The sequence below is a fragment of the Salmo salar genome, chromosome ssa21, assembly GCF_905237065.1.
Source record: "Salmo salar chromosome ssa21, Ssal_v3.1, whole genome shotgun sequence".
In the NCBI taxonomy this organism is placed as follows: Eukaryota; Metazoa; Chordata; class Actinopteri; order Salmoniformes; family Salmonidae; genus Salmo; species Salmo salar.
The window spans coordinates 46,426,242-46,714,599 of record NC_059462.1 but is presented as its reverse complement, the minus strand read 5'-3'; the positions used below and the strand labels follow the sequence as shown (position 1 = coordinate 46,714,599).

At 43.8% G+C, this 288,358-nt stretch overlaps 3 protein-coding genes, 1 long non-coding RNA gene and 1 pseudogene across 5 annotated transcripts; 2 read left to right on the top strand and 3 right to left on the bottom strand.

Annotated features, from left to right (window-relative positions):
• Window positions 1-28,150: 28,150 nt before the first annotated feature.
• Window positions 28,151-31,430, bottom strand: LOC123729529 (protein ADP-ribosylarginine hydrolase-like; annotated as a pseudogene).
• A 1,157-nt stretch (window positions 31,431-32,587) lies between these two features.
• On the top strand, window positions 32,588-104,795 carry rhg15 (Rho GTPase-activating protein 15). 2 transcript variants are annotated; one of them, XM_014165510.2, is made up of 13 exons: window positions 32,588-32,744; window positions 33,770-33,941; window positions 38,854-38,919; window positions 39,213-39,362; window positions 45,652-45,741; window positions 64,799-64,897; window positions 65,436-65,604; window positions 69,714-69,848; window positions 72,192-72,290; window positions 74,647-74,724; window positions 76,813-76,947; window positions 93,780-93,885; window positions 103,833-104,795. In XM_014165510.2, exons 1-13 carry the CDS (start codon window positions 32,731-32,733, stop codon window positions 104,014-104,016), a joined length of 1,497 nt encoding a protein of 498 aa, XP_014020985.1. In that variant the 5' UTR covers window positions 32,588-32,730; the 3' UTR covers window positions 104,017-104,795.
• Window positions 104,796-142,637: 37,842 nt separating this feature from the next.
• Window positions 142,638-183,981, bottom strand: LOC106582414 (uncharacterized). The gene is made up of 5 exons (XM_045704842.1): window positions 183,134-183,981; window positions 173,661-173,853; window positions 166,769-166,936; window positions 143,841-144,183; window positions 142,638-143,636 (listed from the first exon to the last, which is right to left on the bottom strand). The coding sequence occupies exons 3-5, from the start codon at window positions 166,923-166,925 to the stop codon at window positions 143,483-143,485; spliced, it is 654 nt and encodes a 217-aa protein (XP_045560798.1). The 5' UTR covers window positions 166,926-166,936; window positions 173,661-173,853; window positions 183,134-183,981; the 3' UTR covers window positions 142,638-143,482.
• A 1,574-nt stretch (window positions 183,982-185,555) lies between these two features.
• Window positions 185,556-268,146, bottom strand: LOC106582417 (zinc finger E-box-binding homeobox 2-like). The gene is given in 11 exon segments (XM_014165518.2): window positions 185,556-187,653; window positions 189,542-189,641; window positions 190,104-190,279; window positions 190,282-192,135; window positions 192,502-192,610; window positions 195,343-195,554; window positions 195,848-196,045; window positions 197,521-197,589; window positions 200,358-200,630; window positions 266,024-266,185; window positions 267,877-268,146. Coding segments are annotated over 10 exon segments (3,651 nt in total). The 5' UTR covers window positions 266,097-266,185; window positions 267,877-268,146; the 3' UTR covers window positions 185,556-187,066.
• A 40-nt stretch (window positions 268,147-268,186) lies between these two features.
• Window positions 268,187-275,235, top strand: LOC106582418 (uncharacterized). The gene is made up of 3 exons (XR_001323302.2): window positions 268,187-268,544; window positions 268,902-268,978; window positions 274,249-275,235. It is a non-coding gene; the product is annotated as an uncharacterized lncRNA (long non-coding RNA).
• The last annotated feature ends 13,123 nt before the right edge of the window (window positions 275,236-288,358 follow it).

Sequence of the window (288,358 nt, the reverse complement as noted above, 5' to 3'; positions counted from 1 at the left end):
TATAGTTCCCTTGTTTAATTATAATGATTATAATTCCCTTGTTTAATTATAATGATTATAGTTCCCTTGTTTGGCTTATGTGTCAACTACTTGTGTAGAAAGGCAGCCATTTTGGATGTAATTAACAAATAGCCTTCTCAACTTTCACCTTGGGCAACAGCAACACAAGTAAACATGCCATGACTCCATTCCATGTCTGTAACCTATAACTAAATTAGGGAGTCTGTACTACACGATGGTCTGTATAGCTTTAGCATTCAGCCAATCAAAGTTAACTATGCAAGTAGAGTCACTAGTTGCTATGCGAGAGAGTCTGAAGTTGATTATGAATGGATGGTTGTCGTAGACACTCCCATTGTCTCAAATTAGCCATGTTTTGACACAGACAGCAAACATCTTCACTTCATGAATGAGGGCTGTAGTAGTGATTGCATGAGTATGGTAAGGTCTCAGTATTAGAGATGTTATGCTAGCTTGTCAGCTAGTCGTTTTTTGATCAACTGTAGTATCAGTAGTCATCAACCAGTCATTGCAGAATGAAACACTGCTTAATCAATTCATTACAACTGGTAGAATATACTATCATTCCATCAGTGGGTTTCTCTATAGGTCTGTGCCACGGATAAGAGGCCATGATAAAATGAGAGCTTGGGACTATAAGGTTCTATCTGCATAGCGTTGTTCTATTCAATGTTCTCTACCTATATAGTACTCTAATTACCCCAAGTTCAAAAGAATACAATATAAAAATGGCTGACTTTAAAGCCAATTATCTCAGAATCGTCTTTTTGCAGAAAGAAGCTTATAGTCCCAAGCTCTCAAAATGTCTTTGTGGAGTATTCATTTAACAGCAGACTGAAGTTTCTCCATTCCCAGAGGCTCCGTGAGGCAGACAACTGAGTAGACGTGAACGGCAACACAATGAGTCTCTCTCACCAGAGCTGTGAAGTCACGAGGGTGAGAAAGAGAGCTACTGACTGGCTGTAGTAAAAAACAATGCAGCAGATGATCCATTATTAACAGGGCACCGTGCTGAAGACAGCCCCACTGAGATGCTTGTTATCACCAGCCTGCACTGTGGGTTGGTCACAGTCAGTCACGTGTACCGTGTTGCAGTATAACATAGGTAGGCAGGTCTGTCAAATCAAATCAAATGTTTTGCTTCGTAAATAACAGGTGTAGACTAACAGTGAAATGTTTACTTCCCAACAGTGCAGAGAGAGGACAAAATATAAATAATAGGAAAATAATCAAATCAAAGTGTATTTGTCACGTGCGCCGAATACAACACCTTACAGTGAAATGCTTACTTACAGGCTCTAACCAAAAGTGCAAAAAAGGTATTAGGTGAACAATAGGAAGGCAAAGAAATAAAACAACAGTAAAAAGACAGGCTATATACAGTAGCGAGGCTATAAAAGTAGCGAGGCTACATACAGACAGCGGTTAGCCAGGCTGATTGAGGTAGTATGTACATGTAGATATGGTTAAAGTGACTATGCATATATGATGAACAGAGAGTAGCAGTAGCCTAAAAGAGGGGTTGGCGGGTGGTGGGTGGAACACAATGCAGATAGCCCAGTTAGCCAATGTGCGGGGGCACTGGTTGGTCGGCCCAATTGAGGTAGTATGTACATGAATGTATAGTTAAAGTGACTATGCATATATGATGAACAGAGAGTAGCAGTAGCCTAAAAGAGGGGTTGGCGGGTGGTGGGTGGAACACAATGCAGATAGCCCAGTTAGCCAATGTGCGGGGGCACTGGTTGGTCGGCCCAATTGAGGTAGTATGTACATGAATGTATAGTTAAAGTGACTATGCATATATGATGAACAGAGAGTAGCAGTAGCCTAAAAGAGGGGTTGGCGGGTGGTGGGTGGAACACAATGCAGATAGCCCAGTTAGCCAATGTGCGGGGGCACTGGTTGGTCGGCCCAATTGAGGTAGTATGTACATGAATGTATAGTTAAAGTGACTATGCATATATGATAAACAGAGAGTAGCAACAGCGTAAAATATGGGCTGGGGGGGGGGGGGCACACAATGCAAATAGTCCGCAATGCAAGTAGCCATTTGATTACCTGTTCAGGAGTCTTATAGCTTGGGGGTAAAAACTGTTGAGAAGCCTTTTTGTCCTAGACTTGGCACTCCGGTACCACTTGCCATGTGGTAGTAGAGAGAACAGTCTATGACTGGGGTGGCTGGGGTCTTTGACAACTTTTAGGGGGCCTTCCTCTGACACCGCCTGGTGTAGAGGTCCTGGATGGCAGGCAGCTTAGCCCCAGTGATGTACTGGGCAGTACGCACTACCCTCTGTAGTGCCTTGCAGTCAGAGGCCGAGCAATTGCGGTACCTGGCAGTGATGCAATCAGTCAGGATGCTCTCGGTGTTGCAGCTGTAGAACCTTTTGAGGATCTCAGGACCCATGCCAAAATTCTTTAATTTCCTGAGGGGGAATAGGCTTTGTCGTGCCCTCTTCATGACTAATAACACGAGGAATAAATACACAATGAGTAATAATAACTGATTAAGGTAGGCTGGTATTAGAATTCATTCTAGTGTTGATTCCAGATGTGCGTTAGGCCATGAATCCTCACAGTGCATTTTTTAGGTTGGCAGTGTTGCTCACGGATTAGTTTTTCAGCCAAATGAGACGTGTCTTAGAGAGTGTTTTTCCCTGGAATTTGTCAGCAATTTCAAAAGCATTGTCAGATCTCTAGTAGGAGATAAACAAGTGTTATTGTATAGCTTGATAAAATGCTCTATTACCTTGTACTAACCCTGTAGAGACTCTTATGGCAGATGCTGTCGGTCAAGGTTGAGGGTTAACCTTGTGCATAACCGTACTGTATGTCTGTTTTACATTAGATTGAATCTGATGACTCTGCCTTTCCTGTGTGTGGGATGTTTAACATTTGGTGGGTAGCAGGAAAGGGGTGCATGATGGTGGGGGTTTATGACTCCACCATTGGTCATGCAGCAGCCTGGCAGGGAACAGGTGGGGAGTTCAATGGAGTTCAATGAGGGGTTCTGTGTAGGGCTGAGCTGTCCTGACATGGAGACTTTCAGGAGTCTTATGGCTTGGCGGTAGAAGCTGTTTAGAAGCTTCTTGGATCTAGACTTTGCGCTCCGGTACCGCTTGCCATGCGGTAGCAGAGAGAACAGTCTATGACTAGGGTGGCTGGAGTCTTTGACAATGTTTAGGGCCTTCCTCTGACACCGCCTGGTATAGAGGTCCTGGATGGCAAAAAGCTTGACCCTGGTGATGTACTAGGCTGTACGCACTACCCTCTGTAGTGCCTTGCGGTCAGAGGCCGAGCAGTTGCCATACCAGGCGGTGATGCAACCCGTCAGGATGCTCTCGATGGTGCAGCTGTAAAACCTTTTGAGGATCTGAGGACCCATGCCAAATCTTTTCAGTCTCCTGAGGGGGAATAATCTTGCTGTGCCCTCTTCACGACTGTCTTGGTGTGCTTGGACCATGTTAGTTTGTTGGTGATGTGGACACCAAGGAACTTGAAGCTCTCAACCTGCTCCACTACAACCCTGTCAATGGGAATGGGGGCGTGCTCTGTCCTACTTTTCCTGTAGTCAACAATCATCTCCTTTGTCTTGATCACATTGAGGGAGAGATTGTTGTCCTTGCGCCACACGGTCAGGAATCTGACCTCCTCCCTATAGACTGTCTCATCGTTGTCGGTGATCCGGCCTACAACTGTTGTGTCATCAGCAAACTTAATGATGGTGTTGGAGTTGTGCCTGGCCGTGCAGTCATGAGTGAACAGAGAGTACAGGACGGGACTGAGCACGCACCACTGAGGGGCCCCCGTGTTGAGGATCAGCATGTCGGATGTGTTGTTACCTACCCTTACCACCTGGGGGCGGCCCGTCAGGAATCCCAGGATCCAGTTGCAGAGGGAGGTGTTCAGTCCCAGGGTCCTTAGCTTAGTGATGAGCTTTGAGGGCACTGTGAACGCTGAGCTGTAGTCAATGAATAGCATTTTCACATAGGTGTTCTGTTGGTCCAGGTGGGAAAGAGCAGTGTGGAGTGCAATACAGACTGCATCATCTGTGGATCTGTTGGTGCGGTATGCACATTTTAGGGGGTCTAGGGTTTCTGGGATAATGGTGTTGATGTGAGCCATGACCAGCCTTTCAAAGCATTTCATGGCTACAGACGTTAGTGCTACGGGTCGGTAGTCATTTAGGCAGAGAGAACTATGTTGGTCTGCTTGAAACATGTTGGTATTATAGACTCAGACAGGGAGAGGTTGAAAATGTCAGTGAAGGCACTTGCTAGTTGGTCGGAGTACACTTCCTGGTAATTCGTCTGGCCCAGCAGCCTTGTGAATGTTGACCTGTTTAAAGGTCTTACATCGGCGGCAGAGAGCGCGATCACACAGTCGTCCCGGAACAGCTGATGCTCTCATGCATGTTTATGTGTTGCTTGCCTCGAAGCGAGCATAGAAGTTATCAAGCTCGACTGGTAGGCTCGTGTCACTGGGCTGCTCTCGGCTGTGTTTCCCTTTGTAGTCTGTAATAGTTTGCAAGCCCTGCCACATCTGACGAGTGTCGGAGCCGGTGTAGTATGATGTGATCTTATTCCTGTATTGACGCTTTGCCTGTTTGATGGTTCCTCGGAGGGCATAGCGGGATTTCTTATAACCTTCTGGGTTAGAGTTCTACTCCTTGAAAGTGGCATCTCTACCCTTTAGCTCAGTGCGAATGTTGCCTGTAATCCATGGCTTCTGGTTGGGGTGTGTACGTACAGTCATTGTGGGGATGACGTCCTCGATGCACTTATTGATAAAGCCAATGACTGATGTGGTGTACTCCTCAATGCCACCGGGAGAATCCCGGAAAATATTCCAGTCTGTGCTAGCAAAACAGTCCTGTAGTTTAGCATCTGCTTCATCGGACCACTTTTTTAAAGACTGAGTCACTGGTGCTTCCTGCTTTAATTTTTGCTTGTAATCAGGAGGATGGAGTTATGGTCAGATTTGCCAAATGGAGGGCAAGGGAGAACTTTGTATGCGTCTCTGTGTGTGGAGTAAAGGTGGTCTATAATTTTTTCCCCTCTGGTTGCATATTCAATTTGCTGATAGAAATGAGGTACAGCTTATCGTGAGATACTCTACCTCAGGTAAGCAAAACCTTGAGACTTCCTTAGATATTGTGCACCAGCTGTTGTTTACATAAATGCATAGGCCCCCGGCCCTGCCGATAGAGTGTATAACCCGCCAGCTGTATGTTCTTAATGTTGCGTTCAGCCACGACTCGGTGAGACATAAGATATTACAGTTTTTAATGTCCCGTTGGTAGGATATCCTCTTACATCTTGACGTTCCGCTAGCGGAACACCTGCTCCAATATCCAATGATAGGCGTGGCGCGAATTACAAATTCCTCAAAAATACAAAAACTTCCATTTTTCAAACATGACTATTTTACAGCATTTTAAAGACAAGACTCTCCTTTATCTAACCACACTGTCCGATTTCAAAAAGGCTTTACAGCGAAAGCAAAACATTAGATTATGCCAGCAGAGTACCCAGCCAGAAATAATCAGACACCCATTTTTCAAGCTAGCATATAATGTCACAAAAAACAAAACCACAGCTAAATGCAGCACTAACCTTTGATGATCTTCATCAGATGACACTCCTAGGACATTATGTCATACAATACATACATGTTTTGTTCAATCAAGTTCATATTTATATCAAAAAACAGCTTTTTACATTAGCATGTGACGTTCTATGGGCTAGGTGGGACGCCAGTGTCCCACCTGCGGGACACAGCCAGTGAAATATCAGGGCGGAAAATTCAAAAACAACAAAATGTCATAATTCAACTTTCTCAAACATACAACTATTTTACACCATTTTAAAGATAAACTTCTCGTTAATCTAACCACGTTGTCCAATTTCAAAAAGGCTTTACATCGAAAGCAAAACATTAGATTATGTTAGGAGAGTACATAGACAAAAATAATCACACAGCCATTTTCCATGCAAGGACATGTGGCAATAAAACCCAAAACACAGCTAAATGAAGGACTAACCTTTGACGATCTTCATCAGATGACACTCCTAGGACATTATGTTACACAATACATGTATGTTTTGTTCGATAAAGTTCATTTTTATATCCAAAAACTGCATTTTACATTGGCGCGTGATGTTCAGAAAATGTATTCCCACCAAAACGTCCTGTGAATGTGCACATAAATTTACAAAAATACTCATCATAAACGTTGACAAAATATGTAACAATTATTTTAGGAATTATAGATAGACTACCCCTGGATGCAACCGCTGTGTCAGATTTTAAAACAGCTTTACGGAGAAAGCACATTTTTCAATATTCTGAGTACATAGCTCAGCCATCACGGTGAGCTAGTCAGACACCCGCCAAGTTCGGGGCAACCTAAACTCAGAATTTGTATTAGAAATATGCTCTTACCTTTGCTGATCTTCGTCAGAATGCACTCCCAGGACTGCTACTTCCACAATAAATTGTGTTTTTGTTCGAAATAATCCATATTTATGTACAAATACCTCCGTTTTGTTCGTGCGTACAGATCACTTATCCAAAGGCATAACGCGCGAGCGCGGAACGAGAGACGAAAAGTCAAAATGTTCCATTACCGTACTTAGAAGCATGTCAAACGCTGTTTAAAATCAATCTTTATGGTATTTTTCACGTAAAATTGCGATAATATTCCAACCGGACAATAGCATATTCATTCAAGAAGAAAAAGAAGGAGGGGCGCGCTTGCGGGACCGAGCATATCCAATCCCTTTGTTGCCAGGCAGTCCACTCAGAAACTGAGCTCCTATTATCTGCCCAGTGACAGGAAAATGCTCAAACCACTTTCTAAAGACTTTAGACAGCCAATGGAAGCCTTAGGAAGTGCAAGGTCCCCCACTGACACTGTAGTTTCGATAGAGAATCAAAAGAAGAACTACAATTCTCAGACTTTCCATTTCCTGCTTGGAACTTCAGAGTGTTTTCTATCCAAATCTACTCATAATATGCATATTCTAGTTTCTGGGCCAGAGTAGTAACCTGTTTAAATTGGCTACGTTTTTCATCCAGCCATGAAAATACTGCCCCCTAGCCCAGACATGTTAAGAGCCGATAAGACGGCAGCCCTACTCTCCGGCGCCATCTTGCTTATTGAGACCTCGGTCCGTTTTACAAATGTGTCCTGTGTATATACAACATAAATATGCACATTATACCCAAACTATATTATCTATCTATCTATCTATCTATCTATCTATCTATCTATCTATCTATCTATCTATCTATCTATCTATCTATCTATCTATCTATCTATCTATCTATCTATCTATCTATCTATCTATCTATCTATCTATCTATCTATCTATCTATCTATCTATCTATCTATCTATCTATCTATCTATCTATCTATCTATCTATCTATCTATCTATCTATCTATCTATCTATCTATCTATCTATCTATCTATCTATCTATCTATCTATCTATCTATCTATCTATCTATCTATCTATCTATCTATCTATCTATCTATCTATCTATCTATCTATCTATCTATCTATCTATCTATCTATCTATCTGTACAAAACATTAAGAACACCTGCTCTTTCCATGACATAGACTGACCAGGTGAATCCAGGTGAAAGCTATGATCCCTTGTTGATGTCACTTGTTAAATCCACTTCAATCAGTATATATGAAGGGGAGGATACAGGTTAAATAAGGATTTTTAAGCCCTGGGAAAAATTGAGACATGGATTGTGCATGTGTGCCATTCAGAGTGCGAATGGACAAAACAAAAGATTTAAGTGCCTTTGCACAGGGTATGGTAGTAGGTGCCAGGCACACTGGTTTGTGTCAAGCACTGCAACGCTGCTGGGCTTTTCATGCTCAACAGTTTCCAGTGTGCATCAAGAATTGTCCACCACCCAAAGGACATCCAGCCAACTTGACACAAATGGAGTAAACATGGGCCAGCATCCCTTTGGAATGCTTTTGACACCTTGTAGAGTCCATGCCCCAATGAATTGAGGCTGTTCTGAGGGCAAAAGAGGGGGTGCAACTCAATATTAGCAAGGTGTCCCTAATGTTTTGTACACTCAGTGTACACTGTATATACACTACCATTCAACAGTTTGGGGCCACTTAGAAATGTCCTTGTTTGTGAAAGAATAGCACATTTGTTGTCCATTAAAATAGCATCAAGTTGATCAGAAATACAGTGTAGAAATTGTTAATGTTGTAAATGACTATTGTAGCTGGAAACAGCAGATTTTTAATGGAATACCTCCATAGGCGTACAGAGGCCCATTATCAGCAACCATCACTCCTGTGTTCCATTGGCACGTTGTGTTAGCTAATCCAAGTTTATCATTTTAAAAGGCTAATTGATCATTAGAAAACCCTTTTTCAATTATGGTAGCACAGCTGAAAACTGTTGTCCTGATTAAAGAAGCAAAAAAACTGGCCTTCTTTAGACTAGTTGAGTATCTTGGGCATCAGCGTTTGTGGGTTCGATTACAGGCTCAAAATGGCTAGAAACAAATAACTTTCTTCTGAAACTCATCAGTCTATTCTTGTTTTGAGAAATTAAGGCAACTCCATGCGAGAAATTGCCAAGAAACTGAAGATCTCGTACAACGCTGTGTACTACTCCCTTCACAGAACAGAGCAAACTGTCTCTAACCAGGATAGAAAGAGGAGTGGGAGGCCCCGGTGCACAACTGAGCAAGAGGACAAGTACCTTAGAGTGTCTAGTTTGAGAAACAGATGCCTCACAAGTCCTCAACTGGCAGCTTCAGTAAATAGTACCCACAAAACACCAGTCTCAACGTCAACAGTGATAAGGTAACCTGAATCCTCCTCCCCCTCCCCCCCTCCTCCCTCTCTGCGGATGACTTCGTCAACCATTTTGAAAAGAAGATTGACGACATCCGATCCTCGTTTGCTAAGTCAAACGACACCGCTGGTCCTGCTCACACTGCCCTACCCTGTGCTTTGACCTCTTTCTCCCCTCTCTCTCCAGATGAAATCTCGCGTCTTGTGACGGCCGGCCGCCCAACAACCTGCCCACTTGACCCTATCCCCTCCTCTCTTCTCCAGACCATTTCCGGAGACGTTCTCCCTTACCTCACCTCGCTCATCAACTCATCCTTGACTGCTGGCTACGTCCCTTCCGTCTTCAAGAGAGCGAGAGTTGCACCCCTTCTGAAAAAACCTACACTCGATCCCTCCGAAGTCAACAACTACAGACCAGTATCCCTTCTTTCTTTTCTCTCCAAAACTATTGAACGTGCCGTCCTTGGCCAGCTCTCCTGCTATCTCTCTCAGAATGACCTTCTTGATCCAAATCAGTCAGGTTTCAAGACTGGTCATTCAACTGAGACTGCTCTTCTCTGTGTCACGGAGGCTCTCCTCTGCTCTCATCCTCCTAGACCTATCTGCTGCCTTTGATACGGTGAATCATCAGATCCTCCTCTCCACCCTCTCCGAGTTGGGCATCTCCGGCGCGGCCCACCCTTGGATTGCGTCCTACCTGACAGGTCGCTCCTACCAGGTGGCGTGGCGAGAATCTGTCTCCGCACCACGTGCTCTCACCACTGGTGTCCCCCAGGGCTCTGTTCTAGGCCCTCTCCTATTCTCGCTATACACCAAGTCACTTGGCTCTGTCATATCCTCACATGGTCTCTCCTATCATTGCTATGCAGACGACACACAATTTATCTTCTCCTTTCCCCCTTCTGATAACCAGGTGGCGAATCGCATCTCTGCATGTCTGGCAGACATATCAGTGTGGATGATGGATCACCACCTCAAGCTGAACCTCGGCAAGACGGAGCTGCTCTTCCTCCCGGGGAAGGACTGTCCGTTCCATGATCTCGCCATCACGGTTGACAACTCCATTGTGTCCTCCTCCCAGAGTGCTAAGAACCTTGGTGTGACCCTGGACAACACCCTGTCGTTCTCTACTAACATCAAGGCGGTGACCCGATCCTGTATGTTCATGCTCTACAACTTTCGCAGAGTACGACCCTGCCTCACACAGGAAGCGGCGCAGGTCCTAATCCAGGCACTTGTCATCTCCCATCTGGATTACTGCAACTCGCTGTTGGCTGGGCTCCCTGCCTGTGCCATTAAACCCCTACAACTCATCCAGAACACCGCAGCCCGTCTGGTGTTCAACCTTCCCAAGTTCTCTCACGTCACCCCGCTCCTCCGCTCTCTCCACTGGCTTCCTGTTGAAGCTCGCATCCGCTACAAGACCATGGTGCTTGCCTACGGAGCTGTGAGGGGAACGGCACCTCCGTACCTTCAGGCTCTGATCAGGCCCTACACCCAAACAAGGGCACTGCGTTCATCCACCTCTGGCCTGCTCGCCTCCCTACCTCTGAGGAAGCACAGTTCCCGCTCAGCCCAGTCAAAACTGATCGCTGCTCTGGCACCCCAATGGTGGAACAAGCTCCCTCACGACGCCAGGACAGCGGAGTCAAGCACCACCTTCCGGAGACACCTGAAACCCCACCTCTTTAAGGAATACCTAGGATAGGATAAAGTAATCCTTCTAACCCCCCCCAGATTTACCTAACTCGGTGGAGACCGTAGGAACCTCAACAGTTTACCAATCCTGTGAATGGGTTAGGCATCTCCGGTGTCTTTTCTTCAATAACAAAGTTAGATAAGAAGGAGGTTTATGAAGTAGGGCCTTGTAAACAAAAAGGAAGTAATGTAGAGATCTGAGGGTCTTTAGTGAAGTCCAGCCAACATTTTGATGCAGTGATGATTTATTAAAACTGTCACCTGTAACAAAACAAAACGAAGGGCATTATGGTCGATGGCATCCAAAGGTTTAAGAGGAGTACCAGCTGCACTTTGATAAATAATATCCCAATAATCAAGAACAGATAAGAAATTGACTGAATAATCTGCCTCCTACTGCTTAGAGAAAGACACCATCTGTTTCTGTAGAAAAAGCCAACTTTAAATCTTAGCTTCTGAACCAGCTCATCTATATGTTTTTTAAACATCAAATCCATATCAATCCAAATGCCTAAGTATTTATATGCAGGAACACGTTCGACAGGAGAACCATCTAATGGCTGAACATGTTGTTAATCTGAAACATTGTCATGTATTTTGTTTTGCCCACATGTTTTAAATCAGCAAGGGATTCCTGCAGAGCTCTGAATCTGACTGTAGTTTTGACACAGCCAGATCAACAGTCGGGGAAATAGCATACATAATACTATCATCCGCATATTGTTTTTTTTTAAATACATAAATAGTGAAGAGAACAGGTCCCAAAATCAACCCCTGTGGTACACCTTTATGTACTTCAAGAAATTCATACTGAACCCAATCCATCACGATGACCTGAGTTCTGTCACTAAGATAATCATGAAACCATGTACAGGCGTCAGAGGTCAGGCCTATCAACAACAACTTATTCGATAAAATAGCCTGATAAACAGTATCAAAAGCTTTTGACAGGTCCACAAACAAAGCAGCACATTTCATTGTAGTGTCTAAAGCATTGAGAAGATCATTAACAACTAAAGTGGTTGCTGTAATAGTGCTGTGCCCAGGCCTAAACCCTGACTGGTTAACAATCAAATACATTTCTCAGATTAAAAGAGCAAATTTGTACATTTACCAAGAATTCAAGAATCTTAGCTAGACAAGAAAACCTTGAAATGGGGTCGATAATGATTAAGATCACTACTGTCCCCGTCCGTATGGAGTGGCAGCACAAGAGCTGATTTCCATACTTTTGGAATATTTCCTGATAACAATGTTAAATGAAAAATTTTGATTATTGAGCCAACAGTGATGGGTGCTGCACACTTAACAGAGATGGCCAATGAGAGAGGAGGCTGGTTAAGGGTCGTCTCTTGTTAGATTGTAATACAGAACACCAAGCATTATGGAAACAGATGACCTGTGTCCAAACCTGAAGGCATTGGCTATATTGACTTGAGGATGCACACCACTGATCAGAACAGGAAAATGACCACATTCTTTTCACACTTGTGAATATGTTTAACCTACTACTTATTTTGATTGGAATATATGGAGCTCACAGATGCCTGCACCACCAACAAGGTGACCTTGATAGAAGGCCAGTTTAGTGTCCAGCATGGCTCAGTGTGGTTCTATAGCTTCTGGCACTTTATCGGCCCATCAAACACGAAGTGCTCTCCTGGGAGCCACAGTTACCCCAAAGGCAGACACAGAGCTCTCCTTCCATTTGACTACCCCCCTTCTGTCCTGTCCTGTCTATACGCTGTGGTTTTACTACCCCCCTCATGTCCTTTCCATACACTGTGGAATGTCCTAAACGTGACTTTGGAGGCCGGAATTTACACTGAGAGAGAAAGAGCTGTTTTCCATCTGTTTTCACAGCTCATGATTTAGTCAGGAACAAATGGGTTTTCTCATTGAAGATGGCGGGTGTTTTTGGATATTAGCTAGTTGGTTTAAAACACCTTCAGTACAGGATCAAATAGACTCCAATGACCTGCCTATGAGGAGAGACAGTATTACATCACATGATATTATTGGAGCCATTCCATAACAGAGCACAGAGCTCACAGCTACGTAAAGGGCTTATAATTATCTCAGTTCTGTCTTCAGTCCTGCCATAAAAAGACAAGACATTTATCGATCAAAAATTGGGTTAGTTGAATGGATCTTGAGAGATACAGTCCGCACATATGTAACAGTATTGCTTCCGTCCCTCTCCTAGCCCCTACCTGGGCTCGAACCAGGGACCCTCTGCACATAGACAACAGTCACCCTCGAAGCATTGTTACCCATCGCGTCACAAAAGCCGCGGCCCTTGCAGAGCAAGGGGAACAACTACTTCAAGGTCTCAGAGCGAGTGATGTCACCGATTGAAACGCTATTAGCGCGCACCACCGCTAACTAGATAGCCATTTCACATCGGTTACACTTACATGATTCCAAGAGATGGAGATACAGTCCACATATAAATGATGCCAAGATGTGGAGATACAGTCCACATATTCATGAGGCCAAGAGATGGAGATACAGTACACATATTAATGATACAGTACCAGTCAAATGTTTGGACACACCTACTCATTCAAGGGTTTCTCTTTATTTTTTACTAATTTCTACATTGTAGAATAATAGTGAAGACATCAAAACTATGAAATAACACATATTGAAACGTGGTAACCAAAAAGGTGTTCAACAAATCTAAATATATTTTATATTTGAGATTCTTTAAAGTAGCCACCCTTTTCCTTGATGACAGCTTTGCACACTCTTGGCATTGTCTCAACCAGCTTCATGGGGTAGTCACCTGGAATGCATTTCAATTAACAGATGTGCCTTGTTAAAAGTTAATTTGTGGAATTTATTTCCTTGCGTTTAAAACAATCAATTGTGTTGTGACAAGGTACGGGTGGTATACAGAAGATAGACCCATTTGGTAAAAGACCAAGTCTATATTATGGCAAGAACAGCTCAAATAAGCAAAGAGAAACGACAATCCATCATCACTTTAAGACATGAAAGTCAGTCAATACGGAAAATTTCATGAGGACCGCCACAGGAAAGGAAGACCCAGATTTACTGTACCTCTGCTGCAGAGGATTAGTTCATTAGAGTTACCAGCCTCAGAAATTGCAGCCAAAATAAATGCTTCACAGAGTTCAAGTAACAGACATCTCAACATCAACTGTTCAGAGGAGACTGCGTGAATCAGGCCTTCATGGTCCGATTGCTGCACAGAAACCACTACTAGGACACCAATAAGAAGAAGACTTGGTTGGGCCAAGAAACACGAGCAATGGACATTAGACCGGTGGAAATCTGTCCTTTGGTTAATGCTGACTCATAAAATCTAGGAACTCTGGTGAATCAAAGGTTTAATGCTGACTCATAAAATCTAGGAACCCTGGTGAATCAAAGGTTTAATGCTGACTCATAAAATCTAGGAACCCTGGTGAATCAAAGGTTTAATGCTGACTCATAAAATCTAGAATCCCTGGTGAATCAAAGGTTTAACGCTGACTCATAAAATCTAGGAACCCTGGTGAATCAAAGGTTTAATGCTGACTCATAAAATCTAGGAACCCTGGTGAATCAAAGGTTTAATGCTGACTCATAAAATTAAGGAACCCTGGTGAAACTAGGAACCCTATGAAACCATGTGCATTTAAGACGCAAGGTGTGCTTTGAATCTGGGCACACTGGCCTCAGCTATTTCTACAGAGCTTTTGATCTCTGAAGCAGACACTGCACTCTGGTAGGAGCTAGGTTCTGTCCATGTCAATGTACATCAAGGCCTCCACACACAGCTTCAATTACAGTCTGACTCTGGGTCAGTGTTTAACGAGACCCCTTGCTATGAATCTGTATACCCCTGCTGAGCTACCTATGACTACCGCCTTTTCCCAATTGAGTGATATATGCCTGAGTTATGTGGGTCCATTTCCGGATCAGAGGCATTATGGGCATCCCATTGTCCCCTTCTGGCTCAGTTATCTAATAGCTCCTATGAGAAATAGAGATCTGTAGTAATGGGTGGTGGTGTTAATGCTTGTATCTAGCAGCGCATCAGGAATCAATAGCAAATAAATACTAGTGGATAGTACATTTCCACTGCAGTGTCACTGCCTTAGAACCAGTAACAATAAAAAATCCTACAACTATTTTCCATGAATGATTCAAAAAGTTTATATGGCACGATTCACAACTTTGTTATCACTCAGTTTTTATTCCCAAGCAGTTTTTTGTGGGTTCTTTGATCCCTGCTTGGACTGCTTTTCTGGTGAGTCTGTTTGTACGACCACACGGTGTGCCAAACAGGACTACTTCAAAACCGTATGAGGCCCTCTGGTTCCAGCTCACACTCCCTCCCCTGATCCTCCTCATTGAGGTTCATGACTACACCCTGACGTGTAGAGATGTAAAGATGTGTCTGTGGTGGCTGTGACAGAATCAGGTCCTTTCTGCTGAGAGGAGAGTCCCCACCCTCTACTCTACACCCACAGTGAGAGAGGAGAGTCCCCACCCTCTACTCTACACCCACAGTGAGAGAGGAGAGTCCCCACCCTCTACTCTACACCCACAGTGACAGAGGAGAGTCCCCACCCTCTACTCTACACCCACAGTGACAGAGGAGAGTCCCCACCCTCTACTCTACACCCACAGTGACTGAGGAGAGTCCCCACCCTCTACTCTACACCCACAGTGACTGAGGAGAGTCCCCACCCTCTACTCTACACCCACAGTGACAGAGGAGAGTCCCCACCCTCTACTCTACACCCACAGTGACAGAGGAGAGTCCTCACCCTCCAGACCATACCCACAGCGACAGAGGAGAGTCCCCACCCTCCAGACCACACCCAAAATGGCACAGGAGAGTCCCCACTCAATGCACTACACCCACAGTGACAGAGGAGAGTCCATCAGAGTTCATTGCTGGAGACTAGTTGCATTGTAATTATGCTGTATTTCTCTGTTTCTCTGTTTCTCTCTACCATTCTCCATCTCTCTGTCTCTCTCTCTTTCTCTCTCTCCCATTTTCCATGTCTCTCTCTCCCATTCTCCATCTCTATCTCTCGCTTTCTCTCTTTCTCTCACCAGCTCTCTCTCTCTTTCTCCTATTCTCTATCTCTCACTCTCCATCTATCTCTCGCTCTCTCTCCCATTCTCCATCTCTCGCTCTCCCATTCTCCAGCTCTCTCTCTCTCGCTCTCCACCTCTCTCTCTCTCTCTCTCTCTCTCGCATTCTCCATCTATCTCTTGCTATCATCTCTCTCTCTCTCTCTTTTTCTCTCTCTCTCTTTTTCTCACTCTCACTCTCTCTATCTCTCTCCCATTCTACATTGCTCTCTCTAAATCTATCTATAGTGCCTTGCAAAAGTATTCATCCCCCTTGGTGTTTATTTCTTATTTTGTTGCATTACAACCTGTAATTTAAATGGATTTGTATTTGGATTTAATGTAATGGACATACACAAAATAGTCCAAATTGGGGAAGTGAAATGAAAAAAAGAACTTGTTTTAAAAAAATGTAACAAATTTAAAACTGAAAAGTGGTGCGTGCATATGTATTCACCCCCTTTGCTATGAAGCCCCTAAATAAGATCTGGTGCAACCAATTACCTTCAGAAGTCACATAATTAGTTTAATAAAGTCCACCTGTGTGCAATCTAAGTGTCACATGATCTGTCACATGTCTCGGTATATATACACCTGTTCTGAAAGGCCCCAGAGTCTGCAACACCAAGCAAGCGGCACCATGAAGACCAAGGAGCTCTCCAAACAGGTCAGGGACACAGTTGTGGAGAAGTACAGATCAGGATTGGGTTATAAAAAAATATCACAGAGCACAATTAAATCCACTCTTAAAAAATTGAAAGAATATGGCACCACAACAAACCTGCCAAGAGAGGGCCGCCCACCAAACTCACAGACCAGGCAAGGAGGGCATTAATCAGAAAGGCAACAAAGAGACCAAAGATAACCCTGAAGGAGCTGCAAAGCTCCACAGTGGAGATTGGAATATCTGTCCATAGGATCATTTCAAGCAGTACATGCCACAGAGCTGGGCTTTACGGAAGAGTGGCCAGAAAAAAGCCATTGCTTAAAGAAAAAAATAAGCAAACATGTTTGGTGTTCGCCAACAGGCATGTGGGAGACTCCCCAAACATATGGAAGAAGGTACTCTGGTCAGATGAGAATAAAATTGAGCTTTTTGGCCATCAAGGAAAACACTATGTCTGGCGCAAACCCAACACCTCTCATCACCCTGAAAATACCATCCACCGAGTGAAGCATGGTGGTGGCAGCATCATGCTGTGGGGACGGTTTTCATCGGCAGGGACTGGGAAACTGGTCAGAATTGAAGGCATGATGGATGTCGCTAAATACAGGGAAATTCTTGAGGGAAACCTGTTTGTCTTCCAGAGATTTAAGCTGGGACGGAGGCTCACCTTCCAGCAGGACAATGACCCTAAGCATACTGCAAAAGCAACACTCGAGTGGTTTAAGGGGAAACATTTAAATGTCTTGGAATAGCCTAGTCAAAGTCCAGACCTCAATCCAATTGAGAATCTGTGGTATGAGTTAAAGATTGCTGTAGACCAGCAGAACCCATCCAACTTGAAGGAGCTGGAGCAGTTTTGCCTTGAAGAATGGGCAAAAATCCCAGTGGCTAGATGTGCCAAGCTTATAGAGACATACCCCAAGAGACTTTCAGATGTAATTGCTGCAAAAGGTGGCTCTACAAAGTATTGACTTTGGGGGGGTGAATAGTTATGCACACTCAAGTTTTTTTGGTATTTTTGGTCTGTTTCACAATAAAAAATATTTTGCATCTTCAAAGTGGTAGGCATGTTGTGTAAATTAAATGATACAAACCCCTTAAAAAATCTATTTTAATTCCAGGTTGTAAGGCAATTAAATAGGAAAAATGCCAAGGGGGTGAATACTTTCGCAAGCCACTGTATCTCTTGCGCTCTCTCTCTCTCTCTCTCTCTCTCATTCTACATCGCTCTATCTCTCGCTCTCCATCTCCTTCTCTCTTTCCATCTATATCTCTCACTCTTTCTATCTCTCTCTTCAGCTCTCTCTTCCCTTTTTCAACTCTCTCTCCTGCTTTTTGCTCCTGATGTTTTTTCTCCTCATTCTCCAGGATTGCCTCATCCTCCTGTCTTTCTGATTGCAGCGAGTCCAATTGGAGCGTGGGGGCTCCCCTCTCTCTTTCTCTGTGATCAAAGGGCCGTGGTGCTCGCTGCTCCAGGACGCTAGTCTCTCTGCCAAGCCACATTGTGTGTCTTTGAAACAGAGAAATGAAAGGAGAGATCGCATGGCTTACATCCAGGCATCACAGAGAATGTATCAAATTGGCTTTCTGAATGTTTTGGAGTTCAAAGGAGTAAGCCAAGTGTGGGATGTTATAAAAAGTGCACACACAATGCTAATGAATGTTAAGTAAACTCACATGCACGTGGGGAGGGCATGAGGTCACTGGGCCATCACAGGACAGTAGGTCAATGAGTTATAAGCGGCGATTTGGGGACTGCTCAGCTCAGCTCAACACACACACGTTATCCTGTTGAGGTGATAAGCTGAAAGCAGTGGGAATCCCCTTTGGACACGATATGTCCCTGCACATTTGGATGAATCCCTATGAAGGTTTGTAGAACGCTTACGTTCACGAGCGTTCACGAGTCCCAGCACACTTTGTGGGTGTAGCTAGCCAATGGGATGAGCCGCGCGCTGTCGAGTCACTGATAAAGCCATCCATTCCCCTTTTGACACCGCTTGTTGCCATGGTTGTTTGTGCCCTGTAGGTGAGAGAGTAGAACATGTCATGGAGAATACTCGGGCTTGGCTTTGCCAAAATGACACAGATATATTTTTTTAGGAAACGAGGAAAGAAGCAGCGCTGGAGTGAAGAGATGCTTTATATCCATGCTAGTGTGAACATGTGGAAGATGTTTTTGTCCTTCTGTTATTGGGGTGTGACTGTTTTTCACTGAAGTATGCTATAAAAAACACCTGCTCTAGTCAAGATTCCCAAGCACCACAAAAAACTTAGCTATAGCTCCCAAGCTTTCACGCCTCTCCTCTCTTCCCTCTGTGAGCTCTTCTCAGCTGTTCCCCTGCTTTGTCTGACGAGCTAACACAGCTAGCGCAAACTCTCTCTATTTCTGACCTACATTTCATTTCAGAAAATGTGTGTGTGTGTGTGTGTGTGTGTGTGTGTGTGTGTGTGTGTGTGTGTGTGTGTGTGTGTGTGTGTGTGTGTGTGTGTGTGTGTGTGTGTGTGTGTGTGTGTGTGTGTGTGTGTGGAGAGAGTGAGAGGAAAGAGGTGAGAGGCAGATAAAATGAGAACAAAGACAAATAAAAGAAGGTAATTATTTCCTGTGGGTGACCAATACTAATGGGTTTGTGTAAATGATGTGCTAGCATGGACTTTGCTGATAACTTCTGTACTGAGGAAACATGTACTGACTGTGACTGTGATATGTGATTGTCTCACCCAGCAATCTTAAAGATGAATGCACTAACTCTGAAAAAGAGCATCCGCTAAATGACTAAAATGTATTTGGTAGAACACTCTAGTAAGCTTGGAATTATGGTAACATTATGGGCTACATCAACAAACGGTATGTAACCAGCCACAGAAAATGATAAATAGAGATTATAGGCAGTAATATTATGATCATGTTCTTGAGGGTAAGATACTGTACCATGTTTTGATCCACAGTGTCACACAGTTTGAGTCTCGAATAATTTCAGAGCTTGTTATGACTTCCCTGTGCCAGTATCCACCGCATACTATAATCAGCCCCCTACATACAGTACATACCTAAAGTATAATCTTGTGAACTGGGATGTGTATGAGCTTTATTGTTGGGAAATGCTCCAAGAGGAAGTTTCATGTCAGGCTTTATTGCTCTGAAAACATCCTTCTTCCCTAACGTTTCCCCTTCAGACCAAGCTCTGGTCCAATCATGGCAGACGAGGTCTCCGGCTGCCCACGACTGAAATCACAAACTTGATGTGTCTCTGTTGTGCGTGTCACTCATAATCTCTTAATCGGGCTCCCTTCTGTTGTTCTAAGTTGTGGGAATTCTCCATTGGAATGAAAGGGGTGCAGTCTTAGGCCAAAGTTGACCAAAGAAAAGACATGCCCCTCTTACAGAATGTGATTTACTAAAATCATGTTTGCATAAACATACTCTACGTCTGAAATGTTACTGTTGTTTGGCCGATGGTAGCTGTGTTTTGAGACATTGCAGTCGTAGGTTTCCATTCTATTTCTCTTAGACAGGTTGGTGTACTCACACACTGATATGTTAGTGAAGGACAATGATACTAATGTACTTGGAAACTGCTAACGTGATGCTTGTACAAAGTGCACGGAGGGTTCCAGACCTTCCAGATTCCCAAATAGCGAGAGGAAACCTAGCCTAGCCTAGCCCGGCTGCAAATGACTTACAACTTGGCCCCACTTTACCTTGCAGCTCTCAGGAAGAAGTTTTAAAGAGGAAGTTTAAGAGTCTGATTAAACTCTGAGACCTGGTTTGGGTTTGGGTGGTGGGTAGGCTGGGTGCTTAGCTAGCTAGCGTGTACAATGGCGTCTTGAAGTTCCCCCCCGCCCCAGCAGGGTAGATTATAATTGGCATTGCCTGCTGTTTCTGACGGCCCAGCTACCATTTACGGTTCAAGGCATCATTAGCTGGCTGGGTCTCACAGAAAAGGAGTGAGTCCATGGAGACACTTGTTTTCATCACACACAAAAAACCCAAGCTGAATAAAGCAAAAAGAATGTCTATACTTTTAGACATATTGGTCTTAAATGACTACCATTGATGTTTTATTAGGTTTGGAAAGCTTGAAAGTAGAAAACATTGTAAACAAAAACAAGCCTGGAGGATCTTGGCATAAGGATATAGGGCTATACAGAATCTGCCATCATTACTAGCATGAAGCCGAGTATTACGCACGTCCAGGAATCATGTCTTTCATATAGTGGTTTTATGGTCTCCCTTTGTAAAAAAAAACGGTACATTTCATCTGTTTATCTGAATGTTCAATCTACAAATAAATTCCCCTAAGGACTATCAACATATTATCTGGGTTTTGATCTAAGCGTTGGCGAGGCCAAGGTCACAACGCCAACTCTCCCAAATGAGAACATTTTTCAAATGACCTAGAGATTACATTTTCAGATGGCCCCACTAAACATGCTACTCCTCTGTCCTCACATGACAGAGTACGAAGGGTACAGCCGCCAATGACTACTAGACATTTAAGTGCCTAACAAAACACCTTAAGGCAGCTAGGAGCCTAGATGGTTGACTAGATCAGGAGAGTTTCTGTTGACCTCCTGACCTCTGTTTATTGATCAGTGTGTGACACACAGTCGTTTCTCTTAGATAACGTGTTGTCCTCCACTGTTGGTTTATGTAAAATCTGTTCCCTCCCAAAGAGCTTTTGATGTTGTCAAATTTACTTTCATCACAGATAGGCTACAACATAGAATAAGGAATTATAATACTAGAATGGACATGATTTTAACTTTCTTACACAGATAGGCACTGTAGGTATCGCTGCAGAATGCTGTGGTAGCCATGCTGGTTAAGTGTGTCTTGAATTCTAAATACATATATATATATCCTTTATTTAACAAGGCAAGTCAGTTAAGACACTGGGACAATTGTTCGCCGCCCTATGGGACTCCCAATCACGGCTGGTTGTGATACAGCCTGGAATCAAACCAGGGTCTGTAGTGATGCCTCTAGCACTGAGATGCAGTGCATTAGACCGCTGCGCCACTCAGGAGCCCATTGACAGTGTCACCAGCAAAGCACCCCCACATAATCACACCTCCTCCTCCATGCTTCACGGTGGGAACCACATATGCAGAGATCATCCGTTCACCTACTCTGTGTCTCACAAAGACACGGCGGTTGGAACCAAAAATCTCAACTTTGGACTCATCAGACCAAAGGACCTATTTCCACCTGTCTAATGTCAATTGCTGGTGTTTCTAGGCCCAAACAAGTATCTTCTTCTTATTGGTGTCCTTTAGTAATGGTTTCTTTGCATCACTTGGACCATGAAGGCCTGATTCACTCAGTCTCCTCTGAAGAGTTGATGTTGAGATGTGTCTGTTACTTGAACTCTGTGAAGCATTTATTTGGGATGCAATTTCTGAGGCTGGTAACTCTAATGAACTTATCCTCTGCAGCAGAGGTAACTCGGGGTCTTCCTTTCCTGTGGCGGTCCTCATGAGAGCCAGTTTCATCATAGCGCTTGATGGATTGACTGACCTTCATGTCTTAAAGTAATGATGGACTGTCGTTTCTCTTTGCTTATATGAGCTGTTCTTGCCATAACATGGACTTGGTATTTTAACAAAGAGGGCTATCTTCTGTATACCACCCCTACCTTGTCACAACACAACTGATTGGCTCAAATGCATTAAGAAGGAAAGAAATTCCACTATTTCACTATTAACAAGACACACCTGATAATTGAAATGCATTCCAGGTGACTACCTCATGAAGCTGGCTGAGAGAATACCAAGAGTGTGCAAAGCTGTCATCAAAGAAAAGGATGGAGACCTTGAAAAATCTCAAATCTCAAATATATTTTGATTTGTTGAACACTTTTTTGGTTACTACATGATTCCATGTGTTATTTCATAGTTTTGATGTCTTCACTATTATTCTACAATGTAGAAATTAGTAAAAATAAAGAAAAACCCTTGAATGAGTAGGTGTGTTCAAATTTCAAACTTCACTTCATCAGATCATTGTGCAGGGATAGGAGGTAATTGAGGGCTGTTCTTATGCACGACGCATATACCACAAACCCCTGAGGTGCCGTATTGCTATTATAAACTGGTTACCAATGTAATTAGAGCATTACAAATAAATGTTTTGTCATACCCATGGTATACGGACTGATATATCACAGCTTTCAGCCTGTCAGCATTAAGAGCTCAAACCGCCAAGTTTATATATGTACATAAAGGCAGGGTTGTGCTCTGTTTCCGTGTCTCTGTTTGCGTGTCTGCATCCACAGGAAGCCTGTACTTCTGTACTTCTCACTGGCTGACCAAAATTATAATTGTTTTCCCTCCTCTGGCTTTGAACTACTCTGGAGGAGGTGATTAGTTTTGGTTCCACTTCCCTTACCTCTCTCTTCCCATCCAGGGCCTGTGACTCAGAGGAGAGGAGGGAGACTGCTGTTTTGGGGGAGGGTTAAGGACAGGGCAGAAGTCATCAAACAAATGGAGAGCTGATAATGTTGGTTCCTCTGGAAAACATTACCTTTACTGGGCCAGAATTAGCCATGGAGAAGCTTTCAGGTGACATGGTCCAGAGCTGTTTAAGGGGTGGGACAAAGGCCACTTGACCAAATATTAAAAGGCTTCAGAAGTACATTGACACAGGAAAAAACACCAATTTAATCTACACTGAGTGTACAAACATTATGAACACCTGCTCTTTCTATGACATAGATTGACTAGGTGAAAACTATGATCCTTATCGATGTCACTTGTTAAATCCACTTCAAATCAGTGTAGATGAAGGGGAGGAGACAGGTTAAAGAAATGAAACATGAAACATGTATTGTATATGTGCCATTCAGAGTGTGAATGGGCAACACAAAATATTTAAGTGCCTTTGAACAGGGAGCCAGGCGCATCGGTTTGTGTCAAGAACTGCAACGCTGCTGAGTTTTTCACACTCAACAGTTTCCCGTGTGTATCAAGAATGGTCCACCACCCAAAGGACATCCAGCCAACTTGACATAACTGTGGGAAGTGTTGGAGTCAACATGGGCCAGCATCCCTGTGGAACACTTTGAACATCTTGTGGAGCCCATGCAGCGATGGATTGAGGCTGTTCTGAGGGCAAAAAAGTATACTAAATCATTGGAATCATAGTTTCATCAAAGTACATACTGTTAGTAGTTAGCTAGGGAGGGTTCAGTGTTCTTAGTAGTGAAACAAATCAAGTAAACCCAATAATTACAGACGTTATGCTTGCGTCCCATCTTTGATTTAGGAGGACAAGGCTAGGAAGAGCCGTCCCAACCCTGAGTGATGTCAGGTGTGATCTGAGGCAGAGGTGATAGGGTTTGTGTCCCTCCCTAGGAGAGTCTCTGGACATGAATAAACCATAGTGATCCTCAGCCGAGCTGTTACAGAGGCTAAACCTACTCCCACTGGTCTCTGCTCTGCTCCTCAAATCCCTGCACCAATGAAATATGAATAAGAAGTTGACATTGCTCAAAGGTCACGATATGTCTGTTTTTGTAGTTGGTACTGTACTGTAAGACCAAGGTGGTGAGGTGGTTGGGCTGGTGGGTACTGTACTGTAAGACCGAGGTGGTGAGGTGGTTGCGCTGGTGGGTACGTGATAATGGCTAACTTACTAGCTACATTGGTTGAAATGATCAAGTGGTAGTGTAGGTTGTATGGTAATGAACCATCCACATCAATCACATCAGATGTCAGTCAGTCCAACTGTTTCATAATGATGGAAACATCGTTGTTTCTTCTTCTGATAAATCATGGCATTAAAATTGTAGTAACATTTACATAATAGTTGACTTTTGCGGCCATTTGGCTTCTTCTGGTTGTATTACTATAAACAGAAGCACTTGCTATGTTACTAGTCCTACAGTGATAATGATAAACCAAAGGTCTTATAGCCTGCACTGTATCGATGATGTGATGTTATCTATTGTCTGACTGTTTTTAAAGCAACCAAATAAACATTATATTTGTTGTTGCTAATGGAGTAAACATTTTGAAATAGGCCAACAGTATATGAATATGCCAACAGTAAAACGCATAACTATCCAGTATGTTAAGTCACTCGATATTGTGGAAACATTACTGTATATACTGAATCATACTACGATCCAAATATCTTCCTTCTGTTTGATCTGGGACATGCAATTACTTTTTTTGTTGGAGAGTGGAGATTGCAAATGTCATGATAGAAATTATATGGTGGCAATCATTTCCACTCTGCCTCACTGACATTCTCTTACATCCCATCTCTGTAAGCCTGCAACTATAGGCCTTCTGACCAATTTGTATTTGCATTACCAACCATGGTCATATACAGAGAGAAAGACAACTTCATTAATCTCCACTGCCTCAAATGTCAATGTTATGCCCTAGCTCTTGTTAGATATACTGTAGGCCAAACTGTATCTTCTGAGTAGACCAAACTGTAACTTCTGAGTAGACCAAACTGTAACTTCTGAGTAGACCAAACTGTATCTTCTGAGTAGACCAAACTGTATCTTCTGAGTAGACCAAACTGTATCTTCTGAGTAAACCAAACTGTATCTTCTGAGTAGACCAAACTGTATCTTCTGAGTAGACCAAACTGTAACTTCTGAGTAGACCAAACTGTATCTTCTGAGTAGACCAAACTGTAACTTGCGGGTAGGTAAAACGGTATCTTGCGGGTAGGTCAAACTGTAACTTGCGGGTAGGTAAAACTGTAACTTGCGGGTAGGCCAAACTGTAACTTGCGGGTAGGTCAAACTGTATCTTGCGGGTAGGTCAAAGTGTAACTTGCGGGTAGGTAAAACTGTAACTTGCGGGTAGGTCAAAGTGTATCTTGCGGGTAGGCCAAAGTGTAACTTGCGGGTAGGCCAAAGTGTAACTTGCGGGTAGGCCAAAGTGTAACTTGCGGGTAGGCCAAAGTGTAACTTGCGGGTAGGTCAAACTGAATCTTGCGGGTAGGTCAAAGTGTATCTTGCGGGTAGGTCAAACTGTAACTTGCGGGTAGGTCAAAGTGTATCTTGCGGGTAGGTCAAAGTGTAACTTGCGGGTAGGCCAAAGTGTAACTTGCGGGTAGGCCAAAGTGTAACTTGCGGGTAGGTCAAAGTGTAACTTGCGGGTAGGCCAAAGTGTAACTTGCGGGTAGGTCAAACTGTATCTTGCGGGTAGGTAAAACTGTAACTTGCGGGTTAGAGATAGAACTTTGACAGTGGGAGAGGAGTCAGAATGACATACTCTACTGGGGAATGTGTCGGCTAAAAGAGGGCCTGACACTGTGCTGACTGATAAAGACTGGTAGTGCTGTGTTGTGTTAGAACCAATCAGGAGGAAGACTATGGCACAGAGCTCTAGGAAACACATGTTGCTGTTGACATGCATGGTTCCTCATTATCTCTTAACTGACACCTTCCCTGTTGGGGTTATGATTTCACTCAGCGCAAATACACTCCAACTACCAATCTACCCACAGATTCAGTCAGGTTACAGTCATGAGCTTCACTGGTGATTTTCTTTTTCACACAGCATTTAGGGAAATCTGATAAATATGAAAGTTTAAATCGAAAAGACTGAGAACACTGCTTCTAACTCTGTCACTCTGCACTGATGGTCATGGCTGTTTGATGTTGTGTATGGTCTACCCCATCCCCAGCAGAACACTGCTTCTAACTCTGTCACTCTGCACTGATGGTCATGGCTGTTTGATGTTGTGTATGGTCTAACCAATCCCCAGCAGTTGTTGACAGCTTGTCCTGGAGAGCTTGTTGCTACTTGTAAGTCACCCTTTGACCTCCTTTATGGAGTTCGTTCCTTATTGTTCACCTGAATACCGCAAATATCAGGTGATTATGACACACCACATCCTCATAACCTAAAGACAATCGACCAGAGCATACTACCTCTGCAGTGTCAATAACAGTATTACATGAAATAAAACTCCTCATATTTACTGTGAGGCTGTCGCTCGTCTCCTCCCTGTTGTGAGTTGAGGACTATGTCTCCTGTGTGTTCTGTGTGTTCTGTCCATTAAACAGAGCTGGAGGTGGAAGAGCTTCTAATTACAGCAGCCAGCAGGACTCACACAGCCCACAACCATCACTGGAATGTGAACAGGCAGCTCCAGACATGTTGGGTTAAACACAGCCTGCCAAGCTAGGGGGAGGTGGAGGTGTTGGGAGGATGTGTGTGTGTGTGTGTGTGTGTGTGTGTGTGTGTGTGTGTGTGTGTGTGTGTGTGTGTGGTGTGTGTGTGTGTGTGTGTTGTGTGTGTCTACGTGTGTGTCTACGTGTGTGTCTACATGTTTGTGTGTCTACGTCAGAAATGACAAAATACTCTACGAATTAACCCATAATGGTAAGGTGTGTGTTGTTGACATGACATTCGGTGGAACATTTCTCAGGTTGTCTATCCAGTTTGTCTTCAAAAATAAGACTAACACCTTAACAATGATTCAGATTTTTCCAAGACATAGGCAGTAGTGGTGTGTGGGTAAAATCACTGGGGAAGCCAGAAAAAAAGCCATATGACAACCTGTGTGTTCTGATAATTGTGTTGTTTGCTCTATAAACTGGCTTGGTGTGCTCACTCAGTTTAGTTGAGCTCACTCAGTTTAGCTCAATGCTGATTGGCTAATATTTTATACTTTTTTTATCAAGCGAGCCCAAATGCTCGCTGGCTTCCCTTGCATTCAATGCCACGGGCGGCAACAATGTCATACTGTTTCTGACCAAACAGCATCAGATAGATGGCCTACACATACAGAGACAGAGGGGCGCTGTTTCGCTCGCTCGGATGCTTTCTCCAGTGAGATACATTTAGCCTGTGGCAAATTGAAGGAAAATGATGAAACACATACAGATGAAAAATTATTATTTTTATTATTTTACACATTATTTTATGTATTTTATGTATTTATGTATTTGTATATATTTTATGTATTTAAAAAAATGCTTCCCTTGGCATCCAGGAATATACACCACTGGACATAGGCTACTCTTAAGTTATCAGCAGACAGGAAAATGTACTTCAAGTTCCAAAGCAGCCATTTTCCTCTCAATAGCAAATACTTTTTGGGTAACAATTAAATACCTTACTGTGATTGTTTTCAATTAAAATCGTCAAGAATAAACAAAAATAGCTTCTTAGCAAAAATCATTTTCTCAAGCAAGAATTTCGCTAGTACTGTTTGGGAGTGAGGAGGGGTAAACTGAAAACTAGCAGGACAAAACTCCATCCCACCAATAAAGGCTGAAATTTCAGGTGGTCTTTACAAAATGCACTTACATTAAAAGGGCATTACCATAATTTTCTCAATTCCACAGTATTATTCCAACCTCATGAGAGAGAGAGAGATTTGTTTAGTCACACTGCCACCCCCTGGTCACCACTGTACTTGCAGTCTTCATGTTGAAGATGTACACAATAACATCAGTCTAATCTGAAATAAAACAATCACTTTTTACACTGCCATAGCTTAAATACTACAACATTAGCACAACAACTGTAGCATTATGTATGTTAGTAAAGGATTGATTCTAGGCTGGAAATGTATTTGTTTATTGCCATAAGTGAAAATGTTTGAGCAAATTCTGTAGATGCTAATGGCTCTACATGTGGTCAGTAGTTGGACTGCAGCTTGAGATAATCGCTATTCTCTTACTAACATTTACACATCCAGTCATATTCTTTAAAACAAATAAAATAAAAATCAAGGGATGAAAAAATGTAAGCATTAAACATTTTTAAAGCAGCTGAAATTACTAATCAACTGCAGGAAATCTAATGGAGTTCATCTTTAACCAGCTATTGGTTTACTTTGCATCACTCTTTCTCAGTACCAAGAGGGTTTCCCCTGAGCTCATATAGCTGCTGCCCAAGCCTGGCTAGCGTGTCATGATACTCCAGCCTATGATATTTGCTCTCTGGCACCCCTCTGAAGCCAAACAGCGTGCCCCACCAGGCAGCAGCGATCGCGGATGTGGAGTCGCTGTTCCCACCGTGGAAGAAGCCGTGATTGGCCAACTCAACCAAGGAGTCGCCTGCCTTTAGGAGGGAGTCGTAAGCTATTATGGGAGCATTGTGCCCACTGGCGCCACATATACCCTGGAAGCTCACCTCCCTATAGAAACACTACCTGTCCTTCACTCCGTCGCGCTCTGGAAACTGGGGTTTGCTCTTCCCATTCAGTATGCCTCTCTTTTCCAAATAGGCTCTCCACTGAGTCCCAAAGTAGTCCCTGGTAGTTAGAAAATGTTGTGTAAACAAACGGGACAATCTCATGGGAATATGTCACATTGGGCCTGTGAGGTGGTGGTGGGTCAGACGCCCACTCTCCACACTGACTGCTGTCAGCATGTGCTCCTACTCAAGTGCAGGCCAATACACATGGCCCTCACGGCTGCCCACACCCTCCACCCTTCCTGCAGAAGGAATCTTAATGCCCCTCTCAGCTCTCCATATGTGCCTGGCAACGCTGTCAATACAGCAGAGAGAGAGGGAGTATAATTCTTGCATTGAAGGGAGATCAACATGTTTGTTTAAGTGTGCCGTGCCCCAGCGTGCAGAAACATTGACACTCCTTTGGGTGTCCTGTTTACATTGTGACAACAAGACATGACATTACATTTAAGTCATTTAGCAGACGCTCTTATCCAGAGCGACTTACAAAATGGTGCATTCACCTTATGATATCCAGTGGAACAACCACTTTACAATAGTGCATCTAAATATTTTAAGGGGGGGGGGGGGGGGTTAGAAGGATTACTTTATCCTATCCTAGGTATTCCTTAAAGAGGTGGGGTTTCAGGTGTCTCCGGAAGGTGGTGATTGACTCCGCTGTCCTGGCGTCGTGAGGGAGCTTGTTCCACCATTGGGGTGCCAGAACAGCGAACAGTTTTGACTGGGCTGAGCGGGAACTGTGCTTCCTCAGAGGTAGGGGGGCCAGCAGGCCAGTGGTGGATGAACGCAGTGCCCTTGTTTGGGTGTAGGGCCTGATCAGAGCCTGAAGGTATGGAGGTGCCGTTCCCTTCACAGCTCCGTGACGCACACAGAAATTGAAAGTTGACGCACAACAGAAAAAAACACTGCATTTATGACTCTCTACAGTGCCTTCGGAAGGTAATCAGACCCCTCAACTTTTTTTCATATTTTATTAGGTTACAGCCTTATTCTAAAATTGATTCAATTGTTTTTTTACCCTTATCAATCTACATACAATACCCCATAATGACAAAGCAAAAAGATTTTCAGACATTTTAGCAAATATGTTAAATATAAAAAACAGAAATATCACATTTACATAAGTATTCAGATCCTTTACTCAGTACTTTGTTGAAGCATCTTTGGCAGCGATCACAGCCTCGAGTCTTCTTGGGTGTGACGCTACAAGCTTGGCACACCTGTATTTGGGGAGTTTCTCTAATCCTTCTCTGCAGATCCTCTCAAGCTCTGTCAGGTTGGATGGGGAGCGTTGCTGCACAGCTATTTTCAGGTCTCTCCAGAGATGTTCGATCGGGTTCAAGTCCGGACTCTGACTGGGTCACTCATATTCAGAGACTTGTCCTGAAGCCACTCCTGTGTTGTCTTGGCTGTGTGCTTAGGTTCATTGTCCTGTTGGAAGGTGAACCTTCACCCCAGTCTGAGGTCCTGAGCGCTCTGGAGCAGGTTTTCATCAAGGATTTCTCTGTACTTTGCTCCGTTCATCTTTGCCTTGTTCCTGACTAGTCTCCCAGTCCCTGCTGCTGAAAAACATCCCCAATGCATGATGCTGCCACAACCATGCTTCACCGTAGGAATGGTGCCAGGTTTCCTCCAGACGTTACCCTTGACATTCAGGCTAAAGAGTTTAATCTTGGTTTCATCAGACCAGAGAATCTTGTTTCTCATGGTCTGAGAGTCTAGGTGCCTTTGGCAAACTCCAAGCGGGCTGTCATGTGCCTTTTAATAAGGAGTAGCTTCCGTCTAGCCACTCTACTATAAAGGCCTGATTGGTAGAGTGCTGCAGAGATGGTTGTCCATCTGGAAGTTTCTCCCATCTCCACAGAGGAACTCTAGAGCTCTGTCAGAGTGAACATCGGGTTCTTGGTCACCTCCCTGACCAAGGCCCTTCTCCAGCCAGCTCTAGGAAGAGTCTTGGTGATTCCAAACTTCTTCCATTTAAGAATTATGGAGGCCACAGTGTTCTTGGGGACCTTCAATGCTGCACACATTTTTTGGTACACTTCCCCAGATCTGTGCCTCGACGCAATCCTGTCTTGGAGCTCTACGGACAATTCCTTCGACCTCATGGCTTGGTTTTTGCTCTGACATGCACTGTCAACTGTGGGACCTTATATAGACAGGTGTGTGCCTTTCCAAATCATATCCAATCAATTGAATTTACCACAGGTGGACTCCAATCAAGTTGAAGAAACATCTCAGGGATGATCAATGGAAATAGGATGCTCCTGACCTCAATTTCGTGTCTCATAGCAAAGGGTCAGAACACATATATAAATAGGTTATTTCTGTTTTTCAAAAATCAGTTTTTACTTTGTCTTTATTGGGTATTGTGTTTAGATTGCTGAGGATTTGTATTTCTTTAATCAATTTTAGAAAAAGGCTGTAACGTAACAAAATGTGGAAAAAGTCAAGGGGTCTGAATATTTTCTGAATACACTGAACCTGCTGCTCTTCCATCCATGTCTTTCATGCTTACAATTTACTTCTCCACCAGGACTCGATACAGCAAAGCGAGGGACACCCTCTCCCCCTCCACCACCTTGACCAGGAGTTCAGCTGTAGTCAAGTGCATGACAGTATCATCACTAATAGGGAACTCTTTGGCATCCAGCTTCTCTAGACTTCCTATCTTCTGCATTTCCTCATGGATAAGCGCTCCATCATTCTCAAATGTCTCCTGCTCCGCTCAGCACCTCTGTTCCAGGGGAACCTCCTCTGAAATGCTGAGATCTGGTTGGAATGACGGTTATAGTGGGGGTGGTGTTCAATTACTTATGTTAAAAAATACCTATACATTTAAAATACAGAAAAAAATAAATTTTAGGCTGTTGAGATGAGATAAGGATACACTGTCCCATATGTGAATTACTGAACCATTCATGGTCAATTCAGGGAGACACAACGTTACAGGATGTTAAGGTATGAATGTTTTTTTTTTATTTCACCTTTATTTAACCAAGTAGGCAAGTTGAGAACAAGTTCTCATTTACAATTGCAACCTGCGAATTGTGAATGTATTGTGTAGAATTACAGAACACACAATACAAGTGGAGCTCGTGCTGTCAATGGCTCCCTTGGACTGGTGGTGGATCTTAGAGACTTATGTAGGTGGAACTTGAACGTTTGTTCCCTTCATGTGATTCTATACCTTAGATTTTGCCTTCTCAGTCTCCACCGTTTCTCAGCTCCATACAAGGCAACAAGGCCTTCACATGAGTTATGACGAACACTTCCTGGATTGAAGGCCAATGGGATTGCGATTGTGAAATTGCAATTGCCCCATCTGCTGGAGGTAAATGGGAAATTCATTGCTCTTTGATGATTGTACACTTTACTCCCGGTCTATTCCCCACTTTATATGCCATATAAAACCTTTACAGGTTGTTGTGTTAACACTGGACCAAGGATGGTACCCATGAACACCATAGTTTGAATTGTTCAGTAAAATAGCTAGTTGTTCATTAGAAAAGTCTCTCAGGGGTGAATCACCCAGACCACAAGAAAACCCCAATGATGCCATTTCCTGATTCAACCAATGTCATCAACAAACAATTGTTTTGGGGCCCAGTAACTCTTTTGATAATGTTACCAAGTTAATTTACGTCTTTTGGGAAATATCTTGATGTAAAGTGGAAACAATTCTTATTGTGTACCTATATATTGGTAATGGAAGAATGCTGCTCCCTTGCGAAAAAATCTGTAAAAGATCACTGTAACCAAATGGAATTTAAATTAAGACAACGTTAACTGTAGTGAAACTCAGGTATGTACCATTATCTTTCAAATTGCACTTTTGGCAAGGGAGATGTTTTGGAACAAGCTGTTACTAAAAACATGCTGAAAAACCTACTCATACACCAACACTGCTGCAGGAGGGAGTTCATTCTGATCTACGTTGTTTTCAGATTGTGTGATGGACAGATCTCACATCTATGCGTGTTATTCATGTCTATTCAGTTCTGAAGTTGAAGTTTCAGTCAGACTAATTCTGTGCAAGTGGCATCTTTCAGGAAGTGGGGACGCGTAACACAAGTTCACATCAACTGTGGAGCAGCAGTGAAAGAGATGGTGGTTGGACTACACCACGTGATGAAACCTACTTCCTCTAAATATAAAACTTGCCCTCTTTCTCTCTATCTCTTTTCTTTTTGTGATCTGAGGGTGATTGATTTGATAGAAAGATGGCGGGGATGAGGTAAGAAAGACAGAATTCTAGTGTGTTTTGAAAAATGAAGGATGCTGTCATTTTTGTTTAATCATTCTTAAAAGTATTTGGAGTTTTAGTGGGGGGCCATTGGTGACTTATAGAGATGCAACACCTAGGCAATGGTATCAGGTGCCTGGGCCCTTACTTACTATATGCAGTTAGTCGGTGGAACGTTGTTGATACGTGTGTTATTCTTGAGTATTATAGTCCTGAATTGTTAGAACATAGTAGATGGTGTTCTACATGCAGTTAAAACAGGACAGAAGGAGAATTGGGGGTTGAAAATGTTTGAATTTCACCAACATTTTTAATTCTTGTCTCTTTTTTTCTTTTTCTGAAGCTTAGTATTTTTCTAATTTATTAACCTCGCTCACAATCTACAAATCTGTGATATCAATGCAACTGCATCCACTATCCTGTCTTTCAATTTACATTTCTGCACTGTAATTCTTTACAACATAAGCCTCATAACAATATCACAATTTGTATTACTATGGTCATGTTTACGGAATTGTTTGTGTTGTAATCAACGATGCGGAGAGATGTTAGGGTCTATGCAAACCATCAGTATACACAGCTGTTGATGTCTTAATCTGTTCACTTATTCGGGGTGTGGAGGTTGAGATTTGCTTCCTGTTGTGAGACACTTTGTGCAACGTCTCAAAAAAACGCACATTAGTTTAAAACCCAACACTGAACTACTATGTGACCTTGCTGGATGAGCCTTGGTATTTAGATTGAACAATACTTTTTTCAGTGGGTAGATTGTTTATTATTAGCAAGAAGGTGATGAGACAACCACTACGGAAAGTAAGGCTAAAGTCCTCAAGCTTAGACTACACTTCTCGCCGTGTCTGCCCTTAAATGTTCCTAAAAACAGTGCTTTAACAGCCTTCTGTGAAACGTTTTACATCCAATGATTCATTAGAAATCGTATCAATCGGATAATATTTATTTTTGAACAATATTTGAATCTGAACATCCCACTTGTGTTTTGTCCTCCCTTTGACCAGAATCACCAATCAGAGCGTAGGGAAACAGCCGCCTCTGATTCTGCCCCACCAGGTGACCGGAGTGGCACCAGGTACGGTCCCGATGCGCATCAAGACCTCTCAGAGCAGCGGGGATCGCCTGAGTCAAACCAAGTCCATGGTCCTGCAGGACCCCGACCTGCCTCCCAGAACTGTAAGTATAGGGTATAGGACATGTGCACATAGAGATGCATACACACAAACACATACACACACACATATATACACACACACACACACACACACACACGCACACACACATACACACACTCACACTGACACACTCACACACACACACACACACACACACACACACACACACACACACACACACACACACACACACACACACACACACACACACACACACACACACACACTGACAAACTCACACTCACACACACACACACACACACACACACACACACACACACACACACACACACACACACACACACACACACACACACACTCACACACACACACACACACACACACACTGCTCACTTATTATACAATGTTATAGCAGATTTGAATCTGCTTATTGAATGTTGTTTATCATTTGGTGAACTGTGTTTACATAAATTCCAGTAATTATGATTATAGCATTTATAAACCGTTGTATCACATTAGGTGATTATCATTTGCTTAATTGCGCTGATCTCTGTTTGACTGAGTACTTCCCTGTGGGAAAATCAGGGTAAAGATAAAACAGATGATGCAATTACAAAATGAGCAATCTGATGCAGCATATTTGAAATAATGTAGCTACCATGTTGACAATGAACTGGACATAACCCCAACCAGTTAATCTTTCTCGTAATCGGATACATGGTCGGTTGACACCTCCATTTAGCATAGTGGTTCACGACTGTATCATAGTGGTTCACGACTGTATCATTGTGGTTCACGACTGTATCATAGTGGTTCACGACTGTATCATAGTGGTTCACGACTGTTTCATAGTGGTTCACGACCGTATCATAGTGGTTCACGACCGTATCATAGTGGTTCACGACCATATCGTAGTGGTTCACGACCGTTTCATAGTGGTTCACGACCGTATCATAGTGGTTCACGACCATATCATAGTGGTTCACGACCGTATCATAGTGGTTCACGACCATATCATAGTGGTTCACGACCGTTTCATAGTGGTTCACGACCGTATCATAGTGGTTCATGACTGTATCATAGTGGTTCACGACTGTATCATAGTGGTTCATGACCGTATCATAGTGGTTCACGACCGTATCATAGTGGTTCACGACCGTATGATAGTGGTTCATGGCCATATCATACTGGTTCATGACCGTATCATACTGGTTCATGACCGTATCATAGTGGTTCACAACCATATCATAGTGGTTCACGACCGTATCATAGTGGTTCATGGTGGTTCACGACCGTATCATACTGGTTCATGACTGTATCATAGTGGTTCATGACCATATCATAGTGGTTCATGACTGTATCATAGTGGTTCACGACCATATCATAGTGGTTCACGACTGTAGCATAGTGGTTCATGACCATATCATGCAATACATTTGTCTATGTTTTGGCTGGAATAATACAGCTGCACATTTACTTTAAAACAGGCCAATGTGACCTTCAGTTAGTCTCAGTTTCTAACATGTATTGTAAACCTTCATAGAGTTTATTAATAATTGACAGCAACCTGAATTACTCTGATGATCACAGCCGAGGCCACGTCTTCATGTTTTGTTGTGTTGCTTGTTTGCTAATTATGCAGAAGATACTTGTTTGTGAGATGCCTCATACTGCAATAACACAGTTTTTCCAGAGGGCAGAGTAGAGGTACAAAGGCTACTGGAGATAATGAACCAGATCTTATGGACTACAAACATATTCACTAACACCTCCCAACAAACATAGCTCAGAACACAGAACGTTACAGCGTTGCTCTAACGTTACATCAGTGTTCCAGTGTTCTAGTGTAGAATGTTGTTCTGATTACAGCTGTCCTAGTTTTCATTACATTCATTACGCAGAGGGTCACATGTAGAAAACATAAAAATGAACGCTGTTTGTTACTATCATGTATTAGTGTGTGTTTCTAGAGAGCAGGGTAATTGTTTCTTGACCTCCTCCAATGTATTGCCATACGTGTTAAACCCTAGCTGGACCGTGGCCTGCTCAACCATCCTACACTGTGATTAATGAGAGATTATAAACTGGGTGGTTCCAGTCCTGAATGGTCAAATCAAAATCAAATCAAATGTATTTATATAGCCCTTCTTACATCAGCTGATATATCAAAGTGCTGTACAGAAACCCAACCTAAAACCCCAAACAGCAAGCAATGCAGGTGTAGATGCACGGTGGCTAGGAAAAACTCCCTAGAAAGGCCAAAACCTAGGAAGAAACCTAGAGAGGAACCAGGCTATGAGGGGTGGCCAGTCCTCTTCTGACTGTGCCGGGTGGAGATTATAACAGAACATGGCCAAGATGTTCAAATGTTCATAAATGACCAGCATGGTCAAATAATAGTAATCACAGTGAACAGGTCAGGGTTCCACAGCCGCAGGCAGAACAGCTGAAACTGGAGCAGCAGCACGGCCAGGTGGACTGGGGACAACAAGGAGTCATCATGCCAGGTAGTCCTGAGGCATGGTCCTAGGGCTCAGGTCCTCCGAGAGAGAGCAAGGAAGAAAGAAAGAATTAGAGAGAGCATACTTAAATTCTCAGAGGACACCGGATAAGACAGGAGAAATACTCCAGATATAACAGACTGACCCTAGCTCCCCGACACATAAACTACTGCAGCATAAATACTGGAGGCTGAGACAGGAGGGGTCAGGAGACACTGTGGCTCCATCCGATGATACCCCCGGACAGGGCCAAACAGGCAGGATATAACCCCACCCACTTTGCCAAAGCACAGCCCCCACACCACTAGAGGGATATCTTCAATCACCAACTTACCATCCTAAGACAAGGCCGAGTATAGCCCACAAAGATCTCCGCCACGGCACAACTCAAGGGGGGCGCCAACTCAGACAAGAAGACCACGTCAGTGACTCAACCCACTCAAGTGACGCACCCCTCCTAGGGACGGCATGGAAGAGCACCAGTAAGCCAGTGATTCAGACCCTGTAATAGGGTTAGAGGCAGAGAATCCCAGTGGAGAGAGGGGAACCGGCCAGGCAGAGACAGCAAGGGCGGTTCGTTGCTCCAGTGCCTTTCCGTTCACCTTCACACTCCTGGGCCAGACTACACTCAATCATAGGATCTACTGAAGAGATGAGTCTTCAATAAAGACTTAAAGGTTGAGACCGAGTCTGCGTCTCTCACATTGGTAGGCAGACCATTCCCTAAAAATTGAGCTCTATAGGAGAAAGACCTGCCTCCAGCTGTTTGCTTAGAAATTCTAGGGACAATTAGGAGGCCTGCGTCTTGTGACCGTAGCGTACGAGTAGGTATGTATGGCAGGACCAAATCGGAAAGATAGGTAGGAGCAAACCCATGTAATGCTTTGAAGGTTAGCTGTAAAACCTTGAAATCAGCACTAGCCTTAACAGGAAGCCACTGTAGGGACGCTAGCACTGGAGTAATATGATCATTTTTTTTGGTTCTAGTCAGGATTTTTGCAGCCGTATTTAGCACTAACTGAAGTTTATTTAGTGCTTTATCCGGGTAGCCGGAAAGTAGAGCATTGCAGTAGTCTGACATAGAAGTAACAAAAGCATGGATACATTTTTCTGCATCAATTTTGGACAGAAAATGTCTGATTTTTGCAATGTTGCGTAGATGGAAAAAAGCTGCCCTTGAAACAGTCTTGATATGTTTGTCAAAAGAGAGATCAGGGTCCAGAGTAACGCCGAGGTCCTTCACAGTTTTATTTGAGACGACTGTACAACCATCAAGATTAATTGTCAGATTCAACAGAAGATCTCTTTGTTTCTTGGGACCTAGAACAAGCATCTCTGTTTTGTCTGAGTTTAAAAGTAGAAATTTGCAGCCATCCACTTCTTTATGTCTGAAACACAGGCTTCCAGCGATGATGATTGGCTGACAGGTATATCAGACCGTATACCACGGGAATGACAAAACTTATTTTTACTGCTCTAATTACATTGGTAACCGGTTTATAATAGCAATAAGGCACCTCGGGATTTGTCGAATATGGCCAATATACCACAGCTAAGAGCTGTAACCAGGTACTCCACGTTGCGTTGTGCTTAAGAGCAGCCCTTAGCCGTGGTATATTGGCCATATACCACACTCCCTCAGGCCTTATTGCTTAAATATAACAACCCAAAATAGCTGGAACCCATTGTAGTGAATAAAGGACTCACTAGGGGTTTGGATTGCGAGGGTAGGCCTATCCTTATTGGAATTCCTATAAGACAGGCATTTGAACAGTAGAGGGCAGGGCAGCACAGTGCTGGAGGATAAAACTGAATACCAAACAGTACATACTGTGTTTCTATAGCAACCCGGATGACTGTTACAGAACACTGGTTCAACTATGTATACTCTCAACCTTTTCTGATCTACCTTTACTGTAACTACAAATATTACTACTACTACTACTACTGCTACTCTACTACAGGGTTTAACACATTTCTCATGAATCAATAACCATGCTGTATTCATGTCCATGTTTGTCTTTTGCCATTGCTGTTATATTGACATGAACTATCATGGTCTGATGGTGATTAGCACTAGGTTATGTGAGTTGTTTATCTGTTGTCGCAGAGTGAGTTCTCATGTCATCAACCACACTGCGTTCCCACACACATTACTGTCAGAGACTCTATAGGCATTTATGATATAGATGTTAAATAGGTTAACGCAGTGATGAGACATTCACACGTGTCACCATCCTCTTTTTGTATTGTAATGTATTGCATAATCTTTATAGCTGTTAAATACAAATTGGAATACATGGACTCTTCCCACTACCTGTATTGTTTTAATTTCACCGAACCGATTTTACCAGCTAAGACAATAAGGCCACAATCAAGCAACAGTTCTGTTTTGAAACCATCAGGAAAGTCAGCTCTTCTTCACTGTTTCTTCTGTTTTTCTTTCTGTAGATCTCTCGCCACCGGAGGAACCAGTCTCAGCATAACATTGGTGGAGCTGGAGCCGTAGAGACTCCTGTGAGTATGACAGGCCACCATAAAGAACTGTCAGGATGTAAGGAAGCATATGGGCAGAAATCAGTTTGGGTTATTATACTCTGTTACTAAATGGCTGTTATTAGCTATTATACTACACTAAATATTGTTTACTATAAATATGTTTCTGTACTTTTCATTCAGCAGGCCTATTTTACTTAAAATAAGTATATTTATTTGGTTGATACTGATAAAATAGAATGTGTCTGATTGGAATATTTATTTGACATTGATTGATAATATCTGTTCAAGGATAAATGTTACATGTATTTCAGGTTGTTTTGAATGGTGAATATTTGAATAAAGCCAAAATATCCGAAGGAGGCAAAAAACTGAGGAAGAATTGGACTTCAACTTGGGTAGTCCTGGACACAGATAAACTTCTGTTTTATAAAGATAGCAAGCAAGAAGCCCTGACAAATTTGGTAGGTCTTTACAAGATACACACACCCTCACACCCGTACTCATCCTCTCTCTCTCTCTCTCTCTCTCTCTCGCTCTCTCTCTCTTTCTTTTTCTCTCTCTCTCTCTCTCTCCCTCTCCCTCTCTCTCTCTCTCTTTCTTTTTCTTTTTCTCTTACTTTCTCTCACACTCTCTCTCTTACACAAACACAGTAAAGTACAAAGTGATGGTTCAGTAAAGTACACAGTGATGGTTCAGTAAAGTACAAAGTGATTTTTTATTTTATTTATTTCACCTTTATTTAACCAGGTAGGCCAGTTGAGAACAAGTTCTCATTTACAACTGCAACCTGGCCAAGATAAAGCAAAGCAGTGCAACACAAACAACAACACAGGGTTACACATGGAATAAACAAACATACAGTCAATAACACAATAGGAAAAAAGTATATATACAGTGTGTGCAAATGAGGTAAGATAAGGGAGGTAAAGGCAATAAATAGGCCATAGTGGCGAAATAATTACAATTTAGCAATTAAACACTGGAGTGATAGATGTGCAGAAGATGAATGTGCAAGTAGAGATACTGGGGTGCAAAGGAGAAAAAAAATAACAGTATGGGGATGAGGTAGTTGGATAGGCTATTTACAGATGGGCTATGGTTCAGTAAAGTAAAGTAAAAAGTGATGGTTCAGTAAAGTACAAAGTGATGGTTCAGTAAAGTACAAAGTGATGGTTCAGTAAATTACAAAGTGATGGTTCAGTAAAGTAAATACGAGGGGACAATGTTCAGTTACAGCCTCAAATCAACTTTCTGAGGGAATGCCTATAAGCATTATGAGTGCAAATGTTGAGTGAACATTTTAATTTACGTGTTTTCTTTTCATTTTTTAAATTCTTAAACTGGCAAATTTACTTTAGCTTTGATCCCATGGAGTAGAACTCACCCCCATCAAAATGCAATGAGCAACTGTTTACCTTACCCCCTTCTGAAGAGGACTGAGAGAGAGAGAGAGAGAGAGAGATAGGAACGAGAGAGAGGTAGGAGCAAGAGAGAGGTAGGAGCGAGAGAGAAAGAAAGAGAGAGATAGGAACGAGAGAGAGGTAGGAGCGAGAGAGTGGTAGGAGCGAGAGAGAAAGAAAGAGAGAGGTAGGAGCGAGAGAGAAAGAAAGAAAGAGAGAGGTAGGAGGGAGAGAGAAAGAAAGAGAGAGGGAAGGAGCGAGAGAGAGGTAGGAGCGAGAGAGAGGTAGGAGCGAGAGAGAGAGGTGGGCGCGAGAGAGAGAGAGGTAGGAGCGAGAGAGAGAGAGAGAAAGGAGCGAGAGAGAGAGAGAGAGAGAGGGGTCGGAGAGAGAGGTAGGAGAGAGAGAGGTAGGAGAGAGAGAGAGGTAGGGAGAGGTAGGAGCGAGGGAGAGGTAGTAGCGAGAGAGAGGTAAGGAGACGAAGGAGCGAGAGAGGTAGGAGCGAGAGAGAGGTAGGGAGAGGTAGGAGCGAGAGAGAGGTAGGAGCGAGAGAGAGGTAGGGAGAGGTAGGCGCGACAGAGAGGTAGGAGCGAGAGAGAGGTATGGAGAGGTAGGAGCGAGAGAGAGGTGAGAGAGAGAGGTAGGAGCGAGAGAGAGAGATGTAGGAGCGAGAGAGAGAGCGAGAGAGGTAGGAGCGAGAGAGAGAGAGAGGTAGGAGAGAGAGAGATAGGAGCGAGAGAGAGAGGTAGGAGAGAGAGAGAGAGAGAGAGAGAGGTAGGAGCGGAGAGAGAGAGAGAGAGAGAGAGGTAGGAGCGAGAGAGAGAGGTAGGAGAGAGAAAGAAAGAGAGAGGTAGGAGAGAGAGAGAAAGAAAGAGAGAGGTAGGAGAGAGAGAGACAGAAAGAGAGGGGTAGGAGCGAGAGAGAGAGAGAGAGGTAGGAGCGAGAGAGAGAGAGAGAGAGAGAGAGGTAGGAGCGAGAGAGAGAGAGAGAGAGGTAGGAGTGAGAGAGAGAGAGAGAGAGAGGTAGGAGCGAGAGAGAGGTAGGAACGAGAGAGAGGTAGGAGCGAGAGAGAAAGAGAGAGAGAGGTAGGAGCGAGAGAGAGAGAGAGGTAGGAGCTAGAGAAGGAGAGAGGTAGGAGCGAGAGAGAGGTAAGAGAGAGAAAGAAAGAGAGAGAGGAGTGAGAGAGAGAGGATCGACAGAGAGGTAGGAAAAAGAGAGGTAAGAGAGAGAGGTAGGAGCGAGAGAGAGGTAGGAGAGAGAGGAAGGTAAGAGAGAGAGGAGTGAGAGAGAGAGGAGCGAGAGAGAGGTAGGAGTAAGAGAGAGGAGCGAGAGAGAGAGAGGAGTGAGAGAGAGGAGCGAGAGAGAGGTAGGAGCGAGAGAGAGGTAGGAGCGAGAGAGAGGTAGGAGCGAGAGAGAGGTAGGGGCGAGAGAGAGGTAAGAGAGAGAGAGAGGAGCGAGAGAGAGGTAGGAGCGAGAGAGAGGGAGAGGTAGGAGCGAGAGAGAGATAAGAGAGAGAAAGAAAGAGAGAGAGGAGTGAGAGAGAGAGGAGTGAGAGAGAGGTAGGAGTGAGAGAGAGTTAAGAGAGAGAGGTAAGAGAGAGAGGTAAGAGAGAGAGGTAGGAGCGAGAGGAAGGTAAGAGAGAGAGGAGTGAGAGAGAGAGGAGCGAGAGAGAGGTAGGTGGAGATAGAGGAGCGAGATAGAGGTTGGGGCAAGAGAGAGAGGTAAGAGAGAGAGGTAGGAGCGAGAGAGAGGTAGGAGCGAGAGAGAGGTAAGAGAGAGAGGAGTGAGAGAGAGAGGAGCGAGAGAGAGGTAGGAGTGAGAGAGGAGCGAGAGAGAGGTAGGAGTGAGAGAGAGGTAAGAGAGAGAGAGGAGCGAGAGAGAGGTAGGAGCGAGAGAGAGGTAAGAGAGAGAGGTAGGAGCGAGAGAGAGAGAGGTAGGAGCGAGAGAGAGGTAAGAGAGAGAGGTAGGAGCGAGAGAGAGGTATGAGAGAGAGGAAGGAGCGAGAGAGAGGTAAGAGAGAGAGGTAGGAGCGAGAGAGAGGTACGAGAGAGAGGTAGGAGCGAGAGAGAGAGGTAGAAGTGAGAGAGAGGTAAGAGAGAGAGGTAGGAGCGAGAGAGAGGTAAGAGAGAGAGGTAGGAGCGAGAGAGAGAGAGAGGGCGTGGGTGGTGGGATTCTAAAATGAGCCATGCTTTTTGATGAAGCTCAGAGGACAAAGCCCTCTCTATTACTGAGCCCCACCAGAGCAACGGTCTGTGAGACTCCCTGTCCAATAGTTCATTATGAGCAAGAGAGGCATTTCCACATATATTGACATATCTCACCCTTTTCCGATGAAAAATTGAAATAGTGGTTATAGTGGAGGGCTGGGGTGGTGTTATAAAGAAATACAATTTCGTAATTTGTTAGTCTTTGTTTTAGAGTAGAATAAACAGTTTGTTAATCTCTTGTGTTACCATTTGGTCACTGTCGACAGTATTTATGTTTGGGTCTGAATATACACAATGTCGTCATCATCATACAAACTCAGGGTATGATCTCACCTGCAGCGTGTACATAGTTCTGTAAGAAGAGTTATTTATTGAGTAGAAACTAGAACGCTCAAATCATCCAACCAAAACAAGTGTAGTTTACTATGACTGAGGCAGGCACTGGAAGTTAAATATCACCTAATTTGTCCAATACTGTACCTGTTAGCCATGACTGTTCATTGAGTCTTCAGGGTTCAGTCTATTCGATGCTGGTCATGAGGGATCTCAGTAAGCATCTTTCATTGGCCTAAAATGGCTTGGTTACTGTTGGTTGTGACAATGTACTGCAATACTATATTGTAATACTATTGCAGAATGTCCTTATCGTCTTAATTTTCTACTCCATCTCTCAATGATTTCACCAGTTTTTAGATTGTTTAGACTTGCTGAGACCACTAAAGGGAATTATATCTAAATCAGTTTCCATGCCTTTTACACTGATTAGTTCTTGTTTGAAAAGCAACATATATATACAGTATATATATATATATATATATATATATATATATATATTCTAAATGACATTCTCTCTGCCTGAAAATTATACCATTCCTATTTTGATACATTTACACACTGCTTCTTTAATTCCATAGAATATATAAATAAGATTTTAATGGTTACTACAAGATGGTAATTTTCCATGAAGAAAAATTGGTGGGACTTGCTTTTTAACTCTTTACAGTTATTATTGTGGTAGTGGAAGAAGTTGAAAATGTTTTACTTAAGCCAAGAAGTTAAATATAGTCAAAATTAAATGTAGTAAAATAATTTCTCTGTTTACTTTCATAGACTACACTATCAACCTTATTACTTAGGATTGTGGGGCAGTTAGAGCCCATATTTTATCACAAATAACTACACTCAGACTAGCCTACTACACTTTTATTCAGTCTCCTACTACAATACCACAGTATACTGTATGACAACTGTAGTAATAGAATACAGAAGACAAGGAAGCATTGTAGAAGTTTAAAATAAATCAAAAAAGTTATTTTATCCCAAGCGTTTATCCCTTACTTCAACCGTACATTAATTTCTTAATCGAAGGATACAGCTGTTAAAAGAAAGTTCTGACTGGATAGATAAATAAATAGGACAGATGAATAAATGGATAGATAAAGACGGAAGATCTAATGGATGGAGGGATGTTGGACTGATTGGTATGGTAAAGGAATGGATGTATGGTTGAAGGTGTGGATGGTGTGTGTGATATTCTCTGATAGTCAGATTTGAATAGAAGAGAAGTTGATCAAGGTGCCATAAACCTCTACAGGATCGGTGGGTCCCCCACAGGACTGTTGAGCTAACGTAGGCTAATGTGATTAGCATGAGGTTGTAAGTAACAAGAACATTTCCCAGGACATAGACATATCTGATATTGGCAGAAAGCTTAAATTATTGTTAATCTAAATGCACTGTCAATTTACAGTAGCTATTACAGTAAAATAATACCATGCTATTGTTTGAGGAGAGTGCACAGTTATGAACTTGAAAATGTATTTAAAAAACAATTAGGCACATTTGGGCAGTCGTGATAGAACATTTTGAACATAAATGCAATGGTTCATTGGATCAGTCTAAAACTTTGCACATACACTGCTGCCATCTAGTGGCCAAAATCTAAATCGCACCTGGGCTGGAATAACACATTATGGCCTTTCTCTTGCATTTCAAAGATGATGGTATTATCTTTTACCAGATCTAATGTGTTGTATTCTCCTACATTCATTTCACACTTCCACAAACTTCAAAGTGTTTCCTTTGAAATGGTATCAAGAATATACATATCGTTGCTTCAGGTCCTGAGCTACAGGCAGTTAGATTTGGGTATGTTGAGAAAAGTGGTCCAGGTAGCTGATTAGTATCAAAAGTCCTAATGTTTACTCATTGTCTCATGCTTAGAATGTGCTCCTCTCATTGCTATAATTTGAAAGTTCTGAAAAGTTCCATGGCAGTTAATTCAACAGTGGGAAGTTAGCTAAATTAGTTGATGTTGTTACTAAAATAGCTGTACCTCATGATTGATAGTAGATATGTCTGTTCTTAATAGCAGAGAAGTATACCAAGGTGTCACCCTCTAAGTTTTTGTCTACGGCAGCTGTTTTTAAAAAGTAACAGAAAATGTTGATGCAGTCCCTGAAACAGCTGTAACATTTGATTGGTACCAGATAATGATGTTGTTATTTCAGATTTGAATAGCAGAGAAGTAGAGGAAGTTTGTCAAAGTGGTGAAATTACACTATCTGATTTGTGTCAAAAGTTGCATTGTTGCATTTACAGTGAATGGAAGTTGGAAGTAATGATATCTCATTAATGTGAATGAAAAATAAATACAACATTTTTTATAGTTTAAAAAGTATAAATAATATCAAAAAGTTGTATGCAAGCATGCTATTCCAGACCAGTCTGCACATTTTAAAGTTTGAATGGAATTTCTTGATTAAACATTGTAAGAGCAGTAGCGTGCAGAAGAATAATAATAAGAAGTATGACGAAGATTTAAGTCGGGACAGTTGCTTCTCAAGTGCCACCTAATGCTAGAGAAAATGTTACACATGCACATTCTCATCTTACAGCAGGATGACAAAAAAGTGCTAGTAACAAACGGGAATCAGAAGATCTGTCTCTGCTCTTGGGCAGATTGCTTCCATTTGTTCATTAATCGTGATTCATAACAAATATCTGGCCAAGATAGTGATAGCTGTACCCTGTTTGAAAACATGCCTTTTGATAATGAACTATGATGCTTTTATCCCATTCATAACACCGCAGTGAAACTACTTACTACTAACCACCTCTCCCCTCTGCCTCTTATCCCTCTGTAGAAACCTGGATGCAGTCCTGATGGGATGGATCTCTGTGGGGCCGTGGCTGAATGGACAACGGAGAAGTCCAGCCGGAAAAACGTGCTTCAGGTATGGACATTTGGTTTATGTGTGAAGGGGATCAAAGTAGTTTACAATAAGACTGAGCAGCCTGCAGATTGTCTGCTTTGGTTTTTGAGGATGGGATGTTATTGAGTGCACTCGTTCCCCGATGATTCCTACAGATAATAGACTCAACTTCTTAAGACATTTGATACATTTTCATGAGTCTTTGAGTCAACCACCTGTTCAGAAAAGACATTTGCATTTAGTCAGATTGCATTTGAAGGTGATGTCAGGCTAACGTCTTACATCTCCTCAAAACCAATGGCCTTTAGATTAGTAAATTAGACTCTTAAAACGTCACAGTACTATCTTCTTATTGCCTTTTGAAGATGATCTTTTGATAAAGGCTTATTAAGGCAGGAAAGCAAACTGATGATCGATTCATTGGCAGTGGCAGCGCAAGTTTTCATGGGGGGAAAAAAGCGGAGGGAAAAAATTCACTGATTACGGGAGAAAAGGAAGAGCAGATTTCTTCAACCACTTAAGATACTTAATCGCTGCTGGTCGCTACTCTGCTGCACAGTATTTCAGCCCCAAAATCTTAATGCAGTGAAGATTAAAATGGGAATTACAGCATAATCTTAAGTAATCCAAGTGCTGTGGACAGAAAAGGGCTTGTAATGCCGGCTCAAATCTATTCTGAGGTCTGACAACATTGTCAATCAACTCCAGGATTAAAGTTAAAATTAGCACGGAAAGTTACTGTTAATTTTGCACCAATCAAGACACTGATTTACAGTCTAATAAATACCTCACAAAGATGTGCCTGTCAGATGGGTAGATGCGGTTAAAAAAATGGAATATAAATATTTTTGTTTTTTCAGTTATATCTCTGCTCCCCGTATCCCTGTCTCCCAGAGAGATTCATATTTCTAAGATATTTCATGGACTATGACAACATAATTGCTCTTTTGAACCATGTAAGCTAAGGGCCAGTTTACGGACTTGATGAGTTTAGCACTATTCCATATGGTGATCTCAAAAGGCCATTCACATCATGTAGATTTGATATTGAGTCATTTAAAGTTCCTGCAAAGTACCCAGTGGTTGACAACACAGATGTGACTCTCAACTTTAAACATTGATTGGTGACATCAGGATATATTACTTTCACTTCAGAGGAAGTCCAAAGTATCAAATGCACTAAATATATAGATCGAATGCGCTTCCAATCCAATGTCCAAATATGACAATGAGTCTCAGCTCAATTGATACTGCAATCAAATATACATGAAGCGTTCTTATTTTCCACCCAGCGCTCTGCTATCTGTCACTTTTATTCTCTCTGAACCACCCAGTAAGGAAGTGTCCTCCCTGGACAGTGTTGACATCCACAGGCTGCCCAGCCAAAGGTCACAGGGTCACGAACCTGAGAAATGTTGTGCCTCTCAGTCAGTCAGAGTTCACTTTCCTAAGACCTCAATGGCACCATCTGTTTTCCTCCGCAGTAGTGTTTCAGATCAGCGACATGACTGCTGCGGAAAACCTGTTCTTCCTAGAGGAAGTTGGGTAAAACGATAGAGGAGAGCTGGAACGGATCCTTTAAGGTAGGGGTTCCCAAACGCTGTCACTCAGGCACCCCGTTTCAGTATTAGGGAACATCTCGCCCCCAACGTCTATTTCTACGTCCACAAGCATTGTTCATGACACAATCTGTTCACACCCCTCTTGTGGGCGGAGATAAAATGTTGCAGGTTTAAGGCTTATTTCCTGCAATTCTACACATTTTGTCATCAATCAATCAATCAATCAATCAATCAAATGTATTTATAAAGCCCTTTTTACATCAGCCAATGTCACAAAGTGCTATACAGAAACCCAGTTTAAAACCCCAAACAGCAAGCAATGCAGGGTTGCAGAGAAAATGTTGCATCATTAAAGCTAATTGTCTTGCAATTCTATAAATGTTCTATACATGTCTAATGTGTATTCATGTGATATTTGAGTAAATCAAACATTACAACAAAATCTATGGGTAAAGAAACCATGCTGACATGGGCTAGTTGATCTGGACATTTCTGACAAGTTATGAATAGTCCCTTATGGTATGCAATGACTGCAATGACACCTTGTGTATTGTACTATTACAACTTCAAGAGTAAGTTGAAATCCGGACTGAGTTCCTTAGAAATAAAAAGCTTGGGAACCACTTCCTTAAGGCAACGCCCGCCTGATATTTTCTTCTATCTAAAGTTGAAAGTTTAGTGAATGTGTGATCAACTGAGGAAGTGGTTCAATAACTCTATGGGGGTCCTGCAAGAGGATTATCATGGTTAGAAGAGCGCTCTGGTTTGGCTCGAGGGCAGCTGAAGGAAAAGTAATAGTTTGGAAATAGGTGTTCATGTTATTTATCTACCCAGTTTATGTATTCCCATTTTTTCTTTCTTTTTTCTTTCTTTTTTTTCTTTGTTATCTTTATCATTGTGGAGAGACACAGTTGGTGGCACACAGGTCTTCCAAATTCCACAAGGAAAGGAAAGAGGATGGGAATGGAGGAGGGTGTTACTGAGGCCGTTGTCACCCAGAGTATTTATTCAGCTGCAGGGTCCTTTTAGACCTGACAGATGTTTCTCAGCCTTCCCTTCACCTCCTCACTCATCAAAATCATTGTCTGTGTTTATGAATAGATGGACATTGTTCTTCGTAATTCTCTATTGCAATTCCAGGAGATTTAGGAAGGAGGGACACTGGTTACTCCCCACTCCAGCTTAGTGACACACTTGGTGAATAACCCTCACATGGTCTCTACATATGAGATTCTTCAAATAATACCAAGGTTCCCGTCTGGTGCACTGTTTTATCACTAACACAGGGTTGACTAAGTGAAATGTAACCTTGCAGAAACACAGAGAGGGGAGCTCTGATCTTTGTATTTGGACACCTGAGGGAGCCCCTTATCTCGTGTCATGCTCACTGAAAGAATGTATACACTAACACAGTTCCAACCTGTTGTCAGTTCTTGTGACATCACATGAGGACAGACAAGAAATACACATATCAGACTGCAATATGAGATAAGTCATTGTTCGTCACAAAGCCGCCTTATGATACGTATGATAGCAGAATTATCCAAATATTGTAAAAATATAAACAAAGTTTATTTTTATTTTTTATTTAGCAGACGCTCTTATCCAGAGCGAGTGCATACATTTTTAAAACCTTTTTGTACTGCGTTCACTGAAGAACAAAGATTGTTTAAACTTCACTCTTTGTACAGTGGCAAAAACCAAACCATTTGAAGAAGCAGAGATGTAAGAGGGGACAGAAAAAGCTTGCGGAACCCCAAACCAGACCACCTATCAGGCTAACACTGTCCAATCAAAGCCAGATACAATGAGCAAAGCTCTGTATTCTAAACTGCAGTGTTGAGCTAACTTATGTGAATTCTTGAGTGGTGTCATACTGAAAATAATATTTCAAAATGTCTGGAGACCAAGAATGGAAATGCCTGGCACACTGTCTTTATAACCAATTGATAAGAATTTCAACCCATATTTTTTATTAATAACTATCGTCAGCATTGATGAAAGCAGATAGTCTGTTTGAAAAGGACTAACGGCTCAAAGCGTCTCCCGCGAGGCTAATAAAGCCAGACATATCTCTGACGTTGCTCAACAAATAAAAAGGAGCACAACTTTGAATAAGTGGTCATGCATTTTTCATGCTTTTCTGCATATCTAAGTGTTTGAGTCTGGCTTGAGTGAGTTAAAAGCAAATAACAAAAGGAGCAGAAAAGTCCAAAATTGCATCAACTCCTCTAGAAGAGAGACAAACAGTAGGGTAGTGTCAAAGGCGTCTGGTTTTATCCACGGGCCGCTTCTATGGAGTCGTCGACAGCAGCATCCTTCTCTCATCACTAATTGATTCTTTGGAGGTTTGGGCGACTCTCGCTATGAGCCTTCTGTACCCTATCTTGTCTGACAAACATGGTTCTCATAGTCACAATGTGGAAAAACAGACTCCAAAAACAACCATGGAGAGAGGACAGAAACAACTGGGAGGATGAAATAGAGCCCGGGGCTAGAAAATAATGAGTCCATTTCAGTGGAGGAGCTTTAACCTGCCACCGCCCCAAAAAACATTGCATTGTCTTGACTAATCAACAGGAAAGTTTAATATTATTGTGAAAGACTCGTAATCACGTCTGAGAAGTATGAAGCATCCTTCTGAGTGTCGAAGGTGAATCATATTGGGAGGAAGAGGGTGGGTGACTGCGTTGAGGTTAGCACAATTTTTGATCTTCGGTTTTCTGAATGAGCCTCAACCTTTCTAAAGTTCAGTCAGATTGACAACTGTCTTGACTCTTGTTACACCAACACAGAAAGACCAAACAACCCTGAGGTGAAGGAGATCTATCTTCAGCGCAGTAGATAAGAATAGCTGGATTGAGTACACGGATCAATGTTAATGAACATATTCACTATTTAAAACAAGTGAAAGATCCGTGCAGTAGATATTCAGAGCAGGTTGTAGTTTGTAGTATTTTTAGTAGTAGTAGTCCGGTGCCTACTGGTCCGCTGATCCTGGGATGTAATCGTACAAAGCTGCTGACCTGACTCGTTTAATGCCCTTCTGTCTTAAGCTCACAGTGCCTGATTGCTTCCAGATGACCAGCTTCGATTACGGTTGTGAATAAGAGTGGCTCACTCCCAAAATGGACATCACATCACACACAAATAGAGAGATCCTCTCAGACACAGACTGTGCTTCTACTAGCCAACACTACATTAGTGAGGTCTAGGACCTATGACCTGTGGTTAAACCCACTAGGAAGCTCCTACCTTCCATAGTGTTGATGATAGTGGGCATCGGCCAACAACTAGTCATTTATTCAAAATACAGCCTATCCTAGAATGTTCATGGGAAAGTTCGTCAGGGCAAAATAGCAATATCCAGACCATTTCATTCACCTCTCATATTCCTTCATCCACCTCTCTCTTGTTCTCTTGTGCTTCCGGCTGGAGGGCAGAGACTTTACCACCAAGACATTCACCATATTGTAGCGATGCATGTCTTCGCGGTGTCAGAGCTGCGGGAGTCTGGAGCTGTTGAGCAGTGTTATCATACAGTAAGCAGCGTTTCACACTGCACAGGGGTTGATATGCTTGGGAGTGACTTTGTGATTAGTGTTATGGTTAATGGTCCAGGAGGATGGCTAACTCTTTAAGGCTTTAAGTAGGGAAGTGGTATTATTGTACATCAGTCTATTCAAATAATAGGTTTTTATTTTGTTTTGCTATGAGATGAAGGCATATTGGTTCGTCACTCCGTGTTCTGGTAGAGTACTCTTCTAATGTTGTCTTTTTAAAGGTATGGATAGCACTTAGATGACTTCCCAGCTCAGAATAAAAGGGCAGTTACATCTCCACTTTGTTACCATGTTATTACACTTTTATGCTGAGCTCTGAAGTAAAGTGGTACTGTGATTTGTATATCCAGTCTCTTGATTTTTATTCATCCCTGAAACATTTTACCCACAAACCATGTAAATAAAATAAATAAAAATGATGACAGCCTTAGAAAGATTTTTCCCTGTAACCCTTAAACACAGATACTTTATGACAACAGAGTCACAAGGCAGCTGGCCACAGTCCCAGATTAACATTGAAACACTAGCTGTCATCTGAGTCTTGACCCCTACAAGACATGGTCAGGTTCACCATGTCAGTCCATCATCTGGCCCCCTCCCCCGGCTGCATCACAACCAGCCGTGATCGGAAGTCCCATAGGGTGGTGCACATTTGGCCCAGCGTCGTCCGTGTTAGGGGAGGGTTTGGCAGGGGTAGGCCCCTTTATCATTGTAAATAAGAATGTGTTCTTAACTGACGTGCCTAGTTAAATAAATAAAATTAAGGTATTGCATCAGCATTGCATTTAGTTGACTGTGCTGTTGTAAGTTACCTTCGTAATGTTCCCTTTGAAGTGAGTCTCTGGGGACTTAATCTGTTGAAACGACAGTTTCTCTCTGGGAGTTCTCTTGTGGTGTGGCCCTTCATCCTCAAAGCTGCTTACATTGAAGTGGGAATTAATTTGTTTTTTTTTCAGAGAAACAGTGAAAGTATAGTGTGTGTTAATCTCCAGAACGGTGGAAGGATTTAAACCTCCAACAGCAGATTGCCTTGGAGATTCAATTTAGAAATAAACGCCAGTTCAGTTAAACCATAGGACTTAATTCTAGCCAGACATACATCACACAATGTTATACCTTTCCTTTGTGGAGAGATGAAGCATCGCGATGAGTTCAGGTCATGGAGCAAAGTGAAGTGAACAGAGCCATTTGTGGGTGATGAATGATGGAACATCACAACTGTCCCCTTGGCCTTCTAGAACTCAGCAGTACATTACAGCATTAACGTTCTGCTCAGGTCAGACCTGAACAAGTTGTACCAACACAGATATTATTTTATTTCACACCATTTCCGCTGTTATTGTAAGAACTTATCTTTCTGTGAACTATATCGTTGCAGTTTTGACACATCTACAGATATTTTGTTGCAAATTGGAAATAATTAACTTGGCAAAGTAGAATGCTTCAAAGTTGCATTGTTCCTTCATGAGGAGCGATAATTAATGTTTAATTTAAGAGCCAAATGCAAATGTGGAGGCACAAATGGCAGTCTCCTCTCTGCTCCGCTGTACATATTTAAATATTAATGGTTCCAGTCAAAATAAAGGCCAGACATTCAACACCCTCTTTATTATGAAATGTGATAAAAAAAAATAAAGATGTATTTCCTATTGTTTTTCATTTCTAAAAGTAAAACATTACTTTGCACAACATTTCACTTAGTCAAAATACACAGGAAAGCTTTGACTTGTTTTGTATAGTGACAAGGAGCTGAATATATTCTATATATAATATATTCTCTGAATAGAAGTCATACTCTTTATTTGCAGTTATTGTACTGTGATATGAACATCATTGGCTCAGTTTTCCATTGCATTGTCAAAGCTGACTATCTACTATAATAACTCACATTTTAATAACAGTCATGCATTCAAATGAAACTATTGGTCTGTTTCTTATGAAGATCATTGTTATTTGGCGGGCATAAACTATACAATTAATGTTTTATTTACCGTAGTCTGTTATTTAACAATGAATATGTTTGCAAATGGTTTTGTTTGACTATGGAGACCTAAATGTTTCATTAGCCGGCACCTCCTACACTGTCTGTAGTGTTCTCTAGCCGGCACCTCCTACACTGTCTGTAGTGTTCTCTAGCCGGCACCTCCTACACTGTCTGTAGTGTTCTCTAGCCGGCACCTCCTACACTGTCTGTAGTGTTCTCTAGCCGGCACCTCCTACACTGTCTGTAGTGCTCTCTAGCCGGCACCTCCTACACTGTCTGTAGTGCTCTCTAGCCGGCACCTCGTACACTGTCTGTAGTGTTCTCTAGCCGGTACCTCCTACACTGTCTGTAGTGTTCTCTAGCCGGAACCTCCTACACTGTCTGTAGTGCTCTCTAGCCGGCACCTCCTACACTGTCTGTAGTGTTCTCTAGCCGGCACCTCCTACACTGTCTGTAGTGTTCTCTAGCCGGCACCTCCTACACTGTCTGTAGTGTTCTCTAGCCGGCACCCCCTACACTGTCTGTAGTGTTCTCTAGCCGGCACCTCCTACACTGTCTGTAGTGCTCTCTAGCCGGCACCTCCTACACTGTCTGTAGTGCTCTCTAGCCGGCACCTCCTACACTGTCTGTAGTGCTCTCTAGCCGGCACCTCCTACACTGTCTGTAGTGCTCTCTAGCCGGCACCTCCTACACTGTCTGTAGTGCTCTCTAGCCGGCACCTCCTACACTGACTGTAGTGCTCTCTAGCCGGCACCTCCTACACTGTCTGTAGTGCTCTCTAGCCGGCACCTCCTACACTGTAGTGCTCTCTAGCCGGCACCTCCTACACTGTCTGTAGTGCTCTCTAGCCGGCACCTCCTACACTGTCTGTAGTGCTCTCTAGCCGGCACCTCCTACACTGTAGTGCTCTCTAGCCGGCAACTCCTACACTGTCTGTAGTGTTCTCTAGCCGGCACCTCCTACACTGTCTGTAGTGTTCTCTAGCCGGCACCTCCTACACTGTCTGTAGTGTTATCTAGCCGGCACCTCCTACACTGTCTGTAGTGTTCTCTAGCCGGCACCTCCTACACTGTAGTGCTCTCTAGCCGGCACCTCCTACACTGTCTGTAGTGCTCTCTAGCCGGCACCTCCTACATTGTCTGTAGTGCTCTCTAGCCGGGACCTCCTACACTGTCTGTAGTGCTCTCTAGCCGGCACCTCCTACACTGTAGTGCTCTCTAGCCGGCACCTCCTACACTGTCTGTAGTGCTCTCTAGCCGGCACCTCCTACACTGTCTGTAGTGCTCTCTAGCCGGCACCTCCTACACTGTCTGTAGTGCTCTCTAGCCGGCACCTCCTACACTGTCTGTAGTGCTCTCTAGCCGGCACCTCCTACACTGTCTGTAGTGCTCTCTAGCCGGCAACTCCTACACTGTCTGTAGTGCTCTCTAGCCGGCACCTCCTACACTGTCTGTAGTGCTCTCTAGCCGGCACCTCCTACACTGTCTGTAGTGCTCTCTAGCCGGCACCTCCTACACTGTCTGTAGTGCTCTCTAGCCGGCACCTCCTACACTGTCTGTAGTGCTCTCTAGCCGGCACCTCCTACACTGTCTGTAGTGCTCTCTAGCCGGCACCTCCTACACTGTCTGTAGTGCTCTCTAGCCGGCACCTCCTGCACTGTCTGTAGTGTTCTCTAGCCGGCACCTCCTACAATCTCTGTAGTGTTCTCTAGCCCGCACCTCCTACACTGTCAGTAGTGTTCTCTAGCCGGCACCTCCTACAACTGTCTGTAGTGTTCTCTAGCCGGCACCTCCTACACTGTCTGTAGTGTTCTCTAGCCGGCACCTCCTACACTGTCTGTAGTGTTCTCTAGCCGGCACCTCCTACACTGTCTGTAGTGCTCTCTAGCCGGCACCTCCTACACTGTCTGTAGTGCTCTCTAGCCGGCACCTCCTACACTGTCTGTAGTGCTCTCTAGCCGGCACCTCCTACACTGTCTGTAGTGCTCTCTAGCCGGCACCTCCTACACTGTCTGTAGTGTTCTCTAGCCGGCACCTCCTACACTGTCTGTAGTGTTCTCTAGCCGGCACCTCCTACACTGTCTGTAGTGCTCTCTAGCCGGCACCTCCTACACTGTCTGTAGTGCTCTCTAGCCGGCACCTCCTACACTGTCTGTAGTGCTCTCTAGCCGGCACCTCCTACACTGTCTGTAGAGCTCTCTAGCCGGCACCTCCTACACTGTCTGTAGTGCTCTCTAGCCGGCACCTCCTACACTGTCTGTAGTGCTCTCTAGCCGGCACCTCCTACACTGTCTGTAGTGCTCTCTAGCCGGCACCTCCTGCACTGTCTGTAGTGCTCTCTAGCCGGCACCTCCTACACTGACTGTAGTGCTCTCTAGCCGGCACCTCCTACACTGTCTGTAGTGCTCTCTAGCCGGCACCTCCTACACTGTCTGTAGTGTTCTCTAGCCGGCACCTCCTACACTGTCTGTAGTGTTCTCTAGCCGGCGCCTCCTACACTGTCTGTAGTGTTCTCTAGCCGGCACCTCCTACACTGTAGTGCTCTCTAGCCGGCACCTCCTACACTGTCTGTAGTGCTCTCTAGCCGGCACCTCCTACACTGTCTGTAGTGCTCTCTAGCCGGCACCTCCTACACTGTAGTGCTCTCTAGCCGGCACCTCCTACACTGTCTGTAGTGTTCTCTAGCCGGCACCTCCTACACTGTCTGTAGTGCTCTCTAGCCGGTAACTCCTACACTGTCTGTAGTGCTCTCTAGCCGGCACCTCCTACACTGTCTGTAGTGCTCTCTAGCCGGCACCTCCTACACTGTCTGTAGTGTTCTCTAGCCGGCACCTCCTACACTGTATGTAGTGCTCTCTAGCCGGCACCTCCTACACTGTCTGTAGTACTCTCTAGCCGGCACCTCCTACACTGTCTGTAGTGTTCTCTAGCCGGCACCTCCTACACTGTCTGTAGTGTTCTCTAGCCGGCACCTCCTACACTGTCTGTAGTGCTCTCTAGCCGGCACCTCCTACACTGTCTGTAGTGCTCTCTAGCCGGCACCTCCTACACTGTCTGTAGTGCTCTCTAGCCGGCACCTCCTACACTGTCTGTAGTGCTCTCTAGCCGGCACCTCCTACACTGTCTGTAGTGCTCTCTAGCCGGCACCTCCTCTACTGTCTGTAGTGTTCTCTAGTCGGCACCTCCTACACTGTCTGTAGTGCCCTCTAGCCGGCAACTCCTACACTGTCTGTAGTGCTCTCTAGCCGGCACCTCCTACACTGTCTATAGTGCTCTCTAGCCGGCACCTCCTACACTGTCTGTAGTGCTCTCTAGCCGGCACCTCCTACACTGTCTGTAGTGCTCTCTAGCCGGCACCTCCTACACTGTCTGTAGTGCTCTCTAGCCGGCACCTCCTACACTGTCTGTAGTGTTCTCTAGCCGGCACCTCCTACACTGTCTGTAGTGCTCTCTAGCCGGCACCTCCTACACTGTCTGTAGTGCTCTCTAGCCGGCACCTCCTACACTGTCTGTAGTGCTCTCTAGCCGGCACCTCCTACACTGTCTGTAGTGCTCTCTAGCCGGCACCTCCTACATGTCTGTAGTGCTCTCTAGCCGGCACCTCCTACACTGTCTGTAGTGCTCTCTAGCCGGCACCTCCTCTACTGTCTGTAGTGTTCTCTAGTCGGCACCTCCTACACTGTCTGTAGTGCCCTCTAGCCGGCACCTCCTACACTGTCTGTAGTGCTCTCTAGCCGGCACCTCCTACACTGTCTTTAGTGTTCTCTAGCCGGCACCTCCTACACTGTCTGTAGTGCTCTCTAGCCGGCACCTTCTACACTGTCTGTAGTGTTCTCTAGCCGGCACCTCCTACACTGTCTGTAGTGTTCTCTAGCCGGCACCTCCTACACTGTCTGTAGTGCTCTCTAGCCGGCACCTCCTACACTGTCTGTAGTGCTCTCTAGCCGGCACCTCCTACACTGTCTGTAGTGCTCTCTAGCCGGCACCTCCTACACTGTAGTGCTCTCTAGCCGGCACCTCCTACACTGTCTGTAGTGTTCTCTAGCCGGCACCTCCTACACTGTCTGTAGTGCTCTCTAGCCGGCACCTCCTACACTGTCTGTAGTGCTCTCTAGCCGGCACCTCTTACACTGTCTGTAGTGCTCTCTAGCCGGCACCTCCTACACTGTCTGTAGTGCTCTCTAGCCGGCACCTCCTACACTGTCTGTAGTGCTCTCTAGCCGGCACCTCCTACACTGTAGTGCTCTCTAGCCGGCACCTCCTACACTGTCTGTAGTGTTCTCTAGCCGGCACCTCCTACACTGTCGGTAGTGCTCTCTAGCCGGCACCTCCTACACTGTCTGTAGTGCTCTCTAGCCGGCACCTCCTACACTGTCTGTAGTGTTCTCTAGCCGGCACCTCCTACACTGTCTGTAGTGTTCTCTAGCCGGCACCTCCTACACTGTCTGTAGTGTTCTCTAGCCGGCACCTCCTACACTGTCTGTAGTGCTCTCTAGCCGGCACCTCCTACACTGTCTGTAGTGCTCTCTAGCCGGCACCTCCTACACTGTAGTGCTCTCTAGCCGGCACCTCCTACACTGTCTGTAGTGCTCTCTAGCCGGCACCTCCTACACTGTCTGTAGTGTTCTCTAGCCGGCACCTCCTACACTGTCTGTAGTGCTCTCTAGCCGGCACCTCCTACACTGTCTGTAGTGCTCTCTAGCCGGCACCTCCTACACTGTCTGTAGTGCTCTCTAGCCGGCACCTCCTACACTGTCTGTAGTGCTCTCTAGCCGGCACCTCCTACACTGTCTGTAGTGTTCTCTAGCCGGCACCTCCTACACTGTCTGTAGTGCTCTCTAGCTGGCACCTTCTACACTGTCTGTAGTGCTCTCTAGCCGGCACCTCCTACACTGTCTGTAGTGTTCTCTAGCCGGCACCTCCTACACTGTCTGTAGTGTTCTCTAGCCGGCACCTCCTACACTGTCTGTAGTGTTCTCTGGCCGGCACCTCCTACACTGTCTGTAGTGTTCTCTAGCCGGCACCTCCTACACTGTCTGTAGTGCTCTCTAGCCGGCACCTCCTACACTGTCTGTAGTGTTCTCTAGCCGGCACCTCCTACACTGTCTGTAGTGCTCTCTAGCCGGCACCTCCTACACTGTCTGTAGTGTTCTCTAGCCGGCACCTCCTACACTGTCTGTAGTGCTCTCTAGCCGGCACATTGATATAAGGAGCTGTTGGGGGATCTGCTTTCATGTAGATTAGCATCTCCAGTAAAACATTTGCCTGACAATAAAAAGACCATGATAATTCAAATCTCCAAACTCTTAGTTCAGGAGCCCCAGTGCACATCAGGATTAGAATAATATCAAGGCGTATTAATGAGTTTGCGTCCCAGCGAACCTACAGCTCAATATGAGCCTGATGACAGAGAGGTGGTGTCCTACTGTACCTTTGTGTCGTCTCAGATTAGGACAGCTGACGTGTGAACATGGAGGCTGGACAGGGCCCTGTTTAGTTAAAAGAGCTTATCTCCATTTTTCATGAACAGAATGAATAGACAGGGAGCATCTGCTGTCATGTCTCCACGCTGCTTCAGATAATCTTTCATGCATCTTTGACCGTGCAGCTCCTAAAAAAAATGTGTTTGATATATTTTTAACCAGTTTGCTCTCCCTTTTTGATTAAACTTCAGAGGGAAGAGTCTGTCTTATCAGGAAGTCAGATAGCCTTTGGTGTAAGCCAGACATTTCAATAGAAGGCTTCCGTTTCTAAGATGACAGAAGAAAAGGACGTAATGTTCAGGATGCTTTTCTGTATGAGGATCCCACAGACTACACGTTAAATCCTGAGTCTTAAACCCCAATACGAAGAGGATTGTAGGCTAGCGTCACCATGATATGAACTCATTGGACTTCATCAGAGATTACAAGTTGGAGGGACCAGTTAATAAACGTTCACTAATATTGGTTTCCTCTTTCAAGGCCTAGGTTTTTAGGCCTAGGATTTTAATTTGACATCCATGCACATAATTCGAAAAATCTGTCCAAATCTCCCATCAAAATCAATGATTTACAGTGGCTTGCGAAAGTATTCACCCCCTTGGAATTGTTCCTATTTTGTTGCCTTACAACCTGGAATTAAAATAGATTTTGGGGGGGTTTGTATCATTTGATTTACACAACATGCCTACCACTTTGAAGAGGGCAAAATATTTTTTATAGTGAAACAAACAAGAAATAAGACAAAAATAGAGAACTTGAGTGTGCATAACTATTCACCCCCCAAAGTCAATACTTTGTAGAGCCACCTTATGCAGCAATTACAGCTGCATGATTCTTGGGTTGTGTCTCTATAAGCTTGGCACATCTAGCCACTGGGATTTTTTTCCATTCTTCAAGGCAAAACTGCTCCAGCTCCTTCAAGTTGGTTGGGTTCTGCTGGTGTACAGATTCTCAATTGGATTTACGTCTGGGCTTTGACTAGGCCATTCCAAGACATTTAAATGTTTCTCCTTAAGCCACTCGAGTGTTGCTTTAGCAGTATGCTTAGGGTCATTGTCCTGCTGGAAGGTGAACCGCCGTCCCAGCTTAAATCTCTGGAAGATAAAACAGGTTTCCCTCAACAATTTCCCTCTATTTAGCACCATCCATCATTCTTTCAATTCTGACCAGCTTCCCAGTCCCTGCCGATGAAAAACATCCCCACAGCATGTAACGGTCGTCGTACGTAGTGGCCCAAGGCTCAGCGGGTTGAGTGCTCATAATGACTTTTATTGAACACAAACAAAACAAAACAAGAAAACGATCGAATGAACAGGATTGCAGGCTAAAACACACAGCTATGCAACCACAACTTCCCACAAACCATAGGTGAAAAAAGGGCTACCTAAGTTGTTGGCCTGGTATGGCTCTCAATCAGGTTTCTGATTGGGAGTCATACTTAGGTAGCCCTTTTTCACCTATGGTTTGTGGGAAGTTGTGGTTGCATAGCTGTGTGTTTTAGCCTGCAATCCTGTTCGTTCGATCGTTTTCTTGTTTTGTTTGTGTTCAATAAAAGTCATTATGAGCACTCAACACGCTACGCCTTGGTCCACTACGTACGACGACCGTTACAGAACTTCCCACCACCAACGGACCAAGCAGCGGAGGAAGGAGCAGCAGGTGGACTACAAGGAGTACTGGACTTGGGAGGACATCTTGGAAGGAAAAGGATCCTACACATGGGAGGAGATCCAGGCTGGAAGGGATCGTGGCGAAAGTGGAGCGAAGACCGGGACTGTTTTATTGGTACACGATTGGCATGTAAGCCTGAGAGGCAGCCCCAAGAAACGTTTTTGGGGGGGCACACGGGTAGTTTGGCTGGGCCAGGGTTAAGCCCCAAGCCAACTCCCCGTGCTTACCGGAGGCAGCATGTTACTGGTCAGGCCCCGTGCTATGGGGTGATGCACACGGCGTCGAGGCCGAGCATTCACAGGCCGGTGTGCGCGGTGCCAGTGCCCCGCATTTGCCAGGGGTAGCGGGCATCGAGCCAGTAAGGGTGGTGCCAGTACTGCGCTCCAGACCGCCAGTGCGCCTTCACGGCCCAGTGTATCCTGTTCCCGCTCCTCGCACTAGCCCTGAGGTACGTGTTTCCAGTCTGGCACATCCAAAGCCAGCACCACGCACCAGGCCTCCAGTGCGTCACCAATCCAAGTCCATTGTGATCCTGTTAACCTCTTGGGGCTAGGTGGGACGCTAGCGTGCCACCCGTGGTGCACTCCATCAACAGCAGGTGCATTTCAAGAGCGGCAAATTTGAATCCAAATAAATGTCAAAATTCAAATTTTTCAAAAATACAACTATTTTACACCATTTGAAAGATAAACATCTCCTTAATCTAACCACGTTTTACGATTTCAAAAAGGTTTTACGGCGAAAGCATAAATTTAGAGTATGTTAGGACAGTACATTTACAAGAGTTGTGTGTAATGTTTTGTCAAGTCAAAGACAGGGTCACCAAAACCATAAAACCAGCTAAAATGATGCACTAACCTTTTACAATCTCCATCAGATGACACTCCTAGGACATTATGTTAGACAATGCATGCATTTTTAGTTCTATCAAGTTCATATTTATATCCAAAAACAGCGTTTTACTATGGCATTGATGTTGAGGAAATCGTTTCCCTCCAATAACCGGCAGTCAAGTCAGCGTAACAAATTAAATAATTAAAATTAGAAAACATTGGTAAAATATTATATTGTCATTTAAAGAATTATAGATTTACATCTCTTGAACGCAATCAACTTGCCAGATTTAAAAATAACCTTACTGGGAAATCACACTTTGCAATAATCTGAGCACTGCGCCCAGAAAAATACTCGTTGCGATACAGACTAGACGTCATGTTGGGGAGATCTAAAATCGAAAATACTATGTAAATAATCCATTACCTTTGATTCTCTTCATCAGATGTCACTTCCAGGTATCACAGGTCCATAACGAATGTAGTTTTGTTCAAAAAAAGCTCATCATTTATGTCCAAAAATCTCCGTCTCGTTAGCACATGATGTAAGCCAGCCGGACTTCTCGTCATGAACGAGGGGAAAAAATATATTTCCGTTCGTTCAAACATGTCAAACGTTGTATAGCATAAATCATTAGGGCCTTTTTAACCAGAACATGAATAATATTCAAGGTGGACGAATGCATACTCTTTTATAACGTATTGGAACGAGGGTACCCAACATGAACTCTGGCGCAAGGTGTCTAATGGGCCATCATCGTTCCATGGCTCTTGTTCGGTCAGATCTCCCTCCAGAAGACTCAAAACACTTTGTAAAGGCTGGTGACATCTAGTGGAAGCAATAGGAAGTGCCAAAATATTCCTAAACCCCTGTGTTTTTCAATGGGATAGGTTTAAAGTCAATACAACACATCAGGTATCCACTTCCTGTCAGAAAATGTCTCAGGGTTTTGCCTGCCAAATGAGTTCTGTTATACTCACAGACACCATTCAAACAGTTTTGGAAACTTTAGAGTGTTTTCTATCCATATATAATAAGTATATGCATATTCTAGTTACTGGGAAGGATTAGTAACCAGATTAAATCGGGTACATTTTTTTTATCCAGACGTGCAAATGCTGCCCCCTAGACCCAACAGGTTAATCATGGGGAGAAGACGTGATAAAACACCACAGACCAGTGTTGTTATTTCTAGGATATAAATACATGTATTGTGTATCTGATTACAAATACTAAGTTACGTTAGAAAACAGAAAAAATATGCTCAAAGGCTAAGGTTTGTGTGTTTGGTTGTTTTGAAAGAACTTTCAGATTCACCAGTGAGCCTCTCCGTAACCCATCCCCCACAATGCAGCAGTGTGATAGCAGAGGCTATTACTGACACATCGTGGGGCGGCCTCCAGGAAGAACACTGTTCCAGAGCAAACATGCTTGTTCAGATGCTTGTAACCCAAGAAGAGAAGGGTGGCAAACTCACTCTGACAAGGATTGCGCCTGTAACCATTTCCCCGCTTTTATCTGGCATCCCAAAGTAATGCTGCTTAACTGTTCCTGACGCTTTGTAATGAAGTCAGAAAAGTCAGCTCCACAATAGTCCCAAACTTTGAAGGTCCATGTAGAATAACAACCTATCTGCACACACATACCACAGACATACACACACACACACACACACACACACACACACACACACACACACACACACACACACACACACACACACACACACACACACACACACACACACACACACATGGGTGTGCATTGATGTCTGTGTTATGTGTTTCACAGGTGTGCTTGTGAGAGAGTGAGAGAAAGAGGGAGAATGTTGTAGCAGGCCATCTCCATTGATTACATACTGTTGGAGTGTGTATTAGTGGATTCATTTAGATATTATTTTTATATTTATATATTGTTCCAGACAATTATTAAGATTTGAGAAAGAGTAAAGAAGCTGAAAAAATGTCTCCATTGAATTTGCTCATACTGCATGTTCTCAGGGTGTGTGTGTGTGTGTGTGTGTGTGTGTGTGTGTGTGTGTGTGTGTGTGTGTGTGTGTGTGTGTGTGTGTGTGTGTGTGTGTGTGTGTGTGTGTGTGTGTGTGTGTGTGTGTGTGTGAAGTGACAATAATGACCTTATTTGCTGTATACTATGTAAGTATTGGAACTAGGCAGTTTCTAAAGAAAATAGCACTGGGGAACTGCATCAAATGTCTTTGGAGGTGTTGGCAGAATGTTTTCTTTTGCCGGAACATTTGCTCTTTCTGACAGTTTCTGAAAGACAAAAACAATTGCAAATTGTTGTGGACCTGTAAACAGATTGTTTGAATGCAATAATGTTTTGCATTCCCTTTTTCCCGAACGTAAATATGCTGCACTGCTCACGAATCTATTCTGATGAAAACTACAGTAGCACTATTTACAGAGGTATCCTACACACTTCAATGCAAATGATGTTCTGTTTGCCTGTTCAATTCTACTGTATGGTATAAACCGCGCGCCCTGTCGTCTACTAGGATACTAAGATACTAGGATACTAGGATACTAGGCTACTAGCCAGGCTTCCCCAAATATGTTTTCATAATTTTATGTACATTTGCCAGTAGCTGAACCTCACCTGAGAAATCATCCGGGCGAGGGAAACAGCACCCCTCTGTCTCAGTATGGGAAGCCCATGTATCTGATGCTGTCTGGACAGGGAAACAGCACCCCTCTGTCTCAGTATGGGTAGCCCATGTATCTGATGCTGTCTGGACAGGGAAACAGCACACCTCTGTCTCAGTATGGGTAGGCCATGTATCTGATGCTGTCTGGATGTATCTGATGCTGTCTGGATGTATCTGATGCTGTCTGGATGTATCTGATGCTGTCTGAAGCTAAATAGTATAAAATGTTGATTGATTAATGCCAGCAGGCATTTGGCCTCCTTTCATAAAAAAATTATAATTAGCCAATCAGTGTTGAGCTGAGCTCAACTGTGGGTTGTACTGGTGCAAATGATAAATAATTTGAACATGTATTCACAGGACTTGATTTATGAAATGTGTTTAAAAACAGTAACCCCATGTGTCCAATGACTAAATATACTGTAGTACAATATCAAAAACTCCCATTGTAGACAAACGCTTTGACCGATTTAAAACATGTCGTCAAATTTGGCCATCAGCAAGCTTAGAGAACATATGTACTAAAGTATATTTCCGTTGTGAACATGAATGGTTCATTTAGGAAGATAACTGCAAAGATAACGGTTTCATCATTTTGTATGGTATGAGATACTATATCTGCTCATTTGACCATTTCAGTTGCAAAAGATGAGCATTTTTTTTTTTTTTAAGTTCAACCACACTTGACAATGCTGACCTTGATGTCGTCATGGTTTCTCAAAGACTTTTACTAACATTACAGTTATTCAGTTTGACGGCGCCAAATGCTGTTACTGCACTGTTGGAGAAATGCAGAACAGAGCCAATATTAAGATGACAAGTATCACACTAATCATGTTTTCCCCTCTGAGAAGACAGTCTGCATTTGTCTTTTCTTGTGGCACACACACACACACACACACACACACACACACACACACACACACACACACACACACACACACACACACACACACACACACACACACACACACACACACACACACACACACACACACCCTGCACAACGTGAGCTTGTTGTCACACAGACACAGATACATTAACAGGCACATCACTGATAAGACTCTCAACAGACCAAAGGAATGAGTATCAAGGTCTGCTGATGCTGGAGTGAACACATTCTTACCAAATCATGTGGATCAGTGGGTGTCATTTAAATTTCATTAAAATGTAAATACTTATTGTTAGTTTAGGGTATTACGAATTTGAACGTATGCCATTCGGTTTGCATTATGCTCCGCTTCATGGGAATACATTAGATAAAGACCTGTTAATTGTTGTACCTTTTATTTAAGTCAATTTGAACCTTTGTTCCAGATAACAACCAGCTCCGGCAGTGAGTTCCTTCTCCAGGCTGACAATTACCACACTATTTCTAAATGGCATGATGCTATTAAAAGGACAGCTGACAATTTGGTAAGCAGTTTGCTGTTTCTTATAGACTTATAGACTGAAGTTATGACATTTCTGAAGTCTTTATGATTTCAGACATTGAAACGATGACTATAAATCATTCAGAACATTGTTTAGTCATACCATGCTAACCAAAATGAAAGTAAAACAATTCCCTAAGTCATTGACTCCAGGTTAAACGTATGATTTTATGTTACACATAGTGCAAATAATCACATTGACATGCTATACTTAAGCAATAAGGCACGAGTGAGTGTGGTACAGTATATGGCCAATATACCACGGCTAAGAGCAGTTCCTTAGCACAACACAACGTGGAGTGCCCTTATACAGCCCTTAGCCATGGTATATTGGCCATATACCACAAACCCCGAGGTGCCTTATTGCTATTATAAACTGGTTACCAACGTAATTAGAACTGTCAGCCAATCAGCATTCAGGGCTCAAACCACCCAGTTTATAATGAATAATGAGTAATAATAAAGAGATGTGCAGCCAGTGACCTTTGGACTGAAATGTTTTAACCTCCTTTCTGTTATAGTCTAAAGGAGCTGCTGGGAAGGCCTCTGATAAGCCTGGCATACGAAGGGCAAACAGCACAGAGTACCTACCTAGACATGGGTTGCCTAGCAAGACACTGTCACTGCCAAGACCTGCACCTGAGTCCCTCTGCACAAAGGAACCCAAACCTGAACACAGACGCTCACTCAGTAAGTTGTCTCCAATGACTAGCTAGTTTTACTACGGTTGCTTATTCAAAACAGTTCTTCACGTGTTGGTACAAGCTTGAACTCACAAAGGTATGCTGATTAAAAGTTGTCTCTTATCTGTGCTACTGCAAGCATTTAATGACTCAGAATAACTTTTTCTAAGGAAGTGGTTGCTCGTACATTTGCATAATATACACTACCGTTCAAAAGTTTGGGGTCACGTAGAAATGTTCTTGTTTTTGAAAGAAAAGCCAATTTTTTGTCCATTAAAATAACATAAAATTAATCAGAAATACAGTGTAGACATTGTTAATGTTGTAAATGACTATTGTAGCTGGAAACTGCTGATTTGTTATGGAATATCTACATAGGCGTTCAGAGGCCCGTTATTAGCAACCATCACTCCTGTGTTCCAATGGCACGAAAATTTGAAATAATCACTTGTCAACAATATATTTTACTTTGCATCTCTGTGTACTCCAAAATGTACTATAAGACATATCTCAAACGTGTTTCTTGGATGACAAACTAGTCCATAGGCAAAGCTAGTCCGTAGGCAAAGCTAGTCCGTAGGCAAAGCTAGTCCATAGACAAAGCTAGTCCATAGACAAAGCTAGTCCGTAGGCAAAGCTAGTCCATAGACAAAGCTAGTCCATAGGCAAAGCTAGTCCATAGACAAAGCTAGTCCATAGGCAAAGCTAGTCCATAGGCAAAGCTAGTCCATAGGCAAAGCTAGTCCATAGGCAAAGCTAGTCCATAGACAAAGCTAGTCCATAGGAAAAGTTAGTCCATAGGAAAAGCTAGTCCACAGACAAAGCTAGTCCATAGACAAAGCCTTTTATTAGACTGACAAGCAGTGCCTGGACTTCCTTTAGACAAGGAAAAGTTCAATTTGAGTAAAAACTAGAAAAAGACAGCCATGTGATAGACTCCGGGAAGGATAAATAACAGTGGGAATCTAAGGAAAGAGGAAGAGCGAGGGTTAGGTAGAGAGATGAGGTGAAGCATAATATCAACCTAGGCTGTAGCATTGTGGAGGCATATTTTTATTCTTATTTTATTTATTTCACCTTTATTTAACCAGGTAGGCCAGTTGAGAACAAGTTCTCATTTACAACTGCGACCTGGCCAAGATAAAACAAAGCAGTGCGACACGAACAACAACACAGAGTTACACATGGAATAAACAAACATACAGTCAATAATACAGTAGAAAAAGGCTATATACAGTGTGTGCAAATGAGGTAGAATAATGGAGGTGAGGCAATAAATAGGCCATAGTGGCGAAATAAGTACAATTTAGCAATTAAGCACTGGAATGATAGATGTGCAGAAGATGAATGTGCAAGTAGAGATACTGGGGTGCAAAGGAGAAAAAAATGTTTTTTATAAATAACAATATGGGGATGAGATAGTTGGATGGGCTATTTACAGATGGCTATGTACAGGTGTAGTGATCTGTGAGCTGCTCTGACAGCTGGTGCTTAAAGTTAGTGAGGGAGATATGAGTCTCCAGCTTCAGTGATTTTTGCAATTCGTTCCAGTGATTGGCAGCAGAGAACTGGAATGAAATGCGGCCAAAGGAGAAATTGGCTTTGGAGGTGACCAGGGAAACATACCTGCTGGAGCGCATGCTACGGGTGGGTGTTGCTATGGTGACCAGTTAGCTGAGATAAGGCGGGGCTTTACCTAGCAAAGACTTATAGATGACCTGGAACCAGTGGGTTTGGCAACAAATATGAAGCGAGGGCCAGCCAACGAGAGCATACAGGTCGCAGTGGTGGGTAGTACATGGGGCTTTGGTGACAAAACGGATGGCAATGTGATAGACTGCATCCAATTTGCTGAGTAGAGTGTTGGAGGCTATTTTGTAAATGACATCGCCGAAGTCAAGGATCGGTTGGATAGCCAGTTTTACAAGGGTATGTTTGGCAGCATGACTGAAGGATGCTTTGTTGAGAAATAGGAAGCCGATTCTAGATTTAATTTTGGATTGGAGATGCTTAATGTGAGTCTGGAAGGAGAGTTTACAGTCTCACCAGACACCTAGGTATTTGTAGTTGTCCACATATTCTAAGTCAGAACCGTCCAGAGTAGTGATGCTGGACGGGCGGGCAGGTGCGGGCAGTGATCGGTTGAAGAGCATGCTTTTAGTTTTACTTGCATTTAAGAGCAGTTGGAGGCCACGGACGGAGAGTTGTATGGCATTGAAGCTCGTCTAGAGGTTAGTTAACACAGTGTCCAAAGAAGGGCCAGAAGCATACAGAATGGTGTCGTCTGCGTAGAGGTGGATCAGAGAATCACCAGCAGCAAGAGCGACATCATTGATGTATACAGAGAAAAGAGTCGGCCCGAGAATTGAACCCTGTGGCATCCCCATAGAGACTGCCAGAGGTCCGGACAACAGTCCCTCCGATTTGACACACTGAACTCTGACTGAGAAGTAGTTGGTGAACCAGACGAGGCAGTCGTTTGAGAAACCAAGGCTGTTGAGTCTGCCGATAAGAATGTGGTGATTGACAGAGTCGAAAGCCTTGGCCAGGTTGATGAACACAGCTGCACAATATTGTCTCTTATCGATGGCAGTTATGATATCGTTTAGGACCTTGAGCGTGGCTGAGGTGCACCCATTACCAGCTCAGAAACCAGATTGCATAGCGGAGAAGGCACGGTGGGATTCGAAATGGTCGGTGATCTGTTTTTTAACTTGACTTTTGAAGACCTTAGAAAGGCAGGGTAGGATAGATATAGGTCTTTAGCAGTTTGGGTCTAGAGTGTCTCCCCCTTCGAAAAGGGGGATGACTGTGGCAGCTTTCCAATCTCTGGGGATCTCAGACGATACGAAAGAGAGGTTAAACAGGCTAGTAATAGGGGTTGCAAAAATTTCTGCGGATAATTTTAGAAAGAGAGGGTCCAGATTGTCTAGCCTGGCTGATTTGTAAGGTTCCAGATTTTGCAGCTCTTTCAGAACATCAGCTATCTGGATTTGGGTAAAGGAGAAATGGGGGAAGCTTGGGCATGTTGCTGTGGGGGGTGCAGGGATATTGACCGGGGTAGGGCTAGCCAGGTGGAAAGCATGGCCAGCCATAGACATTTTTTTGTGGATTTATCAATGGTGACAGTGTTTCCTAGCCTCAGTGCAGTAGGCAGCTGGAAGGAGGTGCTCTTATTCTCCTTGGACTTCACAGTGTCCCAGAACTTTTTGGAGTTAGTGCTACAGGATGCAAATTTCTGTTTGAAAAAGCTAGCCTTTGCTTTCCTAACTGCCTGTGTATATTGGTTCCTAACTTCCTGGAAAGTTTCATATCGTGGGGGCTATTCGATGCTAATGCAGTACGCCACAGGATGTTTTTGTGCTGTTCAAGAGCAGTCAGGTCTGGAGTGAACCAAGGGCTATATCTGTTCCTGGTTCTACATTTTTTGAATGGGGCATGCTAATTTAAGATGGTGAGGAAAGCACTTTTAAAGAACGACCAGGCATCCTCTACTGACGGAATGAGGTCAATATCTTTCCAGGATACCCGGGCCAGGTCGATTAGAAAGGCCTGCTTGTTGAAGTGTTTTAGGGAGCATTTGACAGTTATGAAGGGTGGTCATTTGACCGCAGACCCATTACGGACGCAGGCAATGAGGCAGTGATCGCTGAGATCCAGGTTGAAGACAGCAGAAGTGTATTTGGAGGGCAGATTGGTTAGGATGATATCTATAAGGGTGCCCGTGTTTACGGATTTGGGGTTGTACCTGGTAGGTTAATTGATAATTTGTGTGAGATTGAGGGCATCAAGCTTAGATTGTAGGATGGCCGGTGTTTTAAGCATGTCCCAGTTTAGATCACCTAACAGCACGAGCTCTGAAGATAGATGGGGGGCAATCAGTTCACATATGGTGTCCAGGGCACAGCTGGGGGCAGAAGGTGGTCTATAGCAAGCGTCAATGGTGAGAGACTTGTTTCTGGAAAGGTGTATTTTTAAAAGTCTACTGAGCCTAAAAGCCTACTGAGCCTATAAAAGCCTATATTTGCCTAATGAGCCTTTCTTAAGACAAACATAACATCATAGCTTTCCCTTTCACTTAATTTAACCGTGTGTCTCTTTCTCTGTGTTCTTGAGAAGTGTTCAAGTCTTCCAAGCTCACCTACAGCATGTCGGACAGTGCTGATAAGAATGGGGTGAAGAACAGACTCAAAAAGTTCATCACAAGACGGCCCTCTATGAAGACTCTACAGGAGAAAGGCATCATCAAAGGTATCAGAGTATTCTGCCAGGATAGGTTGATTCTTTTCCACCACACCACACATGTTGTGAGGAACATAAATCTTTCAAAATGTATTGCACATTTTGACTACCTTCTTTCAATTTGGACTACCCTTCAATCAGAAAGAGGAGACTGAACTGTAGCTGTACATTCCCCGATGTGATGTCACAATTTATTACATAATTATTTATAAGTATAGAATAACTAGTGAAGATAGTGAGTTATTACACTGATTTGAAAAGGTCTCTTCTCCCCGTACAACAGAGATTGATACATTTATACTGAATGGATTTTACTTGAAAAAAACAAAACAACACACCAATCTACATAAATCACATAACCACATAATCCATTTCTCTCAGGGGGAACTCAATTATTGAGCCCACGGTTGAAGGAAAATACACCATTAAGGCGTTATTTAAATACATTTGCAATACTTAGAAGAAGGTAACAGTATTTGGAATTTCCCCCAGATTCAAGGAGACCCTTTAATGTGGTGTCCATGGGACAAACGCTTGATCAAAGGGAGAGGACATTATTGACGGAATAAATGAAATACTTGGTGCAGGTGCCCCTCAGACTGTCCTTTTTGTCAGGGCTGAAGAGAACGACACTTCATGTGTGTTTCCTCAAATCAGGCCCCCTTCCCTCCCTCCCCCTCTTTCCTATCATACTTCAGAATGCAAATTAAATCCATGCAACGCAAGGGTTATTTGAATTCCTTTAGGAGCGGTAATTTTGCTCCATTTCACTGGCCCCCTTCCCCTCCCCCTCGTCATTTCCCATGCTTATCCGCTGAGTGCTGGGAAGTGGATTTTGTATACAAAGGTGCCTTCTCGCAGTCATTTCTGTATTTGTCGAACCCTCCCCTCCACTGTATAAACAACAGAGGGTTATCTTTGATGTTGTCCAGTGCTAGAGAGACAGCACTGTTCAGAGGACCCATACAGTAACATAAGCCAGTTGATGAGTGAAAGAGTGTACCTCTGTGCACAGTCAGTTTGAATACCAGTCTATGTTTGATGAGGTATGCTTTGCTAACCCTAAGTTAGTGACCACAAAAGCCTGAGTATATTGCCAGTAGGGACAGGTTAAGTGAGGGACTTCTCAGTATATTTTAATGGACAAAAGTAATGAACCAATGAGACTTTTTTTATTAATTTCACCTTTATTTAACCAGGTAAGCTAGTTGAGAACAAGTTCTCATATTTACAACTGCGACCTGGCCAAGATAAAGCAAAGCAGTGCAACACAAAAACAACATAGAGTTACACATGGAATAAACAAGCGTACAGTCAATAACACAGTAGAAAAAGTATATAAACATATATACAATGTTTGTAAGGGAAGAGAATGTGTTTCCCCTCTCCCTCTGATTGGAGCAAAGATAATGTTGTCCCCCTCTCCCTCTGATTGGAGCAAAGATAAGATGGTCCCCCTCTCCCTCTGATTGGAGCAAAGATATTGTGGTCCCCCTCTCCCTCTGATTGGAGCAAAGATAATGTGGTCCCCCTCTCCCTCTGATTGGAGCCAAAATAATGTGGTCCCCCTCTCCCTCTGATTGGAGCAAAGATAATGTGGTCCCCCTCTCCCTCTGATTGGAGCAAAGATAATGTGGTCCACCTCTCCCTCTGATGGGAGCAAAGATAATATGTCCCCCTTTCCGTCTGATGGGAGTGAAGATAATGTGGTCCCACTCTACCTCTGATGGGAGCGAAGATAATGAGGTGCCCCTCCCCCTCTGATTGGAGCAAAGATAATGTGGTCCCACTCCCCCTCTGATTGGAGCAAAGATAATGTGGTCCCCCTCTCCGTCTGATTGGAGAAAAGAGAATGTGGTCCTCCTCTCCGTCTGATTGGAGCAAAGCTGCCTTGGAGACTCAGGGTTCATGGGAAAATCAGGGTTCGTAGGAAATTGTTTTACTTAGCAATAAAATGCTGTGTGTGGTTAACCATTGGATTGATTATCCTTTACCAGTGTAGCCGTGGAACCTATGTACTGTTATCAACACTGTTCTGGAAACAGCCATCAGAGGAGAACAAAGTAGGAGTCAAGAGCAATGCTATGAATGAATGACCTATCCCTCAACCTAATGATGATGATCAATGGACAGTAGTAATGAGATGTTTCAGGTGTGAATAGAAATGTCCTATTAAACAGATACTCTGCCGTTCCACCAAGTTCCTCCTCTGTGCATTTACGATCTGATAAAACACAGTTCAGCACAATTAAATGCTGAAGCTGTTCTCTTTGATGTTATCGCTAATTTCAATACTTTTTACACTGTAGCTTCAATTCAGTAGTTCTGGGGAATGGTGTTTTTTCTTCACAGATCGAGTGTTTGGCTGTCCCTTGTTGGCACTTTGTGAGCGGGAAGGGACCACTGTGCCAAATTTCGTCAGGCAGTGTGTGGAGGCCGTTGAAAAAAGAGGTATGTACTTTTCTGAAAAATGTGTTGAAAGTAAGTACTTTGTGTATGGGAAATAATTTAACTATTTACACACACACATACTCAGACACAGACGGACGGCCCGCTCATTAGGCAGGATTAGGCGGCTGCTTATGGCGGAAGATTGACGAGGGTGGCGTTTTCTGAGCTAAACAGACCAAGACGCACCTCCAACAACAACATATCAAACCTCACTTAATTCTGCCCCAAAACAATGACAATTCCTCTCAACCAGTGGCATAATTATCTTTTTAGGTGAGTGCTGATGCCACCCTTTGATAAGCAGCGGCCACTTTGTCAAAGGTAGGGGCGCAAAATATTTTGCTTGTCCATTCCCAGCCGGCTCTACAGGGTGCTGTTGGAGAGACGCATCTCTCCAACAAAATAATTTAACATCAATCATGTAGCAGACATAGGACTAGTAGAAAGAGTATGTGGCCTTTTCTGTAGCCTACAGACTGGAGATAAATTGTATGACAACATAATTTCTCCGATCAAGTAGCCTGACCTAAAAGGCTCTCAATCGAATAAAACATTTGCTGTCATGTTAACAAACAACATGTCCTAAAAACAGGACAGGTCAATATGGAATGGAGATTCACAACTTGTCCATGAGTTTCACCCCATTGTCATGATCAGTGGTTTCAATTTTATATCCATACATTTTTGACAAGCTGATCATAGCGAAAAAATAAAATGCTTCTGCATTTCCTGCTGTGTAAACACATTGCAAATAGGCTTTGGATAACTCCTGATAATGTTGGGTAGCTGATATTCAGAGCTTAAATAGCCAAACTGATTAGTCACTGGAATCAGGACTAATAAAGCCAATGCAATGGCCTGTTTTACAAACGGTGGGCCTAACACATGGATGGGCATTCATACAATTCCATTGCGGGCTGACTTGGTAGGCTACACCCCAGTAAGCAGAGCCGATGTCTTTTGGACATCTTTTTTTGTCCCATCCGGACATAGTTTTTTTTTGTGTTTTACAAATGGTAGGCTTACCTGATAGATTGGCATTCACAAAAGGAAATTTCAGACAACACTGTAGGCTAGACCTCAGTAAGAACGGACCGACGGTGACGCCTTTTTGGTGTCTTTTTTTTGGTGCAGTTCCGGAACGGCCTTGATTTCCACATCCACAGACGTCGGTTTTTGGTACAGTCCGGACAAACTCTGAACCAATCATTGACATCTATGCTTGGTTCACATTTTGCCCGGACCAGCCTTGATTTGGCCCAAAGATAGACGTCTATAAATTACATATTTTAACTTTCATTCAGAACCAAAAATGTGCCTGATTTCAACATCCGGAAAATACATATTTTCAACGTCTGTAAAACACATATTTTCAACATGAGGAAAATAAGTATTTTCAAATTTCATTGAGAACCAAAATTGAACCTGATTTATATGTCCGGATAAGTTCCGGGAAAAGATGACTTTCCAATGTCCTTGAAAATATGTATTTTAAACATACGGAAAATACCCTTTCACCTTTCATTCAGAACCTACAATGAACCTAACTTCAACGTCTGGAAAAGATGTATTTTAAATGTAATTTTGCTTACTGGGACTATTCCAGTTTTGTGGGGGCAGCAGTTTTTGGTCTCACCTATGGCTGCAGAATGGCAAGGGCCAGCCCTGCACACACACAAGCAAGCAACACTTGGCCAGGCTCTGGATACAGCAGGAAAAGTACAAGCAAACAGCTTCTGACTGCCTTGCATGTAAACAAAGGGCCCAACACGCTGGGGTCAAATTCATCTGGACGTCTTAACATTTGAGCTGCAGAAAATAGCCATGACATTATACAAGAATGCCTTGCAAAGAATGAAACCGTGTACGTCTTCCTTACTTTTTCAAGTCAACCATATCCTCTAGTTACCCCACCAGTGACAGCGGTACAGTATATCGCCTTCCACTGTCAAATGCTCAGCAATGTGGACGGACATTCATTAGAGCAGCTGACAGAAAAGACCAGAGGAACGTGTCGCCCCGGCTACCTCTGGGCAGCGGCAGTGTGACTCAAATTGTGCTGCCGATTTTTGCATTACAATCTGTAGCCTAGCTACAGTGTGTCCACTTTCAAGCCTCCAGGATTGTCACAGTGAAATAGAGTCGAATTGCGTCCAAGTCAAAGCCTCTATCTAGGGATGATGTCAGCTATCCATTCCACTGCAGTGAGTGTTAAAATGATCTATCAAAAAAAACAGAATTTCTTTCTAAATTGGTCAATTTTGTTAATCTAAGTCCAAATTAAAGCTTAGTCTTGTCAAAGTGTGTAGTATGTGTGTAGTATGTCACAGGCTTGTGTCTATCTTGTATCCACCAGGTTTAGAGGCTGATGGCATCTACAGAGTGAGTGGTAATCTTGCCACCATCCAGAAATTACGATTCTTGGTTGACCAAGGTATGTTCTGTTGTTTAATTCACTTGATTCTTGGTTGACCAAGCTATGCTCTGTTGTTTGATTCACTTGATTCTTGGTTGACCAAGCTATGCTCTGTTGTTTGATTCACTTGTGATTGTTTGTATGTTATATTGTTTGTATTACGGCCACATTCCCAGTAAACTAATATAGTTTTGCTGTCCCTATTATGGATTAATAGTAGTTAACTTCATACAGTTCAGTTTCTGCTGGATATCATACAATGAACACACAGGATTGGATTGAGGTGTTCTTTGTGATAAAATGTATACAACCACGACTGTGTTCTGCTGAAATCATGGATAATTCTGAGTAATTACTGAGTAATTCTACTTTACAGCTAAACTATGAATAACTGCAGAGACATTTTCTTGTTGAATGAGAAAGTGATCACAAGACTGTCTTTTGCAAATACAAAAAAAGATTCCCAAATACCTTAAGAATGGGATCTTTCAGAGTAAACGGAAGGATAGCGAAGCATCCCTCATGAGACTTCAAGTCAGATCTGTGCCTCCAGTGAAACACGTCTACCTACTTCATCTGAATTATCCAAGGTCTCCTTGTGAGGGGCTGATGGGGGATTTCTCCATCAAACCAACAAGAGAACGTTTGTCTGTTGTTGTCCAGAGCTCTGAGAAGGAAGAATAGACTGGTTGACCTTTAAACTAATGTATCATTCTGGAATGTACATTTCTGTCATGAAGAAAGCTAGCAACCTTCTTCTTTAGACACACCATTATGTTTTTATTGTGCCCTGCAGTCCTACAGATTAAAAAAGTGGTTTGTGACGCGGGACATTGTGGGAAGAGTGACATCACCAACATTCTGCACATTCTGAGCATTCTGACACAGTGACACCATGTGCCTACATTCTGTCCCACTCATTCCATGTCTCCTGAATGTGCTCCCAACCCCCGTAGTTCTACAGAGCCAGTACAGTACAAGCTCAAGCTCAAGTGGGTTGAAAGCATCGACCATGTAGTAGGCTACTATGTCCTTCAGGACCATATACATATAGAAAGCAGCAAGTTCACTTTTTCTAGTGGGTCTTTGTACAAGGCAACCGTGGGCTGATTAACAATCCACTCATATGTGTCAAGTGGACACACTGGAGAGGCTGGCTAATTGAAAGTCTGGACTTTCTGCTAGTGAATACCTAAAACTGTCCAGAGAAAGAGAGAAATACCTACTTGCTTTGTCATTTTATATGAGTCTGACTGTCCAACAGTCCAACAGTCCAAAAGAATGAAGGGAAGATTGAGAGCATCTTGACATATACATAGGCCTAATTTCAAAACATGAATGTAATATTTCTAAGATTATTATCTCTATTAAAAGATCCCATGGCTTTATATTCTGATCATGTGACACGGTTGCCTGAAATGAACGATGGCTTATTTCCGGTTTCAACATACACCATAATGTGACCATTCCACTGTCTTCAGAGCTTCAGGCCCTGTCATCTTGGCTTTGGATCATAGGCCTACTGCTGCCCTCCTGTGACATATTGAGCCGGGTGCCTCTGAATCAGGTATCCACCTGATGTCGCTGTCACTAACCAGAGTTTTCAGAAATAACTCATTTCAGCAGAAGGTATCTGTCAGTCTAAAACGGAGACACATGCTGCTTTATCAGACCTCTGGGTAGCTGGGAGCCTGTTAGTGAGCGCCGCTGTTAGCAGGTAAACATTAGCACAGTAATTAGCCCTCTCTAATTATCCCAATTAAAGCTGTGTTGTTCCTTCTTTCTCCCCTCTCCTGTTCCCTTTCTCTCTCGCACATTCTCTCTCTCTCTCTCTCTCTCTCTCTCTCTCTCTCTCTCTCTCACCGCTCCTGTTCCTTCTCTCTCTCTCTCTCTCTCTCTCTCTCACCGTTCCTGTTCCTTCTTTCTCTCTCTCTCTCTCCTTCTCTCCTTCTCTTTCTCACCGTTCCTTCTCTCTCTCTCTCTCCCTCTTTCTCTCTCTCCATGTCCCCCCTCTCTCCCCCCCTCTCTCTCGCTCTGTCTCTCTCTCCACACCCCCCTCTCTCTCCCCCCTCTCTCTCTCCCCATCTCTTCCTGGTGATGTCCCAGAGGTGGAGTTTAACCTGGACGACAGCCAATGGGAGGACATCCACGTTGTCACCGGGGCGCTCAAGATGTTTTTTCGGGAGCTGCCAGAGCCGCTGTTTCCCTTCCCATTCTTTGAGCTGTTTGTGGAGGCCATCAGTGAGTATACAGGCCAGCTGGGGCTGCTTTTGTTTGTCATCAGCACATACATTTTAGTGTCAGCTCCTTTTTAAAGCATATTTAAAGCATATTTGCAAGGCGTGCACTTGCAGTCAGGTCTCAGTCACCTTCATTTTAAGGTCAAGAAGAGTGAAAATATGGAATGCATTGAACATCTCTAGATCTAGATGAATAGTTCTTTGTGTCAGAACTGTGTAACCAGTGAAATATGCAGGCTAGCCTGGGTTTTACATAGTAACACATTCATCAGGTCCTTTGGTGTGTTAACATTCATCCTGTTTATACTATACTCATTATGCTTTTATTTGCCTCTAGAAACATTGTCCTCAAGGCTGCTCAGTTAAGCACTAAACTACTTTTCATTCAGAGAGAGCGAGAGATTCACAATGTTAAAATATGTTTCCCATGCCAATAAAGCACTTAAATTGAACATTGAATTGAGAGAGAGAGAGGAGTGAGCTGTGGTATGCTACGGTGAAACTCCTCCACTATCTGGAAAACAACAGAGGTCAAATCAATAGCCATATTTCCACATGGTCACTTGGCACCGAGGTATGAGCCCAGAGCAAAACATCAGAGTTAAAAATGTAGGTTGAATTTGGAGGCGGTGAATAAATCCTCTTAGAACATTACGATGACGCTGAACAGTATTTACACTGTATCATTCACTCTTACAGTACACCAAGTGGTTTCTTAAAGGTAGCAGCCTTATCTACAGCTTTCTATCTGTCCTGTCAAAAGAGGTCGCTGTTGAACAGTGAGGTGATGTGGGTCTCTCTCTCTCTCACTCTCTCTCTCTCTTTCTCTCCCCTCTTTCTTTCTTTCTCTCTTGCTCACTCTCACTCTCTCTCTCTCTCTCTCTCTCTCTCTCTCTCTCTCTCTCTCGCGTTCTCTCTCATCCCTGAAATCCCCTGGTCCTAAGTGGGGGAATTCTGCAGGCTAAAGGCCAAACCAACCAGGGCTGGCAGTCCAGACAGAAGCTATCACAAGATCAGATCTGCCACTAAGTCATGTGTCGTTGTACTTTCACTCGCTCCACCACACACAAACACACACACACAAACACTCACATCTCTCCACACATACACACTCACATCCCTCCACACATACACGGACACAACCCTCCACACACGCCACCCCACACAACCCCAACCCACTACTCAATTATCCCCCATCATGCAAATAATCAGGCCTAAAAAAAGCCAATAATCAGCCGAAAGAGAGAAAGAGAAAGAGGGGAGAGAGAGAGTGAAAGAGAGAGAGGGAGAGGAGGGAGAGTGTGGAATGTGGAGAGAGAGGAGGGAGAGAGAGGGGGGACATAGAGAGAGAGAGCGAAAGAGAGAGAGAGAGAGAAAGCGGGGAGAGAGAGATAGAGACTCCTCCACTATCTCCACGTATCGGCCCAGAGCAAAACAACATCAGAGTTAAAACTTTAGGTTGCATAATATCCTCTAAGAACATCAAGATGACGCTGAATAGCAATGTTCCATCTAAGCGCGCAGCTCTCCCAGGAACGCCGAGGAGAAGAAATAGAGAAGCACGAGATTGAACTTCACTCAACTTTCTCGAGTTTTCCCCCTTAGGTAACACGATCAACGTTTCCCTTTACTGTGGGAATTGTGATCGAATCAACGCAATATTAGCTACTTTCAATGCAACACACCGAAATAAAACAAACTATGCAAGACTTGGTATGCAAAACCAACTATGCAAGAGATTTTGTTGTAAGCAGAACGCATCGGAGTAGGATTCAATTGCATTGACACACACGACTCTACACAGACTGGTGCAACCTAACCAAGATGGGCTTGTTTTCAGATCAAAGTGAGAGCTGCATGTAGCCACATGTACACATGTTGTTCATATCCTTTACTAGTTAGTGTGTTATTAGTCGTTATAGACCATTTGTAGTCAGCAATGGGGGAGTGATTGTTTCCTATAAGAGCACAAAACATATACATTTCTAGACATCTTTGAAAAGCAAGTCAGGTAAAGAGCTTATTTTTTTTGTCTTAAAGGGGCGGTGTTGTATCTTGAGACAGGCTTGAATAAGCTAAGTAGCCAATAGGCAGAGGGTAGCATAATTTGTCTGATTCTCTGTAATAATGGTATGGGAATAATGATGCATTTTATTTAGTAAAGTGGTTTCTTGCATCAAACAACACAACAACATTTTCAGGTTAATATCAAGACCTGCATGTTTTTTTTTCAAAAGTCATGGATTGTAGGTCTACATTGAACACCACACATTGGCTGCTACTGTAGGCTGAATGATAGAGCAGCTATTTCCATGTTATGGGATGCATTTTCTCCATTGTTTTTGATGGTAGGCCACTCTGGTAGGTCTACATGATCATCATCCTCAACAGCCTTCTTGACCACTGTCTGAAACTGTAACTTAAAGCGGGTACAGCCTCAGTGTTCACAGTAAATTTTCACAATGTTCAAGTTTGCACCCAGCAGACCTGACATTTTCTCAGTGATGAAAACATTTTGAGGGAACATTGCTGTATGTACACTTTATCATTCACTCCATTTACAGTACACCAAGTTGTCTCATAAAGGCAGCAGCCTTGTGTTTTTCTATCTGTCTGTCTAGTCTCTCTCTCTCTGAATTAACCACTATCATGCCAATGATCAGGCCTCCACCCTATCTGCCGTCCTACTGATGCCAGTGTTAACCTTGTGTAAACAATGCTATTAAAGGTTGAAAAGCTACCTGGGCCATATAACGCCACCTCAGGGTTGGAGTACTCGCCTGAGCTCCATGGACAAAACATAAGGAGATGATATTGAATAATGTGCTTTATTTAATATGTGATTTTTATTATTCCCCGATTTAATGCCTATTTGTTATGTATGTGTCATTTTAACAAAAGTGCCTGCTGTTATCAATGCCCATCTCATGGTCAAATATTCATTTAGCTACCCTAGAAGCCCCCAAAAACAGATTGTGAAAACAATCCCAAGGTGGTGGTATAATTTGGCAATAAATATTTACATGCTCCAGAATGTAGACCAGAATCCCCTCTGACGCTCAAGGTGGTTCTATCCAGTTAATCAGATGAGCATGAACACGGCTGATGAGGCTCAGACAGCGTTTAGACAACTAATTAGCAGTGAAAAAAGCCCTTCATAGCAGGAGGTGTAATTAGGATAACCTGCTACACCGTAGAGATGAAACGACCAGGGTCACTACAGATTCACCACTAAATGAATGTAGTTTTAATGTGAGAGGGCAACTAAATAGATGTATTAGCCACCATATGGAGGCGTATGCCATTCATTGAGGTACGCCATTCATTTACATTGCAAAGATACTGGGAAATAACTTGGCATCAGCACATGGCAATCACCTGCCCCTTGTCATTTAGTCATGGTCCAAGATAATGAGCTGGTTGAACTGTCCAGAACATTAGAGCAAGGCCTCATCTGCAGCCAACCCATCATCCCCCATTTAGAACACTGGGATTGGGAGACTGTCTTCTGGTGATGGAGATGGGTTGTCATCATTAGTCCTATCGCCTGTGCTGGCTGGCCCTGTAATGGGGTCACATTAGGGGGAGATTCTATGGGCCCGTGGCCTGTGTGGACGGATGGTGGGCTGATTAGGCGGCCTTGAGTACACATCACCAGGTCTCTAATTGAAACCACCGTTCCAGGAAGCAACATTGTTACCGCTGAAACCATGGGCAGTATTGTATTGTTACCTTAGTCATGGGCTAAGAGCTTGTGTCCCATTGGACAAAGAGACTTACAAGTACTACAACATGATGGCTGGAGTATTATTGGATGTAGTCCAGTCCTTTCATATCATATGAAAGTAATGTCTCAGCCACAGATAATGGAGAGAGATATGATATTGTTATTTCCTAAATATCCTAAATACAAACACTTATCATCACATCATATCTTCAGTCCTGCATCTTCTTTCCTTTCTCTTCCTGGTCTCCTCTTTCATTAGTTTTCTCTCTACTTTTGTATAAACAGATGCCCCCTTCTCTCTCTTCCTTCCTCTCCTTATCTTTTCTCTCCCTTCCCTCCTCTCCCACTCTCTTCCCTCTCTTTTCCCTCCCTCTCTCATCCCTGTCCCTCTCTCTTCCCACTCTCTTCCATCCTCTCCCTTCCCTCCTCTCTCTCATCCCTCCTCTCCCTCTCTCTTCCCTCTCCCTCTCTCTTCTCTCTCTTCCCTCCCCTCCCTATCTCTTCCCTCCTCTCCCTCTTATCCCTCCGCTCCCACTCTCTTCTCTCCTCTCTCGTTCCTCCTCTCCCTCGCTCTTCTTTCCTCTCCCTTACCTCCTCTCCCTCTCTCTTCTCTCCTCTGTCCCTTCCCTCCTCTCCCTCTTGTCCCTCCTCTTCCTCTCCCTTCCCTCCTCTCCCTTCTCTCTTCACTCTCTACCCTCCTCTTCCTCTCTCTCCTCTCCCTTCTCTCCTCTTCCTTCTCTCCCTCTCCCTCTCTCTTCTCTCCCTCTCCCTTTTTTCCTCTCTCTCACTCTCCCTTCCCTCCTCTCCCTTCCCTCCTCTCCTCTCCCTCCCTCTTCTCTCCTTCTCCCTTCCCTCCTCTCCGTCTCTCTTCTCTCCTCTCCCGCTCTCTTCTCTCCCTCTCAGCCCATAGGTTTGATTAGTTGCTCAGGCTGTGGTCCTCAGGTGGGGCCCATGCAGGCCCTATCTTCCTGTTTCCCTTCCCAGTGTGCTGTTCATTCTTGGAAGGCTGAGGGGAGCAGCTGTGTTTGCAGGCCCTGATCCTGGCACCAACTTACCACGTTCTATTATTCATGTGGGCCTCAGTATCAGAGAGGGGAATCTGGAATCTCCAGCCACCTGTCTCACAGACAAACACTCCTTTTTTTCCCGCAAGCAAATCAATGCAAACACCATGAATTGAGTTAGATCTTGTTGAACTGAGTTAGATCTTGTTAGAGCACTATGTCTATAGTTGATGTTTGAACACTGAAACCATGGGGTTGGATTGTAGAGGATGGTGGCGGCGTTGTTAGTGTTGCCAGTAAATGTGTAAACTAACATGTTACATGTTCATGGCTGTGTGCAAACTCTCAGTATGCCTGTCTGTGTTTTATCTGTTGAAACTCTCAGTATGCTTGTCTGTGTTTTATCTGTTGAAACTATCAGTATGCTTGTCTGTGTTTTATCTGTTGAAACTATCAGTATGCCTGTCTGTGTTTTATCTGTTGAAACTCTCAGTATGCTTGTCTGTGTTTTATCTGTTGAAACTATCAGTATGCCTGTCTGTGTTTTATCTGTTGAAACTCTCAGTATGCTTGTCTGTGTTTTATCTGTTGAAACTCTCAGTATGCCTGTCTGTGTTTTATCTGTTGAAACTCTCAGTATGCTTGTCTGTGTTTTATCTGTTGAAACTCTCAGTATGCTTGTCTGTGTTATATCTGTTGAAACTCTCAGTATGCTTGTCTGTGTTTTATCTGTTGAAACAGATTTGACCTCTTTTAACATGTACAGATTTTATTCCATTCTTTGCTCCCAGTAATTGATGACCAGCAACCTTTTAAAATCTTCTTCTGTTAATTCAAAAATGCTAATTAGGAAAAAAATGCATGTTTTCCCAAGTTGTTGGGTCCTTGTCTGTGCCATCAGTAACCATGGAAATGGAGTCATGTGAGTTAGTAACTGCGCAACCCAGAGGAGGAGAAGAGTGGAGGGAAGTCTGTAAGCTGCTCCTCGCCTCACATCTCCATCAAGCCAGGGACTTTCTCATCACTAAGTAGCTAGCACAGTTTAGTACACAGCTCTGATTTAGTCACTATACTAACACAAAAAACACAAACAACACAGCGGAAAACAGCTCTGCACAGAAAATCAAGAGAATGTATTCTGTCTCAGTAGGAGTTGATTCACCCACTTAAGCAATAACTTTACCAATGAGGATTTTGTATTTATGATAATACTGTAGATTAGGGCGACAAAACTGGATGTACAGTATATGACAAACTTAAGAGAATCATATTCCTCTTTTTAATGTTTGGTACTTGTTTGTAAATGGTTATCATGGTGATATCCTACATTCTGCAAACGGTCCAGGCTATAATTGGGTCAGTTCATCAGATGCCTATTTCATCAGGATCTTCATTGGAAAATGTTAACGTCCAGCACTAGTTCCAGGTCATCTTGGGTGACACACCACTTCTCCAGCTTCAAAGAGACACAACATTTGTAAATGAATAATTGCACATACTTTGACCTGGCCTAGTTCAGATAATAATCACCATTACGGTAGAACAAAACTAACAGAAAGATTTAGGACATCCTGTCATTATTTATTCTAACTCAAATGCAAAGTGCACATCCCAGAAAGGCAAGCAGAGAGCCCAGAGCCTTACAAGCCCTTTACCAAGGAGTTATTCTGACTAGAATGACAGTCTATGGTTTCTTTCTGTTATCTGACTTATTGAGAGAGACTTATACAGAGAGCTCATCGTAATCACAGATTGATTCTTGACGTGTGATCTGTGTTCATAATGAGTATTAATTATGTTTGTATTTTCTGAAATTGGGGAATGTGGTGCAAAGCACTACCATGAATATGCAATGAAAAATTTAACAAATTATTAAAAACTGTCTCAAAATTTGCACTTCTGTTCTATTGTGCTGAGACCTCTTTATATGGTAATATTTCAGTTTGAGAATAACATTTCTTCATAATTCAATTTGACGTTTGATCAAGATAATTCAATATACTACCTTTTTATGAAATTGGGGCATTCAATGATCTTCTAAGACTTTGTTATTCATTAACCAAAAGCAAACTCATGCGATCCATTTACAATCTCAATCACAACTTCCAGGATTATTTGCTTTCTGATAATATTTGCCCTGACAGAGTTCTGGTGATCCATGCCACACTCTACGCCTGGCTGGAAAATAGTTTTTTTTTTTAAACTAGATTTCCTGAAACAAATTATGTTTCCCTGTTAATGGGATTAAATGCACAGCGGTTTAGGTAGTGAATTTGTATCTAGTCACTGTGTAACCGATTGAAACACTTAAGGCTGTTCTGCAGTAATTGCCTATTCAAAGTTCAAAAGGCACACGGCGATCTGAGCTTTCTTTATTGCAGGTGTATGGTAACAATTGAATAAGATGAGAAAAAATAAGAAACCTGCACACTGCTCTTGCTAGTATTCCTGTTCTTTATTAAGCTTTACGTATTGGCCTCAAGGCCTTCGTCAGAGCTTGTTAAGGCCTTGAGGCCAATACGTAAAGCTTAATAAAGAACAGGAATACAAGCAAGAGCAGTGTACAGGTTTCTTATTTTTTCTCGCAGTAATTGTCTATAAAATGTGCAGGAAGTTGGAAGTAATTGTTTTAGTGATACAATATGAAAGTAACTATGAAATAATAAAAAAAATGGCTATATTGTAGGTTATTACCTCTACTTACAGAGAGAAAAGAAAACATGTTGGGGGCACTTACCTTCTTGTTCCAATCCATACACCTCAATCACTTTTCAATCTTTGTTCTGGAAAGTGACTGTTCCATGGGCTACGCCCCATCCAGTATTGAATTACATTGGACCACCAGTGTTTGTTTGTGTTGTATGCAGACCTGGATGAGGAGTTGTAATGCTCTCTTTTCATAACAAGTCATAAATGACTTAATCCCCTCTAGGTTCCCAAAATCTTCCTAATGCTCCAACCGGGGACTAAAGTTGACATGACTAATGTTCGTTTAGTCTTCTGTGGGGTACGCTGTCTCCCTTGAGATGCTTCCCATCATTGAGAGACTTTGCTTTCCTGTCGGTGCCGGATCTATAACAATATTGGATTCGTCAACAAAAGAAAACTGGGTCTTCCATGAAATGGTACCACATTTAGTGTTGTGTGGTACCACAATGAGTCAGCTCCATCAATTAAATAATCAAAACTTAATCTATAAGGAGGCTGAAAATTATCTAAAGGTTTTGAACGTTTGTGTGAAGAGCAGTATTGCCTGGGGTGCATTCAGTCCGATTAAACGTTTGCTATGTTGCGTGACATTTTGTACTGAATGACACATTCCTACAAAACGTTCTTCAATGGTTTTTTTAACAGACTTTGAGGTACATTTGCTCTGTTTGGTGGGTGTGGCTTGAAGCAATGAGTGGCGTATGTAAAGGGCTGACAGCGTTCCCCAACCCATAATCCAACCCCTCCCCATTTTTCAAATGTCCTTCAGAACAGCACAGTTTCCAATTAATTGAAAGTTACACACCGTTTTTTTTGCACTAAATGCTGCCCTGTATTCAACTAGCTTCCGTGCTCAATCAGTACCATGCAACATGACCCTGTGTGACTTTACAGGTCAGGCTATATGTTACAGGGTGTGGTACATTGGAGTGAATCAGCACATTCAGATACTATAATCCTAACAGGGCATTTCAGCCTGCTTTATATTAATGACACTGTCCTCTCCATCTGTCCACAATGGTGAGCTGAGGGGCATCTCCAATATGTCAGCCACCAACGGCAAAGTCATTAATGAATCATGTCCTTTGTGCCAGTTATGGAGACTAAATTAAACATTTTAGGGTGAGGCCTTCTATTGATTAGCTAGGTAGCAGCAGACGCCTCTTAGAAAGTGTACTTAACAGATATATAATCTGATCCATTTCAATGTGTCTACTAAACTCTCATTTTAAGTCACTTAGGATAATCTCAGTGATAACTTCCAGTCATAGTTGATACAGAGGACAAAAACGAAACAGGAGAACTTTGTTGAGAGAGAGTGACAGGAAAAGCTCCCATAGAGACTGAGCAGAGACAGAGCAAAGACAGAGACAGAGCAAAGACAGAGACAGAACAGAGACAGAGCAAAGACAGAGACAGAGCAAGGACAGAGACAGAGCAGAGACAGAGACAGAGCAAGGACAGAGACAGAGCAAGGACAGAGACAGAGCAAGGACAGAGACAGAGCAGAGACAGAGACAGAGCAAAGACAGAGACAGAGACAGAACAGAGACAGAGCAAGGACAGAGACAGAACAGAGACAGAGACAGAGCAGAGACAGAGACAGAACAGAGACAGAGACAGAACAGAGACAGAGCAAGGACAGAGACAGAGCAGAGACAGAGACAGAACAGAGACAGAGACAGAACAGAGCGTGGCTCAGGCCATGCTCACCTAGAGCAGAATGTCAGGGGCCCTATTCTCTTTTCCAGAAAGTGTTTGTCCATCTGTGCCCAACTGGCGGGGGTTGGCACCCGACGCGGGCATCTGCCACCTTTGCCTGTGCCAGCTCGGTGCACACGCAGACATCTGCTCTGGCCGTGCTCAAGGGGAGCCTCCACGGTACAACAGACAGGGGGCCAAACATTGTCCTCGCCTCGCTCTGCGGCTCTGTCTGCTAACAACCTGGGGTAATCAGAAGAAGCAGTGCTGAGTAGACTCCATTAGGCCATCAGTGTTACCCCTAACCTGTGGCTTCCCCTGGAGATTAGAGGATGTTGAGCACAGGGAGGGAAGAGGAAATAAGAGGTTATTGTCATCTCTACCAGGTAGCAGGTGCCAACAGATGGATCGACTGTTACTGACTGTATATATGTTACTGATTGTTACTGACTGTAGATGTGTTACTGACTGTTACTGACTGTAGATGTGTAACTGACTGTTACTGACTGTAGATGTGTTACTGACTGTAGATGTGTTACTGACTGTTACTGACTGTATATATGTTACTGACTGTTACTGACTGTAGATGTGTTACTGACTGTTACTGACTGTAGATGTGTAACTGACTGTTACTGACTGTATATATGCTACTGACTGTTACTGACTGTATATGTGTTACTGACTGTTACTGACTGTATATATGTTAGACTGTTACTGACTGTTACTGACTGTTACTGACTGTAGATGTGTTACTGACTGTTACTGACTGTAGATGTGTTACTGACTGTTACTGACTGTTACTGACTGTAGATGTGTTACTGACTGTTACTGACTGTAGATGTGTTACTGACTGTTACTGACTGTTACTGACTGTAGATGTGTAACTGACTGTTACTGACTGTAGATGTGTTACTGACTGTAGATGTGTTACTGACTGTAGATGTGTTACTGACTGTTGATGTGTTACTGACTGTTACTGACTGTAGATGTGTTACTGACTGTTACTGACTGTATATGTGTTACTGACTGTAGATGTGTTACTGACTGTTACTAACTGTTACTGACTGTAGATGTGTTACTGACTGTAGATGTGTTACTGACTGTTACTGACTGTTACTGACTGTAGATGTGTTACTGACTGTTACTGACTGTAGATGTGTAACTGACTGTTACTGACTGTAGATGTGTTACTGACTGTTACTAACTGTTACTGACTGTAGATGTGTTACTGACTGTTACTAACTGTTACTGACTGTAGATGTGTTACTGACTGTAGATGTGTTACTGACTGTTACTGACTGTAGATGTGTTACTGACTGTTACTGACTGTAGATGTGTTACTGACTGTTACTAACTGTTACTGACTGTAGATGTGTTACTGACTGTTACTAACTGTTACTGACTGTAGATGTGTTACTGACTGTAGATGTGTTACTGACTGTTACTGACTGTAGATGTGTTACTGACTGTTACTGACTGTAGATGTGTTACTGACTGTTACTGACTGTAGATGTGTTACTGACTGTAGATGTGTTACTGACTGTTACTGACTGTAGATGTGTTACTGACTGTTACTGACTGTAGATGTGTTACTGACTGTAGATGTGTTACTGACTGTTACTGACTGTAGATGTGTTACTGACTGTAGATGTGTTACTGACTGTTACTAACTGTTACTGAATGTAGATGTGTTACTGACTGTAGATGTGATTTTGACTGTTACTGACTGTTACTGACTGTAGATGTGTTACTGACTGTTACTGACTGTAGATGTGTTACTTACATTTACATTTAAGTCATTTAGCAGACGCTCTTATCCAGAGCGACTTACAAAATGGTGCATTCACCTTATGATATCCAGTGGAACAACCACTTTACAATAGTGCATCTAAATCTTTTAAGGGGGGGGGTTAGAAGGATTACTTTATCCTATCCTAGGTATTCCTTAAAGAGGTGGGGTTTCAGGTGTCTCCGGAAGGTGGTGATTGACTCCGCTGTCCTGGCGTCGTGAGGGAGCTTGTTCCACCATTGGGGTGCCAGAGCAGCGAACAGTTTTGACTGGGCTGAGCGGGAACTGTGCTTCCTCAGAGGTAGGGGGGCCAGCAGGCCAGTGGTGGATGAACGCAGTGCCCTTGTTTGGGTGTAGGGCCTGATCAGAGCCTGAAGGTATGGAGGTGCCGTTCCCTTCACAGCTCCGTAGGCAATCACCATGGTCTTGTAGCGGATGCGAGCTTCAACTGGAAGCCAGTGGAGAGAGCGGAGGAGCGGGGTGACGTGAGAGAACTTGGGAAGGTTGAACACCAGACGGGCTGCGGCGTTCTAGATGAGTTGTAGGGGTTTAATGGCACAGGCAGGGAGCCCAGCCAACAGCGAGTTGCAGTAATCCAGACGGGAGATGACAAGTGCCTGGATTAGGACCTGCGCCGCTTCCTGTGTGAGGCAGGGTCGTACTCTGCAAATGTTGTAGAGCATGAACCTACAGGATCGGGTCACCGCCTTGATGTTAGTGGAGAACGACAGGGTGTTGTCCAGGATCACGCCAAGGTTCTTAGCACTCTGGGAGGAGGACACAAGGGAGTTGTCAACCGTGATGGCGAGATCATGGAACGGGCAGTCCTTCCCCGGGAGGAAGAGCAGCTCCGTCTTGCCGAGGTTCAGCTTGAGCTGGTGATCCGTCATCCACACTGATATGTCTGACAGACATGCAGAGATGCGATTCGCCGCCTGGTTATCAGAAGGGGGAAAGGAGAAGATTAATTGTGTGTCGTCTGCATAGCAATGATAGGAGAGACCATGTGAGGATATGACAGAGCCAAGTGACTTGGTGTATAGCGAGAATAGGAGAGGGCCTAGAACAGAGCCCTGGGGGACACCAGTGGTGAGAGCGCATGGTGCGGAGACAGATTCTCGCCACGCCACCTGGTAGGAGCGACCTGTCAGGTAGGACGCAATCCAAGCGTGGGCCGCGCCGGAGATGCCCAACTCGGAGAGGGTGGAGAGGAGGATCTGATGGTTCACAGTATCAAAGGCAGCAGATAGGTCTAGAAGGATGAGAGCAGAGGAGAGAGAGTTAGCTTTAGCAGTGCGGAGAGCCTCCGTGACACAGAGAAGAGCAGTCTCAGTTGAATGCCCAGTCTTGAAACCTGACTGATTAGGATCAAGAAGGTCATTCTGAGAGAGATAGCAGGAGAGCTGGCCAAGGACGGCACGTTCAAGAGTTTTGGAGAGAAAAGAAAGAAGGGATACTGGTCTGTAGTTGTTGACATCGGAGGGATCGAGTGTAGGTTTTTTTCAGAAGGGGTGCAACTCTCGCTCTCTTGAAGACGGAAGGGACGTAGCCAGCGGTCAAGGATGAGTTGATGAGCGAGGTGAGGAAGGGGAGAAGGTCTCCGGAAATGGTCTGGAGAAGAGAGGAGGGGATAGGGTCAAGTGGGCAGGTTGTTGGGCGGCCGGCCGTCACAAGACGCGAGATTTCATCTGGAGAGAGAGGGGAGAAAGAGGTCAAAGCACAGGGTAGGGCAGTGTGAGCAGGACCAGCGGTGTCGTTTGACTTAGCAAACGAGGATCGGATATCGTCAACCTTCTTTTCAAAATGGTTGACGAAGTCATCCGCAGAGAGGGAGGAGGGGGGGAGGGGGAGGAGGATTCAGGAGGGAGGAGAAGGTAGCAAAGAGCTTCCTAGGGTTAGAGGCAGATGCTTGGAATTTAGAGTGGTAGAAAGTGGCTTTAGCAGCAGAGACAGAAGAGGAGAATGTAGAGAGGAGTGAGTGAAAGGATGCCAGGTCCGCAGGGAGGCGAGTTTTCCTCCATTTCCGCTCGGCTGCCCGGAGCCTTGTTCTGTGAGCTCGTAGTGAGTCGTCGAGCCACGGAGCAGGAGGGGAGGACCGAGCCGGCCTGGAGGATAGGGGACAGAGAAAATCAAAGGATGCAGAAAGGGAGGAGAGGAGGGTTAAGGAGGCAGAATCAGGAGATAGGTTGGAGGTTTGAGCAGAGGGAAGAGATGATAGGATGGAAGAGGAGAGAGTAGCGGGAGAGAGAGAGCGAAGGTTGGGACGGCGCAATACCATCCGAGTAGGGGCAGAGTGAGAAGTGTTGGATGAGAGCAAGAGGGAAAAGGATACAAGGTAGTGGTCGGAGATTTGGAGGGGAGTTGCAATGAGATTAGTGGAAGAACAGCATCTAGTAAAGATGAGGTCAAGCGTATTGCCTGCCTTGTGAGTAGGGGGGGAAGGTGAGAGGGTGAGGTCAAAAGAGGAGAGGAGTGGAAAGAAGGAGGCAGAGAGGAATGAGTCAAAGGTAGACGTGGGGAGGTTAAAGTCACCCAGAACTGTGAGAGGTGAGCCATCCTCAGGAAAGGAACTTATCAAGGCGTCAAGCTCATTGATGAACTCTCCAAGGGAACCTGGAGGGCGATAAATGATAAGGATGTTAAGCTTGAAAGGGCTGGTAACTGTGACAGCATGGAATTCAAATGAGGAGATAGACAGATGGGTCAGGGGAGAAAGAGAGAATGTCCACTTGGGAGAGATGAGGATTCCAGTGCCACCACCCCGCTGGCTCGATGCTCTAGGGGTATGCGAGAACACGTGGGCAGACGAAGAGAGAGCAGTAGGAGTAGCAGTGTTATCTGTGGTAATCCATGTTTCCGTCAGCGCCAGGAAGTCTAGGGACTGGAGGGTAGCATAGGCTGAGATGAACTCAGCCTTGTTGGCTGCAGACCGGCAGTTCCAGAGGCTGCCGGAGACCTGGAACTCCACGTGGGTCGTGCGCGCTGGGACCACCAGGTTAGAGTGGCAGCGGCCACGCGGTGTGAAGCATTTGTATGGCCTGTGCAGAGAGGAGAGAACAGGGATAGACAGACACATAGTTGACAAGCTACAGAAGTGTTGTTTCTTGTATTATTGTCTCCTGTGTCTTTAGAGAACTGTTTCACTTTGATATCCTTTTTCTTCTGTCCTGATTTTCTCTTTCTTTTCTTCTGTTAACTAGATATTCTTTGTTGTCCTTCGTTAGCTAGCTAGCTTCTTCCAAAAGAGTCCCTAGCAACTGCTTAGCAACTGGTAAACAATTCAGCTTGCTAAGATAACTACAATTTTATGAAAAATAGTTATTTTTCAAAAGCCTATCTTCTTTGTTTGTTGCTTGTTTTTTCTCCTATTCAGTCTTGCAGTTTTCTTTTGCTTTTTTCCGATGTACTTCACTCTAAAAACCATGTAAATTTCAATATTTGTAGGAGCTCATTTTTCAGCTGCTGCTGCTTACTGACTGTAGATGTGTTACTAACTGTTACTGACTGTAGATGTGTTACTGACTGTAGATGTGTTACTGACTGTTACTGACTGTAGATGTGTTACTGACTGTTACTAACTGTTACTGACTGTAGATGTGTTACTGACTGTAGATGTGTTACTGACTGTTACTAACTGTTACTGACTGTAGATGTGTTACTGACTGTAGATGTGTTACTGACTGTTACTAACTGTTACTGACTGTAGATGTGTTACTGACTGTAGATGTGTTACTGACTGTTACTGACTGTAGATGTGTTACTGACTGTTACTGACTGTAGATGTGTTACTGACTGTAGATGTGTTACTGACTGTTACTGACTGTAGATGTGTTACTGACTGTTACTGACTGTTACTGACTGTAGATGTGTTACTGACTGTAGATGTGTTACTGACTGTTACTGACTGTAGATGTGTTACTGACTGTAGATGTGTTACTGACTGTTACTGACTGTAGATGTGTTACTGACTGTTACTGACTGTAGATGTGTTACTGACTGTAGATGTGTTACTGACTGTAGATGTGTTACTGACTGTAGATGTGTTACTGACTGTTACTGACTGTAGATGTGTTACTGACTGTAGATGTGTTACTGACTGTAGATGTGTTACTGACTGTTACTGACAGTAGATGTGTTACTGACTGTAGATGTGTTACTGACTGTAGATGTGTTACTGACTGTTACTGACTGTAGATGTGTTACTGACTGTAGATGTGTTACTGACTGTTACTGACTGTAGATGTGTTACTGACTGTAGATGTGTTACTGACTGTTACTGACTGTAGATGTGTTACTGACTGTTACTGACTGTTACTGACTGTAGATGTGTTACTGACTGTTACTGACTGTTACTGACTGTAGATGTGTTACTGACTGTTACTGACTGTTACTGACTGTAGATGTGTTACTGACTGTTACTGACTGTAGATGTGTTACTGACTGTTACTGACTGTAGATGTGTTACTGACTGTTACTGACTGTAGATGTGTTACTGACTGTTACTGACTGTAGATGTGTTACTGACTGTTACTGACTGTAGATGTGTTACTGACTGTTACTGACTGTAGATGTGTTACTGACTGTTACTGACTGTAGATGTGTTACTGACTGTTACTGACTGTAGATGTGTTACTGACTGTTACTGACTGTAGATGTGTTACTGACTGTAGATGTGTTACTGACTGTAGATGTGTTACTGACTGTAGATGTGTTACTGACTGTAGATGTGTTACTGACTGTTACTGACTGTTACTGACTGTAGATGTGTTACTGACTGTTACTGACTGTAGATGTGTTACTGACTGTTACTGACTGTAGATGTGTTACTGACTGTTACTGACTGTTACTGACTGTAGATGTGTTACTGACTGTTACTGACTGTAGATGTGTTACTGACTGTTACTGACTGTAGATGTGTTACTGACTGTTACTGACTGTAGATGTGTTACTGACTGTAGATGTGTAACTGACTGTTACTGACTGTTACTGACTGTAGATGTGTAACTGATTGTTACTGACTGTTACTGACTGTAGATGTGTTACTGACTGTAGATGTGTTACTGACTGTTACTGACTGTAGATGTGTTACTGACTGTTGCAGTTTTCAGGGTTTTTTTGTTTTTCAGTTATTTTCTTTCACTCTCTCCCTCTTTAGCTAACTACAGAAACACACACATTCACATGTTTCCCCAACTGTTCCTAAATGGAATAGCATTACAGCAAGCAAACATCTGTTCAGATTAACACGCTAAATTAGTTTGGGGTGGAAAATGAGCTTGATCTCTGGGTTGGTTGTATTGACGTCCCCGCCTGGCCTGCCCCCTATGAGTACTAAATCATCAAGGATTTTCTCTCTGGGATTATCTAACTCATCTGACCAATGTATTAGGTTTCTATTTTTGTTTGATTGCAATCAAATAAAGTCTCACCATTCTCATTGAAACACATGCACAGTGTTTGAGAGAGTTCATTGGTGTATTCTTTTAACCTATTAAAGCACAGTGTCCTGCATACACTATCAGGAGAGGAGTGTTACCCATCAGCCATCATAACATGATGGATTCTACCAATTTATAGAGGTCATAAATCAGATACAATGTCACCAAACAGTTTACTGTCTCTCTAAGGGTTTCGCATTATGGGTAAGGGCCCATCTGACATCCCATTGAAGGGTTGGAGACCAGGACATTCCCGTGGGACAGCTAATTGGTCAGCCATTAAGTGTTGTGTTTCAGTAACACTAAGGCTCTAATGGCTTCCAGTAATAACAATAATGATCATCCATTAACACACAATGTAAAGTCTCACTAACTCTTGAATTGAATGTGTATAATCAGACAAACATCTACATTTGGATTTTCAATCTTTATAGTGTTATTCCCCAAACTCTTCCTTCTGAACAGAGACGAAGGAATGCAAACAGAAGGTACAGGTGATGAAGAAGCTAGTACTTCAGCTCCCTAAACCCAACCAGGACACCATGAGAGTACTCTTCAGACACCTGCAGACGTAAGTTCACAGCCTTTCATGCCATTGGAGCACTGCCGCAACATGTTGTTTTTTTAATGTCCAGAATTCGGATGCATTGTACTGCACTGTTAGGAACACAAGCATTTCACTACACCCGCAATAACATCTGATAAATATGTGTATGTGACCAATAACATTGGATTTGATTTGTAGAATAAAGCAGGCGAATGGTACTACAATAGCTACTGATAGAACTCATAAAGTATCTTATCTATTAGTGTTTAAAAATCTGATTGACAACAGAGGGTCAGACTAAAACATCAACCTCGGTAGAAAGTTTATATGACCCTCCTATCCCCCTTCCCCCACACGACCGAAGCATCCTGGCCCCATGTGTACAGGGAAGGGGGAAATGACCTCAGTGCTGCCTGCCTGGCCTCGGTCCACTCTGACAGTCCTGGCCAGGCTAAAGGGGCCATATGGCTAAACCCATGTCCCAGGAGAGGTGTTCTCTCCCATCTTACCCATATTTACCACCCCACACAGGAGGCCAAATGAATCATTTTAGATTGATGAGCCCCTCCCTAACTGGAACATACCCCTTGGCTGCAGCAGAGGACGGGTGTGTGTGTGTTTGTCTGTTTGCTTCCGAATGCCAGGTCCCTCAATTAGTCCCTCACTCATATCCCCATGCAGAATCGCCTACAGAGATACCCCCGAAGAATCTCTGTCTCTGTCTCTCTTTCTCTCTCTCTGTCTCTTTTGTTATCTCTTTCTTTCTCTCTTACAGCAATGACACACCTAAATAAAGGGTTTACGTTTCCCAGTCCTATTTCCTTCTCCTGCAGCTCCTTTATGCAGTTTTGCATAAGATAATATGTTGAATAATAGTCCATTGACAGATTTTATGAGGATAAGTGAAGTAAAGTTACTGACGCATTGTTTTGCCCAAACGGTTTCACTGCAAGGGGATTGTGGGGACAGAGTAAATCCCAGGCAGTGCCTCCAAGTCTGTCCCCGCCACAAAATGACTTCCCCCTGTCCTCTCACCTTGCAAATTATTAAGCCAGAAGATGTCATGTGACAGAATGGCAGGAGAAGGGGCCCCTAGGGACCAGATCCAGGACTTTGGCAGCTACACCTCCACCTTCTGATGTGGTTTAAATGTTATTCACCTCTTTCTCTCTCTCCCTCTCGCTCTGTACTGCTTTCACTCCCAGTCCCACTCTCTGTTTCTAGGTGCGTGTCCCCAATCTAAATTACACAGCAGACCACAGTTAATTAGGATCATCTGTGAATTATTTATTTAGTTATTATTTGCCTTTTTTTCTGCCAAAGAGAGGACCAGGTATAGTATATTATATTTTCTCTGAGATTGCGAGAGGAGAGAAAGAGAGGAGATACTGAGAAAATCTTCTAAAGACAATTAGAAGAAAAGAATGCGAGTACAGAGTTAAATCTGAAAAACACTTATCAGCATGTTTCCTCATCAAAGATTTCAAATGAGATTACAAAAAGGCCCTGTGGAGAAAATGTGTTAATGTGTGTGTCCCTGCCTCCCACATTAAACGACTTTTGTTCCAAAATTAAGAGTGGTTTGTCATCCAAGACTTCACTGAGCAGTTTTATTTCGGTCTTGGCTGGGTTGACCGTGCCTTCAGTAAATGCAAAAGTCTATGAAAATTTTTCACTGCTTTGTTGTGGCTTCATTCTCTGCTTGTGTGGAACCAGTGTTCCTCTTTCTCCGTAATCCACGGGGGCTCACTTCAATATGGAGCCGTGTACTTGAATTGTGATGATGTGGTCAAGGAAAGCAGATTCTCTGAAGGGTACCTTCACATTTTTTTATTTATTCTCCTATTTTTTATTATCTTATTTATTCTCCTATTTCATTTTTTTTTTTTGCACTGCTGTTCATGGTACCATTTACTACAAGGGCTTTAAAAAAATCCATGGGTCTGTTTTCTGTCTTTCAATTGTTGATGACCTTACTGCTGAGTGGAAAACAAACCTTTGGATGTAACGTCTCTAGGGGTAGTAAGAAGCCACAGCCGAGACAACGGGTGCTTCTGGAGCAGAATGGATGGCATAGATCTGTCTAGGACAGCTCTTATGATTGGCTCTCAACTGCCATTTTCCCATGCAGTGTTTTGTACCCACAGTGCACTGAGAAGATGCTCACTGGAAACTTTTCAACACTTGAACAAATGTTTGGTCCCATGGGGTATTTTTAGTTCAGATCAGATGGGGCACTGTCTGTTCACTTTACGAGACTGACGCTTACAGTTTCAACCTCCGAGCCATAGACCACCCCGCGTCACCTCTCCTCCGCACCCCACCTCCTCCTGCTCCCAGGCCCAGTCTCCTCTCATCTCCTCCTCACCTCAATTTATTATCTGTCTCATGATCCTGAAGGAGTCAATGATCCTGACCCAATTAGGAGGAGGAGGAATGAGGGTAGGAGGGACGCCATCATGGTCCAGCTCCCATTTTCTGTCATGCCCTGCTTGGCGAAATGAGATGCTAATTAATTACCATTGGCATCTTGGGCCATGCACGTCAGCTCATGTAGGAGATATCAACCCTTCGTCAGATCAAATCATGAGTGCCCTCTGGTCACCTCTCAGGGTACGGTAGGCTGGACACTCACTGCTGATAGCGGTGCATGCCCCCATGGGATTATGAAATCATTGTGTCAGTTGCAGTGTTACTGACAAGTCTTTATGTAATGTTTGGGTGTGCAGTATTTCAAGTCTGATTTTGTTTTCTGCAGGAGTAGTAACAGTAGAGGTAGTACATGTAGTAGTAGTAGTAGTAGTAGTAGTAGTAGTAGTAGTAGTAGTAGTAGTAGTAGTGGTACAAGTAGTGGTGGTAGTAGTGGTGGTGGTGGTGGTAGTAGTGGTGGTGGTGGTGGTAGTAATAGTAGTAGTGGTGGTAGTAGTAGTAGTAGTAGTAGTAGTACAAGTAGTGGTGGTAGTAGTAGTGGTGGAGGTATAAGTAGTAGTAGTAGTAGTGGAGTACACGTAGTGGTGGTAGTAGTAGTAGTGGTGGTGGTAGTAGTACAAGTAGTAGTAGTAGTAGTACAAGTAGTGGTGGTAGTAGTAGTAGTAGTAGTGGTGGAGATTGAAGTAGGAGTAGTAGTAGTGGTAGTACATGTAGTGGTGGTAGTAGTAGTGGTGGTGGTAGTAGTAGCGGTAGTAGTATTAGTAGTAGTAGTAGTAGTAGTAGTAGTGGTAGTACACATAGTGGCGGTAGTAGTGGTAGTAGTAGTAGTAGTAGTAGTGGTGGTGGTAGTAGTAGTAGTAGTAGTAGTGGTAGTACACATAGTGGTAGTAGAAGTAGTAGTAGTAGTAGTAGTAGTAGTAGTGGTAGTACACGTAGTGGTGTTAGTAGTAGTAGTGGTGGTGGTGGTGGTAGTAGTGTAGTGGTAGTACATGTAGTGGTGGTGGTAGTAGTGGTAGTGGTGGTAGTAGTAGTAGTAGTAGTAGTAGTAGTGGTGGTAGTAGTGGTGGTGGTGGTAGTAGTAGTAGTACAAGTAGTAGTACAAGTAGTGGTGGTAGTAGTAGTAGTGGTGGAGGTAGAAGTAGGAGTAGTAGTAGTAGTAGTAGTAGTAGTAGTAGTAGTAGTAGTAGTAATGGTAGTAGTGGTAGTAGTACTGTACATGTACTGGTGGTAGTAGTAGAAGTAGTGGTGGTAGTAGCAGTATTAGTAGTGGTGGTGGTAGTAGTAGTAGTAGTAGTAGTAGTAGTAGTAGTAGTACAAGTAGTAGTACAAGTAGTGGTGGTGGTGGTAGTAGTAGTAATAGTAGTAGTAGTAGTGGTGGTGGTGGTGGTGGTGGTAGTAGTAGTAGTGGTGGTAGTAGTAGTAGTAGTGGTAGAAGTAGTAGTGGTGGTGGTGGTAGTAGTAGTAGTACAAGTACTGGTAGTAGTAGTAGTAGTAGTAGTAGTAGTGGTAGTAGTAGTAGTAGTGGTTGTGGTAGTAGTAGTGGTGGTAGTAGTACAAGTACTGGTGGTAGTAGTAGTAGTAGTGGTGGTAGTGGTGGTGGTTGTGGTAGTAGTATTAGTGGCAGCAGTAGTGGTAGTGGTCGTAGTAGTGGTGGTGGTGGTAGTAGTGGTGGTGGTGGTGGTAGTAGTAGTGGCGGTAGTAGTAGTAGTGGTTGTAGTGGTGGTAGTAGTAGTAGTGGTAGTAGTAGTAGTAGTGGTGGTGGTGGTAGTAGTAGTAGTGGCAGTAGTGGTGGTGGTAATAGAGGAGGTAGTAGTATTGATGGTAGTAGTAGTAGTGGTTGTGGTGGTGGTAGTAGTGGTGGAAGTAGTAGTAGTAGTAGTAGTAGTAGTGGTAGTACACATAATAGTAGTAGTAGTAGTAGTAGTAGTAGTAGTAGTAGTAGTAGTAGTAGTGGAGGTAGTAGTAGTAGAGGTGGTGGTGGTGGTAGTAGTGGTAGTACACGTAGTGGTGGTGGTAGTAGTGGTGGTAGTAGTAGTAGTAGTAGTGGTGGTGGTGGTGGTAGTAGTGGTAGTAGTAGTAGTACAAGTAGTAGTAGTAGTACAAGTAGTAGTACAAGTAGTGGTGGTAGTAGTAGTAGTGGTGGAGGTAGAAGTAGGAGTAGTGGTAGTAGTAGTAGTAGTAGTAGTAATGGTAGTAGTGGTAGTAGTAGTAGTAGTAGTAGTAGTAGTACAAGTAGTGGTGGTAGTAGTAGTGGTGGAGGTATAAGTAGTAGTAGTAGTGGAGTACACGTAGTGGTGTTAGTAGTAGTAGTGGTGGTGGTAGTAGTAGTACAAGTAGTAGTAGTAGTAGTACAAGTAGTGGTGGTAGTAGTAGTAGTAGTAGTGGTGGAGATTGAAGTAGGAGTAGTAGTAGTGGTAGTACATGTAGTGGTGGTAGTAGTAGTGGTGGTGGTAGTAGTAGCGGTAGTAGTAGTAGTAGTAGTAGTAGTAGTGGTAGTACACATAGTGGTGGTATTAGTGGTAGTAGTAGTAGTAGTGGTGGTGGTAGTAGTAGTAGTAGTAGTAGTAGTAGTAGTAGTAGTGGTAGTACACATAGTGGTAGTAGAAGTAGTAGTAGTAGTAGTAGTAGTGGTAGTACACGTAGTGGTGTTAGTAGTAGTAGTGGTGGTGGTGGTGGTAGTAGTGGTAGTAGTAGTGGTAGTACATGTAGTGGTGGTGGTAGTAGTGGTAGTGGTGGTAGTAGTAGTAGTAGTAGTAGTAGTGGTGGTAGTAGTAGTAGTAGTGGTAGAAGTAGTAGTGGTGGTGGTGGTAGTAGTAGTAGTACAAGTATTGGTAGTAGTAGTAGTAGTAGTAGTAGTAGTGGTAGTAGTAGTAGTAGTGGTTGTGGTAGTAGTAGTGGTGGTAGTAGTACAAGTACTGGTGGTAGTAGTAGTAGTAGTGGTGGTAGTGGTGGTGGTGGTGGTAGTAGTAGTAGTGGCAGCAGTAGTGGTAGTGGTCGTAGTAGTGGTGGTGGTGGTAGTAGTGGTGGTGGTGGTGGTAGTAGTAGTGGCGGTAGTAGTAGTAGTGGTTGTAGTGGTGGTAGTAGTAGTAGTGGTAGTAGTAGTAGTGGTGGTGGTGGTAGTAGTAGTAGTGGCAGTAGTGGTGGTGGTAATAGAGGAGGTAGTGGTAGTGATGGTAGTAGTAGTAGTGGTTGTGGTGGTGGTAGTAGTGGTGGAAGTAGTAGTAGTAGTAGTAGTAGTGGTAGTACACATAGTGGTGGTAGTAGTAGTAGTAGTAGTAGTAGTAGTAGTGGTAGTACACGTAGTGGAGGTAGTAGTAGTAGAGGTGGTGGTGGTGGTAGTACTGGTAGTACACGTTGTGGTGGTGGTAGTAGTGGTAGTGGTGGTGGTAGTAGTAGTAGTAGTAGTGGTGGTGGTGGTAGTAGTGGTAGTAGTAGTAGTACAAGTAGTAGTAGTAGTACAAGTAGTAGTACAAGTAGTGGTGGTAGTAGTAGTAGTGGTGGAGGTAGAAGTAGGAGTAGTGGTAGTAGTAGTAGTAGTAGTAGTAATGGTAGTAGTGGTAGTAGTACTGTACATGTACTGGTGGTAGTAGTAGAAGTAAAAGTAGTGGTGGTAGTAGCAATATTAGTAGTGGTGGTGGTAGTAGTAGTAGTAGTAGTAGTAGTAGTAGTAGTAGTAGTACAAGTAGTAGTAGTACAAGTAGTAGTACAAGTAGTGGTGGTGGTGGTAGTAGTAGTAATAGTAGTAGTAGTAGTAGTAGTAGTAGTAGTGGTGGTAGTGGTAGTAGTAGTAGTAGTAGTAGTGGTAGAAGTAGTAGTGGTGGTGGTGGTAGTAGTAGTAGTACAAGTACTGGTAGTAGTAGTAGTAGTAGTAGTAGTAGTAGTGGTAGTAGTAGTAGTAGTGGTTGTGGTAGTAGTAGTGGTGGTAGTAATACAAGTACTGGTGGTAGTAGTAGTAGTAGTGGTGGTAGTGGTGGTGGTGGTGGTAGTAGTAGTAGTGGCAGCAGTAGTGGTAGTGGTCGTAGTAGTGGTGGTGGTGGTAGTAGTAGTAGTGGCAGTAGTGGTGGTGGTAATAGAGGAGGTAGTAGTAGTGGTGGTAGTAGTAGTAGTGGTTGTGGTGGTGGTAGTAGTAGTAGTGGTAGTAGTAGTAGTGGTGGTGGTGGTGGTAGTAGTGGTGGTAGTAGAGGAGGTAGTAGTAGTGGTGGTAGTCATAGTAGTAGTAGTAGTGTAGAAGTAGTAGTTGTAGTAGTAGTAGTAGTAGTGGTAGTAGTAGTGGTGGTAGTAGTAGTGGTGGTGGTAGTAGTAGTGGCAGTAGTAGAGGAGGTAGTAGTAGTGGTGGTGGTGGTGGTCGTGGTAGTAGAGGTGGTAGTAGTAGTGGTGGTAGTCGTCGTAGTAGTAGTAGTAGTAGTGATGGTGCTGGTGGTAGTGGTGTTAGTAGTAGTAGTAGTAGTAGTAGTGGTGGTGGTCGTAGTATTTGTAGTTGTAGTAGCAGTAGTTGTGGTGGTAGTAGTGGTGGTAGTCGTAGTATTAGTAGTTGTAGTTGTAGTAGTAGTAGTAGTAGTAGTAGTAGTAGTAGTGGTGGTGGTGGTGTTGGTAGGTGTGGTAGTAATAGTAGTAGAGGTAGTAGGTATAGTAATCAGCATGGTCAGAGGAGGAGGAGAGTAAGAGTATAGCTAGCTAGAGTAAGCATTTCAACACTAACTTATAGCAGTTTCCATTGTGCAGTGTCAGAATGACCATACAGAGCTTAGCTAGGTGATCTATTCCTCCTGTGAATATACAGTGGAATTACTTGAATAATTGAGTGGCCTTATTTGAGATCATTAGTGAACCATTGGCTATGAAAATCCAGACCCTTAGATCATCGCAGTGTTCTAATATTAAAACGTGGATGGTCAGACAGGCAGAGAACAGTGATGTACTGTACACAGGCACAGGGCTGAGTTTAATTGCAGACATAAATGGGAAATGATGGTGTGTACACATTGTAATCGGGTTTCACTCTGAGACACACCCCAAAACACTTAGTCACATGGACACACAACACACAGACATACACACAGCATATCAACTGCATGAATAGATACTGTATTTGCCAGGCAATTAAAACTGTATTTACAAGGTCAAATAAAAAGCACTCACTCATCATATTGTCATCCACATGCTCAATTATTTGCATTCAGTAAACTCTGTTTTTGTCACTCATCCCCTTAAATAGATCTTCACACAAATTCTGATGGCCCATGCATGTGGTGAGAGTGAATCTGTACTGTAGTTATGCTTTGGTAGCATTGATAAATAGGTGCCAGGGAATTTGACTTCCTGCAATTACGTTCCCACCTGTGAACTTAAGAGTTCACGTCTGGAATCAATTATGGCACTTTTCCCACAATAGTCCAAAACGTCAGCGTTTTGTAACTTATAGCATTATGGCACTGGTAGACACTGTTCAGTACTAGCTACTCTGTTATTGCTGCTACGACCACTATTATTACTACTATTGCATTACTTCTATACATAAACTACCACAGTACAAGGCTACATCACTACACATTCGCTCTGACACAGTATCATGATAGCATATTTTATGGACAAGTATATATAATGTTTACTCAAAGTGAGATGAGGATAAATATTCATGATGTCAGGTTGGATCATCGTCAGGCCTTTCTATCCGTAATGAGGTTGAGAAGTATGCATGGCATGTGCCCACGCCACATGCCCACGCCGGGTCGATATTATAATGACATATGGCAGAGCAAGATGTTGACCATCACATACGATTAACGATTTAGAGACATTTTTCCATTGGTGAGGTACAGCCTGATCCTGACCTTTTCAGAGAAGCTTTTTATTGACATACCGTAGACTGTACACTAAAATCATCTGTTTAGACAGACTATCTCTAGTGTGAATGTCAGTCCGTCTGAAATGCCTATCGTGATTGCTCTCTTGCATACCTGTATATCTGCCTTTACAACAGCTACATGTTATGTTGACTGAACTATTTAGGTAGTTGTCACAAAGAATACTAACTCCATATACTGAAAAAAAGCAAAAAAAATGCTATGTTTTTTTATAATACATGTTCACTAAATGTGTACGCCGCTGTGACGCTGGAAAATATACAGGCTCTTTTTTATTATTTAACAATAATTTAAAAATATATATTTCAGCCATAGATAACATAATTTAGGGCTTTCCAAAAGACCAGCTTCAGACGCCGCAGCAGAGCGCTGAGAGCAGAGCAGACCAGCCTGGCACTTTGACAATACCTTTTGGATGCAATTATCAGCTGAGAGGCCGTGTGTGGATTTGTTTTGAGCATGGAGGGACCCTATCCCACCTCAGAACGCTTCGTCAAGAGCCCACAGACAGCTTGGAGATGCGCCCCATGCCACAGGCCTTCCATCCCATTCCAGGCCTCACTCCATAATGGGCCCAGAGGCCTGTGGGTGGCAGTCTCCTCCACGGAGGGAGTAGAGAGAGGAGCGGAGTGAGTCCCCCTGCCTGGGCCTACTTGGCGTCTTTGTCCCAGAGCCAAGGCTCAGCTCAGGGAGAATGCTTCTCAAAAATACTATCACGTATTCTGTGCTTTACCCCGGAAAGTAGTCCTTATATGCACCCTGCTTAGCGTACTGCATAGCGTACTGCATAGCGTACTGCTCATATCAAGATAATGGAATATATTTCTGATGGATTATGGCAAAGGAAGAAGGCGAGGCAATCTGTAAAGTAAAACAAAAGCGGGTCACTGGGGTACCGAAACACAACCCAGCCGAGCCGCACTACTTCTTGACACAATGTCCGCTTAACCCGGAAGCCAGCCACACCAATGTGTCGGAGGAAACACTGTACACCTCGCTACCGTGTCAGCGTGCATTGCACCTGGCCTGTCACAGGAGTCGCTAGAGCGCGATGGGACAAGAACATCCCTGCCGGCCAATCCGGGCGACGCCCCATGGGTCTCCAGGTCGCGGCCGGCTGCGACAGAGCCTGGATCGAAACAGGATCTCTAGTGGTACAGCTAGCACTGAGATGCATTGCCTTAGACCACTGTGCCACTCTGGAGGCCCTTTCTTCTTGATTTCCTGATACCCAGGATTCTCCAGACATCTCTACACTGAAACTCCATCCAGATTGATTTAGTAACTTTCCCTATTCAGATACATAGAGTCAATGGATGTTCTTCAGTTCACTGCCGGTGCTGAACGTGTGGTATGAAGTGAGCGGTTTAGTTGTGGCTGAACCTGGACCTTTGAATACACAAAGCTGGGTGCACAAATTATATACAGTGTTGCCAATACTGAAATAGGAGATGCCTTCAACAGGGGCCATTCAAGGGTAAAAATCTGCCTTGCTGACAAATCTGGTGAATGTATGTAGAAATTATCCACCATCATCCAGTGAAAATGAGATCTCTTTTTGTGATAATCATTGATGTTGACTTGAAAAACCAATCTTGTTTCATGACTTTTTATGAATTTATCCCATTGTTTCAAACTCTTATTTTCCCAGATAATTGAACCCTTCTCTCTCTGCAGGATTCTGACGTGCTCGCAGAAGAACCTCATGTCGACCCAAGGCATCAGCATTGTGTTTGGCCCGACACTCATGTGGCCTGAGTTGGACTGTGGGAACATGGCGGTTAACATGGTCTATCAGAACCAGATAGTGGAGTTCATCCTCATTGAGAGCCCAGAGATCTTCGGCCTGCAGAAGAAGTGATAGGGACATTTCATCTACAGCTATGGATGAAACAGACAAGAGGACTTACTGTGCCTAAAGCTTGGAGCGAGTTGCTAGTATTACTGTAATATATTATTAATAGGGAGGATGTACACCTTATGTTAAAGTGTTAGTCATTTAAAAAGGGGATATAATTTATATTTTATTATAAACTGGGTGATTCGAGCCCTGAATGCTGATTGGCTGACAGCCGCGGTGTATCAGACCGTATACCACGGGTATGACAAAACATGTATTTTTACTGCTCTAATTATATTGGTAACCAGTTGATAATTGCAATAAGGTACCTCGAGGGTCTGTGGTATAGGGCCAGTTTCCAGGCACTCCGCGTTGCATAAGAACAGCCCTTAGCCTTGCTATATTGGCCATAGACCACACCCCCTCGGGCCTTATTGCTTAACTATATCACTATTATTTCTGTCAGTTTGAACCCAGTAACTAAACTGTATTTTAGTGAATTAGTAAATCCATAATAGTAAAGGAGGGTATTTTGTGCTCTGATTCGTCCATTAACTTTTACTGCACAGTTATCATGAAAGAAGTACGCACACAATAAGTGATGCTATGTTGAGTTGTTTGTGCATACGTGTGCCTGTGTGATGCATTCAAGTGTTTTTATTCAAGTCTTTGAATGAGCATCATCCTAAATACCAACTCCAAACTGCAGCCGTCTGTGAGTATCTGTTTTTTTTATATTCTATGCAAATGGAGCCTGTCTCAGACACATTTGGAAATTAAAAAGAAGCCTTTGAATACGAGCACTGAGTTTGGTTTTATCAGATACGTTGTAGGAAACCACAAGCACATTGGAAAAAGTCTCCCTTTCTTCTCCAATTTCAAGATTCAGTTTTAGGGGTTAAACAAACAAACAAACACATACACTCACACTCACACACACACACACACGATGAGATGATTACTTTCAATTATTTTCTATGACTAACGACCACTCATCAAAACATAACTAATGGAGTTGTTCCTGAAATAAAGCAGTCAATCACAGTGTAGATGAATGGGAGGGATAGCAGAGGAGAGAGGAGCATACACAGCATTTGTAATTTAATGGTGATCACAGGACCCATGGCATATGTCTGTCAGCTCCTATTATCCGGCCCTGCTTCTCAAAGCACAGCTGCAATTAAAACAGGCGCCCTAATCTAGACTTGTGTAATGCCATTTAAATGTGTCCCTTTTAAAGTTCACATCATGTCCCCATAGTGTACACGGTGAGACCCTTATTATATGTGCTTGATACTCTCTCTTAAATATTTGTGCAGTGCAGGTTACTGGGACCTGACAGAATAAATGATAAGATAATCACATCTGATTTGTATTGTGTGAATTGAGCTAAATATCAAAGCCATCACACATATCGTTGCCCACCAGTACAGTAGTTGTGCCAAACATCTCCTGATGTTTGGCACAACTTTCTAATTTCTTATTTCAAATTCTAAGAGAAGAATTAATTCCTGGATATTTGATGAGATTCATGATAAGGCTTTAATGTCAGATAAGACTTTGTTCAGGCTTTTAATCAGTAGGCTTGTTTTGATTGGTCCAGACTGATCCAAAGCTGGTCAGCAACACCACTTCTTCATTGGTCTGGGCCAGAGGGAGGGTGGGCGAATCAGCACCCTCTGCTGGTCACTAAAGGAAAAGGCAGTGTCACCCACACACAGGTGTTCCCCATCTCTCTATCAGAGCACAGCTGCTTCACCCCTAATTATACGCCTAGAGACCACATGAAACATACTCCCTGTCTGCTCACAGTACGTGTTCTCCGGGAGCAAAGCTTTGTTGCTCTGAGAGCTATTTTTTACTTTAAAGACCGAACAGGAGATGCATTGTGAGACAAGCAGGTAGGTCTACCGACAATGCGGATTTGCAACCAAAGGAAAATTGTTATTGGGTTGTCTTACTGTAGTTGTGGATCTTTCAGCCTGTCTAAATATCAGTATGATGACAAATCAGTAACTACAGCAACAACAGAACTGCAGCTGTCCAGGTGTCCTAAATCAACTTATTATACCAGAGAACATCGCTGTCCAGGGGTCCTAAATCAACTGGTGTTATACCAGAGAACGTCAGCTGTCCAGGGGTCCTAAATCAACTGGTGTTATACCAGAGAACGTCAGCTGTCAAGGTGTCCTAAATCAACTTATTATACCAGAGAACATCAGCTGTCCAGGGGTCCTAAATCAACTGGTGTTATACCAGAGAACGTCAGCTGTCCAGGGTCCTAAATCAACTTATTATACCAGAGAACATCAGCTGTCCAGGGGTCCTAAATCAACTGGTGTTATACCAGAGAACGTCAGCTGTCCAGGGGTCCTAAATCAACTGGTGTTATACCAGAGAACATCAGCTGTCCAGGTGTTATACAAGAGAACAGCAGGTATCCTAAATCGGAGGTCCTGATCGCTCTGGAGCAGATTTTCTTCAAAGATCTCTCTGTACTTTGCTCCGTTCATCTTTCTCTCAATCCTGACCAGTCTCCCAGTGCCTGCCACTGAAAAACATCCCCACAGCATGATGCTTCCACCACCCTGCTTCACCAAGTGATGGTGCCAGGTTTCCTCCAGACGTGACGGTTGGCATGCAGGCCAAAGAGTTCAATCTTGGTTCCGTCAGACCAGATAATTTTGTTTCTCATGGTCTGAGGGTCCTTTAGGGGCCTTTTGTCAAACTCCAAGTGGGCTGTCATGTGCCTTTTACTGAGGAGTGGCTTCTGTCTGGCCACTCTACCATAAAGGCCTGATTGGTGGAGTGCTGCAGAGATGATTGTCCTTCTGGAAGGTTCCCCCATCTCTACAGAGGAACTCTGGAGCTCTGTCATAATGGGGTATTGTGTGTAGATTAATGAGGAACACAATTAATTAAATACATTTTAGAATAAGGCTGTAATGTAACAAAATGTGGAAAAAATGAAGGGGTCTGAAAACTTTCTTAAGACACTGTATAGAGGAAAGGATAGAGGTATACTCTAACCCTACGAGGTCCGGAGGCTGCTGGTTTTCTGTTCAACCTCATAATTAATTGTACCCACCTGGTGTTCCAGGACTAACTCAGTCCCTGATTAGAGGAGAACAATGAAAAAATCTCGTGGAACTGGCTTCGAGGTCCAGAGTTGAGTTTGAGGGGTATAGATGCTGGTATAGAGGTATAGATAGTGGTACAGATGCTGGTATATACAGTGAGGGAAAAAAGTATTTGATCCCTTGCTGATTTTGTATTTTTGCCCACTGACAAAGAAATGATCAGTCTATAATTTTAATGGTAGGTTTATTTGAACAGTGAGAGACAGAATAACAAAAAAATCCAGAAAAACGCATGTCAAAAATGTTATAAATTGATTTGCATTTTAATGAGGGAAATAAGTATTTGAACCCCTCTCAATCAGAGAGATTTCTGGCTCCTAGGTGTCTTTTATACAGGTAACGAGCTGAGATTAGGAGCATACTCCTAAAGGGAGTGCTCCTAATCTCAGTTTGTTACCTGTATAAAAGACACCTGTCCACAGAAGCAATCAATCAATCAGATTCCAAACTCTCCACCATGGCCAAGACCAAAGAGCTCTCCAAGGATGTCAGGGACAAGATTGTAGACCTACACAAGGCTGGAATGGGCTACAAGACCATCGCCAAGCAGTTTGGTGAGAAGATGACAACAGTTGGTGCAAATGGAAGAAACACAAAAGAACTGTCAATCTCCCTCGGCCTGTGGCTCCATGCAAGATCTCACCTCGTGGAGTTGCAATGATCATGAGAACGGTGAGGAATCAGCCCAGAACTACACGGGAGGATCTTGTCAATGATCTCAAGGCAGCTGGGACCATAGTCACCAAGAAAACAATTGGTAACACACTACGCCGTGAAGGACTGAAATCCTGCAGCGCCCGCAAGGTCCACCTGCTCAAGAAAGCACATATACATGCCCGTCTGAAGTTTGCCAATGAACATCTGAATGATTCAGAGGACAACTGGGTGAAAGTGTTGTGGTCAGATGAGACCAAAATGTAGCTCTTTGGCATCAACTCAACTCGCCGTGTTTGGAAGAGGAGGAATGCTGCCTATGACCCCAAGAACACCATCCCCACCATCAAACATGGAGGTGGAAACATTATGCTTTGGGGGTGTTTTTCTGCTAAGGGGACAGGACAACTTCACTGCATCAAAGGGACGATGGACGGGGCCATGTACCGTCAAATCTTGGGTGAGAACTTCCTTCCCTCAGCCAGGGCATTGAAAATGGGTCGTGGATGGGTATTCCAGCATGACAATGACCCAAAACACACGGCCAAGGCAACAAAGGAGTGGCTCAAGAAGAAGCACATTAAGGTCCTGGAGTGGCCGAGCCAGTCTCCAGACCTTAATCCCATAGAAAATCTGTGGAGGGAGCTGAAGGTTCGAGTTGCCAAACGTCAGCCTCGTAACCTTAATGACTTGGAGAAGATCTGCAAAGAGGAGTGGGACAAAATCCCTCCTGAGATGTGTGCAAACCTGGTGGCCAACTACAAGAAACGTCTGACCTCTGTGATTGCCAACAAGGGTTTTTATAACATTTTTGACATGCATTTTTCTGGATACTTTTGTTGTTATTCTGTCTCTCACTGTTCAAATAAACCTACCATTAAAATTATTGACGGATAATTTCTTTATCAGTGGGAAAACGTACAAAATCATCAGGGGATCAAATACTTTTTCCCCTCACTGTATACCACTATCTATACCTGCAGCTATACCACTATCTATCTATACAACTCTCAATACCACTATCTATCTATACCACTATCTATACCAGCATCTATACCACTATCTATCTATACCACTATCTATACCAGCATCTATACCACTATCTATCTATACCACTCTCTATACCAGCATCTATACCACTCTCTATAACACTATATATCTATACCACTATCTATACCTGCAGCTATACCACTATCTATACCACCCTCTATACCACTATCTATCTATACCACTATCTATACCAGCATCTATTCCACTATCTAGGTATACCACTCTCTATACCAGCATCTATCTATACCACTATCTATCTACACCACTATCTCTCTATACCACTATCTATCTATCCCAGCATCTATACCCCTATCTATCTATACCACTATCTATACTGCTATCTATACGAGCATCTATACCACTATCTATCTATACCACTCTCTATACCAGCATCTATACCACTACCTATAACACTATATCTCTATACCACTATATATACCTGCAGCTATACCACTATCTATACCACTCTCTATCTATACCACCCTCTATACCACTATCTATCTATACCACTATCTATACAGCATCTATACCACTATCTATCTATACCACTATCTATACCACTATCTATACCACTATCTAGGTATACCACTCTCTATACCGGCATCTATACCACTATCTATCTACACCACTATCTCTCTATACCACTATCTATCTATCCCAGCATCTATACCCCTATCTATCTATACCACTATCTATACTGCTATCTATACGAGCATCTATACCACTATCTATCTATACCACTCTCTATACCAGCATCTATACCACTACCTATAACACTATATCTCTATACCACTATCTATACCTGCAGCTATACCACTATCTATACCACTCTCTATCTATACCACCCTCTATACCACTATCTATCTATACCACTATCTATACAGCATCTATACCACTATCTATCTATACCACTATCTATACCACTATCTATACCACTATCTAGGTATACCACTCTCTATACCGGCATCTATACCACTATCTATCTACACCACTATCTCTCTATACCACTATCTATCTATCCCAGCATCTATACCCCTATCTATCTATACCACATGGTGACATCCTGGACTAGTCCAAAGAGTTGACACTCTGAATCTGCCACTTTAAAGTCCCTTTGAATGTCAGAAGAACCTGTATCAAATAACACATTAAAGTCCTACACCCAGAAGAGTTGTTTGACAGGTAATAAAGTAGTATTTCTGGAGTAGGCCATCATTGTAAATGTGAATTTGTTCTTAACTGACTTGCCTAGTTAAATACAGGTTAAATAAATAAAATACAACAAAAATTCAAAATAAGATGTCCTAACTGCTTTCATACTCCCCATAAGGCTGGGTGGAAGATCTGTTGTGGAAGTACTAATCAGTTCCTTGTAGAGCTTTTTTGAGGAAGAGACAAAGAGAAGGCTACAGCCACAGGAGTCTGTCTTTCTGATGAGCACACGTCAAATCAAAAATGTTCCAAGCTAAATCAAGATCATTGCATCCTCTGGTAGGCCACCAACCAACTATTGTATTTGTCAAGGCACAAACATGATTTGTATACTATCAGAAAGCCTTGCTCAGTCAGCATATATCCATGTACTGAATGTACAGATAATCCACATAGATACAATTGTAGCTGTGTGGTACTGTACAACAGCGTTCACATCAGTTTCCAATCAGACAACTGCTTTCATACTCCCCAACAGCACTTTTCTGTTTATACATTTGAAAAGCCAATGCTAAGACTCTGCCATGATGGAATGTGCGCTTTCTTTCCTCTCTTTAGCTCAGCAGAGATAAGAGAACATCTGTAATTATGGGAAAGGCATTTTTCTGCATTTTATTATTCTCTAAATCAGATGCCTTGGCAGACCGACTGGGAGAATGATGGGAGAGTGACATACTTAAACTAGCTTTGTGGTTGTGTGTTTCACAAAATCTCCACGGAGAATAAAAGACAGAACGAGCTCCAGCTTTGGGTGACCTCCCTCCTGGCACGCAGAGACACTTTCAAAGACCAAACGAGCCCGGCAAGCCACCAATGCTTTCAGCGCCACATTACACTCTCTACACAACTTCTGACAAAAACCATGAAGGCGGTCTTGGATCCGAGAGACTGAGAGTTTTTGCTGCGTGGGAATGTTTCATCCATTAGCTTGTTTTGTTGAAAGGGGTTGACCAAATGTAGGACGAGGAGCATGGAGGGTATTCTAAACTAATCTGCAACATATGTATAGAAATATGAACAGGTCAGTATTATTAATAGGCACAGTAGGTAGTATCCCTTTAGGTGCAGGGTTAACTGCAGAGTGGTCTGTGAATAAGGGAGCGGTTCAGAGGAATGACTCTGGTTTCAGCTTGGGATCCCTCTGTCCGACTCCATCCCCAACATGTGAGTCACACTACAGTACAGGGGGGACGGTTTGTTTTCCTTCTCCCAGCCAAGCCTCTGTGTGGTGATTTCATATAATAACTTTGTCAACCATTCTGTTTTGGAATAGCTCCCCTCTTTGTTCCTTTTTGAAAGAGCTTCACGGCAACAGACATCTGCCTTCTTTCATTGAAAAAGAAAAGTCCTTCAAAAAGTGAGATGAGGCAAAACAACACAGTGTCCCTGTGAAACACATGCCACGTTCTAACCACCAGGCCCATTAAAACACAGCCTCAGTAATACAGTGTCCCTGTGAAACACATGCCACGTTCTAACCACCAGGCCCATTAAAACACAGCCTCAGTAATACAGTGTCCCTGTGAAACACATGCCACGTTCTAACCACCAGGCCCATTAAAACACAGCCTCAGTAATACAGTGTCCCTGTGAAACACATGCCACGTTCTAACCACCAGGCCCATTAAAACACAGCCTCAGTAATACAGTGTCCCTGTGAAACACATGCCTCGTTCTAAACACCGGGGCCAATAAAACACAGCTTCAGCTCCTAAAGAACATGACAGCATATTGATAGCATATGACTGTCACTTGAGGAAAAACACCTTCATTTTTTAAATTGAACTTCTTGTCAGGGAACACTGTCACAGAGAAATCCAATGGTCCATATGGCTACAGTAAAAAGACTGGAATAAGCGCTAGCTGGGCTCTGCTAATTACTCTACCCTTAATGCTGCCTCTCCTGGGACAGGGCTCATCTGAAGCCTCATGGAGAATTGAGGCTCGCCTTTATTTAAAAATGTATTTGCTTTCCTCAAGAGTTGCATTTTTAAATAACTCCCCGGATTTCTGTGACAGTTGCAGAAGTCCTTTGATCGGCCTACACTTGGGTTAAGGTTTGATTTGCTGAATTCAGTTTCCATGTGTGGTAAACGAAGTCGCCACTTCAAAGACTGTTCTTTATTTATACGTTTATCTATGTGATTTGATGCATTTTCTGTTTCCTTTATTGTGTTCTAGGAACAAATGTGGCAACACAGCATGAGTAGTAACGACTGGCATATGGCACAGTAAATAACTGTAAGGAACTATACAGTTAACTGGGAAGCACTTTATCTTATGGTACTTTTTCTACAGTCTCTTTACATGTTATAACATTCACAAATCATAGCTCACAACTGCCTGATATTGCATGCTATTAAATGGTGGTTATTATTCATAGGTTAACACTAGTGGAGGCTGCTGAGAGGAGAACGGCTCATAATAATGGCTGGAACGGCGCGAATGGAACGCCATCAAACCATGTGTTCGATGCATTTGATACCATTCCACTTATTCCACTTCAGCTATTACCATCCTCCCCAATTAAGATTCCACCAAACTCCTGTGGTTAATACTGCATAATTACAAAAAAAAGAGGTAAATACCTGATTAACAACTGATGGATTGCATGTAGCGAATAGATTTTTGTCAAAGACCTTGACAGTTATAGTAAAGCCATTAGAGAGATGATCAACATATGTATTCATCATCTCACTCAGTCGCCACAGTGACATAACAGGTCTTCTTATATGGAAACATATATCAGATGTCATGAGGAAAACAGTTGCGTCTTGTCCATATCCACATGAACATTTAAAAAACACATTTCCCAAGACCAGAGATGGTCTTTCTTTTAGTTTGTCATTCCATGCTGGAGGTGTTGTTTCAGTCTAAACTCAGACGGCCTCAGAACCAAGAGGACAGAATGGGACAACCAGGCTTTCGCCTGATGCATGAAATTAATGTTGCTGCACTTTGTTGATAATCAAAATGCCCCAAACCAAAATGTTCTTACTTACCAAATTCAAATAGCAGACCTCCATGGGTTGATAAATTGGATTTCCATTGATTATTTTGGTGTGATTTTGTTGTCAGCACATTCAACTATGTAAAGAAAAAAGTATTTAATAAGATTATTTCATTCATTCAGATCTAGGATGTGTTATTTTAGTGTTCCCTTTATTTTTTTGAGCAGTGTATATATATATATATAAAAGTGAGTTTTCATTTTAATATCCAGAATAATACCGTCCATCAAATAGGCAAACTATCTGCAGGAGTCAGTCATTTCTTGAAAAATTGCATCAGCCTTTGACATGAGGAAAAATGATATCACCCTAGTTCATGGATGTATGGACGTCTATTTCATTGTGAGGCTAAGACAAATGAATAAGCCAGGGCCTCCAGAAACAATGATGCACTCATCTAATCGACCTACACATTAAGGAATGAACTGTTTTCCCTTTATTTGACCCGTGGCAGAAAGATACGACTAATTACCAGAGAAAGAATGATTCTCACTTGGCTGTATGTATACTGCTCCAAAAAATAAAGGGAACACTTATTATTAAACAACACATCCTAGATCTGAATGAAAGAAATAATCTTATTAAATACTTTTTTCTTTACATAGTTGAATGTGCTAACAACAAAATCACACCAAAATAATCAATGGAAATCCAATTTATCAACCCATGGAGGTCTGGATTTGGAGTCACACTCAAAATTAAAGTGGAAAACCACACTACAGGCTGATCCAACTTTGATGTAATGTCCTTAAAACAAGTCAAAATGAGGCTCAGTAGTGTGTGTGGCCTCCACGTGCCTGTTTGACCTCCCTACAACGCCTGGGCATGCTCCTGATGAGGTGGCGGATGGTCTCCTGAGGGATCTCCTCCCAGACCTGGACTAAAGCATCCGTCAACTCCTGGACAGTCTGTGGTGCAACGTGGCGTTGGTGGATGGAGCGAGACATGATGTCCCAGATGTGCTCAATTGGATTCAGGTCTGGGGAACAGGTGGGCCAGTCCATAGCATCAATGCCTTCCTCTTGCAGGAACTGCTGACACTCCAGCCACATGAGGTCTAGCATTGTCTTGCATTAGGAGGAACCCAGGGCCAACCGCACCAGCATATGGTCTCACAAGGGGTCTGAGGATCTCATCTCGGTACCTAATGGCAGTCAGGCTACCTCTGGCGAGCACATGGAGGGCTGTGCGGCCCACAAAAGAAATGCCACCCCACACCATGACTGACCCACCGCCAAACCGGTCATGCTGGAGGATGTTGCAGGAAGCAGAACGTTCTCCACGGTGTCTCCAGACTCTGTCACGTCTGTCACGTGCTCAGTGTGAACCTGCTTTCATCTGTGAAGAGCACAGGGCGCCAGTGGCGAATTTGCCAATCTTGGTGTTCTCTGGCAAATGCCAAACGTCCTGCACGGTGTTGGGCTGTAAGCACAACCCCCACCTGTGGACGTCGGGCCCTCATACCACCCTCATGGAGTCTGTTTCTGACCGTTTGACCAGACACATGCACATTTGTGGCCTGCTGGAGGTCATTTTGCAGGGCTCTGGCAGTGTTTCTCCTGCTCCTCCTTGCACAAAGGCGGAGGTAGCGGTCCTGCTGCTGGGTTGTTGCCCTCCTACGGCCTCCTCCACGTCTCTTGATGTACTGGCCTGTCTCCTGGTAGCGCCTCCATGCTCTGGACACTACGCTGACAGACACAGCAAACCATCTTGCCACAGCTCGCATTGATGTGCCATCCTGGATGAGCTGCACTACCTGAGCCACTTGTGTGGGTTGTAGACTCCGTCTCATGCTACCACTAGAGTGAAAGCACCGCCAGCATTCAAAAGTGACCAAAACATCAGCCAGGAAGCATAGGAACTGAGAAGTGGTCTGTGGTCCCCACCTGCAGAACCACTCCTTTATTGGGGGTGTCTTGCTAATTGCCTATAATTTCCACCTGTTGTCTATTCCATTTGCACAACAGCATGTGAAATTTATTGTCAATCAGTGTTGCTTCCTAAGTGGACAGTTTGATTTCACAGAAGTGTGATTGACTTGGAGTTACATTGTGTTGTTTAAGTGTTCCCTTTATTTTTTTGAGCAGTGCATAAGTGGAGGGGATGGGATAGGGAGTGACAACAGACCGCCAAATGTATCACCAAGACATGGAGAGATCACGGTACGTTGATTCTCATGGGTTAGGTTTTGTGTAGCCTTTCTCCTTCCTTAGCTACCTTACTACAAAGTAGACTGTACAGTATGTCACCTTCTAAAACTCTCTGGAAATATACTGTAACAAAATACTATAAAAGTGATTTGATAATTATGTTCTTATCAGAAACTAATAAACATGGAATATTAACTAAATAAAAGGTGGTGCAAACAAACACGTCAGTAATGTTTCCATCGGACTTAAGTTGGGGATATTCAGTTTTCCAAAATCAAAATGGGGAAAGTGGTCACAAGTTGGCTGTTTTGAGTGAAACAGTCTGTGGCAAAGAAGGGGGTCGAGTGATAAATGGCAGATATGTTATGGCAGAACTAATAAACGGGCTCTGCCCGATCACTAAAATGGCCACCCCGATCAGAACTACAGATCACAAAATGGCCGACTGCCAAAACTACAATTCCCAGAAGCAAGGGGAACCCTCAGAAGGTGGAGCCGACTCACAGATAAAAGGTCAAGAAAAACCAGGAAGAGAGAGAGAGGGCGGGAAGGATCTATGAACCATAGAGAAAGAGACAATCTACATTGGCTGGATTTACCGTGTACGAGCTGGACTGTTTTGGACTTACCTGTTGGCGTTTAGACCTGGACCTACCGAGAACCAGATTTGTGTACCGAACCCTGCTATCCTTGACCTTACCTGCGGCCTGGGTGGACCAGGACAGCGAAACAAACACACAGGTACTGTCATGTTCGAAATAACTTTAATTCTGGGCTGACTTTGGTGACAGTTTCCCACGTAATTTGTGACAAACGCTCCTAACTTTTAAGAGGTTTGCCACAAGTCCTAGATCAACAAATCAAAACACACACACACACACACTTTCAGATTACACAACTCCTACACGCACACACTTTCAGAACACACAACTCCTACACTAAACACACACACAGGCAGTACACATGACACCAACTGTTCAAAGCAACGTGTATTAACAGGCCAATGAAAAGGTTTAATGCATTCAGTGTTTTATGGACTCTGTTATAAAACCTTTATGAGTGGGGTGGCATTTTGCGAAGGGGAGACGGCGGCATTGTTATGGACTTCACGGCGTCGTCAGGACGTGAACTGGGTCTGTTGTGGCTGCCCTGCTAGTCTATGGCCACTAGGAGCATGATGAAGACTGCACGGATGAAGCGACTATAGGAGTATGGAAAAGAGGTCATGGGTAGAGGAACAGTGGATGTGAAGTAGATATTAAGGCCAAGGTTAGGCTTGTGGTTGAGGCTAGGGTTAGGGTTGAACAGGGATGTGAAACAAAGCCAGGGTTGTGGTTAAGGTTAGGGTTGAACAGGGATGTGAAATGAAGCCAGGGTTAGGGTTGTGGTTGAGGCTAGGGTTATGGTTGAATCAGGATGTTGATGTGAAGCTAGGATTATGGTTGAACCGGAATGCTGACATGAAGCTGGGGTTAGGGTTGAACCGGGATGTACCATGAAGCTAGGGTTAGGGTTGAACCGGGATGTTGACATGAAGCTAGGGTTAGGGTTGAACCGGGATGTGGACATGATGCTAGGGTTAGGGTTGAAGCGGGATGTTGACATGATGCTAGGGTTAGGGTTGAAGCGGGATGTTGACATGAAGCTAGGGTTAGGGTTGAACCGGGATGTTGACATGAAGCTAGGGTAGGGTTGAACCGGGATGTGTCATGAAGCTAGGGTTAGGGTTGAACCGGGATGTGCCATGAAGCTAGGGTTAGGGTTGAACCGGGATGTTGACATGAAGCTAGGGTTAGGGTTGAACCGGGATGTGCCATGAAGCTAGGGTTAGGGTTGAACCGGGATGTTGACATGAAGCTAGGGTTAGGGTTGAACCGGGATGTGCCATGAAGCTAGGATTAGGGTTGAACCGGGATGTACCATGAAGCTAGGGGTAGGGTTGAAGCGGGATGTTGACATGAAGCTAGGGTTAGAGTTGAACCAGTATGTGCCATGATGCTAGGGTTAGGGTTGAACCGGGATGTTGACATGATGCTAGGGTTACGTTATCAATACTTTCACATCTTATCTGTTCACAATCAGGACAGAATAGAAACGAATCAGGTGTGAGGGATATTGATTAATTGATGGAAGGATGCATAATCCCAGCGTAAAAGCAGAGCTCAGTACTACGAATCAGGTTTGAGGAGCTAGCGAGGTAACTCTTGAGTTCAACCGGTACCACGAAAGTGGCTGACCTTTTAACCAGGTGCATTACTATGGCAACGAACGAACCTGATCCGGGGCAGGCTAACTCAGCGCTAACTCCATTTATCTTAAATGAAGTGTCTGAGCTACAAGTTGAGGACCAATGAAATCAGATACCCTCCGTCTAGCAAAGACTGTCATCATCCCTTTCATTTGAGGAAGATGACTGGTGAAATATATTATTAATTAAAACTTCTTTGGGCTAGAGGGCAGTATTTTCACGTCCGGATGAAAAGTGTGCCCAAAGTAAACTGCCTGCTACTCAGGCCCAGAAGCTAGGCTATGCATATTATTAGTAGATCTGGATAGAAAACACACTGACGTTTCTAAAACTGTTTGAATAATGTCTGTGAGTATAACAGAACTGATTTGGCAGGCAAAACCCCAAGCACAATCCATCCAGGGAAAAAAAGTTTTGAGGTCAATGTGTTTTCCCTTAGCTTTCTATGGGAAGCTCTTTTTAATAGGAATATGCTTGCAGTTCCTATGGCTTCCACTAGATGTCAACAGTCTTTAGAAATTGGTTGATGTTTTTCTTTTGAGAAATGAAGAAGTATTCCTGTTTTGTTGTGGTGCCATATTCTTTCCATTTTTTAATAATGGATTTAATGGTGCTCCATGGGATGTTCAAAGTTATGGATATTTTTTTATAACCCAACCGTGATCTGTACCTTGATCCACAACTTTGTCCCTGACCTGTTTGGAGAGCTCCTTGGTCTTCATGGTGCCGCTTGCTTGGTGGTGCCCCTTGCTTAGTGGTGTTGCAGACTCTGGGACCTTTCAGAACAGGTGTAAATATACTAAGATCATGTGACAGATCATGTGACACTTAGATTGCACACAGGTGGACTTTATTTAACTAATTATGTGACTTCTGAAGGTAACTGGTTGCACGAGATCTTATTTAGGGGCTTCATAGCAAAGTGGTGACCAGAAACATGACCAAATACAAACAGTGTAGCTATTCCCTCCGCAAGGCAATCAAACAAGCTAAGCGTCAGTATAGAGACAAAGTAGAGTCGCAATTCAACGGCTCAGACACGAGAGGTATGTGGCAGGGTCTACAGTCAATCACGGACTATAAAAGGAAAACCAGCCCCGTTGCGGACCAGGATGTCTTGGTCCCAGACAGACTAAACAACTTCTTTGCTCGCTTTGAGGACAATACAGTGCCACTGACATGGCCCGCTACCAAAACCTGAGGGCTCTCCTTCACAACCTATGTGAACAAAACATTTAACGTGTCAACCCTCGCAAGGCTGTAGGCCCAGACGGCATCCCCAGCCACGTCCTCAGAGCATGCGCAGACCAGCTGGCTGGTGTGTTTACGGACATATTCAATCAATCCTTATCCCAGTCTGCTGTCCCCACATGCTTCAAGAGGGCCACCATTGTTCCTGTTCCCAAGAAAGCTAAGGTAACTGAGCTAAATGACTACCGCCCTGTAGCTCTCACTTCTGTCATCATGAAGTGCTTTGAAAGACTAGTCAAGGACCATATCACCTCCACCCTACCTGACACCCTAGACCCACTCCAATTTGCTTATTACCCCAATAGGTCACAGACGACGCAATTGCAATCACACTGCCCTAACCCATCTGGACAAGAGGAATACCTATGTGAGAATGCTGTTCATCGACTACAGCTCAGCATTTAACACCATAGTACCCACCAAACTCGTCATCAAGCTCGAGACCCTGGGTCTCGACCCCGCCCTGTGCAACTTGGTCCTGGACTTCCTGACGGGCCACCCCCAGGTGGTGAGGGTAGGTAACAACATCTCCACCCCGCTGATCCTCAACACTGGGGCCCCACAAGGGTGCGTTCTCAGCCCTCTCCTGTACTCCCTGTTCACCCACGACTGTGTGGCCATGCCCGCCTCCAACTCAATCATCAAGTTTGCAGACGACACTATAGTGGTAGGCTTGATTACCAACAACGACGAGACGGCCTACAGGGAGGAGGTGAGGGCCCTCGGAGTGTGGTGTCAGGAAAATAACCTCACACTCAACGTCAACAAAACAAAGAAGATGATCGTGGACTTCAGGAAACAGCAGAGGGAGCACCCCCCTATCCACATCGATGGGACAGTAGTGGAGAGGGTAGAAAGTTTTAAGTTCCTCAGCGTACACATCACAGACAAACTGAAATGGTCCAACCACACAGACAACGTGGTGAAGAAGGCACAGCAGTGCCTCTTCAACCTCAAGAGCGTCCTGTCGGGCTGTATCACCGCCTGGTACGGCAACTGCTCCGCCCATAACCGTAAGGCTCTCCAGAGGGTAGTGAGGTCTGCACAACGCATCACCGGGGGAAAACTACCTATTTTGCAAACTACCTCCCCGAGCCACTGCCTGTTCACCCCGATATCATCCAGAAGGCGAGGTCAGTACAGGTGCATCAAAGCAGGGACCGAGAGACTGAAAAACAGCTTATATCTCAAAGCCATCAGACTGTTAAACAGCCATCACTAACATTGAGTGGCTGCTGCCAACATACTGACCAACTCCAGCCACTTTAATAATGGAAAAATGTAGGTAATAAATGTATCACTAGCCACTTTAAACAATGCCACTTTTATATGTTTACATACCCTACATTACTCATCTCATATGTATATACTGTACTCTATACCATCTACTGCATCTTACCATCTTGATGTAATGTATCACTAGCCACTTTAAACAATGGCACTTTTATATGTTTTCATATCCTACATTACTCATCTCATATGTATATACTGTACTCTATACCATCCACTGCATATTGCCTATGCCGTTTTATACCATCAGTCATTCATATATTTTTTATGTACATATTCTTAGTCATTCCTTTACACTTGTGTGTGTATAAGGTAAGTGTTGTGAAATTGTTAGGTTAGATTACTCGTTGGATATTACTGCATTGTCGGAACTAGAAGCACAAGCATATCGCTACACTCGCATTAACATCTGCAAACCATTTGTATGTGACAAATAACATTTTATTTAATTTACATATGCATGCACCACTTTTCCGTTTTTAATGTATTTTTTTAATTTTTTAAATTTTTGAGTTATTTAAAAAAATATATATATACTGCTCAAAAAAATAAAGCGAACACTTAAACAACACATCCTAGATCTGAATGAAAGAAATAATCTTATTAAATACTTTTTTCTTTACATAGTTGAATGTGCTGACAACAAAATCACACAAAAATAATCAATGGAAATCCAATTTATCAACCCATGGAGGTCTGGATTTGGAGTCACACTCAAAATTAAAGTGGAAAACCACACTACAGGCTGATCCAACTTTGATGTAATGTCCTTAAAACAAGTCAAAATGAGGCTCAGTAGTGTGTGTGGCCTCCACGTGCCTGTATGACCTCCCTACAACGCCTGGGCATGCTCCTGATGAGGTGGCGGATGGTCTCCTGAGGGATCTCCTCCCAGACCTGGACTAAAGCATCCGCCAACTCCTGGACAGTCTGTGGTGCAATGTGGCGTTGGTGGATGGAGCGAGACATGATGTCCCAGATGTGCTCAATTGGATTCAGGTCTGGGGAGTCCATACCATCAATGCCTTCCTCTTGCAGGAACTGCTGACACTCCAGCCACATGAGGTCTAGCATTGTCTTGCATTAGGAGGAACCCAGGGCCAACCGCACCAGCATATGGTCTCACAAGGGGTCTGAGGATCTCATCTCGGTACCTAATGGCAGTCAGGCTACCTCTGGCGAGCACATGGAGGGCTGTGCGGCCCCCCAAAGAAATGCCACCCCACACCATGACTGACCCACCGCCAAACCGGTCATGCTGGAGGATGTTGCAGGCAGCAGAACGTTCTCCACGGCGTCTCCAGACTGTCTCGTCTGTCACATGTGCTCAGTGTGAACCTGCTTTCATCTGTGAAGAGCACAGGGCGCCAGTGGCGAATTTGCCAATCTTGGAGTTCTCTGGCAAATGCCAAACGTCCTGCACGGTGTTGGGCTGTAAGCACAACCCCCACCTGTGGACGTCAGGCCCTCATACCACCCTCATGGAGTCTGTTTCTGACCGTTTGAGCAGACACATGCACATTTGTGGCCTGCTGGAGGTCATTTTGCAGGGCTCTGGCAGTGCTCCTCCTGCTCCTCCTTGCACAAAGGCGGAGGTAGCGGTCCTGCTGCTGGGTTGTTGCCCTCCTACGGCCTCCTCCACGTCTCCTGATGTACTGGCCTGTCTCCTGGTAGCGCCTCCATGCTCTGGACACTACGCTGACAGACACAGCAAACCATCTTGCCACAGCTCGCATTGATGTGCCATCCTGGATGAGCTGCACTACCTGAGCCACTTGTGTGGGTTGTAGACTCCGTCTCAAGCTACCACTAGAGTGAAAGCACCGCCAGCATTCAAAAGTGACCAAAACATCAGCCAGGAAGCATAGGAACTGAGAAGTGGTCTGTGGTCACCACCTGCCGAACCACTCCTTTATTGGGGGTGTCTTGCTATTTTTTTGAGCAGTGTATATATATTTTTCACTTCACCAATTTCGACTATTTTCTGTATGTCAATTACATGAAATCCAAATAAAAATCTATTTAAATTACAGGTTGTAATGCAACAAAATAGGAAAAACGCCAAGGGGGATGAATACTTTTGCAAGGCACAGCAGTTTTCATTCAAGTCAAGACTGGCAGCCATTGCTAGTGTACCCATGAGTATAACAGTCAAATTGCCAGGGTTAGAGGTCCCAAACGCCTTCTATGGATTATATGACTATGGCCACAACACAAGAAGCTGTTCTACAGACAGAAGGAGAAGCGGGAGAAAGATGATTGTGCATTTATAAGCACAAAGACAATGACAACATTACCAATAAGTGTACCATCTTTAACCGTACCATCTATAACAGCCTTGATTTAAATACTAATCTAACCGTATCATCTTTAACAGCCTTGAATTAAATACTGCTCTAAACGTACCATCTATAACAGCCTTGATTTAAATACTAATCTAACTGTACCACTGTCCACAAACTTAGCGAGCTGTGCTGTTTGTTTCTCTACAATACCGTGCTAGAGTACGACGTGAACAGGCTGACACACTTTGGTTAGCGCAATGGAAATTACAAGTTAACTACCAGGTGGAGGAGAATAACCAAAGGACTAAATTTGTTAACAGTGTTTAAACATGGAATGTCTTTTTATTTTAATTTTTACAGATTAATACGTGTTAGTGGTAAATTGCAGTGATGTGTCATGTAGTGTTTGGTGCCCATTTAATTGAATGATACTGACGGTTACACATTGCATTATGGTCCGCTCTGTACAGGGCTAAATATTGGAGATGAGAGGGTTTCATTACGGGTAGGACCGGGAGAACAAGTCCGGTAAATTGCTTTAGGGGGATGATACTTTTTCTTCAGAAAAATTACAAATCGGACCTACACCAAACAAATGAATCCCAATGGACTTACAACAGGGACCCTGAATAGGCAATCTAGGACTTGAATGGGATTCAAAGCATCAAAGATGTCATTATCTCCTAGTAACCCATCGACCTCCATGCTACTTGACAATACCCTAGGCAGTATGTCAATAGAAAATACAGTCACCATGATGAGGGCTCTGTGTGTACTCACTACTCCTACTAACAGAATACAGGCACCATACTGAGGGCTCTGTGTGTACTCACTACTCTTACTAACAGAATACAGTCACTATACTGAGGGCTCTGTGTGTACTCACTACTCTTACTAACAGAATACAGTCACCATGACGAGGGCTCTGTGTGTACTCACTACTCCTACTAACAGAATACAGTCACCATACTGAGGGCTCTGTGTGTACTCACTACTCCTACTAACAGAATACAGTCACTATACTGAGGGCTCTGTGTGTACTCACTACTCTTACTAACAGAATACAGTCACCATGACGAGGGCTCTGTGTGTACTCACTACTCCTACTAACAGAATACAGTCACCATACTGAGGGCTCTGTGTGTACTCACTACTCCTACTAACAGAATACAGTCACTATACTGAGGGCTCTGTGTGTACTCACTACTCCTATTAACAGAATACAGTCACCATACTGAGGGCTCTGTGTGTACTCACTAGTGTACTCAGTCCCCATGCAGCCTACCCCTAAAAACACAGATGCCCTACAGTATGTTCTCATAAAAAAAAAGTTGAATTCAAATATTAAAAATCTGTTTTAAACATCTTTTTCCTCTGTGTCGTATGAGCCCGTTTTGGACAAATTCTGTTTTATTGGCCTGCTTTTACTCCATAAAACATCAAGGGTACATGAGAAGGCGAATGATTCAGGTTGCTGCTAGCAACACTAAAGGGGAATATGCTTTGAGAAGTGGGTAGATTGAAAGGGGAAGGAGGTTAAACAATGCTGCAGTTAGGCCTATATGGTTCATTCCTGATGATAAGGTTAACCTTAAACCTTTCCATCCTCCGCTAATGGAAGTGTCTGCTCTACCTTGAATACATGGTTGTAAGGTATTCTCTAAAGAGGCTGATCCATTATTTAAACCGTGGTAGTACATGATTGCTGTGATAGTACAGGCAGTCTGGGCATGACACATTATGAGAGCTCCATCTGAAATTGAATGGACCAAAGACATTCACTTGTCAGAAATGGATTCTAGTATTGTAATATGTTGAACATTCTCAAAACAAAAACAAATACTATATTCTGCAAAACAAATACAAAACTTTGAACCAGTTGCAGTGGTATTTACAAGAAATCAGAGGGCAAACAGACAAACCTGCATTGACACCAGCAGACGAAGAAAAATACTATTTCGGTACTTCAGCAGGCTTTCAGGGAGACTCCAGTTCTGGCAGGTGGAGAGGTAGAGAATAGCATTTCAACCCACAACTTGGCTGCAACTCTGTTAGGAGTGGTGGGGGGGGGGGGGGGGACGGACGACGATTTGCAGCCCCACGTCCTCTCCAGTACAAAGGATAAAAATGGATACAACCGGATATATGAGGTGGTACCGCCTTTGGGAAACATGAAAGACTTTACACATGTTTCCTTCTTTTCTCTTTTTTTCAAATAGAAACCACAGTAGACATGAAAGACTCTCTCTCGCACGTGAAGATGGGGGACGTTTACAGCCGGCATAATGTCTCCAAAAAGGCATGGCTTTGATTTGAGCCGAGCGGAGAAGAGTAGAGCTGAGTGGAGAGAGAGGTGGTGGGGACAGGCTGTCTGAAGCCACCACAGGTTTGTGGCCTGTGGCTCCATGTCAGGAAGCTATGACGACGTCCCCCCGAGACTCTCCCTCCCTCGCTACGCTGCAGACTTTCCATCAACCTTTAAATCCATCTCATTCTGCCACTTCTGAGCAGATCTGTGGAGACTGGAGGCTACTGCCTGACCTGCCTCGCCTTGGGCCCAGTTTCAGTCTCTGTCTGTCAGGGATGGTGGTCCTCTTCGCATGCCAGCAGACTCCTGAAGTCCTCCTTCAGTGCATCCCAGGAATAGACACCTGTGTCAACCTAAAGTAGAACACAGACAAAATAATAAAAGGCAGGAATAAGGTGTGGTGTCAACTGTCAATTTACAGTGCCCAGGTGTAGATTACAGATACCCTGCTGTAGGAGGGAAAGCATTACATTAACATTACCAGTGGTTGAAAAAGTACCCAATTGTCATACTTGAGTAAAAGTAAAGACATCTTAAAAGAAAGTAAAAGTGAAAGTCACCCAGTAAAATGAGTAAAAGTCTAAAAGTATTTGGTTTTAAATATGTACCAAAAGGAAATGTAATTGCAAAAATATACTTTACTATCAAAAGTAAAAGTCTAAATCATTTCAAATTGCTTATATTAAGCAAACCAGACAGCACAATTATAATATATATATATATATATATATATATATATATATATATATATATATATATATATATATATATATATTTTACATTTACGGAGAGCCAGGGGCACACTACAATACACAGACATAATTTACAAATGAAGCATTTGTGTTTAATGAGTCTGCCAGATCAGAGGCAGTAGGGATGCCCAGGGATGTTCTCTTGAGGGCTAGTTAGCGGGACAACTTCCGGTGAAACTGGAGGGCGCGCAATTCAAATAAATAATCATAGAAATTATGGATATTAAACATTTAGGTACATACAAGTGTCTTATATCAGTTGAAAGCTTAAATTCTTGTTAATCTAACTGTACTGTCCGATTTACAGTAGCTATTACAGCGAAAGCATGCCATGCAAATGTTTGAGGACGGCGCCCCAAATCAAAATATTTTTCCACCGGCACAGGTTTCATAAATTCACAAATAGCGATTAAATATTAACTTTTTGAAAATCTTCCTCTGATTTGTCATCCAAAGGGTCCCAGCTATAACATGTAGTGTCGTTTTGTTAGATAAAATCCTTCTTTATATCCCAAAAAGTCAGTTTAGTTGGCGCCCTCGATTTGAGTAATCCACTTGTTCAACATGCAGAGAAAGGAATCAGAAAATCTACCCCTAAACTTTGTTTCAACAAGTCAAAATAAGTTTCTATTTACTCCTCATATAAAATGTAATCAAACTATAATATTTCTTACAGAAAGAAGTATGTTCAATAGGAAACCGATTTTAGCAGGTGCGTCTTATCTTCATGGCGTGCCCAAACATGAATTTCCAAAACTGTGTCCCTGTACTAAAACTGATAATTCTTATTTGTTTTTGAAGTTACAAGCCTGAAACCTTGAACATAGACTGCTGACACCCTGCGGAAGCCATAGGAATTGCATTCTGTGTGCTAGAATTCAGTATGCCCCTATACTTTCCATTGTAAGAGCATAGTCTCTCCTCAAAAATACATTCTGGTTGGTTTTTCTTTGGATTTTCTTCTACCATATCTATTGTGTTATATTCTCCTACATTATTTTAACATTTCCACAAACTTCAAAGTGTTTTCTTTTCAATGGTGCCAATTATATGCATATCCTGGCTTCAGGCCCTGAGCAACAGGCAGTTTACTTTGGGCACGTCATTCAGGCGGAAATTGAGAAAGAAGAGGCCTAGCCCTAAGAAGTTGATAAGTGCACGAACCACTGAACATTACAGAGCAGGTGTAGAGTTCAGATACCCTGCTGTAGGAATGAGATCATTACATTAATATTACAGAGCTGGTTTAGAGGTCAGATACCCTGCTGTAGGAATGAGATCATTACATTAATATTACAGAGCTGGTTTAGAGGTCAGATACCCTGCTGTAGGAATGAGATCATTACATGAATATTACAGAGCAGGTGTAGATTACAGATACCCTGCTGTAGGAGGGAGAGCATTACATGAATATTACAGAGCTGGTTTAGAGTACAGATACCCTGCTGTAGGAGGGAGAGCATTACATAAATATTACAGAGCAGGTGTAGATTACAGATACCCTGCTATAGGAGGGAGAGGGCAACGGAAAACATACATATTTAATTAAACAAAAACATCAAAGCACGGGCTGAACACCGTTCACTTTTATCATAAAAAATACATTTTACCCTGAACTGGGACAGATTTTACATAACTGAACTAGTATTATTTTTTAAAGATTCACATTATTTATGCAAATCTGATTAAAGGAACAAGCACAGCTATGGTGTTAAACATCAGGTCCAATTTCTGTGCTTTATTTTGCAGATTTACATCATGAACATTTTAAATACAACACATTTCTAGAGATAATACAATTAGAGAATTAAATGTCTTGCAATCTAATGGTGTATTATAACATACTGGGAATACATGGTAATATTTAAGGATACACTAAAGCCTCGGGGCACATTCGATAGCAGCCACAATGAACATCTTATAGCCTGCAATATAAAATGGTATCATTTAGTTTCCCGTCGAAAGCATTGGCTTAAAACCAACAAGTAATACAGTGGCTCTACATTTGGGCACCAGTTCTATACATAACCATTTTGTCAGAAATCCATTTGCTAAAAAAATGAGTTCTGGTCTTGCCAATGACAGACAAAAGTTGGTTTGCTCTGTCCCCAAAATTGGAAATTGAACACAATATCTGGCACTAATAATTGCATGAGCCTAACAGCGATGTCAAAATGGGTCCCATTGTGTCTTTGTTGACATTGGTTATTTTCATGCACAGTTTTGAATAAATAAAGCCCCATATACTAGCTGGGAATATCCAGAGGAAAGAAAGCTAGCACATTTCCCAGCACCGCATTTCCCCATTGTCAAAATGATGTGGAGAGAAAAGCCGCTCTTTCAGTGGACCCATCAATGTTAACTCACATCATACGCAATGTTACAGGACGTTAAAAACCAAATAGAGGACCTAAAAGCCATACAAATGGTTTTCAAATGTGAATAACTTCTTTTTTAAACGTTCATCTCCTGAAATAACTTGGAGATAGAGAAGACAATTGGTATGTATGGTAATGATATGGTATGTACGGTAATGATACGGTAATGACATGCTATGGTATAGTATGGGAATGAAATGCTATGGTATGATAATGATATGTTATGGTAGGGTATGGTAATGATATGGTAATGGCATAGTATGGAAGGGTATGGTATTGGTATAGTATGGTAGGGTAGGGTAATGGCATAGTATGGAAGGGTATGGTGTGGTAATGGTATAGTATGGTAGGGTATGGTAATGGGATAGTATGGTAGGGTATGATAATGGTATAGTATGGAAGGGTATAGTATGGTAGGGTATGGTAATGATATGGTAATGGTATAGTATGGAAGAGTATGATAATGATATGTTATGGTATAGTAGGGTATGGTAATGGTATAGTATAGCAATGGTATGGTGTGTTATAGTATGGTATGGCATAGTATAGTATGGTACATAGAGCTTCCCATTACTTTCACTGAACACATCTGAACCCTACTGACCAGTGCATAAACCTGCCTATTTAAATATTTTGTAGAATGTGCATCAATATTTGATGACACCTCAATTTCACTCCTTTCCATCACTTTAGTACATCATTCCTCATGCAACAGACATACATTTTTAAACATGGGATTAGTTCTTCAGAGTTTCATTTCATGTTAAGTCTAAAATGGATGGGCAAAAGCTCCTCACACATCTAGGCCCATGCAGTAAACACACCCTGTAGTCTGCATTCTAAAATGTGCCAAACTGGGTAACAGCTAGTAATAACTAGCTAGGTACTAATAGTTTACAGACTATTTAATGCTGGTCTTATTAACATGAATAGTCTTATTCTTGCATCCTAACATGTTTGACAGGCAAGAGTTTGTCCTATGTTTAATGAGAGGAACTACTTTTCGGCCTTGTATGAAAGTGGTTTACGCTTTCTGATAGTCGAATAGCCTTCGCCTGCATTCCAAAGAATGGCATGGCTAATCAAGCTAATTTAAAGGTAGCAAGACAATGGCCCCGTGGTCTATGACAGCGAAATCTATGAAACCGATTATTAAGGTCAGTTCCGTTTCAGTGGCGTTGTGTGTAAAGTGGGCATGGTTATGGTTGACAGGCTTTCTTCCTAAAATAGAATTAGCTGACAATTTTGCTAGGCTAAATGACTTATTCACTTCAGGGCATGAATATGCGTCGGCTCACATTGCTAGCGCATAATTAATCAGATTAGGCCAAATGAAAGAATAATGAGGACTAAAACACACCTCTGGTCGGGCAATATGACTGGACTACTCTTTTCTCTGATTGTGCTCTTGTTAATCCTGAAGAAGAATGTGGAAATGAGAAACGTGTCAAACTATTTTCCAGCTTTGAATGCCACAGTATGTGAAGCTGATAACATTAAACATCTATTCTAAATCCCTTACTGACTTGAAAAGGAACGTAATGGAATGGAACACTCTCAACGAGCACCGATATCTATTTTGTTTACTTTCGGTAAGCCAATTTGATCATATTGATCCATTCAATGTGTGTGTTTTTCCTGTGTTGTCTAAAACACACACTCGCAAACACACAGAATGCTCCCACCACCACCACCACCACCACCGCATCCACAAGGTTCACCATCAATGGAGCTCAGTGGGTGGACTTGTGTGTCTCAGATCCCCCTGGTTTGGTAAGTGGAGAAGATCACTGTACACGACTCCCCCAGACGGACATTCCTGCCTCAAAGTCAGAATAGTATTTTTCACAACCATAATTAGCAAGTGGCTTCATTATTGCACACAGCCAAGCTTCTACATGTTTTCCTCGCTCTCTCGAAGACAGATTCCAATATTGCTACACATAGCATACATAGGTCCATGGGAAAGGTACACTATCTGTTAGATGGGACTTTGTGCTGTAGGCAGAAGGATATAGCCAGCATGGTAGCACTCCTCTACTCTGGCTCCTGTTCCACCTTGGCTGTAGGCTGGATCTGACCAAACCCTTCAGTGTTAATGAACCATCTCAATTGTTTTCATGTAGACAACATGTCAAATTCAAACAAATGTTTCCTTCACATGAAAACTACCTTTCATTCATTCAGTAGTTCATATTTTGTTATTATTACAAAACTTTTCTTCCGCAAAGATGTCTGAATGTGGAGGGAGAGAGGGAGAGATAAAAATATCAAGAAAGAGAGAGAAATAAAGACAGAGAGAGAGAGAGAGATGAAGACGGAGATAAAGATAAAGAGAGAGAGATAGAAAGAGAGATCGAGATAAAGAGAAGAGAGATATAGATAGAGAGAGATCAAGATAAAGAGAGAGAAATAGATAGATAGAGAGATAAAGAAAAATAGTGATAGAGAGATAAAGAGAGAGAGAGATCGAGATCAAGAGAGAGATATAGATAGAGACAGAGAGAGAAATAGAGATAAAGAGAGAGAGAGATCGAGATCAAGAGAGATATAGATAGAGATAAAGAGATAAAAGAGAGAGAGAGCGAGAGACATTATTTGCTCTACTTTCATTTAATTAAGTAAAATGCCTGAGTAGACTATTCGGCTTTGTTCAGTTGCTCACTATGTGAACTGTTTATAACGGATTAGATTCCTACACAAAGACTTCAGTTTAATGGAGGGTAAACTAAATAACATAATGCAACAAAATGCATGTCTGAGACAGCCTTAACCCTACACCTACTAAAATGACCAATCACATCGAAAGCCAGAACACTCAACATAACACCTTGGCTGCACAACAGTGATCTCTGTCCCTCTCTCTGTCAGTTTGTTAATTCCTCCACCTGGTGCACCACACCGCCATGAACGGAGTAGAACTTTAAAACAGTTTTAAACCCAAACATCCACTGCTGCTTTGAAAATGAGTGTCATCGCCGAACCAGAGCTCACTAAATGTTTTACTTGTAGAAAGGCGTGTGTGTGTGTGTACCTGGCACGTTGGTGAAGGTCTCCCCCAGGACAGACAGTTGAAAGGCCAGGCATCTCTCTTTCAGCTTGAACAGAGTCTTGAAGAAGAGCTCGGGGTTTTTGTTGTGTTCCCTTCAACCCCAAACGCAATTCAGGGCCTTTCGATGGTGCCAAGTATACCACACAAACACGACAGGCTCTGCTCTGGTGTGGCCAGGTACCCGAAGGCTTTGGGATTTATAACACACACACACACACACACACACACACACACACACACACACACACACACACACACACACACACACACACACACACAGACAGAGGTACTAGACAGGCCAGGTTACACAAGCCAAGGCTGAAAGAGAGAAAGATCATAACACTCCCTAGAGGACTCTTGACTGTGGTATCGGTGTGGTGCACCAGGTGGAGGACTTAACTAGCTGACAGAGAGAGAGACAGAGATCACTGTTGGCTCAGAGAGAAGCCCTGTTGGCCTGGGAGGAACTGATCCTAGTTAACACAGGTGCTGTGCTCAGCTGGGGAGCAGATGTCATGCTGTGAAAGTCACTCACCTCCATGCTAATCTGAAGGATGGAACAGGGACTAAAGTCAACTGAGCTAACAGGAGTGTCTGCTCACTCTCATTAACAACCTCCTTTAGAGACTAACAGGAGTGTCTGCTCACTCTCATTAACAACCTCCTTTAGAGACTAACAGGAGTGTCTGCTCATTCTCATTAACAACCTCCTTTAGAGACTAACAGGAGTGTCTGCTCATTCTCATTAACAACCTCCTTTAGAGACTAACAGGAGTGTCTGCTCACTCTCATTAACAACCTCCTTTAGAGACTAACAGGAGTGTCTGCTCATTCTCATTAACAATCTCCTTTAGAGACTAACAGGAGTGTCTGCTCATTAACAACCTCCTTTAGAGACTAACAGGAGTGTCTGCTCACTCTCATTAACAACCTCCTTTAGAGACTAACAGGAGTGTCTGCTCACTCTCATTAACAACCTCCTTTAGAGACTAACAGGAGTGTCTGACTCATTAACAACCTCCTTTAGAGACTAACAGGAGTGTCTGCTCATTAACAACCTCCTTTAGAGACTAACAGGAGTGTCTGCTCATTCTCATTAACAACCTCCTTTAGAGACTAACAGGAGTGTCTGCTCATTCTCATTAACAACCTCCTTTAGAGACTAACAGGAGTGTCTGCTCATTCTCATTAACAACCTCCTTTAGAGACTAACAGGAGTGTCTGCTCATTCTCATTAACAACCTCCTTTAGAGACTAACAGGAGTGTCTGCTCATTAACAACCTCCTTTAGAGACTAACAGGAGTGTCTGCTCATTCTCATTAACAACCTCCTTTAGAGACTAACAGGAGTGTCTGCTCATTCTCATTAACAACCTCCTTTAGAGACTAACAGGAGTGTCTGCTCATTCTCATTAACAACCTCCTTTAGAGACTAACAGGAGTGTCTGCTCATTCTCATTAACAACCTCCTTTAGAGACTAACAGGAGTGTCTGCTCATTCTCATAAACAACCTCCTTTAGAGACTAACAGGAGTGTCTGCTCATTCTCATTAACAACCTCCTTTAGAGACTAACAGGAGTGTCTGCTCATTCTCATAAACAACCTCCTTTAGAGACTAACAGGAGTGTCTGCTCATTCTCATAAACAACCTCCTTTAGAGACTAACAGGAGTGTCTGCTCATTCTCATAAACAACCTCCTTTAGAGACTAACAGGAGTGTCTGCTCATTCTCATTAACAACCTCCTTTAGAGACTAACAGGAGTGTCTGCTCATTAACAACCTCCTTTAGAGACTAACAGGAGTGTCTGCTCATTAACAACCTCCTTCAGAGAATACAAAACAGATAATGGGTGAAACAGTGAAGGTCCAGTAGAGTAGGCTTTTCACCTCACTTTCATTTACTGTTTGTCAACAGTATAAACTCTAGAAAATGTATGAATGTTGACTACATGCAAATAGCTGTATGACCCTGTGGCTGCATGACCCTGTGGCTGCATGACCCTGTGGCTGCATGACCCTGTGGCTGCATGACCCTGTGGCTGTATGACCCTGTGGCTGTATGACCCTGTGGCTGTATGACCCTGTGGCTGTATGACCCTGTGGCTGTATAACCCTGTGGATGTATGACCCTGTGCATCTCTCCTGGCTTACCTCTGAAGCTGTAGAGCGGGGGTCTGTGAGACTGCCTGAGACTACCAGGTTGTGACTAGGCCGTCGCCCTGGATGTGAAAAAAACAATGTAGGTCCTGGTTCTCTCTGGTCACTAAACCTCCCATGGCCCTCATCTCAACCAAGAGGAGGGATATGAGGGTAGAATGGTCCCTGTAGCCAACTGTTATGTGTTATATATAATATCACTTTTTAAAAGTCCCTGCAGCTTCTCTCCACTGACAATCACTGTGTGTTGAGTATTGTGGAGTAAAATGGCTGTCATGCATTAATCTACCATTGAAGCCACACATCAGTGATAGTTGATGTTCAAGGTTTTTGAGTTGCCAGGTGGTGAGGGTAGGTACCAACACATCTGCTGATCCTCAACACTGGAGCTCCCCAGGGGTGCGTGTTCAGTCCCCTCCTGTACTCCCTGTTCACCCACGACTGCATGGCCAAGCACGACTCCAACACCATCATTAAGTTTGCTGACGACACAACAGTGGTAGGCCTGATACCGACAACGACGAGACAGCCTATAGGGAGGAGGTCAGAGACCTCAGGAAGTCCAGGATCCAGTTGCAGAGGGAGGTGTTTAGTCCCAGGTTCCTTAGCTTAGTGATGAGCTTTGAGGGTACTATGGTGTTGAACGCTGAGCTGAGGTCAATGAATAGCATTCTCACATAGGTGTTCCTTTTGTCCAGGTGGGAAAGGGCAGTGTGGAGTGCAATAGAGATTGCATCATCTGTGGATCTGTTTGGGCGGTATGCAAATTGGAGTGGGTCTAGGGTTTCTGGGATAATGGTGTTGATGTGAACCATACCAGCCTTTCAAAGCACTTCATGGCTACAGACATGAGTGCTACGGGTCGGTAGTCATTTAGGCAAGTTGCCTTTGTGTTCTTGGGCACAGGGACTATGGTGGTCTGCTTGAAGCATGTTGGTATTACAGACTCAATCAGGGACATGTTGAAAATGTCAGTGAAGACACCTGCCAGTTGGTCAGCACATGCCCGGAGCACACGCCCTGGTAATCCGTCTGGCCCCGCAGTCTGTGAATGTTGACCTGTTTAAAGGTCTTTCTCACATCGGCTACGGAGAGCGTGATCACACAGTCGTCCGGAACAGCTGATGCTCTCATGCATGCCTCAGTGTTGCTTGCCTCGAAGCGAGCATAGAAGTGATTTAGCTCGTCTGGTAGGCTCGTGTCACTGGGCAGCTCGCGGCTGTGCTTCCCTTTGTAGTCCGTAATAGTTTGCAAGCCCTGCTACATCCGATGAGTGTCGGAGCCGGAGTAGTATGATACAATCTTAGCCCTGTATTGACGCTTTGCCTGTTTGATGGTTCGTCGCAGGGCATAGCGGGATTTCTTGTAAGCTTCCAGGTTAGAGTCCAGCACCTTGAAAGCGTCAGCTCTACCCTTTAGCTCAGTGCGAATGTTGCCTGTAATCCATGGCTTCTGGTTGGGGTATGTACGTACAGTAACTGTGGGGACGATGTCCTCAATGCACTTATTGATAAAGCCAGTGACTGATGTGGTGTATTCCTTAATGTCATCGGAAGAATCCCGGAACATGTTCCAGTCTGTGATAGCAAAACAGTCCTGTAGTTTAGCATCTGCTTCATTTGACAATTTTTTTATAGACCGAGTAACTGGTGCTTCCTGCTTTAATTTTTGCTTGTAAGCAGGAATCAGGAGGATAGAGTTGTGGTCGGATTTACCAAATGTAGGGCGAGGGAGAGCTTTATACGCGTCTCTGTGTGTTGAGTACAGGTGATCTAGAATTGTTTTCCCTCTGGTTGCACATTTAACATGTTGATAGAGATTTGGTAGAACTGATTTATGTTTCCCTGCATTAATGTCTCCGGCCACTAGGAGTGCCGCCTCTGGGTGAGTGGTTTCCTGTTTGCTTATTTCCTCATACAGCTGGCTGAGTAAATAAACAGCCACGAAAAGTATAGCTGAGAACTACATGCTGTCTGCCATCTGCCCGGTACAGATGAAACCGGGATCATTTAAGAGCACACTTCTCCAGCTTTCCAGTGGCCATCAAAGGTGAGCATTTGCCCAAGTCGTTCATGAAGCCGAATTGCAGTCAAGTCGAGACCAGGTGAGGACAACGAGCACGCAGACAAGCTTCCCTGAGATAGGTTCTGACAGTTTCTGCAGAAATTATTTTGTTGTGCAAACCCACAGTTTCATCAGCTGTCCAGGTGGCTGGTCTCAGACGATCCCGCAGGTGAAGAAGCCGATGTGGAGGTCCTGGTGCTGGCATGGTTACACGTGGTCTGCGGTTGTGAGGCCAGTTGAACGAACAGCCAAATTCTCTAAAATGACTTAAGGCGGCTTACAGCAGAGAAATAAACATTACATTTTCTGGCAACAGCTCTGGTGAACATTCCTGTACTCAGCATGTCAATTGCACGCTCCCTCAAAACTTGAGACATCTGTGGCATTGTATTGGGTAACAAAACTGCAAATGATAAAGTGGCCTTTTATTGCCCCCAGCACAAGGTTGCCCGCAGCACACCTCTGCACTAGCGTCTCCCTCTGAAGGACGATGAGTCTGTGATAACAATACTCTCTGCACTAGCGTCCCCCTCTGTAGGACGATGAGTCTGTGATGACAATGCTCTCTGCACTAGCGTCCCCCTCTGTAGGACGATGAGTCTGTGATGACAATACTCTCTGCACTAGCGTCCCCCTCTGTATGACGATGAGTCTGTGATGACAATACTCTCTGCACTAGCGTCCCCCTCTGTAGGACGATGAGTCTGTGATAACAATACTCTCTGCACTAGCGTCCCCCTCTGTAAGACGATGAGTCTGTGATAACAATACTCTCTGCACTGACTGTCAGGAAGAGTCTCTATTCTCTCTCAAACACACAGGCACACATAGGGACACACACACCTCTGCAGTGCAAGCCGTGACTCCCCACTAATGACCTAGATCTGTTAATGAGGACTGTTAACCCCCAGCGATAGTCAACCAAGTTGGGGGAGCCGTCATCCCACTGATTAGAGGGAGAGTGACAAACAAAGGCTATGTGAAGGATGAAGGATGGGATTGAAAACAAACAAAAGATAACTATTGTAAAATAAACACTACATGAAAAGGGGGGACGAACATGCCCTCTTTCAAATCGACGTGGCTGTAATGGAGCGGGTTGAGAGTTTCACGTTCCTTGGTGTCCACATCATCAACAAACTATTATGGTCCAAACACACCAAGACAGCCGTGAAGAGGGCACAACAATACCTTTTCCCCCTCAGGGGATAGAAAAGATTTGGCATGGGTCCCCAGATCCTCAAAAAGATCTACAGCTGCACCATCGAGAGCATCCTGACCGGTTCCATTACTGCCTGGTATGTTCACCGGTGGAGAATTTGACCGTAAGGTGATACAGAGGGTAGTGCGTATGGCCCAGTACATCACTGGGGCCAAGCTTCCTACCATCCAGGACCTATATACCAGGCAGTGTCAGAGGAAGGCCCAAAAAATTGTCAAACACTCCAGTCACCCAAGTCATAGACTGTTCTCTCTGCTACTGCACGGCAAGCGGTACCAGAGCGCCAAGTCTAGGTCCAAAAGGCTCTTTAACAGCTTCTACCCCCATGTCATAAGATTGCTGAACAATTTGCATTGACACCCCACCCCCTTCGTTTTTACACTGCTGCTACTCGCTGTATATTATCTTTGCATAGTCACTTTAACCCTACCTACCAATTACTGGTACCTCCTGTATATAGCCTGTTATTATTATTTTATTGTATTACTTTTATTTTTTACTTTACTTTATTTAGTAAATATTTTACTATATGTATAAGCTGGAAGTAGAAGCCTACGTTTTGTCCATTAGTTTACTACAGTAGTTGCCTATGACCTCAACAGATAACCTATGACCTCAATAGATATGAGGTATGTACATATTCGTTGTTCCCATTAGCTTATTACAACTTCTTAAGTTTACAGCTCCTACTTAAAAACACGCGCCCACGCATAATGTACTATACAAAACATCAGGAACACTTGCTCTTTCCATGACAGACTGACCATGTGAAAGCTATGATCCCTTATTGAGGTCAGTCGTTAAATCCACTTCAATCAGTGTAGATGAAGGGGAGAACACAGGTTAAAGAATGATTTTTAAGCCATGAGACATTATAGACATGGATTGTGTATGTGTGCCATTCAGTGGGTGAATGGGCAAGATAAAATATATAAGTGCCTTTAAATGGGGTATGGTAGTAGGTGCCAGGCACACTGGTTTGTATCAAGAACTGCAACACTGCAGGGTTTTTCACGCTCAAGAATGTGTATCAAGAATTGTCCACCACCCAAAGGACATCCAGCCAACTTTACGCAACTGTGGGAAGCATGGGAGTCAACAAGGGCCAGCATCCCTGTGGAACACTTTAAAATCCATGCCCTGATTAAGGCTGTTCTGAGGGCAAAAGGGGGTCCAACTCAATATTAGGAAGGTGTTCCTAATGTTTGGTATACTCACTGTATGTATATGCAGTGCCTTCCGGAAGAATTCACACACTTTTTCCACATTTTGTTACGTTACAGCCTTATTCCAAAATTGATTAAATAAATAAAAATCTTAGCAATCTACACACAATACCCCATAATTACAAAGTGAAATGTTTTTTTTTTTTTGCAAATGTATTAAAAACTAAACAGAAATACCTTATTTACATAAGTATTCAGACCCTTTGCTAAGAGACTCACAATTAAGCTCAGGTGCATCCTGTTTCCATTGATCATCCTTCATCCTTCAGATGTTTCTACAACTTGATTGGAGTCCACCTGTGGTAAATTCAATTGATTGGACATGATTTGGAAAGGCACACACCTGTCTATATAAGGTCCCACAGTTGACAGTGCATGTCAGAGCAAAAACCAAGCCATGAGTTCGAAGGAATTGTCAGGATAGTCAGGATCAAGGCAAAGATGAACGGAGCAAAGTACAGAGAGATCCTTGATGAAAACGTGCTCCAGAGCGCTCAGGACCTCAGACTGGGGCGAAGGTTCACTTTCCAACAGGACAACAACCCTAAAGACACAGCCAAAACAACGAGTGGCTTTGGGACAAGTCTCTAAATGTCCTTGAGTGGCCCAGCCAGAGCCCGGACTTGAACTCAATTGAAAATCTCTGGAGACCTGAAAATAGCTGTGCAGCAACGCTCCCCATCCAACCTGACAGAGCTTGAGAGTACGTCAGCACAATAACTGTTTGTCGGGAGCTTCATGAAATGGGTTTCCATGGCCGAGCAGCCGCACACAAGCCTAAGATCTCCATGTGCAATGCCAAGCATCGGCTGGAGGGGTGTAAAGCTTGCCGCCATTGGACTCTGGAGCAGTGGAAACGTGTTCTCGAGTGATGAATCACGCTTCATCATCTGGCAGTCCGACAAACAAATCTGGATTAGGCAAATGCCAGGAGAACGCTACCTGCCCCAATGCAAAATTGCAACTGTAAAGTTTGGTGGAGGAATAATGGTCTGGGGCTGTTTTTCATGGTTCGGGCTTGGCCCCTTAGTTCCAGTGAAGGGAAATCTTAACGCTACAGCAAACAATGACATTCTAGACGATTCTGTGCTTCCAACTTTGTAGCAACAGTTTGGAGAAGGCCCTTTCCTGTTTCAGCATGACAATGCCCCTGTGCACAAAGCGAGGTCCATGCAGAAATTATTTACTGAGATCAGAGTGGAAGAACTTGACTGGCCTGCACAGAGCCCTGACTTCTCCTCTTTCTGCTCTTACTTTATGAGTCCTTTGTAGTGTGTTATCACCCCTGTAACCTCACAGATGAATGCAGATGAAGCTGGGTAAAATTATCATGAAAAAAGTATGCTCCGTACTACCCAGAGAAACCTCATTAATATGCATCACGTAGAAGCCAAAAGAAAATAAGATCCTCTCATTTAAAAATCTGATTACATATTCTACTTTATGTTGCACCCAAGAGGTGCGTTTTAAAATTCAAATACTATTTACTCCAACGCACAATTGTGAAATGAGCCCAATCACCAGAAACCAAAGGATTGCGCACTAATTAAGGGGACACTTGAAAGACAAAGACTTGGTTGTTGAAGATTGATTAAGACAGACCAACATGCTGCAGGAGTGGACCAATGAGAATCCTCTGTTCAAAGGCCTGACAACATGCTCCACTGTAGATAGTGGGGATTTTCAAACCATACGTCTAGGAGAACTCCAAATGGTTAGACATTTCTATAAATATAACTTTAATTTTGGAAACGGCAACGGGCTGTATCTTCACACACAAATAGTCTACATGTATTCTCCAGTGCCTGCTGCCTACTACACTGTACCGGCCCCACATGACGTAGTCTCATTGGAGTACAGTGCTGGCCACACTATGGATGTGGGATCACATATGATAAATAAATGTCCATAAAGCATGAAGTGACGACCCTGAGAAACAGAACTGCCCAAAAAAGATAAGTCAATCAGATCATAAACACAGGGGTAACTTTCATTTCCTGGTCCTATGTATGTCGTTAAGTCCTAAGGGTTGGTTGAGATTAGGGTGGCGGCCTGAGGTCATGCCAGGGGAAAGCCCAGACCAGAATGGGTGGGGGCCAATACTTCCAGACTGTTGGCACATCACTGGACGGGTGGCCTGTCTGTACGTCAGGACTTAATGACAAGTGGCCCGTCCGGACAGGGATTAGCAGAAAAACAACAAGCAATACACCCCGCCTCCTCAATGACTTTAGTCTAGTCCCTCAATGACGCTAGTCTAGTCCCTCTCACTGGGTGTCCTGTTATCAAGAATCAGATATATGTACTATGTAACATTCTGAGGGTCTTACACCCCCGCGATGTGCTTCTTGTCTATCACCTGCTGTTTCTTCCTCAGCGGTGTGCCTGCGTGCGTCTACACGTCTTGATTGCTTTGTTTGTTTTGCAATCAGAAATACTCCAGGACAATCCTCTTGAGGTAAAAGCTGATCCTGATCAACCTTAGATGGAGCTAAAGCCCCTGGCAACAGAGAATTAACCTCTGCTCTCACACTGGCTGGATATTATCATCACTACTGTGGCACGAAGCCATCTTCACCTGTAAACAGCTGCCCTGTCCTCTGGTGGGGCAGGCTGGGCGGGATCTGGTCCCCTCTGGCCTGGTCGCCCGGGCCACTGCCTGCAATAAAACAGTCCTGTAATCTGAGGGTGAACGCCTATCCAGGCCACACGCAGATTAACAATCTGCAACCAATGATGAGCTCAGAAAAAGTGAGGGCAGAGAGAGAGAGATAGCGAGAGAGAGAAATTAGGAGAATGAAATTAAACAAACTGTGAGCAGCATCTCTCTCTCTCTCTCCCTTTCCATCTCTCTCTCTCTCTCCCTTTCCATCTCTCTCTCTCCCTTTCCATCTCTCTCCCTCCCTCTCTCTTTCTCCATCTCTCTCTCTCCTAATTTGCCCTAGAATAAAGCCAACGTTTATGAAGCCTGGATGTTGTGAGCGCTAATCCATCTGTGTTTTGCTCAGTTTAGAAGAGATTACATGATGGCTGCTTTTGTAAATGATATAAGAGTAGGTGAAAGACAGACGCTGCCCCATGCAAACAATGAGCAGGAAGGAGAATGGATGATGGTGACAATGGCAAATCACGGCGTCAGCGAGGAACTACGGTACTGGTGGTCTTTGCGGTTGTTAATCTGATTTACGGACATGTTTTGGTGATGAAACTAAGCCCCGCTGCCGAAAGGAGGATGGAGTCAGAGGAAAAAAATGTTAATCCACAGAGAGAGACTGTTGTCTTTCCTCTACAACACAGATGAGCCAGCAATGGAGAAATGGTGTGCAAAAAAAAAACACTACTCTGAATGACGTAAAGGATATTTCTGCTTTCTTAAAATACAAAAATTACAAATCCACCCACAGTATTTTGATAACAGTCATGTTTTGGTCACACTTTATTTGGATAGTTCCATATAGATGCTCTACAAATGGTCATACTATCAACAAACTATCTGTTGATAAGCAACTGCTTGCTAAGGTTAAGGTTAGGTTATACGGTTAGGTTTAGGCCTAAGGTTAGGGAAAGGGTTAAGTTCAGGGTTAGGATAAGGGTTAGGGTTAGTAGATATAGTGGCTTGCAAAAGTACTCACCCCCTTTGGCATTTTTCCTATTTTGTTGCCTTACAACCTGGAATTAAAATGGATTTTTTGGGGAGTTTGTGTCATTTGATTTACACAACATGCCTACCACTTTGAAGATGAAAAATATATTTTTATTGTGAAACAAACAAGAAATAAGACAAGAAAACAGAAAGCTTGAGCGTGCATAACTATTGACCCCCCCCATGTCAATACTTTGTAGAGCCACCTTATGCAGAAATTACAGCTGCAAGTCTCTTAGGGTATGTCTCTATAAGCCTGGCACATCTAGCCACTGGGAGTTTTGCCCTTTTTTCAAGGCAAAACTGCTCCAGCTCCTTCAAGTTGGATGGGTTCCGCTGGTGTAAAGCAATCTTTAAGTCATACCACAGATTCTCAATTGGATTAAGGTCTGGGCTTTGACTAGGCCATTCCAAGAAATGTAAATGTTTCCCGCTAAACCACTCGAGTGTTGCTTTAGCAGTGTGCTTAGGGTCATTGTCCTGCTGGAAGGGGAACCTCCGTCCCAGTCTCAAATCTCTGGAAGACTGAAACTGGTTTCCCTCAAGAATTTCCCTGTATTTAGCGCAATCCATCATTCCTTCAATTCTGACCAGTTTCCCATTCCCTGCTGATAAAAAACATCCCCACAGCCTGATGCTGCCATGGATGGTGATGGTGTTCTCGGGGTGATGGGAGATGTTGGGTTTGCGCCAAACATAGCATTTTCCTTGATGGCCAAAAAGCTCAATTTTAGTCGAATCTGACCAGAATACCTTCTTCCATATGTTTGGGGAGTCTCCCACATGCCTTTTGCGAACACCAAACTTGTTTGCTTACTTTTTTCTTTAAGCAATGGCTTTTTTCTAGCCACACTTCCGTAAAGCCCAGCTCCTTGGAGTGTACGGTTTAAAGTGGTCCTATGGACAGATACTCCAATCTCAGCTGTGGAGCTTTGCATCTCCTTCAGGGTTATATTTGGTCTCTTTGTTGCCTCTCTGATTAATGCCCTCCTTGACTGGTCCGTGAGAGTTAGTGGGCGGCCCTCTCTTGGCAGGTTTGTTGTGGTGCCATATTCTTTCCATTTTTTAATAATGGATTCAATGGTGCTCCATGATATTGTTTTATAACCCAACCCTGATCTGTACTTCTCCACAACTGTGTCCCTGACCTGTTTGGAGAGCTCCTTGGTCTTCATGGTGCCACTTGCTTGGTGGTACCCCTTGCTTAGTGTTGTTGCAGACTCTGGGGCCTTTCAGAACAGGTCAATATATATACTGAGATCATATGACAGATCATGTGACACTTAGATTGCACACAGGTGGACTTTATTTAACTAATTATGTGACTTCTGAAGGTAATTGGTTGCACCAGGTCTTATTTAGGGGCTTCATAGCAAAGGGGGTGAATACATATGCACACACCACTTCTCCGTTTTTTTTAATTTTCTTTTTTTAAACAAGTAATTTTTTTCATTTTACTTCACCATTTTGGACTATTTTGTGTATGTCCATTACATAAAATCCAAATAAAAATCCATATAAATTACAGGTTGTAATGCAACAAAATAGGAAAAACAGCAAGCGGGATGAATACTTTTGCAAGGCACTGTAGTTAGTTGAAATGTTGACATTTATTGAACATCTACAAACCATCTACATGGGACTATCCAAATAAAGTGTTACTTCATTGAACTTGTGCTTTTATATTCTATGGCTAATGCTGCCAAGGCAACCCCACAATAAGAGCATACCTGTTTATAGATTATCCTTAATAATGGAGGCCTTAAAGCTTGAGCTCAACACACAACCAACAATATCTAGCTAGTTTCACCCTTTGTATGACACAGTTACACAAAAATGTGTGTTAATAATTTTCCATGCCCTCGGTTTGTTGTCAAACTACACTCTAACGATCCAAAGAAAATAACTTGGTTGGTAAGTACGTGCATTGCTGTTAGAGAAGTATTCCCAGGTCATTTTGGTTCCAGGACAGGCCTACGACATGATCTTTGGATTATGATTTGTGTTGCTACTTTGTTGCAAGTCATGCCATATGATGTCAGGAGCGGCAAACACAGCAAAGCAAGCAAGGTAATAACAGGCCAGTTGGGCTGTTTCTGTAAATCGTGACAGGCGTTATGATGTGCTAACACACTAGCCTTCACGGTTGGCGCCAAACACTTTCTTTTACACCCTCCATCCATAGGGTTTTCCTGGAGTCTTTACAAAACAATCAACTACGGTTAGCATCGGTAATTCATCATTACTGACTGTGTATATGTACTTGTGTACCACCAATGAGGCCAGATGATATGAAGAGCTCTGATATGGCCCTCTATGCTATCCCTCCGCCTCTTCCTACTCCTCCATCTCTCCCCCAGGCCCTCGCTCTTCCCTGGGGTGAGTAGGAGCCTCAGTCTGCCCAGTGCCTTCGCTCTGATCCAGCATGGCAGCCTCTGGCTCTGGGCTCAAGAGCAGTGCATTGGGAGCCAGAGGGGTAATGAGAGAGCTGAGAGTTTCCTCCCCTTCCTTCCTCCTGTTCTACTGGACGCAGCAGCTCTTCAGGCCTGTTGGGGTTAGATAAAGGGTGAAGACACTGTACTGCCACCACTTCATGATGTGATAAAGACAAACACACTATGGAATGGCCCTCGATGATAATCCTGCACTTTATTATTCCAATAATTACACTTTTTAACAATGAAAATCTTAGACATTTTTCATAGCCAATGGCTTATTATTTCAGTGTATTACTATTCCTAGTGTGTTACCATAGAGCCTCTGGCCTGCCTGGAGACATGGGTTGACCCTGTGAGCCTCTGGCCTGCCTGGAGACATGGGTTGACCCTGTGAGCCTCTGGCCTGCCTGGAGACATGGGTTGACCCTGTGAGCCTCTGGCCTGCCTGGAGACATGGGTTGACCCTGTGAGCCTCTGGCCTGCCTGGAGACATGGGTTGACCCTGTGAGCCTCTGGCCTGCCTGGAGACATGGGTTGACCCTGTGAGCCTCTGGCCTGCCTGGAGACATGGGTTGACCCTGTGAGGCTTGTGGGGCTCTGAGATCATTAACACAAGACTGCTGGCCTGTGACGGAGCTTGTGTTCAGGGAGGAGTCTGGGGAATACAGAAAGCATATACTTCTAGGAATATTGTTTAAATGCACGCACACACTTCAATTTCACAGAAATCTAAGTAGATATGAAAATCTCCTCATAGAACTGTATCCATCTTGTGAATCTTGAATGGTTTACATCATAAGCCAACAGAATCACTAATGAAAACAAACGGAGGAGGATCTTCCAATGCTACTGAAATCTTCGGCTGTCTTCTGCTTTGCTTGGAGAGGGAGACTGGGATGAGGAAGCACACAAGCATGGAAAGACGCTGATGTCATTGTCGAAGGAATGGGGAACACATTGAAAATGCTGGCACCACGGCAAGTGTTCGTGGCTAGGGTGGATTTATGGAGCCGTTACTTGGCAGCCTTTAGAGTGTATTGTTACCTCTCTAGTGTGGAGGTTCAGTCTACTTGCCACTTCAGAATGAGACCTCAGGGCCAAACCATGATTAGGCCAATAAGTATTACTCAAGAGTTCCTGGTTGGTTCAAACTCATTCTCATTGGCTTTATGAATACCTGTATTTTTCCAGTGGGTGAGGAACACTACGACACAGTACAGTGGGGTCATTTAATTTCCCTATTTTCTAGCATACAATACAGCTCAATGTTTGAATTAGTTGTTTTACCCAGTCATTACTGCTCATCTTTATCAAGGGTGTCAATCATTTTGGACCCCACTGTGTATCAAAGCATAACGCCCACAGCCTTGGTCTTTCTCAGTGACTACACCGAACCAAATGAACCAGCAACTATTGTAGAAAATACAGTGCCTTTGGAAAGTATTCAGACCCCTTGACTTTTTCCACATTTTGTTTCGTTACAGTCTTATTTTTAAATGGATTCAATGAACAAAAATCCTTAGCAATCTACACACAATACCCCATAATGACAAAGTGAAAACAAAGTAAAACATTAAAAACAGAAATACCTAATTTACATAAGTATTCAGACCCTTTGCTATGCGACTCAAAATTGAGCTCAGGTGCATCCTGTTTCCATTGATCATCCTTGAGATGTTTCTACAACTTGAATGGAGTCCACCTGAGGTAAATTCAATTGATTGGACATGATTTGTAAAGGCACACACCTGTCTATATAAGGTCCCACAGTTGACAGTGCATGTCAGATCAAAAACCAAGCCATGAGGTCGAAGGAATTGTCCGTAGAGCTCCGAGACGGGATTGTGTCAAGGCACAAATCTGGGAAAGGGTACCAAAACATTTCTGCCGCATTGAAGATCCCCAAGAACACAGTGGCCTCCATCATTCTTAAATGGAAGAAGTTTGGAACCACCAAGACTCTTCCTAGAGCTGGCCACCTGGGCAAACTGAGCAATCGGGGAGGGGAGAAGGGCCTTGGTCAAGAAGGTGACCAAGAAACCGATGGTCACTCTGACAGAGCTCTAGAGTTCCTATGTGGAGATGGGAGAAACTTCCAGCAGGACAACCATCTCTGCAGCACTCCACCAAGCAGGCCTTTATGGTAGAGTAGCCTAGTGGTTAGAGTGTTGGACTAGTAACCGAAAGGTCGCAAGATCAAATCCACGAGCCGACAAGGTAAAAATCAGTCGTTCTGCCCCTGAACAAGGCAGTTAACCCACTGTTCCTAGGTCGTCATTGAAAATAAGAATTTGTTGTTAACTGACCTGCCTAGTTAAATAAAGGTAAAATAAGAAAAAGATTAGCCAGACAGAAGCCACTCCGTAAAGCATAGTGGTGGCAGCATCATGCTGTGGGGATGTTTTTCAGCGGCAGAGACTAGGAGACTAGTCAGGATCGAGGCAAAGATGAACGGAGCAAAGTACAGAGAGATCCTTGATGAAAACCTGCTCCAGATCGCTCAGGACCTCAGACTGGGGCAAAGGGTCACCTTTCAACAGGACAACGACCCTAAGCACACAGCCAAAGGAACACAGGAGTGGCTTCGGGACAAGTCTCTGAATGTCCTTGAGTGGCCCAGCCAGAGCCTGGACTTGAACCCGATCGAACATCTTTGAAGAGACCTGAAAATAGCTGTGCAGCGACACTCCCCCTCCAACCTGACAGAGCTTGAGAGGATCTGCATAGAAGAATGGGAGAAACTCCCCAAATACAGGTGTGCCAAGCTTGTAGCGTCACACCCAAGAAGACTTGATGCTGTAATCGCTGCCAAAGGTGCTTCAACAAAGTACTGAGTATAGGGTCTGAATACTTACGAAAATGTGATATTTCAGTTTTGTATTTTTTTATACATTTGCAGAAAGGTCTAAACCTGTTTTTGGTTTGTCATTATGGGGTTTTGTGTGTAGATTGAAGAAGGGGGGAATAATTTAATCAATTTTAGAATAAGGCTGTAACATAACAAAATGTGGAAAAAGTCAAGGGGTCTGAATACTTACCGAAGGCACAAGTGGAGTTCAGGCACATCCAGAATTTGATTAAAATCTTGTTACTGACGCCATAATAAACCTGTGGTGAGAATGACATCACGGCGTGACGAATCTCCGCTGACAGATTTAGAAATGTTACCATAAGATGTTGATGGTGTTTATGGCCTTTTTATTCTATTTCTGGAAAAGTCAAACAAACTGGAATGTGGTAGCATATAGGCTACAACATATGGTTGCTCTGGGTAAAAGCAGGTTCCTAATGCCAACTTCCTACATTTCCTTGTCATATAATGAAGCTTGCTTAGAGAGACAGAATGAATAGATGGTGATAATATTGCCTTGGCTGTGGAAAGATTAGCATAAGGAATACATGAAACCATAAAGCTTAGCCATGTTAAGCGCTGTCCATCTCTAGAGAATCTATAAAAGCCTTTCTTTTCAAAGCAGTGTTGCTGAAACCATGCTGCCAGGCATTACCTTGATAAAAAAGTAGGCAGATATATTAACTAACAGATATGGACATGGGATCATCTCTGCCGAACAGCTCGGCGGTGGAGCTGACAAGGAGACACTTGTGGTTAGGTATGACCAATGAGGCTGCCTCACAGCCCCCTGTGAACATATTATTTGATAAGCCATTTAAACATTTGGATGAAGAGGTTTTGACTAGGGACAATGACAGACAGACAGACAGACAGACAGACAGACAGACAGACAGACAGACAGACAGACAGACAGACAGACAGACAGACAGACAGAGCGCGAGAGAGGTACTTAGAGAAAATGCTGCTTATTTATAAATCAACAGCAATTTCTGTGATGCCTTTATATCTGCATGTGATTAAATCTGAAAGGACGAAGGGGGAAGTCAAAAAATCATTTGATCTAATTTCCCACCGGGTAATGAAAAACAGCAGTGATTTTGAGCCATGGTGAAGCAGGGCTGGGCTCTATCCTCTGCTCTGGGGAGACAGGAGAATGGAGGCCATGTGTGCTGTTCAGTCACATAACTATTGTGTTGTTTGCTAATGTGACTATAAATATTTATGCTAAGTATTACGACAATGAAGCATTGTAGGTGATGGGGATTCGTCTTGTTTGTGAGGTTGATGTAAAATCTATAGCTCCTATGGTAACAGGAAATGATCAGCATAGGTTCCCCAAAACTAACTGAGTTAGAACTAACAGAGTCCTGTTATAAACAACATTATAAACTCAGTGGATTGAGCCAATTGGGTGAATGCTGATTGGCTGACAACAGTGGTATATCAGACCATATACCACAGGTATGACAAAACATGTATTTTTACTTTAATTACATTGGTAACCAGTTTATAATAGCGATAAGGCCCCTTGAGGGTTTGTGATATATGGCCAATATTCCATGGCTAAGGTCTGTATCCAAGCACTCCGCATTGCGTCGTGCAGAGAACAGCCCTTAGCCGTGGTATAGTGGCCATATACCACAACCCCTCATGGCTTATTGCATAAATAGGCACCACTGTTAAAACCTCTTAGATGTAAAATGTCCTCTGTTTTGTTGACCTTTGTGGTTCTGGTACCAGTTCCGACCAACATTTTCGCTTTTAAATCGACCTGGGGACACCATAGATGAAAATGGCTTGCACTGAGCGGTAGCTCTGATTCTCACAGACACAGGGGTATGTCTCTTTAGCCTGTGTGAAGCAAGATGTGAAATCTGACACCACTTGAAGCTGGGATGTCCCTCCTAGCATTTCATTCGCTCTTCTGACTGTCCATCAAGTCCTGCCTGACCCCAACGTCACAGCCACTGACAACGCCTGGAATCCTGACATCGTAGCACAGCAGGAGACAGTGGTTTTGGCACTGTAGCACATTCAGAGATCAATTTATAGTCAGTAATCTAAAATAATTCATATATTTTAAACAAGATGGACAAGATTAATATGAGATGAAAGGCGAGTTCCTACCGAGTTCAGGAAGCCAAGCTAGAGCTCTGTGGGCAGACATTTAAGGAGGGTGAAATCTTATAGTTTGTTGTTTTATCATTTGTTTAACTATATGTTGAAAGCATACAAGTCATTTCAAGTCTTAGTCACACAGTTTTGTTGAAAAGAAAATGCATCATCAAATATTTCATATTTTAATATTTGTATCATATTGTACTGTGTACTTGAGCTTGTGTCCTCTAATGTGACTACACCTCATTATTTAATAACAGTTTTACTAGGAAGATGAGACTGTAAACCTTGTTGGAGTATGCAGCACTACTAGTTATTGTTTATGGCCCTCTCATGATATACAGTTGAAGTCGGAGGTTTACATACACTTAGGTTGGAGTCATTAAAACTCGTTTTTCAACCACTCCACAAATCTCTTGCTAACAAACTATAGTTTTGGCAAGTTGTTTAGGACATCTACTTTGTGCATGACACAAGTAATTTTTCCAACAATTGTTTACAGACAGATAATTTCACTTATAATTCAATTTATCACAATTCCAGTGGGTCAGAAGTTTACATACACTAAGTTGACTGTGCCATTAAACAGCTTGGAAAATTCCAGAAAATGATGTCATGGCTTTAGAAGCTTCTGATAGGCTAATTGACATCATGAGTCAATTGTAGGTGTACCTGTCGATGTATTTCAAGGCCTACTTTCAAACTCAGTGCCTCTTTGCTTGACATCATGGGAAAATCAAAAGAAATCAGCCAAGACCTCAGAAAATAAATTGTAGACCCCCACAAGTCTGGTTCATCCTTGGGAGCAATTTCCAAACGCCTGAAGGTACCACGTTCATCTGTTCAAACAATAGTACACAAGTATAAACACCATGGACCAAGCAGCCGTCATACCGCTCAGGAAGGAGACGCATTCTGTCTTTTAGAGATGAACGTACTTTGGTGCTAAAAGTGAAAATCAATCCCAGAACAACAGCAAAGGACCTTGTGAAGATGCTGGAGGAAACAGGTACAAAAGTATCTATATCCACAGTAAAACGAGTCCTATATCGACATAACCTGAAAGGCTCCTAAGCAAGGAAGAAGCCACTGCTCCAAAACCGCCATAAAAAAGCCAGACTACGGTTTGCAACTGCACATGGGGACAAAGATTGTACTTTTTGGAGAAATGTCCTCTGGTCTGATGAAACAAAAATAGAACTGTTTGGCCATAATGACCATCGTTATGTTTGGAGGAAAAAGGGGGAGGCTTGCAAGCCGAAGAACACCATCCCAACCGTGAAGCACGGGGGTGGCAGCATCATGTTGTGGGGGTGCTTTGCTGCAGGAGGGACTGGTGCACTTCAAAATAGATGGCATCATGAGGCAGGAAAATTATGTGGATATATTGAAGCAACATCTCAAGACAGTCTCAGTCAGGAAGTTAAAGCTTGGTCACAAATGGGCCTTCCAAATGGACAATGACCCCAAGCATACTTCCAAAGTTGTGGCAAAATGGCTTAAGGACAACAAAGTCAAGGTATTGGAGTGGCCATCACAAAGCCCTGACCTCAATCCTATAGAAAATGTGTGTGCAGAACTGAAAAAGCGTGTGCAAGCAAGGAGGCCTAAAAACCTGACTCAGTTACACCAGCTCTGTCAGGAGGAATGGGACAAAATTCACCCAACTTACTGTGGGAAGCTTGTGGAAGGCTACCCGAAACATTTGACCCAAGTTAAACAATTTAAAGGCAATGCTACCAAATACTAATTGAGTGTATGTAAACTTCTGACCCTGTAACGGCTGTCGTTGGAAGAAGAGGACCAAGGCGCAGCGTGGTGAGTGCTCATCCCGTGTGGCTCAGTTGGTAGAGCATGGTGTTTGCAGCGCCAGGGTTGTGGGTTCGATTCCCACGGGGGACCAGTACGGAAGAAAATGTATGAAATGTATGCATTCACTACTGTAAGTCGCTCTGGATAAGAGCGTCTGCTAAATGACTAAAATGTCTAAAATGTTAATATATATTCTGAGAACACAATATACAAAGAGAAAATGTGTGGCTCAGTTGGTAGAGCATGGTGTTTGCAACGCCAGGGTTGTGGGTTCGATTCCCACGGGGGACCAGTACGGAGAAAAAAAATGTATGAAATGTATGCATTCACTACTGTAAGTCGCACTGGATAAGAGTGTCTGCTAAATGACTAAAATGTAGAAAACGACAGCCAAACAGTTCTGTCAGGTCTACAAAACACTAAACAGAAATTAACCACCCACAAAACCCAAAGGAAAACAGGCTGCCTAAGTATGGCTCCCAATCAGCAACAACGATATACAGCTGTCCCTGATTGAGAGCTATACCCGGCCGAAACAAAGAAATACCAAACATAGAAAAAAAGGACATAGAATGCCCGCCCTGACCAACCAAAATAGAGACATAAAAGGATCTCTAAGGTCAGGGTGTGACAGTACCCCCCCCAAAGGTGCGGACTCCGGCTGCAAAACCTAAACCTATAGGGGAGGGTCCGGGTGGGCATCTACCCGTGGTGGCGGCTCAGGTGCAGGACGCAGACCCCGCTCCACCGCTGGCTCACCCCACTTTAATGGCTCCCCTAGAGCATGGTCTCTTGCCTCTGAGGAGCGTCTCGGCAGGCTCCGGACTGTGGGCCGTCTCTAGACGGGGCACTGTCGCCGGAAGCTCTGGACGGGGAACTGTCGTCGGAAGCTCTACACGGGAAACTGTCGTTGGAAGCTCTAGACGGGGAACTGTTGTCGGAAGTTCTGGACGGGGACTGCGCACTGAAGGCCTGATGCGTGGGGCTGGCTTTGGAGGCGCCAGACTATTTACACGCACCACAGGGCTAGCCCCAGAAGCAGGACGTACTGGACTGGGCTGACGCACTGGAGGCCTGGTGCGTGGTGATGGCACTGGAGGTACCAGACTGGAGACCCGCACCTCAAGGCTAGTGCGAGGAGCAGGAACAGGGTGTACTGGACTGTGGGGTCGCACTGGAGATCTGGTGCGTAGGCTTGTTACCCATCTTCCAGGCTGAATACCCAACCTAGCCCGGCGCGGGCGGAGCGCAGGCACAGGACGGACTGATTCATCCCAGCGCTCCGGAGACACAGTACGCATCGCCGGCGCAGGATAACCTGGACCAAGACAGCGCACCGGAGACCAGATGCGCTGAGCTGGAACACTCCGCCCCGGCTCAATGCCCACTCTCGCCCGGCAGATGTTAGGAGCTGGGATGTAGCGCACCGGGCTCTCAACGCGTACTGGGGACACCGTGCGCTCTACCGCATAACACAGTGCCTGACCAGTACTACGATGCCTCCTGTAAGCACGGGAAGTTGGCTCAGTATTCCATCCTGACTCAGGCCAACTTCTCATGTGCCCCCCCCAAAGAATTTGGGGGCTGCCTCTCGGGCTCCCATAGCTCCCGTAACTTGTCCTCCCAGAATCTTCGCTCCTTCTGCCAAGTCCATCCGTCAACCCGATGCTCCAATCCACGCTGCTTGGTCTTCTTATGGTGGGTGGTTCTGTAATGGCTGTCTTTGGAAGAAGAGGACCAAGGCGCAGCGTGGTGAGTGCTCATCATTTAATATATATTCTGATAACACAATATACAAAGAGAAAACGACAGCCAAACAGTTCTGTCAGGTCTACAAAACACTAAACAGAAATTAACCACCCACAAAACCCAAAGGAAAACAGGCTGCCTAAGTATGGCTCCCAATCAGCAACAACGATATACAGCTGTCCCTGATTGAGAGCCATACCCGGCCGAAACAAAGAAATACCAAACATAGAAAAAAGGACATAGAATGCCCACCCCAACTCATGCCCTGACCAACCAAAATAGAGACATAAAAGGATCTCTAAGGTCAGGGCGTGACAGACCCACTGGGAATGTGATTAAATAAATAAAAAACTGAAATAAATAATTCTCTCTACTATTATTCTGACATTTCACATTCTTAAAATAAAGTGGTGATCCTAACTGACCTAAAACAGGGATTTTTTACTAGGATTAAATGTCAGGAATTGTGAAAAAACTGAGTTTAAATGTAATTGGCTAAGGTGTATGTAAACATCCAACGTCAACTGTATCATTCATTTTGGGGATTACGTACATCTGGTTTTCAGGTGGTCAAAGACAACTCCTGCTCTTTCCTCCTCAGGGTGAATCTGACCTGACAGAGTAAGTGATTGGCCACTAGAGTAGAGGAGAAAAAACCATCCAAAGGTTTAGCAGCAAGGTTACTGTCCTGAGGCCAAAAATTCAAAATAATCTCATCAGTATAATCCTAAAGAACCAGGATAGGGCATTTAGCCCAGCTAATAGTGGCTTGATGAGGGAAGGCCAGACAGCCGCTATGGCCGTTCCAGAGGCAGCCAGAGAACACTGGGAGAAGACTCAGCCTCTGTGGCATGGACGGAGCAGTTCATTAAAACACATTAAGATCTACTTTACACTCATTACGAGGCTGGCGAGCTGACCCTTTAGTCAGAAGCTATAGGTCCACTCTGCAGCATCCCTGTGAGGAACACTGGTCCACTCCATCTGGCATGGTGATAGGAGGCTGTGGTCAGAGCGAGCCCCAGGGGGAAATTCCCCACGAGTGTTCAGACTTAGACAGAGATTAAGACGGAAGGAAGAGGAGCGAGGAGGACAGAGGAGGGTGGATGACATTTTGCCTTCAGCGTCATGGCAAAACAGTAGAGCTCAGAGACCCAAAAGTCAGATAAAATCATAGTGAGTTTTTTGTGGTGATTATTCTGGGGAAATTATGACATTATGTAATATGCATATGGCTTGCAGAATGTGACATCGGGAACAATCAGCTTTCACCAGAGACACAAAGCCCAGACATCTGCTGTGGAGCAGAGATCGGACGGTAATACCTTCACCAAATATAACCTGTCCGCACAATGTTTTCATCCAGGTTGAGTTTAGACATGAAAATCCTAATGTAACATCCCCATGTCAGGATTTGATTTGTCATCACAACAAAATAATGGAATATAAAGGCCCCATAATGCATTGCAAAGAGAGAGAAAAAAAGGTACACCGTACAGCACGGATCCCACTGAGACATCAAACTGACCTCCGTGCTCACAATACATGGGCCGTTTTTTCTCATGACTGTTTCCCTGAACATGAACCATTGTCTTTTACTGGGTTGGAACACAGAATAAAAGTGGCGCCTTCCATTGTGACACGCAAGCACCATTCATCCCAGGAGAAAAGATTCAAAAGTAATGGTAATCATGCATAAAGATGGCAGAATTGACATATGTCATTGTTTTTTTATTAGAGTATGTGACATGGTTCCACGTGCCAATAAATTAACACAATCTACTTTTTAATTTTTTCCAATTGCCGGCATCTTGAAGCTAAAATTGGTATCAGTGTATACAGTGTATACAGTGCTAATGACCACAAAAAAAAATTGTATCGGAGAGCAAAGGACAATACTTAGCAAAATTAGGAATTTGTGTTAAGTGCATGGAGGCCGCCATCTTTCCATGATGTAATGCTTTGTTGACCTGTCATCAAGGTTACATAATTGTCATTTTCCTTCTAAATCTCAAGTATGGGGTATAAATAACATTTGTGTAAAGGGATAAATGTTTATGAACAATATTGCACTGGACTGATACAGTACCAGTCAAAAGTTTGAACACACTAACTCATTCAAGGGTTATTCTTTATTTTTACTATTTTCAACATTATAGAATAATAGAGAAAACATCAAAACTACGAGATAACACATATGGAATCATGTAGTAACCAAAAAAGTATTAAACAGATCAACATAGATTTATATTTTAGATTCTTCAAAGTAGCCACCCTTTGCCTTGATGACAGATTTGCACACTCTTGGCATTCTCTCAACCAGCTTCACTTGGAATGTTTTTTTAACAGTGTTGAAGGAGTTCCCACATATGCTGATCACTCCTTGGCTGCTTTTTCTTCACTCTGCAGTCCAACTCATCCCAAACCATCTCAAATGGGTTGAGATTGGGTGATTGCGGAGGCCAGGTCATCTGATGCAGCACTCCATCACTCTCATTCTTGGTCAAACAGGCCTTACACAGCCTGGAGGTGTTTTGGATCATTGTCCTGTAGAAAAACAAATGATAGTCCCACTAAGTGCAAACCAGATGGGATGGTGTATTGCTGCAGAATGCTGTGGTAGCAATGCTGGTTAAGTGTGCCTTGAATTCTAAATAAATTACTAACAGTGTCACCAGCAAAGCACCCCCACACCATCACACCACCTCCTCCATGCTTCCCGGTGGGAACTAGACATGCAAAGATATTCCGTTCACCAACTCTGCATCTTCCAAAGACACGGCGGTTTGAACCAAAAATCTCAAATTTGGACTCATCAGGCCAAAGGACAAATTTCCACCGGTCTAATGTCCAGTGTTCATGTTTCTTGGCACAAACAAGTCTCTTCTTCTTATTGGTGTCCTTTAGTAGTGGTTTCGTTGCAGCAATTTGACCATGAAGGCCTAATTCACACAGTCTCCTCTGAACAGTTGATGTTGAGATGTGCCTGTTACTTGAACTTTGTGAAGCATTTATTTTGGCTGCAATTACTGAGGCTGGTAACTCTAATGAACGTATCCTCTGCAGCAGAGGTGACTCTGGGTCTTCCTTTCCTGTGGCAGTCCTCATGAGAGCCAGTTTCATCATAGCACTTGATGATTTTTGCGACTGCACTTGAAGAAATGTTAAAAGTTCTTGAAATTTTCTGGATTGACTGACCTTCGTGTCTTAAAGTAAAGATGGACTGTCATCTCTCTTTGCTTATTTGAGTTGTTCTTGCCATAATATGGACTTGGTAATTTAACAAATAGGGCTATCTTCAATATACCACCCCTACCTTGTTACAACACAACTGATTGGTTTTAACGCATTAAGAAGGAAAGAAATTCCACAAAATAACTTTTAACAAGGCACACCTGTTAATGGAAATGCATCCCAGGTGACTACCTCATGAAGCTGGTTGAGAGAATGCCAAGAGTGTGCACAGCTGCATCAATCCAAAGGGTGGCAACTTTGAAGAATCTAAAATATATTTGGATTTATTTAACATGTTTTTTCGTTACTACATGATTGCATATGTGTTATTTCATAGTTTTGATGTCTTCACTATTTTTCTACAATGTAGAAAAGAGGAAAAATATAGAAAAACACTGGAACGAGTAGGTGTGTCCAAACTTTTGCCTGGTACTGCATGTGTATATTGAATATCTAAAGTTTCTGGTGAATGAAGATTGTCTGTGTGAGATCAAAGCTCATTTGACTGGTTGTTGATAATTAGCTAACAGGAACATGAAAGTAACATTATAACAGGACATATCATTAGTGTTGATCAGATATCAGTCATTGGAGGTTGTCACAGGCAGTTACAGTTGAAGTCGGAAGTTTACATACCCTTAGGTTGGAGTCATTAAAACTCGTTTATCAACCCCTCCACAAATCTCTTGTTAACAAACTATAGTTTTGGAAAGTCAGTTAGGACATCTACTTTGTGCATGACACAAGTAATGTATCCAACAATTGTTTACATAAAGATTACTTCACTTATAATTCACTGTATCACAATTCCAGTGGGTCAGAAGTTTACATACACTAAGTTGACTGTGCCATTAAACAGCTTGTAAAATTCCAGAAAATTATGTCATGGCTTTAGAAGCTTCTGATAGGCTAATTGACATTATTTTAGTCAATTGTAGTTGTACCTTTTGATGTATTTCAATGTCTACTTTCAAACTCAGTGCCTCCTTGCTTGACATCATGGGAAAATCAAAAGAAATCAGCCAAGACCTCATAAAATAAATTGTAGACCTCCACAAGTCTGGTGCATCCTTAGGAACAATTTCCAAACGCCTGAAGGTACCACATTCATCTGTACAAACAATAGTACACAAGTATAAACACCATGGGACACACGCCAGCCATCATAATGCTAGGAAGGAGACGCATTCTGTCTCCTAGAGATGAACGTACTTTGGTGCGAAACGTGCAAATCAATCCCAGAACAACAGCAAAGGACCTTGTGAAGATGCTGGAGGAAACAGGTACAAAAGTATCTATATCCACAGTGAAACAAGTCCTATATCGACATAACCTGAAAGGCCGCTCAGCAAGGAAGAAGCCACTGCTCCAAAACCGCCATAAAAAGCCAGACTACAGTTTGCAACTGCACATGGGGACAAAGATCGTACTTTTTGGAGAAATGTCCTCTGGTCTGATGAAACAAAAATAGAACTGTTTGGTCATAATGACCATCGTTATGTTTGGAGGAAAAAGGGGGAGGCTTGCAAGCCGAAGAACACCATCCCAACCGTGAAGCACGGTGGCAGCATCATGTTGTGGGGGTGCTTTGCTGCAGGAGGGACTGGTGCACTTCACAAAATAGGCAAGAAAATTATGTGGATATATTGAAGTGTACCAGTGTAGGTTCCGTCCCTCTCTTCGCCCCAACCCGGGCTCGAACCAGGGACCCTTGCACACATCAACAACTGACACCCACAAAGCATCGTTACCCATCACGCCACAAAAGCCGCGGCCCTTGCAACGCAAGGGGAAACCCTAATTCAAGTCTCAGAGCGAGTGACGTCACTGATTGAAACGCTATTAGAGCGCACCACCGCTAACTAACTAGCCATTTCACATCGGTTACACTCACCCTCCTTTTGACCTCCTCCTTTTTCTGCAGCAACCAATGATCCGGGTCAACAGCATCAATGTAACAGTGTAGGTTCCGTCCCTCTCTTCGCCCCAACCCGGGCTCGAACCATGGACCCTTGCACGCATCAACAACTGACACCCACAAAGCATCGTTACCCATCGCGCCACAAAAGCCGCGGCCCTTGCAACGCAAGGGGAAACCCTACTTCAAGTCTCAGAGCGAGTGACGTCGCTGATTGAAACGCTATTAGCGCGCAACACCGCTAACTAACTAGCCATTTCACATCGGTTACAGAAGCAACATCTCAAGACATCAGTCAGGAGGTTAAAGCTTGGTCGCAAATGGGTCTTCCAAATGGACAATGACCCCCAAGCATACCTTCCAAAGTTGTGGCAACATGGCTTATGGACAACAATGTATTGGAGTGGAACATTTGTGGGCAGAACTGAAAAAGCGTGTGCGAGCAAGGAGGCCTACAAACCTGACTCAGTTACACCAGCTCTGTCAGGATGAATGGGACAAAATTCCCCCAACTTACTGTGGGAATCTTGTGGAAGGCTACCCGAAACGCTTGACCAAAGTTAAACAATTTAAAGGCAATGCTACCAAATTCTAATTGAGTGTATGTAAACTTCTGACACACCCATTATTCTGACATTTCACATTCTTAAAATAAATTGGTGATCCTAATTGACCTAAGACAGGGAATTTTTACTCTGATTAAATGTCAGGAATTGTGAAAAACTGAGTTTAAATGTATTTGGCTAAGGTGTATGTAAACTTCCGACTTCAACTGTATTTTACAATGTGAATTATTACTATTATTTTTTTTTAAAACATGTATTTACATGTTTTTATTATTGAGAATATGTGACGCACATTTCAGACTAGCCATGTGCTAAAAGTAAATTATGTCACCACTGAACAGATGCCCATGCGTTTTAGCTAAAGTTTGGTATTAAGGACAAATCACCAATACAGGGTTTGATCTTTAATTTGTTCCTAATCATCACAGTTAGTTCCCTGAACTTCAAAGACACCATATGGACCTAATTGTGGTCGTTCCTGGCACACGAGCAACTGAAAACCGAGGCACCACGGTACCTGCAGTTTGGCTTCACAGTGTCTTCATACTTTGGGCTGAGCTCTTATTCCATACATACTGTACTCAAATGTGTGTGGGGGGGGGACAGTAGACCAACCGACCGACAGCTGTTTTCATCATGTCACTGATGAGCTTAAACATGGATGGTTTAATTAGGAAAGCTAGGCTTCCCCCTCCTCCAGCCCCTACCCTTCTCTCCCTCTCCTCTCCCTCCACCTGCCCTCGCAGTCAGGGTGACCGCCGGCCAGTGACTGGAGAGTAATCAAAGAGGACATTGTGGAACGAGTATTGGGTCATCTGATAAGATGACAGGCTTAGGAGCCAAATGGTGACAGTGGATTAAACCCTCGAGGGGCGGGGCAGAGCGGGACGGGGCTGGGCAGAGCGGGGCTGGGCTGGCTGGGTGGGCGGGTGAGGTTTAGGGTAGGGCAGAGCAGAGCAGAGCGAGGCTGGGTAGCCTGTGCTGGCTGGGAGGGAGGGTGGCTGGCTGGCTGGCTGGATGCTTGAGTGACTCGTGAAATGTATGGTGGGCAGAGCAAGGCTGGCTATTATGGGCAGGCTGGGTTGGTGGCTGGCTGGGTTGGTGTCTGGCTGGCTGGCTGGCTGGGTGGGTAATTGGGTTCGTGGCTGGCTGGCTGGGTGAGTGAGTGGGTGGCTGGCTGGCTGGGTTGATGACTGGCTGGCTGCGTTGATTCCTGGCTGGCTGCGTTGATGGCTGGCTGGCTGGGTTGATTGGTTGATGGCTGGGTTGATGGCTGGTTGGCTAGGTTGATGGCTGGCTGGCTAGGTTGATGGCTGGCTGGCTGGCTGGCTAGGTTGATGGCTGGCTGGCTAGGTTGATAGATTGATGGCTGGCTGGCTGGGTTGATGGCTGGATTGACAGCTGCCTGGCTGGGTTGATGGCTGGGTTGAGGTGGCTGGGTGAGTGGCTGGCTGGGGTTGGTGTCTGGGTGGCTGGCTGGTTGAGGTGGCTGGGTGAGTGGCTGGATGGGTTGGTGTCTGGGTTGATGGCTGGTTGAGGTGGCTGGGTGAGTGACTGGATGGGTTGGTGTCTGGGTGGCTGGCTGGTTTAGGTGGCTGGGTGAGTGGCTGGATGGGTTGGTGTCTGGGTGGCTGGCTGGTTGAGGTGGCTGGGTGAGTGGCTGGATGGGTTGGTGTCTGGCTGGTTGAGGTGGCTGGGTGAGTGGCTGGATGGGTTGGTGTCTGGGTGGCTGGCTGGTTGAGGTGCTGGGTGGTGGCTGGATGGTTGAGGTGGCTGGGTGAGTGGCTGGATGGGTTGGTGTCTGGGTGGCTGGCTGGTTGAGGTGGCTGGGTGAGTGGCTGGATGGGTTGGTGTCTGGGTGGCTGGCTGGTTGAGGTGGCTGGGTGAGTGGCTGGATGGGTGGTGTTGGGGGCTGGTGGCTGGATGGGTTGGTGTCTGGTGGCTGGCTGTTTGCCTGGCTTTGAGGTGGCTGGGTGAGTGGCTGGCTGGGTTGGTGTCTGGGTGGCTGGCTGGGTGAGTGGCTGGTTGAGTGGCTGGATGGTTGGTTGAGGTGAGGTTTAGGGAGATGTACCTCATTGTCTTTGTCTCTAGCTCAACGTTGTCATGATCAAGATTAGAAGTTCAGATTGGAGTACACAAGACATTACATGGTAATAGAATTATGTTGAACACAAAATATTGTTCTATGTTTTCATTAGAATAGAATAAAACTTTGTCGATCCAGGATGGACATTTTTCTTTGGCATCACCTTCCATTAAAAGGATCACAGACATTGTCACATCATACACATTTAAACCAGTCAGTCCATCATGTTGCATACACTAAAAACTTAGAGGACATTAATACATTCACTCACAACCGACCACTGTCCCAACTGCACTAGATGGATAAGTACATATACCGATACAATTTACTTTGCATTTAGTAGTCCAACAGCACAAGGAACGAAGGAATATTTTAACACATTCTTCTTGACCATGGGCATTATGAAGTGCTGGCCAGAGAGAAGCCTCTCCAACTGATTGTGTAGAGGGTGGGTAAACAAGGGTGGGTAAACATGGGTGGGTAAACAAGGGTGGGTAAACATCTGAATACAATTCACAGTAAGGGGATATGCACCATCAACGTTCTAATACAAATAGTGTAATTAACCAACCAGACAAAGTCTGAATTATTTTCACTTTTCCACATAGCTTCAAGTGACTAAATAACCTACAGAATACATTGAATGCTCTATTAAGTGTTCATTTCTAAAGCAAAATGACCCTGTTGATCCCATGGTAAATAAATCCCATCAGTCAGTCTACTGTCTGTCTACACAACCCCTGTTTAACACAAACCCCTCTCACTAAGCCAGTAGACCCAGACTGCCTTTCAGATTCCTCTGCTCCATCGCTTTAATGTTTCCAATTAGTCCCCACAGTCCCACAGCTAAACAGCCTCACCAAGGCTCACCGAGGCACGTGGCAACAAATGCCTTCAGATGTCCAGAATCTGGAAAACTGTCAACATTCCTTGGGGTGGTTTTCTCTTCATAGGTTCTCCATGTGGGGTGGCTGATACAACAATCTCTCTCTGTTCTTAGCCACTAATCAGAAACTAATGCAAACCGGTTTACCTCTCCATTTTTCACACGTCACAGTATTCACCTAAATGTCTAGATGTGTCTGTCTCATCAGTCAAACAGTAACACACAACCTTTACTGTATAGCAGGACACAACTGACAAGACAAATTAAGTTATTGTGGATTGTGTTGGGACTAAACATATTATTTGTGTCCTCCCGTTTTAAAATGTTACCATCTTCATCGGTTGCGACAACGTCCAGTTGCATTTGAACTTTGTCAAAGGAACGTTTCAAACAGGATATCCTGCCATCTGCTCCTCCAGCAGACTCATTCCAGGAGTCAGTCATTTGAGACCTGAGCTGACTGACGGACTGCTTCTTCACAAGGAGCCACATCAATGGCTTTTAAAGGTAGCCAAAAAAAGAACAACCTTTTCCCAATCAACTTAAAAGTTTTCTTCAGTTATCTGCAGTGAGTTAAGGGACTTTAATGAAAACCGGCCATCAGAGGGGAGGTCCTAAAGGACGTTGAAAACCTGCATTGATATCTTTTCATGGAAGAACATGAAAGAGTCCCTTATTTTTCCCTTTAACATTAACAATGGAGAACCTGTTCCATATAACACTACATACCCTTGGTTCCTTCCACATTCTATGTGAGAAAATGAAATAACAATAGACTAATCATGATCAATCTGGTTTCCCTCCCCCTTGAGCACCTGACGGAGTTCTGTTCTCCGGAGGAACAGAAATACACGCTGCCTGACAGCCACACAAACACCTCAGAGAGAACTGGGGTGAATGGGGAGACTGCAGTGGGGTCCCAGAATCTGGCACCTGCTGATTATCTGCATATTGATTGGATTACACACCAGACCTCTGAATTGACAATCCTCAAAGAAATTCAATGTCCCGCTGTTCCACCATGATAAATGTGATAGCTTTGTCTCTCACTGCAGGGTTTTGCTGGCTCAGGTCAATCGCAATTCAATTACAAAAGTCCACTTCTCTAAAGCCGAGTGATAGATGGGTACCGCAAACACACACTATCCAGATGATTTGAGCGCTTGGACTGAGAGAACATTTCAGAGACAATGAAAACACAAATACAGAACAATCATCTGGTGTTCCTCTGAGAGTTTAATCTTTTCAAAGAGCTGGACTAACTGTGTTTGGAAAAGGACCGCAGGCATGTTGAGGGATTGTCGGCCATGCATGTAATCGCTTACTTACACTCTGTGAGTTTGCTTTGGATCAGGCAAATTACCATCTGAAAATGAGCTGAAAATCACCATGGGCGAGAGGCCTGCGTCATCCATGTCATCTCACTTTCAGTATTCCTTACCCCAGCTAATATACAGGGAAACATGTGGAAATACACACACAGATTCTGCTCATCATTGCTTTCAATGTACTTAAAATTTCAAAAGGCAAATAAATACTCTCTAAATACTATAAACAAACCTTACTCTTAATCTTGGCACAAAAGCTGGCTAGTTATGTGGTTATGCATTATCATGATGTTGAATGTTAAACCTATCCTTGTGAGGGAATATGTGCATCCAGCATAAATCGGAGTGGACTCAAATCACATAACTCACTCGCTCTAATTGGAAAGGCCATAAAATAAAGTCTGCATGACACAATAACTGCAGGCAGGGTCACACACAAGTTTCATGGAGAGAACTCCCAAGGGGACGTAGGCCTACATAATTAGCTATAATATGCCAAAAGAGTATGCTCAGAGCAACTTGGGTGAGCGACGGAAACTGCTTTCATATTTTCCATAATGGCAAGGCTGGCAAGAAAGCAAGAAGAGGATTGGCGAAAGAAACTGCATCAGGTGTTTGTCAGTTCCTATTCAATAAACGCCATGCTGCCCCGATGAAAATATGGCCATTTTGGTTTATCATTTTGGTTTATCAATTTGGGATATCATGTAAGAAATTCCAGCTGTGTGTGATACATCAGAGAATTGTTCAAGCAGTGACACAGACGACGGGGTGACATGCACAAACCTGTGCAACCAATAGTCAGACTTTGTCAGAATAAATTTGGTGTTTCAATATTAATATTTAAGTTTAAACTGTTATGATGTTCTCGCTTTCATGTGAAGAACTGTATGTTGTTGATTTGGTCTCTGATAAGAAGCTGACCCTCTCTGTTGCATTGAGTTTTGGAGTGCTTCGCAGCGAGTACATTGTTTTGGAACAGAGCAATAAGATAGTACCACCCCTCGTCACTGATCTGAGACAACAGCTTATGAATATAGTACCACCCCTCGTCACTGATCTGAGACAACAGCTTATAAATATAGTACCACCCCTCGTCACTGATCTGAGACAACAGCTTATAAATATAGTACCACCCCTCGTCACTGATCCGAGACAACAGCTTATAAATATAGTACCACCCCTCACCACTGATCCGAGACAACAGCTTATAAATATAGTACCACCCCTCATCACTGATCCGAGACAACAGCTTATAAATATAGTACCACCCCTCATCACTGATCCGAGACAACAGCTTATAAATATAGTACCACCCCTCATCACTGATCCGAGACAACAGCTTATAAATATAGTACCACCCCTCATCACTGATCCGAGACAACAGCTTATAAATATAGTACCACCCCTCATCACTGATCCGAGACAACAGCTTATAAATATAGTACCACCCCTCATCACTGATCCGAGACAACAGCTTATAAATATAGTACCACCCCTCATCACTGATCCGAGACAACAGCTTATAAATATAGTACCACCCCTCATCACTGATCCGAGACAACAGCTTATAAATATAGTACCACCCCTCATCACTGATCCGAGACAACAGCTTATAAATATAGTACCACCCCTCATCACTGATACGAGACAACAGCTTATAAATATAGTACCACCCCTCATCACTGATCCGAGACAACAGCTTATAAATATAGTACCACCCCTCATCACTGATACGAGACAACAGCTTATAAATATAGTAACCACCCCTCATCACTGATCCGAGACAACAGCTTATAAATATAGTACCACCCCTCGCCACTGATCCGAGACAACAGCTTATAAATATAGTACCACCCCTCATCACTGATCCGAGACAACAGCTTATAAATATAGTACCACCCCTCATCACTGATCCGAGACAACAGCTTATAAATATAGTACCACCCCTCATCACTGATCCGAGACAACAGCTTATAAATATAGTACCACCCCTCATCACTGATCCGAGACAACAGCTTATAAATATAGTACCACCCCTCATCACTGATACGAGACAACAGCTTATAAATATAGTACCACCCCTCATCACTGATCCGAGACAACAGCTTATAAATATAGTACCACCCCTCATCACTGATACGAGACAACAGCTTATAAATATAGTACCACCCCTCATCACTGATACGAGACAACAGCTTATAAATATAGTACCACCCCTCATCACTGATACGAGACAACAGCTTATAAATATAAACTCAGCAAAAAAAGAAACTGCGTTTGTCAGCAAACTTAACAACATAACAAGAGTCAACAAGTGAGACATAAACTGAACAAGTTCCACAGATATGTGACTAACAGAAATATAATGTGTCCCTGAACAAAGGGGGGGTCAAAATCAAAAGCAACAGTATCTGGTGTGGCCACCAGCAGCATTAAGTACTGCAGTGCATCTCCTCCTCATGGACTGCACCAGATTTGCCAGTTCTTGCTGTGAGATGTTACACCACTCTTCCACCAATGCACCTGCAAGTTCCCGGACATTTCTGGGGGGAATGGCCCTAGCCCTCACCCTTCGATCCAACAGGTCCCAGACGTGCTCAATGGGATTGAGATCCGTGCTCTTCGCTGGCCTGGTCTGCCACTGCGAGGACAATCAGCTGTCTGTCCTGTCTCCCTGTAGCGCCGTCTCAGGCGTCTCACAGTACGGACATTGCAATTTATTGCCCTGGCCACATCTGCAGTCCTCATGCCTCCTTGCAGCATGCCTAAGGCACGTTCACGCAGATGAGCAGTGACCCTGGGCACCTTTCTTTTGGTGTTTTTCAGAGTCAGTAGAAAGGCCTCTTTAGTGTCCTAAGTTTTCATAACTGTGACCTTAAATGCCTACCCTCTAAAAGCTGTTAGTGTCTTAACGACTGTTCCACAGGTGCATGTTCATTAATTGTTTATGGTTCATTGAACAAGCATGGGAAACAGTGTTTAAACCCTTTACAATGAAAATCTGTGAAGTTATTTGGATTTTTACGAATTATCTTTGAAAGACAGGGTCCTGAAAAAGTGACGTTTCTTTGTTTGCTGAGTTTATGTTCCTTACACTGATGAAGAACTTAAAGAGATAACAAACAAAAAACGTTTCCTTCTAAATGTTCTCACCTCTGACCATCTCACCCAAACACTTCAGACAGGTCCACTAAACACCGACATCTGTAACGTCACACCGACAACTGTAACGTCACACCGACATCTGTAACGTCACACCGACATCTGTAACGTCACACCGACATCTGTAACGTCACACCGACATCTGTAACGTCACACCGACAACTGTAACGTCACACCGACAACTGTAACGTCACACCGACATCTGTAACGTCACACCGACAACTGTAACGTCACACCGACAACTGTAACGTCACACCGACAACTGTAACTTCACACCGACAACTGTAACTTCACACCGACATCTGTAACGTCACACCGACAAACGTCACACCGACAAACGTCACACCGACAACTGTAACGTCACACCGACAACTGTAACGTCACACCGACAACTGTAACGTCACACCGACAACTGTAACGTCACACCGACAAATGTAACGTCACACCGACATCTGTAACGTCACACCGACAACTGTAACGTCACACCGACAACTGTAACGTCACACCGACAACTGTAACTTCACACCGACATCTGTAACGTCACACCGACAAACGTCACACCGACAAACGTCAAACCGACAAACGTCACACCGACAACTGTAACGTCACACCGACAACTGTAACGTCACACCGACAACTGTAACGTCACACCGACAACTGTAACGTCACACCGACATCTGTAACGTCACACCGACATCTGTAACGTCACACCGACAACTGTAACGTCACACCGACAACTGTAACGTCACACCGACATCTGTAACGTCACACCGACAAACGTCACACCGACAACTGTAACGTCACACCGACAACTGTAACGTCACACCGACATCTGTAACGTCACACCGACAACTGTAACGTCACACCGACATCTGTAACGTCACACCGACATCTGTAACTTCACACCGACAAACGTCACACCGACATCTGTAACGTCACACCGACAACTGTAACGTCACACCGACATCTGTAACGTCACACCGACATCTGTAACGTCACACCGACAACTGTAACGTCACACCGACATCAGTAACGTCACACCGACAACAGTAACGTCACACCGACATCTGTAACGTCACACCGACATCTGTAACGTCACACCGACAACTGTAACGTCACACCGACAACTGTAACGTCACACCGACAACCGTAACGTCACACCGACAACCGCAACGTCGCACCGACAACCGTAACGTCACACCGACATCTGTAACGTCACACCGACATCTGTAACGTCACACCGACAACTGTAACATATACACAGGACAGTACGGATGAGAGTGATAGATGGGCTTTAACAAAACAGGATATTAAAGCTCCGTAGTCACTTCTAATCTTGACTCTTACAGAACTAACTTCTCTCCAGTCAGTCAGATTGCCATTAACCATGCTTCCAAACCCTATCAGCTCTCTGGGTTGGATTAGGAGCCTGCAACGCTCTCTCTCTCAACTCTGCTTTCTTTAATCAGTGGCCTGGTTATCCCTAGAAGGCAAATGACTGTAGCCAAGGATGATGACACTGACCTTGTGACATGGGGGGATTGGATGGGGAAGTGGAGGACCCGACCCAAGGGCAGATGAGCTTGTCCAGGTCTTTGGGCCTGTGGTCCAGAATCATCTTCATGAAGGACGAAATGGAGAACAGGAAGGACTCCATGTTGAAAAAAGAGGAGTTGAACATCTTCCACCAAGCTGGGGGGGGGAGAGGGTGCACACAGTCAGTGACACACACACACACACACACACACACACACACACACACACACACACACACACACACACACACACACACACACACACACACACACACACACACACACACACACACACACACACACACAACACAGCTGTGCCGTTCATTTGCAGATTCTGTGTGCCACATGGAACGGTTCAGCATAGTGTGCATTTATCTGTACAGTCTAAAATGGCTCCCATTCTCTTTCATTAGAACGAAAGCCCTGCATTATAATTCAAATTAGCAAAGCAATCTGGCTTGAATCCAATCAAACATCTCTTAATGATACATTCCCTTTGAGTAGCGTTTTATTTAATGCTGCCATATTTGACTGGGTTAATGACATTAAAGTAGATTGAGTGGGCCTTACAGAACTGGCTTATTGACGCGTTTCCCTACGCAGATCAACAACAATGACTTTTCTTTAGAGTGCCTCTCTCTTTACTGTTTGCCCTCTGATTAATGACAACGCAGTCGCTCGACACAAGTGACTTCAATTACCCAGAGAGCATCATGTTGCCCTATCGCAATTAACCAATCATGTTGCGCACCCCTGACATGCTCATTAAGACAAACTATTACCGTATGAATAGTGTTGTTGTTATTTTAAATACACAGAGTAATTATGCGTGCTGCTAATTTTTCCTTGCTTGTTTGGGCTTCCTGGGACTGCTGTTTGCTTTGACGTTAGTTTTGTCCATGTTAACTGTGATAATAAGGTACACACACACAGCACCAAATCCATTGTGTACTGTACAGTCAAGGCCAGGTCAATCTTCACCATGAGAGGACCTGGTTGCATCCATACTGGAAGGTTCTGTACTGACTCTTGCGGCCCGGATAGACCAGCTGGTTCTGGCGGAAGTATAGCACCTTTTTCAGTGTGGCCAGGTCAGGGCACCGGGCCACCAGCTCAGACAGGTTCAGTACCCTGAGGACCAGACCACACTAGACCAAAACAGACCAGAACACAGCACAGGGGGTCAGGATGGTGAGTTCATCTATCTGCAAATACATGAATTCCTCACGAACAAATGCCAAGCCTTACTTCCAGATCCTCTATGTGCCTACTACTGTGTGACTAAAATGAAACCTTGGGAGGTGAGAGAGAACTGTCTTTTTAGCTGAGCCATGTCAGAATTAAATGTTCCCGATGCCAACCTCTAAAATTAATTTTATTCATCAAAAGGAAAAGGATATATCCTGCTTAATATCCATTGGTTAAAACCAGCAGGTAACATGATAACCAGCAGGTAAAACATTAACATCACCCAGATCTACTAACTTTCCCCCAGCAGGATAATCCACCCAGCCTTGCCAATCTCTCATGCACCCTATTGGATTATTATTTTTTTCACCTTTATTTAACCAGGTAGGCCAGTTGACAACAAGTTCTCATTTACAACTGCGACCTGGCCAAGGTAAAGCAAAGCAGTGCGACAAAAACAACAACAGAGTTACACATGGGATAAACAAACGTACAGTCAATAACACAATAGAAAAATCTGTATACAGTGTTTGCAAATTAAGTAAGGAGGTAAGGCAATAAATAGGCCAATAGTGGGAAAGTAATTACAAATTAGCAATTTACACTGGAGTGATATATGTGCAGATGAGGATGTGCAAGTAGAAATACTGGTGTGCAGAAGAGCAGAAAAACAAAAACAAATTTGGGGATGAGGTAGGTAGTTGGTCGAATGGGCTATTTACAGATGGGCTGGGTGCTGCAGCGATCGGTAAGCTGCTCTGACAGCTGACGCTTAAAGTTAGTGAGGGAGATATAAGTCTCCAATTTCAGTGACTTTTGCAATTCGTTCCAGTCATTGGCAGCAGAGAACTGGAAGGAAAGGCGGCCAAAGTGGGTGCTGGCTTTGGGGATGACCAGTGAGATATACCTGCTGGAGCGTGTTGCTATGGTGACCAGTTAGCTGAGATAAGGCGGAGCTATAGCTAGCAAAGACTTATAGATGACCTGGAGCCAGTGGGTTTGGCGACGAATATGTAGCGAGGACCACCCAACAAGAGCATACAGGTCGCAGTGGTGGGAAGTATATGGGGCTTTGGTGACAAAACGGATTTGCTGAGTAGAGTGTTGGAGGTTAATTTGTAAATCACATCGCTGAAGTCAAGGATCGGTAGGATAGTCAGCTTTACGAGGGTAAGTTTGGCAGCATGAGTGAAGGAGGCTTTGTTGCGAAAGAGGAACCCGATTCTAGATTTAATTTTGGATTGAAGATGCTTAATGTGAGTCTGGAAAGAGAGTTTAGAGTCTAGCCAGACACCTAGGTATTTATATTTGTCAACATATTCAAGTCAGAACCGTCCAGAGTAGTGATGCTAGTCGGGCGGGCGGGTGCGGGCAGCGATCGGTTGAAGAGCATGCATGCGATTTACTAGCATTTAAGAGCAGTTGGAGGCCACGGAAGGAGAGTTGTATGGCGTTGAAGCTCGTTTGGAGGTTTGTTAACACAGTGTCCAAAGAAGGGCCAGATGTATACAGAATGGTGTTGTCTGCGTAGAGGTGGATCAAAGAATCACCAGCAGCAAGAGCGACATCATTGATACATACATAGAAAAGAGTCGGCCCGAGAATTGAACTCTGTTGCACCCCCGATTTGACACACTGAACTCTATCTGAGAAGTAGTTAGTGAACCAGGCGAGGCAGTCATTAGAGAAACCAAGGCTGTTGAGTTTGCCGATAAGAATACGGTGACTGACAGAGTCGAAAGCCTTGGCCAGGTCGATGAAGACGGCTGCATAGTACTGTCTTTTATCGATGGCAGTTATGATATCGTTTAGGACCTTGAGCGTGGCTGAGGTGCACCCGTGACCAGCTCGGAAACCAGATTGCATAGCGGAGAAGGCACGATGGGATTCAAATTGTTCGGTGATCTGTTTGTTCACTTGGCTTTCGAAGACTTTAGAAAGGCAGGGTAGGATGGATATAGGCCTGTAACAGTTTGGGTCTAGAGTGTCTCGCCCTTTGAAGAGGGGGATGACCGCGGCCGCTTTCCAATCTTTAGGAATCTCAGACGATACGAAAGAGAGGTTGAACAGACTATTAATAGGCGTTGCAACAATGGCGGCAGAAATTTTAGGAAGAGAGGGTCCAGATTGTCTAGCCCAGCTGATTTGCAGGGATCCAGATTTTGCAGCTCTTTCAGAACATCTGCGATCTGGATTTGGGTGAAGGAGAAGCGGGGGGGGGGGCTTGGGCCAGTTGCTGCAGGGGGTCCAGAGCTGTTGGACGGGGTAGGGCTAGCCAGGTGGAAAGCATGGCCAGCCGTAGAGAAATGCTTCTTAAAATTCTCGATTATTGTGGATTTATCACCGGTGACAGTGTTTCCTAGTCTCAGTGCAGTGGGCAGCTGGGAGGAGGTACTCTTATTCTCCATGGACTTTACAGTGTCCCAAAACTTTTGGGGATTAGTGCTACAGGATGCAAATTTCTGTTTGAAAAAGCTAGCCTTTGCTTTCCTAACTGACTGTGTGTATTGGTTCCTGACTTACCTGAAAAGTTGCATATCGTGGGGACTATTCGATGCTAGTACAGTACACCCCAGTGTTTTGTTGTGCTGGTCAAGGGCAGTCAAGTCTGGAGTGAACCAAGGGCTATATCTGTTCTTAGTTCTACATTTTTTAAAAGGTGCATGCTTATTTAACATTGTACATTTACATTTTAGTCATTTAGCAGACACTCTTATCCAGAGCGACTTACAGTAGTGAATGCATACATTTCATAAATTTTTTTGTACTGGCCCCCCGTGGGAATCAAACCCACAACCCTGGCGTTGCACACACCATGCTCTACCAACTGAGCCACAGGGAAGCTAGGTGATGGTGAGATGGTGAGCAAATGACTTTTAAAGAACAACCAGTCATCCTCTACTGACGGGATTAGGTCAATATCCTTCCAGGATACCCGGACCAGGTCGATTAGAAAGGCCTGCTCGCAGAAGTGTTTTAGGGAGCATTTGACAGTGATGAGGGGTGGTTGTTTGACCGCGGACCCATAACGGACGCAGACAATGAGGCAGTGATAGCTGAGATCCTGGTTGAAAACAGCAGAGGTGTATTTAGAGGGCAAGTTGGTCAGGATGATATCTATGAGGGTGCCCATTTACGGATTTGGGGTTGTACCTGGTAGGTTCATTGATAATTTGTGTGAGATTGAGGGCATCTAGCTTAGATTGTAGGACGGGTGTTAAGCATATCCCAATTTAGGTCACCTAGCAGTACGAACTCTGACGATAGATGGGGGGCAATCAATTCACATATGGTGTCCAGGGCACAGCTGGGAGCTGAGGGGAGTCTATAGCAAGCAGCAACAGTGAGGGACTTATTTCTGGAGAGATGGATCTTTAAAAGTAGAAGCTCGAACTGTTTGGGCGTAGACCTGGATAGTATGACAGAACTCTGCAGGCTATCTCTACAGTAGATTGCAATTCCGCCCCCTTTAGCAGTTCTGTCTTGACGGAAAATGTTGCAATTGGGGATGGAAATTTCAGAATTTTTGGTGGCCTTCCTAAGCCAGGATTCAGATACGGCTAGGACATCACAGTTGGCGGAGTGTGCTAAAGCAGTGAATAAAGCAAACTTAGGGAGGAGGCTTCTGATGTTAACATGCATGAACCCAAGGCTTTTACGGTTGAAGAAGTCAACAAATGAGAGCGCCTGGGGACACACAGGGCCTGGGTTAACCTCTACATCACCAGAGGAACAGAGGAGGAGTAGGATGAGGGTACGGCTAAAGGCTATAAGAACTGCATCGTTTCCACCGCAGCCCTGTGGAACACATCTCTCTCTCTCCGCCTCTCTCTGCGGCGTCTCTGTATCTGTTGCGTGCTCAGCGATGAGTCTTTGAAGCTCCAGCAACTCCCTAAGTGACTTCAAGACATGGCTCGTCCCTTCATCAGTCAGTCAGTCCCCTTTACCCATGAGCAGGACTCTTTGATGTGGTTGAGTCCACGAGCCATCGCTAAGATCACGTCCCCGTGTGCCTCTCAGACCTGGGATTAGCCCAATTTCCTGGCCCGTTTGGGCCTTCGATCAAAACCAAAAGAGGCCTACAGTACTGCACGTTAAAGAAATCACCCTCACCGCCTAAACTCTGTTGGTAATGCAGGGCTCTGACTCAAACCAGATGAGAGTTCTCTACTTTTAACTTGTTCCTGCCAGTAGAATAGTCCACAGGGACATCCTGTGTAGTTAAGAATTAGAAGCACAGAGACTGGAGGAGTTACTTAATGTATCTCTTTAGCATGAGATGGATTTTTTGTTTTATGTTTTTATTATATGAATAATAAGTAGAACATTTTGATTTGTTATGTATTGGATTACAACTTGTTTTCACTTAGAGGGAAACGCAAATATCTCGTTCTGCATCAAAACGTATCATCAAAAAACGTATGACCAGCAGAACTGAGAAAATGGCTTAGTTTAGTTACTGTATGAGCTATTACTTAGCAACATGGCACTCCATAATGTAGGCTATCTAGCCACTACCGATTTGACTACCTGTCTTCATTTTGACTGATGACCTTTTGAAGTAGGAATTTCACTCTACTGTATGTGACGTGGCTCGCAGATAGAGATCAAAACCAAACAAAAAGGTTACACATCAACCTGAGTGGTAGTCCTGTGGGTGTGTGGAAGGACTGCAGCATCACTGCATCGCTTTTCCAAAAGTATAGTAAATCACCCCATCTTTGGTAATCTGTCAAGTACTCACCAAGTCCTGAATCAGACCAGTTTCTGCGAAGCAGAGTTTCTCATCAAATACATAATGATTATATTGCACCCTCTGGCTTAATGACAAAGGGTAGTAGCTAATAAAACATGCAAGCAATTCCAACGCACAAAAAGAGGATGACTAACTACTGTTATACATTGGGTTCTTCCCTTAATAAGGTGTCAAACATACGGAACCCTTTCAATTATTTTGTTTAGAAAAAAAAACTTTGGGGGAAAAAACAATCTCAATGGAAATGAAAATGACTAAAACCAAATGGAAACTATGTAGAAATGAAAATGAACCTACATGTACAGTCTCTTCACGCTGTACAGCTTCCTAACAGTAACCAAAACGAAAGCTAGACAATCAGGGAGCATTGGAAATTCTAGAAGCAATGGATAGAGCAGGGTTTCCCAAACTCAGTCCTGGGGTCCACGTTTTGGTTTTTACCCAAGGACTACAAAGCTGATTCAAATAACCAACTCATCATCAAGATTATTTGAATCAGCTGTGTAGTGCTAGGGCAACAAAAAAGTGCACTCAGGGGATCCCAAGGACCCGAGTTTAGGAAACCCTGGGATAGAGGATAATTTTTGCAAATTTTTATGACGAGAAAATATAATACATTTTAAGTGCGGCCATCCAGACCTCGGTGAAGACCGAAAGCGACCTGCGGGCTAAAATGAGTTTGACACCCCCGCTCTACATATTACCTAAACCCTCTATGTGGAAGTAAATGACGGAATGGAATCCCAATCTCTGACATCTAGTAGTGAGTGATACAAGGGTACCTTAGAATAGCTGACAACCACATGCCCCACTCTCCATCTCACTGTACCAAAACAGAGGAATTGGATTTCCCCTATACTGAGCTCACTGTACATGGAAACTCACAAACAACGTCTTGGAAAGAGAAACCCAGTGTACGTTTTGCAACAACAATTACCTAGCAACCTTACTCAGGAATGTATCAATTAACTCCATCCTGCGTCTTTGTGTTAACCTGTATGAGGGGCTGGCCGGGAAGGCCTGGGCTGCTGTCGGCTACGCAGTCTTCCACATTCTCTCTGAACAGGTCTATCAGCTGCTTGTGGGAGCACCTCCAACAGAAGCACACTCATGGATAGGCTATGCTGAATCTGAGGAGAGAAACATGGATGATAATAAGCAAGGACAAAGAACACTGGAAATCAGAGGTTGGCAATGAAGGCCTCCTTGGCAGGGAAAAGGGAAAAGACCAGTTCAATTTTGGGAAGTATAATCTATGAATTTCCTGTTGAACAAATTTAAAAAAGTGCTGAGCTAACCCCATAAAGGCTTTTCCAAATGTATTAGTTACAGTTAATTGACAATCACATACAAATTCATTTTTTGTAAAATAGTCATCACAAACTCTATCTGGTAGTGTAAAGGAATGGCAAGCGCAAGGAAGAATATGAGTGATGGCGATGGAAGGAAATGGCAGCCTAAAATGCTGAGAATACATTGATATACAGGTAACTGGGCTCCCGAGTGGCGCAGCGGTCTAAGGCACTGCATCTTAGTGCGAGAGGCGTCACTACAGACCCTGGTTCGACTCCAGGCTGTTTCACAACAGGCCGTGATTGGGAGTCCCACAGGGCGGCGCACAATTGGTCCAGCGTCGTACTTTGCTAGGATTTGGCCGAGGTAGGCCGTCATTGTAAATAAGATTTTGTTCTTAACTGACTTGCCTAGTTAAATAAAATATAAACTGTATTTGAGTGCAATTTCTTTTCCAATTAATTCTCTCACCATGACATCCAGTTTACATCTACAGTAAATGCTGTCCTCCATCTCATTCTTCCTGCCCACAATGGGAAACTCATCGTTCGCCCACAGACTTTCCAATCAGTCAATATCTTGGTCCCTCTCTCACTCTGAAATGCAAGTCATATCTTAAGTAGGGAATGAGCTGTGCAAACTTTTCGTAAATGACAAAACCTTTAGGAGTTTAAAAGACGTGGAGTTCAGTAGAAAGTGGATGTTTTACGGGGCAAACAGAAGTCTAGGCCAATGACAATAAAAATCTATCTTCCTGAAAGCACAATTGTGACCCATTGAACCAAAACCCCTAATGGAATACCAAGACATACTGGCAGCATTAAATGTGTAAACAAAAGTTAAATGTAGAAATCTTTGTTACATATTGACATCTCAGCCCTACTGTGTGTGACTCTTGTCAAGCACAAAACATTATGGACGCTTACACAGGAAAAAAAACTATGTGGATAGACGATGGACCATTGCTGTGTAAAGCTCGGCATAACAACAGCTAACAGAAGACAAAAATCTCATCTGGAATAGAACACGAAACAACAAGTCTTAGACCACATCTCCGGGGTGATTTCCAACCATTGCGAAATGGACCCACTGACGATCAAATCTCTCCTCACCTATACCTTTCGCCCACCTCTTCAGAGTATTCAGGGTACTGACATCTTTCCACCTCAGAAATGAACTGAAAGGGTTAATGTCACCGTTCTCTCCCCCTCACGCTGCTATGAAAGGGAATCCCCAACGTACCAAACCACCCAGGAGTGAATAACAAGGTAAGGACACTGTGAATGCTGACTATTCATTTCACTACCTGACCTGTATGTCTGTAGACACTCAGATAGGGTTAGTCTTTAGACTGAAACACCTGTCTGTCTGTAGACTCTCAGATAGGGTTAGTCTTTAGACTGAAACACCTGTCTGTCTGTAGACACTCAGATAGGGTTAGTCTTTAGACTGAAACACCTGTATGTCTGTAGACACTCAGATAGGGTTAGTCTTTAGACTGAAACACCTGTCTGTCTGTAGACACTCAGATAGGGTTAGTCTTTAGACTGAAACACCTGTATGTCTGAAACACCTGATTGGGAGGGGGGCAAATTTATGTTGTCTGGTTTAATCTTTAGCACAATGCCTTCACATTTAGAATGTAGCTTCACATCCTCAACATCACTGACAACATTTCCAGAGCATAGGGCGACTACAGTAAATATCTAAGGACAATCAGCCAATATGGCAATCATCACCACAGCTTTATAAATCATGTGTGTGTACCTTGGAAAAACACACACACACACACGCCACCCTGAGGTGCAAAGGAATTTCATGCAGAAACACAGGATTTACATAGACCTAAATAGCAACCGTGGGGGAGGCAGCCTGAGCCGCTGTGATTCCATATAAAAATGCATAAAGACGTCACAGTGAGGACCAATCATGACCATTAAAGTCGTCACCAGAAGCACTACCCCCATCGTGCCCTTGCAGATAGCAGGCACAGGGTTGGATGGGATTGCAGTGGCCAGCGACAAACACAGATTGCTGGAGCATGCGTGCCAGATTCCGACACCTCCCCTTTGGTCCTTTCGGCCATTCAGGGTTTAAGCATGCATTCTGTGTGAGTGTGTGTGTGGGGGGCGGGTTGAAAGGGAAGAGGCTAGATCTGATACTTCCTCTGTGAGGGTTTATTTATCCTAAACATAAGATCAGATGAGATATCGCCTCAGATACTGTAGATGCTGAGAACGTGGCAGATTGAGGCGGAGACTAACTACATTTCAGTCCGTGTTGTGCACCGTCTGGAAGGTAGTTAGGGATGAGGGCTCACTTGACAAATGTCATAAATACATATATAACATAACACACCTACTACATATCTAAATATAGAAATGCATACATTAGACAGTCAAATAAACTGCAGTTTGACATGTGGGAAAATATTTGAAAAAATAGGTTAGCTTCTGTCATTTTCTCTTCCTTTAACCTGAATAGATATCATGGTATATATCAAGGTATAAGAGCATTGTCTTATTTTTGATTGAAAGGTTTTGTTAGATAACATACTTGAAATAGACTACATTCCTAATGTATAGAATTTTCCATCCTGATTTATAATTAAGTTATAGGTCATAAGGCAATAATATTCACAGATATTGTTCAAAAGTGGGTACTGCAGTCATGAGACTAACTATGATTCCATTAGGATCAGTGCCCAACCAGCAAAACAGAGGGTAATATTGTGTCCTAAAAACCTTTCATTCAGTCTTCTCATGACAGGCTTTTCAGTTTGACAATGCAAAATTTAAGCGGCTTCCCACATCGAGCAAGGAACGTGTAATGCTATTCAGAACTCCTTTGATCTCATATTAGAAAAGGGGAGGCAGCTCCCATTTTCCGCAGATTAAGGTTTCAAAGCGGTGAAATGAGTGAGCAGTGACTTTTCCTTCTTTTAATTGAGGGAGTCGTGCCCTTGTATTTCACAAGCGCAGGCTTTATGTAAAAGCGAATCATTTAAGGATCCACTGAAAGGGACTACAGCTATAATTATAGGCACATGGACATGTGCTAATCTCTCTGTGCTGCCTTGAATGGGGAGAAGGAGAAGGCACAGTGATATGAACAATAGCCAGGAAAATGGAAAGGCAGGCAGCACAGCAGTCCAATATGCACTGAGTGTGCAAAACATTTAGGACACCTTCCTAATATTGAGTTGCACCCCCTCCTTTTGCCTTCAGAACAGCCTCAATTCGTCGGGGCATGGACTTGACAATGTGTCGAAAGCATTCTACAGGGATGCTGGCCCATGTTGACTCCAAAGCTTGCCACAGTTGTGTCAAGTTGGCTGGATGTCCTTTGGGTGGTTGGCCATTCTTGATACACAAGGGAAACTGTTGAGCGTGAAAAACACAGCAGCATTGCAGTTTTTTACACAAACCGGTGTGTCTGGCACCTACTACCATACCACGTTCAAAGGAAAATGGCACACATACACAATCCATGTCTCAATTGTCCCAAGGCTTAAAAATCCTTCTTTAACTTGTCTCCTCCCCTTCATCTACACTGATTGTAGTGGATTTAACAAGTGACATCAATAAGGGATCATAGCTTTCACCTGGTCAGTCTGTACCATGGAAAGAGCAGGTGTCCTTAATGTGTCTTACACTGTAGAACTTCACAGGCTTCACCTGGTCAGTCTATGACATGGAAAGAGCAGGTGTGCTTAATGTGTTTTACACTGTAGAACTTCACAGGCTTCACCTGGTCAGTCTATGACATGGAAAGAGCAGGTGTCCTTAATGTGTTTTACACTGTAGAACTTCACAGACTTCATATGACAAATTAGAGTGCCACACTCAAGAATATCAGTCCTCCTTTTGGAAATTAGCCTACCTGTGAGGTGAGCCATTAATTTGCTTTTATAACTGTGCTATTGCCTCTAAACTGCTGCGTAAATCCCTTTGAATTCAATCACTTTTTGACCGCATCCCTTTTGATTAAACAAAACTTTCCATACATGTTTGATCATGCAATAAGTGCTCAGAAAGTTACTTTTTGGACCAGGAGATAAAGGTGCTCAGTTTAAACATTTTGCATACCCCACCATACCATGACACACATGTCACTCAAAAACATAAACGGTTGGGTTTGATATCATTTAAAAGCTTACAAACAAGGTTGTCAAACTGAAATGTTTCAACCTTTAATGTCAATTATCTAAAAACGTGTAAACTACAATTTTCTTTATTTTCATATTCACATATGTTGTAGCTTAGACCGTACATTACATCATCTGAGGTTGTGTAGTGCCCGCCATCGGTTGAGACACAACATGTTTTTGAATACAGGGTGGGTGCAATTTCAATAATATAATTCATAGAATGGACCTATCCCTTCAGACCATTGGAATTTAGCTGGTACACCAATGACATTTAAATAACATTTTAATTACTAACATAAAGATGGCCGCTGGCCCGCCCACCGTCGATTGTCAACTTAAATGGTTATGTCTATTCTATTATCTATTTCTATGATTTCAATAGGTTTCCGACGTAGGATTGACAGTATATTCTTATTAAATCCCGTAGATTACGTCATTACTCCCTTCTTGTGTCCAAAGCTCTGCTCCACAAGCTTCCAACATACCTCATTTCCCTGTTGAGATAGAAAAGTATGAGATACAAAACCAGCTCGCAGGGTTGGTTAACTCTGGAGGTTCTGCTTGTCCCCACAAAGTTTGGTAAATATGCCTATAGTTTTAATGCACCATAATTATGGAATACCTTACAAAACTAATAACACCTGGATTCCCTAGTGTCGGTAGGGCAGTTTAAAACTCTGCTGTTAAATGAGCTCATTGAAGTGGGCTCCCAAGTGGCACAGCGGTCTAAGGCACTGCATCTCAGTGCAAGAGTCCCTGGTTTGAATCCAGGCTGCATCACATCCTGCCGTGATTGGGAGTCTCATAGGGCGGTGCACATTGGCCCAGCGTCATTCGGGTTTGGCCTTCATTGTAAATAAGGAAAATCAGCCAACAAGTGCTCAGCATATGTGGGAACTCCTTCAAGACTGTTGGAAAAGCATTCCAGGTAACTACCTCATGAGCTGGTTGAGAGAAAGCCAAGAGTGTGCAAAGCTGTCATCAAGGCAGCTTTGTGGTTACTTTGAAGAATCAAAAAAATACATATATTTTGATTTGTTTAACACTTTTTTTGGTTACTACATGATTCAATGTGTTATTTCATAGTTTTGATGCCTTCATTATTATTCTACAATGTAGAAAATAGTAAAAATAAAGAATAACTGAATAGAAATGGATTTACTCTGCTATTAAAATCATACTGTATTGGTCATAATATGATTTGTCATGCAGCTGACTTATCACACTTTCAGGCATTCCACTGACTGAAATAAGGCTTTTACATTGTGTGTAAGCAATTCTCAGGACTCTGGGTGGCCTTGTAAATGTAGAGCATCCCTTTGAAGTAGGCCTACAGAGTCTTACTCATTTAAAAACCACATCACTGGTGAACGTTTCACTTATGAGCTAGGTCTACTGCAGTAAGAACAATGTCATTTGTTGAGTAACACAGTAAGTGAACTGTCATAAATGATGACACTTTACTCTGCTCTGAAGTTTGCAAAGTACCTCAAGTCCATGATTTCATCCACGGAGTTGAGCGCAGACTAGAGTTTTTTTAATCCTTACCGTGTACTTATGTTTGTCCTCTGTTGTTGAGTGCCTATCTTTGTTTGTTGAATCCCATCCTTTTTAATAAATCATAAATCAAATACAACTACCCACTGCTTCCTCATTGCTGTTGATCTAAAATGGCAACTCAGCGCGAATGCATGTGCCAATTGAATCTCAACAAGGAAGTAGTCGATGGTTTAATTTGATTTAATTAAAAAGTATGGATTTCATCAAACAAAGCGTTTAAAATGTAAAAAAATATATATTATCGACTGCATAGTGACTAATTAGTCGGATGTCCATTTCAAAAACTGTTGTCTACGCTCAACTCCGTGGATTAAATCATCGTGGAGTTGACGTACTTGGTACTATTTTGTATGAATTGGCTTATCAGATGTTGGCAGAAAAATGGCATACATTGTGACCAGTCACCATACCCTAGCTCAACAACAATTGAAAATAGGCTACTAAAATCATTCCAATCCCAATTAAAAGGAAAATGCAGTTTAGCGGTGTTAGAGGGCTGACTTGAGGACCATGTGGACGCCTGGAAGCGGGAGTGCAAGACTGTTTGTATAGCTGGCTTGCTTGCTCTATGGAGAACGGGTCGACACAGCTGCAGAGAACAGTGCGACTTTTTCTAAAAACTGCAGAGGAAGAGATGACTGTAGTAGATGGCTTTGGCTAGGTAACTGCTGTTTGACTAGGTAACTGCTGTTTGACTAGGTAACTGCTGTTTGACTTGTCATGGAGCTAAACAAGTGTTTTAATCCCGATGCTGAACTAGTGAACAGCAGCTAATTCTTGTATGACATGTGTTTTTAGAATGTTAAAGGGATAATCCATCCCAAACCACAAATTCCTATGATTAAGTTAAATAACACTAATATGTGAAAACTATATTTTTGGTGAACAAATGTTTCAATTTGTCCTCATAACAAGGTTGGTAATGTAGCAACGTCAAAATCATTGTGGAAATCTGTTGCAGCTCAAGTCGACTACAAAACCCACGATGCAATGATCTCTCCCTGGGCTAACTGACTAGCTAGCTAGCTAGCTAGCTAGCAAACGTAGATCCACACAATAATACCAAAGTCAGTAGCTAGCTAGCTGTTAAAAACAAAAATAATAATAAAATTGCCTAAACAAACGGCATTATCAATTTAAAAGTCCATCTCAGGAGTTCAACTTGCAGTCCGCCTCCGCCCAGAGCGAGTGCAGAGTACATTGCTATGGCAACAATGGCACTTTCCCACAGACACTGGCTGCATTCCAAACACTTGACACACCCTCTCCCCTCAAATGAAGTGGACACTTCTGATGACGTATCATGACATCTGACGAGTCTACACTTGCAAGGCAAGGGGTGAGGGAGGAAGGAATTAATTTTAAATGGACCGCCATTGCTCGGAAATTCATCACTCGTTCGTCCCGCGACGATTGTGTTTTATATGCACTATGATTGCATGTCTACTTATATTAACCATATAATTATTACTATAAGCCTACTGTATAATAGCTAGCAAATTAATGAGCTAACTAACATTAGCCTGCCAAGCTGGAACTTCTGAAGAAGGAAAATGTTTTATTTCTACAATAACCAAACAAAAACATATTTACTTTTACAAGACGTGTTTGTGCATTAGTAGAACAATTTCTAACATATTTACATTTGTTTTTACTTACACTTGTATGTTGACTCCATATTGACGTTGAGGTTTTAAGTTTTGGCTGACTTTTCTTTGCGGATGTACAATCATCACAAATTGAATTATGGGGTGTTTCAGGCCCCAAAGTGAACATAATTGTACACTCGCAAACTCCATTAAATACGAGGACTGAGGGGCTTACGTTGCAAACTTCCCTTACTTGGTTAATCACTTGGACAAATAACAAATATGCACGCGGGGATTCCCCCAAGGGCATAAGGCCGAGGGTAAGTGGACGAGGGTGTATTTTATGAGTTTGAAACGCAGCCACTGAGCATTGCAAGATGGTACTTGAAGGAGAAACTGAGTTGAAGAATTTAGTACACAGTTTAGATTGATGACAAACTTTCAAAATCAGCATTAAAAAGAGATGTGCATTTTCCCACCAGTGGTGTTTCCACCAAACAAACTTGTTGCAGATAAAAATCAGTGCGTGATGACAATGCACAAAAAATTTAATTGTTGCTTAAGTTTTTATGTACAGAATAAAATGTAAAGTTCAACGTACTTCCATCACATTTTTAACTCTACTCTAGTTTGTCACAAAAACCCTTGCGTTAAATACCAAATGTGCCTACTCTGGTCTTGGCATTTGCGCTCTAGCCAAAAGCTCGCCGATACAGAGCGGGTAGACTAGTCTACAGGATGAGATTATTATGGATAAGAGCGAGAATATTTGTATTTGTCAAACGGCAGTCAAGCATCGATCATCATGTCACCAGAATCAGCCCCTCGATATTTACTGGAAAGGAGCATCAAGATCACTGTGCACTTTCATCAACCTGTGAAGTTCATCATAAGTTATTTCATCTGTAGCCAAATAAACAACATGTTTTCCCGAGTTGTAGTAGAAGGATCACATAACATATCATTGCATGACTCAATTACTTCTATATAATGGTTATTATATCAATATTTGCGCATAAAGGCGTTTCCACTGACATTTCTCGCATATTTAATCTTACTGACACAAAATGATCCCACCATATCGAACGAACAAATGATCTGTCTGCATTCATGAAATTGTACCGAAACGTCCTGTTTCCATGACAGGTGTCCTGATTTTGTTTTATACGGTATGACATTGCTCGCATAAAAACATATGAATGGAAACGTGGTTACAGATACAACATAGGCTTTCACCAAATCCACAGGAGTTTCACAATTGGCCCAGCGTCGTCCGGGTTTGGCCAGGGTAGGCCGTCATTGTAAATAAGAATTTGTTCTTAACTGACTTGCCTAGTTAAATAAAGTGTTTTATTTCACCTTTATTTAACCAGGTAGGCCAGTTGAGAACAAGTCCTCATTTACAACTGCGACCTGGCCAAGATAAAGCAAAGCAGTGCGACACAAACAACAACACAGAGTTGCACATGGAATAAACAAACATACAGTCAATAACACAATATAAAAAAAGTATATGTATAGTGTGTGCAAATGAGGTAAGATAAAGGAGGTAAGGCCATAGTGGCGAAATAATTAAAATTTAGCAATTTAAACACTGGAGTGATAGATGTGCAGAAGATGAATGTGCAAGTAGATACTGGGGTGCAAAGGAGAAGAAAAAAAATAACAGTATGGGGATGAGGTAGTTGGATGGGCTATTTACAGATGGGCTATGTACAGGTGCTGTGATCTGTGAGCTGCTCTGACAGCTGGTGCTTAAAGTTAACGAGGGAGATATGAGTCATAAATAAAGGTTAAATAAAAAATAAAGATTTTTACCTTTGGGTTGGATTATCCCTTTAAATCCCATATTGTCTGAGGTGAATGAAACTACAGCAACAAGGTGATCATGGCTGGAGTCAATGTTGCTTGTTTTTACTGTTCTCCAAATTCCGATTTTAACTGTTTTTGAATTGTGTAAAAATTAAATATGTGAGCTTTAATTTTATACAAATCCCATCCCCCGTCTCTTTGCCATGCCCTCGGACCTAGATTTATCTGAATGACGGACTGGTTTGTGACCGAGTTCTTAAAACATATGGCTAGGCCTATTTAGATTTCGCATGATGTTGGCAAGGCTCAGGAAATATAATACGAAGTTAAAATACTTTAAACACTTTGCTTACCGCCAGACTAACCGATTCACGCGCATGTGCTCAATGCTGTAGGAAATAAAACAAAAAGGGCGGTAAACAAAATGCCCTCATAATAAGTATATATATTTTTTTTAAATAGCAACTGGCACATAGACTACAGAGAGCAGTTATTCAACACTATAGCAACATCTTTCCTTTTTACTTTGTAGCCTACATTGAATACAGTCACTACACATGGATTTCGTATTTTGTCCGCTCAAAAACCCGATCCAGAATGCGCAGTTATGCCCTGGACCAGAGATAGTTTGTACACAACGTCTCCTTTGCCAGAGACACATTTCCATCCGTAACCATATTTGTCATTGAAGACATTTACAGTCTCGCTATGCAAATTGACAATTGTTTTTCTATTCAGTAAGATAAATGAATGTAGAAATAAAGCGTCGCTTTATAGAAAGTGTTTGAAACAACATGCAGTGCACATGTCAGTGTTCGTTTCTGTCTGCATGTGGAACGAAAACTCACCTTCTCCTGAATATTATTGGTAGAAAAAATGACGCACTCGTTCCGTCCGTGCGTGATGGTGTCATTTTAGGAACGCCCCTCACGCTGTTCGTTGTTTCGGTCTTCACTGGCTTGAGAGAGAGAGAGAGAGCTTTTTCGCTCAGTATTTTGACAATACTGTCAAGGGATGATTTTGCTAGGCTACTTGTGAACATATTCTCTGCCAACAACTGAGCTTCCTTGTTTTAGTGGACTCAGTGACGATATGTACAATATTTTACCCAACATCTGCAAGATCCTAAAATAGACTTGATCGTGTGTGTGTGTGTGTCTGTGTGTGTGTGTGTGTGTGTGTGTGTGTGTGTGTGTGTGTGTGTGTGTGTGTGTGTGTGTGTGTGTGTGTGTGTGTGTGTGTGGGAGATTCTATTTGCATTTCATTATGTTAGTTAAATTAGTAAGGTCATGGATAATGTAGTTCTTCTGAGATCCGGTGTAAACAGTTCATGGCCACTTTGGTTGTCTGTTGCTGTGGTAATTTGAGCTCAAGCCTAGTCTTTTTAAACTTCAAAGAGGCGAAAGTAATTTAAAAAGTCTATCACACAGCCTCTAAGAAATCTTCACATAAAGTAGAATCCACATCAGAAGGTCAGAATTCAGCAGAACTAATCACATAAGTGTAAAGGCAGCAATAACTAACAGTTGAGAGAGAGATTTTAGATTATTCTTTCTCGTTTTATAGTAAAGTAAAAGTCTGTGCTAATTACTTTATATTAAATAGGAACTTTCCCTGACTAGAAGCTTGTAAAATATCTATATTACTTTTGAAAATGTTTCCCTTTTAATATTTATTGAATGTTCCATTATATTGGTATGTTCATATTCAATTATTATTCAATTGTAAAGCGAAACAAAAACACAACACACAAACGCTTCCTTCTGTGACATGCTACGTTAGAAAGTCTCCAGTACACACACTGAACTGTGACATTTTCACATCCCTTGTATGTGCTTTCTAGTTAGGACATTGGAAAACAAACAGTAGGTTAATCCATCCTCAAACCTGAGGGGCATTATTGTCTTACTCGTGGTAAACGTTTCCCTATGGAGAAACAGGCTATTCTGAAAGATGAGCTGCGTCTTGGCATCCACTGTAAAACAGCTAGTATGTATTCTGTGTGGTTTCTAAGATCCATGTGAGGCCATGTATGAGATATAAGCTTATGGTATGTGTCGCAATGGATAACTTTTCACTTCAACCTATGAACATGAATTGAGGACTGCCAATAGTAACACTGGTAGCAATATATTGAGATGAGCGTGATGCAACACAGTCACACACAGTATCTGTGCACGGATTCGCTTCACGCCGTGTACAGCATGGTAGCCAGGGCACCAAAACAGTGGAGAAGTTGAGCCTTGCACTTCAACGCTCTAAGTTGTAGTGGAAAAAAACCCAGCATGCTGTTCTGCATCTACGTCATATCGCTGAGTTTACCTTTAATAGAAATGCTACAGAGATGAGACTGCTATAGGCCAACTCCTAAATGTGTACAAGTATACATGATCACAGTTAGATTGATAATAAATAGAAGTAATTCAAGTACAAGAAGAATAACACAGCTTTATTCGAATTTATTTTGGCTACATTTATTCGAGCATGGTCATTTCCAAGAGAAATAAAAAATTCAATAATAGCCTACTTAAGACATTTTAGGAATTTTCCATCATCAACACCCCCTCTATCTTAATCTCTTTATACCTGGATGACTAAAATTGATTTTTATTGTCAAAAAATACAGTGTTTTCACAATATTGTATCAAAAGTTCCCCAAATTTCGAATTTCCAGTAGTTTAAAGGAAATAAAATGATAAGAAGAAAATTGACAATTTTAACAATGACTGTTTTTCAAAATACCTTAGAGTGCTTTCTATTCATGATTTTCTCCAATAGTCAATGACAGAATCCTTTACTAAAATATATTTGTTGAGGAACTATAATACTGTACACTACAGTATGAAATAAATACAATTAGGAAATATAAAATGAGTCACATAAATAAAATGGTAATCTTAAAATTTGATTGAAATGTAATTTATGCTTGGGGGAAAAAATCTAGAAAAACAAAAAGTAATACTGAAAAAAGGTAATGAAAAATACAAAAAATTGCACAAACATGTAAACTAACGAACTGCTGTCTCTATCTATGCTAATACTGACATAGGTACTTTGAAAAACTAGGTGAAATATTGATTTAATACTGAAGCCAGAGCAAAGATAATACAAGTAAACTCTGATTTTTACACTGTACAGGGATGGCACTTGCAGAAACGCACAGGTGAAAAGGTTTGCATATAAGGCTTTCTCTTGAGAAAATAAAACCTACTAAGTCTCTTGTCTGTCATATGGAGCCCTTCGTATTTCACAATTCTCTATTTCATTCTGTCACTGCATTCCAGTCCATTGTAAGACTCACAACATCAAAACCACACAGGTTTAAAGTTTCCTTCACATAAAGACAAAAAATGGTGTGGTTAGTTTGCCGAGCAAAAGGGAGGGTAGAACCAAGGACATCACAGTAAGTAGTAGACAAAGTACAACACTGACGGACTGCTACCAAGTCTTCAAGCACGGTATAAATATACATAGGGTTTTTTAAATAGTTTTTTATTGTTTTTGTAGTGATTAAAGGGGCAGAGTGCAATTTCCTGGTTTGGGGTATGAACACAATAAAACACAAGGGTTAACAACATTATAGCACCACACAGCTTTTAGGCCTTATTTAATACTGTACATTAAAGACAGCTTAATTTAATTTGTTTATTATAATGATAATCATTATTACATCATAATGTTGATTCTTAAATAATCCCACCCAGTTTGTCGTCTCAACTCTGATGTTGGCAGTCAGTCACCACATTCCATGAGTCCATCATTATGAGCTTTTGAGAAGCTACCAGTTGCTTGACTTAGCCACTGCAGTGCCCTTCTGAAAACAAAGCCAGTTTCATGTTTGCTGGAAGAATGGAAAAAGGAAATGAAACAAACCATCATGACAAATATTTTCTGCCAGATTTTTTTTTGACTGACTGCAGAATTGATTTAGTCTGCTTCCTAATGGTCTGACTTGGTGTCTCTTTTCCCTTCTGTTGAACTGTCATCGATCGAATGCGCCGCATCTTTCCCCTCGTCATCCCTCGCTGTGTCCATCCTTCCTTCACCCTCGTCCTCTCCTTCCCTGAAACTTCCCGCCTCTTGTCTGTCTGTCACCTCCTCATACGTCTCGTCCACTTCCCTCTGTCCTCGTCCTCCCCTCATCCCTCCTTCCGTGCCATCCCTCAGGATGGTGTCGCCCCCGTCCTCCAGCTGGTCCTCGGGGTCTGAGTAGCCCAGCGGCCCCAGACCCTGTAGGTAGGCCCTCCTCATCAGTAGCTCTGTGGGCTCCATGGGGCCCTGGCCCTTGTCCCAGGCCTCCCTCTCCTCCGCCTCCCTCTCAGCTGCCTCCCTCTCTTCGGCCTCCCTCTTGCAGTAGGAGTAGCGGTGGTTCATGTGCTGGGAGTAGGAGCCTGAGTGAGAGAAGCGCTTGCCACACTTGTCACATTGGTATGGCTTTTCGCCAGAGTGCAGACGCGAGTGCTCGATGAGGTGGTGCTTATGTTTGAAGGCCTTCTTACAGATCGTGCACTGGTGTGGTCGCTTTCCTGCGGAGACACAGGAGACAGGGGAGAGAAGGTGTTACTACAGTGTTACTATGGTCCCCTTCTCTAGAAACACAGAAAAACACAAAGGGAAAATAAACAGTTATTCAGGAGAACAGACACGTAGTACACATGTAATATTAGAGTGAATTTAGTCTGACTTGACACAAAATGTATTGATCATGTTATGTGTATACTGAGTGTAAAAGCATTTATATCATCAATAAGGATTTTTTTTCATTCCCTCCATCATGGTGAAAATAATTATAGGACACAATAATGATAGGAATGAGTAATGTTGTGATTGTACAAATAAATACAAGTACATTTCTCAAATACATTTTAGAAAACAAAACAAAGCGTTAAAAGTAAACCTCAATTTATGGTTGACAATCTAACTTTAGAGCTAATTTCAGTTGCTGCTAGAAAACACTGGGGGGAGTCAGGTGGAAATAAAACCCCTCAACACTCTATGATGGGCGGGGCCGGCGAGCAGCGAGCTAAGCCAGTGAACTCAGATGTTTCGAACACCAAGCAAGGTGAAACTGAAGCGCAGCCTGGCACCAGTGACAGTGTGTTCTCATGACATCATAGGTCCAGATTAAAACGAGTAGGATTAGGCATCCTTCACGTGATGGTGTGACAGTTATATTTATAGGAGGAGGACCTTCACACCACTAGCCCCCTTTGGCCCTCTTCCCTGCCCCCGCAACATGCAGCTCCTCGCACTAAAGGTTTACTACAACTCAGTGGCGCTACCGGAAATATATTCCCTTCCATCTGACTTGTATTAGACAAAATGGGCCTCTCAAATGCAAGTTCAATCGGCCCATATAATAGCACTCTTCCAAAGCGCACATCCCACGCTCACATGCACAAACACCTCCCATCCTACAAAAGCCAATACACATAAAGTGCCCACAGGTGAGCAGCCACGCAACAGAATGCACATACACACACAGACACACACACACAGGCGATTCCTATTCTCAGATAGATTTGGAATGCCTGCGACATCATCCATAGTTGGCATACTTTAAGTGCCCCCCCCCTCCCCCCAATCACCCTCCCCTACATACAGTGGGACAAAAATAGAGGAGACAGAGAATTACTCATGGGGCATTCCATTACAGGATGCTGAAAGAGAGGAGTCCCCAGGAGGAGAGGTCACATCTTTGAAGATCATTTAAAAAATAACCAAACATGCCACACAGGCAAGCCTCCTATACGACCTGTCATTCTGTTAAATACCACCAGGGTCAACGCAGTAATTCTCGTCCCTGTCACTGAAGGCACAGTATATATACTGTATGTCCCTGTGTCTTAACATACTAGCGTGAACTTTAAAAAGACAGTCCCTCTTGAAGCAGAACGTTTGTTTCCAAAATGGCCACTGGTCCTGTTACTTCTGGAGACCATTTTATGATGTCATTTAGAATGCCTGGAGTCAGGATGACTACTTCTATGGTGTCTGTGATGAATGCAATGATGCTCACTTCTACTTTTACTGAATGTTTATGTAACCTCTTTCATATCTAAACAGCTCACTATTCCCAAACCCCTTGTCGATAAGAAAGGAACATATTAAAGGTCATGGATCTGAACACATTAGAATGTAAATTATGAAAGACGAGAGGAAAATAACAATTAAGATTGGTGGGGAAAAAAATGATGTGATCAAGAAGGGAAAAAAGAGAGAGATGAGGAAATAACAAAAAATAACAGCATTCAATGACACAAAACATGGAGGGGGACTGGCACAAAGGTGAAGAGGGAGGGTGGGGTAGAAAACAACTGTCCAAATGTTATATACCTGTGTGTTCATATTTGTGTCTTAGGAGGGAACTGGTCTTCTGGAATGTTTTGTCGCACAAGTCACACGCGTACATACCACTTTCTGTCTTCTTAATCTTCTTCCGGGAGAGGAGTGATTCGTCTGTCAGGTCCTCAAGGCCTGACAGATAGTCCACAGTTCCGTCCAATAGCTCCCCCTATGAGATGAGAGAGGCATATTGTTCAATACTTTGTAAGTAGTCCACACCTGTCACCTAAAACAAAGACACCTTCTGCTCTTAGTTTGATCCCAAGTCCGGACAGGGCTTAGTCGTCGATCCGTACGACCTGTGTACAACCCTTCTTACTTCCCAGGAGAGGATACAGTAAAAAGGGGAACATATGGGCTTTTTAAGTCTGTTTTGTGGATTTGATGTGTGGAGTGGACGTATATACAAAACAGACAGCCACAGTGCAAACTCATCTAATTACAGGAAATTATTTGACAAAAACAACTTTAATATTTTTTTTTTTACTAATCTAAAACATGTAATTTGTTTTGTGTTGAGTGTAACTTTATCCATTAGTTACTAATTTAAAAGGGCAAAATGTTTATTGTTAACCTCTTACTAAAAATGGACTTAGTGAATGGACCTAAAACCACAAAAGGGCTTGCTTACCTGGAAACCTGGTTTCCGTTGGTACTTCCTCGACCTCTGTTGCATTTCAGCGAATGTAGCCGCCCCAGTTGCATAAGTGTAGGCCATGTGGGGTAGGAAGCTCATTGGATCCAGCCCTGGGTATGGCCTCAGGCCTGGGATGCTGGCCTGGGCCTGCATGAAGCTAGTTGGGGGAATGCTCCATGTGGGGGCAGAGATGTGTACATGTGACCACCACCAAAGGGGTTTATGCCAAAGATGGGGCTAGCACTCTTCTCCGTCTGGTGTCCGCGGTTGCCTCTGTTGTCTCTCTCTGAGCCCAGGAACTCCTTCTTGATGTGGGCCAAGTCCATGGGCTCAGTACCCTGCTCCCGGCTGGAATGGTGGTGGTCACCGTTGCAGTCTGAGATGTAGCCGTTTGGTTTGGACCTCTTTTCTCCCAGTGAGATGCTCTTGCTCATCATGTGTTTTGGCAGAGAAAGGTCCAATGGTGCGTCCCCCCCATGGCCGTCCCCTTCAGAGGCCAGGCTGTTTGGAGTGTACGAGCTGCTCTGGGAGTTTTTAGAAGAAGTGGAGGAGAGATTTAGAGGGGATGGAGTTCTGCTTCTAAGCTGGTTCAAGGGGTCTAGTGGTTTGTCACCCGTCTGCATGTTTGCTGTAAACTGGTTGACCTCTGAGTGTCTGTGGAGAGCGTCACGGTCACCGTTGGTGTTGCCACCGTGTAAATCAGTGAGTGCCATGATGCGGTCCCTGTGTTGCGCCGTGGACATTGGTGACCTGGTTAGCCTGTGGTGCCTGCGCTCCTCTGCACTGCTCCGCTCTGGCGGCGGTGACTGCTTCCTGGGGTTGGCATTGCCCTTATTGTGTTGTTGTTGTTGCTGCTGATTCTTCCACTGGGAGAACCACTCCTTGACGAACTCCTGCGGAAGGCCGACTGCGATGGAGATCTTCAGCAACTCCTCTGAGTTGGGTTCTGTGTTCATGGCGAAGTAGGCCTTGAGCACTGACATGTGGTCCTTGAAGGGGTTGGCGGGGCTGGTGGCGCCCCTCTCTGAAAGAGAGGACAGCAGGGCGGCCTGCTGGTCTGAGGGGAACACTCCCCTGTGGCTGAGAGACACGTCCTCGCTGGGCTGGAGGTGGTTGATCTCCTCGTTCTTCTTACACAGGTAGCGCTCATGCTGGTGCAGTGGGATGGGCCCTGGGAAGGTCTCCTTGCAGAACTGGCAGGAGAACGGCAGGAATGGAACCTGGTGGCTCGCGTGGTGCGACTTGTCCTCATGATCCGTCGAGTGGTTGAGCCTCTCCTTCTTTATGTCCATGTTGATCTGCCTCTTGGAGTCATCGATCAGGCTCTTGGCCTCGTTCACCTTCTCCAGGGTGTAGTCGATAATGCTCTTGGTGGGGCTGCTGTGGCCCACCGCCTGGAAGCTGGCACGCGAAGAGGACAAGGCCAGCTTCTGCTCCTCCATCTGAGCCCCCAGCTCCTTCATATAGGCCCTGAGCTTGGAGATCTCCTCCGGGTTCCCATCCATCTTCTGCCGACACACCGTGTTGTCCACAATCTGGAGGACCTTCTGCACCTCGCTCAGGTTGTTCCCCAGGGACCCGTATCCCAGCAGGGGCAGGTCCAACCCCATTCCACCCAGGTGCTGCAGGGGGCTCTGGGATGTGCTGTGGACCCCCAGGGGGCTGCCTCCTCGGCCGGCTCCATTCATGTAGCCCCCTGGTCCTCCGACGCCATACTGGGAGGCCATCAGTAGCCGGTAGTCGTTTAAGTCCATTGGCTCTGCCTTGATGTCCAGGTGGCCCTGCTGGTCTTGGAGCCCCATGGGGCGGCCGTTCTCCAGCTTGTGGCGGAGCAGAGCCAGGGCGGGGCTTCCCGGGGAGGAGGCGGTGGAGTTAGGAGAGGAGCCAGCCTTGGCGTTGCCTCCATTACTTACTCGTCCATTGACGGAGAACAGACCGACACACTTCTTGCTGCTGATGTGGGAACTGTAGGAGCCGGAGTGGGAGAAGCGCTTCTTGCAGTTGGAGCACTCGTATGGTTTCTCGCCTGTAAACGATAAACAGGTACATGAATTTCAAGTTACTCCATTTTGAATGCTTGCAATTGGCTGGTAGTGAAATAGCTGAAGATTTCTTTCAGTGTGAAAATTAGAATTTCTATTTCTATTACAAGTCTATTCAACGTCTTCTTGAGCTATGGCCTCATCCATATGGCGGAATTAGTCAGTTATGAAACTGGTCTGAAACAGTGAGCTATTATAAAACAGAATGACTAATTTGCTGACAGAGGCCAAAAAGGAACATTATCAATTTTACTCTTATGGCATGAGCCCTCTCTGTCATCTAGCCACAGTCACATGAATACATTTTAAAATGGTGGGCTGACGCCAGCTTGACTCATCTTTGTACCTACCGCTGTGAATGCGAAGATGCTCCTTCAAGTGATGCTTGTATTTGAAGGCTTTTCCACACTCGGTGCATTTGAACTTGCGGTTGCCGGCCCCTTCACTCAGCAGCTGGGGCTGTGGAGGAGATAGAAAAGAGAGTTTTCACATCAGTGCCACCTAAACGTGTTGTGTAAGTGTGGGAGTCACAAATGAACCAGGCACTGGGCGAGATTTCAAGGTAGCTGGCCTTGAGAAGGAATGTAATGAATTTTTCTTAGCTTCAACGTCAGGCTACTTTGCAACACAATAACCCTCCGTCACAAACGTTAACTACATCTAACTACATAAGTATTTTTTGGGGTTTTACATCTGAAATGGTTTAATAAAAATGATGAAGCGTGCAAGGAACTCATGAATCGATTTTGAGAATAGTGTGTGGTTTGAGTTTTTGTGTTCTGTTCAAAGGTAACTGTTTAGTGTAGGTGCATTTCCTGAAATTCAAATGAGTGCAGATAACAAATAAAAACAGCATGTAGAGAGATAAAGCCCCACAAAGACCTTTATGAGAAAGATGTGGGAGGTTTTCATGGTACAATTTCAATTTCAAAAAATCCCTTTTCACTAGTGTTTGCTGAGGAATCTATATATCGTGTGTGTTATTGTGTTTGTGTGATTGTGTATGTGTGTATGTATGGCAGCAGGTGACATTTCAGGTTAGAGCATGTGATTAGGGTTAGACTACTGAATGTGGCTTGAAGGGGACTACATTGTGAAAATGCTAGCGATCTGAAAAATGGGGCCAATGACTGATGTGGTAGAACTTGCCTTCATAACCAAATGTGTGAACAATTACCCCATGCTAAAAATAAATTCCATTGCTCTAGGCACACAGGGGATAAGCAGAGTAGCACAATTCACATGTTTGCACCAATAGCACTCAGGAGCACTCAAATGGAAATCCCTCCACAGACTGGTGCACTAAGGTAGCCTAGTCATAATGACCTTCCATAAGATCCTTTCTTTAACTCTTTTAACTGGAAAGGAAGTACAGAACTAAACAAACACTTAAAGTCATTTGAGGATTATGATACTCCAGATCACTGGGGAAAATACCATCTGCTCTTATTTAAGCCAGTCTGAAGGGGGAAAGGGGGAGGGGGTTCAGGTGAGGGGGTGGAGGTGGAGGGGGACTCCGGGAGGAAGGAGGGTGCTTATTTTAGGAAATCTGACTATTATCACCACTATAATTGGACAATTGTAATGATTCCACTGCTTACTTGCATGGTACGTCATAAGAGACAGTTGTAGGCCTATACTTTTGGTTTTTGGTCTTTATGTTTACAAATTGCTGGTTGTAAATGGTTGTACTTGTACTGATTCCCTGGTTAAAATCAAAATACAGAATTAAATACAATTTTATCCGTCACACGAATTGGTAAACAACAGGTGTAGACTAACAATGAAAAGCTTACTGGCAGGCCCAAACAAAGCAGAGAGAAAGACATTAGAGATATAGAAGACTGAAACACGTATTTAAAAAAGTAATATTTAAATACACAATCAGTAACTGTCACACCCTGATCTGGTTCACCTGTCCTTGTAATTGTCTCCACCCCCCTCCAGGTGTTGCTTATTATCCCTGGTGTATATATATCCCTGTGTTTCCTGTCTCTGTGCCAGTTTGTCTTGTTTGACAAGTCAACCAGTGGTTTTCCTTGCGCCTATCTTTCACAGTCTCTATTTGGTTCTAGTCCTCCTGGTTTCAACCCGTGCCTGTCCTGACTCCGAACCCACCTGCCTGACCACTCTACCTGTTCTGACTACCAGCCTGCCTATCCCCTTGTACTGTTTTGATCTGGTTTCTGACCCCTGCCTGGCCTGACCTCGAGACTGCCTATCGCCTGGTACTGTTTGGACTCTGACCTGGTTTATGAACTCTCGCCTGTCCCCGACCTGCCTTTGCCTACTCTCTTTGTTATAATAAATATCGTAGCTCTACCATCTGCCTCGTGTCTGCATTTGGGTCTCGCATTGTGTCCTGATAGTAACGATAACTAGGCTATATACACGGGGTACCAGTACCAAGTCGACGTGCGGGGGTACGAGGTAATTGAGGTAGACATGTACAAATAACTAGGAATAAAGTGACAGATAAACAGTAGCAGCACTATCTATAAAACTGGTACTTAATAAATGGTATTCTCAGTGAAAGCACTGCGTATTGAACCATAGGAAATGGTCCAAATCTCTGCTACTATGTATGAGTGCTCATTTCTAATCAAATCTGGTCCATTTCTAGCAACAGCTGATGTAAAAAGTCAGATGGCCTGAGGAAGGCAATATGCTAGCACATCCCACGCAGGCCTCACTAAAGGAAGACGCTTGGGGGAGCGCAACACAATGCAGCTGTGAACAAGCAGTGTGGGGGTCTGAAGCAGTGTGGGGGTCTGAAGCAGTGTGGGGGTCTGAAGCAGTGTGGGGGTCTGAAGCAGTGCGGGGGTCTGAAGCAGTGCGGGGGTCTGAAGCAGTGCTGGGTCAGAAGTAACTTGTTTAATGTGAGAGGAGTAGAGGATGACAGGAAGAGGAAAGGAGAATACTAATTCACTCGAGAATATGATTCTCCATGCAGAAGAAAAGAGCATCCAGTCACCATGAGGAAGCCATTAAAGCCATTATAATTAACACAAATCTTAAAAGGAAAAATAAATGAGTGAAGGGCAGTGGCCTAAAATGATACTGTGTGTTTCACCCAGATCGTTGGTCGAACCCACACAACGACACAACAGTGTGAAGGAGATGAGATGAAAGAAAAGAAAGAGTAAAAGAAAAACTGAAAAACATCACGTCTGTCTGTCTGTCTGTCTTACCTGATCGATCCCTGGCTTGTGCATGGCCATATGTCTCTCCAGCAGTGTTCGGTGTGAGAAGGTCTCGCTGCACAGTGGGCAGGGTATGCTCTCCTTGTTCTTCTCATGGCGGTACTTGATGTGCTCCTTGAGTGATGTCAGCCGCTTGTAGCCCCGGTCGCAGTAAGGACAGGTCAACAGTTGGGTGAAAGCATCTGGAGTCAGTGACAGTTCTGTACGGGGGAAAGGAGGAGGAGGAGTTGTCATAAGGTCAGCCAGTAGACCCTGATGGGCAACATGCCCAGGTTGTAAACAGAGGAAGTGCAACAAGCAAGATGACTATCTCTACTTCACAAAGACTCTATGTAGAGTCACCATCATCTTACACTTAAACACAGACTGCCCATAAAAGTCAGTCAGTAACACTATTGGGGACAAAGAAACAGAGGTGGAAGGCCTTTAATGCAGTTTATGAGACTGCAAATAGTCATAGATTTACTGTAAAATGGATTTTATGGATTCTCACCGTTTTCGTTTTCGTCTTGCCCAATGGTTTCGGGAGTTCCGAGTCGTGTCACTTCCTCTGGGGCTTCTGGGTAAATGATGGCGGTGTCGCCACGCTGGAGGTATTCAGCGATGCTGGCCGAGAGGCCGTCACTCTCCTCCAGTTTACTACACTTAGTGAAGTAGTCGTCAAGCTCTGACACCCCATCCATACCATTAACTGTATAAGATGAGGAGGAGGATGGAGAGGGGGAGGAGGAGGAGGTGGAGAGGGGGAGGTAGAGAAGAAGAGAGAGGAAGACAAATGAGAATATTGGTCGGTCTCCATCTTCCTTCCCCCATTTTGAGATGTGATGCACAGCTACATTATATTGGCCACACAGGGAAATAGACTGGTCTCTAAATGTGATAAAGGACACTGAGGGAGGGAAGCATTAAGCCACTACTTAGAGGGAAGTATACATTTAAGTTACCGTTAATGATGCCATGTAATGGCCTCGACAAAGAAAAATACTAGATAATTTCATCATTAAGTGATGTTCACAACCCATTTTAAAGCTTTTAGACATTTTAACTGAAATATTTCCTAGTGTAACGGGTAATTGGTTTAGGTTGCAATTAGATTTTCTGGTTTACAGATTACACTTAGAATTCTCTCTCTACATAATTTAAAGCAGAGATTTGATTATGAGTAAGAAGATGTGAGGCTATATCTGCTAAACAGTCAGTGTAGGTATAATGGTACATCAGGTGTCCAATGTATTCATCAGCTGATTTAACAAATCAGGGCAGTTAGTGTGGCTACATTTATTTGTCTTAGGATCAATACTGTTTGCTATTGGCTTGTGTGTTGTGTGCAGCTGTGACACAGATTCTGTGTATATTTTTGTTGTTGAAAATATCCTTAAAACGAAGGACACTGAACTGTCCCCAAGAGGCTTGGATCCCTTGAAGTTACTTTAGGCAAGATTGTGTTGATAAAATGCTTAACTGCAAAGACATTGTGATTCACTGCCAGGACAAACTACAATTTTAAACCAATTTGAAAGTACATGAATCAAACAAATGAGATTTAGGTCAAAATTCAATTTTGTAGCAAGATGTGATTTGTGTTGCACTCTCACTAAACTTGCAAATGTTTGCTTTGCTTTCCCTCGCTTTGATGCACGAGGAGGGACATTATCTCTCATGGCCCTTGACTGTGTGTGTGTCTGTGTGTGTGTTTCCTATTAGGTATATCACCTGCTGCAAGGGGTTATAATCATGTCTCTTCCTAGTGTGTTATATATATATTTTTTTTTTTAGGGGGTAGATCAGCTTTAATATTGCAGATAGACTGTAGCTTCCATCAATTACATTTACATTTTAGTCATTTAGCAGACGCTCTTATCCAGAGCAACTTACAGTAGTGAATGCATACATGATTTTTTTGCAAATATATAAATATATGTATGGGGCTCCTGAGTGGCACAGCGGTCTAAGGCACTGCATCTCAGTGCCAGAGGCGTCACTACACACCCTGGTTCGATTCCAGGTTGTATCACAACCGGCCGTGATTGGGAGTCCCATAGGGCAGCACACAATTGCCAAGCGGCATTAGGGTTTGGCTGGGGTAGGCCGTCATTGTATATAAGAATGCATTCTTAACTGACTTCCCTAGTTAAATAAAAGTTAAATAAAGAGGGTGGAAGTCACCTGTACCACTTCCTACAGAGTGAAGAGACCCCTCTGGCCCCAAGGGATCATATTCATCCTTCCTTTCATCTATGAAGGAGAGGAGAAAAGGGCTCAAAATCAGACAATCAACTGTGGCTAACACAGCACTCAATAAACTGAAGTATGACCATGGTTTAACACTCGAGGCAAAGTCAACTAGAATGCACATGCTACCCTGACAATTCAGTTAAGTACCTCTTTCCATTCAGCCACGGCTTGTAATATGAATGTATTTTCCTGATAATGAGGGACAGGCAGGCGAGGGGTGTACATATACTGTGCCCATTGTGTTTGTTCCTCCTGGCCCCAGTCATGTGACTCCTCAACAGGAGTCACAAGAATCATATGCTTTCCCTCTTCAAAGGAGGGATATACAACACCCCTGCCTGCATGCTGCAGCAGAGGAGAGGGAGGGGGCGGCAGGGGGGAGAAAACGAGAACAGTCAGATTTTCTCCCCCCTCTTTCATTTACAGCAGGTTACTTTTCAAAACTTCCTTCCTCATGAGCAATGTGTCAAACAGGAACCTAATGCTGTGCTTTTTTATACCAAAATAGTCTTGCTATGAGTCAAATGAGTCACAAGGTACTATACACAACCTATTGAGAACATGTCAACATAGGATCAATGTTTATAGTCGATTGGCAGCTACCTTCAACAAAGGTTGAAGGTAGAATGTATGGGAATTAGCAGGTGACTTTCCTTCTTCAATTCCTAAATATTGTGGAGGAAAACTATTTTCTTTCTCATAATTCCAAGATGAACTGTAATCAAGAAGCGAGGTCTCACACTTCTCCCTACAATGTTTCGCCCCTGCACCATGCAGATAAAATGGTGATGCTGCATGTTTCAGAGAACAACTGCAAAAATGCATGCCTCTCCTGATGGGGAAAGCATTGTTGCTTCCCTTCGCCTCAACTTCAGAATCACTGCCAGACTTAACAGAATGAGTTTCATTCAGCCAACATGGGGCTTTTTGTGGGTTCCAGGCCTCAGAGTAAGGACAAAGACATGTGAGTCACGCCCTGTGTCACTGTCGTAGAATCTAGACACTGTACTCAAGTTTCATTCTATTTTCAGTAGGCCCCTCCTTCACTACACTTACAGTACTACTTGCACTGTATATGAAATCTGAAATATAAAATGGAGGCTCTTTGTGTTTTTCACTCAGTAGTCTTTTTTCCTAGAGAGGCAGAGGCAAGATGGCGTGTACAGTAAATTAGCATTTCTGTTATTTTTGTGGTAAATCTTGATTCGATCCTTTGTGCATTCTCAATGTGACTCAGTACCTTGAAGTGACACCCAAGTCTTTTACATCTGTTACCTGAGTGAAACGAATATATGAATATAACAAATATGTGGGTTGTCTATCTCTCATCTTTCATCAGTTTACATATAAATGTCAAATGCCAGTTGAATTCAAATCAAACCACTCAGCAAATAGCTAGGTTAGCATTAGCTATAATGGACTGTAGCAGATGTGCTAATCTGACATTGATTTCTTTTTACAGCTTTCTTATAATGATCATGATAATAATGATTCTATACACATATGCTCCCCATATCAAGGCTCTTTTCATTTACATTTCGTTTTGGACCGGGTTCAAATTTTCTTAAACTATTTCCCAGTCCCTCATATTTCCCAATTCAGCAGCACAGCTTGCCACCAAGTCATTAACAGAGACGGATAGTCAACGCAGGTCCATTTAAAAAAAAAAAAAAATGGGTGTCTCGCATGAGTTTTCTCTGCACTCTGTATCTGTCAGGCGGCCACAGAATGGTGGGCCTATTAAGCATGTAAATGGCCATCATAAAGCTCTGAATTTCATTTAGGGATGTTAATGAGTCCTGCAAAAGCCTGGCTCCCTCTTTAACGATCCCGTTTGGCTTCTAATTAAAAGTATTTGTCTTTGCGGCCCTGGCGACACCAGTTGTCCTGTCACTGATGCAGATGAGTTGGAAGGGGAGGGGGGAATGGAGAGGGAGGAAGAGAGAGAGAGAGAGAGGGTGGGTTGACAGGTTTTACATGTGCTACTTGCTTATCATTGGTAGCTCTGCCTGTACGCGGGAGTTAGAGGCTCCGTTGGTCACAGCCCACTAAACTGAGTCTAATTATAAGAGTTACAATTATGGGTCAATGAGAATGAAAGGCTGGCTGTTTCACAGCGCTTCATAGATTGAACTAAAATATTGTGACATTCTCCTCTGCCGAGATCTTGAGTATATTGAACTGTTTGGAGTTAACTTTATTCCTCTGAGACAATGCTTTTACCGAGCCAAGACAACAGAGAGAGAAACATTATTGAGACAGTGCTTTTACAAAGCCAAGACAAAAGAGAGAAGGAGAGCAAAGAGGGGACGGAGAACGGTGAGAGGTGAGAGGTCAGAGGTGCTAGAGGGTGTGAACAGTCATAGAGAGATGAGTACGGGAGGGAGGTGGTTTAGCGATGTGAGCCTGTGAAGCACCTAAAGTGCTGACTGTATTTCAGCAGCAACACGTCTCACTAGAATAGAGCACTGTGTTAATCTCTACAATCTCCTGTCAACCTCACAGAGATCCGGAAATGGAAAAAATAGACAGAGTATAGCACAAAGCCATTTCCCAGGCTCCAACTATTTTAGCAGAAACTGAAGAGGTGAATATACTGTATTATTATGAGTTCTGTAATTGATATACATAAGTGAAGTGTGTTGATTGATTTACTGTCAAAGCACTTTGTAAAACAGGCTGATGTAAAAAGGGTTATATAAATGCATTGGATTGATATAGGCTACTGATTTATATTGTGCAGGTGTTGACCTGATCAGATCACTCACCAGTCCCATTGAGGTGTCTGTGTTGGTTGTCTCCCAGGCGGCAGGCGTGGTGGTGGCTCTGCCGCCCGTCCCTGCCCTCTGACCCCTCTGCTCCACCCCTGTAGGACAGCAGGGCGTGGCCCACCCTGGGTGATGCCTCCAGGTTAGGCACGCTGGCTCCGGCAGGGCTACCACCCTCCTCCCCATTGGTCAGGCCATTCTCCTCTGAGAGCAGCGTCCTGTCATCCTCGTCTGTCTCAGAGCTCATCTCCACCACATTCTCATAGGTCAGCACTGCAAGACACAAACAAAGAGACGCTGTTAGGTTTCTAAAACAACATCCGCCTAACTCGGCTCTGATGGTAGAAAGGAGAAAGTCGTTTTCCTGCTTTGAATAGTTTGGGGAGCTTTTTATACAGATCACACAACCTAGGAACCAAATGGACAGCTTGTAATATTACATCCCTGAACCTTGAGAAAAATGTGGTTAATTTTGATTCAGGCTGAACTCAAGGGCCTTCACGGTAACCTATAAATATGTCCACTGGTGTAGATGAAAAATACTCTGATGAAGGTGCATGAGAGAAGCAGACATAGGCCCAAAAGAAAAAGAGGGAGGTGGGAACAAATAATATAACAAAATGTAAAAGCCATGACATCATGGGAACTAGGCGCAGGAAAGAGAGCCCTCGGGGATAGAAAATAGAGCAAAATTTTCAGGTTCATTTTGAGTTCTGTGTATGCCTAATAAAGCAATATTTCACCAAGCTTTCATGCACGTTATCTCTGGAAGGCGCTGCCAACTCCAGACAGCGAATGGGAAGTGGCTTAAAATTATGCGTTTTTTAAGTCAATTGCTTGTTTGGGGATATTATTTGGTTCCCCTCAACAGTTTTTGGAAACCATAAACCTTTACATCCCAACGGCATACCATTCCCGCACACGTTCCCATGGAAGAGAATAAAAAAATATGTTTTTTTCCACTTTTCCCCTTTGGGTACATGGAGATTAGGCATTGCATATCTGTTCATAATATGATCTTTGTTTGACTGTATGGTTCGGCACTTGCCTCCTGGACAACTGCACAACAGGTGCAAATTAAAAAGAGTAAGCACGGTGGGGTGGGCTGAAATCTGCTGACCCGGGCTGAATTCCAAGAGCAGCGGAGGGGGGTGTAGGGCGTGGGACAAAACCCTCTTTAATAAGAGGTGTGACCACAAGGATTTAGGGGGAGTTCAGACAGGGTAATGCCCTCGCCGATCAAAAAAGAAAAGAAAGAGAGATGGAGAGAAAGAAAAGGCTGAAAAGTGAGACGTGAAAACACGTTGTGTGGTCTAGGTATATGTTGGATATAACATGATTTCATTTAACGTCTTAAACCACCCTCACACACCCTCCCCTCTTTAGTCCCGCCACTACAGCAACAGCAGTGGATTTGCCTTTCGCTGAATTCAATATCTGACCCTTTTTTTATTTTTTATTCTGAGCTAAGAGCAGTTTGGGAAAGACCAGTGAAAAGACCAGCTAGCATCCTATCCACTTTAAGAAATTGTGTTTTTGCCATCTAGACTTGAGTGTGTTATTATGCCACAGAAAATATGTAGGCACAGTTCCTCTAGGAAAGGATATTATTCAACTCATTTCTTCCTGGAAAAAGAGAGAGAAAGATGCATGCTTCCCATTCCTAGAATCACTCATCGGCCGACAAAGATAAATGTTTGCAGGAAAAAACACGAAGACAACTGTTTGTTTGTTACTTTACTTATGTTGCTCAGATACTTGGCCAGTGTGTGGCGGTGGGCGGTAGGCGGATGAAGAAAATTCAGTAACCTCCCAAACAAAAGCAATTCATTGAACTGTTTGTCTCCCTGGTCACATGGTCTAGTAGTGTGGCAGATGTTACAGGACTAAAGCTACAGGCTAAAGACTACAGAGCCTGGTTCCTCTCTAGGTTTCTTCCTAGGTTCCTGCCTTTCTAGGGACTTTTCCTAGCCACGTGCTTCTACATCTGCATTGCTAGCTGTTTGGAGTTTTAGGCTGGGTGTCTGTATAGCACTTTGTGAAAAGGGCTTTATAAATACATTTGATTGATTGATACAGGCTGGGATCTCAGTTTGTGTGTGTCTAAATCAATAGTGCTGGTTGCAAATTACTTTAGACATGCTACCTATACGTACAAGTTGCCATTACTCTTGACGGTAGTTAGCAAACCGTTTTCTGCAGGTTTGAGTTAGGATAAAGCGAGTTACAACAACTCTGCCACAGAGAGAGCCAGGGAGTGAGTGTGCTTTGTCTCCGGTGACATCTTTGATGGAGCGCCACCCTTCGCTCCGTCTTGTCGCACCTCCATTGTGTGTGGAACGCCGCCGTTCCGACCTGCTGAACTCACAGAGATCCATTGTCTCCGTCCGTCACCTCTCCATCGATCGATTCATTGTGCTCATTCAAGGATCCCGAAACAAAGCAGCAACAACGCTTGCTATTTTCATCAGACCGCTCTCTCTCTGCGTCTCCTGCTCTCTCTCCCTCTTTCACTGCCTCTCTCTCGCTCCCTCTGCTGCTCTCTCCCTCTCTCTCTCTGCTGCTCTCTCCCTCTCTCTCTCTGCCTCTCTCTCTCCCCCTCTCTCTCTGCCTCTCTCTACCTCTCTCTCTCTGCCTCTCTCTCCCTCTCTCTCTCTCTCTCCCTCTCTCTCTCTCTCTCCCTCTCTCTCCCTCCCTCTCTCTGTCTGCCTCTCTCTGTCTGCCTCTCTCCCTCTCTTTTCCCTCCATCTCTCTCCCTCTCTCTGTCTGCCTCTCTCTCTCCCTCTCTCTCTCGACTCTCCCTCTCTCACTCTCCCTCTCTTGCTCAGCTCCCCTGAATGAGACATTAGCTCCAAGTCAAACTTTTGGGGGTCTCTAAATAATCTTAATTTAACCATTCACCTATTTCTTTAAAAGGCAGTGGTAAATATGAAAATAAAAGCACCCCCACCTCTCTATAATGGTTTAAACCATTTATTTATACATGGCTGCACAAACCGTCTCCCTGTCCATGAATGGTGCAAATTCTATAGAGGCGCTGTCCACTCAGTAGTGCTGAATTTCAGCCTCAGCTGAGCACCCTTAAAAGCATAGATTTTCCAAAATAGCCTATTAGTTGAATCCAATTCATTAGATTTATCCGTTATTTTATCATTGTTTGCTTTTGTCAGTCAGCTGTTTAGAACGCTCATTTCTTTGTTTTTCAGGTGTGTGTGGGAATTGGTGTTCTCCGTGGCCACAAGAAGTCAACCATCTATTTAACTTTATTATTTTCTATCAAAATGTGTTTTCTTTCCTGGATCAGCTGATGATGGTCGACAATATCACTAGACAACTAGACATCAACGCGCATCCAGTCCATCCAGCTAGATTTTCGAGTTCCCAGTTGTTTTGTTGTGCGAGATAAGCAGTTTTTTCTGAAACCTGTGTGTGTTAATATAGTGTAATATTTCCTCGGCTGAGATAGTAGGCTACCAGCAGTGGTGCAAGCCTAGTGGAGGATTTACCCACCTTTTTCAGAAATTTGCATTGAAAGTATAGGGAGCGTAAAAATATTTCACCACGACCCGCAATCAGAGTTTAGCCCCTTTATTTAACACACTAGGCTAGATCACTGGCTACAGGTAGGCTTATTTGAAGCTCATGGTAATACACACTGTAGCCTAGGCTAGTAAATTAACTGTGTTAGGGTGACTGACCATGACGCTTTTTACTGTGACACTTCCGGCCTCATTTCATGTGGCCCGACTACAAAGACGGTCAATTTGTCAGCAAGACGCAATCACCTAACGTGATTGCGTCTGGTGTTTTGTAAACAGATGTCCATTTCCATTAATCAAATGTCGCAAGAGCACACGCAGTGCACTGTTTGGATGCTGGAGTTATTTCAGCGTGGATGATGATGCACAGGTAGCCTACATTTTTTTAAGTGATTTTTTTGACAGTCCTAGACATACCTACACCTGCTAACAGTTACATCTGAAAATGATCACTGAGTCTCCATCAGAATATCATGTTCATGTTGCTGTCCGAATCATCTCTTGTATTTATCTCAAGTCAAACATTATTTCCCCTTGCTTCCAGCCTAGCATTTAGTTTGGTACAGCAGGGGTTAATATAAGCCTAGCATTTAGTTTGGTACAGCGTGTGTTAATATAAGCCTAGCATTTAGTTTGGTACAGCAGGGGTTAATATAAGCCTAGCATTTAGTTTGGTACAGCGTGTGTTAATATAAGCCTAGCATTTAGTTTGGTACAGCAGGGTGTTAATATAAGCCTAGCATTTAGTTTGGTACAGCGTGTGTTAATATAAGCCTAGCATTTAGTTTGGTACAGCGGGGGTTAATATAAACCTAGCATTTAGTTTGGTACAGCAGGGGGTTAATATAAACCTAGCGTTTAGTTTGGTACAGCAGGGGGTTAATATAAACCTAGCGTTTAGTTTGGTACAGCAGGGGGTTAATATAAACCTAGCATTTAGTTTGGTACAGCGGGTGTTAATATAAACCTAGCATTTAGTTTGGTACAGCAGGGGGTTAATATAAACCTAGCATTTAGTTTGGTACAGTAGGGGGTTAATATAAACCTAGCATTTAGTTTGGTACAGCAAGGGTTAATATAAACCTAGCATTTAGTTTGGTACAGCGGGTGTTAATATAAACCTAGCATTTAGTTTGGTACAGCAGGGGGTTAATATAAACCTAGCATTTAGTTTGGTACAGCAGGGGGTTAATATAAACCTAGTATTTAGTTTGGTACAGCAGGGGTTAATATAAACCTAGCATTTAGTTTGGTACAGTAGGGGGTTAATATAAACCTAGCATTTAGTTTGGTACAGCAGGGGCTAATATAAACCTAGCATTTAGTTTGGTACAGCGGGTGTTAATATAAACCTAGCATTTAGTTTGGTACAGCAGGGGGTTAATATAAACCTAACATTTAGTTTGGTACAGCAGGGGTTAATATAAACCTAGTATTTAGTTTGGTACAGCAGGGGGTTAATATAAACCTAGCATTTAGTTTGGTACAGCAGGGGGTTAATATAAACCTAGCATTTAGTTTGGTACAGCAGGGGGTTAATATAAACCTAGCATTTAGTTTGGTACAGCAGGGGTTAATGTAAACCTAGCATTTAGTTTGGTACAGCAGGGGGTTAATATAAACCTAGCATTTAGTTTGGTACAGCAGGGGTTAATATAAACCTAGCATTTAGTTTGGTACAGCAGGGGGTTAATATAAACCTAGCATTTAGTTTGGTACAGCAGGGGGTTAATATAAACCTAGCATTTAGTTTGGTACAGTAGGGGGTTAATATAAACCTAGCATTTAGTTTGGTACAGCGGGTGTTAATATAAACCTAGCATTTAGTTTGGTACAGCAGGGGGTTAATATAAACCTAACATTTAGTTTGGTACAGCAGGGGTTAATATAAACCTAGCATTTAGTTTGGTTCAGCAGGGGTTAATATAAACCTAGTATTTAGTTTGGTACAGCAGGGGGTTAATATAAACCTAGTATTTAGTTTGGTACAGCGGGTGTTAATATAAACCTAGCATTTAGTTTGGTACAGCAGGGGTTAATATAAACCTAGCATTTAGTTTGGTACAGCAGGGGTTAATATAAACCTAGTATTTAGTTTGGTACAGCGGGTGTTAATATAAACCTAGTATTTAGTTTGGTACAGCAGGGGGTTAATATAAACCTAGCATTTAGTTTGGTACAGCAGGGGGTTAATATAAACCTAGCATTTAGTTTGGTACAGCAGGGGTTAATATAAACCTAGTATTTAGTTTGGTACAGCGGGTGTTAATATAAACCTAGTATTTAGTTTGGTAAGCCTCGCTGTTCTGCGTGTCTGAACTCAGAAACAATGTTTCACTTTAGAATTGTGATCTCTGTAGTACCACACATAGAGTGAACGGTGCCCAGACGAGACAACTTTTTTTGAGAAAGTCGAAATCACGCATCAACGTCATTATCATGGACATATCCAGGTAAACATCCCAATTGAATGAAAGCTCTAACAAACAAAAATGCAGCTAGGTTCATTGTTTGACGTGACTGAGTTAGCTGAAGTTGGCGAGCTAGCTAGTAAGTGACACGAACGTTAGCTATCCAGCCTGCATAGCAACCAATTTGTTTAGAATGGACGACCAGACCTTTTGCATAGCAACTATGCAGCAATAATTAATGACTGGCTCGCGTCTGTAGCAACATGACCAAAAATAACTAATAACCTGATTTTTTTTGTCCGGACTATCTCTTCTGGTGGAATAATTCAATTGTATGAATTGACTTGTCAAATTAACGTTTTAATGAAAATATATCATTCGTTGTTATTTTTAAATACCATGTCAGGCTGAACAACGCCATTTACCTGTGACTGTATTCATGATACAGCACAGCCTCTTGTGTCTTATTTAAACAATGATGCATGAGGGGGTGTGGTATATGGCCAATATACCACAGCTAAGGGCTGTTCTTATGCGCGACGCATCGCGGAGTGACTGGACACAGCCCTTAGCCGTGGTATATTGGCCATACACCACAAACCCCTGAGGTGCCTTATTGCTATTATAAACTGGTTATCAAAGTAATTAGAGCAGTAAAAATAAATGTTTTGTCATACCCGTGGTATACGGTCTGATTTACAATGGCTGTCAGCCAATCAGTATTCAGGGCTCTAACCACCCAGTTTAAAATACTTAAATAAACCCCATCATAATTTGAATATAGTACAAATCCACTAAATCCTATGAAACAGACATCCCAGTATCAAGACCATTAGCTACAACTGTTTGTTTCAATATGAGCTAACTGCCTTTGAGGAGCATGTAAATGCGCTAACTAACAGGTGCATACCATACCTGTCACATATCATTAATTCCGTAAAAGACAACCCTGTCCACATCATCGCCTGTCCCACAGCGCGTCCTCAGGCTCTGCAGAGACCACACCTGCCCTCTCCTCTCCTGAGGGAGGCTTCCTTCCTCGTCGTCCATTTTAAACAGCCCCACAGTTCAACAGACACATCAGACAGAGCCCTTGCATATGCCAGGAGGCGCTAGTATCTACTCCATACAGTCTCTTTCTCTCTATCTCTCTTCCTTTCTCTGTGCGGCTCTTCCATGAAAAAAGCCATATTTGATATGTGTTTGATATGATCATAAAAATAAATAGACATGTTTCAGGTCTACTGCTGGCTCCAGGTGATCCGCACACTCTCCTGTCTCTCCTGTCTGCCGCTACCACTGCCTGGGTAATGAGAGATGAGGTGGAAGCTACCGGAGGAAAACTGCTCTCTCTGTTCTACCTCTCTCTCTTTTCTCTCTCTCCCTCTGCCTGTGAGCGGTGCAGATCACCTGAGCGAACAACTGGAGGGGAAAGGGGAGGGGAAGGTGGAGGGGAAGTTGGAGGGGAAGGTGGAGGGGCAGGTGAGGGAGGGGGGGGGGGGCAGGGGAGGGGGAGGGGCAGGGGAGTGAGTAGGTCAGGAAGCGTGGTCTGAACACTGTGGAAATGAGGTGGCTGCCTTAGCTACTGCAGGCTGGAAGTGGTCCAAAATCCATCTAATGATAATCACAGACAGACAGGTAGGGATTTTCCACACACAGGGAGGTGGGAAATAAAGGTAGAATATTATTTCCTGAGAATGTTACATGGAAATAGCCTACAGTATGAATGATTTGCCATAATACCGTAACTACTCTCAGGGAAGTGAAATGTAGATGTTTCCCATACAGTAGCTGTTGCATTGTTTATCAGCTGGCAGAGTAGGCAGGAGGCTTTACAAGATGTGTGTGTGTGTGTGTGTGTGTGTGTGTGTGTGTGTGTGTGTGTGTGTGTGTGTGTGTGTGTGTGTGTGTGTGTGTGTGTGTGTGTGTGTGTGTGTGTGTGTGTGTGTGTGTGAACGTCAGGGGTGTAACAGCCAGGAGGAAGGGGGTGGTTCCACTGTGCCAGTCCCTGCTGTGAGGCAGAAACAGTAGCCTGCCTCTAATTAAGTTAAACTCCCATTTATCTAGGGGGTCCTGAGCTGGAATGTATCTAGGGGGTCCTGAGCTGGAATGTATCTAGGGGGTCCTGAGCTGGAATGTATCTAGGGGGTCCTGAGCTGGAATGTATCTAGGGGGTCCTGAGCTGGAATGTATCTAGGGGGTCCTGAGCTGGAATGTATCTAGGGGGTCCTGAGCTGGAATTTATCTAGGGGGTCCTGAGCTGGAATTTATCAAGGGGGTTCTGAGCTGGAATTTATCTAGGGGGTTCTGAGCTGGAATGTATCTAGGGGGTTCTGAGCTGGAATGTATCTAGGGGGTCCTGAGCTGGAATGTATCTAGGGGGTCCTGAGCTGGAGAAAAGGAGAGAGAAATAAGAAAGAGAGAGCAAGAGAAAGATTTACTCCGGCGCCCAGACGGCCCTCCCTCCCTCCCTTACTCTCCTCCTCCCTCCCCTCCCTCCCTCCTCCTCCCTCCTACTCCCTCCCTCCTCCCTCCCTCCCTCCCTCCCTCCCTCCCTCCCTCCCTCCCTCCCTCCCTCCCTCCCTCCCTCCCTCCCTATCTCCCTCCTTTCCTATCTCCCTCCTTTCCTCCCTCCTACCCTCCTTTCCTCTCTCCTTCCCTCCTTTCCTCTCTCCTTCCTTTCCTATCTCCTTGCCTCCTTTCCTCTCTCCCTCCTTTCCTCTCTCCCGCCCTCGTTTCCTCCCTCCCGTTACACAGCCACCATCTGTGGCCTGCCTGAGCACATGTCAATCCTCTAGATAAATGTTCAAGGCCCCTACCGGCCCCCTACCAGCTCCCTACCGGATCCCTGCCGGATCCATACCGGCCCCCTCACACACACTCACACAAACAGTTTTAGACATGCATAGCGTACACACAAAAAGCCAAATAGTCTTCCTTTGGATAGCCTATTCACAAGACTGGAGGAAGTTAAAGATAGAAAACTCTCAAAATGGTTCCTTCACATGGTGGCTGAAGGAAAGCCAAAGCCTTTAGAAACAAAGGCCAAATCAGACAGAAGGGTGATGTCCTCACACGGAAAGGATTACAAGAAAAATACAAAGGAGTGACTGATGATCAACCCACATGAGCAGATGAAAGAGAAAATGAGAGGCTATGAGTACAGAGGGAGGATTTAGTTTGATCATTCTGTAGAGTCATGAACTACTGTAGATAGATATTTATTCCTGTTTAGAGTGAATACGGGTCAATTAATATGCAAATGTAGGAGCAGTTGTGCAGTAGTCAGCTGCCTCCTGTGTGATTCTATCTGGCCGGTCCATCTCTAGTTGTATAGAACTGTTACAGAACCACAAACACACACAAACACATCACAGGCTTTTCTCAGAACAAACAACGCTACCGGTTACAAACCTGGACTGAAACTAATGCCCTATGAAAGGCAGCCATTCTGCACATACACTTTACACCGTTGGGTCTTTAAACAATTCCTTTGTTCTGTAATAAACTGTCAAAATAACTGCCACGATCAATTTAGGCTTTTCATTTGCTCTGTGATGTTGACCTGAATTCACTTAACTAAATGGATTTTGCTCTTGGCTGCAGGTTAGCCATCGATTTCACGCTAATGCTATTTTCAGTACGACGATGAGGTGCTCCATATTTTGCATTGATTTCAGCGGAAAAACAAACCCAATAGGACAAATTATCCTTGTTTTGAGTGCATCTATATATAAAATTGAGCCCAGATCTCTCTCTCTCTATATCTATGAATCTATCTCTCACTATATATACCGTATATATACAGTACCAGTCAAAAGTTTGGACACACCTACTCAATCCAGGGTTTTTCTTTATGTTTACTCTGTCCTACATTGTAGAATAGTAGTGAAGACATCAAAAAGATGAAATAACACAAATGGAATCATGTCGTAACTGAAAGTGTTAAACAAATCAAAAATATATTCTTCAAACTAGCCACTGCCACTATATTCTTCAAACTAGCATTGATGAAAGCTTTCCACACTCTTGGCATTCTCTCAACCAGCTTCATGAGGTAGTCACCTGGAATGCATTTCAATTAAAAGGTTTGCCTTGTTAAAAGTTAATTTGTGGGATTTCTGTCCTTAATGCGTTTGAGCCAATCAGTTGTGTTGTGACAAGGTAGGGGTGGTATACAGAAGATAGCACTACTTGGTAAAAGACCAAGTCCCTATTATGGCAAGAACAAGAACTTTGAACGTTTCTTCAAGTAAAGTCACAAAAAACATAAAGCGCTATTGTAAGGTTCTGTATTTATTTTCTTAGTCAACCTTGTGTTCTGTTTCGTTGTGTTCTTGAACGTAGCCCTGTCTTTCATTTTTGTTCAATGTTTTCACCTGTTTTAGTTACTCACTTGGTCTCATCAGCTCCTTATTTAGTTCAGTTCATTCTGTTTGTGCCTTTGTGAGTTATTGTTCGTTTTGAATCTACTAAGCCTTTTCCTAGCTCGTTTGTGAGAACCAGTTATAGCCTTCAGTCCTAGTTTTGATTCACCTGCCTGTTTGCCTACCTGTGTATGACCATTGCCTGCCTGTGACCACAATTCCTGCCTTCTGTGAAGGTGAAATAAACACCTGCCGCGCTCTGCGCGTGAATCTACACCTTTTTCTCCCTGAGTATTCATTATAGCTATGATGAAACTGGCTCTCATGAGGACAGCCACAGGAAAGGAAGACCCAGAGTTACCTCTGCTGCAGAGGATAAGTTCATTAGAGTTAACTGCATCTCAGATTGCAGCCAAAATAAATGCTTCACAGAGTTCAAGTAACAGACACATCTCTACATCAACTGTTCAGAGGAGACTGTGTGAATCATACCTTCATGGTCAAACTGCTGCAAAGAAACTACTACTAAAGGACACCAATAAGGAGAAGAGACTTGCTTGGGCCAAGAAACATGAGCAATGGACATTAGACCAGTGGACATCTGTCCTTTGGTCTGTTGAGTCCAAATTTGAGATTGTTGGTTTCAACCGCGGTGTCTTTATGAGATGCAGAGTAGGTGAACGGATGATCTCCGCAGATGTGGTTCCCACCGTGAAGCAAGGAGGAGGAGGTGTGATTGTGTGGGGGTGCTTTGCTGGTGACACTGTCTGTGATTTATTTAGAATTCAAGGCACACTGACCCAGCATGGCTACCATCGCATTCTGCAGCGATACGCCATCCCATGTGGTTTGCGCTTAGTTGGACTATTATTTGTTTTTCAACAGGACAATGACACAAAACACACCTCCAGGCTGTGTAAGTGCTATCTGACCAAGAATGAGAGTGATGGAGTGCTACTTCAGATGACCTGGCCTCCACAATCACCCAACCTCAACCCAATTGAGATGGTTTGGGATGAGTTGGACCGCAGAGTGAAGGAAAAGCAGCCAACAAGTGCTCAGCATATGTGGGAACTCCTTCAAGACTGTTGGAAAAGCATTATTCATGAAGCTGGTTGAGAGAATGCAAAGAGTGTGAAAAGATGTCATCAAGGAAAAGGGTGGCTACTTTGAAGAATCTAATATATAAATATATTTTGATTTGTTTAAAAACAAAAAGCTTCCTACATGATTCTGTATGTGTTATTTCATAGTTTTGATGTCTTCACTATCATTCTACAATGTAGAAAATAGTAAAAATAAAGAAAAACCCTTGAATGCGTAGGTGTGTCCAAACTTCTGACTGGTACTGTATATATCTAGATTGTGACTTGCTACTTGTTCTTGTACTGAGGCTAAATGTGATTTTCACCTTTGTGGTGCAGATGGCACCAGAAGGGGCCATTAGAACATTAGGAGAGTTTTAAACCATGTTTCACAATCAGAAAAACAGGTTGCTCATTACATTTTCAGGCGGAGGAAGAAGGAATGGTAATTCTGCCTAATCTGACTGGCATGTCAAAACATGGCCCTGCTGTCAGAGTGGCAAGTCAAGACAAAATAACACACATAGTAGTCATCGCTCTTCTCGGCTATGCTCTGCTATCAATTTAGGTAGTCTTGTTTGTGCAAAGTTTAAATCTCACAGAGACGCGTAAATATTGAGGAGCTGTTTAATTTAACATAACCTTTTTGGAATGTTGGAGCTGGGGTTAAATCCTACACAGAGCATTATTTTCACAAACCCTGGAAAATATGTTTGTTATCTCTCCTTTTATATTATTTGTAGCCTAATTATTTGTAGCCTAATAAGATACCTATCCCTTCTACTCTCTCTTTATACACACACACACACACACACACACACACACACACACACACACACACACACACACACACACACACACACACACACACACACACACACACACACACACACACACACACACACAGACACAGGAGCAATGCGTGTCTAACTTTGTGTTGCAGGTTGTGGTGATGGTCTGTGCCAGGTTGGTCCTGCTGCCTGTTCCAGCCCTTCAAGTCCTCACCACCTGCCTAGGGAGTCCTGTCACTCCATGGATTAACCAAGGTTCTTTTAACTGACAGGGGAACCCTGAGCAACTGTCCTCTCTCCTGCTGGGCCTCTGTTCAGACTCCACTTCTTCCCTGCCGTCATCAATTGCAATCAATCGAACAAATGTATTTATAAAGCCCTTTTTACATCAGCCAATAACTGTTATGGGGAGCTTTGTTGATCACACTCACGGGGTGTGTTTGTGTGTTTATTGGTGAGACACTAGAGTGGAAAATAAATTACCTGGGCTAAATATATGCACATTTGGATGAATACATGTAATCAGTGTGAAATGAATTTATCTGAAGCTGATTAGGAGCATTAATAAATGTATTTCCATCTGATAGTGCCTTACTCCTCCTGTCAGATGTATTAGGCTTCTACAATAACATAAGGTGCTGTTGGTATAGATTACTATTAGCCCTTTTGTTATCCTTCATGAAAAGCTAAGCAAAACCTACATTGCAATTAAGTACTGCACCAGAGTACTTTGGTAGCTGTTTTACGTCTCATTGTGAGTGACGAGAGAGAGAGAAAGACAGAGAGATAAAGAGAGACAGAGAGACACAGAGAGAGAGACACAGAGACAGAGAGACACACAGAGAGAGAGAGAGAGAGAGCGAGCGAGAGAGAGCACTAGGCATGAGGAGCATCTCTGGTCTGGTCTGTGGTAACTGCAGTCATACCATGCCAGTGACCAGCTGGCAGTGTAGGCAGCATTCATTCAAAGATGTCTGTGTGTGTGTGTATGCACACTTGCATGCGTGTGTGTTTGCCCGCATGAGTCCGTGTGTGCTAGTTGTTAGTGGAGGTCCCACTGATAGTAACTGCCCACTATTGAGCAACAGCAAATGAATCCCAGCAGCTCTTTCACATGTTGATGACAGTGTAAAACACATCTGCTCTCCTCCTCCTCCCACCCTCACACACATATACCAGGATCCATGTTACCTGAATAACATCCCCACAAGGTACAAAACAAGAAAGCAGGCTTCCCTTGTGTTCCTTAACTACCTGCACCCTAACCCCCTAGCAATCCCCAGAGGCTATGTGGCCTATGCACTCTCTGAGAGGCCACATCCACAAGGCTACATCCACTAGGCTACATCCACTGGGCCACATCCACTGGGCCACATCCACTGGGCCACATCCACTGGGCTACATCCACTGGGCTACATCCACTAGGCTATATCCACTAGGCTTCATCCACTGGGCCACATCCACTGGGCCACATCCACTAGGCTATATCCACTGGGCTACATCCATTGGGCCACATCCACTGGGCCACATCCACTAGGCTATATCCACTAGGCTACATCCACTGGGCTACATCCACTGGGCCACATCCACTAGGCTACATCCACTAGGCCACATCCACTGGGCCACATCCACTAGGCTACATCCACTAAGCCACATCCACTGGGCCACATCCACTGGGCCACATCCACTAGGCTACATCCACTAGGCCACATCCACTGGGCTACATCCACTGGGATACAACCACTGGGCTACATCCACTAGGCTACATCCACTGGGCTACATCCACTAGGCTACATCCACTGGGGCACATCCACTGGGCTACATCCACTAGGCTACATCCACTGGGCCACATCCACTAGGCTACATCCACTGGGCTACATCCACTAGGCTACATCCACTGGGCCACATCCACTAGGCTACATCCACTGGGCTACATCCACTGGGCCACATCCACTGGGCTACATCCACTGGGCCACATCCACTAGGCTACATCCACTGGGCTACATCCACTAGGCTACATCCACTGGGCCACATCCACTAGGCTACATCCATTGGGCTACATCCACTAGGCTACAACCACTAGGCTACATCCACTAGGCCACATCCACTAGGCCCCACACTGTAATGTTATCTGTCAGTTATCCTGGCCAGGATATCTGTTGTCAAAGAGATACAACAGCTCACATCTATAACCAAAGGGATTTAGGGCATCTGTGAATGTCTTTTAGTCAGGGGCTGAATGAGTGTGTGTGAGTTCTTAGGATACCTGGAAAGGTGATAATTAGCGCAAGGGGATAATTAGGCTGCAGCTTACGCCACTCAAATAGGGATCTGGCTCGTATGCTGCTAAGCTATGGAATCCCCTTGTATCCTAAACACACACACACACACACACACACACACACACACACACACACACACACACACACACACACACACACACACACTGCCTGTACAAGCTCCAGGACGGATGATTATGAGCTTAGCTCCAGTGAATATTTGAAGCACTATTATTCCTGCCACTTTCTCTGGGAGACCATGAAGACTATAAAAACTTGCGTTTTCCACTTGGGGGTTCCTCCGGGGAGAGAGCCGCGGATCAAATGATCATCCCAGATAGAAGTGGTATCAACTCCGCCGACCCCGTAACTCAGGCATCATCATGAGCATGGCAACAGACTCGAGACCAAGGTGGGCGTTGTGGAATCACAGGACAGGGACATGCATTAACTACGACCTCTTCTGCTCTAATGTGAAAACATAAAGTAGTTCGGTGAGCACTAGGAATCACAGAACATTCAGAAATAAACTATAGAATGAACAGCGTTGCGGGGGACTTTTAGGGCTTGTCAACCACTGTGTATTTCTTATGAAAGTCAAAGATGACCCGGCTCTGCTGGAAACCTAACCTTGTGGAGATGTCTGGGCACGCTTAAGCTGATCATTTCTCAACTATGCAGACGGAGAATCTAAGAATGGAGAAAATCTCTGTGGAGAAGCAGGCTTCAGGAGAGAGCAGGGCAGTAGCGATGCCGTTGGTTTCCATAGCCAGCCAACCTGTTGGCAGCTAGGGCTATCATTATGGCTGCCATACCCAGCCTTTCCCCGATGCGGTCCACCATTTTGAAAACAAAAAGGAGAGTCGCTCTGTAATTCAACCTGACTGGTTCTGTTTTCTTCAAATTCAACAGCCTGTGAACAGTCTTTCTGGGAATGGGGAGGTTTGGGGTGCTGCTCTCAACTTCAAACATGCAACAACAACAAAAAATGTCTCAGAGCTCCCTATTAAAAGTGAGACCATGGCCGTGCTTTATCTTGTAGGTGGCTCCTTATTTCTGAGGAGAGCCCCTTTGAGTAACACTATACCTCACTAGGGTTTAGAGAGACTGACCGGCGCTGGTGGTCCTTTACAGTCTGACGAAGGCAACAAATTAGCCCCTCGCAGGAATAGGAGTGTGAAAACATCAGAGAGGAAAGAGAGAGAAAGAGAAGTGTATTTTGCTCCACTGTTTTGTTATTTTCTGTTAAGATCTATTTCTTGTACCGCCTAGTTTCACCCTGGCGTATTTTGGTCTGTGTGTGTGTTCTTGTCAGCCCTGCTGCCTATGTGCAAGGTGTGAAAAAGTGAGTTCCTCTTTGAACATGTCACGGGATGACTGCAATGTAGCACAAAACACTTCAGGTTTTGGCACCTTGAGCTGGGCTGGCTGTTCTAGAGGGAGTATTAACTGTGGTGCCCCCTCGCCCCTTTGCTTCATACCACCCCAACCAGCTAACACAATGCCCCTCACAATACATCAAACACTGAGGAGTAAAACAACAACAACAACAAAACATCTGTATTCAGAGTCTAGAATATGTTATTAGATATTGCATAGTAATTATTCAATCTTACTGTAATGTGCTATTAATGTGATATGAGGTCATTATTTAATGAAGCCTAATTCAATGAAGCCACATGTTTTAAAGTTCATATCAGCTCTGTATGCATATGCCACGTAACAGTTCCAACACCCAGTCCTCTCACCTCAAGGGGCCAGTAACATTTCTGCAACTGTGAGTCTCTGAGTCACTGCTGTGTCTCCCTGATAAGAGTCTCTGAGATGGATATCAAACGGGCACGTGTGGGTGTGTGTTTGTTTCAACTTTTAATGTCACACGCACAAGTACAGTGAAATGCCTCTCTGTCAAGCTCTACACCCAACAATGTGGTAAACAGCATCAAGTCGAACAAAAACAAGAAAAAAGAACACGAGTAAGAAGCTATATACAGTGTCAGTTCCAGGGTCAGTAGCTATATACAGTGTCAGTTCCCTGGTCAGTAGCTATATACAGGGTCAGTTCCCTGGTCAGTAGCTATATACAGTGTCAGTTCCCTGGTCAGTAGCTATATACAGTGTCAGTTCCCTGGTCAGTAGCTATATACAGGGTCAGTTCCCTGGTCAGTAGCTATATACAGTGTCAGTTCCCTGGTCAGTAGCTATATACAGTGTCAGTTCCCTGGTCAGTAGCTATATACAGGGTCAGTTCCCTGGTCAGTAGCTATATACAGTGTCAGTTCCCTGGTCAGTAGCTATATACAGTGTCAGTTCCCTGGTCAGTAGCTATATACAGGGTCAGTTCCCTGGTCAGTAGCTATATACAGTGTCAGTTCCCTGGTCAGTAGCTATATACAGGGTCAGTTCCCTGGTCAGTAGCTATATACAGTGTCAGTTCCCTGGTCAGTAGCTATATACAGTGTCAGTTCCCTGGTCAGTAGCTATATACAGTGTCAGTTCCCTGGTCAGTAGCTATATACAGGGTCAGTTCCCTGGTCAGTAGCTATATACAGTGTCAGTTCCCTGGTCAGTAGCTATATACAGGGTCAGATCCCTGGTCAGTAGCTATATACAGTGTCAGGTCCCTGGTCAGTAGCTATATACAGTGTCAGTTCCCTGGTCAGTAGCTATATACAGGGTCAGTTCCCTGGTCAGTAGCTATATACAGTGTCAGTTCCCTGGTCAGTAGCTATATACAGGGTCAGTTCCCTGGTCAGTAGCTATATACAGTGTCAGTTCCCTGGTCAGTAGCTATATACAGGGTCAGTTCCCTGGTCAGTAGCTATATACAGGGTCAGTTCCCTGGTCAGTAGCTATATACAGGGTCAGTTCCCTGGTCAGTAGCTATATACAGGGTCAGTTCCCTGGTCAGTAGCTATATACAGGGTCAGTTCCCTGGTCAGTAGCTATATACAGGGTCAGTTCCCTGGTCAGTAGCTATATACAGGGTCAGTTCCCTGGTCAGTAGCTATATACAGGGTCAGTTCCCTGGTCAGTAGCTATATACAGGGTCAATTCCAGGGTCAGTAGCTATATACAGGGTCAGTTCCCTGGTCAGTAGCTATATACAGGGTCAGTTCCCTGGTCAGTAGCTATATACAGGGTCAGTTCCCTGGTCAGTAGCTATATACAGTGTCAGTTCCCTGGTCAGTAGCTATATACAGTGTCAGTTCCCTGGTCAGTAGCTATATACAGTGTCAGTTCCCTGGTCAGTAGCTATATACAGTGTCAGTTCCAGGGTCAGTAGCTATATGCAGGATCAGTTCCCTGGTCAGTAGCTATATACAGTGTCAGTTCCCTGGTCAGTAGCTATATACAGTGTCAGTTCCCTGGTCAGTAGCTATATACAGGGTCAGTTCCTGGGTCAGTAGCTATATACAGTGTCAGTTCCCTGGTCAGTAGCTATATACAGGGTCAGTTCCCTGGTCAGTAGCTATATACAGGGTCAGTTCCCTGGTCAGTAGCTATATACAGTGTCAGTTCCAGGGTCAGTAGCTATATGCAGGATCAGTTCCCTGGTCAGTAGCTATATACAGTGTCAGTTCCCTGGTCAGTAGCTATATACAGGGTCAGTTCCCTGGTCAGTAGCTATATACAGGGTCAGTTCCCTGGTCAGTAGCTATATACAGGGTCAGTTCCCTGGTCAGTAGCTATATACAGGGTCAGTTCCCTGGTCAGTAGCTATATACAGTGTCAGTTCCCTGGTCAGTAGCTATATACAGTGTCAGTTCCCTGGTCAGTAGCTATATACAGTGTCAGTTCCCTGGTCAGTAGCTATATACAGGGTCAGTTCCCTGGTCAGTAGCTATATACAGGGTCAGTTCCCTGGTCAGTAGCTATATACAGGGTCAGTTCCCTGGTCAGTAGCTATATACAGTGTCAGTTCCCTGGTCAGTAGCTATATACAGGGTCAGTTCCCTGGTCAGTAGCTATATACAGTGTCAGTTCCCTGGTCAGTAGCTATATACAGGGTCAGTTCCCTGGTCAGTAGCTATATACAGTGTCAGTTCCCTGGTCAGTAGCTATATACAGTGTCAGTTCCCTGGTCAGTAGCTATATACAGTGTCAGTTCCCTGGTCAGTAGCTATATACAGTGTCAGTTCCCTGGTCAGTAGCTATATACAGGGTCAGTTCCAGGGTCAGTAGCTATATACAGTGTCAGTTCCCTGGTCAGTAGCTATATACAGGGTCAGTTCCCTGGTCAGTAGCTATATACAGGGTCAGTTCCCTGGTCAGTAGCTATATACAGTGTCAGTTCCAGGGTCAGTAGCTATATGCAGGATCAGTTCCCTGGTCAGTAGCTATATACAGTGTCAGTTCCCTGGTCAGTAGCTATATACAGGGTCAGTTCCCTGGTCAGTAGCTATATACAGGGTCAGTTCCCTGGTCAGTAGCTATATACAGGGTCAGTTCCCTGGTCAGTAGCTATATACAGGGTCAGTTCCCTGGTCAGTAGCTATATACAGTGTCAGTTCCCTGGTCAGTAGCTATATACAGTGTCAGTTCCCGGGTCAGTAGCTATATACAGTGTCAGTTCCCTGGTCAGTAGCTATATACAGGGTCAGTTCCCTGGTCAGTAGCTATATACAGGGTCAGTTCCCTGGTCAGTAGCTATATACAGGGTCAGTTCCCTGGTCAGTAGCTATATACAGTGTCAGTTCCCTGGTCAGTAGCTATATACAGGGTCAGTTCCCTGGTCAGTAGCTATATACAGTGTCAGTTCCCTGGTCAGTAGCTATATACAGTGTCAGTTCCCTGGTCAGTAGCTATATACAGTGTCAGTTCCCTGGTCAGTAGCTATATACAGTGTCAGTTCCCTGGTCAGTAGCTATATACAGTGTCAGTTCCCTGGTCAGTAGCTATATACAGTGTCAGTTCCCTGGTCAGTAGCTATATACAGTGTCAGTTCCCTGGTCAGTAGCTATATACAGTGTCAGTTCCCTGGTCAGTAGCTATATACAGTGTCAGTTCCCTGGTCAGTAGCTATATACAGTGTCAGTTCCCTGGTCAGTAGCTATATACAGGGTCAGTTCCCTGGTCAGTAGCTATATACAGGGTCAGTTCCCTGGTCAGTAGCTATATACAGTGTCAGTTCCCTGGTCAGTAGCTATATACAGTGTCAGTTCCCTGGTCAGTAGCTATATACAGTGTCAGTTCCCTGGTCAGTAGCTATATACAGGGTCAGTTCCCTGGTCAGTAGCTATATACAGTGTCAGTTCCCTGGTCAGTAGCTATATACAGTGTCAGTTCCCTGGTCAGTAGCTATATGCAGGGTCAGTTCCAGGGTCAGTAGCTATATGCAGGGTCAGTTCCAGGGTCAGTAGCTATATGCAGGGTCAGTTCCAGGGTCAGTAGCTATATACAGTGTCAGTTCCCTGGTCAGTAGCTATATACAGGGTCAGTTCCCTGGTCAGTAGCTATATGCAGGGTCAGTTCCAGGGTCAGTAGCTATATGCAGGGTCAGTTCCAGGGTCAGTAGCTATATGCAGGGTCAGTTCCAGGGTCAGTAGCTATATACAGGGTCAGTTCCAGGGTCAGTAGCTATATTCAGGGTCAGTTCCAGGGTCAGTAGCTATATACAGGGTCAATTCCAGGGTCAGTAGCTATATGCAGGGTCAGTTCCAGGGTCAGTAGCTATATGCAGGGTCAGTTCCAGGGTCAGTAGCTACATACAGGGTCAGTTCCAGGGTCAGTAGCTATATGCAGGGTCAGTTCCAGAGTCAGTAGCTACATACAGGGTCAGTTCCAGGGTCAGTAGCTATATACAGGGTCAGTTCCAGGGTCAGTAGCTATATACAGGGTCAATTCCAGGGTCAGTAGCTATATACAGGGTCAGTTCCAGGGTCAGTAGCTATATACAGTGTCAATTCCAAGGTCAGTAGCTATATACAGGGTCAATTCCAGGGTCAGTAGCTATATGCAGGGTCAGTTCCAGGGTCAGTAGCTATATACAGGGTCAGTTCCAGGGTCAGTAGCTATATACAGGGTCAATTCCAGGGTCAGTAGCTATATACAGGGTCAATTCCAGGGTCAGTTGCTATATACAGGGTCAGTTCCAGGGTCAGTAGCTATATACTGTGTCAATTCCAGGGTCAGTAGCTATATACAGGGTCAATTCCAGGGTCAGTAGCGATATACAGGGTCAATTCCAGGGTCAGTAGCTATATACAGGATCAATTCCAGGGTCAGTAGCTATATACAGGGTCAGTTCCAGCGTCAGTAGCTATATACAGGGTCAATTCCCTGGTCAGTAGCTATATGCAGGGTCAATTACAGGGTCAGTAGCTATATACAGGTTCAATTCCAGGGTCAGTAGCTATATGCAGGGTCAATTCCAGGGTCAGTTGCTATATACAGGATCAATTCCAGGGTCAGTAGCTATATACTGTGTCAATTCCAGGGTCAGTAGCTATATACAGGGTCAGTTCCAGGGTCAGTAGCTATATACAGGATCAATTCCCTGGTCAGTAGCTATATGCAGGGTCAATTCCAGGGTCAGTAGCTATATACAGGGTCAATTCCCTTGTCAGTAGCTATATGCAGGGTCAGTTCCAGGGTCAGTAGCTATATACTGTGTCAATTCCAGGGTCAGTAGCTATATACAGGGTCAATTCCAGGGTCAGTAGCTATATGCAGGGTCAGTTCCAGGGTCAGTAGCTATATACAGTGTCAGTTCCAGGGTCAGTAGCTATATACAGGGTCAGTTCCCTGGTCAGTAGCTATATGCAGGGTCAGTTCCAGGGTCAGTAGCTATATACAGGGTCAATTCCAGGGTCAGTAGCGATATACTGGGTCAATTCCAGGGTCAGTAGCTATATGTAGGGTCAATTCCAGGGTCAGTAGCTATATGTAGGGTCAGTTCCAGGGTCAGTAGCTATATACAGGGTCAGTTCCAGGGTCAGTAGCTATATACAGGGTCAATTCCAGGGTCAGTAGCTATATGTAGGGTCAGTTCCAGGGTCAGTAGCTATATACAGTGTCAGTTCCAGGGTCAGTAGCTATATACAGGGTCAGTTCCAGGGTCAGTAGCTATATACAGGATCAATTCCCTGGTCAGTAGCTATATACAGGATCAATTCCCTGGTCAGTAGCTATATACAGGGTCAGTTCCAGGGTCAGTAGCTATATACAGGATCAATTCCAAGGTCAGTGCCAATACCATATTTACAACGTGCATGGATACTGGGGGTAAGGTGACTAGGCATCAGGATATATGATAAACAGGGTAGCAGCAGCATATATGATCATTGTATGTGAGTGTGTGTGCGTGTGTGTAGAGTCACTATAAATGTGTGTGCAGGTTGTGTGCATGAGCAAATTAAGTGTATGTGTGTGTGTGTGTGTGTGTGTATATTGGAGTGTCAGTGTGTGTGAGTGTGTAGAGTCCTGTGAGTGTGCATAGAGACAGTGCAAAAATAAAATACAACTCAGATAGTCCATGTACTGTAGCCATTTATAGTATTTATAGTCTGATGGCTTGAGGATAGAATTTTTCAGGAGTCTGTTGGTGTCAGACTTGATGCACAGGTACTGTGCGGAATCAGAGAGAACAGTCTATTGCTTGGGAGGTCAGAGTCTTTAACTATTTTGCAGGTCTTCCTTTCACACTGTCTGATATGGAGGTCCTGGATGGCAGGGAGCTCAGCCCCAGTGATGTACTGGGCTGTCCACACCTTCCTCTGTAGCGCCATGTGATCGAGGGTTGCCATACCAAGCGGTGAGGCTGCCAGTCAAGATGCTCTCAATGGTGTAGCTCTAGAAAGTTTTAAGGATCTGAGGGCCCATGACAAATCTTTTCAGCCTCCTGAGGGGGAAGACTGCGTGCGTGTGGACCATTTTAAGATCTTATTGATTTGGACACCGAGGAACTTGAAGCTCTCGATCCACTCCACTGCAGTCCCATCAATCAGCTCCTTGGTCTTACTGACGTTGAGGGAGAGGTTGTTGTCTCGACACCACACTGCCAGGTCACTGACCTCCTCCCTATAGACTGTCACATCATTGTCGGTGATCAGGACTACCACCGTCATGTCGTCAGCCAGCTTGATGATAGTGTTGGAGTTGTTTTTTTAAAATGTCTTTAACCCTTATTTAACTAGACAAGTCAGTTAAGAACAAATTATTATTCACAATGACGGAGTACCCCGGCCAAACCCTAACCCGGACAACACTGGGCCAATTGTGCGGTGCCCTATGGGACTCCCAATCAAGGCCGGTTGTGATACAGACTGAAATTGAACCAGGGTCTGCAGTGACGCCTCTAACACTGAGATGCAGTGCCTTATACCGCTGTGCCACTCAGGAGCCCTGAAGTCATGGGTGAACAGGGAGTACAGGAGGGGACTATGCACACTCCCCTGTGGGGCCCCTGTGTTGAGGGTCAGCGTGGTGGAGTAATTGTTTTCTACTCTCACCACCTGGAGTCGGCCCGTCAGGAAGTCCAGGATCCAGTTGCAGAGGGAGGTCTTACATTTACATTTTAGTCATTTAGCAGACGTTCTTATAAAGAGCAACTTACAGGAGCAATTAGGTTAAAGTGCCTTGCTCAAGGGCACATCGACATATTTCTCACCTAGCCGGCTCGGGGACTCAAACCAGCAACATTTTGTTTACTGACCCAATGCTCTTAACCGCTAGGCTACCTGCCACAGAGGGTCAGTCCCAGGGTCCTAAGCTTTGTGACGAGTTTGGAGGGGACAGTGGTGTTGAACTCTGTAGTCAATGAACAGCATTTTCACATACTGTAAATATTACTCTTATCTATATGGGTGAGCGCAGTATGTTGTGCAAATGTGATTGTGAGATCTATTAGGGAGGTATGCAAATTGGAGTGGGTCTAGGGTGTCTGAGATGATGGAGTTGATGTGTGCCATGACCAGCCTTTCAAATCACTTCATTATTACAGATGTGTGCTACAGGACGGTAGTCATTGTGGCATGAAGCCTTAAGAGTTCTTGTGAACAGGAATGGTGGTAGTCAGCTTAAGACATGCTGATTACAGACTGGGATAAGGAGAGTTTGAAAATGACTGTGAATATGCCTGCCAGCTGTTCTGTGCATACTCTGAGAACGCGCCCTGGAATATCGTCCAGCCCTGCGGCCTTGCGATTGTTGACATGATTAAAGACCTTACTCACATTGGCCTCAGAGAGTGAAATCACCCAGTCGTCTGGGTCAGTGACAGCCCTCACGCACGGCACGGTGTTGTTATTGTCGAAGCGTGCATAAACTGCATTAAGTTCGTCAGGTAGAGAGGCATTGTTGGACAGATCATGGCTGGGTCTTCCTTCGTTATCCGTAATGGACTGTAGCCCTTGCCACATGTGGTGGGCCGCGGAGCCTGTGTAGTATATTGTATTGTTCTTTTGCTCGTTTGATGACTCTGCGGAGGTCATAGCAAGACTTATTTTACTTGTTCCTGTCCTCAGCCGTATCCTCAGGGTTGTCTGCGATAGCCCTGTGTGCAGTAGGTAGCCTGTCCTTTATTTTAGTGCCAACCTCAGTGTTAATCCAGGGCTTTTGATTGGGGAAGCAGCGAACCTTTACTGTTGGGACAACATCCTAATTAAGCCGGTGGCGGAGGTGGTTAGCTCGTGATGTCATCGGCGGAGTCTTGGAACATATTCTAATCAGCGCTAGCGAAGCAATCTTGTAGCATAATCTCTGATTCTGATTATAATTTCTCAATGGAGATGCTCATGGTCACTTCCTGTTTGAGCTTCTGCTTGTAAACAGGAAGCAGGGACGCGGAGTCATGATCTGATTTGCCGAATGGAGGACAAGGGAGGGCCTTGTATGCTTGCTTGTGAGTAAAGTGAAAGTGGTCTAGGACTTTATCGCCCTTAGTGGCGAAGGAGATGTGTTGACTGAACTTGGGCGTCATCTGTCTTAATGACACAAAATTAAAATCGCCGGCAACAAGAAAAGCAGCCTCCGGGTGCAAATTTTCCTGCTTGTTTATAGCCTTGTACAGTTTGTTAAGTGCCAGCTTGCTGTGTGTGTGCGTATGGATGGGTGTAAGTGGGTGAGTGAGTGTGCCCTTCAGCAATTTTTTAAGGGATATTGCAGCCATGCTAGGACCTCCGTTCCTAGCTACCCAGACTCCTTGTTCCGGTCAAACGCTAGGCCACACCCACGGATGTTAGTTTCTTCTCCACAATGACTCTGGATCTGAGTACCTCCCCGACCCTTCACCGAATGCGAACACATTCGGGCCGTCTGATTGGTCCAGAAACCGATGGGTTGGGCGAGAGCCAAAACATACGTGGGTAAAGCAGGGTTTGAAAATTGGCTTTGATACACTGACTGTTTAGAGGCGATCCAATCACTGAGGACTTTGTTTTGTACATAGCCCTCTTCACCACAAACAACAATGACGTCAGTCTCACACTAAAGTATGCAGCGAACGACAGAGCAGTCGGAATCATTTAGTGTGAGTCGTCAGGCAAAGGAACTGCAGTTTGTGTATGTGTGCGTTTGCATGTCTATGTATGTGTGTCTGTGCATGTGTGAATGTGAAAACGAGAGATAGAACAAGTAATAAATAAATATGGAATTGAGCACACCAAACCTCAGAGAAGGTAAAAATGTCCCGTTGGAACTTCTGAACATGTGCTACATACAGTTGAAGCAAAATGCATCTACGCATTCAATCAATCCTCAACTACTGGAAAGAGAGGTTGGAAAGAGCTACATACCCTCACCACACTGGAATCTAGGTTGCCTAAGAGAAGACTGACTTAACTCAAGTTGAACTGAATAATGTATGTTTCAGGCTTTACAGGCAGCCCACCAGCCTCTCTGGAGGGACAGGGAAGGAGGCCTACTTCCAAAATGTCTGAATTATTAATCTTCCCAGGTGGAACTAGACTTAATCCTTGTTTCAATCATTTTTACAAAAGGAAGCAAAAGGTTTTAATTTCAAATCCCTTTGATGAATACACCCTCCTTCCCCTTCCAAAACGTAAAATTACAAATACAAAACAAGTTCCATACAAGAATCATCTCCTCAAAATGAAACTATGGAACTGTTATAAAGTTCCCGAATTGTAAATTTACTCAAGCATTTCACACCAAATATTTCAAGTTTACAGGTGTAAAAAAAGATGCATCTTAATGTTACCCTCAGAGTAGCGGCAAAAGATTAAGTGGACAGTTTTCCGACCTCTATCCATTTTATACGTCTGTGTCTGCATGGTTGGCTCCTAGCCGTCTCTCTTTATTGGCCCCTGTAGAATCATAATCGTCAGCCGGAACTAAATATGAAACATAATCTTGTTTGTAGATGATCTTATTTGTGAACCTTGGTTGATAGACATCTCCCTCAGGTGAGCAGAGTTTCATTCAGCACCCTTTAGTGGGTTAGCACAGAGCTTTTTAGCAGGACGTTGAGGGTGGGTCGGGAAGGATTAGAGGACCCTAGAGAATGATATTAGGTTTTTATTTTAGTTATTTTAGTATGGTGGGAGTGGAATAAAAGAGAGAAGAGGAGGGGTGTTGGGAAGGGTCATGATGATTTCAAAATTAACATGACCCTTTCAGTTCTCGAAGCAAACAAAAAAAATACAATTTCTGTTTTAGGTCTTCATAAAGCTGTTTGAGATGTAAAATAACTCAGCTACATGAGACCTTTCGGACACGCAAAAAACAAAATCCCTCGTACACAATACCATAACAGGAATCATCTGTTTAGTAATAAGGGGAAGGAGGATAATAAGAGGCACTGTAAAGACAGTGGATGTGTCCCAAATGGGACCATTTGTCCCATAGGGCTCTGGTCAAACGGAGTGCACTATATAGGGAACAGGCACATAGGGCTCTGGTCAAACGGAGTGCACTATATAGGGAACAGGCACATAGGGCTCTGGTAAAACGGAGTGCACTCTATAGGGAACAGGCCCTTAGGGCTCTGGTCAAACGGAGTGCACTATATAGGGAACAGGCACATAGGGCTCTGGTCAAACGGAGTGCACTATACAGGGAACAGGCCCATAGGGCTCTGGTCAAACGGACTGCACTATATAGGGAACAGGCCCATAGGGCTCTGGTCAAACGGAGTGCACTATATAGGGAACAGGCCCATAGGGCTCTGGTCAAAACGGAGTGCACTATATAGGGGACAGGCCCATAGGGCTCTGGTCAAACGGAGTGCACTATATAGGGAACAGGCACATAGGGCTCTGGTCAAACGGAGTGCACTATATAGGGAACAGGCCCATAGGGCTCTGGTCAAACGGAGTGCACTATATAGGGAACAGGCACATAGGGCTCTGGTCAAACGGAGTGCACTATATAGGGAACAGGCCCATAGGGCTCTGGTCAAACGGAGTGCACTATATAGGGAACAGGCCCATAGGGCTCTGGTCAAACGGAGTGCACTATATAGGGAACAGGCACATAGGGCTCTGGTCAAACGGAGTGCACTATATAGGGAACAGGCCCATAGGGCTCTGGTCAAACGGAGTGCACTATATAGGGAACAGGCCCATAGGGCTCTGGTCAAACGGAGTGCACTATATAGGGAACAGGCCCATAGGGCTCTGGTCAAACGGAGTGCACTATATAGGGAACAGGCCCATAGGGCTCTGGTCAAACGGAGTGCACTATATAGGGAACAGGCCCATAGGGCTCTGGTCAAACGGAGTGCACTATATAGGGAACAGGCCCATAGGGCTCTGGTCAAACGGAGTGCACTACATAGGGAACAGGCCCATAGGGCTCTGGTCAAACGGAGTGCACTATATAGGGAACAGGCACATAGGGCTCTGGTCAAACGGAGTGCACTACATAGGGAACAGGCCCATAGGGCTCTGGTCAAACGGAGTGCACTATATAGGGAACAGGCCCATAGGGCTCTGGTCAAACGGATTGCACTATATAGGGAACAGGCACATAGGGCTCTGGTCAAATGGAGTGCACTATATAGGGAACAGGCCCATAGGGCTCTGGTCAAACGGAGTGCACTATATAGGGAACAGGCCCATAGGGCTCTGGTCAAACGGAGTGCACTATATAGGGAACAGGGTGCCATTTCGGATGCAGGCAGTATAAGGGATTTGAGGCAGGGGTGGTTACAGATGACTTGTATGACAGCATTTGCAATTATCCCAGGATGAATCATGACAAAGATAATACATGCACCCTGCCTAATGAATATTCCAGATTGGCCACTCCCTGATCCTAACGAGGGACCAGGCCTTTAATTACCACTGATGGCTTCAACTTCATCATCACACACTGCAACACGGGAGCGTACACACAAGGGTGCTTGCTCACACACAAACGGGCACACACACATACAGACAGGGGCATGCACGCACGCACGCACCCCCCCCACCCCCACCCCCACACACACACACACACACACACACACACACACACACTGAGTATTGCTTCACATTCAACACTATAGTTCCTCTCCCTGTCGACCAGACAAACACCGCATTTGGCATGTTGCGAAGCTGGTACATTTCCTGGAAAACACAGTTTGGAGTAATGAAACTGCTGCTTTTGCTGAGGGGGTCAGTTTGGCCAAACACTGCTCAAGCTTTACATGGTGGCATGACTACAGAGCAGGCCAAGGCAGCAGTCATACTTTCTGATCAGCAGTCATACTTTCTGACCAGCAGTCATACTTTCTGACCAGCAGTCATACTTTCTGACCAGCAGTCATACTTTCTGACCAGCAGTCATACTTTCTGATCAGCAGTCATACTTTCTGATCAGCAGTCATACTTTCTGACCAGCAGTCATACTTTCTGATCAGCAGTCATACTTTCTGACCAGCAGTCATACTTTCTGACCAGCAGTCATACTTTCTGATCAGCAGTCATACTTTCTGATCAGCAGTCATACTTTCTGACCAGCAGTCATACTTTCTGACCAGCAGTCATACTTTCTGACCAGCAGTCATACTTTCTGACCAACAGTCATACTTTCTGACTTTCCGACACCCTTCACTCACATAGGATGAAACAGTAGGTGCTTCAAGGCCTACTGTAAAGGGTGACTCAGTATAACATCTCAAAGCTTCAAAAGGTTCGACCATGAAAAGTGCACAGAAATAAATACACTTGTTTTCTTTTCAGGTAAAATGTCGAGCTTGACAGTGAGTTTGTATCTTGGCAGCCAGTCGTTTGACCACCTGAACACACACACACACACACACACACACACACACACACACACACACACACACACACACACACACGAGGGTATGTGGGTATGTTTTTCAGTGACAGGGACTGAGAGGCTAGTCAGGATTGAGGGAAAGATGAACGGAGCAAAGTACAGAGAGATCCTTGATGAAAACCTGCTCCAGAGAGCTCAGGACCTCAGACTGAGGCGAATGTTCACCGTCTGACAAGATAACAACCCTAAGCTCACAGCCAAGTCAACGCAAGTGTGGCTTTGGGACAATCCTCTGAATGTCCTTGAGTGGCCCAGCCAGAGTCCAGACTTGAACCTGATCGAAGATCTCTGGAGAGACCTGAAAATAGCTGTGCAGCGACGCTCCCCATCCAACCGTACAGAGCTTGAGAGCCTCTGCAGAGCAGAATGGGAGAAACTACCCAAATACAGGTGTGGCAAGCTTGTAGCATCATACCCAAGAAGACTCGAGGTTGTAATCACTGCCAAAGGTGCTTCAACAAAGTACTGAGTAAAGCGTCTGAATACTTATGTAAATGTCATATTTCAGTTTCTTTATTTTTATGAATTTGCAAAAATGATGAGTATGACACCATAGAAATAACATTTACTGAAAATGTCAATAGGCCTCAAAGAGATACACAGTCTGATACTACACCCTCCTCTCCCCTTCTCTGTGACAGTAATAACCGGTAAATAAGGATGAAGGGTAAACAGGAAATGAGGTACACGCTGTATGTCAATTCTAATGGATGTGGCCTGTCCTAGATCAGAGCACTTTGCCCTGCGGTGCCACCTTTGGAGTGACAGATGTGTGCATCCTCCATGTGACCTGGGAAAACGACCCCTTACTGTCACCGACCTCCAGGCCCAGTGTGGGTAATTTGTCCCCTGTTCCCATTCTACACCGTCGATGTCGCTAGCCAGGCTGAGGTGAGGGGAACTGACAAGCGTTCAGTCCCCAAGGCACAACTTTCCAGTCAAGTGCATCGGAAGGCTGGGGGATAAAACAAATCAAATAAATGACTTATGAATAGCCCCCCACTACCACTCCCAAACAATGTAGACTTATCCTGCTGGCTCTCCATCGCTCTCTCTCTCACAGCAAGCATCCAATTGTATTTTATTACCCTGATAGCATTTGACCTTAAAAATCATGTTTTGACATAAGGGTGCTAACATAATGACATGGTTAAGCACTGGAATTACTGATGAACAGTAACCTTTGCAGAACATGTCACCTAACCTGCGCTTCCATTCTTTCAACTCCCCTTCCAACTCCCCTGTGTAATGTCCTCTGATTGTCATGGCAGAGCTGTAGCCTTACCAAGCTGAATAAGAGGAGAGGAGAGGAGAGGAGAGGAGAGGAGAGGAGAGGAGAGGAGAGGAGAGGAGAGGAGAGGAGAGGAGAGGAGAGGAGAGGAGAGGAGAGGAGAGCGAAGAAGAGAGAAGAGAGAGTACTGGTGCATCATTCTTTGACAATAAGAGCTGGGGGGACATGGAGCGCGGTAAAGGGGGATAGGGTAGAGAGGAGGGGGTGTGGTGCAGGCACAATGAGCCCAGTGTTACTGTGATGTGCTCACCATTTGTGCCGCCCTCCTATGAGGTATCCCACTTCCGCCTAGGGCAGGAACCAAGCTACCCGTAGCTGCCTAGCTGTATGCCTGATATAGGCCAAGGACACAAAGACAGGCGCACTGACTGAATGAATCACACTGGGCCAGATAACATTTAAAGACAAACTACTATAATAATCATATGCAAAAGATAGAAGGTGGATAAAGGTGGAGGGTATTAGCCAGGTCTCTCTTGGGAAAGAGGTATTCTGACCTCAATGGGATTTCCTGGTTAAATCAAATATTGCCGATCCCAGTAATTCCAATATTTTCTAAAAGGCCCAAGCTGGATGATCTTGGCCCAGCTGTGTGAACCCAGATCCAGCGGAAACACTTCCTGTCTCACATCTAGGCCTACCACCTGATGCCAAAAGGATTTGTGTCCACAGTCTTACGTTGTGTCGAGCTAAGCTGCCAGAGAAGTCAATGTAGAATTGAAATACCACACAATCTGATTCTGAAACACTTGGACAAGGCCACTTAGAAAATGTGAAAAGTGTCTGAATGAGTAACTGTGAGTTATTTCATCATGTCACAGGTGCGGCATTTAACAGCTCATGCTTTCAGCATTTTTGTAGCAATTCCTTCTGGGTCACAGGTTGTCCTGTAAGCAAGGCAACATATGGGAGAGCAACAGGGCCCATGTTGGGAACACTATTCCTTACTTAATACTTTTTTTTATTGTCCTTATTGTATTTGGGCCTGCGCCTACAGAACCCAGGTGGAGATCAATTCAAGGACAAGCTCCAAAAATGTGTTTTAACATCCAGCAAAGGACATGGGTGGCTAAAAACATGCAAGCTCTAAAATGGTAGCTGTTATATGCTGTATACAGGTGCTGTATACAGGGGCACCATGCAAAAATAAAGATCTGGGAAGTACAAGACGGTCCATTGATAAGACCACATGAAGGCAGCTTCAAAGCACACTCCTGACTAAATGAGTAATCGATGGGAACAAGCAGGCAACATGCATACTGTACATGAGCCTGATGTTTTACCTTGCCTGTCCTCCTCTTCCCTTTCTGCAACACTCTGACATTGTGTCAACACCCAGGCTAGATTGAGGTGACAATCCGAAGCGAGTCACGAGTCACCTGTCCCTCGTAGCGCTTGTCAATTTTGGAAACATCTCAGGGGGAGGGGATAAATTGTGCACACACTAGAAAAGTAGCAACTCCTTGTATCACATGACCGATCCAACCTTCCTAGCCTCTTTCCTCCATGTCTCTTCAGATAGCTGGCTTCCACCAAGTTATGGGTTTTTGAACCCACAATGATTAACATAACTGGTTTAGAACTAAAGACTACCAAATTGTAGTCTTTACCATTTCTACCAGTAAGTAAAATATAGATGAAATCAAAATACACTAGCTAAAGAAAAAGCTACTTCAAGTCACAACAAATAAACAGATATGAATACACTGAAAATGAGTTTACCTGATTCTGTCTAAGTAACCCGCTACTCTACAAAGTATAAGCCTGATGGTCAGGTTCATCCTGAGGAAAAGAGGATCGGTCTGGGCTTCCTTGAACACAGCAGTGTCTGTTAATAAACACTGGTCCTTTTGTTCAGGGCACAGTTGGCAGACAATACATGGCTTGAGCTAACTCTGTCTATTAAGGGTCAGACACACCAAGACATCTGACTGCCGATAGGTACTTAGCACCTCTACCCAAAGTGTTGCCAGTTAACTTTTTGTTGTTCACAAGGAACAGTTTTTACCGATTTGTTTCGTTTGAATTCACCGGGCCCAAGGTGGCAGTAGCTTGTTTGGCTTGTGCCTGCAGTAGCTAATGTAAGCCAACTAGCAAGCTGCACTAATGTTGTTGCTAGCTAGCTAGAATTTGAAGTAAGCCCTTGTTAATACTAATCGGCTGGGCACAACTAGATAGCTAACATGGCTAGTAACATTATAATTAAATCCCGATGGATTTGTTTTGGAATGAAGCAGCTGCCTGTTAGCGGTCAAGAGTCAGTGGAGTAGTTGCTAGCTATGTTGTGCCAAATGGCATTGAAAACCATTTAGCTAGCATTAGCCAGCAAGCGAGCTGGCACTGGCAGTATGAAATAATGGAGAGTGAATTACATTATTTCTTCATCACCTTGCTAGATAGCTAGTTTGGTAAAGCATTTATTGTTGTGTGCATTGTGCTGCACGTACCACCCCATTCATTTCATGAAGTGTGTGCGACTGCCTGGCTCAGTTAGCAAGCAAACACTAGCTAGCTAGCTAGCTAACTAATGAGCATGTGTACATTATCAAACGGAACAAACTGAACAAAAATAATCCTTAATCATGCAGAAAACCCCTTAGCTAGATCAAAAAGATGTTAAGACTTGATCTTGAGAAATAATATGTATTATGCAGCTTTATAGTTTTAGTTAGAACTAGTCTGATATAAAAGGGGTGATATTAGGCTACACCAGGAAAACTTCTGTTGGCTCCCTCCACGTGGAGGTTTGTGCTCTCGGATCGGCTCAAAGTCATGTTCTCGGTCACTGACGAACATCGCGATTCTACAAGGAGACTACAGGGAAAAACGTCAGGTTCATTGGTACACAGCAGGGACGTCGTTTGATCTAGTAAGAGAAGGAGCGGCCTCCTACTGTACGTATCAGCAGTCAGATTCCAGGGTGTGTCTGTACCATTACAAAAAAAGGGGGTTGTGAACTACTTTAACGTTAAACACTATGGTGGTGTAACCTTGATGGTATTCTTGTGATTCTAATTATACAAAACAACAGGTTTGATGTTCAACGTGCCTTGTCTTCAAATCATGTTTGATATTAACATCAAATGGCTTTCTTGTGACCGCTTTTTCATACATTTCACAGACAGACTTTACAGTATGTTGCCTGTAAAAAAAAAAACAGCCAATGTTTATTAGAGCACAATTCATACTGTCACATTTTCACCACATTCGTTTTTTTGTATCTCCTGTGCACGTGCACGTTTAAGAGTGGGAGTAGATGTGGGCCGATGTGTGTGGACGTCTATTTTTCAATAAATCCATTGAATACACACCATCACAAAGAAATCAGGCAGGTCCTAATTTTCCAAAGAATAGAATGGCAGATTTTGAGTTGAATTATGTTACTGGTCTGTGCAGCCTATTATGCTACATGGCTTGCTCCATACACATTAAATCAATAGATATTTTGTTCATTAAACAAACAATACACACGTAGGCTACCCTGATCACAGTCAACACACATATATTTTAAAGTAGGCTAAGAATATAATGAAATATAACAGAGTAAAATACAAATAATGTTTCCCACACAACAATGTGTGAAACTGCTCTCATATAGCCTAAAAAGTGATCTTTTTAAACCAAGACAAGCCATGCTTTTTTGATCCACGTTTCATCTCTTTCCTACCCTCACTCCACTTTGTTAGGGAGCAGGCGTGAGGTCTCATGTTGAGAGTATCTTCATCATGATACCGATAGAAAATAATAGCAATCTATATTTTCAAAAGCATGTGAGTCTCGTGTTTATGTTTTACAACCTCCACAGGCTTTTGGAATAGCCTAGACGGAATAGAGCAAAACAATAGTCCTACACTTGATTTAGACTACATTATAGCACGCTAAATGTTTATGATCAGTGATTTAGACTACATTATAGCACGCTAAATGTTTCTGATCAGTGATTTAGACTACATTATAGCATGCTAAATGTTTCTGATCAGTGATTTAGACTACATTATAGCACGCTAAATGTTTATGATCAGTGATTTAGACTACATTATAGCATGCTAAATGTTTATGATCATTGATTTAGACTACACTATAGCATGCTAAATGTTTATGATCAGTGATTTAGACTACATTATAGCACGCTAAATGTTTCTGATCAGTGATAGATTAACACTTGATTTAGACCACATTATAGCATGCTAAATGTTTCTGATCAGTGATTTAGACTACATTATAGCATGCTAAGGACAGTGATTTAGACTACATTATAGCACGCTAAATGTTTATGATCAGTGATTTAGACTACATTATAGCATGCTAAATGTTTCTGATCAGTGATTTAGACTACATTATAGCACGCTAAATGTTTCTGATCAGTGATTTAGACTACATTATAGCATGCTAAATGTTTCTGATCAGTGATTTAGACTACATTATAGCATGCTAAATGTTTCTGATCAGTGATTTAGACTACATTATAGCACGCTAAATTTTTATGATCAGTGATTTAGACTACATTATAGCACGCTAAATGTTTATGATCAGTGATTTAGACTACATTATAGCATGCTAAATGTTTATGATCCGTGATTTAGACTACATTATAGCATGCTAAATGTTTATGATCAGTGATTTAGACTACATTATAGCACGCTAAATGTTTATGATCAGTGATTTAGACTACATTATAGCATGCTAAATGTTTATGATCAGTGATTTAGACTACATTATAGCACGCTAAATGTTTTTGATCAGTGATGTAGACTACATTATAGCATGCTAAATGTTTTTGATCAGTGATTTAGACTACATTATAGCACGCTAAATGTTTCTGATCAGTGATAGATGAACCAACGAATAGATGAGCTATACCACCTCCACTTATTTGCCAAGCAAAGGAAGCTGCTGAGGGGAGAACGGCTCATAATAATGGCCGGAATGGAACAAATGGAAAGGCATCAAACACCTGGAAACCATATGTTTTATGTATTTGATACCATTCCACTGATTCCGCTCCAGTCATTACCACGAGTCCGTTCTTCCCAATTAAGGTGCCACCAACCTCCTGTGTTGCCAAGCCAGAGAATTAGTCGAATATACAGACGGACATTCAGTGAAAAAATATCTCATTTATTGATTAAGACAAGTCAAAGGCTTTGGGTTGGGAGTAGGCCTAGGGTACTGAGCGACTGAGGGAAGAGCAAAATAATCAATTTGTTAAGCTACATAAAATGCTGGCAAAATGTTCTAATCAGAGATAATACATGATCAAACTAGACAAGATGATCGTGAGCAGCACTCACCTCAACTTAGATAACATTTCCACAGCCTAATTGTAGCCTAATCAATATCCAAACGGAGATTCAATGAAAAGAAAAACAGACATTGATTGATTTATCTAGGCGAGTCCCCACGGTTGTCTCAAAGCAGCGCGAAGCAATCATTGAACATGTGATGACTTTGGGAGTTTCAGGAAGAAACAATTTGATGCCTTCAATTGCATTAGCCTACTTTATTCCAGTATTCTCATCATTCAGGGATATTTATTCTCACATTAATTCTGTATGGACACATACAATTGTGGTTAAGAAATCAGAGCATGTGTTGGGCTACGCGAAGTGATGGGTGAAGTGACATGCCTCGCCAAGTTTACAACTGGCAGGAGGATGGTTAACGGGCGTTGCCTAGCAACCATCATAGAGCTTAAGAGCATAGTGCGTGCCAATGCTGCCTCAGCATTACGACAAAATGTCATACTAAGCCTTAGGCAGAACTTTACCGCAATCATGACTAGGTTGGTTGGTGGATATAAAAGTAGAGGCTTTCTTGCCATCAATATCTTTCAGATATATAGAAAAGTCTGCAAAAACTTGGCAGGATGGTGAAGTTGGAAGAAAAAATGGCTCGGTTTGAAAGGTTTTATCAGAGTCAAATAGAATAATAACAACTTCAAGAATCTGCTTTGTTCACTTTGATCACTCAAGTTTGATGCCCTCCATAAGATGAACCACCAGATGGGTGGTAAGACGATGTTCCCAGTCAGTTCCTCTCAGGCTTAGACTCATAGCAGGGTTCTTCTCAAAACGACGGGCCGCATGGTTTCTGTTCTCCACGCTCCTCAGGCCTGACCCTAATCTGTGTTCGGCACCTCTGTGGGGGCCCCAGGTGTTGTTACAGCTGTGGTCACCCAGTGGGGAGGTGTGTGTGGGTGTGTGTGTGTCTGTGTTGGGGGGAGTTGTTGGGAGGCTGTTAAAGGCCCAGGGAAGTGGCCAGCTGATTAGAACCAGATGCCAGACAGATGGGACGAGGTGCGACCCAAATAGAAGCACACTGTCGCCCATTCCTGACTCATGCAGGCATGGTTCCTCCTTTAGCCAGGCCCAACTTCACACCCCCATCTTTACACATGCTCTCGTCTTCCCAGGGAACTGGTATGAATGTTACCTTGGGGTCAGAGAATGTGTGTGTGTGTGTGTGTGTGTGTGTGTGTGTGTGTGTGTGTGTGTGTGTGTGTGTGTGTGTGTGTGTGTGTGTGTGTGTGTGTGTGTGTGTGTGTGTGTGTGTGTGTGTGTGTGTGTGTGTGTGTGTGTGTGTGCATGACAGGCCAGGAGTAAATAGGCCAGTAAATGGTTCTATTACGACTAGATTACATCGAACATTCCGTCTCGCGTTCGCTGCCATTCAAAGATGTATCACTCATCGACTGAAAGCCCAAGAGGGCGAAGGGGGGATAAACCACCTCACCCCTGTCAGCAGCCCAGCCAGCGTGTAGTCCCGATACCACAGGGCCATTTTTAATCCTTTAATAGCAAGCCTTTAGTGTTCCCTCTTGAGCCACACTCTAGTTGCACTACAAAATAAACGTGAGGAGGACCCTTCTATTGTTCCTCTCTCGATGCTTCCTCAACCAATTAGTCATGAAGCAAACCGCTCAGATTGTTCAATATCACTGGCTTCAGTCCTTCCCTGGACTGATCCCTATGATTCTAAGTGTGAAAAAGGGGGGCACTTCAACATAAATCTTAAAAGGCTCAAGGAAATTCTGTAAGTAGAGAACATAGTTGCTGTTGAAGAGGTGACAAGAAACTCTTGTTGACCATGTCTGTAGTATCAGACACACACTGGCCCGGAGTAACAGACCACAGAGTGTTTAACAATCACATTACTTCAACCAAATCACACTTCACAGGCAACAGACTGAGAGTAGAGTCCTACGACCCGCTACCTATTATCTAGAAGTCCTTGCTGATAGTGCTCTCAAATTAAACATAATGTCCCATTCCTCCATCAGAGCTGACTTCTCTTCTATCAGCACGTCTCTCAAATAGCCAGTCACGTCAGTTCTTGTGGCAACTTCACTTCCTCATATGTCAATGCCATCATGTTAATAACTACCACATTATGAGATACGGTAAATTAAACATGTTTCTTTATGGGGCTAACTTCTAGATACTGTATGTAAACACAAAGTCTATATAATCACTTACAATTCAATTCTGTTTTATGCTGGAGCAGGGTAATTTTTATCATGCTCCCATAGGAATGTAGAATCCTCATTTCTAGTTCTAGTCTGAAGTTCTGAACTCCGTTCCACCGCAACTAGGGAACAGATTCCAACATAATTATCAGGATGAATAATGAAAATCCCCAGAATTCTGTTTGTTAGAATGCATGCTTGGCCACGTTAATATCTAGGAGCGTGAGAGTGAGTGAGTGAGTGAGTGAGTGAGTGAGTGAGTGAGTGAGTGAGTGAGTGAGTGAGTGAGTGAGTGAGTGAGTGAGTGAGTGAGTGAGTGAGTGAGTGAGTGAGTGAGTGAGTGAGTGAGTGAGTGAGTGAGTGAGAGAGAGAGAGAGAGAGAGAGAGATTTTTGCATTCCCTTGGGTGGAAGGATATATTGTTGCTCTGCTTGAGAGCACCAGCTAACGCAGGAGATTTTATTAGACTAGTTAAACATTCATGATGATCGAAAATATAGTTTTTTTTTTTAATGTTATTTTGCTTTCAGGCCACCTGGCTTTCTTTAACGGCAGAATAGTTTGTGACCAGTTGTCAATTAAAATATTACGTTGTTCTACACTGTCTATGTACAGGTATATTCATTTAAGATAATACGAGGCAATTTATTCTGAAATAGCTATTCTTTCATTCAAACAAACAATTCTAAAATGGTGGTTAAAACGGGGAAGAGAAAAGTAGCCTTAGTGGATATACAGTATATACAGAATATAAAAAGGTTCAGAGGAGACAGTGCACTTTGAACAATCTGCTATGTTAGTTAATGTCTGTTCTGAGAAATGGAAACAGAACCTATAGCATAGTAACAAGGTCAACAAAACCCCCAAGAAATAAAGTGTCAGCAAATTGCGTGTAATCAAGTCTCAAGGACATCTCTTACTGTGAAAACCATCAACAGACAGTGGAAATGTGTTTATGTGTGTGTGTGTGTGTGTGTGCGTGCGTGCGTGCGTGCATGTGTGTGTGTCGTATTTCTCCTTACCTGCTTTTAACAAGCAGTCAAAGCCGAAAAGAAAAAGAAGCCCGGAAAAATAGAGAAATATTTAAGAGTATAATGATCCATTTGGATTTCATCATTTTGAAACATGTATTAACGATGTGCTATGCATTAGAATATTCACGATATGTTGACAAGACCATCATATTTGTAGGAGCTTTGATGCAATAAATTGAAAGACAAAGGAGATTTGAAAAATGGATTACTGCCAAGGCAGCAGCTACTCTTCCTGGGGTCCGGCAAAATTAAGGCAGTTATACAATTTTAAAAACATTACAATACACTCATTACATAATTCACAACACACTAAGTGTGTGACCTCAGGCCCATACTCCACTACCACATATCTACAATGCAAAATCCATGTGTACGTGTGTGTATAGTGCATATGTTATCATGTGTGTGTATGCATGTGTCTGTGCCTATGTTTGTGTTACTTCACAGTCCCCGCTGTTCCATAAGGTGTATTTTTACCTGCTTTTTAAATCTGATTCAACTGCTTGCATCTGTTACCTGGTGTGTAATAGAGTTCCATGTAGTCATGGCTCTATGTAGTACTGTGCGCCTCCCATAGTCTGTTTTGGACTTGGGGACTGTGAAGAGACCTCTGGTGGCATGTCTTGTGGGGTATGCATGGATGTCCGAGCTGCGTGCTAGTATTTTAAACAGACAGCTCAGTACATTCAGCTTGTCAACACCTCTTACAAAAACAAGTAATGAGGAAGTTAATTTCTCTTCCAATTTGAGCCATGTGAGATTGACATGCATGTCATTAATGTTAGCTCTCCGTGTACATTTAAGGGCCAGCCATGCTGCCCTGTTCTGAGCCAACTGCAATTTCCCCAGGTCCCTCTTTGTGGCAACTGACCACATGACTGAACAGTAGTCCAGGTGAGACAAAACCATGGCCTGTAGGACCTGCCTTGTTGATAGCGTTGTTAAGAAGGCAGAGCAGCGCTTTATTATGGAAAGACTTCTCCCCATTTTAGCTACTGTTGTATCAATATGTTTTGACCATGACAGTTTACAATCCAGGGTTACTCCAAGCAGTTTAGTCACCTCAGCTTGCTCAATTTCCACATTATTCATTACGAGATGTAGTTGAGGTTTCGGGTTTAGTGAATGATTTGTCCCAAATACAATGCTTTTAGCTTTGGAAATATTTAGGACTATCTTATTACACGCTACCTATTCCGAAACTAACTGCAGCTCTTTGTTAAGAGTTGCATTAATTTCAGTCGTTGTAGTAGCTGACGTGTATAGTGTTGAGTCATCCGCATACATAGACACACTGGCCTTACTCAAAGTCAGTGGCATGTCGTTAGTAAAGATTGAAAAAAGCAAGGGGCCTAAACAGCTACCCTGGGGAATTCCTGCTTCTACCTGGATTATGTTTGAGAGGCTTCCATTAAAGAACACCCTCTGTGTTCTGTTAGACAAGTATTTCTTTATCCACATTATAGCATGGGGTGTAAAGCTTTAAAACATACGTTTTTCCAGCAGCAGACTGATCGATAATGTCAAAAGCTGCCCTGACGTCTAACAAGATAGACCCCACAATCATTTCTTTCATCAATTTCTCTCAGCCATTCATCAGTCATTTGTGTAAGTGCCGTGCTTGTTGAGTGTCCTTCCCTATATACGTGCTGAAAGTCTTTTGCCAATTTCTTTACTGTGAAATACTAGCATTGTATCTAGTCAAAATTGTATTCCCTTAAATACAAAACGAGAACAAGTATTATTTTATTTAAGAGACGTCTTGTAAAGCTGGCTCCATTGTCATTTGAAACTGCCTCATATTGTTCTGTGACATGTCCTATAATATCTCAGTCTACGGGGAAAATTCAGTTGCTTCTACATTTCCGTGTCTTTTATCATAAAAGGCCTTTGTGTGTGTTGTTGTTGTACAGCAAGCAGAGAGGCTCAAATAATTACTTTAGTCTATTGACTTGAATGGTGACTGACTGGAGAGTCCACTCCACAGTAGACAGATCCAGGTCTTAATTAATTATCTTTTGGTCTAGTGCACGTACACATAAAGTAACATTGTAATTATTGTCTGGTATCGCTGGGATCAATGTGCATTTAACCTAGATTTAAACTCAGAGTGAATTGTGGCGCATTGTTATCCACACATGCATGTGACAGGGAGAGGGTGGCAGCAATTATCAATGTGGAGCAATATTGTAGCATCTCTTTCATTTGATTCAACATAATCACGTAGAGAAGAAAACATATCATTAGCATTTACACTAAGAAATCTTGAGGATATAATTTACAACTGATACAACAACACCACCTAAAGTAGAACCTCAAACGTCCCTATACAAACTAACCAACACCGTTCTACTTCCTTGCTTCTACTCCAAAATGCATGAACCAAGCCATATATCACCATCTTCACATTTCTACTCATGTCCCAGACGTGCAAACAAAGGAGCCTCCTGAGACGTGGGGCCCGACCTGCCCCCCTCATCCTCTATCCCCTCCACCCCCACACCTCCCCACGGCAGGCAGGCCCTGCCCAGTGGGTCACCTAGTTCTGCACGGTGGCTTGCTTTCCCAGGCTCATTAACAGACAGGAGACAGGGGGCTGGGGGAGGGAAGGAGGGAAGGAGTCTTGCCGCATGGCCCTTCTGGGACGGGGACCATTATTTTCAGGTGAACTGGTTTACATGGGGACAAACTCCCTATTCAGACATCTAGCCTGAGGAACCCCCCGGCCTGGCCTGGTCTGCCCTGCCCTGCCCTGCACCCCACTCCACCCCTCTACAACTCCACCCCTCTACAACTCCACCCCTCTATCCCTCTACCCCTCCAACCCTCCACCCCTCTATCCCTCTGCCCTCTGCCCTCCACCCCTCTATCCCTCTACCCTCTATCCCTCTATCCCTCTACCCTCTATCCCTCTACCCTCTATCCCTCTATCCCTCTACCCTTCACCCCTCTATCCTTCTACCCTCTATCCCTCTACCCTCTATCCCTCTACCCTCTATCCCTCTACCCCTCTACCCTACCCTCTATCCCTCTACCCTCTACCCTCTATCCCTCTACCCTTCACCCCTCTATCCCTCTATCCCTCTACCCATCCAACCCTCCACCCCTATATCCCTCTGCCCTCCAACCCTCCACCCCTCTATCCCTCTATCCCTCCAACCCTCCAACCCTCCACCCCTCTATCCCTCTATCCCTCTACCCATCCAACCCTCCACCCCTATATCCCTCTGCCCTCCAACCCTCCACCCCTCTATCCCTCTATCCCTCCAACCCTCCAACCCTCCACCCCTCTATCCCTCTATCCCTCCAACCCTCCAACCCTCCACCCCTCTATCCCTCTATCCCTCCACCCCTCCAACCCTCCACCCCTCTATCCCTCTATCCCTCTACCCTCCACCCCTCTATCCCTCTACCCCTCCAACCCTCCACCTTCCACCCCCCTATACCTCTATTCCTCTAGCCCTCCACCCGCCAACATAGGCTAGGGCTATGCCCCCCCCCCCCCCCCCCCACACACACACACACACCGACCACACACACACAAAGATGACAGACAGCTGCATGACAGATACCCACAGTCCTCTTCATCAACTTAGCCCTTAGGTTTGGTGTGCTCATTAAAAACAATCGCTCCCAATCTAACAAGCAGGATGATGGTGGCAGGGAAACATCAATTAGCCTCGGTAACCTCAGTTGTATCTCAATGTCTTTCAATCTATTTCTACAAGTAATTTAGATAATATAGTTTTCATTGCATTAATGGGGAAGATTCAGGACACCTCATATCTAGCCATAGCCATTGCTTAAAACATGAATGGAGACACAGTACATTGTAGATGTGCTACCTTGTTCCAACTGGTAATACAGAGAGAGAGAGAGAGAACACCTATCAATGTCCTGTGTTGAATAGAGAGAGGCACAAACAGCCAACGAGTGAATACATAGGGAACCTTTCAAGTTCATCTTGGCTGATGTAATAAAATTGACACATGGAGTCAGTGCTGGATTGTGGGGCTCTGTCACCTCCCTTCACTGTAAATGAATCAATTACAGCCCAACCTAATCCTGTTAGAGCGATGAAATGACTGTATACCTCCCTGTAGGCAGGTGCTGCGTGCCAGGCTCATGGGCTCATTCAGACGCAGGCAAAATCAAATCCAACAGAGGCTTATATCATCAACAGTATACAGGCTAGACTGTCATCAGAAACTAGCAGTGTACGTTATGTGGTTTTTTTGGAATGAAATTCATTCAAAATGTAAGCTACAGTTTTTTTTGGGGGGGGGATCTGATTTTGCACAGAAACTTAGATTTCTGAATCTCATCGCACAACAAGCATGTTGATCTGAAACAGTCTGATGGATAGAACAAGTAGCATTTCCCACAACCAGAAACATCTCCCTAACCTCGACGTGTTCCCTCTCTCTCTATTTCCTATTTCCTTCTTTCCTTTAGAGGAGGCATTGCTCATACTGGTTATTTTCAAACCTCGTCACTCCTTTATGCAAATCCTAACAAAGGGAGAGCAGCTTGTAAACTCTAGTTTTACCGTCAGGTATAACTGTATCTGTTAGTACTTTACAGGACAAATAAAGAGGGTTGGGGGGGTAACTAACACTGTCTTATGGTTTACTGCCCACTGTTTAAAGGCCCTGGTTCTGCTACAGCACGCTAAGCTACAATCTGTCTAGCGGGGGCTCCCGGCATTCTGAAGCACCTTGTCAGCTATCGCCTGGCCCACACACTGAGGAGTGCCTGGGGGGAAAATAATGGAACAAAACAATGACAGAGGGCTTGTGTGCAGCCAAGAGGAGAAACAGGAGGGAGGATGGAGGGAGGGAGGGAAAGAGAGAAAGAGAAACGTAGAAAGAGAACCCCCCCCCCCCTTTCCCTCCACCATGGGTCGGCCCGCTCTCTGCTCTGCTCATGTTAACCACGTTTGACGGGCCACACAAAAAGGGACACCTCGGGTACCATGACGCAACCTGTACCCTTCCTCTGCTCTGCAGCCCACCTCCCCCTACCCCCACACTCCCCATCTCTACCCAGACATGAAATACAGGGGACAGTCCCACTGAAGCACCTGATGAAGTGCAAAGAAAAGAGCGCAACAATTTGTCATTGGGATGTAAGGGCTTGGCGCTTTAGGAGTTGGAAAGACATGTTACATTGTAGGGAAGGGAGGGGCAGAGGTAGGCTTTTAGAAGTAATACATTTAATAATTCATATTATACAATGGTGGGTCAAATCCTGGATGTTGATTGGTTAAAACCACGTTCTAGTCAGTGTCTATTCCACAAGTTACTACCGGCTAAGGCTATGATGTTGAAATACCTATTCACTATTCCATCTCACTGTGCAATCCACTATCTCATCAGCCCAGCCAGGCAATTTATAAACTTGATCTCAACTGTAAAAAGCATCTAGACATTATCTCCCCTTTATTTAGACTAGCATTTGGTTTTCAACAGCGGAGATTTGTATTAACCTTGCTGTCTGTCTCTCCGACATTTGGCACATTGCTTCAATATTGACATTTGTTCCAGCTTGTCCCATAGTATTAAACGTATTGGGAGTCAGGACGACACAGTCTGGCAGCTTTTCTCAGCCAGTTGAAATCATGAATCAGCATCATTTGTCTGGATATACAGTACCAGTCAAAAGTTTGGACACACCTACTCATTCAAGGGTTTTTCTTTATTTTTACTATGTTCTACATTGTAGAATAATGATGAAACAGTATGAATAAATTCATACAAAAAAATGTAAATATGTCAATCATTATTTGAATATGTTGGTAACCCATTGTATGAAAGTAATAATGAGTGAATACCCCTACATGGCTAAACCGTTAAAATGGATTATCTACTAAGCTAACATGTGAAATTGTTTTAAGACGGTCATAAAATGTATCACTTAGCCATTTGATTAACATTTTTAGGACCCCTGTAGGTATAGAAATAACAATATGAAATATTGAATTTGGCCTTTACTACTATAGCCCATAGAAACACATTGAATAGAACATTCATAAAAGGCATAACAGAAAGTCAAAACAATTAATCATAAGGAACAAAGATTGGAAGTATCTGTCCTATATCTTAGAGATATAAGAAAACATATAAAAAGAAAATGTTTGGACATCGGTCTGGACAGTCGGTTTTGTAAGAAGACCTCTTCGAAATGTGGACATCTGTGACAGAGAGTTCAGCTGTAGCTCACACGGTTTGGGTTTTACAGATGCATTTGTGATGATTTTCTTGACTGCATGTGTAGAAAAAAGCAGCTTTCACAAGCCGCATGTCATGTAATAGGTGTACACTTTATATTGGCGGAAAGAGGGGATTGAGTTGCAGCCACAACAATAAATGATAAGTCTCTAGCACAAACACACAGGGAGATATTCAATATTCAAATTGATGTCACGGTGTGACGCACAGCAGCGTTAATCGACTCTAAGGGGGTATTATAGCACACAAAATAGAAATGGAAAGAAATGGAATGTCTTTGTGCCAAACTCTTTTTCCATATGATTGTAAATGACAAATGAGTCGGTTTGGATGCATTGTCTCATTGAGGGCTCAGTTGGAGTCTTGTTTTCTGTAACATACAGTATGATGATGTCCTATACTATAATGAGTCAAGTCCAATTACAGATCCTTTGTCTAGACTAGAACCATCACACACAATGAAGAAAATAAAACGTTTAGATTTACTACCCATTAAACTATCATTGTCTTGGAGGACTACTCTTACAACACGGGAACAACAGCCTTTACACCAGGTGTTTGTCACATTGAAAATAAAATTGTAGTTGGTCAATGCAATCGCGTAGATGTAATGTAATACATTTGACTCAAAATAAATTGGATAGCGAGGTCTTTTAAAATGCATCCATCTCTACACCATATGTCCGTTTAGGAGAAATAAACTACGCTGAAATTGGAGAGTATAGCTATCCCCCACAGTGCCCACTCACAACTCAGCTGAGCCCCAAAGGGTGGGGGGCAAGGAGGCCTGTAGTACTACAATGTTCAGCTCTATCGCAGCTTTGGTGACTGACAGGACACACAAAATCACCTGCCCCATCTCCAGAGTGTTGGACCCCCTCAACCCCTGCCCTGCCCCTCCCCCCCACCACCCCCCCACCACCCTTCTCTGACCAGCATTCCACACCATCAGGGGGTCCTCCCATGGCTACCTTTACCCGGGTCACCCCATGCCCCTGAGCCCCGGCCACCCTGAGCCCACCCCCGAGCCCTCATACACCCCCCCCAGCCCTCGTAATCCCACTGCAAACACGGTTAGGCCTGCGCAAAGACAACGCACGAGACTTCTCACACACAGACAGGCCCCAGCTAAAGGTGCACAACTGATTAGGCCCCATTGCGTGGGAACTGGAAGAGAGAATCTGTGAAAGAAAAACTAATTGAAATGCATATGGGGACTTTTCTCAAAATGAAAACCTGGCATATGACGTGTCATGTTGTATGAGAGAAGAGATTTCAAGGTTAACTGGTCTGTGAAACAAGCAAAGTAGGTTTTCGTCTGATGAGCACTAAAATCTTCCACTACAATATACAGTTGAAGTCGGAAGTTTACATACACCTCAGCCAAATACATTTAAACTCAGTTTTTCACAATTCCTGACATTTAATCCCAGTAAAAATTCCCTGTTTTTGGTCAGTTAAGATGACCACTTTATTTTAAGAATGTGAAAAGTCAGAATAATATTAGAGAGAATTATGCATTTCAGCTTTTATTTCTTTCATCACATTCCCAGTGGGTCAGAAGTTTACATACACTTAATCAGTATTTGGTAGCATTGCCTTTAAATTGTTTAACTTTGGTAAAACGTTTCGGTTAGCCTTCCACAAGCTTCCCACAATAAGTTGTGTGAATTCTGGCCCATTCCTCCTACCAGAGTTGGCGTAACTGAGTCAGGTTTGTAGGCCTCCTTGCTTGCACACACCTTTTCAGTTCTGGCCACATATTTTCTATGGGATTGAGGTCAGAGATTTGTGATGGCCACTCCAATACCTTGACTTTGTTGTCCTTAAGCCATTTTGCCACAACTTTGGAACTATGCTTGGGGTCATTGTCCATTTGGAAGACCCATTTGTGACCAAGCTTTAACTTCCTGACTGATGTCTTGAGATGTTCCTTCAATATATCCACATAATTTTCCTGCCTCATGAAGCCATCTATTTTGTGAAGTGCACCAGTCCCTTTTGAAGCAAAGCACCCCCAGAACATGATGCTGCCACCCCCATGCTTCACGGTTGGGATGGTGTTCTTTGCCTTGCAAGCCTCCCCCTTTTTCCTCCAAACATAACGACGGTCATTATGGCCAAACAATTCTATTTTGGTTTCATCAGACCAGAGGACTTTTCTCCATGTGCAGTTGCAAACCGTAATCTGGCTTTTTTATGGCGTTTTGGAGATGTGGCTTCTTCCTTTCTGAGCGCCCTTTCAGGTTATGTCGATATAGGACTCGTTTTACTGTGAATATAGATACTTCTGTACTTGTTTCCTCCAGCATCTTCACAAGGTCTTTTGCTGTTGTTCTGGGATTGATTTGCACTTTTCGCACCAAAGTACATTCATCTCTAGGAGACAGAATGCGTCTCCTTCCTGAGCGGTATGACGGCTGCGTGGTCCCATGGTGTTTATACTTGCGTACTATTGTTTGTATAGATGAACGTGGTACCTTCAGGTGTTTGGAAATTGCTCCCAAGGATGAACCAGACTTGTGGAGGTCTACAATTTATTTTCTGAGGTCTTGGCTGATTTCTTTTGATTTTCCCATGATGTCAAGCAAAGAGGCACTGAGTTTGAAGGTAGGCCTTGAAATACATCCACAGGTACACCTCCAATTGACTCAAATTATGTCAATTAGCCTATCAGAAACTTCGAAAGCCATGACATCATTTTCTGGAATTCTCCAAGCTGTTCAAAGGCACAGTCAACTTAGTGTATGTAAACTTCTGACCCACTGGAATTGTGATACAGTGAATTATAAGTGAAATAATCTGTCTGTAAACAATTGTTAGAAAAATGACTTGTGTCATGCACAAAGTAGATGTCCTAACCGACTTGCCAAAACTATAGTTTGTTAACAAGAAATTTGTGGAGTGGTTGAAAAACGAGTTTTAATGACTCCAAACTTAGTGTATGTAAACTTCCGACTTCAATTGTATATGGTATTTTTATAAATGTAAAAAAATAAATAATAGAAATGGTTAATACAATTTTAAAAACGAAGGAAAAAGAATCTGCTCCAAATAAGTACCTCTCCTAGCAACAAGAATGCCCTGTAGTTTTCTGATGTAATGAATATGACCCTGCTCGAGTGCTGCGTTGCACCAAACCTAACAGTGACAACACTTATATCCACACAGACAATGTCATCCCAGCACCCCTGTTTTCCTTTGTTCCCGGCTTAACAAAACTCCGCCATCACGCCGCTTTAGCTCAGACCGTGGACAGTCGTAACCCCATCAGACCCTGCCTGTCATATGCAAACCTGTGTGTGTGTGTGTGTGTGTGTGTGTGTGTGTGTGTGTGTGTGTGTGTGTGTGTGTGTGTGTGTGTGTGTGTGTGTGTGTGTGTGTGTGTGTGTGTGTGTGTGTGTGTGTGTGTGTGTGTGTGCGTGCGTGCGTGCGTGCGTGCGTGAGAGGGCAATAAAAAATAAAAGAAAGAAATTGGTAATGTGTGGTTGATGCAATTGTCTCATGCTTAATCTGTGAATGTGCTGTGTTTGAACAGATGCTTAATGTCAGAACTTCACATTCTGAGAAAGAGAGATATAGAGATAAAGAAAGAAAGAAACTGCTGAAGGGGACAGCCAAGCTAAACATTGAAAGGTGTTTCATCATTGATCGACGCAAAAGATTATGCTGGACCTGGCTATGATGTCAGACTCCATTCTAACATACAGAATAAATCTAATACATATACCTAAGAGTATAAGACCACTTCTGGTCTTGTTCAGGCTGGCATAAACTCTCCCTGTGCCTTTTTTGTTGTTCAGGATAAAGATGAGAATTCAAGGGGAGGAGCATCGAATGTGTAACAACACGCAACTCTCCCCTTTCCTACCCAATATATACCTCCCTCCTCTACCTCCTATACCCCGCCCTGTGCTACAGTTGCTTGCCAGAGCAAAGCTCTAATTGCCAACATGCCATGCTGCCTCCATAATACAAACAGGAGCCATGCTGCCTCCATAATACAAACAGGGGCCATGCTGCCTCCATAATACAAACAGGGGCCAGCTGCCTCCATAATACAAACAGGGCCAGGCTGCCTCCATAATACAAACAGGAGCCATGCTGCCTCCATAATACAAACAGGAGCCAGGCTGCCTTCATAATACAAACAGGAGCCATGCTGCCTCCATAATACAAACAGGAGCCAGGCTGCCTCCATAACACAAACAGGGGCCATGCTGCCTCCATAATACAAACAGGGACCATGCTGCCTCCATAATACAAACAGGAGCCAGGCTGCCTCCATAATACAAACAGGGGTCATGCTGCCTCCATAATACAAACAGGGCCCATGCTGCCTCCATAATACAAACAGGAGCCAGGCTGCCTTCATAATACAAACAGGGACCAGGCTGCCTCCATAATACAAACAAGGGCCAGGCTGCCTCCATAATACAAACAGGGGCCAGGATTCCTCCATAATACAAACAGGGGCCCGGCTGCCTCCATAATACAAACAGGGGCCATGCTGCCTCCATAATACAAACAGGAGCCAGGCTGACTCCATAATACAAACAGGGACCAGGCTGCCTCCATAATACAAACAGGGACCAGGCTGCCTCCATAATACAAACAGGGGCCAGGCTGCCTCCATAATACAAACAGGGGGTGCATTAAGCGTGGCGCGCTCATGTGCGAGGAGGACGGCTGAGAAGGTGCCACACATGAATATTTCATTAAGTCTAATTGCGCAGGATCACTCCTTTATGGTAAAACCAGAGAGATGGCAAGTCATTAGGAGTGCAGCCGCCTGTACTGTAAAACTCCAAACATTAAGATGCCCTGTGATTTTGTCTGCTTAGACGGTACGATAAGAAGACGTGCTGTCTGGATGAGTGGCCACACCTCGCAGTGCCAAGTCTCTTTGGTACAGTATACAACAATACACCAGTGATGGAAGAACCACATCGGATGGATCACGCCTGAAATGACACATAGAATTAAAGACGTCTGGTCATGCAACTGGCCTTTTTACAAACCTTTTAACTCATCACTTCTGAAGACAGAGCTCCCCAACCATATTACAATCCAACCCCACGGCAGGGAGAAAACAGTGCTCCTTCAAATAAAACTGTATGTGTCCTCTTCGACAGGAATGTCAGTTCCAATACCCCTGAGTGGGAGGACTAACACTAGGAAGGGGATCATTTAGCTCTGGAATAGAAAGACAGGACACCCTCTGAGATAGGACACAAGCAGCCCACGCCTGAGGTTGTGACTGAGCAGATCAGATTGAGGATCTATTGGGAGGGAGGGAGGACTGACTCGGAAGTCAGCAGTCAGCATCATCGCTGTGGCTGAGGCCCAGCTCAGGCCTGGCTTCCATGAGCACTGCACATCCTCATTACTTTAATTGCTAGATCTGTGACCAGGAAGTTGTGTCCTTTCATCCCTGACTGGAACCCCTGCTGATGTACCCTCAGGAGCATTACGGACGATCCAATAGGAGGACAGGACAGTGAATTGGTAGTGTGAACCTAACGCTGCAGAGAGAGAGAACCCCTGCATGGGAAACAAAGGATGTCTCCAAACCAACCAGGACAGATTCCAAAACAAGAGAGTGGATCGGAAACAACGCGCGAGGACAGGAAGCGCTGGCTGGGGCCTGTCTGGCTGGGGCCTGTCTGGCTGGGGGATGAGGATGGAAGAAGTAGGACGGAGAATGGGTGCTGTCACCATGACTAATCCCTTCACCCTGTTGGTTGTGTTTGTCACCTGGGAGGTGTCTGGGTGACATTTGGTAGTGACAGCACCGGGAACAGCTACGGCTCAGAGGTGCCTGGGCCCCAGTCAGAACCTATTAGAGGACCAAATTTACCTCTCCAGATGTCTCTTTAGCCACCTCATAGTCACAGCCCCACAAACTAGAAACACTGCCCAAAAGCTGATCATCAAGGGAATTCAAGTACATGGTGTTGTTGTTTTTTTGTCCCGGTAGCAGTCATGTAAATGGCCAGATCTGTCTGGGTGGTGAGGTTTCACATCCACACTACTCATGCCGGGTTATAGGTTCAGCGAATGATTATAAAGCAACGCTAATGCAATTCCAGTGACGGCAGTATTTGAGATCTTTCGGTTGCTATACAAAGGTCGGATCTTAATTTGATCATCCTGTTGATTTCCTGCAATGCAAGACATTTAAAACTTGTAGTGTATTTGAGATTTAAAAAGGCCTCTGAAGTTTGTAATTTCCACTTTGAAATTTCAGTCTTGATTTTCCCTTAATAAAAATGTATCAACCCCTTTCCAAAAACTGACCATTAATTATAATCCACATAATTGTTCACATTTCCTGTCGCTGCAGGATTATTTTCCTGCTGTAGAAAACTGGCAGTAGAGGTCCTAAAGCATACTGATCTAGTTCAGATGAGGGCTAACAGAAGAGGGCTAATGGAAGAGGGCTAACGGAAGAGGGCTAACAGAAGAGGGCTAACAGAAGAGGGCTAACGGAGGAGGGCTAATGGAAGAGGGCTAACGGAAGAGGGCTAACAGAAGAGGGCTAACGGAAGAGGGCTAACGGAAGAGGGCTAACAGAAGAGGGCTAACGGAAGAGGGCTAACGGAAGAGGGCTAACAGAAGAGGGCTAACGGAAGAGGGCTAACGGAAGAGGGCTAACGGAAGAGGGCTAACGGAAGAGGGCTAACGGAAGAGGGCTAACGGAAGAGGGCTAACGGAAGAGGGCTAACGGAGGAGGGCTAACGGAGGAGGGCTAACGGAAGAGGGCTAACGGAAGAGGGCTAACGGAGGAGGGCTAATGGAAGAGGGCTAACGGAAGAGGGCTAACAGAAGAGGGCTAACAGAAGAGGGCTAACAGAAGAGGGCTAACGGAAGAGGGGGACTGCAGACATCCAGAGACTAATCTCCAAAAAACAGTAGATCTCTTACTTCTACATGGAACAGTAGATCTCTATTACTTCAACATGGAACAGTAGATCTCTATTACTTCTACATGGAACAGTAGATCTCTATTACTTCAACATGGAACAGTAGATCTCTTACTTCTACATGGAACAGTAGATCTCTATTACTTCTACATAGAACAGTAGATCTCTATTACTTCAACATGGAACAGTAGATCTCTATTACTTCTACATGGAACAGTAGATCTCTATTACTTCTACATGGAACAGTAGATCTCTATTACTTCTACATGGAACAGTAGATCTCTATTACTTCTACATAGAACAGTAGATCTCTATTACTTCTACATGGAACAGTAGATCTCTATTACTTCTACATAGAACAGTAGATCTCTATTACTTCTACATAGAAATACCGACGATGTGCCAACTTCTGTCTGTAGTGTCCGAACCATTTGGGCTACAAACTAATATGACCCCACTATGGAAAGATGAGACTCTAGCGAACACGATGGTGTTCTGTTTCACTCTACGACTTGTCTGAAGGTCACCGGGTAGCGGTAAAAAATATGTATGGAAGTATGGAGGTAGTTTTATGCCAACAAAATAAGGGGTTAAATATGTGTTCAAAAAACAATCATATTTCCTGAGCTTTCTTATATCTCCTAGATATAGGACAGACACTTTCAAACTTTATTCCTTATGATACATTTTTGGACTGTCTGTTTTGCCATTTATGAATGTGTTATTGAATGCGTTTCGATGGGATATAGTAGTAAAAGACTAATTCAATATTTTTTCAAATAATACCTACAAAATGAAATATATAAATGATCCATGATAGGACCATTTTACAACAAGTGAGTCCTGGTTGTATAGATCTGACTGGAACACTCGCTGACTGACAAAAAGAGCTCTCTGTGGGAGTGATTCACTCGTACACGAAAGGTCATGACACCTTAATCCACCGATCCGTTATTGATTGTTCCATGTGTGTGTGACCTTGCCCTGGGCACCACACCACACCAATCAAGCCCACATATCCATGTTAAGGGATGGCCCATAGGTGTGTGTGCAAATGTTGTCATCTGGCTCAAACATGTTCAGTCAAAATATATACAGGCCTCGCTTAGAGACCACCTTATGCTCACTTGATGACTCATAATAGTGATAACATGCCAAAGAAAGATCAAGGCACACTAGAATGAATTAACATGACACAAAATCCAAGAATATATTTTCTGACAGAAAATGAATTCCAACAAACAAAAGCTGCTCAATTTAAAATAACTGAATAGTTTTTGTACTTGTACAGTATGGTTGTCATACAGAGCCCTGGTTTGACCCCCCCCCACACACACACACACACACACACACACCACTAATAGTTGCATTGAACCTTATTTCCATTCGTTATAACTGGGGCTGTTGTCTCATTACTGACCTTGGTAAATCCTAGCTGTTTAGGCTAAAGGCGATGTGGCCCCACAAAATGTCACGGGGGTACTCTGTATTCACTCAGGAAGAAAATGTGTACATGGTTACAGGGAGAGAAATATACAATAGCCCATGTCAGTCACCTTGAAATACACACTCACTGCCAGGCACACAAACAACCAGCACAATGTGACTCTTAAGCAGCCATTTGTGTCCCTCAACGTTGGTCAGTGCAGTTCAACCCTGTAGTACTAACTTCAGCAGGCAACACTCTCTCTGTCGCCACCGTTCCAGTCAGCAGCGTTAGGGAGGCATAGGTGTTCTGAAGCTGTCGAAGCGGGCTCTCTGTCTGAAGATTTCTGTGCTTCTGACACAGTGATGAGCTTTGTTTGTACAGTTAGACGTCTTGGCATTTACAAGCAGGCAGGCAGGGTCCATGCATCTCATGAAGTGTATTAAATAACAGGGTGAGTGAGTGAGTGAGTGAGTGAGTGAGTGAGTGAGTGAGTGAGTGAGTGAGTGAGTGAGTGAGTGAGTGAGTGAGTGAGTGAGTGAGTGAGTGAGTGAGTGAGTGAGTGAGTGAGTGAGTGAGTGAGTGAGTGAGTGAGTGAGTGAGTGAGCGGCAGGCAGGCAGGCTACACAACAAGAGGGCTGGAGTAGGTGTAGTTTTGTTGTGATTTCGTCAAGCAGGACATACAGTAGTGTGCACACACACTACTCAATAATTCCATAGCTCTCCTCGCGAAACACAGAATGTCTGATCATTTCAATAATATGATCAAAACTCATGTTTAAACAAAAGTACAAAACTGTACATCCATGCTTAACACCTTGACTTTGGTTATTTGCCCTGTGAATGTATAAACACGAGAGAGTGTATGTTATTGTTTGTGAATGTATAGCTACATATGTAGGAGACAGCAGTCATTGGGGCCAACTGAAGTCAGAGAAAGAGGTTTGAGCATGAAGCCAGTCAGCCCATCTGTCCCTGTATAAGAAGTGAGGAGGGGGCTGTGGCTGCATAGAAACTTAACACGGCTCCCTCCCCGGGCCACCAGAACACTGGTTAATATAATGGGCCTGCCTCTAACTGGCTGCCTGGTGAAGTATTATCTCTCTTGCACCTCTCTGAACAAATCCCCTCTTTTTCCCAAAGCACGCCTGTCTCCTCCCCAATGTCCAAAGGTGTTTGGTGAAGTAAATCTGCCTAAATCCCTCACAGCTTGGGCTGGCAAAGGGAGAGAGGGGTGTTGAATGAAGGTGAATAAAGATAATCTCCTTTTCTTAACAAAAAAACGAGTTCTGGGGGTGGTGGGAAGGAACAGAGAAATTAGGAATTCATATCACATGGTGCATTTTAAAGTTGCAGCATCCCACCCCATTTCTCTCTCTCTCTTGCCCTTTCTCTCTCTCTCGCTCTCTCTCTCTCTCTCTCTCTTTCTCTCTCTCTCTCACTCTCTCTCTCTATCTCTTTCTGTCTGCCTCTGTGGATGTTTGATTCCTGACCTATGAAGCAGCAGGAGAAAAGAGGAGAGGCCTACCACAATGACGTCTGTCTCTGGACAACACTGCAAGACATGTGTTTTGCCTCTGACTTGGGCTTTATGGAAGCTCAAATTGCATGCACTGTATTTGAAATGAACAGATATAGGCATAACACACTTTAGGAAGGTAGTTTGTTGTGAGGGATAGATGGGGCGGAGTGTGTAATGTTATACAACCACGATGTGACTAGCACATCCAATCCAGAAGGGAAAACAAAAACTAATCACACCTGCCCCCAACTCTGTCATGCTGATTAAAATGGAATCTGAAAAGTCTCAAGCACTCGCAAGATTTATTTTAGAGCCATTAAACAATCTGTTGCGTTCCCTCCCTCCCTTGCCCTCCCAACCCCGCTCTCTCTATCCACACTCCTCACCTCTCCCTTTCTCTTTCCCTCTCTATCCTCTCTCTCACTTTCTCACTGCTTACCATTTACCCCTCTCTCTCCGTCTCCCTACACCACTCATACCTCTCTCACTTTCTCCCTGCTTACCATTCACCTCTCTCTCTCTGTCTCCCTACACCACTCATCCCCCTCTCCCGCTCTGTCTCCCCAACCCACTCAGCCCTCTCACTCTCTGTCTCTCCACACCACTCATCCCTCTCTCTCTCTCTCTCTTTGTCTCCCTACACCACTCAACCCTCTCTCTGTATCCCCACACCACTCATCCATCTATCTCTGTCTCCCTACACCACTCATCCCTCTCTCTCTCTCTCTCTCTCTTTGTCTCCCTACACCACTCATCCCTCTCTCTCTCTGTATCCCTACACCACTCATCCCCCTCTCTCGCTTTGTCTCCCCAACCCACTCATCCCTCTCTCGCTCTGTCTCCCTACACCACTCATCCCTCTCTCTGTCTCCCTACACCACTCATCCCTCTCTCTCATCTCCCTATACCACTCATCCCTCTCTCTGTCTCCCCACACCATTCATCCCTCTCTCTCTGACTCCCTATACCACTCATCCCTTTCTCTCTGTCTCCCTACACCACTCATCCCTCTCTTTCTCTGTCTCCCTCTCGCTCCTATTATTCAGCTGTGAATAGTCCAGGAATGGCATCCCGTAACCCTATCTGTCCACCAATAGTGCCCAGCCCTTGGGCGGAGTGAGAGGGAGGCTATATAGGGCACGTAACCAGGGGAGGCCTGACAAACAGCCGAAGACACCTAAGTTATGTCGCTCAGTCACTACCCACTTTCTGTTCCTCTTTTCCATAATCTCTCTTTTTCATTCCCCCTCTCACTCACTCACTCTCACTCACTCAGTCTGCTTTCCATTTTTCTGAGCTCTTTTCATCTCAGGCTTTGGGATGCTGAATGCGAGAGCGGCCTGGCGGCGGTGAAAGGCCTGAATTGTGATTAAGAATGAGGAGAGGGAGGGAGGAGGAGAGGAGCTCCTTTTCTTTGTTCTGCCCTCTGGGGGTGTTTACTGAGGGGGTGTGGAGGGAGGGAGGGGTGAGGGAGGAGGGGAGGGAGCGGAGGAGGGGACGGAGGGGGGAGGGGAGGGAGTGCATAAGACATGGCGGAGCAGATATGAAAGGCATTCAGGTCAGCGCTGATGTGAGCAAGAGTGGTAATCATACCAAAGGCATTCTGAAGGACCACCGTAGCAGTACCAAAGAGCTCCAGGGCAGAAGGTGTGTGTGTGTGTGTGTGTGTGTGTGTGTGTGTGTGTGTGTGTGTGTGTGTGTGTGTGTGTGTGTGTGTGTGTGTGTGTGTGTGTGTGTGTGTGTGTGTGTGTGTGTGTGTGTGTGAGTGAATGCGTAGACATGAACACATATGAGTGTGCTCATATTATACCATTAGCCATAATAAGCTGGCAGACTGTTACGCAGAGTGGAACAGGGGAACCCAAGAGCAGACTCAGACGAGGAGACTGGGATGAAGTAACCAAGGTATTTATTGAAACACAGGGGGAAGATGGAGTGCAGGCCAGGGGAAGCTCGGGTGGGTTGCAGGAAACCAGGTGCGAGGCTGAGGCTGGAGCGAGAGGGGTTGGGACAGGGTAAGCGGATCCAGAGGGGAATCCAAGAGAAAAGTAGAGTTGGGAATCCAGGACAGAGTAGCAGGATGACGAGACATGGAACTGGAGACAGGGACCAGAGTCAGAGCGGGCGGAACTATAGCGGAGAGGAAAACAACGTCAGGCGAGGAAAACAGGCACAACAGGATAACAGGATCTAACAGTAACAAATGGCTAGAACCGTAGACTGACTGAGCAGAGATTACGATCTGGCAGCGTGGAAGTGGCAGGGCTGAGTATTTGTAGAGGTCTTGATTACGGAACAGGTTGCAGCTGGTGGGGATCTGCTCTTACTTCAGCACACCTGTCTCCGCCCACACAATCACACACACAGAGAGAGATGGAGAGGGTACTGGGGGAGTGGCGGCAGGTCAAGGAGACACAGGATGAGCAGTAGAGGGCATGGCAGGAGCAGATGTAACAGTACCCAATCCCTCTACGGGCACCCGACCAGGCTTATCTGGGTGTGAGGTATAAAAATCACGTAAGAGGGAGCGGTCCAGAATGTGACGGCTGGGCACCCAGCAGTGCTGCTCAGGCCCGTATCCTTCCCAGTCCACCAGGTACTGCCAGCTGCGACCCTGACTTCGGACATCCAAAAGTTGCCGGACGGTATAGGCAGGATAGTCATCGATGAGCTGAGGGGGTGGAGGAGCCGCTGCAGGAGGAGACTGGGGACTGGAGCAGACAGGTTTAATCAGGGATATGTGGAAGGTAGGATGGATCCTGAGAGAGGCTGGGATTTTCAGACGCACAGCAGAGGGGTTAATAACACGGGCAATTTCAAAGGGACCAATGAATCGGGTGAAAGTTTCTTCGATGCCACTTTCAATGGCAGGTCCTTCGATGAGAGCCATACCTTTTGACCTGGGTTGTAAACTGGAGCTGAGGCCTGGCGACGGTTGGCTTGGGACTGGGTCCTGTGAGAGGCATGAAGAAGGGCAGCCCGGGCCTTCCTCCAGGTACGGTGACAATGGCGCAGATGGTCCTGGCCAGAGGGAACTGCAACCTCAACCTCTTGGGCGGGGAACAAGGGGGATTGGTAACCCAGAGCACACTCGAAGGGTGACATACCTGACGAGGCGTTGGTGAGGGAGTTGTGGGCATATTCAACCCAGGGTAGCTGAGCGCTCCAGGAGGAAGGGTTAGCAGAAGTCACGCAGCGTAGGGCAGTCTCCATCTTTTGGTTGGCCGGTTCGGTCTGGCCGTTGGTCTGGGGATGATATCCAGAAGAAAAATGAACATTGATTCCAAGAGCTGAACAGAAGGATCTCCATACCTGGGAGGTAAACTGGGGTCCTCTGTCAGAAACGATGTCAGTGGGAATTTGTATGCAGACAAAACACATGGGATACTAACAGGTCCGCAGTGTCCCTGGAGGACGGGAGCTTGGAGAGGGGAATGAAGTGAGCCATTTTGGAAAACCTGTCAATAATGGTGAGGATGACGGAGTTACCATTAGATGGGGGAAGGCCAGTGACGATGTCCAGAGCTATGTGTGATCAGGGGCGACTCGGTATGGGAAGAGGGCGAAGCAGACCGGAAGTGGGTTTGGTGGAGGTTTGTTATGGGCACAAACCGAACAGACTGAGACAAACTCCCAGACATCTCTCTCCATGGTGGGCCACCAAAAGCGTTGATGCAGGAAGGCAAGGGTCCGGTTCATACCAGGGTGACAGGTGAGGTGGGTAGAATGGCCCCACTGAAGAACATCAGAGTGAACACAATCTGGAACAAACAGAGCATTGCTGGGATCGTTACCTGGGTCAGGCTGGTTCTGCTGAGCCTGGCGGATACGGGACTCGATCTCCCAGGCGACAGCGGCAACGATGCAGGTGGATGGCACAATGGCTCCTGGCTCGGTACCCGTGTTGTCGGTGGTGAACTGGCGAGAGAGGGCATCAGGCTTGGTATTCTTTGAACCGGGGCTATAAGTGAGTGTGTAATTGAATCTACCGAAGAACAAGGCCCAATTGGCTTTCCGGGAGTTCAGACGTTAGGCGGTCTGGATGTAGGACAGGTTTTTATGGTCAGTCCACACAATGAAGGGGGGTACAGAGCCCTCCAGCCAGTGACGCCATTCTTCATGAGCCAGCTTAACTGCCAGGAGTTCCCGGTTACCAATGTCAAAATTCCTCTCTGCAGGTGAGAGCTTACGGTAAAAGAATGCACATGGGTGGACCTTCTGATCAGATGGGGAACATTGAGACAGAACAGCACCTACCCCGGTGTCAGAGGCGTCCAGCTCCACAATGAACTGGAGTTCTGGGTCGGGCTGAGTAAGGACCGGAGCAGAGGTGAAGCGAAGCTTGAGTTCCAGGAATGCTGCCTCTGCCTCAGGAGTCCAGCGGAACGGAGTGGAGGTGGAGGTGAGAGTGGTGAGAGGTGCTGCCAGACGGCTGTAGTTGCGGATGAAACGTCTGTAAAAATGTGCAAACCCCAGGAAACGCTGTAGGTGCTTCAGGTTGGAGGGCGCAGGCCAATCTTTGACTGCCATGACCTTGGCGGGGTCCATACGTAACTGTCCCTGTGCAATAATATAACCCAGGAAAGACACTGAGGCAGCATGGAACTCACATTTTTCAGCTTTAATCTCTTGGGTAGGGGGCACTATTTTGACATCCGGATGAAAAGCGTGCCAAAGTAAACGGCCTGTTACTCAAGCCCAGAAGCTAGGATATGCATATAATTGGTAGATCTGGATAGAAAACACTCTAAAGTTTCCACAACTGTTAAAATAATGTCTGTGAGTATAACAGAACTGATATGGCAGGCAAAAACCTGAGAAAAATCCATCCAGGAAGTGGGATTTTTTTATGTTTGTAGTTTCTATTGAATGCCAATACAGTATCCATTGACTTAGGACTCAAATTGCACTTCCTATGGCTTCCACTAGATGTCAACAGTCTTTAGAAATTGTTTCAGGCTTGTATTCTGAAAAATGAGGGAGTAAGTGAGTGGATAGTGGAAAGTCCCCAGACCTGTTTGGTGCGCGCGACCTAGAGCGCGGCTTTCTTGTTTCTCTTTTATATTGACGAAGCTATTGTCCGGTTTAAATATTATTTATTATGACTAAAAACAACCTGAGGATTGATTATAAACATCATTTGACATGTTTCTACGAACTTTACTGATACTTTTGGATTTTTCGTCTGCCTGTTGTGACTGCCTTTGAGCCAATGGATTACTGAACAAAACCCACCAACAAACGGAGGTTTTTGGATATAAAAAGGGACTTTATCGAACAAAATGAACATTTATTGTGTAACTGGGAGTCTTGTGAGTGCAACCATATAAAGATCATCAAAGGTAAGTGATTAATTTTATCGCTATTTCGGACTTTTGTGACTCCTCTACTTGGCTGGTAACTGTTTGTAATGTTTTGTGTGCTGGGCTCTGTCCTCAGATAATCGTATGGTATGCTTTCGCCGTAAATGAATTTTATACATTTTTATTATTAGTATTTCTGTTTTTGAATTTGGCGCTCTGCAATTTCTCTGGATGTTGGCCAGGTGGGACGGTAGCGTCCCACATACCCATAAGAAGTTAACAAAAAGCTTATTCTCCAACAGCCGTTAAGAACTTGGCCAACATCTTGCTGGTAAGCCTCAGGGTCCTTGGAAAAAATCAGGATGTCATCTAAATAGACAAAAACAAAGCGTCCAATCACATCCCTCAGCACATCATTGACTAAGTTCTGGAAAACAGTAGGGGCATTAGTAAGACCAAAAGGCATGACCAAATACTCAAAGTGACCAAGTGGTATGTTGAACGCAGTCTTCCACTCGTCCCCCTCTCTTATGCGGACAAGGTGGTAGGCATTCTGGAGGTCGAGTTTGGTAAACACTGTGGCACCATGGAGGGGGGAAAAAGCAGAGCTGATGTGTGGCAAAGGTACTTGTTCTTTACTGTGATATTATTCAGCCCACGGAAGTCTATGCACGGCCTGTGAACATCCTTCTTCTTCACAAAGAAAAACCCAGCACCCACTGGGGAGGAAGATGGCGTGATAAGTCCTGCAGCCAGAGAATCCTGGAGGTACCTCTCCATAGCATCTTGCTCGGGGCGAGAGAGGTTAAACAACCGGCTACTGGGGAGAGGGGCTCCAGGCTGAAGGTCAATGGCGCAGTCGTATGGCCGATGAGGCGGCAGCAACAGGGTGTGATTCTTGCTGAACACAGGCGCTAGATCGTGATACTCGGGAGGAACTGATGACAGGTCCAGAGGTTCTGGAATGACTGGGGGCACAGACAAGGAAGAGGGGATGGCAGAATGTAGACAATTAGAGTGACAAAATTAACTCCAAGTGGTTACATTTCAAGCGGTCCAGTCAATCTGTGGGTTGTGTAGCTTTAACCTTGGATGGCCAAGAACCAGGGGAGAGTAAGGACAGTCGATTATGTGGAAACTGATCTTTTCCTGGTGATTTCCAGAGAGACGCAGGATGACAGGGTCAGTTCTCACAGACACGGGCGAGGAGCTTTCCATTGAGAGTGTTAGCATCGAGGGGTGAATCGAGTGGGACAGTGGCCAGGCCCAACTGGGTAACGACACCTCAGTCCAGGAAGCTCTCGTCGGTGCCCGAATCGATGAGAACAGACAGAGGAAAAGCCTGGCTCTGCCACACAAGTTTGCCTTCAAGAAGGGGTCTGGGGGAAGATGGGCAGGCGATTTGGCTAAACAGTATATCCCCCACTACTGCCAAGCCCCTTCTTTTGCTGGACGCAGGGAACAAGTGGAGACAAAGTGACCAGCCTGGCCACAGTATTGGCAGCTCCTAGCGCTGATTCGTCGTTGCCTCTCCTCTGGAGAGAGACGGGCCCGGCCGAGCTGCATGTGTTCAGGATCTGGAAGAGCCGGGATAGGATGCAGTCGTTAAAGGAGGACAAGGCACTGAAGCAGATGTTATGATGCATGCAACCCTACCTACCTACCCTATCCCTCCGACGCTCACGGAGCCAGTTGTCGATGCGGATAGCGAGAGAGATGAGTTCATCATCAGGCTCATCCCTGGACACCAACTTGTCATTGAGGGTCTCCGTGAGCGCATTCTGAAATGCTCCCTGAAGGGCCTCCTCATTCCAGCTGCTCTCATCGGCGAGGGCGAGAAACTCACATGCCATCTCAACAACACTATGGGGGCCTTGATGGAGGGACAGGAGTCGTTTAGCGGCATCATTACCGCATACCGGGTGGTCGAAGACTTTCTTCATTATCTCCATGACTCTGGAGTAGGAGTAGCAGATGGGGGACTGTCTCTCTCACACTGCTGTGAGCCAGGAGAGCGCTGCTCCATGGAGGCAGCAAATCAGAAAGGAAATCTTGGCCTGTTTGCTAGCCTAAGAGTAGGGCTGTTGCTCAAATACTAGTAAGCATTGTACCAAAAAGGCTCTGCAAGCTCTGAGGTTGCCATCGTTACGCTCGGGATTCGGAACGGCTCCCGGAGCGGAGAAGAATAACTTGGAACTGGTTGTGAGCTCTGGGCGAAGGGTAGGCCCTGTACGTCAGACAGGCTCCGTGAAAACTCCTTGATGTGCTCCAGAAGGGTCGTTGGGACTTGGTCATGTTGCTCGAGCAGGGCACCTTGGCCGGCGAGGGTTTGGTGGAGAGTATCAGAGTCTGCTGGGTTCATCTCTTTGGCCAGATCGTACTGTTACGCGGAGTGGAACAGGGGAACCCAAGAGCAGACTCAGATGAGGAAACTGGGATGAAGTAACCAAGGTATTTATTGAAACACAGGGGGAAAATGGAGTGCAGGCCAGGGGAAGCTCGGGTGGGTTGCAGGAAACCAGGTGCGGAGGCTGAGGCTGGAGCGAGAGGGGTTGGGACAGGGTAAGCAGGTCCAGAGAGGAATCCAAGGGAGTAGTAGAGTGGGGGAATCCAGGACAGAGTAGCAGGATGACGAGACATGGAACTGGAGACAGGGACCAGAGTCAGAGCGGGTGGAACTGTAGCTGAGAGGAAAACAGTGTCAGGCAAGGAAAACAGGCACAACAGGATCTAACAGTAACAAACGGCTAGAAGCGTAGACTGACTGAGCAGAGATTACGATCTGGCAGCGTGGAAGTGGCAGGGCTGAGTATTTGTAGAGGTCTTGATTATGGATCAGGTTGCAGCTGGTGGGGATCTGCTCTGACTCCAGCACACCTGTCTCCGCCCACACAATCACACACACACAGAGAGAGAGGGAGAGGGAGAGAGTACTGGGGGAGTGGCAGCAGGTCAAGGAAACACAGGATGAGCAGTAGAGGGCGTTTCAGGAGCAGATGTAACACAGACACATGTCTCCAGCAGCAAGGACAATGGCATGTTTGTGAGAAATGTAGCATGAATGGTACAGCAGGCACCCTGACACTGCTCACTGCTGATTATAGGAGCAGGGAAATGAGACACACTTCCATTGAAACCCCATTGTCTTGAGACAGTTATGGACCCACTAGCATACTGGCCATGACAGCCATGCCTTCATTTGAATGTTGTGAATGTCCTGAGATGAACCCATGTATTAAATGTCTTATAACTCTGACTATATAAGGGTTCAAGACAATAACAGAAGACTGCTGGTGCCTAGGCTCTTCTCATTTAATCGAACATGTCCAGTTTATTAGGTGTTTGATCAGTCTTATTTATATTTACCTCACACACTTTAGTACACCAATTGTGGCTTTGAAAGCTGAAATAGTGTAAAAATATATATATATATATATATATATAATAATGAAAGAAAGAGTATTTTAACTTTACTGGCTGGCGAGGTTAATCGAGCGCTTTTGACAGCTGCGTTCACACAACTGAACGACCCCTCACAGCTGGATGTGACGTGTCGCACGGGGGGGCTGCGAACTGCAACAAAGTTGTGCAGGCTGAGCATATCGAGTTTCACAGGGCCTAATGTGACCTCCGATTGGGACCAGGGAGCCACGGAGTTAAGATGAGGTGGGGGTGGGGTGGGGGGGGGGGCAAACATCCCAAGAAGAGAAGTATAGGCCTAACCACAAGATACTGTAGGCCTGTATGCCATACGGACAATTTGTAGGCCTACTCTATAGAGTTAATTTCATTTACATAATAAATCGCATATTTCGAATATGAGGATTATGGAAAAACAAATAAACACAGATATCAACAGTTCTGGTTCTGCGTTCCTCTGCGATAATAAAATGCATATGGTCCTCCAGACTTTATACAGCAGAGATCCCTATGGGAATACTGCATCGGAGTGAAAGGTTTCCACAGGCAAAAAGGATCTTCAGACTCGCAAAAGTTCTAGTACACAAGCAAAGGTATTTCGTAGTAGACTTTCAGTCTGAATGACTATATCCATTCTGAATAACACATATTTACACCAGACCAAAACTGAGGGCACACATGTTGTTCTGTTGTTGCCTTAACCCTACCATTAATGTCTTGCATCGACAGTATGCCTAGAGGCATATTCAGGCAAATACAAGCGAAAAATAACAAATTGCATATTAAAATATAGACCTAGGAGGCTATGAAATTCTCTCACAGGGAAGAAGCAATCCGTTTAAATAGGGAATGGAAACAAACATTTCCACATTAAAATGATCAATAATAAAAGTGCACACCTGGGAGAAACAACAGTAGCAGCAGTCCTAGCCTCTGACGAAACAATATTGTCAACATTATTTTTCTCTTCATTTTTGCCCACATTGACATTGGCTGAATGGTCTTACAAATTTAAACAAAACCGTTGCAATTCGAAAAATCACTTCTCATCTTGGTTTTTACAAAGACCGACATGCGGCTAAAAGGAGCTGCAATACTTCACTATTATCTTTGTTGATCAGAAACGTGCTTGACAGCAGTAAAGATCCTGAACAACATACTGAGTTCATTGAAACAATAAACAAATAAAAACTAGTAAACAAAATAAGTCGACTGAAAATGTGTGATATAAAAAAAAAGATATAATTTAAATGTAAAGATTGTTTCAAAAATACATGTTTAGCTACAATACTGCTATACAACAAAATCAAAATTAAACAAACTACTGTGATATCAGTTTCACATCAAACAAGTAATACCATGGGAAATTAAAGTAACAAGAGAAAACGAGTCAGTTCAACATTGACATGAATTAAATATAACTTTGCATAACACACATGGCTGAGGCGTCAAAAGGGATGCCCCCTCGCAAAATCCCTATCACTCCCAACACAACTCCTACACAAAACGGTTTTCTATATCCTCTAAACGTTGTAGGTTAACACATAACTCAAGTAACGTGTCAGAAATACCAGAAATACACTCGGATACTTTTGGTCAGTCTGTGAGCTTGCCTGTACGAGGTGTGTTGTGTTTAGTGCTGTAGCCTTTGTGCAGCACCGGATCCGATCAACACTGACACATTCAGAAACTGTGTCCTGTTGTCATGGCCATTTTAAGACCTTTAACTCCGAGTTGACAGACTATATATAATAACTAAGACGTGGTAAAGGTCTTTAATAAAGGCACCAAGTCAATTATGAATGGCAATTATAGCACAACACAACACAATACCCACAACACAACACAATTCACACGACAATGAAACTGTGTTGAATAAAAGTGAGATAAAGCACATTTACGTCATAATCACACAAAAGTTACCAATGCAATTCAGTTTCTACCTAATTCACAGGTTTTTCCGATTTATCCAATTCATACGAGAAGCGCTATAGGCCTACCCACATAACGGTTTTCCTGCCTGCTAGAAAGTAGCACTGTCTCGCTGAACCGCATTAGAGCCTCATTCTGACATCCCTTTCTTACACAGACTTTGACAGTTTACTTTAACGCTCGTTAATCTCATTCAAAATAAACATGAAAATGCTTTTCAAAGTGATTAAGTTTAAAACTACAACAAAATGTAGTATACTTTTACGCAAGCATCCCATTCTCAGTGCCTACACTGAATATAAACTATAATCGAACTGTGAAAGGCGACAAGGCGCGGGAGGTCCCGCAAATGACTGCTGGCAAAACTTACAAATGTTCACAAACATTCATTTTATTTAACTTAAAACATATTCTTACCGTTCTTTCTCTGTGGGTTGGATTGTTTTCGCCTCTTACACCGGGGACCCTCCGCCATGATCTCCTGCTTCATTGATAAGAGTTTAGGCTAGGTCAGATGGCTTACAGTCCGCATGGGCTCGGCTCCTTCAGTCAGCAGCACAGGCAGGCTCCGGTTGATATCTAATAACCAAACAAAACGGCGACAAATGTTGGGACAAGATAACTGTATGGATCCCGTTCAACCACAGGGGCCCGAAATAAAACGTTTTAATTCACTCTAAAGTCTTCAATGAAACTCCATATGGGTTAAAGTCCAGGAGAGGGAGTTTGAGCAAAGACCGTACTGCGTCCGCTGTCGCCTGGTCTTTTGAAGTGTCTCCTAATCGGGCAGATTGTCAATGAATCGGAGCAGAAGGAGGAGGAGGACGGACAGGCTGACACATTCAATAGCTTACAGGGATGACTGAAAGAAAGCAAGGCATACATTTCCAATAATGTCGATTATTGTATGAAACCTCAAATGAAAAGGTGGATGTTTCTGTGCAAGTTTCTAATTGAACTTATACATCAACTTCTGAGACGTGTTGATGTCTTTGATATTGAAGGTTTGTTATGGCTGTCCCTACTGTCAGTCTTAGGCAACTTTGCTGTCATCACCAAATGTATCACACTCGAGAAACATTGATTCAGTTTTAATCTATAACAAAATATATTAATAGGCCACAGACTACTATCTGAAATCCTTTTTTTTCATCTGCCTTAATCAAGTTAAGCAAAGTGTTCGATTCAACTAAATAGGCTCATCTCATATCATGTCAGTCATTACGAGTTTGTTTTCAATTTTTCCAAACTGTGTTTATGAGTGTATCTGCGGAAGACCTAATCATTTTGATAGACTATACACATTATGAAAGCATGTTGGACACATTCATCAAGAAAAAAACGTGCCAAATGTTGCAATATGTGGGGAAATAGACTAACTTCCCCTTTATAATAATGATATGTTCAAATGTATTTAATCTAGCATTCAAACTGATTGGTAAAAAATAAAAGCAGTATCAGACCCGATTTAAATGTTGTTTAAAATGTAGGGACGTGGTGTCAGTGGAGTTTGTATTAAAAGGGTAGCGAACCGTAACAGAAGAAAACAAACACAAAAAACTCATAAACATTTACACGACAATAAACGGAAAAGCTTAATATTATACACTTTAGAGGAAAGTCAACTGAAATAGAATGATAGAAGCACAGCCCAAACGAGGGTCTTCTGGTTTAGAGACTTACATTTGGAAATGTTTGCCACCGCATCACATTGCATTTTTTTTCACAAGGCTTTGGCATTTGCACAAGCAGTGAACACACACATAGCCTACAACACACACAACAGTGCGGATGTTAATGGTCACTGCCCAAATCCCAGCTACACATAATATGAGCTGTCCACAAATTTGGAATGTGGATAAAAAACAGTGTATGTTGATCTGTCTAATAGAAGGCTATGCGTAAAATGAACAAACACAATGGATGGCAAACCAACGCGAATAGCCTACGCCCGTTTCTACTCGGACAGCTCAAAAGGAATAGGAACGAATAACATCGAATACAATTTGATTTCCCGGAAAGGATACAGGGAATATAGGAGAGCATCAGACCACAGTTGATGCAGGTAGGCCTATATAGCGCTCTATCCACTGTTGCAGCAGCGCGCACCTATCTCACCTGAGCAGGTAGGCTGTCCAACTATGATAATTGCGCAACGGCGCACGGATACCTGAAGTACCTGCATGGCAAATCTACCTCAATCAAATAGATATTGAAGTTTCATTCACATAAACTGATGTAAAAATAGCAATATGTTAAAATACACGTACCAGTGTCAGTGTGATCCTCTAAACAGCTGGTTGGAAGACAGAACGTCACAGAGAGATGATAAAGGGGTGCGTTGTGGATCCAAAGAAAATAACTGGTAATAAGCCTTGAAAATAGCTTGATGATGAGGGACCGTTATTCCTGATGGGCAGGTTAGGACTGGTCTCTTTCAGCCACTTCACGAAACAGACCTGGGAACGCGCACTGACGGGTTACGCCTCTTCTAATGACATTTTTTCGCTCTTTTTCTTTTCCTGCAATATAGAGGCGCGAGACATCCTTAACACGCCACCTATCTTCACGCGCAGGGATAATTGAGGAGTATGTGCGCGCGTTGTTGTGGAGACAGAGAGACGTGATCAAGTTGTTGTCTCCCATGAGATTCTATTTGATCATTTGTAGGCTGTGCTTTGAGTCAAATGTGAGAGGAATTACCCACGCATCAGATTTCCAATAGCGACTTCATAAAATAAACAAAACAGCAATGTATTGGAGTGATAGAGAAGGTATTTATAATGCGGTGAAAACTACTCTCCAAACTGGCATATGAAAGGAGCGCCAAGGTACCTGATTGGAGCGCACAGGTAGTTTACCTGCACGCAAATGGCTGCCTTCCGGCATGTATTCAGAGGCACTACAGCGGATACCTCTGCCTTTTTATCTTGACTGAGTGAGTGTATATTCTCATTCAAATTGTTCTGTGCCATTCCATACTGTAATTTTTGTATAAAAACGAACGAGGGAAGATGCAGCATATTTTCAACGGGGCTGTCACTGGCATTAACGAAACACGCTAGGGTAAAGGCGTAAATTATAGTCTGCAAATATGCGTATAATTCTGTAGAGTGGCTTATTTTAATAGTGTTAAATGTTTAGCACAGTTCGTTTTCATTTACATCATCACTTGTACAGCAACATAATGTCTAGCGGAGAGTTACACCCATGGTTTGTGGTTGTTAAAGTATTCTCTGTGTCTATGCATTTTCTGCATGGATGATACTCTCACCAATGAATGGAATATGATCAGTCCACTCATAGCCAACTGGATTAGACTGGCGATCATACCAGACCAGGAATATGGGAACTGGATAAAGATGTTATCAGGTAATTTTGAGCTCTACAGTAATCTTTTAAAGTTATTAACAATAATAACGTTGTAACGTTATTATTATTATCAAATGTCATAAGCATGTATATATTGTAGCCTACTTTTCATGTATTTATTAATATGGAATTGGGGACCACTTTTTCCAAGGCCTCACTATATCACAATACTTGCATGGAGGCTAAAAGTAAAGTCTGTAGTATGTCTGTAAATAAGCCTTGTAATATGAATCACGACAGGGATACGTGTTAAATAATCATAAAGGTTATCTAGAAGTGCACAGAGGACACGTGTTTATACTAAATCTCTCTTTTTGGTGTCTCTGTTGGTTCTTAAAATGACATAACATTTGATTAGACTTCGATGCCCGAGTGCCGTTCTTTATGATCAAGACATCTTTACGACATCTACTGTCAGTAGGGCATCCTCTCGTCTCTTCTAGAAGAACAGCGTTTTTAAGAACATTTGTCCTGAATCCGAGTTTGACCAAGTATATATCATAGTTCCGTAATCGCCTAAATCCTCCAATTAGCTTTTGATAATGAAGAATGGCATATACTGCCATTATCTAAATTACATTCCCACCCACTGGGCACACTCTGAAATGACGTTGAACCAATGTGGAATAAAGGCTGGATTGACGTCTCTGCCCAGTGGGCACTAACGTGGTTGATTTGGAAAATGGAGCACAAATATTTTTTTAAACAATACTTACCTCAATGTGATTAAAACAGTTGTGTTAAAAAAAATGATCTGCAGTTTTATGAAAAAGTTGTCTATAAAAGTACATTTATACTGAACGTTTTGTCCCTGCTAGCAGATGGCTTTTGGGAAGAAAATAACAAATGGAAAAAGAAAAATATATATTTTATAATATGAGATGCATAAAGCTGAATTGCGTGTTAAAACCACCTGTTAAGTTCTAGGAACAACAAAAAGAGAAGTGACAGCCTCAGTTACCTCAAAAACCTGAGGAGAGGGTTGTCCTGCCCTGCACACACACACACACACAAACACACACACACACACACACACACACACACACACACACACACACACACACACACACACACACACACACACACACACACACACACACACACACACACACACACACACACACACACACACACACACACACACACACACACACACACACACACACACACACACCACAAAGATAGAAACCTAATGTTGCTCAAGAGGTCTTATTGCAACACAGGAGGGATACGGTTGAGGGAGTAGATTAGAGTCAAATAGATAACTTTCTACTGCAGTGGGCTAAATCAGGATCACACACAGTGTTTCTTGGTAGTGTTAAACAAAAGTATACACCTCACACACATGGTTATGGGCTTAAAAAACAAGACACCTGTATGATATCAGATATAGAGTTGACATTGTTTACATTTTGAGTTTGCATCCCAAAATTAGACTTTATATTCAGTACCAGTCAAAAGTTTGGACACACCTACTCATTCAAGGGATTTTCGTTATTCTTACTATTTTCTACATTGTAGGATAATAGTGAAGACATTACAACTATGAAATAACACACATGGAATCATGTAGTAACCAAAAAAGTGTTAAACAAATCTAAATATATTTGAGATTCTTCAAAGTAGAATTTTGCACACTCTTGGCATTCTCTCAACCAGCTTCCATTCACCTGGAATGCATTTCAATTACAAGTTAATTTGTGGAATTTCTTTCCTTCTTAATGTGTTTGAGCCAATCAGTTTTCTGTGACAAGGTAGGGGTGGTATACAGAAGATAGCCCTATTTGGTAAAAGACCAAGTCCATATTTGTAACGTGGGTCGTATAAAGGGGACCAAGGCGCAGCGTGTACAGTGCTCATATTTACTTTTAATTAATATACTTTAACAAAACGACCGACAACAGTTCCGTCAGGTGACATACATTAAACAGAAAACAACTACCCACCAAACCCAGGAAGAAAAACCCCTACTTAAATATGATCTCTAATCAAAGGCAACGAGGATCAGCTGCCTCCAATTAGAGATCAACCCAAACAATGCCAACATAGAAATAGAAATACTAGAACTTAAACATCGAAATAGAAAACATAGAACAACCCAAAACACCCCCTGTCACGCCCTGACCTACTCCACTATAGAAAATGACATCTTACTAGGATCAGGACGTGACAGTACCCCCCCAAAGGTGCAGACTATGCAACATAATCAAAACCCAACAAAACAACCACAAAACACAAAGGGAGGGTAGGGAGTGTGACAAAAGTCTATGGCGGCTCAAATGCAGTCCACATAACTTCCAGCATAGGAGGCGGCTCTGGCTCTGGGCGTACTCCCCGCTCCACCCGCTGATCCTTCTGCTTTATTACCACCTGATCGTGGATCGTCGTCGAAGGAACCGGACTGCAGATCATTGCTGGAGGTTCAGGGCTGCGGACCGCCGCTGGAGGCTCCGGGCTGTGGATCGCCACTGGAGGCTCCGGGCTGCGGACCGCCGCTGGAGGCTCCGGACTGAAGAGCGTCGCTGGAGGCTCCGGACTGAAGAGCGTCGCTGGAGGCTCCGGACTGAAGAGCGTCGCTGGAGGCTCTGGACTGAAGAGCGTCGCTGGAGGCTCCGGACTGAAGAGCGTCGCCGGAGGCGCCGGACTGGAAGGTGTCATAATAGGTTCCGGACTAGTGACCTTTGCTGCTGGCTCCCTGCAATGGATCATCTCTACAGGTTCCGCGCAAAGGATCATCACTGGAGGCTTCTTACCATGGATTATCTCTACAGGTGCCGGGCCATGGATTATTCCTACAGGCTTTGTGCCATGGTTTATCCCTACAGGCTCTGTGCCATGGTTTATCCCTACAGGCTTCGTGCCATTTATAATCCCTCCAGGCTTTTTGCCAAGGATTATTTCTTCAAGTTCCGGGCCATGGATTACCTCTTCAGGCTTCGTGCCATGGAATATCCCTACAGGCTCCGGGCCATGGATCATCACTAGAGGCTTAGTGCCATGGATCATCTCTACAGGCGTCAGACCATCGATTATCACTGGAGGCTTTGTACGTGGAGCAGGAACCGGTCTCACCGGACTGGGGAGACGCACTGAGGACCGAGTACTCAAAGCAGGCACCGGCGGCTGTACTGGGTTATGGATGCGCACTGGAGGGAGAGTGCGAAGAACAGGCACAGGACGTACTGGATTCTGGAGGCGCGCTGGAGGGAGAGCGCGAGGAGCAGGCACAGGACGTACTGTGCTATGGAGGCGCACTGGAGAGAGAGTGTGAGAGGCAGGCACATGCTTACCACAAAAAGCACGGGGAATTGGCTCAGGTCCAAGTCCTGGCCCAGCCAAACTACCCGTGTGCCCCCCCCAAAAAACACTTTTGAGGGCTGCCTCTCGTTCTTCCCAGGTAGGCTCTGATATCATTCGATTACCTGGCCCCAAGTCCAGTCTCTCCTCTCAATCCACTCCTGATGTGACCAGATGTCCATTTCTGCCCGGGCACGGAGCTTGATCCAATCATGGTGGGTAGTTCTGTAACGTGGGTCATATAAAGGGGACCAAGGCGCAGCGTGTAGAGTGCTCATATTTACTTTTAATGAATATACTTAAACAAAATAACAAAACGACCGACAACAGTTCCGTCAGGTGACATACACTAAACAGAAAACAACTACCCACAAAAACCCAGGAAGAAAACCCCCTACTTAAATATGATCTCTAATCAGAGGCAACGAGGATCAGCTGCCTCCAATTAGAGATCAACCCAAACAATCCCAACATAGAAATAGAAAAACTAGAACTTAAACATAGAAATAGAAAACATAGAACAACCCAAAACACCCCCTGTCACGCCCTGACTTACTCTACTATAGAAAATTACATCTTACTAGGATCAGGACGTGACAATATTATGGCACAAACAGCTCAAATGCCTCTCTACAGTGAAATAAACTTCTCCCACTTTGGTTATTTTGAACAATGTGGTAAAGCAAGATTTACTCACCTTATGTTTTCCACTGTTTTGTGGATTATATGTAAATTGCTTGATTTGTTACCTCAAAATACCAGTAACACAGTGAACACCCACAGGGCAGTTCTCTCTGATGTGGTTTGGCATCGGATTGTTGCCCACTGGCATCGAACAACAAACAACTTCAATCAACAACAAAACAAATGTCGTCTGATATCCTTGCCTTTTGCAGTTTGCTATGCAACTATCACCATTGAAGTTTATGGACAATGAATCCTTATGTGTTTTTTTATATTGACATATTGTACTCAATATCCCACTGGCCCCCCACTCCTCCCCCAAAACGACCCCCCCCCGCCATGCCTCAAAGTTGGAATAACAGAATTGTCTAGAATGTCACTGAATCGTCTAGAATGTCATTAAGATTTCCCTTAACTGGAACTAAGGGACCTAGCCCAAACCATGAAAAACAGCCCCAGTCCATTACCCCTCCTCCACCAAATTTGACAGTTGGCACTATGTATTCGGGCAGGTAGTGATTTTTATGCGCTACTCGCTTCAGCACTCAGCGGTCCCGATCTGTGAGCTTGTGTGGCCTACTTTTTTGCGGCTGAGCACTTGTTGCATCTAGATGTTTCCACTTTACAATAACAGCACTTACAGTTGACCAGGGCAGCTTTAGCAGGGCATACACTTGACAAACTGACTTGTTGGAAAGGTGGCATCCTATGAAAGTCACTGAGCTCTTCAGTAAGGCCATTCTACTGCCAATGTTTGTCTATGGAGATTACATAGCTGTGTGCTCAACTGTATACACCTGTCAGCAATGAGTGTGGCTGAAATAGTGGAATCCACTAATTTGAAAGGGTGTTCATACATATACTGTTGTATTACAGTGTAATAACGCAGCTCAGCCTTCAACACCATAGTGCCCTCCAAGCTCATCACTAAGTTCAGGGCCCTGGGTCTGAAACCCTTCTTGTAAAACTGGGTCCTGGACATCCTGATGGGCTGACCCCAAATGGTGGAGGTAGGCAACAACACCTCCGCAATTCTGATCATCAACATGGGGGCCCCACAGGGGTGCATGCTCAGCCCCCTCCTGTACTCCCTGTTAACCCATGATTGTGTGGCCACGCACATCTCCAACTCTATCATCAAATTTGCTGACGACACAACAGTGGATATTACTTGTCAGATATTGCTGCACTGTCGGAACTAGAAGCACAAGCATTTCTCTACACTCGCAATAACATCTGCTAACCATGTGTATGTCACTAATAACATTTGATTTTATTTTATTTGGTAGGCTTGATTACCAACAATGATGAGACAGCCTACAGAAAGGAAGTGAAACCCTCACAAACTTCTACAGAAGCATCATTCGGAGCATCCTGTCGGCTGTATCACCACCTGGTACTTCAATTGCACCGCACATGCAGGGCTCTCCAGAGGGTGGTGAAGTCAGCCCAACGCATCACCAGGGCACACTGCCTGCCCTCCAGGACATCTACAGCACCCAGTGTCACAGGAAGGCCAAGATGATCATCAAGGACCTCAGCCACCTGAACCACGGCCTGTTCACCCCGCTACCATCTAGAACGCAGAGACAGTACAGGTGCATCAAGGCAAATCTCCAGGCCATCAGACTGAATCTTATACTGTTCTAGCCAGCTACCACCCTGCACCTTAGAAACTGCTGCCTTATGTACATAGAGTCATTGAATAATGGTGGCCTTAACCTTTTACTGCAGTGGGCTAAATCAGGGTCCCACAGAGTAATTCTTGGTGTTCTTAAACAAATCTACTGTGAAACAAAAGTATACACACACAAGAATATGGGCTTAAAAAAACAAAGACACCTGTACCATGTCAGATATAGAGTTGAAATGGATTACATTTTGACTTTGCATCCAATATTACCCTTTATATACATCACAGAAGACTGAAATAAAGCAAAACTGTTTGACATAGAAACACCGGATTTTCTGCAAGTGTTTTCAAATAATCTTTATTAATTATGACATTATAAAAAATATGACTAACATTCCACCCATGAGGCAAAGGGGGTGCTTTTGGCCATTGACTAAAGGAAAGGGATACTAATGTTTACGTACTGTTTCACTCAATTTATACACTGAATGTACAATACATAAAAAAAAAAAAATTAGGAACACCTGCTCTTTCCATGACATAGACTGGCCAGGTGACTCCAGGTGAAAGCTGTGAACCCTTATTGATGTCATCTGTTAAAAATTCAATCAGTGTAGATGAATGTAGAGGAGACAGGTTAAAAAATGATTTTTAAGCCTTGAGACAATTGAGGATTGTGTATTTGTGCTATTCAGAGGGTGAATGGGCAAGACAAAAGTGCTTTTGAACAGGGTATGGTTGTCACGTCCTGACCATAGAGAGCTCTTATTTTCTATGGTAGAGTAGGTCAGGGCATGACTGAGGGGGGTTTATCTAGTTTATTTAGTTCTATGTTGTTTGGTTCTAGTTTCTTTTTTCTATGTTGGGGTTTTTGTATGATCATCGTTGTCTCTAATTGGGGATCATATTTAAGTAGTTGTTTTTCCCACCTGTGTTTGTGGGAGATTATTTTGACTTAGTGCATGTTGCACCACTGTCGTCATGGTTTGTGTTTTGTTTATAGTTTATTGTTTGTCTTGCAAAGATTCACATTAAAATCATAGATGTGGAACGATACCCACGCTGCGCCTTGGTCTCCTTCCTACGATGAACGTGACAATGGTAGTAGGAGCCAGGCACACCAGTTTGAGTGTGTCAAGAACTGCTGCGCTGCAGGGTTTTTCTTGCTCAAGAGTTTCCTGTGTGTATCAAGAATGGTCCACCACCCAAGGGACATCTTGACACAACTGTGCGAAACATTGGAGTCAGCATGGGTCAGCATCCCTGTGGAACACTTTCAACACCTCATTCCCTTCTCCCGTCTCCCCTCCTCTCTCCCCATCCCCACCTAACCTCCTCCCCTCCACTACTATGACCCTCCTCCCCTGTAACCCCCCCTTTTATTTTATTTTTTGTATTTCTTTTATTTAACCTTTATTTAACTAGGCAAGTCAGTTAAGAACAAATTCTTAGTTACAATGACAGCCTACCAAAAGGCAAAAGGCTTCCTGCTGGGATTTTTTTTTTTTTAAATACAAATAAATATAGGACAAAACACATGACAAGAGAGACAACACTACATAAAGAGAGACCTAAGACAACAACATAGCAAGGCAGCAACACATGACAACAAAGCATGGTAGCAACACAACACGACAACAACATGGTAGCAACACTATTTAAAAAAAAAAAAAAAAATCTTTATTTCACCTTTATCTAAGCAGGTGGGCTAGTTGAGAACAAGTTCTCATTTACAACTGCGACCTGGCCAAGATAAAGCAAAGCAGTGCGACACAAACAACAACACAGAGTTACACATGGAATAAACAAACATACAGTCAATAATACAATAGAGAAAGTCTATATACAGTGTGTGCAAATGAGGTAGGATAAGGGGGGTGAGGCAATAAATAGGCCATAGTGGCAAAATTATTACAGTATGGCAAATTAAACACTGGGTTGATGAGTGTGCAAGTAGCAGTACTGGGGTGCAAAGGAGCAAAATAAATAACAATATGGTGATGAGGTAGTTGGATGGGCTATTTACAGATGGGCTATGTACAGGTGCAGTGATCTGTGAGCTGTTTGACAGCTAGTGAGGGAGATATGAGTCTCCAGCTTCAGTGATTTTTGCAGTTCGTTCCAGTCATTGGCAGCAGAGAACTGGAAGGAAAGGTGGCCGAAGGAGGAATTGGCTTTGGGGGTGACCAGTGAAATACACCTACTAGAGCGTGTGCTGTGTGTGGGTGCTGCTATGGTCACCAGTGAGCTGAGATAAGGCAGGGCTTTACCTAGCAATGACTTATAGATGACCTGGAGCCAGTGGATTTGGCGACAGATATGAAGCGAGGGCCAGCCAACGAGAGCATAAAGGTCGCAGTGGTGGGTAGTATATGGGGCTTTGGTGACAAAACGGATGGCACTGTGATAGATTGCATCCAATTTGCTGAGTAGAGTGTTGGAGGCTATTTTGTAAATGACGTCGCCGAAGTCAAGGATCAGTAGGATAGTCAGTTTTACAAGGGTCTCTTTAGCAGCATGAGTGAAGGATGCTTTGTTGCGAAATAGGAAGCCGATTCTAGATTTAATTTTGGATTGGAGATGCTTAATGTGAGTCTGGAAGGAGAGTTTACAGTCTAACCAGACATCTAGGTATTTGTAGTTGTCCACGTATTCTAAGTCAGAACCGTCCAGTGTAGTGATGCTGGACGGGTGGGTAAGTGTGGGCAGCGATCGGTTGAAGAGCATGCATTAAGTTTTGCTTGCTTTTAAGAACAGTTAGAGGCCACGGAAGGAGAGTTGTATGGCATTGAAGCTCATCTGGAGGTTAGTTAACACAGTGTCCAAAGAAGGGCCAGAAGTATACAGAATAGTGTCGTCTGCATAGAGGTGGATAAGAGAATCACCAGCAGCAAAAGCGACAGCATTGATGTATACAAAGAAAAGAGTCGGCCCGAGGATTGAACCCTGTGGCACCCCAATAGAGACTGCCAGAGGTCCGGACAACAGGCCCTCTGATTTCACACACTGAACTTTATCAGAGAAGTAGTTGGTGAACCAGGCGAGGCAGTCATTTGAGAAACCAAGGCTGTTGAGTCTGCCGATAAGAATGTGGTGATTGACAGAGTCGAAAGCCTTGGCCAGGTCGATGAATACAGCTGCACAGTATTGTCTCTTATCGATGGTGGTTATGATGTCGTTTAGGACCTTGAGCGTGGCTGAGGTGCACCCATGACCAGCTCGGAAACCAGATTGCATAGCGGAGAAGGTACGGTGCGATTTGAAATGGTCAGTGATCTGTTAGTTAAATTGGCTTTTGAAGACCTTAGAAGATAGATATTGGTCTGTAGCAGTTTGGGTCTAGAGTGTCTCCCCCTTTGAAGAGGGGGATGACCGTGGCAGCTTTCCGATCTTTGGGGACCTCAAACGATACGAAAGAGAGGTTGAACAAGCTAGTTATTGGGGTTGCAACAATTAATTTTAGGAAGAGAGGGTCCAGATTGTCTAGCCCTGCTGATTTGTATGGGTGCAGATTTTGCAGCTCTTTCAGAACATCAGCTATCTGGATTTGGGTGAAGGAGAAATGGGGGAGGCATGGGCAAGTTGCAGTGAGGGGTGCAGGGCTGTTGACCGGGGTAGGGGTAGCCAGGTGGAAATCATGGCCAACTGTAGAAAAATGCTTATTGAAATTCTCAATTGTCATGGATTTATCGGTCGTGACAGTGTTTCCTAGCCTCAGTGCAGTGGGCAGCTGGGAGGAGGTGCTCTTATTCTCCTTGGACTTTACAGTGTCCCAGAACTTTTTGGAGTTAGTGCTACAGGATGCAAATTTCTGTTTGAAAAAGCTAGCCTTTGCTTTCCTAACTGCCTGTTAGGAAAGTTGCTTTCCTAACTGCCTATATTGGTTCCTAACTTCCCTGAAAAGTTGCATATCGCGGGGGCTATTCGAAGCTAACGCAGTCCGCCACAGGATGTTTTTGTGCTGGTCAAGGGTAGTCAGGTCTGGAGTGAACCAAGGGCTATAGCTGTTCCTGGTTCTACATTTTTTGAATGGGGCATGCTTATTTAAGATGGTTAGGTAAGCACTTTTAAAGAATAACCAGGCATCCTCTACTGATGGAATGAGGTCAATATCATCCCAGGATACCCGGGCCAGGTCGATTAGAAAGGCCTGCTCGCTGAAGTGTTTTAGGGAGCATTTGACTGTGATGAGGGGTGGTCGCTTGATTCCAGACCCATTGCGGACGCAGGCAATGAGGCAGTGATCGCTGAGATCCTGGTTGAAGACAGCAGAGGTGTATTTGGGGGGCAGGTTGGTTAGAATGATATCTATGAGGTTGCCCGTGTTTACGGATTTGGGGTTGTACCTGGTGGGTTCATTGATCATTTGTGTGAGATTGAGGGCATCAAGCTTAGATTGTAGGATGGCCGGGGTTTTAATCATGTCCCAGTTTAGGTCACCTAACAGCACGAGCTCTGAAGATAGATGGGGGGCAATCAATTCGCATATGGTGTCCGGGGCACAGCTGGGGGCAGAAGGTTGTCTATAGCAAGTGGCAACGGTAAGAGACTTGTTTCTGGAGAGGTGGATTTTTAAAAGTAGAAGCTCAAATTGTTTGGGCACAGACCTGGATAAAAAGACAGAACTCTGCAGGCTATACCTGCAGTAGATTTGGCAGTTCTATCTTGTCGGAAAAATGTTATAGTTAGGGATGGAAATTTCAGGGTTTTTGGTGGTCTTCCTATGCCAGGATTCAGACATGGCTAGGACATCAGGGTTGGCAGAGTGTGCTAGGGCAGTGAATAGAACAAACTTGGGGAGGAGGCTTCTAATGTTAACATGCATGAAATCAAGGCTTTTATGGTTACAGAAGTCAACAAATGAGAGTGTCTGGGGAATGGGAGTGGAGCTAGGCACTGCAGGGCTTGGATTAACCTCCACATCACCAGAGAAACAGAGGAGGAGTATGATAAGGGTAAAGGCTAAAAGAACTGTCCGTCTAGTACGTTCAGAACAGAGAGTAAAAGGAGCAGATTTCTGGGCACGGTAGAATAGATTCAAGGCGTAATGTACAGACTAAGGTATGGTAGGATATGAATACAGTGGGGGTAAACCTGCGCATAAAGTGACGATGAAAGAGATATTGTCTCTAGAAATATCATTTATCCAGGTGATGTCACCGAATTTGTGGGAGGTGGAACTAAAGTATTGGCGTATTGAGCAGGGCTAGAGGCTCTTCAGTGAAATAAGGCAATAATTCCTAACCAAAACAGCAATGGACAAGGCATATTGATGTTAGGGAGAGGCATGCGTAGCCAAGTGATCATAGGAGTCCAGTGAGTGGCTTCAGGCAGCTAGCAGAAGGGCCTTTGTTTGACTTCGCAACAGAAAAAGGTCTATTGTGGCCCCCTCGTGCTGTGACGTCGACAGATGGATCAGCAGGGCTCCATGTGGTAAATCAGGCCAATTGGCAAAATAGGTATAGTGGCCAAAGAATTTGTCCGATGGGCCTCTTAAGCTAACAGTTCGATGTGTTCTAGACAGCTAGCGGTCCGCGGTTAGCAGGCTAGCAGATGGGCCTGGCAAGGCTAGCTCCAGGCTAATTGGTTCTTGCTTCGGGACAGAGACGTTAGCCAGGTGTGGCCACTCGGATACCAGCTAGCTAGCTGTGATGATCCAGGTGAGGGGGGAAAAAAGAAATAGGTTCAGAGATGCGGTAGGAATCCGGAGGTATGGGGAAAATAAGTCCGATTTGCTATGGTTTGAGTCGCGCTGTGCACACTGGCGAGGGTTGTCCTGGCTAAAGGTAGCTGATGACCGCTAGCAGTGGCTAGCTGACTACTAGCTAGTAGCTAGTTAGCTGGCTAGCTTCTGTTGGGGGGTTCCGGTTCAGAGGACCGATCAACAGGGCTCCGTGGGGTAAACCAGGCCAATTGGCAAAATAGGTATAGTGGCCAAAGAATATGTCCGATGGGCCTCTTAAGCTAACAGTCCGATGTGCTCTAGACAGCTAGTGGGCCGCGGCTAGCAGGCTAGCGGGTGGGCATTCAGGGGACGTCTCGACGGAGGAGTCAGTTGAAAAACCCCCTCGGGCGGAATTATGTCGGTAGTCCAGTCGTGATGTGTCGGCGGGGGGTCCAGGTATTGTAGCCCAAGGAGTGGCTGACGGGCCTCTTCGGCTTGCCGGGAGATGGGACTAGCAGATGGGCCTAGCAATGGCTAACTGACTACTAGCTAGTAGCCAGTTAGCTGGCTAGCTTTGATGGGGGTTCCGGTTCTTAAGTATAAAAAATAGCAGATCCGTACCACATTGGGTGAGGCGGGTTGAAGGAGAGTATATTTAGTCCGTAGATGGACAGTGATATTAAAATATATACCAAATATATACGAAAAAAACAAGGAAAAACAATATTTACACAGGACAAGACAAAACACACGTCCGACTGCTACGCCATCTTGGTTAGTCAACCAACATGGTAGCAGCACAAAACATGGTACAAACATTATTGGGCACAGACAACAGGACACAGACAATTGTTAAATCGATGAAAGTATATACTATACCAAGGATTTTAGGATATTGTTTTGGTAAATTATAGTTCTGCCCTGTGTAGTTTTTTTGTTGAGGTAATTAAAATCCCAAGGGGTCAGATAAACCAGGCTTTTTGTTGTCCCATTCTCCCTCTACCCACCCAGCCATCTCTCCCTGCCTTGCCTGGCCCGTTCTTGTCCAAAGAAATAGGTTCTTGTGTCCCTACCAGTATCACAGCAAAGTCCGGTTTGATTTCCTGCCAAGCTTTGCATGGTCCATGGACCCTGGTGCCTCCTGTTAGAGGCCTCCTTTATTTTTTCAAGGGGATGGAACTCTGCAGCAATTACTGATCACAAGCAGGTTTCAAATAGGCAACTGTGGCACAAATCATTTTCGTTTTTCAGATACATTTCGTGACTTATTTTTAAGATTTGTTATTTGATTCGATTTTTAACATGGAACGGAAAGCTCTACTACTTGATAGACTTCAAATTATATTGTTTTTTGGGGCAGTTTAGTTACAATTTGTTTTGTGTATCTTAACTCATTTTTAAAGATGCTACAAAGCTCTAAATTGTTGGTGAGATTATGCCCTTAAAACTATAGAGGCATAGATCTGTCTCGACTAGACAATCCTGTCCTCAGTGATTAGCTGTGGCTCTTCAGTCTCTCATTACCAAAATATTTGTCAACGCCGAGACTATGGTGGCCTTGAAAAACCTGCCACTGCCATAAGAGAGGAATTTCTCAATTCAATTTACAACTTTATTTGTCCCTCAGTGGCAAGGACCCTTTCTTATGACCCTGAAACAATGTATTCTTCATTAAACCTGTATTTACAGGTAATTATAACCTGTTAGGTATTGGGGCGGCAGTGTAGCCTAGTGCTTAGGGCGTAGCCTAGTGGATCGAAAGGTTGCAAGTTTGAATCCCTGAGCTGACAAGGTACAAATCTGTTGTTCTGCAACTGAATAAGGCAGTTAACCCACTGTTCCTAGGCTGTCATTGAAAATAAGAATTTGTTCTTAACTGACTTGTCTAGTTAAATAAAGATGTATTTTTTTTTTTACAGGTAATTATAACCTGTTAGGTATTTACAGGTAATTATAACATGTTAAGTATTTACAGGTAATTAGAACTTGTTAGGTATTTACAGGTAATTAGAACCTGTTAGGTATTTACATGTAATTAGAACCTGTTGGGTATTTACAGGTAATTAGAACCTGTTAGGTATTTACATGTAATTAGAACCTGTTAGGTATTTACAGGTAATTATAACCTGTTAGGTATTTACAGGTAATTATAACCTGTTAGGTATTTACAGGTAATTAGAACCTGTTAGGTATTTACAGGTAATTATAACCTGTTAGGTATTTACAGGTAATTAGAACCTGTTAGGTATTTACAGGTAATTATAACCTGTTAGGTATTTACAGGTAATTATAACCTGTTGGGTATTTACAGGTATTTATAACCTGTTAGGTATTTACAGGTAATTATAACCTGTTAGGTATTTACAGGTAATTATAACCTGTTAGGTATTTACAGGTAATTATAACCTGTTAGGTATTTACAGGTAATTATAACCTGTTATGTATGTAGAGGTAATTATAACCTGTTATGTATGTAGAGGTAATTATAACCTGTTAAGTATTTACAGGTAATTATAACCTGTTAGGTATTTACAGGTAATTATAACCTGTTGGGTATTTACAGGTAATTAGAACCTGTTAGGTATTTACAGGTAATTATAACCTGTTAGGTATTTACAGGTAATTATAACCTGTTAGGTATTTACAGGTAATTAGAACCTGTTAGGTATTTACAGGTAATTATAACCTGTTAGGTATTTACAGGTAATTATAACCTGTTAGGTATTGGGGCGGCAGTGTAGCCTAGTGCTTAGGGCGTAGCCTAGTGGACCGAAAGGTTGCAAGTTTGAATCCCTAAGCTGACAAGGTACAAATCTGTTGTTCTGCAACTGAACAAGGCAGTTAACCCACTGTTCCTAGGCTGTCATTGAAAATAAGAATTTGTTCTTAACTGGCTTGTCTAGTTAAATAAAGATGTTTTTTTTTTTACAGGTAATTATAACCTGTTAGGTATTTACAGGTAATTATAACATGTTAAGTATTTACAGGTAATTAGAACTTGTTAGGTATTTACAGGTAATTAGAACCTGTTCGGTATTTACAGGTAATTATAACCTGTTAGGTATTTACATGTAATTAGAACCTGTTGGGTATTTACAGGTAATTAGAACCTGTTATGTATTTACATGTAATTAGAACCTGTTAGGTATTTACAGGTAATTATAACCTGTTAAGTATTTACAGGTAATTAGAACTTGTTAGGTATTTACAGGTAATTAGAACCTGTTCGGTATTTACAGGTAATTATAACCTGTTAAGTATTTACAGGTAATTAGAACTTGTTAGGTATTTACAGGTAATTAGAACCTGTTCGGTATTTACAGGTAATTATAACCTGTTAGGTATTTACATGTAATTAGAACCTGTTAGGTATTTACAGGTAATTAGAACCTGTTAGGTATTTACATGTAATTAGAACCTGTTAGGTATTTACAGGTAATTATAACCTGTTAAGTATTTACAGGTAATTAGAACTTGTTAGGTATTTACAGGTAATTAGAACCTGTTCGGTATTTACAGGTAATTATAACCTGTTAGGTATTTACATGTAATTAGAACCTGTTGGGTATTTACAGGTAATTAGAACCTGTTAGGTATTTACATGTAATTAGAACCTGTTAGGTATGAACAGGTAATTAGAACCTGTTAGGTATTTACAGGTAATTATAACCTGTTAGGTATTTACAGGTAATTATAACCTGTTAGGTATTTACAGGTAATTAGAACCTGTTAGGTATTTACAGGTAATTATAACCTGTTAGTTATTTACAGGTAATTATAACCTGTTAGGTATTTACAGGTAATTATAACCTGTTAGGTATTTACAGGTAATTAGAACCTGTTGGGTATTTACAGGTATTTATAACCTGTTAGGTATTTACAGGTAATTATAACCTGTTGGGTATTTACAGGTAATTAGAACCTGTTAGGTATTTACATGTAATTATAACCTGTTAGGTATGAACAGGTAATTAGAACCTGTTGGGTATTTACAGGTAATTAGAACCTGTTAGGTATTTACATGTAATTAGAACCTGTTAGGTATTTACAGGAAATTAGAACCTGTTAGGTATTTACAGGTAATTAGAACCTGTTAGGTATTTACAGGTAATTAGAACCTGTTAGGTATTTACAGGTAATTATAACCTGTTAGGTATTTACAGGTAATTATAACCTGTTGGGTATTTACAGGTAATTATAACCTGTTAGGTATTTACAGGTAATTATAACCTGTTGGGTATTTACAGGTATTTATAACCTGTTGGGTATTTACAGGTATTTATAACCTGTTAGGTATTTACAGGTAATTATAACCTGTTAGGTATTTACAGGTAATTATAACCTGTTAGGTATTTACAGGTAATTAGAACCTGTTAGGTATTTACAGGTAATTAGAACCTGTTAGGTATTTACAGGTAATTATAACCTGTTATGTATGTAGAGGTAATTATAACCTGTTAGGTATGTAGAGGTAATTATAACCTGTTAGGTATTTACAGGTAATTATAACCTGTTAGGTATTTACAGATAATTAGAACCTGTTAGGTATTTACAGGTAATTAGAACCTGTTAGGTATTTACAGGTAATTAGAACCTGTTAGGTATTTACAGGTAATTATAACCTGTTAGGTATTTACAGGTAATTAGAACCTGTTAGGTATTGGGGCGGCAGTGTAGCCTAGTGCTTAGGGCGTAGCCTAGTGGACCGAAAGGTTGCAAGTTTGAATCCCTGAGCTGACAAGGTACAAATCTGTTGTTCTGCAACTGAACAAGGCAGTTAACCCACTGTTCCTAGGCTGTCATTGAAAATAAGAATTTGTTCTTAACTGACTTGTCTAGTTAAATAAAGATGTATTTTTTTTTTTTACAGGTAATTATAACCTGTTAGGTATTTACATGTAATTAGAACCTGTTAGGTATTTACAGGTAATTAGAACCTGTTAGGTATGTACAGGTAATTATAAGACGGGTATTTAAGTAATAGAACCTGTTAGGTATTTACATGTAATTAGAACCTGTTAGGTATTTACAGGTAATTAGAACCTGTTAGGTATGTACAGGTAATTATAACCTGTTAGGTATTTACAGGTAATTAGAACCTGTTATGTATTTACAGGTAATTAGAACCTGTTAGGTATTTACAGGTAATTAGAACCTGTTAGGTATTTACAGGTAATTAGAACCTGTTAGGTATTTACAGGTAATTAGAACCTGTTAGGTATTTACAGGTAAATAGAACCTGTTAGGTATGAACAGGTAATTAGAACCTGTTGGGTATTTACAGGTAATTAGAACCTGTTAGGTATTTACAGGTAATTAGAACCTGTTAGGTATTTACAGGTAATTAGAACCCGTTATGTATTTACAGGTAATTAGAACCTGTTAGGTATTTACAGGTAATTAGAACCTGTTATGTATTTACAGGTTATTACTCTCAACCCCCTGCCTCCCCACCGCTAAATCATTGCTACACAATGCCATCCCTCACCCTCTCATGTAGACCCCTCCCTCCAGCACTGCTGCCTTCTTTCCCTCTCTTTTTAAAATTCCTTCCTTGCAGTGTAGTGAGTATTTTTCTACCTTGCAGTGTAGTAAGTATTCCTACCTTGCAGTGTAGTGAGTATTTTCCTACCTTTCAGTATAGGGAGTATTCCCACTTTGCAGTGTAGTGAGTTTTCCTACCTTGCAGTGTAATGAGTTTTCTACCTTGCAGTATAGTGAGTTTTTCCTATCTTGCGGTATAATGAGTTTTCTACCTTGCAGTATAGTGAGTTTTCCTACCTTGCGGTGTAATGAGTTGCTACCTTGCGGTGTAATGAGTTGCTACCTTGCGGTGTAATGAGTTTTCCTACCTTGCGGTGTAGTGAGTTTTCCTACCTTGCGGTGTAATGAGTTTTCTACCTTGCAGTATAGTGAGTTTTCCTACCTTGCGGTGTAATGAGTTTTCTACCTTGCAGTATAGTGAGTTTCCTACCTTGCGGTGTAAGGAGTTTTCTACCCTGCAGTATAGTGAGTTTTCCTACCTTGCGGTGTAAGGAGTTTCCCACCTTGCAGTGTAGTGAGTGTTCCTACCTTGCGGTGTAATGAGTTTCCTACCTTGCAGTATAGTGAGTTTTCCTACCTTGCGGTATAATGAGTTTTCTACCTTGCAGTATAGTGAGTTTTCCTACCTTGCGGTGTAATGAGTTTTCTACCTTGCAGTTTAGTGAGTTTTCCTACCTTGCGGTGTAATGAGTTTTCCTACCTTGCAGTGTAGTGAGTTTTCCTACCTTGCGGTGTAAGGAGTTTCCCACCTTGCAGTATAGTGAGTTTTCCTACCTTGCGGTGTAATGAGTTTTCTACCTTGCAGTTTAGTGAGTTTTCCTACCTTGCGGTGTAATGAGTTTTCCTACCTTGCAGTGTAGTGAGTTTTCCTACCTTGCGGTGTAAGGAGTTTCCCACCTTGCAGTATAGTGAGTTTTCCTACCTTGCGGTGTAAGGAGTTTCCCACCTTGCAGTATAGTGAGTTTTCCTACCTTGCGGTGTAATGAGTTTTCCTACCTTGCAGTGTAGTGAGTGCTGTGCACAGGATTTAAGCCTTAATTGACAGCCAGATGTGAGGCCCCTGGGGAGCAAGGTGGTGAGTTCCGGTGCTCTATGACTAATGGGAAGTTTTATATGTACGAGAGCAAGGGCTTTGAACTGACTACTGTAATTCCTCCTAACCCTCCCACCCCCCCCAAAAAAACTGATTAAGGTAAGCCAAATGTAATCGTCAGATATTACCTATACAGCCATTATAATCTACAGCTGTCTGTCTGGGTGGTGGTCACAGCGATCCATTGGCTCAGTGACTTAAAGCAAGGTTTCAGAGCTTTGGTACATTTTCAGCCGGTAGTTTTGAAAGTAGAGCTCACGAGCGAAAACTGATCCCCAATAATGTTTTTTTCTTGCAATTCGTATGCTATGTTATGAATTTGTACTTTCTTAAGATCCTGGACTGCATCTTTATGTCACAGTAATGGGTAATGTTGGTCGGACATGAAATATGAACTGCAGCACCTGTCAGGATAGGTTATCGTCTAGGCAGGTCTGGCATGCCTGTCAGGATAGGTTATTGTCTGGGCAGGTCTGGCATGCCTGTCAGGATAGGTTATCATCTAGGCAGGTCTGGCGTGTCTGTCAGGATAGGTTATCGTTTGGGCAGGTCTGCCGTGCCAGTCAGCATAGGTTATCGTCTGGGCAGGTCTGGCGTGCCTGTCAGCATAGGTTATCGTCTAGGCAGGTCTGGCGTGCCTGTTAGGATAGTTTAATGTCTAGGCAGGTCTGGCGTGCCTGTTAGGATAGTTTAACGTCTAGGCAGGTCTGGCGTGCCTGTCAGGATAGGTTATCGTCTAGGCAGGTCTGGCGTGCCTGTTAGGATAGTTTAACGTCTAGGCAGGTCTGGCGTGCCTGTCAGGATAGGTTATCGTCTAGGAAGGTCTGGCGTGCCTGTTAGGATAGTTTAACGTCTAGGCAGGTCTGGCGTGCCTGTCAGGATAGGTTATCGTCTAGGCAGGTCTGGCGTGCCTGTCAGGATAGGATATCGTCTAGGCAGGTCTGGCGTGCCTGTCAGGATAGGTTATCGTCTAGGTAGGTGTGGCGTGCCTGTCAGGATAGGTTATCGTCTAGGTAGGTGTGGCGTGCCTGTCAGGATAGGTTATCGTCTAGGTAGGTGTGGCGTGCCTGTCAGGATAGGTTATCGTCTAGGTAGGTGTGGCGTGCCTGTCAGGATAGGTTATCGTCTAGGTAGGTGTGGCGTGCCTGTCAGGATAGGTTATCGTCTAGGTAGGTGTGGCGTGCCTGTCAGGATAGGTTATCGTCTAGGTAGGTGTGGCGTGCCTGTCAGGATAGGTTATCGTCTAGGTAGGTGTGGCGTGCCTGTCAGGATAGGTTATCGTCTAGGCAGGTGTGGCGTGCCTGTCAGGATAGGTTATTGTCTAGGCAGGTGTGGCGTGCCTGTCAGGATAGGTTATCGTCTAGGCAGGTGTGGCGTGCCTGTCAGGATAGGTTATCGTCTAGGCAGGTGTGGCGTGCCTGTCAGGATAGGTTATCGTCTAGGTAGGTGTGGCGTGCCTGTCAG

Excerpts from the sequence above, each read along its gene's own strand:
- LOC106582414 (XM_045704842.1), bottom strand. The coding sequence starts at position 166,925 with ATGTTCAACTCCTCTTTTTTCAACATGGAGTCCTTCCTGTTCTCCATT. Across the intron at positions 144,184-166,768 it reads CAATCCCCCCATGTCACAAG|ACTCCTCCCTGAACACAAGC; the intron begins GTCAGTGTCATC and ends TGTATTCCCCAG. Across the intron at positions 143,637-143,840 it reads GGCAGGCCAGAGGCTCTATG|GCCTGAAGAGCTGCTGCGTC; the intron begins GTAACACACTAG and ends TAACCCCAACAG.
- rhg15 (XM_014165510.2), top strand. Across the intron at positions 64,898-65,435 it reads AAAGGACAGCTGACAATTTG|TCTAAAGGAGCTGCTGGGAA; the intron begins GTAAGCAGTTTG and ends TTTCTGTTATAG. Across the intron at positions 74,725-76,812 it reads ACGATTCTTGGTTGACCAAG|AGGTGGAGTTTAACCTGGAC; the intron begins GTATGTTCTGTT and ends GTGATGTCCCAG.